Source organism: Gouania willdenowi, chromosome 1 (assembly GCF_900634775.1).
Source record: "Gouania willdenowi chromosome 1, fGouWil2.1, whole genome shotgun sequence".
NCBI classification, from domain to species: Eukaryota; Metazoa; Chordata; class Actinopteri; order Blenniiformes; family Gobiesocidae; genus Gouania; species Gouania willdenowi.
This window is the reverse complement of record NC_041044.1, coordinates 34,867,281-35,080,426: the sequence shown is the minus strand read 5'-3', so window position 1 is coordinate 35,080,426 and position 213,146 is coordinate 34,867,281. Positions and strand designations below refer to the sequence as shown.

Below are 213,146 nucleotides of genomic sequence, written 5' to 3'. Positions count from 1 at the left end.
AGAAAGTCCAAGAACAAGCTTGCCTTTACAATAGATCGAGGTTCCCAACTTTTTTTCGGATCTTGTTCGTATTTTGATATCACAAATGATAAAACGATCCAAGAGACTTTTTTTTTCTTCCTACAATTAGTTTTTGATCATGTATCACAAAATGTGCCACTTTAAATATTTGTATATCGCATTTTATTTTAACTACATTTATATTTCAGAAAGTTTAAGTATGGAATAGGCCTACAGTTGTTTGATATTCATTATAATTTATATGTGTGATGTGTTGATTTGAAGATAATAATATATTCTTAAGAAATAGAAAATGTAATTTTAATCAGTAATTTTTTTTAATTTCATTTCACTTTTTTTTACATTTACTAGACATTTCAGGCGACCCCACATGGGGTTAGGACCCTAATACTGAGAAACACTGATTTAAATCATACAAGGCTGAGCTTTTGTAGGACCAGACTTGGGCAAAAAAATTCAAATGATGCTAAATAAATAATAAAAAGCAATGTAACCAACCCCACTTTCACTTATGTAATAATAAGGAATTCTGTTTTGTGTGTGTGTGTCATTTACAAGTAGTCATTTACATAGATACCACCATCTAGTGGCGATATGTGCAAATGGTATGTGCAACATTTCTACTTTCAAGAGGTTTCAAAATAATCGGACGGACCGATGCTTGACAAATGAAAAAAAAATAATAATAATATTTTTTGTTAAAGAACTAATTAAAAATGTTAAGTAAAAATGTTAAGTACTTAAATATTTATGATTATGAGGATGAGCCAGATGAAGGGTAGGAGATGGACAAACCGAGAGAAGCTGGAATAAAAGAGGAAGAGGAGGAGGTGGAAGAGGAGGAGGAGGAGGAGAACTTAAAGAATTATGAGTATGAGCCCAATGAAGAGTGGGAGATGGACAAACTGAGAGAAGCTAGTATAAAAGAGAAAGAGAAGGTAGAGGAAGAGGAGGAAAAAGAGGAGGAGAAGGATGAGGAGAACTTACAGAATTATGATTCTGAGGATGAGCTTCGTGATGAAGAACATGTGGATTTGATTGAGAAACCTGTGAACGAGGAACCTGTGAGCTTTTTGGAGGACAACTTTGCAGCCAATGCAACAGACACTGGAGTAAATGTTGCTTGGAAAGAAGTTGTTGAAGAGTTGGTGAAAGAATATACGATAAACTGAAAGAGATTCTATAAAATGAGCAAGAAGAAAAAGTGGAACTTAGCATTCATGTGCAATTTCTGAAGCAGGATGTGGAGAAACTCAGGAAGTCGGCCAGTAAAGACAAGAGCAATGCTGCACAACTCAAAAGCCAAAATCGAGCTTAAAATGTTTGAGGACAAAAATGAAGCTCCAAAAAATGCTAGGATTTTCAAATCTGCTCATCCCTTACCACCATCTGCAGAGTCCGATTGTAGCCAAGAACAGTGCTGAGTCATCACTCCATTACAAAGTAGAGAGTTTGACCGCAGAGCTCGGTGTGAAGGAGCAAACTTGCCATGACCTGGAAGACATCTTGGTGATGCTAGAAGATAAGCTCTCCAAGAAGACTGAAGCTCTTGAAAAGCCAAGCCAATGAAAAGACATTAACGAGGAATGAGGATGAATGTTCTTTAACTAAGAAGAATCTCTCCGGCTTGAATTGGAAGCGAACTGAAGAAGTGAAGAAGCAGCTGACTGAAGATTGTAATGCTCAATCTCAACTCAAGGATGCCATTAAAGGGAAAAAACTTGGTTTTCCAATGCATCTAAAAAGATCACTGACCTTGAACTTCAACTAAATGAGAAGGCACATGGCCCTGACAAAAGTTTGGACTATCGAAAGACTGTCAAAGTTAAGCATTAAGCAACTGATGCTCGAGGTGCAGACTCTGAAGAGAGAAAACGCAGGTGTTAAGGCACTGGTGGGAAAACAATAGTTCATCAGAGTTCACGTCTTAGTCAGAGCATCATGAGGACAAGGTCACAAGGAAGCAAGAGATGAGACCATTGCACAGCTTCAGCAAACAGTTGACAGGCTAACAAGTGAGAATTTCCAAGCTCCGGCGCTACAGGAACTAAGACACAATGTAGAAATGGAGCGAGTGACCAGTCAGAAGCTCCAAAGTGATCTGCAAATTGTTTAAAGCAGGGAGAATTATGGCATTGAACTGGTCAAAAAAATAACAGAGGCTCTTCAGACATCTCAAAAATTTGAGGACGAAAAGAGTTTAAAACAACGCATAAGGGAAACCGAGAACGAGCGATCTTATACAAATCCCCAATAGTACTTGCCAAGTGAATGCCACTGTGCCCAAAAAACATGTTTTACCAATAGAAATATCAAGGTTATTCCAGAGAGATGGGTATGTCTGTACATAATGTGACAGCTTTAACATTTTATGTACTTTTGACCAAATCTCACGAGAATGAATCAAAACTTGTGTCTTGGATCAAACGGTGAACAAATATCTACCTCAATGTTTACCATTCTTGTCCACTCTCAATGTCCTCCCAATATTTGACAACTTAGCCATTTCAAATGCCAAGGTGTAAAGCTTTCACTCTTGGAAGTCCCATACCTCCTTTTTCTCTCGGGGCATATCATTTCTCTAATTTTATTCTCACCTTTTACCTCTCCAATGTTTAATCAAAAATTTCATACTTTATAAAGATATCAAGTGAGACTGTAATTGGCAACATCGTAAGCACATAGTTAAACTGAGGGGCTGTGATCTTTATAATGATATTAATCTTGTCCCACAATGTTAGTTTGAGTTTTTCCCACTTTTCGAAATTTAATTAAATTTTAGATAACAATGGGTTAAAATTTGGTAGGGGTAATTCATTCAAATCCTGACTGAGTCTAATCCCTACATATTTCATGCTTTAGGTGTCCATTTGAATTAAATTTTTTCCACCAAATGTGAATAGCAGAGAGCAGATATAGGCGTGGCCTCAAACTTGTTCCAATGTATTGTGTAACCTCAGACCTTTGAATAAGACTGTATAGTGTCCATCAGATGTGGTAAGAAAGTAAGTGGATTGGTGACCAGTGCCAAAATGTCATCAGCACAAAGAAGCAGTTTGTGTTCTTGTTTACCCATGAGCATCCCTTTTATGTCCTTTTGTGTTCAAATATTCAGTGCTAAAGTTTCTATACAAATAACAAATAACAGGGGACTGAGTGAACAGCCCTGATGGGAAAGGGCAAAATAATGCCATTGGTCACCACTGTGGCCTTTGGTTCTTGAATAAAAGAAAGCCCCACTTAACTTTATCAAACTCCTTTTCTGCGTCTAGGGAGAAAGCAGCTACTGGCTCAACAAGTGCAACAGTTTTTCTGATGTTATCAGAGAAAGAAGCGCTTTTTCATAAAACCGGTCTGATTGGCATATAATGGGAAGGACTTGTTGTAAGCGTAAGTCCAGCACCTTAGTTCATATTTTACAGTCCAGATTCAGAAAGCTTATTGTTTTTTTTTTGGAATCACGGATATTAATGTCTCATTAAACGTAGAATGAAATTAATCTAATTCTTGGATTTTAAATAGATTTCCTTTTGCTATTAGATTACCTCTTACATAAGCCTTACATGCTTCCCAGACACTTTGAATATACTCTGTGCTGATTTTTTTCCACTTTCAAGACATTTTCAGCACTTATAAACCCTTTCCGCCACTTTTTTCCACCTAATGTGGCATATGTTGAGCCATTATTGTCACTTTGAACCTCTTTTCACCATATTTCTTGCTTATTTTTGCCAATTTAACCACATTCACTATTTGTCATGCCCATTATTTGCCAGTTTAAACTAATTGTTCCTACTTATTGTTCCAATATTGACACTTTTAACCCTTATTGCCACTTTTCTGTCTGTTTATAAACTTTTAACCCATTTCTGTGCTTTCAAAATCCATTGCACCAACTTTTCCACCATTTTTGGTCACTTTTAGCCTATTTTATTTCTGAATAAAACATGGATTTACATTTTTATGATGAATATATACTATGGCATAAATAATAATAATCATTTTGCTGACTTTATGAATGGGTCCCCCAAAAGCTCTCCCCTGTTTTTCAATGTTCATGTCTGTGTTCAACCACCTTCAGCTGCAGTAAGGGTCCCCGGCCTGTGGCACCTTTATTTTGGGGGTCGCGGGCTGAAAATGTTGAGAACCACTGCATTAAAGCGCACAGAAGACATTAGGTTTAACCTGATAATATAAAGAAGGCGAGGCTTCGGCAGGGTGAGCAGCAATCCACAGACTAAAACAACACCATTCCAAAGAAACAGCATCGGTGTGTTCACTACACAGTAACTATTGTGTTGCAACAGGAAAAAGAGGCTAAAGTCCATCACATAATCCACGATTGATAATTACACAGTCGTAAATACTGGTAGAGGAAACCGAAATGAACCAATGATTCAGAGTGAATTCAGAGACGTTTGAGGATCAACCAAACGTAGCATTTTGATTAAAATCAACAAATCTCACGTTTTCTCACGAAACATCTTACAATAAATGGATAAAGTGGAATTCTTTAACTGTAAGTAGTATGTGCTCGCGCTAAACAATTCATGTGGGCGCTTTCATCAACTCAAAACTGTGGGGCGTTTTATCTGCACATGGAGCAACTTTTTTTTTAATGTCATGCTCTACAACAGAGATTTTTATCACGAGGGCCACAAAAATGTAATTGTCTGATCCAAGGGCCACATTATGAACATATGTCAGTATTTAAAATAACGATCAACTTGAGCATTAACAAAGGAGATAACAAAGGGTTTTGTGTATTTGTGTATATGTTTTTGTATATTTTTGTTGGTTTGTGTGTAATTGTTTGTTGTCATTGTGCATATGTTTTACATTTTGTTGTCATTTTATGAGTTTTTGGAGTCATTTTTTGTAATCCAATGTTGTTTTGTGAGTTTTTGAAGACATTTCGTGAACGAGGGCCACACAAAATTAGACCAAGGGCCACAATAAACACTAGCGGTCAAAAGTTTCTAGAACACCCTAATTTTTCCAGTTATTTATTGCAATTCAAGTCATGCAAGTCCAATGAATAGCTTGAAATGGTACAAAGTCCATGTACTGAACAGCCAGAGGTAAACTTAAAAAAAAGGTTTGGTTACCCAAAGCTGAAAAAATAATGCACATTCAGAATTATACACATAGGCCTTTTTTAGGGAACACAAAGTGGATTAACGATTTGAAGCTGTTCTTCAACAATGAAGGTTGAATCAGCCTTGAAAGCTGGTGCTAATAAGTCCTACAGGCGTTACAACTTTTCTTGGTTACTTACATCCTCTGTCTGCATAAAAGCAGTGTTGGAACACCCTGTCGTACCAGACCCTCATGAGCAACCCCATTCCAATTTGTTTTTTTTTCTTTTTTTCTTCAAATTGTTCTATTTCTGAGATATTTGGATATTTATGGGTAAATTAGAGTGAAAGCTGAAGTCCACTGCACCTGGTGTCCTTGTCTGGGTGTCCCCTCTGTGTGGTGAGCTTAAAACAGGAAGTTTTCGTCCTAGTTTCCCCTTAAATATCCAAATATCACACAAACAGAAGATCTAACTTTAAGACAGGAAATGCTGCTTGTCCGGTTTTAGATTTTTCTGTATTATTCTGCGATGGACTGGCGCCCTGTCCAGGGTGTTCCCCACGCCCAGCGCCCAATGAGAGCCAGAGATTGGCACCGGCAGACCCCTGCGACCCTGAAAAACAGGAACAAGTGGGTTTGAAAATGGATGGATGGATGGATGTATTTATGTTTAGGCTTAAAGTCAGTAAAACAAAATAACCACACTGTTTATCTGTTATTTGGATTTGGTTTTAAAATGGAATAACCAAAGAATGTACATATACACAGATTCCATACTGTACATTGAGAAGCTCTGTTTATATATTGATGCTAATCAGCCTAAAAACTGAATCCCTCGCCTCCTTACGCCCACTGCAGCTTCAAGGGATGACATCATGACAACATGGTTTGTAATATCGCTTGTAACAAAGTGCTCAACTGTCTTCAAGCTGTCATTTCATTTCTCATACACAACTAGTGCTGTGTGTATTTGTGTGTGACTGTGTGAGCATGCCCTCCTACACTGCAGTGTATGACATGAAACCAAACAAGCCAGCGTGTCATAAAACAAGACAGAGCTGGACATACTTGCATTGCGTTGGCTATGTTTCAAGATTCCACCTTTAAGATCTGACGAAAAAGGTTTGAGAAATCCTGCAATTTCAAATTCAAGCTGTGTTTCTTATAAGAATATTGACTGAATACGTGCTTCGTACACAGCTTATTCCAGGATCTTTTCATCGGGATCACAAAGAGGGTAAAGGCTGAACGCTTTCTACAGACAATGGCATCGACTGGTCTTCAGGTGATGGGTTTGGTGTTGGCTCTGCTGGGCTGGGTCTGTGGGGGGTTGGTGTGTGCAGCTCCTCTGTGGCGAGTTTCTGCCTTTGTTGGAGGGGAGCTGGTGATTGCCCAGGTGTTATGGGAGGGACTGTGGATGAACTGCTTGTCTCAGACCACTGGCCATATTCAGTGCAAGACCTATGACTCCACCCTGGCTCTGCCATCGTCCTTACAGGCAGCCCGGGGCCTCATCGTTCTCTCCCTGCTTCTCTGTCTCCCTGGCCCTCGTACTTGGAGTCACGGGAGCAAAGTGCACTCACTGCATGGGTGATGCTAAACAGGCCCTCAAGGCTCGTCTGGCCAGTCTGGGGGGAGTGCTTTTCATTGTGGCCGGCCTCGCTTACCTGGTGCCGATCTGCTGGACAGCGTATGCAATCATCAGCGACTTCTATGATCCGAATGTTGCAGCACCGTTGAAGAGAGAGTTGGGACCAGCTCTGTACCTGGGATGGGGGGCCAGCATTATGCTCCTGGTGGGGGGGACCCTGCTGCACGTGGGTTCGTCTCCAACAGGAGTGAGAGGGACTCCGGTTTTGGGAAGTGCAGCAAAGGACAGCCCGAAATCCGTGGCAGCCGGAGAGGCAAAGCAGCAGGAGAAATCCTTTGTTTGAGACGCAAAAATGAATAAAGTGCGTCTTTTATTGTGTTTTTATTTTATAATAGAAAGGATTCAGAGTTGCTTTTAAAATGCACATTTAATATCAGTTACAAACGCGGTGTTAATTTATTTAAAGCCTTTGTGTGAGAACGGGAGCTGGTGTAAGTCGTGGGAGTGTTGGATGCTCACTAATGCATGTGATTAACATTGTTCAGATGCCACACTGCCCCCTGCCTGGGCTAGTATGAGCATATGTGTGTGGGCTGTGTGTGTACAGAAGGCCAGTGTGCACGGTCCAGTGTGGGCAGTTGGAGCGATGCTTGTTTACTTACTGTACAACACAACACATCACGCACTTCACGCCTTGTTTTGTGAGGTACAGTTTATAACTGGAATTCAAAAAATGCACAGAATTCTGATAGTTTTCCTCTACAAATGAACTGGTGTTTAATTGACCAAGAATTGCCTTTTTGTGTTGGAAAATTTCATTTAATTTTGGGTCACGTTTTACTTGAAGTTTTATACATAATGCTGACATTACGCTGTCATTATCTGCCATTAGTACGAATAAGGTGTCATGAAGGCTGTCATTATCAATATTTATGTCATCTTTGTCTTTGTCTGTGCTTTAAATGTTTTGAGCGTTTTTAGTCATTTTGTGTTTTGGGATCATTTTGTGTGTTTTGAAATTGGATTTTGTGTGTTTTTGGTCATTTTTGTGTTCTTGTAATTTTGTGTATTTTCTGCCATTTTCTGCATTTATGTTGTTGATTTGTGTGTTTTTGGGGTTAACTTTTTGTATTTTTGTTGTTTTTTTCTGTATTTTCCTGTCAATTTGTGTAATTTTGTTGACAGTTTGTGTGTCTTGAGCAATTCTGTAATGTGTAATGTGGTCATTTTGTTTGTTTAAGTGGTCAATGTGTCTGTCTTTGTTGTCCATTTGTGTATTTTTGGTAGTTTTTGTGTTCTTTGTGCAATTTGCTGTCAATTTGTGTGTTTTGGGAGTGTTTTTGTGTATTATGTTGGGCTTTATATTCCTTCCAACGTCTTGAAATACAATTTTTGAGGATTTGTTTTAGGGCCGCACAAAATGACACAAAAACCAAAACATAGGCAACTGGCAGCCTAGGGCCAGTTGCCTATGTGTGGGTTAGAGTAACGAAGGGTTAGGGTAATGAACAACATTTAATGACAGCCTTCATGACACTTTATTAATGCTAATGACAGGTGTCATGTCATAATTATGACAGTGTAGTGTCAGCCTTTGTGTATAAAACTTTAAGTAAAGTGGTACCAATTTTTGATCTGAATCAAAATGTGTTGTCTGAACAAACAACAATTAAAATTAACAATTAACAATTAAATCAGATTTTAATACATTTAAATGGGATACATTATGGAATAGTTGTAAATAAGTGGCAATGGCCTTCTTATATTGTACAATTATGTATGCCTAATAAATATTTGTGCTTGGATTCAATAAAAAAGGCTATTCTTTAATGTTATAAACACACCACTGTTGGTGTTTAGGTTACAAATATGTGCTTGGCCGTGGATGCGTAGGCAATACATCACTACACAGAACATGTGAACGCTTCTCAGAAATACAAATTACCTATAAAATAACACAATGATAAACACAGAGACAAGAGGAAACGTGTTTTTACAGAGTAAATTATTGTCTTTCAAACTGAAATGTATTGTTTCTAACTGGTATTAGCAGGTTATGTCTTAACTATCCCACACAGGGATGATTTCTGATTGGCTCATTTCAAATCTGGTCCCGTCCCATGCACATGGACCCTAAAATTAGCCACTGATTTGACAAATATTGAGCATTTTTGTATAATTTAGTTTTAAGATAAATAAAAATGTTTTGCATTTTAATCAGTTGTTTAATTGTTTAAATCTTTACCGAAACAGTAATGTCATAAAATGTCACAGTAGAGTTTTGTTGGGTTATTCAGTTTATTTTTTGGTTCTCAAAAAAGGTTTGTTTAATATACCACAACATTCTAAGAATAAGAACAACACTGTTACAAATAAATCAACAGAAAGGAGCGACCCCAGACAAAATGTAAGCATCATTACATGTCCAGCAAGTTCATTTTGTCATTTTTTATTTATTTTTTAATAATACGTTATAGTTTCATTTAATCAGACAATTTTTTTCAGGAAATTTCATTTGAAATTGACTTTGATCTTACTTTGATCTGTTTTGACTGTCACCTGACCTGTCAGTCTTCCTCATTGGCATCTACTGATTGCTTTGATGTATCCTTACGAGTTATTTTCTAAGGAAAGTATCAAAGCATCTACTGATTGCTTTGATCTGTCCTCATGAGTTTCTTTCCTTAGAAAATAACTCGTAAGTCACTAAACCGGCAGAGGCAGAGGCATCCAGTGATTGCGGGTTACGCAATCACTGGATGCCTCTGAGGAAGACTTACAGGTGGCAGTCGAAACATGTGGGCATATCAAAGTCAATTTCAAAGTCTGAATGAATGAAACCTTAAGATATTATCATGACATGTAGACGTACATCAGCAGCGCACGGCACTAAAGACAGATAAAGACATAACAGCAGTAGTAACAATGGCAAGTGTCACAATGTACATCTATATTTATCTCTCTTGTCACTCGTGAATTATTGTAACAGCTGTTTTTTGCAGTAAAATCTATTCCTTGACATCACCATGACACTCTATTCTTTTTCTTCTGCACATGATTTGAAGTGTTGAGTTCCAGGAATTTGCCTCTGAGCAAGAAAGTCCTGGGTTCTACGGCTAATTTAGAGACTCCATTCAAACTGCATGCTTGCTGAAAAAAGCCAGAGTTCCAACAGAAATCCTACCTTAAACATGTACAAACTGTGAAGTGGAACCAGTGTGCTTTTTCTCAAAGAAACAAACATGACCAAACCAGATCACACCAACATTTAAACTTTTGGCCGAATGTAGAAGCGTGAAACGGTAAAGTAGTAACAATTTTAAAGCCTTGTGCACTCCTTTAAATTTACATACACTTGTTGTACACCTTGTCACACAAACGGTCTGTCTCGTAAAAGTGCAATAAAAATGTATTCCATATTTATTATAATTTTACTTCCACCGCATCAGACCTTTTTTATGTTTGTATGGACTTTTTTATCATGAGAACCTCAACATTTTTCAGCAGGACAAACACTAAACATGCAGTATTTCCAAAAATGAAAATATTACAGCCTTGACCGTCTCATTATTTGATAGCAAAATCGAATTTAATGCATTGTTATTTTTTGCACAAGGACAGTTTTAAAGAAAAAAAATATACTTGTACACTTTGTATATTTTGCAAGATAGGCCTTCACTGAAATTTCCCTAACGTTATGCAATGGTTTTTGGTTGGTAGGGGGTCATTTATACCTAAAACATATTTTTCCCTTTATCTATTAGATATTAATTGAAAAAGCATTATATGTCTGATTACAGTGTATGAAAAATATGTGGTTACAAATAGAGTCAATGGGGCAAATCTGGTCACGATTTTACAACTAGTCTTAAAATGACCCGAATATTGAGAGGCAAACAAATAAAAACTCCCAAAATGTAAATTTTGGCCACAAAGATGCTCCAAAGGTTACAAGTTAATAAAACACATATGGTGCAAAATAATGCATTTATTAGGCATAGATCTTCTAATAAGTACATTTCTCTGATTTTAGGCCACATTTGTAAAAACAATAGAGGATCCCTATAAGGTTTTATTATTTTTTTTTTTTTAAATTGTTGAAATGTTCTTATATGCTTATATTATGTTTACATTTGCTAAAAAACACTCAGGTGTTGTGCTCAGCACTTTTAAAATCAGGTCAAAGATTAATGATCTATTTAGTTTTATTGTATCTAAACATTAACTTTATATATAGTTGTAAAAAATGATTTTGTCAAATAAAAATGTTGGACACAAATGCCTCTTTTTCTTAATGTAACAGATTTTATTATGTATGTCTTACTCATTTTATTAAGTAATTTAGACTTTTCAAAACATGCAAAAAAAAAATATCCCTTATTAGTTAAAATCAATAGGATTGAGTGCATGAATTGTCCAAATCAATTTCTAAATATATACATATAATTTTGACTTTATTTAATTACTAAAAACTGACTGTTTAACTTAGTCAAACTATTTTTTTTTTTTTCTTTTTTGCTTTTCTTCAAGGCTATCCTAGAAAAATTTAAATAAAACCAGAGGTTCACTAAACTACTAAAAAGTTGTTGGAAAATGTTGTCTTCATTTTTTTTTTAGTTGGATCTAAGCAACAGTTTTTACAGTATATTGTAATGTGTGAAAACCTGTAAACCCACATTTTCAACCAAAAAGAGTGTTGAAGACTGGATCAGGGGTCACCAGCACGGTGCCCATGGGCATCTGGTAGCCCACATGGACCATGTGAGGGGCCCAGGTGCTCTAGTCACCAATGACCTCCATCTAAAATCTGATTTACTTTCCAGGATTCAAACTCACAAAAATAAATACATATGAGAGATGTAGACAGAGTTAAATACTGCTGCATGTAATAAAGTATTAGTATTAAATAAAATGTTTATTTTCACTGAAACATTGGGACAAATGTTTTGCACATCTGGTGTTTGGTCAGTGTTATGTTATATATGTTATGATATTATATGATTTATTTTTAAAAACGCAAAGTGGATTTTCGTAAAAAAATGAAAAAGAAAGACAAAATTATTACGTTTTACAATGTTACATGTTATACGATTAGTTAATGATGTTTTTTAGTAGCCATTATAATAGGAAGATGATTTCTTTTTTATGAAATGTAATGAAAATGAAACAATTGCACAACATAGGAGAAATAAAGTGTTGCATGTTAAAACTTAATCATACCTTTTTAAGTTAATAGCCTAACTTATATCTCACTCTCTAATTAAAGTGAAACTGTGTACATCATATGTTTACTCTGTAAAAGCATTTCAAAAGGAGAAAGTGGGGTAAAACCTGTAGGAACAGTGTATAAATCCTGCTCAGATAAGAAAGAAAGAACAATTCTTACTGTGGCCTTTTCAGCTCCACTAACAAACCATTTTACAAGAGGAAATCTTTGAAAACCTCAACTATCTAAGCTGTTTGAGTTTTGTTTCCAAGGTTACAGTCTAACATTATTCATCAATGATGCGTTTGGTTGTTTTAGAGTTCATTTAGTCAAATAATCATACAATGGTGTGGACCCCCAATTTCTTATTTTTTGACCTGTGTCACACTGACTGTAAACTATGGAAGCCAAGAAAAAAAGAAAAAAAATAAAAACACCCCAGCAAGTCATAATTATGAGTTATAAAAGTCATAATTATGACTTTCTATCTCATAATTATGACTTTTCTAACAAACTGAGCAATTGCTGTAGTCTACCGACACTGACCGTTACCATTCTTGATGACACTTTGAATAATAACTCATATTTTGGCTGTTTATTCAGTTACAATTCAACACATACATAGTGTAGAAAATAGTGGAAGTACATAAATAAGTCTTTATTACAAAATTATTCTGTCATATTTTTGTATGTTTCTCTGCAACTTTACATAAAAAATAATTTCTCATAATTGTGACTTTACAGCTCATAATTGTGACTTTCTTGCTGATTATTATGACTATATATCTCATAATTATGACTTTCTTGCTCATTATTTTGACTATATATCTCATAATTATGACTTTCTTGCTCATTATTATGACTATATATCTCATAATTATGACTTTCTTGCTCATTATTATGACTATATATCTCATAATTATGACTTTCTTGCTCATTATTATGACTATATATCTCATAATTATGACTTTAAATCTCATTTTTATGACTATATATCTCATAATTATGACTTTAAATCTCATAACTATTACTTTACTTCTCATAATTATGACTTTTTTTCTTGTAATTGTGACTTTACAACTGAGATATGAGATATATAGTCACAATTATGACTTTATTTCTTGTAATTGACTATTTATCTCATAATTATGAATTTCCCTCTCACAATTATGACTTTATTTCTCATAATTATGATGTTTTATCTTATAAGTATGACTTTCTTTCTCATAATTATGACTTTTTCCTCATAATTATGACTTTCTTTCTCATAATTATGACTTTCCTTAAATTACTTTCTATCTCATAATTATGACTTTCCATCTCATATTTATGACTTTTTTCCCCTCATAATTATGACTTACTTTCTCATAATTATGACTTCACTAATTCATAATTATGACTTGCCATAGTGATTATTTATTATTTTAGCGGTGGAACTAGGCTTCCGTAGTAAACAAAGGCCGGATGACTTAATGTCAAAAATAGATCACATTGTTGTCAAATTATTATAACAGGATGGAAATGCTCTTGAAGACTAAATTAATGTGAACAAAATGAGATTTTCATCTGAAAACTAAAACTGAGTCTAACTGAACATTTGTCGTCAAAATAAACACTGGTGTGAGGAGATCAATCATCTGAGGAAGGTTAAATCTTTGGAGATTTGACAGATTATGATTAAAACCAGTGCTAACAAGCAGCTAAGCTCATCAACTGTGTGACCTTATCTCTCTGTAATCCACCATGAATGCCTCCATGTGAACTCTGCACTAGGACAGATTTAAACTTGTTCTGAAAGCCAAGGGGGATGACAAAGGCATCCAACAACCCGCTGATCTATAGACCGTGTCAGACGTTGCATAACAGGAGAGCAGAGTTGCATTTTTGTCTCTTTATAAACATAATAATAACAATAATACATTTAATTTATAATGCACTTTTCATTTAGGGATATTTCAAAGTGCTACAGGTCAAAAATTATAAACTCAAATAAGATAATGAATAATAAAAGGGGAAAAAACTAAACAATCTAGAAACCAAAGTAGAAAAAGATTATTCTACCTTTAAAAAATATGTATATGAGCTGTGGTGTTCTCTGTGTTAGGGAGGATTTTCCACCTTTGAACTGACTGCACATGCAGCAGAGCTACTATTTCCTAAAAGTGAGAACTTACACATTCTTTAACCTTTTATCAGTGATTGTCAAACTGTTTTTTTTTTATTACGCAGGCCTTTGAAGAGTGAAAAAGTTTCTCCACCCCCCCATTGCAACACAATTTCAACAATATAGGTAAAATGTAACCTTTGTTAAAAAAAAAAAACAAAAAACAATTGTATTTTTCAAAACTCAGAAAAAAAACTCCACGTTTGTGAGGCAGATGAGCTGCTCATTTTATGAACGGACTAAATATAACATTTATATATCAGCCCATGAGTTAGAGTACAATCTGTGGCAAAGTCAAAGTTAGATTTTTTTAACTAACGTGAACCTTGCACTGTAAAAAGTATTAAATTTAACTTTTAAAAAATTGAGGTGACATTTTCCAATCATTTTTCTAAGTTTTGTGAACTTGTCATTTTTTTAAAGTTGGTAATAGTTAGTATGATGAAGTTGACTTAATGCAACAAAATTAGGTAGAATTTACAAAAAAGTGGTGGGGAAATTAAGTCTGACAAACATGAAAAAAGACAGCAAAAGATTTACATCAAAACATACATTTTTTTAATAAGTCAATGTATAAAATGAAACCACTAAAAATGATTTTAGTTACTCGATTTTAATATTAATATTATTATTTTCCTCTGTTAAAACAATGCATTTCTTGCCCCAGGGCAATAACACTTAAAAAAAGAAAAACGAAAAGTAAAATAATAATAATTAAAAATTAAAAATCAATGTCATATTTATGAGTCAATCATGACTTAGTATATCATAAATATGAATTAGTATCTCATAATATAGAATTAGCATCTCATAATATAGAATTAGCATCTCATAATTATGAATTAGATTTTTTTTAATTATTATTATTATATTATATTATAGGCTTCCATACTGATAATACTTTAAAAAATGTAAAATAATAATGAGTGAATTATGACTTAGTATTTCTTATTTTTGATTTATTTATTTCATTTTTTTGTCTGCACATGCTGTCGAAGGTCAAAACCTGCCAGAGGTGTATTCCAAAAGGAAGTTCAACAAACTCTGAGCCTATCCATTACCTCTGTGTCAACATACCACGCGATGGGAAAATCTGGGTATCCGATTCCCACAGCTGGAATGAAGTGGGTTAATCAACCCTGAGTATGTAAACCTTGGGTTACTTACATGCACTAGCGGCGAAAAAAAATAAGGCATCATAAATGGAGCAAAGATAACACGAACTACCATGGCAACCACCCGGAAGTGAGTGATTTATTCACCTCGATGGGTGAAATAAGCCGGCGTTTGTGGAATATGAGCCTGTTCACACAGAACGCCACTTCAGCAATTTGCCCCTGGTATTAATAAAGGAATTCTGATTCTGATTCAGCCATTATAGTAGCTTAAATCGCCCATGATTAGTCGCTTGAACATTGTCTTTTTGGTCGCTTCATCACTTCATCGCTCTAGTGACGACAGGGGAATAATATAAATAAAAAAGTTCCTGCAGAGTCGGGGCTGCTGCATAAAGAGGGGTGTGATGACTTCTTCTCCGGCCGTACGTTTACAGCACTTATCATAGACAGCTCCACTTGTAATTACAGTTTAAATGATCATCTTACTGGTTACCAAAGGATGAGTTCACTCAAAATATACTGTACTTAGAATTTAAAGGCGTATTTAAGAAGTATGGGCACTTTTCATTGGGCCCCAGTAAGTAGAGGAAGTGTACAGCCCTCTTAGTGCAGCCTCGGCTACAGACAGTGATGGCCGCTTGGCATTGCGTCATTTACATTGATTTTGAATGTAATGCATTCGCCAGAGTCGTCTGGAATAAAATAAACCGCTAACCCTATCCTTCCAAGCGCACTTCCTTAACCGTTGCGCCACCGTAACTTTGTATTACAATGGCTACTCTAGGGTCAATAAGTATACATCCAGTCGTATTTCAGTAATATATTGCTCTTTGATCTTTCCTTTAAATTGACATCTCCCCCTTTACATGATCCACAGGTTTGTATCCAGGGGATTTTACTATAGACGTCAGTCGACACCCTGAAAAACAGAACAGAGGGTCTGAAAATGGATGGATAGATGGACGTCAGGAGGTGTTTTAATGCAGATCAGCCTTTGTGATTGCTCTGCATACAGAGCCTGTCACTAATGCTCCGCATCCATAATGTTATTAAAAAAAAACCACAGCTCGCAAAATAATGTAAAGCAGCACACAAGATTTGTCTGTTATGTGTGATGTACTAATGTGTGTCCGTGAAGAGTGTGAAGGTAAATTAAAGTGTTCCTTGAGAAGCGATGTTCATGTGGGCGGAGCCAGGTTGAAAGATAGGGTTTCTTATGCTGCGTTCACACCAAACGCGTTTCGGACGTCAAAATTGTGCCTCACGCACGTAGATGGACACTTGTGCTCATTAAATACAGAAGCTTGTCACCAGCGTCGAAGATGCTCGGGATGCGCGTCTCTGCTTCTCTGTTGCAGGTGGTGTTCATACAATGAATGATATTGTAGCGATGAGTTACGTTCATTATTCACCCAGTGACTGTGAAGTGGTGGAGAACATTGTGTTGAGAAGGCGGTGTTTCCGGTCGGATGTATTTTGGTGTGACTCAGTGTGTGCTCTGTGATGTCAGAGGGTTAGAGAGAAGTGTGGTTGAATGGAGAATAAAGTTTGGACTTCCTTGCTGAACACGTGCCTCCGACTCCCGTTCATTGGCTCTACATTATCAAGAGTGGCTTGGATTGATTTGTGCCTCGGCACCGTTTCTGAATTCACCAGTGTTGCGCTTGAACGAAAGTCGCTTTCAGCGCTACTTCTGTCTCTCCCGTACCCAGTTTGACGACCTGCTGACCTGCATCGGCACTCGCATCTCCTACCAGGACGCCAACTACAGCCGCTCTATTCCAGCAGAAGAGTGCCTGTCCATCTGTCTCCGGTTAGTGTTTTTTTTTTTCTTCTTCTCATTATTCTGACTACGTCACGGATGGGGAAAGCTACTGATTGGTCGACACGCCGCGATATGCCCCAAAAGTTCAACAATCCCAACTCCATGTCAAAAGCATTCGCCGTGAGAAAAACGCTTCAAAAACGCGCCGCACAGGAGGCGCAGGATGAGCAGCGGTACCTTCGACGCTCCCTCGAAGCGCGTCCACCATGTGTTTGTGAATGTATACCTGCCACTTTTGATGCTTTCGAAGCATTTGGTGTGAATGCGCCAGGGAGCAGGTTCAGTTTACCGAGAATGTTACCATGGTTACACACTCATAATAGAACTTACCTCGCTTTCAGGAATGGAATATTCCAGAGTTTTCCCTAATTTGAGCCGTGAACATAACCTGCTTTATAGATTACCCCTCAGAATTATTATTATTTTACTTTTCCTAGTTTTTTGTTATTTTTTTGTGGCGGGGTAGAGCTTCCATACTGATAAAACTAAAAAAAAAAAAAAAAATCTTTCAACAACCCTAATAAAACTGAGCCGTTTATTTCCTGTGTGGCTGCTCCAATCCAAACCATAGACTGAAAAACACAAGGCCTGCGTCAGCCTTCTTAAAGAGACAGACCGAGTACTGACGCTCTGTGCAGACAGAAGGAGAAGCCTGTCTCTTTAAAACCACATGACAGTAGCCTGCGGTGGGAAAGTGGTGTGTGCGTGTGAATGTGCACGGTGTGTCCTGACTGAGCTTCGCAGGCTCTTCCAAACACAGCCCGACCTTTGTATCTCAGCTCTGGGGTCGATAGGCAGCTCCTCCGTGCACGATCACAATTGGCTGTTGCTTTTTTTTTTTTTTTTAACGCAGATTGTGGCTGAAACGCGCGCACACGCAAACACACGGTTATTGACACACACGTGCACACAGTGTGCTGAAGCTGTCTCTTGAACCTAAAGTCCTCTGTTATCGGCCCGTTGGCCGAGTCCTGTGAGCGCTGCTCTGCGGGGAGTAACGGTCCAGGTCCAGGAAAACACCCGCTCAGACCCGGGGAGGAGGAGGGGGGACGGAGGGGGGACGGAGCTTCGAGGCGGACCGAGAACAGGGAAGTGTTTGCTGCTCAGCTGCTGCTGTTACCGCCACAGATACAATGACGGAGAAGCGGATGTCGCGGTGGTATTTCGGGGGATTGGCATCATGTGGGGCCGCTTGCTGCACACATCCTCTGGATCTACTGAAGGTAAGACCAGGGCTGTAGGCCCCAAACACACACAGATCCAGCTGTTTACAGCTGGAGAGGACAGGGTAAAAAGGGTAACTGTAGTTACTAACAAGTCCAACAAGGATTCATTTCAATGGTCTTATTAAATAGTTAGTACCTTCTAGGTATAGGGCTGCACGATTATGTCCTAAATAATAATCACGATTATTTGGATCAATATTTTAATCAGAATTTTTAATCAAGATTATTCATCCTCTTAGGGAAAACATCTGTATTTTTATTTAAGAAAGTGTCTGGAGGTGCATTAAACATAGCCATAGTCCCCGGGATTATTGATACATTTCCGGAGCTTTTCTACATAAGCTCAATGTGCCGCACTCAGCGGTTTCGGTGGGTTCAAATTCCACATTTGACATTTTTTTTTTTTTTTAATTTTATTTTATGTTATGATATTTAACATGGCAAATTCCACCTTTTAAAATACATTTCCGACAAAAAAAACATGTTAGGGTTAGAGATAGAGTTAGGGTTAGGGAGAGAGTTAGGGTTAGGGCTAAAATAAAAGGGATATAGGAAATATGAGCTAAAATACAAATGACGGAACTTTAAGACACGTGGTGCACCTATCACGTGACCTAAACTGGCCAATATGGGGTGCTGCGTATCCATAGAGTGACAGTCTACAGATACGTTTAACGTAGTCGTAGCCACAGCCTTTATTTAACTACTTTTTAACAAACAATATGTGAACCCTTTTTTTTTTTTTCTATGAAGGGCCGATAATTAATCGCAGTGGGGGCGCGGGCCAAAACTAAACATTCATGTTACAGTGCATGAAATTAAATAGAAAGTGTCTATTTGTACGATGCCGTACGGACATCCTTCGGTGCTATTGGTACGGTTACCAAAGTACACAAACGTAACATCTTAGGGTTCAGGTTAGGTTTACGGTTATGTTGTAACCCAATATAGCAACAATTTTTAGGGTAAGTTTTAGTCTTAGTCACGCGACATAAACTGACCAATAACTGACCTATCACATGACCTAAACTGGCCAAATAGGCGCGCTGCGTACGGATAGAATGTCGGTATATTGATACGGCAATCGTACAGATAGCCACTGCCAATTAAATATGCCAATAACATCACTGTGCAAAATAAACACTTGAAGTGGTTTTGAAATTGAAGAACACTTTTCTTTGTTGTGTTTCATGGCATAAAATTATGAAACATCTAAATGTCTTCCAAGACATTTAGTGCAATACAAGTTCAACAAAATAGGACACAACATACCCACCTATACGATCAAAACACTACATTTTACCTGCCTTGAAAAAGCTCAAGAAAAATAATGTAATTAGACCTCATAATAATGATAAGAATAATAATGAAATTAAATAGCGTTTTTCAAAGAAAACTCAAAGACACTTTACAGGAAGCTTTAGATTTCTTTCTCATGAATCTCTGTACTGTATTACATATTTTTTATAATCTAAAAAATATAATCAAAAAACTTTCAAATATGGGAAATGGGCCAAAACTAATCGCTAGCGGGCCAACTTTGGCCCTTGGGCCCCAAATCGGAGGGCCATGGTTTAGAATGCAAAAGAAAAGCTTTAAACAAAAATAATGATAAATACTAAATGTACTCTATAAGGATAAATACACTGTTACATAAGGAAACATTAGGCTTACTGACTATTAGGGTTGAGAAAGTGCCTGATTAGTTATGCAGCAGAGCCGTATTTTAAATGGAAAAATCACAGATGATCAGGTTAATTTAATTGTGGAGGCCAAAATCGTACTCACGATTAAAATGTGATTAATTGTGCAGCTGTTCTTATGTAATATGTTAAGGTTTAATTTTTTCAGACCCCCCCTCCCGTGCCAATTTACTCTTCTTCTCCTCTAAGGGACAGCATGTGTGAGTGAGTTTTGTGAAAAGTTGAGGAAGCGACGACTCCTAAAACATGCTTTTTAAAAGAAAATGAAAACCCTGCAGCTGTTTATTCATGTGTAAACAGGCACGAGATCAAGGTAAATAACCACAGGTAATATGGACATATTAACCAGATAAGGCGTTATCGTAGTAAAAATATCCCAAGCTTGTATTGACTTTCAGCCTGAGGCCCACACTGAGAGCAGTAGTTTTTTTTTTTTTAATGTTGTGCCAGTTTATTCTTGTTGAGCTCACCTTAAAAAAACTAAAAAACATTTTTTTAGTTTTTTTTTTTTAAATGATCTGCAAACATTTTCAAACTGCAGCAACAGCAGCACATGACCTTGATAAGAGTAACGGGGCCTGTGGAGATCATGTGCCGTGTAAGTGAGTACAGGATGTCTACAGTCACATTGGAAACATGGTTAATGTCTGCTCTTTGAATCGTTGTCGAGCCTTTAGTTTGTCTCAAGCAGTAAAAACGTGACTCAGTGCGTGTGACGATATTTCGATTCGGTGATATATCCCGTTTTTTTTTTTGCACGATCAATTATTGATATGCTCGAGCTAAGTATCGAGTTTTTTATTTATTCATTTTTTTCAAAACCTTTTCTGCCTTTTCCCTAAAATGTGCAGGTAGGTCTTCACAGAAATTTTGTCACTATTTGTTGAAGAAACCAATATATTGTTTACTGGAATAATGCACTATAATGGTGTCACTGGTAAGAAAGACCTTGTTTTTTGTTTACAGAAAGCACTATTGGAGATACTTATTAGTTTACATTGGTATGTTGACACTTATTTACAGAAATGTTGCACATTAAATTCATTTCATATTCAAAATTATGAGACAAATTTACGCTTGCTCACAGACATTTTCATTACATTACATTAAAAAAGGTGAAGATCAACACCTAAAATGGTCAAACCTAACCTCAGAAAAATATGAGTGAAGCTTTCAGACGAGCCTTGTGAGACAAATTAAGAAAATACAGGGGTACTTAATAATAATAATATCGCCCTTTCCATTTCAGGAAGTAAATTCAGTTTTATCCGTCCGCTTTCTGCAAACCTGAAAAATCAGTTCCCCTAAATCCCCTCATTGGTAAAGTCCGACTATAGGATACTTTTGAAAGCACAGAGAAAGGAAGGAAAAAGATGATCTTTTTCCTCTCTGTTCAGAGCTCAAAAAGACACTTTGAGAAGTTCCGAAAGTCTTTGGTTGTGTGTCAAACACGGTTTCCTAACACGAGGTCCACCTTTCAGGTTCATCTACAGACACAGCAGGAGGTGAAGATGAGGATGATGGGAATGGCCGTTCACGTTGTGAAGAATGACGGACCGATGGCTCTTTATAACGGCCTTTCTGCATCCCTGTGTAGACAGGTAAGTGTGTGTGTGTGTGTGTGTGTGTGTTTTAAGATACATGTTGTTGCTTGTTCGTAGAGCAATGGTTCTCACACTTTTTTGGCTCAAGTACCACCGTTTGTCTGACTACAAACATTTGCTCAGAAAACTATTTAAAAACAACAATAGAGCATAATGACGGAATGAATGAGTGATGACACACATTTTAAAGAATCTCATTTTGTACGGAAGTGGAATGAAAGAATATTTAGTGCAGTGGTTCCCAACATTTTTGAATCGTGACCCCCATTTTGATTTCACATTATTTTGGACACTCAAAGTCGCTTTACAGAATTAAGGGATTATTCTTTCACTCCACACTTAGTGGTGGTAAATTAGGGCCCTATAAAATTTGTTTTATTTTTCCCAAATTCCGTTTTTTCTACTCTAATTTTTTTAATTCTGTTTTTTAAAATTTTTTTAAAATCATTTTTAAAGAAAATATTAGTTTTTAACTCCTGTGAGGAAACAAAATAAATACTAATAAATAAATAAAAAATCCATGATTAAACAAAAATGCATGTAAAAAAAAAAGATACAATTAAAAGGTAGATATAAATTGTAGTGACATGGATTATTCTGACTGCTCATTTTAATTATTTATATGTCATATAAAGATGTATGAGAACAGCATTAATGTCACCCAATTTCCTCTCAGGGATCAATGATTTACTGAATCTGATCAGATTTAATGATTAAGTTTTGATCAACTTAGTTTTCTTCTGTAGCTCTGATGAGATGTTGTTAGAATGTAACATTTTAATAACGTTGCTCCAATGGACTTTTGTTTGTAAACCAGAAGTTACCACTGAAACGGTTTGTACTTGAGGTAGCTTGCTGACTGTGAATGTGTACCTACGAGGCACGGACTAAAGGCTGGAATAAAAAGAACTAAAGGACAACACGGACTGAGTTATTCTTAGTTAGCCAGGCATAACAGATCGAACACTGAGCAGGGGAAGATGATTAAAACTGATCACGTTCTCACGGAGCACCGCTGCGCTACACGAGAAACGGTTGGAGCTTTACAGACACAGCAAAGTTAAATGGGCACTGCTCGTGGCTCTGTATTTAGGATGTTTTGCGTTGTGTTTGACGGTGTTTGTGGTGGTTTAAGATGAGTTTAATGCAGCCAGGACAGGAGGGAGGTCGGTGCATCTCATAAGCGGTCCCCGGAAACATTTCCCCATAAAATAATGTTCTTTTACCCCACGGTGCCAGCGTTTCATGCCGATTTTGTCGCCACTTAAACTATAACACCGGTATAGATATAGAATCAACTGAGCTTTTTCAAAAAGACAACAAACAAAACAATCTAATATATTTCCATTGTTATTTCAATTAATTTGATTTTAAAATCAGTTTTGTTTTTATTGTACCTGATGCTTGGTCGGTTGATCCGTGGTTTTAAAAATGTCTTATCATTTTTATGCTGACGATATCCAGTTGTACTGCTCCTTTAATGACTGAGTTTCACTTTTTTATTCTTGGATTGTATATCCTGTATCAAAAACTGGTTGTCATCAAATTATCTCCAGATAAACTCAAACAAACAGAAACTCTGATAAAACGGTCCTCTGATTAAAAACTCCCTTGGTGATCTGGCCTCATCTGTTCAAATCAGCCTCAGAAAACCTTGGGGTTGTGTTTGATCAGTCATTGTCTTTGGAGGGACACTGTCGTCATCGGACTAAAAACTGTTTTTACCACCTGAGAAATATCTCTAAAGTGAGGTATCTGATCTCCCTCAATCACCCCATAAATACTTTTGTACCCAAATACTAGGGATGTAACGATTAATCGTAAGGCACTTAAATATCGATTCATAGGTATCACGGTTGATATCGATTTTCTGAAAATTGAATCGCAGTACATTTTTTAAACAAATTAAAGCTATCTATTTATCCTTCTCTTGTGCAAATGCTGAGGTGGCGGGCGGAATCTGCTACTACTTTCTTTCTGGTCGCCTTCTACTCTTAAATATGTTCATAAATGACTGCTTACCCCTTTTGCATCGAAAGAATATCTGTAATATTACGTGAATATCTGTAAAAGTCACGTTTTTCTATTAGCTCTGTCTGCTAGCATATAGCATCTCTTCTTCACTGCACAGAATATCTGCATGGCAACCAACCACTGGGTTGAATAGGCTTCTTCTTCATTTGTATTATTCCTTTATTTATTTCATTCAAGATTTATTTTTAGTTAAATTGCATTGTTTTGAATTGTTTATCAAGGGATTCTTTTGACAAGGAAAATAAAAGGAAAGTAATAGTTTTTTCTAGTTTTTTCCCAAAAAAAAATAAAGGAATATTTTTCAATCATCATTTGTCTACAGTCCCATTTTGTAAAATAAATCGTGAGAGAATCGTATCGTGAACCATTATCGTGAATCGAATCGTATCGGGAGTTGAGTGAATCGTTACATCCCTACCAAATACATATGTATTCAGCAGAAAAAAGTGGATTTGGGGTTTAGTTACTCTTTAAGTAAAAGTACAATGACTGATTTAGAAATATATTCAGAAAAGTACAAGTACCATAAAAGCTACTCAGTTACAGTAACGTGAGTATTTGTAATCAGTTATTTTCACCTCTGGTTAAATGTGTGTGAGAAGAAGCCTAAATGTTGCCTCCTTTCTCCTTAGATGTCCTATTCCCTCACCAGGTTTGCCATCTATGAGACTGTGAGAGACATGATCGGCAGCACCAGTCAGGGCCCCATGCCTTTCTACCAGAAGGTTCTTTTGGGAGCGTTTGGAGGTGGGGATACGACCCGTTGGTTTGTACTTCCCTGTTTTTTTAACTGTGTTCTGCACTCATTCAGGAGCACGTTTCACTTCTGCCTACAGGTTTCACTGGGTGGCTTTGTTGGTACGCCGGCTGACATGGTGAACGTCAGGTAAACATACACCTAACTTGTCTATGTTTATTCGACACAAGTGAATGAACATTGTTTCTAAATGGAGCGAAATATGTTTTTCCCAAAATCAAGCAAAAATTGCACTGAATTAGACCTGGGCAATGTATTGAGATTCAAGATATATCAAGTTTTCTATTTTTTTTATAGCTTATTTTGTATTAAAATACTTGTTTTAGCAGTTGCTGCTTTCGTTACTTCTCTGAAATGTATCCATCTGTGCTTTTCTGAGTGCGTTCTAACCCAGAACTTCCCCTGAACAAGCCACACTACAGAACTCACTCACACGTGCTTGTCCCTTAGAGGACAAAAATCTAAAAGTGGCATATATTGTGCTGCTGTTTGTTCATAAATGTGTCTGTGTGGCATTTTTTCATGAGCAAATTTAACCATAATTGTCTTTCTGGTATGACTTTATTTAGTTAAAAATCTCGAGATTTATATCGTATATCGTCAGCTAAAATGAGCAAAATGACCGAAAAATACACAAACGGACCTCGAAAATATATTAAATACGTCAACAAAATGACCGAAAAATACGCAAAACAGCAAAAGACAACAAAATGACCCGAAGACATACAAAATGTCAATGAAATGACAGAAAAGTACGCAAAATTACAAAAAATACGTAAAAACATTATTGAACTCACTCACATGTGCTGTCCCTTATAGGAAAAAAAGCCCAAAATTGGTACATATTGTGCAGCTGTTTGTTAATAAATTTGTCTGTGTAGGATTTTGCATCGGCAAATTTAACGTAGAATTATCTTTTTGGTAAGACTTTATTGAATTAAAAATATCAAGAATTATATCGTATATCTCGTTTTTTTTTAGAAAAAATAACGAGATATGAGTTTTGGTCCATATCGCTTTGCCCTATCCTGAATTTATCCTCACATGGTTGTTTTGGTAAAACATGACATATTTCGAAGAAGGAAATGTCAACGCTCGTGCAATATAAGATGTAAAATGATGCAGTATTATGGAGTTCACCTTCTGAAATGGCAATAGCTACTGTAAATGGTATGAGCTACATGTATTGGGACAATATCATACATTTATACACAATACTTTAGCCGTATAATGGGAGGTCTTTCTTCGCTTGCATTTGGTGCTGTTGTGCGGTGTATAAATATAAAATTAATGACAATAATTAACTCCGTTAATTGTTTTCCTTTAAGGATGCAGAACGACATGAAGCTGCCACTCGAGCAGAGGAGGAAGTGAGTGTTTCATTCTATCTTTATCTGTGCAGAAAGTCTCTGTTTGTCAGTAATGCGATGCTCATGTAGTGTTTTGTCCTCCAGTTATAAACACGCTATTGATGGGCTGTTGAGAGTCTCCAGAGAAGGTAAACTAACAGTGGTGCGTTATTTATACTCAGCTCCACCCTGACATTCTATCTGATCTCTCTTCTGTTCTGTCATGCAGAGGGAGTGAGGAAACTATTCTCAGGTGCTTCCATGGCGTCCAGCAGAGGCGCCTTGGTCACTGTGGGACAGGTATGTCCCACTATGCTCGTTTTAATCTGCTTGTAAGTAGAATTAGGACCAAAGGTCTGGGCCTCCTTGCTAAGGATGCTGCCCCTGCGACCTGGCGATAGATAAGTGGAAGAAGATGGATGGATGGATGGTATAAACAACATGGGAAATGTAAAATTAACTTAAATTGCCTGTCACTAAGATTTTTCTTAGTGGCTTTTCTTAATGGTTTTTTTTTTTGTATTTTTCTTGTTCTATTGATTTCTTGCTATTTTATTTTAGCCATCTTGTATCATCAGTGGTCTGTTTTTGTTTTCAGTCTGTCATTTTGTGTATATTTGTGTGTTACCTTTGGGGACCGCCAGTTGCACTTCTGCATTGGACACTAGAACAAAATGACCCTAGCCCTTTGTAATTGATATGTTGTTTTTTTGCCCCAATTATGTTTACTGTGAAGTTGGTCTTAAATTTAATTTCAAATGGCAATAAAAAAAAGTCTTAAAAAGTCTTGAATTTAATTTGACTGAAGCTGTAGGAACCCTGATTACTTCAGGTAATTTAAAACATTGAAACATTTTTGTTGATGCAAAAAGACCATGTATTACATTATTTTATTGACTGTTTTGATAGCAGACATTTAGCTCAGATCATAGCTCTCTGCATTTGTTTAAAACCACATAGAAAAATTTAATAAATCAGACCTGGGCAACTGGCGGCCCAGGGGCCACATGCAGGACTCTGTGTAATATCTATGCCCAACAAAGTAAACAAACAAAAATATGTAAAGCAGCAAAAATCCACACAAAACAGAAAAAGACAACAAAAATGCAAAAAGGACAAGAGAAATGCAAAAAATGACAACAGTTATACAAAATAACTGAAAAATATATTAAACATCAACAAAATCCACAAAATGAACTGCAAGTATATACAGAACAACTGAAAAGAATTATAAAACATCAAGAAAAAACACATAAAATGACTCAAAAAACACATAAAATGGGATGAAAATATACAAAATGATTCCATAAACATATTAATGTATTAAAAATGATTCCAAATACACACAAAAATGGGACAGGTATGTCCCACTATGCTCGTTTTAATCTGTTTTGTAGGTATGAATTGGAACTTTTATGGTGTTTGTATTCCAGGTAATTAAAAACATTTTAACATTTTTGTTGACACAAAAAACACGTATCACAATGTTCAATATTTTCATTCTATTGATCGTTTGTTAGCAGGCATTTAGAAAAGGTCTCCGAGAGGCTCTTGACATCCGCTCATAGAATATCCATGTTAAATTACAGCCTGATTCAACGAGCATTAACGGAGGAGCGCTCATTTAAGAAATGGGGTGTGCCGGGGGGCATATGCCAGACTCTGTATAATTATTTATGCCAGACTAAGTAAACATACAAAATGACCTAAAAATACACACAAACAGCAAAAATAAACACAATGGACTCCAAAAACAAATAAATTACACAAAAAACCAACATAAATATGCAAAAAGCAACAAATTGCAAAAAAGGACAATAGAAATACACAAAATGACGACAATTAACACAAAATAACTGAAAACTGTACAAACATCAACAAAAATGCACAAAATGACTACAAGTTTATACAAAACAACTGAAAATAATTATAAATATCAAGAAAAATGCACAAAATGACTTCAGAAACACAGAAAAATGGGATCAAAATGACAACCTCAAAACAAAAAATGTACTAAAATGACCTCAAAATACACTTTGTTCTTGCTGTATTAATGCTCCGATTGATCATTATTCTAAATGCTGGCATGAATGTTAATAAAGTGTCCCTCAGATCAGACAGTCAAGTTTTTGTGGCCCCCGCTGTGGATAGAAGTAGCCTATCCATGGTATGAATATAAAATATGCTGCAAACATCTCTTGCTACTGATCTACAGCGAGTTGATATTATGTTGACATGCAGCTGAGACTGTACTTGCTGTTAAAGATTAACTGGAAGTGCAGAATCTGGAAAGTGACGGTGGCATTTTTTAACATCCTTCCTATAAAATCATAAAACTATAAACACTATATGCAACATTTCTAGATTCCATTAAATGAGGAAATGCATTTATAGATCATAATGAAGGCACACATATACAGAGAGAACATGTAAACTCTAAATAGAAGGATCCCAAGTCAAAGGTTGGGTCAGTTATAATTGATATTGTGTAATTGATAATTAATTACAATTATGGCATAATTATAATTGTAATTGTAATTTAAAAATCTGTTGCTCTCGTATCATAATTAAATTGTAATTGAGTTTAGATAATTGACTTTGTAATTGCCATGTAAATTGTGTAAAAAAAAAGAAAGTCAATTTTAGTTTTAACGCAAAACTTGGGAACCATGTGACAGTTCTATGTCCAGTTCTACACATATGTAGTTAACAATTATTAAAATATGTTTCATATCAAATAGAAATATAGGGCTATACTGACACAAAACAGGCTCAGATGCCACACTAAAAATATTAAAACCTATATTTTCATTGATTAGGAAGCCCAACAAGATAACCAATAGATAAGAAAGACATTAGATGATAATATATATATATATATATATATTATATATATATATATATATATATATTGTAGTTTACAGCTGATTTAGCACCCTTTATCATAAGAGATGCTAACAGAAAGCTAACACATGAGGTAGGTTAACTTTATGAGGTCATTTATTTCAGGCTCAATAATGGTGATTTTCTATTTTAAATGTACAAATAAGGACTTAAAATAATAATAAAAAAAAAAACTGCAGATTAAAGAGAATGAAACTCTTTAGAACTTTAATTTAGATTGTTTTTAATTTAATTCTCTTTACATGTAATTATACTAGTACGCTAACATTTGTACTGGTTGCTAGTTGTTATAAGCATTAGAGTACTGTATCTAGTATTAGTAGGGGTGTGCATTACCATGAATCTGACGATACGATGTCAACTATACGATATATATCCAGATACCAAACAATACGATATAAACTGCGAAATCAATAGTTACAAATTCAGCTTTACAAGTACTAAATGGTATGAAATACAATTTATTTAAGTTTAACTTTTGAATCTACAACAGATTTTGATTCTGTTAAGTTCTTTAATTCTTTAAAAAAAAAAAAAAAAAAAAAAAAGTGACCACATGCATCTCTAAAAGTGTCCAGTATGTTGTATGATAATAAAGGGTCACTTCAAGCTAAAATGCATTAAGTAGTGAGGTAGTTTAACAAGGTCTGATGTGGTTCACTGACACCTAGTGACTGGGCGTTTACGTGCTATGCATATGTTAGCTCAAATAAATTTTTTTTTTTTTTTTTTCATTAAAAAAACAGGATTTCTAAAAAATGAATTTGGACATTGTTTTTTATCTTGTTCCGTAGATTGTCCTTAAGTGACTTGAAAGACGCTTATAAATTTACTGTATTACTATTATTTTATAATTTTTGGATCGATACGATAATTGTATCACTATGTATTGCCAAATCGATTTTTTTCATACACCCTTAGTATTTAGTACGAGTTAAATACACAGATGGATTCATTCAGTAAGAATATTTAAAAATAATGTTTTGTCCCATGTTTGAATTATTTGATATTTTTTAATAGATTATTGGAAAGATTTGACCTGATTGGCTCTTTTTAAAAGCCCTTACATCAAAATCTTAAAGAAAAAAAGTAGCGTCTTGTTGTTGTAAATGTATTTTGACTACTCAATTTGTTTCCTCCGTCTCTTTCATGTGCCTGTTCTACGTGTAGTTGGCGTGTTACGACCAGGCTAAGCAGCTGGTGTTGGGGACAGGCATGCTGGGAGACAATATAATCACACACTTCATGTCCAGCTTCATTGCTGTGAGTATATGTGTTTGATATGAATTAAATTTGGTCAACATTCAGTTGAGTTGATCCAGTTGGAACTGCTTGTTCTTCTTCTGCAGGGAGGCTGTGCCACATTTTTGTGCCAACCTCTGGACGTGCTCAAGACCAGGTTGATGAATTCTAAAGGAGAATACACGGTGAGTGTGCATCAGCTCTCCTTAATCCTGGCATATGGTTCTGCGTCAGGACCAACTGCGTCAACGTGACGCAGAGGTCGGCCAACTGTAGTTCTGTAGTTCGCTATGCGATTGGCCGCCATGCCGCTAGAAGGGTTGTGGCTGTGTGTTGTTATAAATGAGCATTAATAAGCCCTTGTTTATCTTCCGGTCACAGAAAACAATGTTTTACAAGTATCTTAAAACGTAATTTATTTCTGGATTATTACTTACCTACTGTAAGTAAGTAAGTAAGTATTGTTGGACGCAGACATGAAAACAACGGTTTCAAAACATGCATTTTATTTCTCATATAACCATTTGTAACTTGCAACAGTTACGCTGGGGTCGAGGGGTCCCCGACCCCGCCGTAGAGCGGAGAATGAGCAGCGAGGTAACCTGGTCCATGGCTCCAGGACAGCGGTGTGAAACTCACTTTAAACATGACGCCATGTCTGGTCCTCTGGCAGCCTCCACAGCATGTTGGTCATTGTTTACTGTTAACTCATTGCGTTCTATTCACGTCCATAGACGTTATTTGGTTTAGTAATGTGGAGTGCCATTCACACCTAAAGATGTGAATTGTGTTTTTCGGCTATGGTTGCGAGGAGACAGTGTGACGAAGGTCTCCCATGAATATCTAACCCCCAATTTCCACTGGAGCTGATAGGTTTCCATTTTAGTCTATGTGTTAATTTCCACTGGGTCCGCTGCGGTGCGTGTCTGCTCCTTCCCAGTTGCGGTAGTCCGGTGCCCTCCGCCAGATATACGCAGGGCTTCTATTTCTGGCGGACACCGGAGCACGACGCATCAATCAGCACAGAGCAAATGAAGCTAAACAGGAAATTAAGCACGTACTGTGCAATAAAATATCGGGTTACTTTTCAAAATAAAACACTTCAGATTATATTCAAGTAAATACATCACCAAACGTCATAATGTGTAAAAAAACATTCACATCCACTATATTGATTCCTCTCATACTGTAACTACACTGTAAACTGCAGCAACTTTGATTTAGTTCATGTTTTACTGGTGCAGTTTTATCTCTTAAAAAATGTGTCTATGACAAATCTAGAGAGTCCAACCTTCTTGTTCTCCTTTGTTCGGAACACTGACCTGTTTATCTGTTTATTGTTGCGTTTAGAACACATTCTTTTAACCGCGTTCTCGCGCGATTATATAAATATTGCGAGAACTGCTCTGTCTCGTGACGTCACACTCGTTCAACCGGAGCGCACCACGGCGCACTCAAAACGCAACCTGTGTGAATTACCGGACGGCGCACAGCGGTGAAAAACCGGATCGGTGTCGTGGCGCAGCGGAGACGCATCCAGTGAAAACCCGGGGTCACTTGTACAATGATGTAGTGACCAACTGGTGACATGTAATTGGCAGCAGTGCCTTTGGATGAGAGATCACCTGCGATGTGCAGAGCTCAGAGGGAGAGGAAAGGAGTTTACGGGACAGAAAATGGCGCTACGAGAGTTGATGCTGAAGTTCCCAGAAGCCCGGTCTCAGTGTTGTTTTTGTAGTTTTATAGAAGAAAACCAATTTTGTCCCTAAAGCAAAAATAAAATAGCTTCAAAGTCACTAATAGATTTTTTCAGAAAAAGCCGTTTTTCCTCAGCCTTTTGTCAGAAACTGGAGATTTGTGTGAAACTTGCCTCTATTCAACTGCGGATTACAGAAGAACGAAACAAGCTAGAAACAAAATTCTTTTTTCTGATGAAAGTAGAGTCTATTCTTTCAGAATATGAAAATGGCTGGCAGTGAATGAGTTAATGAAACACACAAACACACAGTAGGCACAGAGACGAGGAAAAGTAGAGATAATAACAGTAAACACACACCTTTCGTGATTGACTCCGTTTGGCGGTGCTTCACGTGTTGCAGCCATGACAGGAAATAATAAAACTCTGACACTTTTAGTACGTCTCGGTTCTTTCTTTGACTCAATCTACTGTAGAAACAATGAACGCTCGGTCCCATAGTGTTTGATATCACCAATTTCTGCAGGCTTTGAGTTTTCCAACGCGGTGTCAAACATTCTAATTGGTCAAAGCATTGCTCAGTAACACCCATGAGTAACGGCACCAAAAAGTGGAGCGGAAAATGGCATTACACATGGCACCGCAGAAACCTGAATAAAAAAATGAATGTTTATTTCTAAGCCAAATTGCAACATCTAGTGGTCAAACTTAAGGCTAATAATGATTACAATAAATTTGACTGACATGTTAAAGTTACACACTTGTTTCCAAGCTTATATAAAACTTTGGCACAGTTGTGGCAAAGTGGGCTTTTGCGTGAACTTTTTTTGTACATGTTTCTTTGGCCTAATGTTTATTATTATCACCAAACTTGCTGCAGTTGATTTCATACATTTCAATTATTTCTGCTTTTATAGCCTTCCCTACTGAGAATTGGCTTTCTATTTGATGTAAATCTCTAGGGTCCTACTTCAATTTTTACAAAAATTAGCCGTGTAGGTCATATTATTAGCTTATGAATACATTATTTGTTATGGGTATGTGATTTTTGGAGAAAAGTGGCTGAAGCTTAAGAGGTTAATAATCCTTTCCTTTCCTGTCCGGCTGGTCCATCCTCTGCAGCTCTGACCGTTCTTTCTTTCTTTCTTTCTGTTTTCAGGGGGTCGCACATTGCTTACGAGAAACCGCCAAACTGGGGCCGCTGGCATTTTACAAGGTAACGGATCAGTCTCTCACCGGCAGAGATCATCTTAGAGCAGGGGTCACTAACATGATGCCTAACATAGCCCGCATGGACCATGTGAGGTTCCCTCGTCACCAATGAGCTCCATCTAAAATCTGATTTACTTGCCAGCCTTTAAACCCACACAGATAAAAACAGATGTAGTTAGTGCCCCTGGGTTAGAGTGTTTTCTGTCTCCAGCGTATAAATGTCAATCAAACTGTATATTTTTTATTTTTTTTCCAGGGTCTTGTCCCAGCAGGGATCCGTCTGATTCCTCACACGGTGCTTACCTTCATCTTCCTCGAGCAGCTGAGACAACACTTCGGCATTCGCATCGTGTCGTGACGCCGATCCGTAACCGAAGCTCCCTCTTCCTCTTCTGACGTCAGGAGGAGGTGTTTAATCACTGGCTGATTCATGCTCTCCTTCTCCTCTAGCTCTACCTCTTATGACAAAAAACGCCAGCATTTTAAAGATGAATCAAGACTTTTCCTTTAAGAAGAGAAATTGAGCTCGATGTGATAGAACTGGAGCAGCAGAAATGAGAGCTCTAGACCTTTTAGGTATGGAGAGTTATGCAAGGGCATTAGATTTAATAATGTTTTAGTGTTAGAATCAAATAAATCCAGATTATTTTTTCCTGAAATGAAAAAGTAAACATAAGCTTTAGCTACCGTAACTAAATCAGTTTGAAATGTTGTGATTTCTATTTTTCTTTTAAAGGCCAAACTCTAACCATGATAGTAGCGGCTCATAGTATCAAATCAGTCAGTGATATTGTTTGATTGAAATTGTACTTGTATGCAAACCCTGCATAGTCTCATCATTTGTGCCGTTCTTTAAACATTCTTCATGATTCCCAGGAAGTCTTTAAACACGCTGGTATTTAAGGGTAAACATGTTGCACTGATGGCATTGATTGATTATTGTGTTAACACACATTTACCAATAAGGTGACACATTTTGTCACATCTTGGTTGTTTGAGTCTAACATGAATTTATTAAGATTACTGTGATCGTGATAAAGAAAGAGGTTTTTATTTCCTTTCTTTGTCGAGTTGCCGGACTGAGAAACCTGTGATGAAATGCTGTATGTGGTAGATGTAGCATCTCCATCTGTGTCATTACTGCCCAGCCCAACCCTTTTCAATTTTTACCACTCGGGATGCAACGCTGACCTTTGATCGAGGCACATTATATAAAATCCAATAAATAATTACGGTGGCTGAAAAGTGCACATATTTACAAATACCACAATTTTCATAATTATCTAAAAAAAAAAAAAAATAGCAAAACACTTTTACAAATACCACAACAATTTACAATTTTGAAAATAAATTTACAATTGTGAAAACAAATTTACATAATTATAAAAAAAAAAATACAAATAGCAAAACACTTACAAATGTTGAAACAGATTTCCAATGGTGCATTGTAAGTTTAAGTGTTTTCATATTTGTTAAATTATTTTGGCTTTTTGTAAGGGTGTTGCAGTCATTTGTAAATTTGTTGCTGTCATTTGTTAATGTGTTGTGTGAAATGAAACGGAACGGGAGGGGGGGGGATTATTTTCAAAATAAAATACTCCGTGCTCTCCACTGGAGGCCCCGGAATGTCGGTGTTTCCTCTGCCAGAGTTAACCTCAGTAAATGGATGGATTTACGACCCGCCATGAAAACGGAGTATTTTATTTTGAAAATAATCCCCTCCCTCCCTTTCGGTTTTATTTTGCACAATACATTTAGAAATCATTGCAACACTTTTACAAAGGGTCAAAACAAATTAACAAATATGGAAACACTTTTACACTTACAATGTGCCATCGTAAATCTGTTTCTTTTACTATTTGGATTTTTTTTTTAGCTAATTATGTAAATTTGTTTTTAAAATTGTAAATTTTTTGTGGCTTTTGTAAAAGTGTTTTGTCTCAAAAATGTAAATTTGTTGTGGTATTTGTAAATGTGTTTTGCACTTCTCAGCCACCATAAACAACTGTACTAACTTTTAGCATAGAAACACGTGTTGTTGGCTCTAAATGTCCAGATGCTTTCAGGAGTTTAGAGAGTTTAAACTGCTTCTAGTTGTTAGTTGTATTGTCCTTTTATTAATGTCAGTGTCTTGAATACAGTGCCTGCTCTTGTCCTATTGCCTTATGGTGTCTGTCCTACAGGGGGCAGTAAAGATGCATTTAAACCTAAACTGTATCAGATCCTTATCTCAGGATTATAGGGCATCACTTGTAAAGTTGTCCATGCTAAAATAAACAGCATTTTTTTTTTTTTTTTTGCCATATTTAGCAACAAACCACGCTTAAAAAAAACTTGATTTTTTTTCATGTTACTTTTAACCAGATTTACAGCAATATTTCAGAAATGTACATTTGTTTTCTCGTAAAAATATAATGTTAATGTTAAATCTAAATGTCACGGGTGAAACTAAATATTTTGCAAATTTACTGGAAGTACCAAAATAAAAGCTCTCTTTCCGGTGAATTTGCATATTAGCTAATGATTTAGTTTCACTCGTGATATTCAGATTTAACATTTAACATTTAGAATTTAGATTTAATATTGACAATATGTATTTACGAGAGAAAAAATTGCTGTAAATCTGGTCAAAAGTGACATAAAAAAATGCACATATGGATTTTAAATGTGGTTTGTTGCTGTTTATTTTCGCATGTGCAACTTTTCAATCGGCGCCCCATACAGGATGCTTTGAACGAGCCCACATGTGTCTCAGCTAGAGCTGGGCGATATAGAGATTTAAGATGTATCAAGTTTTCTATTTTGGCGATATAGAAAATAACAATATTACAGATATCAATATATTTTTATTTTATAGCTTATTTTGTCTTAAAACACTTGTTTTGGGAGTTGATGCTTTCACTACTTCTCAGAACAGCACAGTTTGATGAATTACTGAGTGCGTCCTAACCCAGACCTTTCTCTAAACAAGCCACACTACAGAACTCACTCACACGTGCTGTCCCTAAGCTGGCACATATTGTGCATCTGTTTGTTTAATACAGTAAATGTGCCTGCGCGGCATTTTGCATCAGCAAATTTAACCCAGAGTTATTTTCTGGTCAGACTTAATTTGAAATAAAATTATGAAGATTTATATCGCCATTTTGAGGAAAATATCCAGATATGAGTTTTGGTCCATATCGCCCAGCCCCAGTCACAGCCATGTTACTATTAAAGCTGCCCCTAATTTCATCTCTATGCACTAAAACCTTGAACTGGAAGAGTCGTTATGGGTCAGTGGATTTAAATCTTAGGTCATTTACTGATTATTTTGAAATTAAAAGAGTAATTCAAAATATCTGTGTTGGTTTTTGTGTTATAGATCTACGCTACGATAAATATTCATCCAACTAGTATGAACAAATGTTCACTCCAACAGTCAGTTTGCAAACTAATAACTACAGATGTTCATTTTCACTGATGGAGAAAACGCACGTACACTAAGACAACATGCCAACTGAATTAATCGACCACAGATTCCACAAACCACTTTTTAAAAATTCATTTTCAGGTAATTTGGAAATTGTTGAACTCATAAACAATAAATGATGTGAAGGATTTTCAATGTTAGTGAGTGGTGAAATAATACGTTTTATTTGTAAACCAGCAGCTTCAGGTCAACCACGATCACTTTACAGTAGTAAAGTATAAAACCACAATAAAAGTTAAGCTAAAACACAGAGATAGGTCAGTGGTGGTCAGGTGGAAAAAGCAGTTAAACCCAAAAATCATGTTGCATAAAGACAAATTGTTTTATGTCCCGAGAAAGAGACAGATTTTTTTCTTACATTCCGCATGCAGTTATGGGCCAATCAAAATAGTAAAAAAAATATATATATATATATATATACAGGTAAAAGCCAGTAAATAGAATATTTAGAAAAACTTGATTTATTTCAGTAATTGCATTCAAAAGGTGTAACTTGTACATTATATTTATTCATTGCACACAGACTGATGCATTCAAATGTTTATTTCATTTAATTTTGATGATTTGAAGTGGCAACAAATGAAAATCCAAAATTCCGTGTGTCACAAAATTAGAATATTGTGTTAGGGTTAAATTTTGAAGATACCTGGTGCCACAAACTAATCAGCTGATTAACTCAAAACACCTGCAAAGGGCTTTAAATGGTCTCTCAGTCCAGTTCTGAAGCCTACACAAACATGGGGAAGACTTCCGATTTGACAGCTGTCCAAAAGGCGACCATCGACACATTGCACAAGGAGGGAAAGACACAAAAGGTTATTGCTGAAGAGGCTGGCTGTTCTCAGAGCTCTGTGTCCAAACACATTAATGGAGAGGCAAAGGGAAGGAACAAACTGTGGTCAGAAAAAGTGTACAAGCAATAGGGATCACCGCGCCCTGGTCAGGATTGTGAAAAAAACCCATTCAAGAATGTGGGGGAGATTCACAAGGAGTGGACAGCCACTCTGTTTCCTGAGATCCAGGGTCAACGCAGCCGTATACCAGCAAGTTTTAGAGCACTTCATGCTTCCTGCTGCTGACCTGCTCTATGGAGATGGAGATTTCAAGTTCCAACAGGACTTGGCGCCTGCACACAGCGCAAAATCTACCCGTGCCTGGTTTACGGACCATGGTATTTCTGTTCTAAATTGGCCAGCCAACTCCCCTGACCTTAGCCCCATAGAAAATCTGTGGGGTATTGTGAAAAGGAAGATGCAGAATGCCAGACCCAAAAACGCAGAGGAGTTGAAGGCCACTATCAGGGCAACCTGGGCTCTCATAACACCCGAGCAGTGCCAGAAACTCATGGACTCCATGCCACGCCGCATTAACGCAGTAATTGAGGCAAAAGGAGCTCCAACCAAGTATTGAGTATTGTACATGCTCATATTTTTCATTTTCATACTTTTCAGTTGGCCAACATTTCTAAAAATCCCTTTTTTGTATCAGCCTTAAGTAATATTCTAATTTTGTGACACACGGAATTTTGGATTTTCATTTGTTGCCACTTCAAATCATCAAATTAAATGAAATAAACATTTGAATGCATCAGTCTGTGTGCAATGAATAAATATAATGTACAAGTTACACCTTTTGAATGCAATTACTGAAATAAATCAAGTTTTTCTAAATATTCTAATTTTACTGGCTTTTACCTGTATATACACATGTATATTGTACTTTTATTTATTTTTTTCGGATTTTAAAAGACTGTCACCCAAGAACCAATGCATATATGTGACTAATCATTAGTGATTTGAACAGTCTATGTACAGAAAATAAAATTACAGGGAGCTGATTCATATGCAAAGTTATTTACTGAAGGATAAACACGTTCCAGCCCCAAACCCCAACAAACCTTTCCAATTTTGAGGGTCTGGCATGTCCACCAGATAGGATGTATAGCAGATGTTTTTTGTATATTCTGATATATATATATATATATATATATATATATATATATATATATATATATATATATATACCTAATTATTTTAATGAGGGCTTTGTCCGCATCAGACTAAGTTCTTCACATTTGCTCAGAATCAGGTGGCTAGCATCAGTACTATAGGATGTACTGCAGAATAGAAGCATGCGTGTGCACCATGACAAATAGCTGCACGTTTCATTATCACCACATTCCATTAGAGGAGTGGCTGTGACTGCTCACCTACACCATCACATGCATGCATAGTAGGATGGATCTGCTCCCTCGTCTATACTGGGATCTTACTGCCAGAGCAACTCTGTGTTGTGCTTTTGGGTGTGAAAACAGGACTTTTTTTTATATACAGAAATTTTTTTAATATTTTTTGAATTTAGTTTTACTATAAAAACACTTGCATTTGATTTATTTTCTTTTTGAACATATAAAACAAAACAAAAATTACATATTAAAATAAAAAAAGAATGCTACAAAACAAGTTATTTACAAAACATAGTCAAAAACACAAAGTAAGAAGATTTTAATAAAACATTTTTGTATACAGATATACATGTATATCTGTGTGTATATATATTATCATTATTTAGCGGTTTTTTTAAACACTTCTCTGTAGCCCACGGAACAACTTGAATTTTGATTGCAGTGAATATTGAGATTTTAGATATTCTAAAATGCTGAGTACTGTATTATGCATGGTCTACAGTAAACATTGAAAATGTAATGTAACCCCAGAATGTTACTAATACTGTAAATTCAAATAACCACTGAAATACTGGTATACTGCATTTCATTTTTACTGTATTAAGCTGTGGAATTGATCAACAGTATGGAAACTATAAAATCACAGAATTTTGCTGGCGTCTCTGCTGCCCAGTACTTTACTGTAAATAGAAAAAAATACAGAAATCTACTGTATTTCACCAAAACAGTAATAAGCTGTAAAGCCATTTCACAGTATGGATACTGTAAACTAACAGTAAAGTACAGGCGTCTCTGCTGCCAGCACTTTACTGTGCACCTATACATACATATACATAAAAAATATACATACAGTAATAATATATACTACACATACAAGTCATAATTAAAAAAAATACCCTATACACATATGAAACAATAATTCTTTATGTTATGAAGTGAATCAGATCGTGAAGTATGAAATTTTATATATACAGTATATTCTTAAAAACACAAGGTGGATTTTCATAAAATATGACATATTTGTTACATTTTACAAATGTTACATGTTATACGACTACTAAATTAGGAAGATTATAATTTTCTATGAAATGTAATGAAAATGAAACAATTGCATGAATTAGGATTTCCTACCTTTTTAAGTTTGCTAAACCATCTTTATAATCTTAACTTCTATTTAGAGTGAAACCATGAAAATCTAGCATTTAAGATGTGCTTTTCTAACTGGTAGCCCTTTGGACTATACAGTATTTATGAAGTAGCTCACAGTTTCAGAAAGGTTGGTGAACCCTGTCCTGGTTTTCAGTCTCTGAGCCACTGTCAGCCATTTATGAATAAAATAGAGAATGAACGTTGCAAAGCTTTGGTCTCTGAACTATTTTAGATCACAGACCAATACTTATTCCTTTCTTTCTTCATGATTTCATATGAGCAAAAAGGGCCAATAGACCACTGCCATCTGTGTTAAAAAATATGTTCATAAAATAAGAAAATGACCCTCCTTTGACACACACATAGATTTTTGCTCCAAGGAATACGTGACCAATCATTAGTTAGCCTCTTACAGGGCTTTGATGGAGAACACATTAGATTTAGCCTTATTGAGTGTGGATTAATGTACGTGTGTGTGGTGTGTGTGTGTGTGTGGTGTGTGTGTGTGTGTGTGTGTGTGTGTGTGTGTGTGTGTGTGCACCATGAAAGTCTGACCGACAGTTACTTAAAAAAAATGATGGCCACAAAGTGACACGTAATATTTGAATAGATTTTAATTAGCAAAGGTTTTGATTAGAAGGTATTGAATATATGAACTAAATTTAAATAAGAAAAATAAGTACATGCTAATTAAAAGTAACTGTTGCAGTGTGTTGTATTTATATGGATATAACAAGCCACAATGTGAGTTAAATTAACCTATTATTTAGGAAATACAAATTAATTTCTATGTAAACTTCATTTACATTTACTGGAAAAGTAACATTTTATCATTATTGTAAATGTTAAGGTGAAATTTATTGGCATTTACTTAATATTTGTCAAATAAATGTACCAATTTTTGAGGTGAAATTAATTGAAGCTTACTAAATTTCAATACTTCTATTCAACATATTTCTAGCATGTTGTTATTTATGTTAACACACTTCTATTGTAATCATCCTTCACTAATAAATCATGTTATAATGACATTAAACACTCTAATCTATTCAATAATATTTTGTGTCACTTTGTTGCCATAATTGTTTTAATTTATACTGACACAATGTCAAGTCCATTTGGTGCAAACATTTAACTTAAAGGTAGGGTAGGTAATTTTCTCCAGCTACACTTTTTAGGTTTTTAGTTGAAATTTTCTTTATGTCCAGAAGGAAATTGAGATCTTATGTGCTCTGAAAAAGGAACAAGAAAATCTCTCACCTATAGCAGCTGTAAGCCTGTAAAAACTTCGACCAATGAAAAGACGATTTGTTTTTTAAAGGCATAGCCCTCAGAGGATGCTACATTAAAATCATGCTAGCTTTTGAAAATTACCTCGTGTGTGTGTGTGTGTTGGCATGTTGTGACTCACACACACACACGCACACGCGCACACACGCACACACTAACATTACCAGTTATAATGTAAAGGAAAAACATCAACCATTGTTGTTTAAGACCTTGGAGTCGTTTTCTTTTCACTCACTCTCCAGTGTTCACATTAAAAGAGCTGCCAGCAGTAGAAGAGTGATTGTGTGTGTGTGTTGTGTGTGTGTGTGTGTGTGTGTGTGTGTGTGTGTGTGTGTGTGGGTGGTGATATAGTTAATTAACTTGAAGCACACGTGCATGTGCATAAGGTATATTTGCAGTTTGTACTTGAATGCTTTTTTTTTTCTTTCTTGCTGACCTTCTGTGAAATCAGCAGAGGTCAAAGTGGCTGTAACGTCATGAATTGTCAATAATAAAATCATTCACACAACTTATAGATGCTTCACTACTGTCAATTCAATTTGGTATTTAGCTCCACAATAACAATAACATTGTTACTTGAAGGACAAAAAATGTCAGCAGATATGGGCAGCTGGTAACCTTGCCTGCAAGATGGATTCTCCTGGTGTTCACGAAAACCAGAATCCATCTTGTGTGTTCCTGCCTTTGCCTTTCGAAACCGAACCGAACCGATTAGAACCAACCACGAGGCAGTGTGTGGTTTATGGCGGGATAATCGGGTGTGACGAAGGCAGAAACGCTAAAGCAAAACTGGCGCATGCGCAGTTGCAAGGAGGGGAAACTAGCTGTGCTACCGCTATTAGCAGTGACGTGCAGTCAGGGTAGGCAAGGTAGGCAGTGCCTAACCCAAGAGTGAATTGATAATTGATATTTGTTTAATTATAAATATAATTATAAATGATTTATTTTTCAATTTCTGATAATCTACAGTACCTATAAGTTTGAAAGTGTCGGCATTTTGTGCTTTTCATAGCTCAAATTTAAACTATTTCCTGGTACGGCAGAGACGCTGTACAGTTTCACTCCGCTGTAAGGCAGGAGGAGGCCACGCCCCCTCCCAAAAGCACATTGCTGCTCTGCCTCTGGCCCATAGTGTGTTTTTTACGTGTTTTGCGCATGCGCAGTCAGTTCCCCAAGATGACAACCATTACGTCCAAAGTCAGCTCTCTATGCTGTCTGTGACCGTAACTATGCTATGCTAAATGCTATACGTAAGTTCACAGTGCATTAGTGAATTGATCCAGCGTGGCTGCTACAGCTTGCTACGTTCTCTAGCTAGTGGGCAGGATAACACTACAGGCCGGATGACGGCACTAGAGATGATAAAGAAACTTTTCTTGAGGAAAAACGACAGCTTTTAAAAGATGGACCACACCTGAGCTACTAGACCTTCAGCAAAGGATAAGGTCAGAACATTGTTGGTACTTTCACAGTTGAATGGTCACAAAAGGAAGGATTTACTTTGTGGATGAGCTCACTGAGGCTGTTCGGAGTTGTTGTTGTCATTTCTCCGTGTTTCTGTGTTTCCAACACAACAACAACAGATGTGCTGCCGTGTCAGAGAATATAGTTGTGGAAGAGTATGGAAGGCTATATTAAATAATTGTTTTTGTTTCTTTTAATGTGTTTTACGATGTTGATTTTGGTTTGATTGACATTTGCCAGCAGAAAAATATGAAGTTGTCATTGGTGGTCTAGATTTGCCACGTGCCTACCCAACCCTCTAGTGCTCACAGGACGTCACCGGCTGTAGCATAGCTCCGAATCAAAATAGAAACATGTCGCTGCCGTCCGTGACCATGCTGGCTTTTCCCATTCCATCAAACTCTTTCTCAGCTTGGAGCTCTCCAGCTGAGCCAAGCCAGCTGACAGTGTTTAGTTTAAGTGCTCGCCTTCATAAGACCCACAAGATCGATCACAGATTAAATGATTAGAGAGTGAGGGCGCGTGCGCTGCAGCTTTTACGATGAATAAGCAGCAAATAGAAACCAATGCTGAGACCAACAGGACGTGACATCAACTGTTACTGAGAGTGAGAATAAAGGATGGACACGTAAAATAAGTTTCAAAAGTAGTAAAGGGTTAAAACATGGTGTTATTTAGTCAATGTATCACAGACAACAACTGAAGTATGTGATCACACACTGATCATGTGAGTTTGATCAATTTATTTAAACACCTGTCAGCGTTTAATTAAAGAGATGCTGTAACTCAAAGTTAAATAGTATGTCATTTATGAGACTTCTGAGTGTTTGAGGAATAGTTTGTTGAACCCAGGACTAAACATTAAATTTAAATGAACAGCTCAGCGGTGCTGTGTGCGCCGCTGGATGTCACGTCCAACACTGCAGATGCTCCAAGTGCAGTTGAGCACTGAGCAGCGCACATTGCGCACACATCTCAAAAAGCGAACTATCTTGGTCATTGGGGAGCCTTCACTCTGCCCTGTGACTGTCCCTGAACAGCCCCTCCCTCTCTACATTCAAAGCTTTCTCATATAAAGGGCCCATGTTAAGCTAAATCAACTTTTCTGTGCTGTAAACATCATAAAGTGCTATTAGGGCTTCATACACAGTGTTTTTTCATTGATTCCCTCAATCGTTAGTTAGAAGGTGATTTGCTCCTTTCTTACTTGCAGGGTGAGCCCAAACACCTCGCCCCAATTTGATGACACGTTCCCACTTTGATGACGAATTTGACGCGGCACTGAGCTGGAGAAGCCGCGCCTCCAGGAAGCTCTCTGCAGCGACACACGTGAAACAGACACACCACAAAAGGCGAGCATTTCATCGTCCTGCATGCAGTGCTGTGTATGTATTTTCTACAGTCTATGTATTGTACCGGTGAACGCACCGCCCCCATGCTCTGTCTCGTGTTTATAAAGGCAGCATGAGCTCGGCTACGGAGTGGGTGGAGGAGGGAGGGCCGTCCTCTCGCCCTACGTCACCATGCAAGGAGGAGGAAGTCAGTGTCCCATCTATAGACACGCCTACTCATGAATATGCATAAGTAGGCCGCAAATCAGCCTGTTGTGTAGAGTTGCTCAGAAAGTGATCTTTCAGACGCTAAACTCTGGAAAACAGGCGAGTTTAGGATAATAAACCTCAAATACTATGTTTTGTGGTTCTTAGAACAAATGGAGATGGGTGGAAAAATAGCATGATATGGGACCTAAAGATCTGATCAATAAATGGACATTTGTACCGTGTGGTGAACAAAGGCAATGGATATGCACGCTAATGATGGTTTAAACACATGGAGACCGTAATCATCTAATTCAAAATATGGTGCAACAATAAACACATGACAATGATTACATCGTCATTTTGATTAAAAATCATATTTAAACATTACCATGATATTCTGTTTTAATTTCCTTTTGTAGATGTTTGTTAGAGTTTTAAAAGCCCTAAAGGACTTCTTTCAAAATGATGATGTGGTTTCATGAGAGAGCACCGGCAGCTTAAGCCAAGCTTGCTGCTTAAACCTGGTCAGGAGCAGGTTTGACCCATGGACTGTGTTTACTATGGATAACTAAGGTGTTTTCTCTTTGATTAAACACCATTCCAGTTAGAACCTGGTTTAACGCACCGGATTCTCAGGTTAAACTGAGCTGGGTTTGATTAAAATATCCCTCTGGGGGCCACATGCGACCTCGGCCTTATATAAGTGGCCCCCTAAAGTAAAAATTCACAAAATGCCTAAATAAACACAAAAGGATAGAAAAACACGCAATATGTCAAAAACACATCACAAATGCACAAAATGCTAGAAACACATAGAAACATGGAAAAACACACTAAATGACAACAAAATACACAAAATGCCGATAAAAATGTAAAATGACAGAGAGAAAACACACAAACAACACATAAAATAATAAAATACACAAAATGATTAGAAAACACATACAAACATGGCAAAATACACAAAATGACTCCAAAATACGAATACAGACACAAAACAGCAGCAGAAATACACCACAATGACTACAAAAATAAACAAAACCTTTTGTTCTTTGCTATATTAATGCTCAGATTGATCTTTATTTGAACCTCTGACATTAATGTTGATATTGTGGCTGATTGTGGCATCATGTGCCGATCGCTCAGTGTTCCAGCCTGCTGATTGGGTAATGTCACACACCTGGGGCCCAGTGTGTTGAGGTTACTTAAGCTCCCAGAAGCCTTCACTCTCTCTCTCATCTGGCCTCAACACAGGTACACGCACACCTTGGTTTGACTTAGATATGTTAGGTTTTAGCTTTGTTTACACCTTAGAACTAGTGATGGTCAGCATTATAACACTTTACCAATAGGTTTGAGTAATGGTACATTTCTTGATACAGTACTAAATATGCTCATACAACCCCCTACTGGCCATATGTATAATTACAGACAGCTCTATCCCACCGATATGGCTCTTGAAAATGGCTATGAATGACAAAAAATGTATAAATAATTAACTATATTTTGCTACATAATTATCACGTGTAAATGAAACTCTGAAACTGCTTCCCAAAGCAGTCACATGGTACAAGCCGGGCAGCGAGGCCTTCTCGTCACCATATTGGCTCCTCCATCCCAAATAACGCAAGCCTCAAACATGCTCCGTAGCCTCGACACAGTTCAGATCATCACTTCTGCTTACAACACACGTTATCTTCACTCATGCACATTTACACTACTGAGTCTACTGATGTTCATGCTCCATGATGGTGTAAATATCTACCTGAATATTAAAATATTTGTAAGTTCCAAAGATTTATGCTATCGCCTTCATAATTTGTAGCTTTTAAACTTTTTGACTGATTACATTTTTTCTTTCCCATTCATTTCTATTGGACATTTCAACCCCGTCATCTCCAGCCATTCTTCAACTGATTTTGACATGTTCAGCTACTGCCTTCAACTCATTTAAACCTTCAACCTTATTGCACATTTCAGCTAATGCTAACGTTAGGTTAATGCTAGTATAATGCTGAGGCTAGGATAATGTTGAGGCTCGCTAGAATAATGCTTAAGCTAGCTAGAATAATGTTAATGCATTACTGCTCGGCTAATGCTAAGGTTAGGCTAATGCTAAGGTTAGGTTAAGGTTTGGCTAATGCTAAGCTAATATAATGCATTGTGTTTTTCTTCAGAAATGCCAATATTCTAGTTTAGTTTAATTTGGCCTAATTTGGTTTACTTTGATGGAATTTAAGTTGATTTGGTTTAATTTAGACCAACTTAGTTTCATTGATTTATTAACTTAAACGTTTGATTTTTTGATTAATTTCAACAATAAAGATTATTTGAATGTTTGCCATGGTCTTGTCTTCCTCTTGTTGTTGTGACCTATCAAGCTGGGTCATGACATGTCTAAAATCTCTTGAAATTGTTTTGTAAAGTCTTCTAAAAATGTATTTTATTCAGTTACACAATAGTATTTTAAGGAAAAATATCTGTAAACCATTTACTAATAATAAAAGTAAGTTTTTCCTCATACTTACTTTTGCTGACTATTTCAGTAATAGTCACTTAATCAAACCGTTTCAAAAAATTCCACGACAAAACTAATATAGTAACAGTATGTATGATTTGTGTGGATGTCGTATTGGTACCAGGCAACAACCAAGGCAGCAATATCAGTATCTGGAGTGAAAAAGTTAATCGCGACACCCCTATATCTAATATACACGTAAATATACAAATATATTTTAAAATTGTCACTTAATTACATAAAGTAACTAACCTCAGCCTGCAATACATACTATAATGCAGAAGACAATTTACACAGAACTGAGGGAAGCAGGTTCAACCATCTTATTTAACTCTATTTATATAATGCCATGTACAACAAATCGTGCTCAGGCACTCAACACAATATCAGTGATGGAGAGGATAAAAAATGTCTCTCTCCAGCAGAACCTGACTCTGTCAGACTGCTTATTAGGATTGTAAACCACCAGTTTCATGACGATATATTGATTCTTAGGGCAACGATACAATATTTACAACCAAGATTAAATCTGTAAAATAAAGGCAGAGTCTCAGAGGAAGAAACACACTCATATCCTTCTCCACGTTGCGTCTCTTATTTCCTTTAAAACACATTTACAATTGAACTTTTAAACACATTTACAATTTTCATTTTGTTTATAAATCCAGCTCAAATATATCCAAAACCTTAGGATTGAACTGGAGCAATATACATAAGGTACATCCAATTAATATAGAGATTTTCTCTAAAATAAACATTCAGCTCAAGCCGACAAACTCTTGCTATACAAATCATCACTACATTACCTACAGCTTCATTTATAAGTATTTATAAGTAGTTCATTGATGGTGTCTTTAACCAAGTACTGACCTGTAAATTACACCTCATTCTGGTGAACTTGCTTATTAGCTTAATATTTAGTTTCACCCGTGACATTTAGATTTAACATTTGAGACTTGCATTTAGATTAGATTCAACATTTTTAGATTGAGCATTAAGATTTAGATTTAACATGTATATTTAACATTGACATATTTTTGTGTGAAAGAAATATCACCAATGTATTAGTATTGTTGTACATCTGGTCAAAAGTAACAAAAAAATTCAAATACATTTTTTTAAATGTGGTTTGTTGCTAAATGTTGCAAAAAAGTTGCTATTTATTTTAGCATGTGCTACTTTACAATGGCGCCCCATACATCCTTTGCCAAGCCCACCCGTCCTTCCTCCCTTTACTTTCAGTCAGTGAAATCATTTAATAATCTAAAATGATATAAATATATATAAAACAATATTTTTCAACATGTCATGCCTTTGTGTAGCAGTTATCTATTATTTACAACAAAATTCCAGGTATGTCAAAAAATAACGTGGACTATCAAAGGAACAGAAAATGGCAGAGGATTAAATCAGAGAATGAAAAATATGCACCAGCTGGATGCATCTTATTAGCATATTTACATTTAATGAGTTTTTCTTCCTTATTTTTGATGCATCAGATTCAACAGGGTCCTTATACCAGCCAATATTAGAGGGAGCTGTATTAGGCTGCATGGCAGTAGATTGAAGACTTGGTTCAAAAACCTCATTTGTTTCCATAATTGGAGCAGAAAGAGGTCCCTGGACACCTAAGAAGCTTTGCTCTCATTTATTTATATCCACAGAAAAGCTGCTCAATGGATATGTTTGTTTTTAACACCTTTTTAGAAAGGTCTCACTTTAATGTATGTCAAAGCCCTTTATAGACAGCTGTCTTCAGTCACAGTCACGCACCAAATCTCATCAGTATCAAAAACAACTGGACCTGAAATGCATTTAACCCTATAAAGCCTGAATCATAAAATAACCGACAGAAAATTCCAATATTTTGCAACTGGAGCCTTTATTGGTCCCTATGAACAACCAAAAAATAATTAATTCGAACATCATTTTCCATTTATGAGTTTTAATTTGTATCATATTTGATACATGCGGTCTCAATGCTCAAATGTTTGTTTAACCACCAAAAACATTAAAAAAACCATGTCAACAAATTGATAATTCCATCATACATAAAACCATTTTAGTGCTATATTCATGCAACAATGAGATGTCAACCAATGGAACTGGCATAGTGAAGTCTATGACATATATTTTACTTATTTTTCCAAATTTTGGGGATCAATGAACTTCAGTAATTGAGAACTTAATTGTAATTGACTTTCAGGGAAAAATAATTGTAATTGGTTAAAAATGCCAGTCACTGTAATAATGAATGAGTTGTATTTGAACATGGATAATTGAAAATGTAATTGACCCTAACCCTGGCCTCTGCTAAGTTATTCTTTAAGTCAAGATGTGTAAACATTTTTTTCTGAATCTCTTTGTGTTTTGTTTGTTTTCCTGTCTTTCTCAAATTAGTTTAAAAATGACTGTGTGACTCTATTCAGCTAGTTTAAAGTATATTTACTGTACGCGCCACTGTCATTAGGGCTCGCTCTGAATGATCAGTGAGGCCACGCTGCAAATTAGGACTCATTGAACTTCAAATAATTCTGCATGAGAAAATATGCAGAATAGCTGCAGACTGTAAAATTATATAGGACAGGATGGAATGTTTAGTCAAATAACATGAGAACTCTCATTCTGATTACATGCTAAAGGAAGAATGTAAAGCATTTATGATGCATTAATGTAATTTACTGTCACTAATTGACCGACCAATTATTTTACTCTGTGGGAGGAAGTCAGAGACTCTGGAGAAAACCATTGCATGCTTTTTGAGAACATGTCAATTCCAGCAGAATAAGGCCTGATGTGGGTGTTAGTCATTTTTGAATCAAGAGGCAGAAATAACTTACAGACCATATTTTTTTTAATGAATGTTATCAAACTTCACATCATTCAGATGTTTTTCTTTTAAACTGCAGCTTCCTCTGATGCAGAGGAATGCCTGCATGTGTCAAAAAAAGGATAAATGGAGTCCTTAGAATAGTTTCCCACATGAGCGTCATTGCTTTATCATATCAGCATGTTAGCTTTTGAGGCGGCTTTCACTTTCTTCTTATTTTTTTATTTTTTTATATGCAAATTCACTATCTGGATTTAGATTTAACATTTAGATTTAGATTTAAAATGTACATTTAGATTGAACTTTTGGATCTAACATTTACATTAACATTTAATTTAAAAGATAAATCTAAATGTCACGGGTGAAACTAAATATTTAGCAAATACGCAAATTTCCCCGTTTAGATTAAACAGGACATTTAACATTGACATTATTTTACGAGAAAAAAAATGCATCATTTTACATATATTGCTTTAAATCTGGCCAAAAACATAAAAGATTTTTCACATACGTTTTGTATATGTGGTTTTGTTGCTAAATGTTGCATAAAGTTACCGTTTTTATTATTTTTTTTTTTTTTACAAAGCACAACTTTACAACCGGTGCCCCATATTTATCACACTGCATTTTAGTGGCTGTGTTGTATCTAATAACTTACCACAGACTTTAGTAATCCTTCCAGGCAAATTAATTGCCGTTTGTTTGTAATTATTTGGATTTTTCATTCTGATTTTATACTGTAAAGAATGATGATTAACAACAATTTCTTTAACTTTCAGCCTTGAAAACCAGCAGCAGGAAATGCCATCAAGCGTGTTGAAATGAGGCACGAGCCAACAGGAAGTGCTTACAATTATCCTTCACAATAAGACAAACCAAGCACAAAGGTGACAAAAGAAAAGCAGACATAATGGCATGCTTTATGTAATTTAGAAAAAAACTGTAATGTCCACAAGCTTTGTAGTGACATATATATATATATATATATATATAGTAAATAATTTGATCAATTATACTAGACATTTCAGGCGACCCTATTTAAATTCTGGGATGACCCCAAGGTTGAAAAACACTGTTCTATGGTCTGATCTTTATTCAAGAAGTATTGATAACTGATGAGTCACCTGGAACAGAGTATACAAAGTAAACAATAAATACACATGGCTTATCTATCTAATGATAGATGGATAGATAAATAGATAATCCACAAATAAAATGCACACAATGGGTCTTTTTCTTTTCCACGGTGAAAATATGTTTCAGTCTTATTTTGAAAAAGCTCAACCGGTACGAAGCGCATGCTGACAGACCTTGGTGTGAAGCTGAATCTCAAAGCGCACAGAGCAGATGGTTCAGTTTGTGTGAATCTGGCACAAGTTCAGTCATGGAGCTTCAGGAGCCACTGGACTGATTTAAAGTCACTATTAATACTGGGAGAGGAAAGACCACGGCTCGGAGTCCTTCCTCCCTTTTTGCATTCTTTTTTTCTTTTCTTTTTTTAAATTAAATGAAACTTTCTTTCTTCCTTTCTCTGTCTGTGTCTATGGACGCGGTCATGTGGCAGGGCGCACTGACCCTCCCTGTGATGGAGCGGCGAGCTGTGTGGGTGTGCCAGGGAACACGACACAGGTATGTGCGTTTAGTTATTGGACTCCTTTCAGTGTTTATCTGTGGTTTTTTAATTATTCTGTCTACGGAATCTTGTGGCTCGTTGGCAGAGGTGAAAGGTAATGGATTACAATTACTCACGTCACTGTAATTGAATTACTCTTACGGGTACTTGAGTATATTTGTTAAATCAGTCATTTTACTTGTACTTAAGTATGTTTTAAAGTAGTAGTCATTTTTCCACCCAGCCATTGCTGAGTAAATGATTATTTTTGGTTTAAATGATCAACGGACATAATAAAAAAAAAAAAAAAAAATGAAATGACCGGACAACAATCTTTTAAGTCCGTGGCTATTGATACGGAAACGTTTGAATAGATTGCCAGTCTATTCATACGCAGCGCCCCTCATTGGCCAGTTTAGGTGACGTGATAGGTGCACCACGTGACTTAAAGCTCCGTCAGTTTTATATTAGCTAATATTTATTTTTAGCTCCGCGTTAACCCTTTTTATTTTAGCCTTAACCCTAACCCTAACCCAGGAAATACCTGGTGGAAGTTAAAGGTGGAAGTTGCTGTGTTAAACATGTTAAAATGAAAAAAAAAAAAAAATATATATATGGCAAAAGTGGGATTCGAACCCACAGCAGCGGAAGGAAGAATTCATGAGTCAGGCGCCGTAAAGGTCCAGAAAATGTACACAACGTCCCGGCCGGGGCAATTTATACGTTTCCGTATCGACAGACGTTTCCATCTTATAATCCTGCTGTTCTTGGCTTTCTTCAGTTCAGGTTGGGCTCGTTTATTTTATTTATATTTAAAAGTAATTGTACATTTTGATAAACCTTTTATTTTATATAGATGTCTTTGTGGAAAATAAATTAAGTTCCAATTGTGCAATATTTCATCTCTTCCTTTTTAAGTTTATACATGAGATGTTTACTGTGTGCAAGGAAACCGTGGCGAGATTTATTACCAAAAATAAACGTGTGGGGTGAAGTACTCAATTGAGCTATTTTTTATTTTCTTACTTGTTCTTGAGTAACTTATGTATGACTTATTTGTACTTGAGTACAATTTCAATCAAGTAACAGAATTGCTTCTTGAGTAGGATATAAAAGTACTCTTTAGTCTTTACACCTCTGGTTGTTGGTAGATCCCTTGTTTGGGTGTGTTACAAGTCCTGAATAGACATTCTTATGGGCTCCTTTATTGATGTGTGTTTAAAAGTGTAATATATTCTATTAACTTTGCCAGCTTTATATTAATAGTAATAATAATCACAATACGTCCCTACGGCCTTTCTGGCCTCCGGACCCTAATAATACATTATATGTAATGATATTTTTAAATATCATCAAAACAGTCGAGACTGAGTTCAAACCTGTTTACTACTGTAGTTAATTATGCCTGCCTGTATTAAGTACTGGGAACTGATTTATATAAATAACGTGTTGGTTTTGTTTCTTTTACACACCTTTAACCACTTTCCAACCAATTTAAACAATTTCATTTGTATTAAATTTTATTATCTTAACTGATCCTTGTGTACTTTAATAAGAGCTTGGGTATGTGTGGAGTTCCTTATTTATTCTTGCGTATTATTATTATTTTTAAATACATTGCCAATGTGACAATGTTCCGATATTGACTTTTTCCAACAAAAAGTTAATCAACTATCTATCTGTCCCAAAAAAGTAGAAGACTAAAACTTGTGGCGAGAAATCACTGCGGCAACGCTGCCGTCACGCGCAGACAACTAGGTGGTCCCCCCCCCCCGGAAAAATGTTGCAAAATGATGCTACATGGTGGCTTTTGGTGCATTATATTAGAGAAATTGTGGCTTTTCTTTTTTTTTTTTTAAATAGCACTTTTCTACTTTTCTTAGCATGATGTATAATTGAGCGTCATTATCAGTTTACCTTTTTCTAGTTGAAAATGTACCAACTTATCCAGTAGTATGGGCGCTTGGTCTCTTAGTAGTCCTCTGTAGAATGCTGTCTGGCACTGTAACATATCTGCATGAGTAATGTCATTTCTGTGTGCTTCGCTTGTAATTGGTTTTGGCAATATAATTAGTTGTATCAATGCACATTTAATATTCATATTAATATATCTAACACAACATTAAATTATAAATGGTGGAATACATTGAGACCTATTTAATGTGTTTAGAATCAAATGGCTGGTTGAATCTGCTTTACAAGGTCTTTAAAAAAAACATTCATTTTCATTGAGAAGAATTAAAAACTCTGTCAAAACCTACTTTTTTTCAAATTTAGTCAGTGAATTATTCTTATCAGTAAAAAAAAAAAAATATATATATATATATATATATATATATATATATATATATATATATATATATATATATATATATATATATATATATATATTCTTACCTGTGATTCTTTACTTTGTTACAAAGCCCAGTATTGATGGCTGGCTTGTAGTGACATTTGGGTGGCATATTCACTGATCATTCATCTTCTCCCTGCCAATACCAGACTTTTGCGTGCTTCGGGAGAGTGATTTGACCCTCTGATGGGAGATGCGTGTAACGCTGCTGCTTGGTGGAGCGTGAGATGAATTCTCACGAGACTTTGCGCGAGATTTAGAAAATGGCCACTGAAACAGCATTGCAAAAGTTGCTCAAAGTGTGGAAAACTTCAATTATTTCGGTGCTTAAGTGATACGGAATCATTTATAAACATGTGAAAAGAGTAGAAGGTGGCCAGAAAAAGAGTAGTAGGTGATTCTGCCCGCCGCCTACGCTTCTGGACATCACTTGTCTGTCTGTACACAATAATGTGAAGATTAAAATTTTTCTTTGAAAAAAAAAAAAAATCTCAGTTTTGATTTTTTTTTTTTTTTTTTTTTTTTTCAGTGCACTTAAAAGTGACTGCAGACATCAGATATACAGTATTGTCAAAAGTGCAGCTTTATTGCTGTGATTGTCCTCAAGAGTTAAAATACATAAAACAATCCCAAAATAAAAAGTAAGTTAAAGCTAGAAAGTGTCGTTCAACAATTTCTAGCTTTAACTCAGGTTTAAGCAAAAGTGCAACAGCAACTTCACAGTAGCTTCAATATTCTGGTTAAGAAATCAGATAACTACATATTTTATAACAAATAACATAACAATTAAAAAAAAAATAACTCTTCTCTTAGCATCTCAGCATAGTGCGAATAAAAAGATTAAACATGTCTGTGCCACACATAGTCTACTCAAAGGGTAACCAAATGGAAACAAAGCGGGGGCTGGCTCACATCGAGCTATGGTAACACAAAGTCTGAAAAAACTGTATATATATATATATATATATATATATATATATTTTTTTTGAAACTCGAATTTGCAAAATAAAAATCGTTTTTATCTCCAAATTTGATAAATCGATATTTGTCCAGCCCTGTGAGTAATTTTGGGAACGACTGAGCAAAACTGTAAAATGGCGTTTGCTACATTTTTGTAACTCAGCTCTGATGTTATGAATGTACACTTGTAAACAATTTGATAAAATAGGCTGTTTAAAAAAAAAGCATCAGCTGCAGCTCAGTAATCTGAGAAGTAAACATTTGCCGTTTTGGCCATCTGCCACTCTTAACTGCTCTCTTCAGGGCATTCCTGTTTATTTTAAAGCTTCTGGACGTCACTATTAGGGATGTAGTCAGAGAAGCTGACCTCAGTCCCAGATTATTATTGATAGCTTTTAATCTTATCATTGGACAGTTTTATTTTGAAACATTTGAAGTCAAACTTTGCCCCATTGATTCAACTTCTCATTTGGGTTGTAATCTGATTATAAGGTTGCTGGTTCAAGCCCATATGTCAATGTATCCTCAGTGACTCCCATAAAGCAGTGAATTTGATCCACTATGGTACAATAGTCAAAGTGAAAGTCAGCTTTATGGAAATTTCATGAATCTCAAACCTGTGACAGAAAACATTCAGTAGAAAACAACAATTTAGAAAAGACAAACAATGTAAGGCACCTGACATAACGGTGTAAAACTATATAGTGCAAATATGAGATGCAGAAAGTAACTTATGAGATTTGGTATAACTTACTACCTTGTGTTTTTGGTGCTGCAATTTTTATTATTTTTTTTAATTGAATTCATTGGTGTTTTGTTTTTTTTCAATAAAATAATTGTAATTTTTTTTTTGAGTTTATACAGATGCCTTTGTTGAAATTAAATTAAGATCCAATCATGCCACATTTCATCTCTTCTATTTTAAGTTTATAAGGTCATGATTAACTCATTTGGTCCCAGCCATTTTCAAAATTTCTACCCCCTCAGTGCTGGCTGTTTTAGAGCATTTTGCCAATTTTTTAAAGACCCACAGAATATTTTGTACTATGACAATCTGATTTCTGAGAGATTAAAGTCTCTAATTTCATCAGAAAAATAACTTTGTTTCTAGCTTGTTTTGTTCTTCTGTAATCCTCAGTTGAATAGAGGCAAGTTTCACACAAATCGCCAGTTTCTGACAAAAAGCTGAGAAAAATGGCTTTTTCTGAAAAACCTTTTAGTGACTTTGAAGCTGTTTTTTTTTTTTTTGCTTTAGGGACACCTCAACATTGGTTTTTCTATAAAACTACAAAAACAACACTGAGATCGGGCGTTTGATGGCAACATTATTATTTTGATATCGAGGTCAGAGTTGAATGGTTTGCTTACTGTATTTTGGCCGTCCTCCAAGTCTCTCCCCCCGTCATTCTCCACATAGGCAACTTCCTCCTCCTTCCGGACATGCAGAGTGTCAGTGCTTGGCCTGTTTTTTTTTTAGTTTTATCTCACTATCGCGAGACTCTCAATAGTCCACTTAGGTTCCACGCATGCTCTGGTTGAGTGTGCGCTGCTGTGAACTACTGGGAACTTCAGCATGAACTCTCGTAGCACCAATTTCAGTCTCGTAAACTCCTTTCATCTAACTCTGGGTTCTGCCTATCGCGGGTGATCTCTCATCCAAAGTGCGCTGCTGCCACCTACATGTCACCAGTTGGTCACTACATCATGGTACAAGTTAGATATTCACCTGAGAGCTTCGTCACACTGTCTCTTAGCAACCTCAGCCGAAAAACACAATTCAGGTCTATACACGTGACTGGCACTCATTGAGTTAATGGAGTTGGAGAGTTAGTCATGCTTGGTATAGATCCTCCACTAATAAATACTCAGACAATGTAGAGACAAGGAATAATATTTTATTCAAAAGACTGATTCCAAGACGCACTTTTCCAATTTAAATGAAAACACACACGCGTGCAGGAAGCACACAGTAAAGCTTTAATCGGGCTGAAAAAAGAAGACCCAGCCCGAGAGCACATGTCCTGAACCCGTCTGACCAGAATTACACCGATGTCGCCGGACCCCAAGGGCACCACCACAGGACAGGGAACCCCCAAGGGCGAGCCCCCGGGCCAAACCCCCGTGGGGGCGCCCCCCCACCCCAGCCCATGAACAGGCCACAACCCAGCCTCAGACGGTGCAAGAACAGCAGCCCAGGCCCCGCCCCCCATCGATGTCTCTTTAAGCCCAAACACGTTTCAACCCGACGTTATTCACATCCATGCGGGCGCATGTAGAATGATCCATTGAGAGCTATAAAAATAATGAGCAATGAGCTTCATGTGTCGCTACACGCTATGTCCGATTGAAGCTAACTGGCTGCAGGGGTACTCAGGTAAAGACGGGAGCGTCCGAGCAAATTGCTTGTATTAGATAGAGGGTGTGGCTGATGTATGTGTTCCTCGGTTATGCAGATTAAAAAGGGAGTACGGTACCGATTAAAAAAGGAAAAAAACAACAGAAAATCCCCCCAATGTTGCTGAAAACTGAACGTAGGGGGCGTCATTGCTCCGTAGGGGAGCAAAATAAAAATGCCAGGGGTCCCTACGCTCAACAGCGGTGGTGAGAACTAGGGGTAGGAACCTCTGGGTACCTCGCCATACAGAGCTCGCGATAAAGATTATCTAACAGTATGACGATACTGCGATTATCGATGTATTGTTCAGGAAAAAAGATTAAGTGGAAAAAAATACAATTTTTTTTTTTTTTTTACATCTTTGAAAGATAATAAATTGAAAGTGTCCTATGAACAGTGATACTATTTTAGTGCAACATTTCTGTAAATAAGTGTCAACATACCAATATAAATGAATAACTATCTCCAATAGTGCTTTCTCTAAACAAAAAATGGGGTCTTTCTTACCAGTGACACCAGTATAGTGCAGTATTCCAGTAAGCAATACATTGGTTCCTTCAATAAACAGTGACAAAATTTCTGTGAAGACGTACCTGCACATTTTGGAGAAAAATCAGAAAAGTTTTTGAAAAAAAAAATTGATAATCAATTGTGCGAAAAATATCGCGATATATTGCCGTATCGAGATATCGTCACACTTCTAGTGGGAACTCTGAGATGTTTATTGGGCTGTAACTAAAGGTAGATTATTGGATGGGATGTTTTACAGATGCATTGAGTGTGCTGACAGTCACAGACGGTTGAGAAGCAGGGTGTGTGAACACAACAGATGATGTAAAACTGAGGATAGAAAAAAGGTTTATTTTAGTAAAGCACACTAACAGGTCACCTCTGTAACCAGATACTCTGTTTTAATGTTTGATCTTGAGAAAACACCCACTTTCTCCCCCCCTCCACCCCAGAGTGCTATTGTGCTCCTTTGTCTCTTTTGTACCCTCTCAAACATGTAATAACATAAGTTGTCCTGCCTGCGGCTTCAATGGTTTACCTCAGACAACAGGACCCTATTTGGAATGGTATGATGGACCGAGATTAGATTTGCTTGGTCAGAACATTAACAAAGCACTGATATTGACTCACAAACATTATCCTTTGAACATGAAAGCAGGTTAATTAGGCCTATGTGTTTTTTTGTACCACAATGCGAGCACCGATGTCCGAAGCTGAAAGGTTCATCGGCCAAACTTTTCCAATCGATATGTGGACAAAGACTGAGGGTCATTCTGAACAAAGATAGAGGGCATGTTCCTGGCTGCATGTTATTGTATTTAACTATACATCTTTTATACTTTCTTCAGACATACTTGGGTTCCAGGTCACTTGATAGTCACCCAGTGGGACTAAACAGAGAAGTAAAGCACTCATTGGCCGCTAAGGGTGTCCCGATCTCAGAGGTGAAAGTAACTCACGTTGCTGTAATTGAGTTGCTTTTATGGGTATTTGTACTTTTTGAGTCATTTTACTTGTACTTAAGTACATTTTAAAAGAAGTAAAGTCATTTGTTACATTTCTTCACCCAACCGTTACTGAGTAAATTATTATTTTTTTGTTTGAAATTGATCAACAGACATTGTGAAAAGACAAAAAATGAAATGTCCAGACAACAATCAAATGCGTCACATCATAGCCGACCAATCAGATTAAACGTAATGCAGTTCATTTAGCTGTAGTTACAGCCTGATCTTTTTTTTTTTTAATTTTGAATTTAATGAATTGGTGTTATTTTATTTAAAAAATAATTATGCATTTTGACAAACCTTTTATTCTATACAGATGCTTTTCCAAGTTCCAATTGTGCAAGATCTCATCTCACCCTTTTTAAGTTTATACATGAGATGTTTACTGTATGCAAGGGAACCATGGCAAGATAATTTATTACCAAAAATAAACTTGGAAGGTGAGTAACTAGTAACTTTTACAGTACTATTTAACTGAGCTACTTTTTACTTGTACTTAATTACTTTATGTATGACTTACTTGTACTTGAGTACAATTTCAATCAAGTAACCGTACTTCTACTTGAGTAGAATATATCAGTGCACTTCACACCTCTGCCAGATCTGATATTGATATATTGAAATTGCATTATATTGGCCTGTGTCTTAAAACTTATATCATTTCCTTCATACTTCTGCACTACTTATTAACTTTTTTTTATGTGTGTGAAATGTATGGCACACACTGTATTCTTCTGGACACTTGAATTTCCCCTTCTGGGGATGAATAAAGTATTTATCTACTCACTATACATATTGTAAATACTTGTTGTGTTGTTGATGTTGTTCTGTCCTTATAATCTATATATTCTACATTGTCGTGTTTTTGTGTTTGTAGAACAGTAACTTCAATTTCTATAGCGGGAATCGACGATAAAGTTGACTTGACTTTCATAATATATATTGCTTTAATTGAATTTATTGAGGTTATTTTTCTTCTAATTAATTTGTTATTTATAACAAGTTTTATACTATAGTTTTATACTTATTTCATTCAATGGTAAAATGTTTTTATGTTAATGGTTAAAATTGATGCAAGCCATTGGTGAATAATAAATGGGTTAGTGTTTCTCATATACGTATTGTTGCTGACTACTTGCATATTCTAAAGATCCAAATTCAGTACCATAATAGTGTGATTTTTGCTGATCTTGCTGCATCAGCCAATACTAAAGGCTGCAATATCGGTGTTGTATCGGAAGTGAAACAGTTATTCAAAATGAAACATGCAGGTTTTTGTTTTTTTGTTTCATATTGATATGAAAGATAAACACAAAAATGTGAGTTATACATACAATATTCCAATTTATTTATAAAGCACGTTTAAACACAACCAAGGTTTGACCAACGTGCTTTACATTAAAAACAAAATATATACAAGAAAAACAACATTGAACATTAAAAGACAAAATCTGTTAAAAATCACATTGACTCACACAGCAGCAAACAAATGTGTTTTTAAAAGAGATTTAAAAATAGGAACAGAAGAGGCCTCTCTTATATTTAAAGGTAGCTCGTTCTATAGCCTTGGAGCTGCCACAGAGAAGGCCTGATCCCCTCTGGACTTCCTTTTTGTCCTCGGCACGGCCAAGAGTATCTTGTCGGCTGAGCGTAGAGCCCGAGACGAAGTGTATGGCTGAAGAAGTTCAGAAAAGTAGGATGGACTGAGGCCATTTAGATATTTCTAAGTCAATAAAATATTTTTAAAATCAACCCTTTGGCGTACAGGGAGCCAGTGAAGGGAGGAGAGATGAGGTGTTACTGTATATGTTTCTTTTACCAGTTAAAAAATGGGCAGCAGTGTTTTGTACCAGCTGGAGGCGAGCGAGGGTGGCCTGGCTGAGCCCAACATAGAGAGAGTTACAATGGTCCAGTCGTGCAGCTGATTCGCGGTGGATGTAGAATAGAGCAGAGGACAATTTTAAAGGAATACACCGTTGAAACATTCCTTTTTCTGAACAATAACATGGATTATCTTTATCTGTGATAAATGGATTATGTAAATAGATCCGATGAGTCTCTTGTGTGCACTGGGCCCCTGTTTGTGTTTCACTTTCACTTTAGAGCTGTGCGTTCATCTGATGTTCATATTAATAGTTGTATGTTCATAAAATCGGTGCTTATCTCTGAAACAAATGGACATATGTCATTTCTTTGAGAAAAAAAATTGAGCTTTTCACTGTTGGGTTGGACTCGGACGAGAAAATGTGGCCCGATCCACATTCTAACTGTGACACGGTTATTTATTTACTCTCCGTTCATGTGACCGTTTACTGCAAGACCTGTGCACATGCCTCTGCGTACATCTGTGTAACCAAACAGTAGTTTAGTCCACTGTGCTTGTCTCCAAGCCGCCTTTTTCTCATTCTTTTTTATTGCCGGGTTATTGGGACGGCTCTCCAAGCCGTGGTGAACGCGCACCACTGTCATTTGATGTCACCATCATCGTCATGTGAACTGTGCGGGAAAATTAGTCTCTGAAAAGTAGAAAAAAATGTATCCACAATCTTTACAAGGCAATAGGTAGAAATATGTGTGAACTCATTCTCTTTGGTTTAGAGCGCTTAATCACTCATTAGCATTAAAAAAAAACTTTAAATGAATGTTTATTTTTTCTCAAATCTAAAAGTAAGTTCAGAGTCCACAATGACTCCGAGGTTGATCACAGACTCCTTTACATATTTGTCCATAGAGTCCAGACTAAACAAGACTGAGTTGTTGGGACCAAACAGAACAGCCTCGGTTTTGGATTCTTTAAAACTCAAATTAAAAGACCTTCATGCCTTAACCTCATTTAAACAGTTCAAAAGGAGCAGGATAGAGCAGGAATCATTGAGTATCAGGGGCATGTAAATCTGACAATCATCAGCGGGATAATGGACGAGATGCTATATTTCCTCATTATATGGAAAATAATTCTCACCAGGAATTTTTCACAGCATAAGGGGTGTGGCGTGCAAGTGAGCGCCGTTGGTTTTGGAACATTTTGAAATGTACAACTCTTTGAGGGTCAAAATTAGTGAAGTAAAGCTAAAGTTGTTACCGCCTTACTTTTACGGGTTTGCCATCTAAGGGACCTCACGATTCAATTTTGATTCGGGGTGTGACTATTCAATTAATCAACAATTATTATGATATTAACGATTGTCACAATTTTTTATGGATCTTTTTTTCTTTTCCTCATTTTGTGGTTATGTCATACTTTTAAACAAGGTATACATGTAGGTATTCATTCATTAAAGTAACCAAACAAATGTATCACTATTATCTTTATTAATATATCAAATCACCAAATCCAACAGTAATCATATTACAAAAGAAATGTATATATAAATAACTACAATATAGCTTGTTCAGCTAATTCAATCTGATCTGACCATGGCCCCGGTAAGCGGCGAGTTGGGCGCTGGGCGGTGCCTTCGTCGCCGGGCCCTTCCAGCCTACTGTACTATATGTTTGAGCCTCCGCGCACAGCGGAGTTCAGACTGTCCGCCCTCCTCGGGGCATAAATACATGGACGGTTATTACGGTTACGTAAGCAGAGGATGCATTGCACAGAGGCAGCAGCGGGGGCAGTTTAAGGGCTGCTGGGGTCCTCAGGTAAAGACGGAAGCGTCTGAGCCAATTGCTTGTATTAAATTGGTGTGGCTGATGTATGAGTTTCTGGGTAATTCAGATTAAAAAAGGAGTTAAAATTACGTCGGGGGCCCCTATATGCTCAACAGCGCTGGCGAGAACCCTGTGCAGTGTTAAACAGAATAATTATGCATTGAATTACAATATTGTCTTATTGCACAGTAATCTGTGCAGATTGTCGTTTTTGAGATCTTTTCAATGGGTGCTTTTTAAACTCTTCAGTAGAAAAGCTCACATTTTCTGTTTTTGTGTTCCAATCCATCACATATGCAAAACTGTATATAAGGTCTGTTGATGTTCATGCTTAAAGTGCAAAGACCTCTGGTCCTGATTGGCACTGGCAGAAAAATCAAAGAGCTTTAGGCTAAAGTCAGGCTTGCATATTTAATGTATGTTTTCTTTTGTGGACTCCTGCATTTGATCTGGTCATTAATTATACATGCCGGTGGGTGGAGGTGCAGTGAAAGAATGGCCTTTTCCAGTGGGAACACACGTGAATGCAGAAATGTGCTTCTAGGAGTTTGCTCATATTCATTAATTCCCTCATGGACTTCCTTATCGTGATAAAACATTATTTTTTTTGTCTGAGAAATACTGAGCATAGATGAAGCAAAACATGAATGATAACATCAGGTAATTGAAGTAAGACATTCATTCATTCCTAAAACTCTGAGACATTTAATATGCTTTGAACTAGGGCTGGGCGATATAGATCAAGATTGAAGATGTATCGAGTTTTATATTTTGACAATATAGAAAATTACAATATATCGATATATATATATATACATTTCATATACATATATACAAGTATTTTCTTTTAAAATACTTGCTTTTAGGAGTCGCTGCTTTCGTTACTTTTCAGAACATGATAAAGACAGTTGGATGGATTTTTGAGTGCGTCCTAAACCCTAACTCGCTCACATGTAGAAAAAGCCAAAAGTGGCACATATTATGCCGCTGTTTGTTGATAAATGCGCCTGTGTGGCATTTTGTATCAGCAAATTTAACCCTGAATTGTCCTTCTGATAAGACTTTATTTGAATTGAAATTATTAAGATTTATATCGTATATATATCGCCATTTTGAGAAAAAAATATTGAGATTGGGTTTTGGGCCATATCACCCAGCTTGACTTTGGATACAGTTGTCTTATGTGATTAATACAAGAACCAAGATTTGATTTCTGAAACAATTTAGTAGTTATCAATTTATATCTAAAACATTCTTTGGCCTATGCTATCATAATTATCAGGCTTTTTAACCCAAATATTTCATTATTATTATTATGATGAACAACAGCCAGTGACTCAAGCAATGTAAATATTCTTCATTAATGTTTAAGACATTGCACTTACTGTATACGATCGCAAGGCCCCAGTACTAAGTGTAATAGAATCCTCTATTTCCAGTCATCATCATCTCTTTTGTCTTTTCTTCTTGTTGTCACTGAAGATAATGCGTCAGCACATTTGTGTGAAAGTTTAAAGGTGTGTCGTGCTTATGTGTGTATATTTTACATGCTTTCCTGTTGAAAGACGGTATGCTCCATAAACACATGTTGTTTATTGAATCAACACTGATCCAGACCTGTGACGTATACATGTACAAGCAGACACACACGCTCTCTCGCTCTCTCTCTCTCTCTCTCTCTCTCTCGCTCTCTCACACACAAGGATGAACTTTAAAATGATCAAAAAAAAAACAATTCTTACTTTCTCCTTTTTAATCCAGTAATATTTGATACATTTTATTTTGTGTATATCTTTAAAATATTTTTTTTTTTGCATGGTTTTGTTGGAAGTTACTGATTCAGTATGAAGATGCACAGAAATGTATCATAAATGCGGGTAAAAAAACGGGTAAAATCTGTCTACGGTGATTAAGTATATATTTTTATTACATTTATTGTCATTGCACAATGGGGTGCGGAAGGTAAAAACTTTACTTTTTCGGAACATTTAGCAAATTTTTCATTCATTTGAGACAGAAATTCCAGTAAAACAGCATGTTCTATATTTTTGTTAAAAATCTGTAAACATGAAAAATAATTCTCAATGTAAAGGTTAAATGTAAATGTATATCTAAATAGTTAATGTAAATGTTAAATCTAAATGTTAAATTGTTTGCCAAGTGTAAAGCTAAATGTTTAGAAATTATTCAAAGTGGGCAGGTCAGCGGTGCAGATGCAAAAGACCTAGGAGGGTGGGGTGTGTGGAGTGTGGGCGGGGCCTTGTCATCGACAGGCACTGACCAGCCCACTTTGTATAATTTCAGCTTTACACTTGACCCATTTAACATTTAGATTTACATTTAACTTTTAAATTTACATTTACATTTAAATTTACATTTAACATTTAGATTGATTTTTTCATATTTACAAATTTTTAACTATGACCGAACACGCAAAAAATTTGGTAAATGTGAGGAAAGTATGTTGCCTATGAAACAGTAACAGTTTTTCCATTTGGCACCCCATATTGTACGATTTAAACAATGTAGTTATTGGTCTGCATGTTGATAGAGCCAGGTAATGACAATCATGACCATGAGTCCAAGAAAACCCTACTATGCTAACATGCTAACCTCAACAGAGAGGTTCACATTTTGACCTTTGGGAATTAAACCTAGGGCCGTTTTGCTATGAGGTGGAAGTGCAGTAACAACTGTCCATTCTGTGACTAACAGTAGAATTAAACACCACAGTAATTACTGACACATTTACTGTAAATTCTGACTGTGTCTGCATCCAGCTCCAACCTCAACCTGTTCATGCTTTTATGCTAATGACATCTGAAAGGCTGAGTCAAATGTGTTCTCTGTTGTTCTGCAGTGTGACTTTATTTTCCTTTCTCTTTATTACACTGGCCACATTTACATGGGATTTTTAATTCCGAAAAAGTTAATTCCTCTTTAAACTGACCTTGTAAACACTTATTTCTTAATGCAAATTAAATTCCGAATTAAACCTAAATCCGAGTTAGGTGGCTGGTTTATTCTCATTTTAATTCTGAATTAAATAATTCCTCTTTCTTGTAAATGCATTATTCCACTTTAAGTGTTCTCCTTACACTTTGTCTGCATTAAGAATGTCTGCATCGCTCACTACACTCCAACAATGCTCATATTACCCCCAGTGCTTTTCAAACCACATCTTCTCACTCGCTTTCCTGAAGCGTAAAATTGAATGCCGGCTTCTGCTCTTGCCCATCCCGCTCAATGCAACATCAGTGTTTGGCTCATTGTCATATGGCTCATATGTAGAGACTTCTCGGGAAAACTATGTACTGTATGATTACATTTTTAAAACTGAAATCCTACAGCAGAGATGGGCAGCTTTGATCATAATGGGGCCCACAAAAATCTGATTGTTTGATTGGAGAATTCATGCCAACATTAAGAATCAAACAACTTTTTGGTGCGATTTTTGTGTCTTTTTACAGACATTTTGTGTGTTTTTCTATAATTTTGTGTGTTTTAGATCTATATTTTGTGTATTCTTCTCTATGTTTGATTGTTTTGTCATATTGTGTATTTTTGTTCTTGTTTGTGTCCCCTTGGTATTATTTTGTATATTTTTCAGTCATTTTGTGTGGTTTGAGTCATTTAGGGCATATACATTGGGAGCCGTGCAAAATTAGACTGAGGGTCACATGTGGCCCCTGAGCTGCCAGTTGCCTATGTCTGTCCTACAGCAACCTGTTGGGCTGGTGTTTGGAAACAAAGACTTATAGGGATACTCACTTATACTTTCATAAACCATGAAGTGCATCCTAGATCAAAGAGCCTGTACTACAAAGTTGGACTTCTCTTTTAACAATAACTTCCAGGATTTATTCTGTGTGTCCTGTACTACGACGCTGGCTAATTTCTTGCGGGGCTAAATCAATCAATCACCACTGGTAACTTATGCTGAACACCTAACTGACCGGGGGTAGGTTTTGTTCTGGCTAGGATTTGAGTGAGTACAAAAGTCCCGCCTCCTGACCAATCGGTTCTCTTGGAAAATGTCCTGCCCGTTGAAGATCCTGGTTGGTGCTGATCTGACAGTTGTGTTTAGAAAAGAAAGAACATTAATGGATAAACACAATCCTTTCATTTTCGGTTTATCATCCCATGGATTGATATTGTATAATTTCACACCTTTACGCATTAATAGTAGGGATGTAACGATTAATTGTAAGGCAGTTAAAAATCAATTCATAGGTATAACGGTTCACATCGATGCTCTGAAAATTGAATCACAGTACTTTTTTTAAACAGCAGAGGGCGCTATATATCCTTCTCATCCAGAAGTGTAGGCGGCGGGCGGAATCTGCTACTACTTTCTTTCTGGCCGCATTCTACTCTTAAATATGTTAATAAATGATTCCTTACCCCTTTAGCACCAAAATAATATATGTAATATTACGTGAATCTGTAAAAGTCACGTTTTTCTATTAGCTCTGTCTGCTAGCATAGCATCTCTTCTTCACTGCAAGGATATCTGCATGCCAACTGACCACTGGGTTACCAGCGCCCTCTGCTGGTCCAAACAAATATCTGACGTAAATACAGTGCAGACTGTTTTTTTTTTTAAGTCCAATTGTTAAGGCACAAAATACATTTTCAGTTGTACTTTTAAAAAGAAAAGGAACAATCATGTAGTTTTGCATTGTTTACTATAGAACCAGAATTTAAATGAATAGGCTTCTTCTTCATTTGTATTATGCCTTTATTTATTTCATTCAAGATTTATTTTTAGTTAAATTGCATTGTTTTGAATAGTTTATCAAGGGATTATTTTGACAATGAAAAATAAATAGAAAATAGTACAGTATTTTCTAGTTTTTTTCCCCCCAAAAAATAAAGGAATATTTCTCAGTCATCACTTGTCTACAGTCCCATTTTGTAAAATAAATCGTGAGAGAATCGTATCGTGAACCCAGTATCGTAAATCGAATCGTATCGGGAGTTGAGTGAATCATTACATCCCTAATTAATATTGTCGGCAGCTTTCTGCCTGTGTTCTGTTCTTGCTTTTTCTGCAACAACAGTGTTGTTTTTGGTCTGAATTATAGATTTTAATTCTTCATATTTTTAAAGAATTATTCCTCAATTGTGACATGAGTTGCTCTACACAGTTTCTCTGTGATTGGTCTGATGCTGCCATCTCCACCCCTGTCTCAGGAGTGCGCACGTAGTGTGGCTGAAATCACCTCGCTTAAGTGAACCTTTATATTCCACTTGGTAGTACAGCTGCTCTCTGATGGAAAATGTTTGATTAGATGAAGCTCGCTAACGGAGTGTGCGGCAGTTATTGCTCAACAACAAAAACAAGAGAAAACCTCTTTAAAACCTGAAGTAGTTTCTCATGATTTGGATGTGTATGTTCCCTATTATGTGTGCATGTTAAATTGTCTTTTCCTTCACTTTTATTTAGGTTATCCTCATTTACAAGACGTTAATGTCAGCACATTGATAAATTTGATTTCAAAATATATTCCACTTTTAAAAAAAAAAAATAAATAACAATAATCTTTTCTCAATAAAATGTGATCATATCTGAAACAAATTCCCTTATGTTCAAATATTTGTGCTGATTTTTAAATGAGCTGTATTGGTGTGGAAAACGATGATCCTGCAGATCAAACTCAAGGTTTTAAAATTTGGCATGAATAAAATAATGATTGAATATAAATGCCCTATCATGTCAAAAATAATTGTATCAATGTCCCCAGCTTTGGAGGTAGATTTGTCTTTACTATTGAAAACAAAAAAAATCAATTAAAAAAACAAACCTTTTTAATCAAAGAAAAATGCAATTCAAATGCAATTATTTGGGTTTCAAGTATTTTTTTTTTTTTGCATTTGAACACATTTTTTTTGATTAAAAAGGTTTATTTTAATGGAAGTGATTTAATTTTTTTGATTGAATGAATAGACACAAATCTACCTCCATACCTTGAATTGGATCTGTAAATATGCTTTTTAGGTCAATGTAGGTCAATGTAGGTCTCTAAGTCAAATATGGATGAGTTTGATAAACTCTAATAATGCCGTGTGTGTTGTCATTGTTATCTCCTTATTTACAAAGTTGGGAGGCAGTTAAAGACAGAAGATGCCAAGTATGTTATAACAGTGGCAGGTAAACACCATGGTGCTGATTGAGTGGCTGTCATATTTTGATGTAATCTGATGCAAAACAATGTACACATTCACAGCTCTGACTGTGTGAGAAACAGCCCGAGCGGCATTTTCCCACAACTTGATATCACGGTGTGTGTTTTTACTGAGTACAGTAAATGGGGCATAAATATGCTGAAAGCTGGAGGAATGATGCTGGCATTCCACGTCTTCAGAGCAGATGCATTATCTCTAATGCACTAATAGATAATGAGGAAAGACAGATGAAGAAGAACGATAGTGATTTGATGTTTATCTCTCACCTTGGCTTGTCAGGTCAATCTGAATGAAGATAACTATGAATTGTGACAAAAACTACAAAACATCTCAGTTGATTTAATGATAACTTTAATGTAATGATTCTAGGCATGGACATCGGACTGGTGGGTAAAGGGTACTGAGTACCCAGGGCTTAAGGCGGGGGGGGGGGGCTCAGAAGTCTGTTTTATATATACTAGTGCAGTTCCCGTGGGAAGTACTAAATGTCTTGCTATAGAAAAGTGGGAGGTTAAGTCGCTTTTTCATGGATGGTTTACATGGGAGCTTTAATTCCTCTTTCATTCCGAGTGAAAGTTAAATCATCTTTAAACTGACCTTGTAAACACTTCATTCCTACTGCAAATGTAATTCTGAATGAAACACACACACATACACATACAGTACACAGTTCACCCAAAGCGAGTAAAAAGTGAAGCCGGCTGGGTGGCCGTTAAGCGCCGTTCCTCAAGCCCCCCCGTCTCAGCTCTGCTACCCCGACACAGAACTTCTGCATGTGCCCGCAAGACGCAAACGCACGCACACACACACACGACTGTGTAGCCCCCCTGTCTCAACTCTGCTACCCCGACACAGAACCTTTGCAAAAATGAGCTGGCCAGAATGTCCCCATGATCCTTATCATTCTATTTTAACTTTCTATTAACCTTTGTACGCGTTTGCTATGTATTATCCCCCCCCCCCAAAAAAAAGATATTACCAGCCGCCCCTAAATTGTAGCAAAGGTATGTCACAAACACAATATTCAATAAACCACCAAATTATATTAGAACAGATTTATAAAATACAATCAATGGATATGGAGTCATTAGGTTATTGCAGTGTTTTTCAAACTTGGGGTCACCTGTAATGTCTAGTAGAGACATTTTTGCCCATAGATTTTCACCTTTGTGCACAAATGTGAGTGAAATAAAGCAGTGTTACATAACGCAAACAACTCTTTGGGGTAAATGAGAAGGATAAAACAATGCAATGGGAGCATCTACAGAAAGTTTCATTACAACGTTGAGGTCATTGATCCGATTAGTGAATTAAAACATTACAGCCGATCACATTAATTACATTAACTGAACATTTAGTATTTAAACTGGTAGCCCTTTAGACTGTTCTGTACCTATGAAGTAGCTCACAGTTTCAGAAAGGTTGGTGACCTCTGCTTTAGAGGCTTGGGAAATATTTAAAGTGGGGCAAAAAAACCTTTGGCAGCTGCCGATTGTGCCAGTTTTCCCGCTTAAAAAGATGAGAGGTCTGTAATTTTCATGCATGTGAGAGACGGAATGTAGAAAAAAAAATCCAGGAAATCACATTGTGTAGTTTCTAAAGAATTTATTTGTAAATTATTGCATGAAAAAGGTATTTGGCACCTACAAACAAGCAAAAATTCTGGCTCTCACAAACCTGTTACTACTTCTTCAAAAAGCTCTTCTGTTCTCCACTCATTACCTGTATTAATGGTACCTGTTTGAACTCATTATCTGTATAAAAGACACCTGTTCACACCGTCAAACATCAGACTCCAGCCTCTACCATGGCCAAGACCAGAGAGCTGTCTTAGGACACCAGGAACAAAATTGTACAAGACTGGGATGAGCCAATCTACTAGCATCAGCATTAATAGCTACAGTAGGTCGAAATGTATGGCCACCAACAGTTTTTTTTTTTTTTTAAACTGATGAAATTTTTGATCCGGGCCGATCCGGTTGAAACTCAGTAGGATAATTGAGGAGCCAACCCAACATAATTTGATCAAACTTCATAAAAATCTGTCAATTACGAACCAAGTTATGATTTTTTGACTTTGTTCAAACTGATCCAGAATCAGTATAATAATCCGGATCTCCTCCAAAATGTAATGGAATCTTCAATGGCGTAAGGTCCATCTTTGGTTAAAATATTGTCAAAATCCTCTAAGTACTTTTGACGTAATCATGCTAAAAGACAAACACACAAATAAACTGAGGTAAATGGAGCTGGTATTAAATACACAGTGATGTGCAGTCAGAGTAGGCAATTGTTTTTGTTTCTTTAATGGTGTTTTACAAAATTGATTTTGTTAGATGGCTAAATGCTTGTTCATGTGGATCGTGTTGGGTTTTTTCTTATTATCCATCCATCCATCCATCCATCTTCTTCCACTAGGTGCCCGAGCCACCTAATCTGGCTCTTCTCGATGCGGAGGAGCAGCGACTCTACTTTGAGCCCCTCCCATATGACTGAGCTTCTCACCCCATCTCTAAGGGAGAGCCCAGCCACCCTACGGAGGAAAATCACTTCGGCCGCGTGTACCCGCGATCTTGTTCTTTCGGTCATGACCCAAAGCTCATGACCATAGGTGAGGGTTGGAACGTAGACCGACCTGTAAATCGAGAGCTTCGCTTTTTGGCTCAGCTCCCTTTTTACAATGACGGGCCGGTGCAGACTCCGCATCACTGCAGACGCCGCACCAATCCGCCTGTCGATTTCTCGCTCCATCCTTCCCTCACTCGTGAACAAGACCCCGAGGTACTTGAACTCCTCCACCTGGGACAGAACCTCATCTCCAACCCGGAGAAGGCACTCCACCTTTTTCCGGTCGAGAACCATGGACTCGGATTTGGAGGTGCTGATTCTCATTCCGGCCGCTTCACACTCGGCTGCGAACCGATCCAGTGAGAGTTGAAGGTCACGGTATGTTGGAGCCAACAGGACCATATCATCTGCAAAAAGCAGTGATGCAATACTGAGGCCCCCGAACCGGACCCCCTCGACGCCCTGACTGCGCCTAGAAATTCTGTCCATAAAAGTTATGAACAGAATCGGTGACAAAGGGCAGCCCTGGCAGAGTCCAACCCTCACCGGAAATGATTTCGACTTACTGCCGGCAATGCGGACCAGACTCTGACTCCGGTCATACAGGGAACAAACAGCTCCTATCAGGAGGTTCGATACCCCATACTCCCGGAGGACTGCCCCACAGGAATCCCCAAGGGACACGGTCAAATGCCTTTTCCAGGTCCACAAAACACATGTGGACTGGTTGGGCAAATTCCCATGACCCCTCAAGGACCCTGCTGAGGGTGTAGAGCTGGTCCACAGTTCCACGGCCAGGACGAAAACCACATTGCTTCTCCTGAATCCGAGGTTCAACTATCCGGCGGACCCTCCTCTCCAGTACCCCTGAATAGACCTTACCGGGGAGGCTGAGGAGTGTGATCCCTCTATAATTGGAACACACCCTCCGGTCCCCCTTCTTAAAAAGGGGGACCACCACCCCGGTCTGCCAATCCAGAGGCACTGCCCCCGATGTCCACGCGATGTTGCAGAGTCGTGTCAGCCATGACAGCCCCACAACATCCACGGCCTTGAGGAACTCCGGGCGGATCTCATCCACCCCCGGAGCCCTGCCACCGAGGAGCTTTTTAACCACCTCGGCAACCTCAGCCCTAGAGATAGGAGAGCCCACTCTCGGGTCCCCGGGCCCTGCTTCCTGATTGGAAGGCGTGTCGGTGGGATTGAGGAGGTCTTCGAAGTATTCCCCCCACCGATCCACAACGTCCCTAGTCAAGGTCAGTAGCGCACCATCCGCACCATACATGGTGTTGACGGTGCACTGCTTCCCCCTCCTGAGACGCCGGATGGTGGTCCAGAATCTCTTCGAAGCCGTCCGGAAGTCGTTCTCCATGGCCTCACCAAACTCCTCCCATGTCCGGGCTTTTGCCTCGGCGACCGCCGTGGCTGCACTCTGCTTGGCCCATCGGTACCCGTCTGCTGCCTCCGGAGTCCCACAGGCCAAAAAGGCCTGGTAGGACTCCTTCTTCAGCTTGACGGCATCCATCACCCCCGGTGTCCACCAACGGGTTTGGGTATTGCCACCACGACAGGCACCGACTACCTTGCTGCCACAGCACCGATCAGCCGCCTCAGCAACAGAGGCACGGAACATGGCCCACTCGGACTCAATGTCCCCCGCCTCCTCCGAGACATAGTTGAAGTTTTCCCGGAGGTGGGAGTTGAAGCTCCTTCTGACTGGAGACTCTGCCAGGCGTTCCCAGCAGACCCTCACTATACGTTTGGGTCTGCCAGGTCTAACCGGCATCCTCCCCCGCCATCGGAGCCAACTCATCACCAGGTGGTGATCAGTTGACAGCTCCGCCCCTCTATTTACCCGAGTGTCCAAGACATGCGGCCGCAAGTCCGATGACACGACTACGAAGTCGATCATCGAACTGCGGCCTAGGGTGTCCTGGTGCCAAGTGCACGTATGGACACCCTTATGCTTGAACATGGTGTTTGTTATGGACAATCTGTGATGAGCAGAAGTCCCCCAGTAGAACGAGGGAAACCCCAGAAGGAGCACTTTCCAGTACTTCCTCTAAGGAATCCAAGAAGGGTGGATACTCCGAGCTGCTGTTTGGCCCATAGGCACAAACAGTCAGGATCCATCCCCCCACCCGAAGGCGGAGGGAGGCTACCCTCTCGTCTACCGGGGTAAACTCCAACGTACAGGCACTAAGTCGGGGGGCAAGAAGTATAGCCACCCCGGCCCGGCGCCTCTCACCATTGGTGACACCAGAGTAGAAGAGAGTCCAACCCCTGTCGAGAAGGCTCGTTCCAGAGCCCTTGTTATGTGTCGAGGTGAGACCAACTATATCTAGTCCGAACTTCTCCACCTCGCACACAAGCTCAGGCTTCTTCCCCGCCAGAGAGGTGACATTCCATGTCCCTAACGCTAGCTTCTGTAGCCGGGGATCAGATCGCCAAGGCCCCCGCCCTGGACGACTGCCCGATCCACATTGCACTGGCCTCATATGATCCCTCCTGCGGGTGGTGGGCCTACGGGAGTGCGGCCCCACGTCATCCTTTCGGGCTCTGCCCGGGCGGGGCCCGTGGGCAAAGCCCCGGCCACCAGGCGCTCGCACTCGAGCCCCAACCCCGGTCCTGGCTCCAAGGTGGGGCCCCGGTAGCGCCAATCCGGGCGACGTGAACTGCCTTTGTTTTTTCATATACATATATGGCTGTTGAACCGCTCTTAGTCGGACCCGTCACCTGGGACTTGTTTGCCTTGGGAGACCCTACCAGGGACATTAAGCCCCCGACAACATAGCTCCCAGGATCATTCGGGTACTCAAACCCCTCCACCACGTTAAGGTGGCGGTTCATGGAGGAGTTTTTTTTCTTATTATGAATTTTATATTTTGATAAGCACATTGAGATGACTTTGTTGTAATTTCTGCTATAGAAATAAAGTTTCATTGAATTAACACTTGCCAGCAGAAACATATGAAATTGTCATTGGTGTTGACATTGGTGGTCTCGATTTGCAACACCCTGCTTACCCTACCCTAGTGCTCAAGGCACGCCACTGTAAGTACAGCTTGACTTGATTCGATGATTCTTTGAGGCATGAATCCAAATAGTTCTAGATATGTTGATATTGACGTTAATATGTCAGAATCCCACAGTTGAATTAGATCAAATACAGTTAAACTAAGGGGCCAAAATATTGTCAAAAAACCCTATCCCACTCAACAGTTAGCCATAACAAATGATACGTGACTGTACCATCTGTGTGTGGCAAAGAAATGAGTTTGAATTGTGAGCTACTTTATAGGTACTGTATAGTTCGAAGGGCTACCAGCTAGAAAAAGACTTCCTAAATACTAGAGTTTCACGGTTTCACTTTAATTAGAGGGCAACATAATAAGAAAGGCTAGCCGTAACTTAAAGGTAGATGTTGATGTTTCAACGTGAAACACTTTATTTCCCCCAACTAATGCAATTGTTGAATTTTCATAAAATTTTATAGAAAATTAGTTTTTAAAGATGTATCTTATATGAATCATTAAATAGCAACACTTAAGAACATTTGTCACAATGTTTTAGTGAAAGAGTTGGTTTAAATTAATACTAAAACTTTATCAGCTGTATTTAATTACCAGTACATACTGTATCTCATCTGTATTTATCTTTGTTAGTTTGAATCCTGGAAAATAAATTAGATTTTCGATGGAACTCATTGGTGACTAGATCTCCATGCGGGCTACCTGGTGCCTGCAGGCACCGTGTTGGTGACCCCTGGTTCATACCCTTTGCTGATTTTTTCTCTATGATCTTTTTTACATTTCAAAAACACTGATGTGATTTATGTGTCTTAGATCTCTGTGATGGACTTTGCACCAAGTAATTTGATTATTCCTCTGTGCTGCAAAACATATTCTGGATCTATTCCCTGTAATTAAGTTATAAATATTTTAAAATGTGCAATAACCCCCATTTGAGAGAATCAGCATGGCATGAATATTTTAACTTAGGTATTTCTGTCCCTGTGTGGTTTATTTTTTATTATTTTGACAAGATTCTTGCTTCTAAAAGAAGTTTGATGTGTTTAAACCATTATTGTCATGTTCTACCTCAGAATGCAGAAGGTATTGTTTAAGATTCTGTGTACATGAGTGTGAGTCCATGGTGAGAAGCAATCGCACCCTCAGGTTATCGAAATAATTCCATTCATGTGACTTATTGAATGCTGATAGGCAGAGCCAGGGCGAGCACTTTCACTGTGCTGACATCGCTGAAAAATTCTGTATATATATATATATATATATATATATATATATATAGTCAGAGGCCATTGTTCCATGAATAAACAGATATCCCTGTCAGGTTTTTTTTTTGCAGAGTGCCATTTTATTCCATTGGGATGCGATTGATTTTCGGGTTTATTTATGCTTCCGATCAATACTGAGCTTTAGAAGGAGCTCCTCATTTGCTATAGATATGTGTGTAATGAAGACGTGGATTTCCAGGCTTCGATACAGAAAAAAGTTATCTGGGAAACATGAGTTCTGCATTGATTCTGAAAGTGTTGAACAAATACAATGACAGACTGTTGGAAAGTCATCCTGTTTGTACAGGAATGTACAGAACATTCACAGACAGGTTGTATTATGGCGGCTAACGCTTGTACATCACAGTCCTGCAATGCTATTAGTTGAAATCAATTGTCCACTCCGAGTTATCTCAACAGGATCAGCACTTATTTCCTACTCCTGGTTATCGCCACATTTGCAACCAAAGTAGAGGAGGATGTATCCAACAGGACATCCATCAAAGGAAGATGGTTCTTTCCACGCTGTGTGAAATCTAATGATTTTTCTGTATCGCCGTCACATGTTTTTACTGGTTTTCTCCGGGCACTCTTGTCCCTCAGTCTAAACTAAAGGATGTAGGTTTGTTGACTAAAAACTGCTTGTAGGTGTGTGTGGGAGTCATGTGTTGACCTAGAGATCACCGTCCTGTGGCTATTGCACCTCTACTGTAGCTCTTTTTTGGAATCGTTGAATATGTTGCTAAATCCTTTATTTTTAATAAATATTTTATCATACAACTGGTTCCAACTAGGGCTGTAACTAACGACTGCAGTCGTGACTCAAAGAGCTTTTCCTGATCGGCTGATATTTCATACCATATATTTGTGCACGTGGGTCACTCTATTAGTGTTCTTGTATGCAATTCATTTACTGTATTTCCTCATTTATCATTATTTTATAAAGTTAGTGTTTTTACTGCTGCTGAATCTTGTTTATTTTATATCTAAGTTACATAAAGTTATGATTGATAAATATCTCTCTAAATTCCTATAATTACACCAAATCAGACTTGACGATTTAATCATTAATTACCAACGCCATTGCAACGTTACGCCATTATCGTTACTGAACGTTAAATGCGGTGTGTTACATGTATTGATTGAATAAACTGTGATCCGAAAGCATCCCTGGCTTCTTACTCCGCTGTAGTGAGGTTAAAAACAAGGTGAGAGATTATGATTGGCTAAGGCGGCGTCATGTTCCATGGTAGCCAATCAGAGCTAGTGTTTTTACTCATGTGCCAACACACATACACGCACACGCGCACACACACTACAGATTTGATGAAGCAGCAGAGATGGTGAGCGTGGAGCAGTCTGATGAAAAGTTGGCATTTTTGCTTGTTCATATTACATATTAAATGTGTCTTCAATCAGTTTGGAATATGAATAAAATGTAACACTAAAGTGATGCGCATGCACAGAAGAGGCACTTACAGTGTTTACAGAAGTAAAAATGGAGGCGTCCTGTGTGTCGCACTGAGAAAGTTTATTTCCAACAGAAGTCAGCGCTTCATAACTTTAAAGATTAACTAAACCCCAAAACCGCTTTTTTTTCTGCTGAATACAAAAAGTAGTGCTGTTGATTGGTCCTGGTCCAATTCTCAACATTTTAGTCGTATTTTGTCGTTAAAATGTCAGTGACTGCCCTCTATGGGTTGAAACAATTGATTGCAGTATAGTTTTAGTTTCAGTTTATTAGCCATTTGCAGTATGAAAACCACATTGGAAAGAAGTGCACTGTCATTTAAAAAGACATTTCATGAACAACCAACGATCAATCAGTTCCACTAAAAATACCATAATGCAAACTACTGTACAAAAAAAGTCACATAAAACCTCATAAAATACTATAGGGTCGATTATGTACAATAAAAAGTCCATACAAAATTAAAGTGGCTTGTTTAGAGCCATCTTTAGGACCACATATGAAAGTGACCAGGGTTGGATTTGAAAAACATTGGAATTTGGGTCTCATTTGCCTGCAGTGTGAACATATAGTGTGTGCGCTCTGCATTTTTGTTGGCAGAGCCAAATAATTAAATAAACAAACAAATCATAATCTTTTATTACTGTTAACTAATATAATGCACTTGTAGAACTGTTGAATAAAAGCAATATCACACTCGAGGTCGTGCTGTTCTGCTGAAATATCAGAACTCCTGTGATTATCTACGGCACAAGGCCAAAAAAATAATACCAGTGCTGATATTTCAGCACAACAGCACTCCCTCTCGTGTGGTATTGCTTAATCATTATTTTTTTAATAGACAATTGAATTGAGTAATTGATCTAATGTGCTCAACAAACTTGTTTTATTTAAGACACGTCTTTTTCTTCTCCCTCATGACAGAAATGCTCAGAACTACGGCTGAGTTGTCGGATTTAATTAGTACACTTAAAATTGCATAAAAGATTCATTAATGCAGGGCAGCTATCTCTGCAGGTTCAATAAGAGTTTCCCCCCATTCCTCTGTAAAATGACAATGTATTTTTCTTAAAGGAATAAGTAAGACTCTTCACCTATCAAAACACGCAAAATATCGAGAGGAGATATAAATATAGCTAACAATTTCAATGTGATATACTGAAAATGCGCAATTATGTACTGTGTTTGACAGGCAGGCGTTACTGCCAGCTTCACGTGCAGATGGAACAACGAAAGGTGACGAAAAGAGGATATTTCCTGCTTGAGTCAATATTACTCAACAAATAAACATAAAACAATTCAAACATTTCTTAATAGCTGAGTTGATTAATTTGAGGGGACATTAGGCTAAATCTTTAATAAGTGCTTCCAAGTTCAACACAATAAAACCTGATTCAAACAAGTGTTACATTAACACCTTTAAAATAATAAAAAACATAGTAGTGCTAGCACACTATAAAATCAAAACATGTAAAACAATGTCAATCTATAAAACAGGATAATATCACAATAAATTGTCTGACTGTTTAATTAAAATCAGTGTCGAAAAAAAAAGTCTTTAACCTTAATTTAAAAATGCTGAGTTTGGGCAAACCTGCAGCTTTCTGCACTTTGTTTCACAGGTGAGGAGCATAAAACGCTGCTTCTCCGTGTTTTGGTTCTGAGACCATTTAGCTGGTTTGTCCCAGATGACCTTAGTCCTCTGGGTGGTTGATATTGGAGCGGAAGGTCTGAGATCTACTTTGGTCCTGTACCATGTAGGGGTGCACTGACTGCAATTTTCTGGCCGATAGCCGTTTTTTTTTTTGTTTTTTTTTGTCGATTCCGATTTTTTTAATTTATTTTTTTAACAGCATACACCTTGAATATTCCAATCTTATTTTATTGTAAAACATTGAACAATATCCACGAAACAATACAAACTTGTTTAACTGCACATGAGGTAGTTAACTCAAAGATTTATTAGAAGTTTATAACATTGCTGTCCACATACTAAATTATATTACTTTTTTTAGTCTTTCATTTTTCACATTTTAAAAACAAACTAAACTTGTCCATCAGGTTACACTGCCGACCTGTTTAGAGCTCTTTGCCAAAAATAAAGTGCACAGCAGTATTTTGGTTTAACAAATAAGGAAATTACAGGGTTTGGTGTAGATGATAAAATAATAATCGACAGGACAAACTAAAAAAAACATTTTAAACCACCGATAAAGTGTCCTGAGTTTTAGGTTTCCTTTTGTGCAAAAATAAGAACAAATCCCAAATGCAGTAGCTTTGTGGATATTTAAATGTAAAAATATCAATCTGCAAGATAAAAACTCCTAAAAGTGGAAAAGATCGGTTTCATATGCAAGGATCACTCGTTCGAGCAAGAAGGGTTGTCTGGTGCGACATCTCACTCATATTACTCAGAGAATATGTACAAAACCTAAAGTTCTTTCATAATATTTTGTGAGATGTCTCACTGTGGGATATGGCAGCTTCCGTAGTGCAGACGAGTCCATTATACATCAGGACAGCAAATAGTCTAGCATGTAAACCCGTCACAAACGTGAGGGGCGAGGACCAACTCGCCGCTGCACAAATGTCCTGAACAGATACTCCCTTGAGCAAGGCCCAGGATGTGGCGGGACATTGAGTCGAGTGTGCATGCAGGCCCTCAGGCAGCCGCAGACCCCAACCCTCATAGGCCAAAACAATGACCCCGATTGTTCTTGGTAATGGGGAGCCATTGCCAAAGCAACGGCCCCCATCGCCCCATAAGCAACACCTGGGACAGGTGCTGCTTAGCAACAGGCTTCCCCCTGTGGGAATTAGCCCAGGAGACAAACAGCTGATTGCTCCTCCTGTGGCCCCCTACATGTCCAAGTCCATGCGCAATGTACGGACTAAACACGACAAATCAGACTGCTGCTCATCCTGCAAGGCAGAAAGGTTAACAGGTCAAAGGGAGATGAGTCCACCACCGTCGGCACAAAGGCCGAGTTGGGCACCAAGATAATCCTCACATCACCTGGGAAGAGCTGAGCGCATGACGGGTGAACCGAGAGCGCACAGATGTCACTAACTCGCTTAGCTGAAGCCAGCGCTAGTAACAACACAGCTTACAGGGTAGCAACCCTAAGGCTAGCTTCCCCCAGTGACTCAAGGGGAGGATGCTTGAAATCTCTAGGTTATGTATATAACCCCGGTTCCATGAGTAATATGAGTGAGATGTCTCACTCATATTATGAAATAGAACCCCCAACCAATAATAATCATTATTAATCAAAATAATTAAGTTGTAATGAGAACCACCGCCAAATCCCATGGTGGAACCAGCTGTCTGGCCATGGGGGGTGGCCCGTGTGCTCATCCTGTGACGCAGGAAGGCCAACAGGTCAAAGGGAGATGAAGAGTTCACCATCGTCGGCACAAAGGCCGGGTTGGGCCCGTGTGCTCACTTCATAAAAAACGGATGATCAGTGGGAGCTGACTCATTGTTTTATCCCTAAAATCCACATGACAGGCCAAATACACTTGTACAGTGAAACAGGCCACACGCTTGTCAATCAGGTCCTGCAGGGATAATAAGATCACTCCCCCTGGGCCCTGAAAATGGGATGTGACACCCCTGGGGAAACCAACCCTCGAAACACTGTAGGTTATTTACATAACCCCGGTTTCATGAGTAATATGAGAGAGATATCTCATTCATAATTAATGACAAAGAACCCCCCCACTTGCAATCATACAGAGAGCAAGTGGAAGAGGCTCGGGTGCCCTGTAAGCTGGAGATCACACACTGTGAGGGTCCCACCGCTGACAGACAGAGCCATTCAGGGGCCAAGCCCAGCAGATCCCTGCGCAGCGGGAGCTGCTAAGGAGGAGTGCACAGCAGCTGGTAAATCTCTGCCAGCCAGTGCAAGGCAGGCCAGTGAGGGGCCACCAGGATCAGTGCATGACCTTGCTCCCTCACCCTGGACAGAGTGGGAGAAATAAAGCCAACGGGGGAAATGCGTAAAGCAGTGTGCGCGGCCAGAAGTGCGCCAGTGCGTCCACGCCGAGGGGATCATCCGTGCCGTGCAAGGAGAAAAACAACGCACAGTGTGTTTTTCTCCGTGGCGAACAGATCCACCTCGAGCCGTCCATAGCGGGCCCACAACTGTTGCATCACCGGTGTAACCTCCATTCCCCATACACCGACACGCCCCTAGACAGCAGGTCTGCGCCTATGTTCAGGACCCCAGGAACTTGCGTCGCTCTCAGAGAGGAGATGATCACAACTCCACAGGATCAGCCTGCGTGCCAGCAGCAGCAGCCGACGGGAGCGTAAACCACCATGGCAGTTGATATACGCCACCACCGTGGTACTGTCAATCCTCACCAGGACATGATGTCCCCTGACAGATGGGAGGAAGTGGATCAGCGAGTGGCACTGCTGACAACTCCAAATAATTTGTGAGAGCAGCGGAGGTCTGCTTCCCAGCAGCCATCAATCCCAGTAACCGGAGACATAATCTGAATTGAACAGATTTGCCCGGTCGAAACAGCGCGAGGTATGCCCTGAACGTCTCCACCCGCTGCGCCGACAGGTGCGCAGTGAGAGGCACCGAGTGCAGAGACAGTCCCAGGAAGACAGTTTCCTGTGTAGGGGACATGATCTTTTCCTCGTTTATCACAAACTCGAGGTCAGATAAGTGACGTAACAGAATGCACGTATGCGCTGTGGCCTCCAATTCAGATTGTGCCAAAAGCAGCCAATCGTCCAAATAGGTGGTCAAGGGGATGCGCAGCCTCCGCACAATGCACAAACACCCTCGGGCTCAGTGAGAGGCCGAAGGGGAGCACACGATATTCATAACGTATCTCCCGGAAAGTAAATATCAGGTACTTCCTGTGAGGATATATCGGAATGTGGAAATACGCATCCATCAGGTCGACAGACATGAACCAATCCCCCTGACGCACCAGGCATAAAAGGGAGGCGTGCGTAAGCAATCTGAACTTATATTTCCTGAGAAACCAGTTCAAAGCCCGTAGATCCAGGATAGGGCGGATGCCGGCACCCCCTCATTTGGGGACCAGAAAATACCTGGAGTAAAATCCGCTCTGGGACAGTGCAGGTGGAATGATTGAGATAGCTCCTCTGCTCAGCAGAGAGCCGATCTCTTCTTGCAGTACACGGGCCGGGTCCCCCTGGGCCTGAGTGTGTAATACACTGGCAAAACGGGGAAAAATAGCCGCAAACTGCAGCCTGTAACCTCCTGATATCGTCCGCAGCACCCATGGTGGAGCTGCGACCGCTGCCCATTTCTCCCTCTTAACGGAGAGGGTGGATAAGCGTTCCGGCTCATTCAGGATGGGAGGCACCGGCCGTGGTAGGGTGGCACCCTTTCCTGGAGGCAGGCTGTCAGTGGAACAAGCATGCAGTACTGCTCATTCCCAGGGACAGCGTGGTAATGGGAACTCCACAGTCTCCGGAGAAGGCTGAGGCCTCCTGCCGAGTGGAAACAGCAGGTGCTTTTAGTAGAGGATACTTCTTTCACAATGCACACATCTTTATTTGGACGTGTGTGGATGCGTGCTTGTGGACATGAAAAGGGGGGCGTGAGCCGAACTTCCCGTGAAACATGTCCTCTCCCAACTGTCCGAGGACTGTGCCTCGATGGTGGGGAGGATGGGCTGTGAGGAGTCCATGGATGCACGTGTGAAAGCGCAACAGGTGGAGCTGTTGAGTGAGGAACATCCAGCTGCATCACAGAGGGAGGGGAAGGTGGACATAATTCATCTGCTTAAAGGTTGGTAATGTTCAGCAGCCACAATGAGAAAATGCTAACATTTAATGACGTTATTTAGCACCAAGCAATACAATAAGGTAGGTGGTACCAAGTAGTAGAAAACCCATGTGACGCAATCTATCGCAGATACCATAACTTTTATTGTAATTGCATAAAGCTCATTGTTTTGAATGGCATCATTGTCAGTGGTTTATGGGCATAGACCAGTAAGAATGTAAGGATTCAATTATCTTCTTATAACCTCTGTGAAATACAAGCTGGAGCACACTTGGAAGCCAGGGGTGTATATGTGAAAGGAGGAGCCATATCATCAATTCAAATCATGAGACCAGGGATGGTTTACACCAAACTATAGTAATAAAAAATGATTGTATGTACAGAAAAGCTGCAAAAACAATCCAGTTTGCACAGTACATCTGAAGAAACCATGCCTTATTCTTGTCTTTCAAGTTGCAGAAGCGCAACTTTTCGCCATTCTGAAACTGTTATGCTGAAAGTTAGTTTTTCTGTTTCAAATACTGTAGGCAAAATAGTCTATTGTAATAATCTAAGTCACCCCTTATTTACAAATCGGGAAATAAATCTGCATGTTTATTTTTCCGTCCATCCACTCTTTTCATTATATACATGTCTTCTAAGGCTTTCATTAAATAATTAGCAAACGCATGACCGGAATTAATTTAAAGCAGATTAAAAGAGTAACTAAGCCCCAAACCCGCTTTTTGCTGAATACATATGTATTTGGGTATTAAGTAATGCTGATGATTGATCCTATTCCAACTTTTAACATTTTAGTAAATGTATTTTAAATTTGCGTATTGAGTTTTAAAATGTCAGTCACTGCAGTCTAAGGGTTGAAAGCTGGCTATTACAATTGAATTTTGCTATTGCCTTGGATGGATTATTGTAACCATCAAGCTTCACCATGTCTCACTGTTGGAGCCGCCCCTCCTATAAAAGCTGAGAGGCGGGAGAAGGGTTTCCTTCAATCACAGCCCTCAGTGAGCATTGATTGACAGCCTCAATGAGGAACTCCAAGGCTCAGTGTGTTCCTGCGATGATGTTTTTGACTCTGAGCTTCTATAAAGACCAGATTCTGGTCTAATCAGAGGGTTCATCAAGCTATACAGTGGGGCAAAAAAGTATTTAGTCTGCCACCAATTGTGCAAGTTCTCCCTCTTAAAAAAGATGAGAGAGGCCTTTCATCACAGGTATACCTCAACTATGAGAGACAAAATGAGAAAAAATTCCAGAAAATCACATTGTAGGATATTTTAATGAATTTATTTGCTAATTATGGTGGAAAATAAGTATTTGGTCAATAACAAAAGTTAATCTCAATACTTTGTAATGTATCCTTTGTTGGCAATGACAGAGGTCAAACGTTTTCTGTAAGTTTTCACACACTGTTGTTGGTATTTTGGCCCATTTCTCCATGCATATCTCCTCTAGAGCAGTGATGTTTTGGGTCCTGTCGCTGGGCAACATGGACTTTCAACTTTCTCCAAAGATTTTCTATGGGGTTGAGATCTGGAGACTGGTTTGGCCACTCCAGGACCTTGAAATGCTTGTTACAAAGCCACTCCTTCGTTGCTCGGGCGGTGTGAAAGACCCACCCACGTTTCAGCTTCAATGGCCTTGCTGATGGAAGGAGGTTTTTTGACAGCTCTTAGATCAAGTGGAGTTTGGAGTGTGACTGTTTGAAGTTGTAGACAGGTGTCTTTTATACTGATAACAAGTTCAGACCTGTAACTTCTTCTTTAAGAATCTTCTTAAAGAAGTAGTTACAGGTCTGTGAGAGCCAGAAATCTTGCTTGTTTGTAGGTGACCAAATACTTATTTTACCGAGGGATTTACTAATTAATTCATTAACAATCCTAAAATGTGATTTTTCTGGATTTTTCTCTCATTTTGTCTCTCATAGTTGATGTATACCTATGATGAAAATTACTGGCCTCTCTCATCTTCTTTTTTTTTTTCTTCTCTTGTCTGCACATGCTGTCAAAGGTCAACACTACAAGAAGTGCAATCATTGAGACAGCAATGCATGGTTTGTTATTGCAATAAAATAAATTGATTTATTTTATTGCTTAATTGTGACCATCACCAGCCCTCCCTAAGGAAGGGTAAGAAACATTTTATGATAGGGAGGATATAAAAAGGGAGAGCAGTATTACACCTCAGTGGAGGGGGAGGGGAAAGGGAGCAGGGAGGAGAGACTCAAGGTAGGAAATAGAAAGAGTGGGGAAGAATAGATTTTACAGTGAGAGTGAGATGTGAAGTTGTAGAAAATATTGTGCTTATTATGTTGTGTAATCAAGCCAGTATGGTGATAAGTGTGAAGCTTAGCTATAATGGTGGTGGCTGTGGACAGGGGGAACGCGTGAGTGGTTATACTTAAAGCAGGTATTTGGGATTACGTGTCTAAAGTTAAGCACAGTATGAGTTTTATCCCACATCCCTAGGCGTGCCAGTGCATCGTAGACCAGTATATTTGCAAAAACCGTTACCGCAAACCCAGGAACTGCCTGCGGCCCGCAGATGCAGCCAGGCCAGCAGAAAGAGTGGGGGCCAAGGAGCCCCAAGCCCCCCCACTGTATATGTATTAACAGACACATAGTCTGTGTATCCCCGTCTGTCTCTGCGTGTGCGCAAACATGCATGTACTTCTTGCTGCTGTATGTCTTTGTGTGTGTGTGTCTGAGGCTCATGTTGGAAATAGAGCGAACCTGTTATATCGCTGATCTGACGTGTTTGGGATCACAATCCATTGCAGCGGTTAGAGAAAACAAATGATTATCCCCTTAAATGCACTATTCCTGTTGTTGGAAGAGCAATGGAGGAGGAGAAAGTGACTTATCAGATTAACACTCTGGTGAGAGTTTGAATGACTGCTGCTGATGCTGAGATGCACAGACGCTGGAGCCAATAGACATGTTTTACTGTAATGTGCAGTTTTTTGGCTGAAAACAATAACAGTGTATGGATAGCAAAACAAAAAATGCTTTGGTGATCACTGATCACCCTGTAAAAGAGCGAGACGTGAAGTGAGTGAGCGTCTATAGACACGCCCACTTGTGAATATGATAAGTAGGCCCCAAAACGGCTCGATTTCAGTACTGCTCGGAAAGTGACTTTTCAGACGGCTAAAACTTTGGAAAACAGGCAAGTTTGGGAAAATAAACCTCAAATACTATGTTTTTGGGCTTCTTGGAACAAATGGAGATGGGTGGAAAATTGCATATTATGTCCCCTTTAACTTACTGTTAGCATCTCTTCTGATAATGGGTCCCAAATAAGCTGTAAAATACACTAAAAAATATTATCTATTATCTGATATTTTTGTGTGCGCTTCTGAGCCTTTTTTTTTGTCAGTATAATGATTTTTTTTTTAAATGGTAAAATGTAGGAAAGCTTGATATGAAACATATTTTAATAATTAACTACATATGTGTAGAACTGTACATAACTGTAACATCATGGTTCCCAGTTTTGCATTAAATTATAATTGACAATTTTTATAGAATTTTCATTCCATTTAATTTCATTAACAGTCAGAATTATGCCATAATTGTAATAAATTATCAATTACACGATTACAATTGTAATTGACCCCAACCCTGGCACACACACACACGTACGCATGCACACACACACTCTCTCTGTTAAGTATTAACATTTTTTATGAAACAATGGGTTTTCCAGAGCTGCTGGATTGGAGGCAGTTGGCATTGAAGAAAGGGATTATGGGAGAATGGTGGGGTTGATCATACCAACTGTGACTCTCAGGTTACATGGACTGGGAGTCGACATGGATGAGGATTCACAGGTCATATGTGCACTTACAAAGCCATTAGCTGCCAAACACTGGAGCAGGGGCACAGATTGAAAGCTCCTGAATGACCTGAGGCTTAAGCCTGCTTCCTTTGGTTTCGGCTAATGCACCTGTCAAAACTTCACATTTCACATGCCTTCAGCTTACATCCATACTCATTTAGTTCAAGCTGTGGATAGTCCACTATTTATGAAAGAAGCAGTTGTTCATTTTATGATCACACTTTGTCAGCTCAGAAGTAGATTCACTCCACTCACAATGGAAACTGCCAAGGTGCCAGAGCTTAAAACATATTTCTGTGAAAAAAAAGCTCTGCACAATTGGATCAATGCAAGTAAAAATATTTAATTTCCAAGCTTTCGGTCAAGTGACCTTCATTAGGGTAATAAACAGCATGGTCACTAGGTTTGTGCCAAAATATCGATATGATATATCGCAATATTTCATCTTGTGATACGTTATTGTACCACAACACTGGACTATTTGACTAGTGTGAAGAAGATCCACTGTGCAGTATGCACTTTGTTTTACTTGGATGTCATTCATGTGAAATTGATTGACAATGTTTTGTAATTCCTGTGAAATGGATTCAATGCAGTAGATACTGTAAATTACGAATTTATTTAGTGACAGATATATAGTGTATAGTTGATCAAATTTCCCGCGATATATCAACAATCGCAGAATCGCTGTATCGTGATAACATTATCGTGTGCAAAAATATTGTAATGTATCATATCGCGAGGTACCTGGCGATACCCAACCCTAATGGTCACCATGAACAGGCGTATATAATACAGGCAATCAGTCACAGCTTTGCAACACCACTCCTGATCACATGGGAGATGTAGTTCAGAAGCAGGAGGAGGAGTTTGTAGTCCTTACTGCACAGCAATAAATAAAGTAAAGAAGTGCAGCAAAATGGATATTCATCAGAATATATACATCAACTAAACTGGAGAGGAGACTAATTATATACACAAATATACAATATGCTAGTGCAACAAATACATAACATTAAAGGATGAGGACACTGCATACACATCAGGCAGACTGTCATAAAATGCAGTGCCTAAAACCTTTTAAGAAATTAGAATAAAGCACTCACGTCAAAATCTACATTTAAGCCCTTTGGGTGTAGACAGTCTAGTGTGTGAATATAAAACAGTTCTTTTCGACACAGTATTTTGTCAGTTTCTCCTCCTCTTGGCAAATGTAAATGTTTAATTCCCTGGAAGCGCAGGCAACAAATAGGGTGGGAAAGAGCATTAAAATGGTTGGTTACTGGATAGTTAGGATCAGCATGTGTCTAATGGAGCTTTTATGTTCGCTGATTCTGTTTCAGACTGTGTAGTTATATCTACATACACCATGTTGCAGGGGCATTTGAGTATGTAGATCACATTTTTGGTGTTACATGTAGGGATGTAACGATTAATCGTAAGGCAGTTAAAAATTGATTCATAGGTATCACGGTTCACATCGATGCTGTGAAAATATAATCGCAGTACTTTTTTTAAACAGCAGAGTGCGCTATCCAGAAGTGTTGGCGGTGGGCGGAATCTGCTACTATTTTCTTTCTGGCCGCCTTCTACTTTTAAACATTTTCATAATTGATTCCTTACCCCTTTTGCACCGAACGAATATCTGTAATATTACGTGAATATCTGTGAAAGTCACGTTTTTCTATTAGCTCTGTCTCTGTCAAAATACATTTTCAGTTGCACTTTAAAAAAAAAAAAAAACTATTATGCAGTTTTTCATTGTTTACTATAGAACCAGAATTTAAATGAATAGGCTTCTTCATTTGTATTATTCCTTTATGTATTTCATTCAAGATTTATTTTTAGTTCAATTGCATTGTTTTGAATAGTTTATCAAGGGATTCTTTTGACAATGAAAAATAAAAGGAAAACAGTACCTGTCTTTATAACGGCAGGGGTTCTAAAACTGTCTTACTCAAACAAGAATTCCCCCTCTACCTTGTCTCCGAAGCTGGCTGCCTATTCTCTATTATTGTTATCTAATAAAGAAAAGGACTAAGTGTACTTCCTCCTATTGGAAGTCTATCATATTTTTGGTTTATGAGTAGTCTCGCTATAGTTTTGTGGGATTGATATTAGGACCCATCCAATATAGGTCGAAGCTGGAAACAACTCTTTTTTTACAACAGCATGAGTTAGCCCACCCCGGACACCCCTGTTAAGAGAATACCAAGGGCAGGCTCACTTACCAGAGGCCTAGAAGTGTGTCCTCCACTCAGGCGCCGTCTCAGATGTGGGTGTTTGCAGGCGGGTAATTTAATCAAGTTGGTTTTTTAATAGTTAATGAATTTTTATTATAGGTTTACAAAAACTAAAAGTCAATCAAAAAAGTTTCAAAGTATCAAAGTCTTAAACTATCAGCCGATAGAGAAAGAAGGGGGTTTCATGAACAACTAGAATGTCCGTGTAAGAGAAGCCCCTGAACACAATCAGTGGTATATACAGCCTGAAGCATGGCGTGATAATATGTCATAATACATGATCTGACAACCTAAGCGAATAGAAAAATAGGACAAAAGTTCACACAGATGTCATGGCCCAGCTGGCGTAACAGGTGTTCACAAAGGGTGGTTCCACCACTAGTTGTTGTTGTTCGTGGTTAACACTTGATACATAACAAGGCGTTGTCTTCCTGTTAAGTAAAGTGTTACTTCTTACACCTAAAGTGTGACTGCTCACACCTCAAGGTGATAGTTTTAGCACCTTCTGTGGAAAACAGGTGTTGTTTTGGGTATCACTTAACAACATTTACTTTGCAGCTGTGTCTTTACAGAAAGCAGTAAACAGGTGTGACATGTCAGAACAGGCGAATAGCTGTAATGGTTAAATAAGCATTTCTTTTGCAGAATAATGAATGAATGATTAATACACACCATACAACAGTACCTTTATTTTTTGGGGGAAAAAAATCAAAAAAAGAACTGAATATTTTTCAGTTATCATTTGTCTACAGTCCCATTTTGTAAAATTGTAGTAATTTGTTGTAAAATAAATTGTGAGAGAATCGTATTGTGAACCCAGTATCGTGAATCATATCGGGAGTTGAGTGAATCGTTACATGTGATAAAACCTTTCACTGGGTAACTTTTTCCAGATCTAAGATGTTTAAAGTTAAACGATTTATGAGTGTTGTTGCGTTGGGCACAGTTGCTACAGTACATGGATATTTGTCGTTCTTCAAAGGTGCCAAGAGGGTCTGATGCCAGTATTTCATGGTGGTATTTTTTAATCTTATAGGCTTTTAGAAAGTGGGTGATGATACATGACACTGAGAACTTTTTTCATCTCTTTTTATAAAAAAAAAAAAAAAGTTCAGAGTGTGGTGTACAGAGTGCAGTATTGTAGGCCTCATTAAAACTTTCAGTGAAGTAACCTCTGGTCAAAAAGCCTTGTTTCATGTCAGAGGCAAGTTCCACCAAGTCTTCAGTGGAGTGGCAGATACGTCTAAGTCTATAAAATTGGATCTTGGGTAGATGATCACGCTTTGTGAAAATGACATCAAAATTACAAGCATTTAATTTTGCAAATGAGGGTGAAGACTAACAAGAAACCCAGTTAAGACTATAGATGTCAGTAACTTAGTTAGTTAGTAACACTCTACTCTATCACCATTTATTTCAGTAACGAGTAATCTAACGCGTTACCATTTCCAAACCAGTAATCTGATGAAAGTAACTTATCCAAATGAAGTCAAAGGCAAGAAAGACTGTTTTTATTTCATTTTTTATAAATACATGTATTTTTTTAGTTTGTAAGGAAATACATTGTTGACTTTACTGTTAAAATTGCACTTCTATTAAAGTGTGCAAAACCGTCTTAGTTTTTATTTTGATGTGGTGGGAGGTATTGTCGGCAGCTGCTGAATATAACTAAGAAAGTAAATTGTAATTTAATGCAGTTACTTGTATACATTGTTTGGAATAACGGCGTTTAAAATAACGGCCTCTTTTTTTCAGTAATGGGGTAATCTAACTAATTACTTTTTACGCCGTGACAATGCCGGTAACGTTACTGAACGTTAAATGCGGTGCGTTACATGCATTGAATAAACTGTTATCTGTAAGCACCCCTGGCTTCATACGCAGCTGTAGTGAGGAGGTGGGTTAAAAACAAGGTGAGCAATTATGATTGGCTAAGGCGGCGTCATGTTTCATGGTAGCCAATCACAGCCAGTGTTTTTACACATGTAGCAGCACACGTGCCACACACACAACCACTACAGATTTGATGAAGCAGCAGAGATGGCGAGCGTTGAGCAGTCCAATGAAAAGTTGTCATTTTTAAGGTGGCGATACAAACACTACTTTAAATTAAGTATGGTCAAAGACAAGAACGTGTATGTGAAGTGTTCATTATATTCAGGAGTGAAGACTTTGTCAACATCCGTTGTAAGCAACTCAAATTTAATGAAGCACCTCACAATGACACGCATCTAAAAAAATCTTCTTTGACATATAGCAACTTTTTTTTTTTTTTAACAGTGACGCAAATAGTTACTTTCCTTGGTAATGAGTTACTTTTATTATAGAGTAATTCAATTACTAACTCAGTTACTTTTTGGATCAAGTAGTGAGGAACTATAACTAAATACTTTTTTAAAGTAACGTTCCCAACACTGCTTGTATAATTAAGTAATAAGCAGTCAGATTAATTTTTTCAATCTAACTGTGGTACTGGCTAAGACAACTCCAAACTTCTACACAACAAGCACAATTGTAACCTACATGAAGATAATCCATGAAAAAGAAACATACATTTTATTTATTTATTTTATTTATTCAGTTTATTTCCGACATGGTTACATTCACTTTTTTTTTTTTTTTTTACATTTTTTTTTTTTTTTTTTGTACATGCCGAAAAAGGAGACGAGAGAAGCAGTTTGCTTATCTGGGTTACTCTCATTAATTCACAACAGTCAGTTTAGATGCACAGAATAGGAGTGATGTGAAGCACCGGTGCGTCCGTCGACTCAGGAGGTGAAGGGCGGGGGTGGGCTCTCCAGTGATTGGCTGTCAAGCACACGTGGCTACGGTGTGCAGTGATTAACGGTATCATTGCAGTCCAAACAGTGCAGCGCCCGTAGGAAGTATGTATTGCTATTTGCTATAGAAAAATGGGAGGGCAAATAGCTTTTTCATGGATGGCCAAATGAGGTTGTGTTTGAAGGTAGGACGTCATCACTGTAGAGGTAGGACTAATGACATCATCACTGTAGAGGTAGGACTAATGACATCATCACTGTAGAGGTAGGACTAATGACATCATCACTGTAGAGGTAGGACTAATGACATCATCACTGTAGAGGTAGGACTATTGACATCATCACTGTAGAGGTAGGACTAATGACATCATCACTGTAGAGGTAGGACTAATGACATCATCACTGTAGAGGTAGGACTAATGACATCATCACTGTAGAGGTAGGACTATTGACATCATCACTGTAGAGGTAGGACTAATGACATCATCACTGTAGAGGTAGGACTAATGACATCATCACTGTAGAGGTAGGACTAATGACATCATCACTGTAGAGGTAGGACTATTGACATCATCACTGTAGAGGTAGGACTAATGACATCATCACTGTAGAGGTAGGACTAATGACATCACTGTAGAGGTAGCTTTACATTAAATTAGTCACCATGCGTCGTTTAAATCTTATTTTGCTCTGAGAAACTTTTTAGGCTCTACATATTTGTTACTTGCATGTACTTGAACTGATGAGTGGCACGTTATTAGATAATGGTTTATATAATTTGTTTGTTGGCTCTGCACATGATAAGCGGCCGGTGCAGGTGTCGCTGCTACAACGCTTTGCTTCAGATGTAATCCAGATGATTAATGTATCAGCAGATGGGTTGAGTTGTGCCTTTTTTATTGTTTGTAAATAACCCAAACAATCTGACAAACCTAAACTATTCTAACAATATTCCAATATCTGGTCTCGCCCTGAGATTCTGATAAAATAAAAAGCTTTCACGTGTTTGGGGAGATTCATTTAGAGCTGCCATTTTTCAAACACATCTTACTTAAGAAAACAACAGCTTCATTTGGTGGAATTAGTTTTACATAAACATTCATCAACAAGATAACAAGACGGATGCTGTCATTATAAAGCTATTTAACGAGTGCAGTGGAAAAAAGGCGTCTTTTAACCCGAATGGAGTTGTAAACATTTTTTTTTTTTTTTTTTTATTAGTTTTTTTTAATTAGTAACTTGAATTTCGCTAAAGCCATAAATGTGTTTTTGATGTACTTTTACCCATTTGAGCTTCTCTACAACCTGATTTATTTGATTAAGTATAATGCAATTTAAAGGAGGCCTCCAGCCAAACACACAGACACGCGCGCGCACACAGTTTTCTGTTTTCATGTACTGTCGTCACAATGCTGGTGCCATCATAGTTAATCCATGTCTTTCAACACACAGGCATGATTATGCGGTTGTGGGAATCACACACAGGTTGGTAGCAAGTACATTTCTTTTATTGATGCACTATTGGAATCATATGGAAGTTTGTCTTGAGGGCATTATTGTAACATCGTCCCTTGTATTAGAGGCATTTACTGGTTTGACGGTGTATGTTGGCAGAGTAGCAGAAGCATGACAGTCTATCTAGAGGGTTAGTTTAGATATGACACACACACTAACACACGACTTATGATAAATTTTAATTCCACAGAGACCAGGCTCCATGAAGCCACTGTCAATATAGTGTGACTCACTTGTCCTTTTGTGTAATCAGTTTACTGCTCATGTGGTGACAATCAGCAGTGGTGGACTGGGAATTCTGAATACAGTGGAATAATTGTTATATTTATGTTAAATTGAGGTTTTGTTTATTCAAACAAGGTTTTTCAGGATTTTTTTTTTTTTATTTCCTGACATGTATGTTAACATACTGTTGATGGAAGTCAAGTGAAACTTCAAAGGAAACATCAAAGGCGATCAGCAGAACTCATCTGACGACGACTGGCGGTTGACGGTTGTAACATGTCAGGAGATAAACATTTCCTGAATAAACAAAACCTCAACTTATACTGTTCAAATAGAAGACTAAATGAATCTCACTGGAACTATTACATTGTGTTATATTGTTTCCGGGAAACTGTTTTATTGTTTATTAGTTTTTCACTAATAAAAACCATTGCATCAGAAAAATATTTATTTTTGAGAAACATAATAGTGATTATGAACACATTTCCCATGTTCTACATTTTCTACAATTCATATATTATAATGTTGTGAAAAACAATGATTATAAGACACAGAGGCTAGCTACAATGGCTTCATGTAAAGAATATTCAATATTATGTCCCAATAAAGTGTTATCTTTATACTTTAAATTAAAACAGAGGTCAGATTTTTTTCCCCACATGTAGTTATGGAACAATCAAAATGGTTTTAAAAAAAAAAAAGAATTTTTTCAGATTTCAAGCGACTGTCACCCAAGAACCAATGCATACTGTATATTTCAGTGTTTTTCAACCACTGTGCCGCGGCACACAGATCGTCAGGTGTGCCGTGGGAAATTATCCAATTTCACCTAATTGGTCTAAAAAAAAAATTTGAAAACATATTAATTATTATCTGCAAATAATATACCATTGTCGAGTGTCCGTGCTGCAGTAGTGAATAAAGGTGCGTGCACACCGAACGCGACGGAAGCGATGCCGTTGCCTTAAATCGTCCCTGATCGGTAGTTTGCACATAGTGGTGCTTTTTTGTCAGTCCATCATTTCATCGCTCCAGCGACGCGATCACTAGGGAAGTGTGTGTGTGTGTGTGTGTGTGTGTGTGTGTGTGTGTGTGTGTGTGTGTGTGTGTGTGTGTGTGTGTGTGTGTGTGTGTGTGTGTGTGTGTGTGTGTGTGTTGTGTGTGTGTGTGTGTGTGTGTGTGTGTGTGTGTGTGTGTGTGTGTGTGTGTGTGTGTGTGTGTGCGCGTGCGTGTGTGCGCGTGCGTGTGCGCGCGTGCGTGCGTGCGGCCCCGGTAACAGGGTAGAGACAGAGAGAGAGAGAGAGTGTTGATGACGTCTTTTTTTTTCCTTCTTGCTCCGCTTCTACGGTTAAATGATCAACTTAACGGAGATATTAAAGGATGACTTCACTCAGAATGTGTTTGATCAGTAGTTACTGTGGTTTTAAAGAAATTTACCGCTTTAATTTTGAACCTGATACTTTGAGGAAGTAGAACAGCCTCCGCTGCAGCCGTCAGCACTGAAGCGGGAGCGGGAGGGAGGGGCTGCTGCCTCCGCTCTACAGACAGTGGAGGACGGGAGATATCGCTTCACGTCGCTTAAAAAGTTAAAATTTTTCAACTTTGATCATGCAAGTCGCGTCGCTGAGGGGGGGATAAATTGACGTTGCGTCATTTACATTGATTTTTAATGTAATCGCATCGCTTCAGTCCCTTTAAGACCACATTGTTGTTTCATTTGTTATGTTCAAGCTGTATTTTTGAAGTGGACATGATAAGTGCACTTTTTATTTGAAAGAAGAAATACAAATGATGATAAAGTCCTTTATTCTTTGTGTTTATTTGATTCCTATTCAAGACACTTTGATGAGAATGGCTATATTGTTAATATAGGCTACAGAGTATCATTTTTTAACATGTTTGGCTGGTGGTGTGCCTCGTGATTTTTTCAATGAAAAAAATGTGCCTTGGCTCAAAAAAGGTTGAAAAACACTGGTATATTTGACTAATAATTCATGATTTTAACATTCTATGTACATAGCTCAAAGCTGATTAAATTAAAAGAGAGCTGAGGGAAATGCAATGTTGTTTACCAAAGACCCAAACATGCGGAGCGACCACGGCTCAGTAGTTGAGTGGGTCGTCCAATAACTGAGGGGTTGGGGAATCAAATCCCGCTCTATCCAAGTCGTTGTCGTTGTGTCCTTGGGCAAGGCACTTTACCCACTTTGCCTGGTATAAATGTGGTGTGTATGTGAGTGTTGGTGGTGGTCAGAGAGACCAATGGCACACTATGGCAGCCTCACTTCTGTCAGTCTGCCCCAGGGTAGCTGTGGCTACAATATTATAGCTTACCACCCCTATATGTGGAGTGAAAGAATAATGCACATCAATGTAAAGCACTTTGTGTCTATGAAAAAGCACTATATAAAATCCCGAAGAGCCCATAACCTCGAAACCCAGACACACATTTTTTCACATTTGAGGGTCTGGCATGTCCACCAGATAGGATGTATAGTGGATCTTTTTGTATATTCTGAGAGAGTATGTGGAGCTTTATTACTATACCAAATTACAGTTTCCTATGTGATGTAGTTCCTGAGATTTTGGAAGCTGAAAATGGAAGAAAAATAAGGATGCATGAAAATCAATATTTTTTTGTTGGGGTTTGTTTCCATAGAAGAGAATGTGGGGGAGAGACGAGGCTGAAGCAGGATATATGGTGATCAGGATCATGTGTAGTATAAAGTGAATCAGTTTTATGGCTGAGCAGAGGGCTGAGGATTTAATGCCTGGCTCCTGTTGTTCTCCATGGGACACTGAGAATGGTATGTTCAGTGAATCTCCTTCTTTCTCACACATACTGTATTTTAAATGCTCATGCAAGGAGCACTTGAACTTCTCACAGATGTGAAATAGTGATAATTTAATCACAATTTGTGTTAAAATGTGAGCATTTTAGAAACTTGATGAAGCTTGATTTTTGTGGCCAGAAAAATATGCTGTGTGAAAGAAAACTTTATCATATTCCAATCTGGGATGTGAGATTAATCTTTTTTTTTTTGCACTTTGTTCTGATGCATTTTCTACCACAGTTAACTTTGACATTGAAATATTTTTCAAGGATGCCATTGGAATAATAAGAAGCCAACAATAGCATTTTTTTCCTTACTTTCTTACTGCTTCAAAGAAAGAGAAAAAGCAGAGAAATGCTGCTTTCAGCTCAAGGATAACACTGCCAGGTAAAAAAAAAAAAAAAAAAAAAATAGGCCTCAGGCTCTTATTTATGAAGTGTAAAATCTGCTGAGGGAGCAAATCTTGTCACCTCTATCACAACCACATATAATCATAACATAAAACGGACATACTCCTACACACAAGCACACTGACGGGAGTCTTTCCAGTCTAATATTCATTGTCACTGAGAAGATCAATGAAATGAGAGTGAACATGTGATTAAGGGTGGACTGGCCATCTGGCATACCGGGTGTCATCCCGCTGGGCCATCGACCCGAAGTGGTCCGGTCCGGTTTTTTTGACTAGCAAGTGAAGGCAGGTATGGTAACAAGTGGCCAAAAATAGTCCAGAAATGACAAAAATGTGGCAAGAAATGTGAAAAAAATAGGCCAAAAGCAGTCTAGAGTGGCCAAGAAAATAGGCAAATAAAGAGAGAACCAGGTGGTATGTAATGGCAAAGGGTAGCTTAAAAGGGCAAAATGTCGCAAACAATAGTGAAAAAGGGTCAAAATGTGGAACAAAAAGAGGCAAAATGTAGGCAAAACTTAGCTTATTTGGAAGAAAATTGGTAAAAATAAATGAAAGAAAGGACAGAAATTGCATGTGACAAAAAGAACCTGCAAAAATGGATGAAATTTTTTTTAAAAAAGGGACATTTATTGTCAAAAGAAGCTAAAGTCACCATGGTAACTTAGGCTAAGGTTATGAAGAGGATAAGATCTGAACGAGTGCTAAAGTCCCGCCTCCTGACCAATGAGTTCTCTCTGAAAATGATCTCTCCATTGTTAAAAGATCCTGGTTGGTGCATATTTTACAGCTGCATTTAAAGAAAGATTAATAATGGATAAATGCTATCTTTTCATTTACCGACGATATCCTTTAGGAAAGATGTAGATTTATATCTGATGGACTGATCTACAGTCAGCTGATGAAGCCTGTGTTGGACTCTCCTCGTACAGATTCAGTCATTAATTCTTTCATCCATTCATTCATACACTAAGGTAACGCTGACGGCTTCGACAAGAACATACTACAGTAAGACAATGTGCTTTCAGCAACCTTTTTACGCATTAAGTGTCGGCAGCTCCCTGCCTGCATTCATTCCTTCCTGCTTTTTCTGCAACAACTGTTGTTTTTGGTTTGAATTATAGATTTGAATTATTCTCATTTTTAAAGAATTATTCCTCAATTGTGACATAAGTTGCTCTACAGTTTGTGATTGGTCTGACGCTGTAATCTTGATCCCTGTCACAGTGGTGTGCACAAAGTCTGGCTGAAATCACCTCGCTCAAGTGAACATACTTGTATCCTGCTTCGTTAGGTGAAGCCCGCTAACGGAGATAAATCCAGGATATCCTTATCCAGCTTCGTAGTACAGGCCCATAGTGCAATAATTCTAAGAGTTTTCGTTTCCTCACCAAGTTGTGGTTTCCACTTTTGTTCATTCAGTTGGGGCTTTTGTTAACAGTAAAAACACTATTCCCCAGTAAGGTCACAAAATCCATAAAATAGAAATCCAAAACCAACAAAGTACAGAATAAAGCACACTGAACCAAATTGACTCACTAACATACAGACAGGTACAATAAAAACACATCAGTAATGAAAAACATGAACATTAGTGAAACAAAAAAAGCACCTTCAAGATATTACCTCACCACCTCCAACTTTCAAAACAAACACCAAAGTGATCAAGCCACTAGAACAGTTAGACATGACTGTGTGTAAAGACAAAGCAGACTCCCACAATCTAATAACATTGAAAATAAATCCCCGAAACCTAGTACCAACCACTGACTGTGAAAAGCGCTTAAATTTCATCCCTCGGCTCCAGTCATGTCCACGTGGGGCAAAAGAAAATGTCAAAGGAAGAAAATCTTACTTTAATCTGTCTTAAATTCTTGTTTGGCTGGTTCATTCATTATCTGATGATATAATAGAGCATTATTTTGCTTTAGCAGCTATTTCAGCACTGAGTACAGGTTCCTCGCTAAAGCAGAGGTAGAATGTTGTTGTTTTTCACCCAGGAGCCCAACATTTGAGTAACAGCTGAAAGGGCCTCCATAAAACGACATGGGGAAAATTTTTTTTTGAAGAATAGATTAAATTCAACTTTCAATTAAACTTTTATATAGCACAAGTTACAACAAAGTCACCTCAGTACGCTTAACAAAATATAAGGTCCATAGTAAGAAAAAAAGAATCCAACAAGTTCCACATGAACAAGCATTTAGCGACAGTGGGAAGAAAAAGTACCTCTTTTTTTTTCCATAGGTAGAAATCTCCAGCAGAACCAGGTTCAGAGGTGCCAGCGATCTGCTTCGACTGGTTGGGTTAGTGGACAGGAGGGCAAACCTCAAGCATCAAGACACCTGAAACAGTGAAGGAGAAGTGCAAGGAGAGTGCACTGACTGCAGAAAAACATGATACACTATTAGCAAGTCCGCCTGCATGGTTTTTGGCGTCGTTTTTAGTGATTAGGTTAACGTCAAACGTCCTGGGGCGTCTGCCATGGTCTGAAATGCTACCACTACAGACGAGACTTTGTCTTGTACTCGGTACACGTAATGATCTAAGCGATCATTACAGACGAGACCCTGTCCACTTTAAGTTAATGCTATTATATGGTATATGCTTTAGCAAATAAATAGGTTTTGAGTTTGAGTTGGCAATCAAAACATGTCAGAAATTTACTTTAATGTCTGTCAGTTGTCGGAATAAATGAAACCAATGACATATTTCAAAAGAACGTCTATTTTTTTGTAATTGAGGTATTTAAGGACCTGAAAGAATTGTTGCAGCTCTAAAGCCAGAGCAGTTTTGTTTTCTTTTTTTTTTTGTAGTTTATTGTTATTGCAAAAATAATTGAACATTGTACATTGACCTGAGCAGCGAAATATTACCAAATCCCTTGCATACATGTTTTACACCACATGATATACAGTACCTACATAAACATAAGAAGAAGATACGAACTCATTGGCATTTTTAAAAGGCCATCTATCCATCTTCTTCCGCTTTTATCCGGGGCCGGGTCGCGGAGGCAGCAGTCTCGGCAGAGATGCCCAGACCTCCCGATCCACGCACACCTCCTTTAGCTGTTCTGGGGGGCCCCCGAGGCGACACCAGGCCAGCTCAGAGACATAGTCCCTCCAGCGCGTCCTGGGCCTTCCACGAGGCCTCTTCCCACTAGGACATGCCTGAAACACCTCCCGAGGGAGGCGACCAGGAGGCATCGGAAACAGACACCTCAGCTGGCTCCTTTCGACATGAAGGAGCAGCGACTTTACTCTGAGCTCCTCCCGAGTGACTGAGCTTCTCACCCTATCTCGAAGGGTGCGCCCAGCCACCCTGCGAAGGAAACTCATTTCGGCCGCCTGTATCCGCGATCTTGTCCTTTCGGTCATTACCCAAATCTCATGACCATAGGTGAGGGTAGGAACGTAGATCGATCGGTAAATTGAGAGCTTTGCCCCCCCGGCTCAGCTCCCTCTTCACCACAACAGTCCGATACAGCAACCGCATCACAGCTGACGCCGCACCGATCCGTCTATCGATCTCACGCTCCATCCTACCCTCACTCGTGAACAAGACCCCGAGATACTTGAACTCCTCCACTTGAGGTAAGGACTCTCCACCGACCCAGAGAGTGGAAGCCACCTTTTTCCGGTGGAGAACCATGGTCTCAGATTTGGAGGTGCTGATCCTCATCCCGGCCGCTTCACACTCTGCTGCAAACCGCCCCAGTGCACGCTGAAGGTCCTGATTTGAGGAAGCCAACAGAACATCATCTGCAAACAGCAGAGATGAAATCCTGAGGTTCCCAAATCGGACCCCCTCCGGTCTCTGGCTGCACCTAGAAATTCTGTCCATAAAAGTAATGAACAGAACCGGTGATAAAGGGCAGCCCTGGCGGAGACCAACATGCACTGGGAACAGGTCTGACTTACTGCCGGCAATGCGAACCAAGCTCCTGCTGCGGTCATACAAGGAACAGACAGCCCTTGGCAAAGGGCCCCGGACCCCATACTCCCGCAGTACCCCCCACAGGGCATCACAAGGGACACGGTCTAACGCCTTCTCCAGATCCACAAAGCCCATGTGGACTGGTTGGGCGAACTCCCACGAACCCTCGAGCACCCGATGAAGGGTATAGAGCTGGTCCAGTGTGCCGCGACTGGGATGAAAACCGCATTGTTCCTCCTGAATCTGAGGTTCGACTATCGGCCGGATCCTCCTCTCCAGCACCCTGGAGTAGACCTTGCCGGGGAGGCTGAGGAGTGTGATCCCTCTGTAGTTGGAGCACACCCTCCGATCCCCCTTCTTAAAGAGAGGGACCACCACCCCGGTCTGCCAATCCAGAGGCACTGTCCCCAACTGCCACGCGATGTTGCAGAGACGTGTGAGCTGGATCCACTGACAGAGGGATCCACCAGACGTTCCCAACAGACCCTCACCACACGTTTGGGCCAGCCAGGTCTGACCGGCTTCCTCCCTTGCCAGCGGATCCAGCTCACCACCAGGTGGTGATCAGTTGACAGCTCAGCCCCTCTCTTCACCCGAGTGTCCGAGACACATGGCCGGAGATCAGGTGATACATCTACAAAGTCGATCATCGACCTCCGGCCTAGAGTGTCCTGGTGCCACGTGCACTTATGGACACCCTTGTGCTCGAACATGGTGTTTGTTATGGACAAACTGTAACTAGCACAGAAGTCCAATAACAAAACACCACTCGGGTTCAGATCGAGGAGGTTGTTCTTCCCAATCACCCCTGTCCAGGTCTCACTGTCGCGGCCCACGTTGAAGTCCCTCAGTAGAACAATGGAGTCCCCAGTTGGGACACCGTCGAGTACCCTTCCCAGGGACTCCAAGAAAGCCGGGTACTCTACGCCGATGTTGGGCCAGTAGGCCGAAACAACGGTGAGAGACCTGTCCCCAACCCAAAGGCGTAGGGACGCGACCCTCTCGTTAACTGGGGTAAACTCCAACACGTGGTGGCTGAGCTGGGGGGCAATAAGCAAGCCCACCCCAGCCCGCCGCCTCTTCCCGCGGGCAACGCCAGAGAAGTGGAGTGTCCAGCCTCTCTCCAAGAGTTGGGATCCAGAGCCCAAGCTGCGCGTGGAGGTGAGCCCGACTATATCTAGCCGGTACCTCTCAACCTCCTGCACAAGCTCACGCTCCTTCCCCCCCCAGCGAGGTGACGTTCCATGTCCCAACAGCCAGAAGCTGTGGACGCGGACCGGGCCCCGAGGCAACCCCCCTTGACCACCACCCAGTCCTCTCTGCACCCGACCCCTACGGATCCCTCTGCGGGTGGTGGGTCCACAGGAGGGCGGGCCCCCGTCGTCCTTTTGGGTTAAGCCCGGCCGGGCCCCGTGGGCAAGGGCCCGACCACCAGGCACTCGCATTCGAGCCCCAGCTCCAGGCCTGGCTCCAGGGTGGGGCCCCGGCTGCGCCATACCGGGCGACGTCACGGTCCTTTTTTTAAAAGGCATCAGACATATTTTTGGCTTTTAGGTCAATTCGGTTTTGACAGGGGTGTTTAATTTCTGTTCCCGAGTTTCCCTGTATGCAATATTTCCGAATCATTACGTAAAGCGACCCTCAACAAAATAGTTAGAGTAGAAAATCTTTGTTCATCCTGCATTTGGGAAATTTACTGTCATGACAGCTCAAAGTGCAATGAAAAAGACAACAGAAGGCATCATACAGAACCCCCCCCCCCCCACAAAAAAACACCCAAAAAATAGTTCAATGAAGATAAAATAAACAATACAATAATATATATATATATCTCCATCCATTTTCATACCTGCTTATTCCTGTTTAACAGGGTCGCGGGGGTCTGCCGGTGCCAATCTCCGGCTCTCATAGGGCGCTGGGCGGGGGTACACCCTGGACAGGGCGCCAGTCCATCACAGGGCAACACAGACACAGACAACCATTCACTCTCTCATTCACTCCTATGGGCAATTTAGAGACTCCAATCAACCTTACAGTTATGTTTTTGGATGGTGGGAGGAAGCCGGAGTACCCGGAGGAAACCCACGCAGCACGGGGAGAACATGCAAACTCCACACAGAAAGGATCCAAGTCCACCCCAGGGCTTGAACCCAGGACCTTCTTGCTGTGAGGCGGACGTGCTAACCACTAATCCACCGTATATAAATAAAAGGGGGGTCAAGGAGACATATTCAATTTAATTCAGTTCTATTTAATTGTTAAATAGATAGACGAGAAGTCATCAGATGACGACAGCAAAAAAGGCAAACAGTGGAGATGAGAAAGTATCTTTGTGAATGCTGTAACCATAGTGAACAGACTGAAAATAATAATTCTATATTAGTTAACCCCAATTACAGCCATGCACCCCTGTCTGTGTTACCGCCTACATACCCTGTATGCTCATGCAGGAAAGGCTTATTGATTCAAACAACATAATTGGGAGGTGCTCGCCATGGGTAATGTGGTTATTTAACAGTGCTGTGACTCACATGCAAATGCATTGGTGATAATGGGGGCAGAATGTTTCTGAGAATGTCTTTGTGATTGGTCATTTGGTTATTTGAGGTCAAAGTACTTCAGGTTTACTCTGCTTGAAGATGCTCACGGTTGATTTCTTCTTTGTGTCGTTGTGTTTATTTTTTTTTATTCTTTATTCTATTTTTGTTTCGTGACTGGCGTATGTGCAGTTTTGTTGAAAGATCGATGCTCTAATAACAGGTGAAAAGACTTTTACTTTTAACCAGTAGAATTAAAGAACAGAAACTGACAAGAGAAGCACAAAATGTGCCAGGATGACCATCGACCAGGGTTGGGGTCAATTATAATTGTAATCGCATAATTGATAATTAATTGTAATTGTAATTTAGAAAATATGTTGCTGTCATAATCGTAATTAAAATGCAATAAAGTTCAGATAATTTACTTTGTAATTGTAATTGCCTTAAAAAGTATAATATAATTGTCAATTATACAGTAATTTAATGCAAAACTGGGGAACCATGTTACAGTTCTATGTACAGTTTTACACATATGTAGTGAACAATTATTAAAATGTTTCATATCAAGCTTTCCCATATTTGACCATTTAATAAAATAAGATAAATCAAGGCTATACTGGCGCAATAAAGGCTCAGACACATCAAAATTTTTAAAACCAATCATTTAATTGAAGCCTAAAAAGTAGGGATGTAACGATTCCCTCAACTCCCGATACGATTCGATTCACGATACTGGGTTCACGATACGATTCTCTCACGATTTATTTTACAAAATGGGACTGTATATAAATGACTGAAAAATATTCCTTTATTTTTTTGGGTAAATACTATACTATTTTTCATTGTCAAAAGAATCCCTTGATAAACTATTCAAAACAATGCAATTTAACTAAAAATAAATCTTGAATGAAATAAATAAAGGAATAATACAAATGAAGAAGAAGCTTATTATTTAAATTCTGGTTTTATAGTAAACAATACAAAACTGCATAATAGTTATTTTTCTTTTTAAAAGTGCAACTGAAAATGTATTTTGTGCCTTAACAATTGGACTAAAAAAACAAACAAAACAAAAAAAACAGTCATTTTACTGTATTTAGGTCAGATATTTGTTTGAACCAGCAGAGGGCGCTGGTAACCCAGTGGTCGGTTGGCATGCAGTTATTCCACCAGTGAAGAAGAGAAGCTATGCTAGCAGACAGAGCTAATAGAAAAACGTGACTTTTACAGATATTCACGTAATATTACAGATATTCTTTCGGCGCTAAAGGGGTAATGAATCATTTATGAATATGTTTAAGAGTAGAAGGCGGCCAGAAAGAAAGTATTAGCAGATTTGGCTCGCCGCCAACACTTCTGGGTAGCGCCCTCTGCTGGTTAAAAAAAGTACTGCGATTCAATTTTCACAGCATCGATGTGAATCGTTATACCTATGAATCGATTTTTAACTGCCTTACGATTAATCGTTACATCCCTACTAAAAAGGTAACCAAGAGATGAGAAACATGATGAATAATATGTTTTAGTGTATTTTACAGCTTATTTAGTACCTGTTATAAAAAGATATAACTCAATAGGTTACCTTTTATTTATTACAAACGCCGGAGAATAGCGAATTATTTTTCCACCTTAAATGTGTCTAACTTTGTGTTCACGATGCACTTTTGGAACCTCTACACACTATCAAGAAAACCCCATCAGTTGCATTGTGGATTTAATTTTCATAAAAAAGCGTTAGTGAACAAGCAAATGTGTAGCAAGTCAGCAAACATTGTCACATCTGAGTGTAAGCTGTTTTATTTTCATGTTTTATGGTTATTTTGTAATGAATTAATGGTGCTGCTGTCTGTCAGTGAGCTCTATGTCACAGTTCCAGAACAAGCTGAATTTGTTATGAATGCTCCGAGAACACCATTTTCATCCAAACTAGACTGCATTTTCTCCTAATATGTTTTTGGAAAATTAATATGATGTTTGAATGTAGATAAGGCTTTAAATATAGAAAATGTATGGTTGGAAGAAGAACAAATTCAAGTAAAAATTAAACAAATTGAAGGTGAAGTCTGAAGTGTTGATTTTGCACAGAAAACCTAGTGTGTGTGTGTTTATTTGTCTGAGAGAAGGATACAATAAATCCTTTCATTCCTTTTGTGTACTCAAACATCCTTGGGGAAATGTAACTGTAATAGTGAGTGTTGAAACAAGCCCACGCACAAGTACATATTGTGAATGAAACCATCACTCATGGAGTTTGATTTAGATTTTGATTTAAACACTGGCCAGCACATGTATTAAAAGTACATGCACGCACACAAGTGTACTGAAATATCCTCCTCAAGTAGTTACTGTTAATTGATTGAAATTGTACTCAAGTACAAGTAAGTCATACGTAAAATACTCAAGTACAGGTAAAAAGTAGCTCAATTAAATAGTACTCTAAGTAAAAGTTACTAGTTACTTTCACCCCCACGTTTATTTTTGGTAATAAATCTCACCACGGTTCCCTTGCATACAGTAAACATCTCATGTATGAACTTAAAAAGGAAGAGACCAAATCTTGCACAATTGGAACTTAATTTATTTTCCACAAAGTAATCTGTATAAAATAAAAGGTTTGTCAAAATGTACAGTTCTTTTTTTTGAATAAAATAACACCAATGAATTTAATTCAAAATAAAAGAAATTCTCAGGTTCTGAGTATAAATAAATTTATGAACTCTAAAACTGAGAAAATGTTCACTGCTGTTTTGGCGTCGTGCATTACGTTTAATCTAATTAATCGGCTACTGTCTGGTCATTTGATTTTTTTTTTTTGTGGTTTCACAATGTCCGCTGATCATTTTAAAACAAAAAATAATTTTCGCTGTAAAGGTTGGGTGTATAATTGTAACAAATTACCTGACGTCTTTAAAACACACTTAAGTACTTTCCATTGTTGCACCTATATTGTATTTAAGGTTCTTAAAGGTTCAGTCAGACTTAGCACATTAGTGTGTATTCATATGATCTGATTATTAGTGTAATTGTAAAGAGTAAATTCATTTTGTTTGGAAATTATTTGGAATTATTCATATAGTTGTGGGTTATTGCTTTGTTCCTGCTTTGAGGCTTCCTGAGCAGGAAAAACATTGATTATATATATATATATATTTTAAAATGAAACAACAAACAGGAGACCAGAAAATCTGCACGGTAGCACATGTGGCCTGAGTCTGCAGCCGCACTGATAAGGAATTCATATGTATTATCAATGCCATAACCTGAAAGCTTTCAGCAGTTTTCTCTCATGACACGATTTGGTTCATTCTATGTGATTGTCTAGCAAGTAGCAATATCTACACACCGCGCAAGTAAATACCTTGTAAACATGTTTGCCGGTTTGCGTGGCTGATAAGAATTGCATGTGTAGACAAGAGAAGGAGAATTAATACTGTAACACTAAGGGTTAAAAGGTCTGTTGTCGGAGGAAAACTCAAATGCAACACACACACACACACACACACACACACACACACACACACACACACACACACACACACACACACACACACACACACACACACACACACGCTGAAGATGTGGTTCATCAGTGAAGAGATTGGAATAGAATGGAATTTGAAACGTTTTAGCCAAAAAATGTTTTTATGGTCAAGGTGTTTTTTGCAGAAACGTTTCAGATTTCGTTTTGTTCTCCAACTGCGTGGCTCAAGATGGGCGTCCAATCGCGAGTCTCTACTGATAAAGAAATACTGGATACAGACAAACGCACATTAATAGCAGGTTCATTTGTGATTTTGAATGTGAATTTTTAGGTTCAAGTTATACCAGGGGTTATAAAAAAACCACACTGGGATTTAAAACAGTGTGTGTGTGTGTGTGTTGTGTGTGTGTTGTTGTGTGTGTTGTGTGTGTGTGTGTGGTGTGTGTGTGTGTGTGTGTGTGTGTGTGTGTGTGTGTGTGTTGTGTGTGTGTGTGTGTGTGTGTGTGTGTGTGTGTGTGTGTGTGGTGTGTGTGTGTGTGTGTGGTGTGTGTGTGTGTGGTGTGTGTGTGTGTGTGTGTGTGTGTGTGTGTTGTGTGTGTGTTGGAATGTGAGATAGGGCCTCATGTGTTGGGCCTTCTCTGAGTTCTGGTCCCCAGTGACCCCATTCCTCCCAGCATCAGTGGGATGTCCCAGGTGTGTCTCCTTTGGGCCTTGCTCTTGCTCTGCAGCTGCACAAAGGTAGGTCTGAACTAACTCTTAAACACACACACACTGACATTTTCGGTAACACTTTACTTGAAGTTTTATACATAATTCTGACATTATGCTGTCCTTATTATGACATGACACCTGTCATTAGCATGAATATGGTGTCATGAAGGCTGTCATTAAGTGTCGTTCGTTACCCTTTTTTCTACCTACTTTTTTCAGATTTTGTCCATTTTTGCAAGTTAATTTTGACACTTTCATCCATTTTTTGTCATTTATTTTTTTGCCCACTTTTCAACCAAATTATCTCACTTTTCCAAATAAATATCAGTTGTTTGCCTCTTTTTTCCACATTTTAGCCCTTTTTCACTATTGTTTGCCACTTTTTGCCTGTTTTTACTATTTATTTTTTTGCCACATTTTGCTCATTAAAGCTATCCTTTGCCATCAATACCACCTGGTTCCTCTTTATTTTGCCGTTTTTTTGGCCACTTCTGACTGCTTTTGGCCCATTTTATTCACTCTACACTCTTTTCTTGCTACATTTTTGCCACTTTTGGACCATTTTTCGCCATGTTACCAGGTAGGTTGACGTTCCACCGGGACAATGCCCGGTATGTCAGATGGCCAGTCTACCTCTAACCCTTAACCCTAACCCCACGAGATCCCTCCACCTAACTCAAAAAATGCCAACATAGCTTCAAAGGTGTCATAATTTAGCAAACAACACTTAATGACAGCCTTCATGACACCTTATTCATAATTATGACAGATAATGTCAGCCTTATGTTTAAAACTTCAAGTAAACTGTTACCACATTTTCTCACACTTTACAGATTATGAATTTAGCCATCTTGTACTTGTCAAAAATGCAGATTGGAGATTCATGGATAATGTTTCTTGACATACCATTGGATTAAATTCAGATGCTTATTAAAAGTAGTAAATGTTTTTGGTTGTATTAGAAATGGAGAATTGTCAAAGTGAGTAATTACTACAGTCAAGTGAGCACATAACCAGGACCAGGAGCATTCAGCGGTCAGCATTGTTTGATGTTCAACTAAGACATCATCAAGACCGCAAAGAACAAACAAGCAAACACTTCTCAGATAGTTGGCGGATGAATCCATTAGCGACAACTTTTTCCAGCAGAAATGATAGCTGTCTAACATAGAATATAGTATAATCAAAACAAGTTTAGGTTTCAGGTTTAAAAGAGATTAGTCTCCTGGAATAAAAATTAGAGTTATTTCAACAAGAGAGGAGCATTTACAACCTGATCTCAAAGCAATTGTCAAAATGTAAAATATAATGTCCTATTTACAAGAACAAAGCAGCTCCCCCCTAAATTTTTTTTTGACTTTTTTAGTTCTGTGAGGCTGACCGTATCATTAAAAATCCTAGTTTTTATATTAAAGTTGTAAATTCATGATAATTAATGTAAATTCTGCGATCGCCGCCAAATACACTTTTACAGTGGAACAGGCTACACTCAAGCCAACGGGGGAAACCCGTAAAGCAGTGTGTGCGGCCATTGCTTTACACCGAGGAGTGCATCCGTGACATGCAGGGAGAAAAACGTGCACTGCATGTTTTTCTCCGCGGCAAACAGATCCACCTCCACCCATCCATAGCGGGCCCACAACAGTTGCACCACCAGTGGATGTATCCTCCATGCTCTGGCGCGCGACAGCAGGTCAGCACCTATGTTCAGGACACCGAGAACGTGCATCGCTCTCAAAGAGAGGAGATCATCACAACTGACAACCGATACAACAGCCGACGGGAGGGTAAACCACCTTGACGGTTGATATACACCACCACCGTGGTACTGTCAGTCTTCACCAGGACATGATGTCCCCTGAGAGATGGGTGGAAGTGGATCAGCAAGAGGAACACTTCTGACAATTCCAAATAATTTATGTGACAGCATCGGAGGTCTGCCCGTCAGCCCGTCAGGCTGTTGTCCATGGAGATCACTTTCCTGGACGTAACTGTTTCCATGGAGACACTGTGCGTCAGGAAATCTGAGGTAGAGCTGCGCTGCAATACGGCGTAACCAGAACCCTCCATGAGCCATGACACAAAGGGCTATGCCCATGAGAGGTCACCCACAGCTGGAATTCCTTCATTTGGAGGCGGCTGAGGTGGATGGCCGAAGCCATCAATCCGAGTTTCCCCGTTCGAAACAGCGCGAGGCATGTCTTGAACATCTCCACCCACTGCGCCGATAGGTGCGCGGTGAGTGGCACCGAGCGCAGAGACAGTCCCAGGGACAACATGCTCTTTTCCTTGTTTATCACGAACCCTAGGTTGGATAGGTGACGTAACAGAATGCTTGTGCGCTGTGGCCTCTGATTCAGATTGTGCCAAAAGCAGCCAATTGTCCAAATATGTGGCCAAGCAGATGCTCCCGCCTCCCCAGCCTCCGTGCAACGCACGAACACCCTCGGAGGCAGAAGGGGAGCACATGGTATTAAATAACATATCACCCGGAAAGCAAATCTCAGGTACTTTCTGTGAGGGGGATATATCAGAATGTTGAAATACGCATCACTTCAGGTCAACAGACATGAACCAATCTCCCTGACTCACCAGGCGTAAAAGGGTAGCGTGCTTAAGCATCCTGGACTATGTGTCCTGAGAAATCTGTTCAAAGCTGTAGATCCAAGATAGGGCAAATGCCGGCCCCCCTCATTTGGGGACCAGAAAAATACCTGTAGTAAAAAACCGCTCTGCGACAGTGTGGGTGGAATAATTGAGACGGCTCCTTTGCTCAGCAGAGAGCCGATCTCCTCCTGCAATACACGGGCCGGGTTTCCCTGGGGCTGAGTCTGTATTTGCACCGGCAAAACGGGGAGGGACAGCCGCAAACTGCAGCCTGTAAACCCCTCGATATTGTCCGCAGTACCCATGGTGGAGCTGTGATCGCTGCCCATTTCTCCCTCTTGACGGAGAGGGTGGATAAGCGCTCCCGCTCGTTCACCCTGGCAGGCACCAGCCATGGTACGATGGTGCCCTCTCCCGTAGGCAGGCTGCCAGTGACCGGAGAAACCATTTGTGGTGCCCTCTTGAGGCGACGGATCGCACACTACTAGAGAGCCTAACTGGAAGGCAGTGGAGCCCTCTGTCGGCAGCAGCCTGCCCAACAGCAGAGGAGCAGACCCTGTAATGGCGAGACATACCCCCAGGAACAAGCGTACAGTACAGCTCGTTTCCGGGGAAAGCGTGGTAACGGAAGTTCCGGAGAAGCCCGGAGAAGGCCGAGGCCTCACGCCGAGTGGAGATGGCAGGTACTGTTACCACGCTGCTTATAGTAAAGGATTTTTCTTTCAAAAGTGACAACGTTGGAAGAGAGCCGACAGCCGAAGGTGGATGGACCGTTCTTTTCCAGCCAATCAGGGCTTTGGCGGATTGAAAAAAGTTCTTCTGAGAGCTGCAGAGAGCGAGTATTCCATAGTGAGACATCTCACGAAATATTATGAAATAGAACCAAGTCACATGACCAAAAAATAACTTTTTTTTTGAAAGAACAACAAATAAATTAATATATTTTGTACAGTTACTGTGATTGATGGCACCTAAAATATTTATGTATTGTGTACATTATATTAAGAATCGTATTTTTTTTAAATGAATTTGGGAAAACTGTAGTGAAAGATTTTGGGGCATTGCTCCCCATGCTAACCCCCCCCCCCTTCTCAAACTCTGCATATGCTTTTGAGGATCATTTGGTATGAAGTTCTGCATTAAGTTTCAGCACGGCTCCTTCACCTGTAGGTCTCCTCCGCTAATTCTCTGGACCTTGTGAAGGAGAAGTGGAGCAGCTACAGAAGCCAGTGCCTGGGTTACCTCAATTCTACACCCCCTGCCACAGGTGAGCCTCTCTCCTGCCAGCGTGAAGGTACACACACGTAACCTGACCTGCAAAACACTCACCTGCACAGATTTCAATGATTTGACATCAACTGTAGGGCTGGTGTGCAACCGGACCTTTGACTTCTATGTGTGCTGGCCTGATGGTCTCCCGGGAACTACTGTCAATGTCTCCTGCCCGTGGTTTTTACCATGGCATCATAAAGGTATGTTCAGCATTTACTAAGTGCGATATGTATACATCCAGCTGGGTGACGTGATGTGGCACAACATTGAAAGCTTTTGTGACCTTTATTTTCCAACTGTTTAGAGACATTATGATATATTCTGTATGATACACGTCTGGTATTCCAAAGTTTAAAAATAAAGGATGAAACCCACTCAGTAACATATGCAACCTTTAGACTTAAAAATTTTATTTGAATTGATCACTCCATGAAAAGATATCTTAAAACCCCTATGGATGATTATTTTTTATTTATTTTTTAATCAAAGACATTGTAGGAATCAAAGATCATTAAATTAAAGATAATTTGATCTAACAAGAGGTGAAAGGTTGAAATTGCCACTCAAAAGTTTGTTTTGATCTCCACTGTAAACACTGTTTTGACATTTTCAGAAAAGTTTTGCGCATTGCATTGTGGGATGTGGAGTCTAGTAGACAAATGCATAGATTTTAATCATTTTACTGTGATTTCTTGTGTTTCTTCACCAGACAAGGAGGACAGTGTTTCTCTTGACATCGATTTATATTACCATGATATCACAGACATTCAATTTCGGATGGATCTTTCCATGTAAGCCCCAAAATAAAACATCTGCCATTGTTTTGCGCAAACTTCAATTCAATTCCAAAGTCCTTTTTTACTCAGTCAAAAAACTGTTGTATGGAGTGCTGCATGGGTTTCATTGTGTTCTAAAGTTGCTTGAAAAAAATGTTGTCTCCCTGGTGCTCTTCAGTTTGGGGATCCAACTTTTGAGTTTCAAAAAGATCTGAGGCACTCAGAGGGACTGTTGTTAAAAAGCCTTTATTCCATGAGGGCTGTTTAATCATAAAAACCATTGTTTTTTTATGATTAAATAGCCCTCAAAACCATTGGTTTTTATGATTAAACAGCCCTCATGGAATAAAGGCTTTTTAACAACAGTCCCTCTGAGTGTCTCAGATCTTTTTGAAACTGAGTTCCATTCAACTTTATTTGTATAGTGCAAATTACAACAAAGTCATCTCAATGTGCTTATCAAAATATAAAATTAATTATAAGAAAGAAAAATCTTCAAGTCCAAATGTGTTGGGAAGTCTCTTTAGCAGAGATTTTTGGAAATTACGGTCAGAATGGTGTAAAAACATTTCCATGTATCCGTTTACAGAACTGAAAGTGTTTACTGCAATGATCCAAAAAAAATTTCAAAACTTTGCATACATTTTTCAAGCAAATGATTTTCGATTTATCCTTCTATGAGGCCTAAATTATGGGCCAGATCCTCAAAAGGATTTGCAACACTAAAACCGGGGCAAATGAGAGAAAAAATGACATGTGCGATCACGGAGAACACGCAAACCAGAATATGGACGCAAACTGCATCGCAACCACCAGTAGCGGCGGTCTGATTGGAATGTATGTAAACGCTGGAATACTCATTACTCCTGCGTAATTTTGCCACCCTCGTATGGAAATAAGCCTCAAAGCAAATAGCACTTCATCCAAAAACACCAGTGCTATATGCCACTTGCAGTTAAAGCAGTGCAGTTACCGTCGGTGAGACTGTGTATTACCAGCACTTTGAAATTATAGCTTACCACCACCAGTATGACTGATGTACTGTAGGTGACTGGTGTGAATAAATAGTTTCCGTACATCCATCTGAGCGCAAATTGCGCTCACTGGCAAATATTGTGGGCGTGTTAGCGCCGGTATTTGATTAGAGCTAATTTTTCTAGCGCCAAGTGCCGCCACAGACATTGTGCTTTTCCTGGCACTATTAGCTATTGTGCTTCATTCTCTGCTTTGTGGATGTGCCGCTAAGTCCTTATCTAATAAAGAAAAAAATGATCATCCCCACCAGCTTTATTTATTGCTGTATGAAGGTATCTTTAACCTCATTTACAAGTGTTTTGCTTTAAAATCTTGTAAGTCTAGTTGTCTTTATAAAGTTTACTTCTCATTTAAAGAAGGATCAGGTTCATGTGATGAACTCTCAACCCGCTGCACATCCATAAAGTAGCTCAAGATCTTGGATGATGAATATTCACTTTGCATTTTTTCCTTAAGATCAGGATCACATTTTCTGACAACAGATTCTACACTGACTGACACAGATAGTTGCAGAGGTGTGGAACTCTTGAGAAACTCAAGGACACAGCATTCAGCTGAAGTTCTGCTACTGCACTTTTCAGTGAGTCATAGCTCAAGGTTGACCTTGGTAACCAGTGGGATGAAAGGAGCCTCTGCTTCCTGCGTGAATAGGCGTTGAATGGTTTTTGTGATTTCAGAAAGCTATTAAAAAGTTATGAGGCGTGTGTTTTATCAATAGATAGCATCCCTTGCTGAATTTTAATAATATGGTTGAATCCTTTGGCTTAAATACACTGTAAAGAATTTACTGGAGATTTTACAGTAAACACTTGGCAAAAAAGTTGCCAATAAAGTATTGTAAATATCACATTGAATTACTGTAAAAAGAATTACAGTATATAACAGTATAACTTTTACATGTTTTTGTTGTATATGAATTACAATTTATTGTATTTTTTTTTACAGAAAAGTGGTATTTTGTTGTATTCTTCTTTTTATCTTGTAATACAATTTACAGTATTTACTTGGCAACAAAAATTGCCAGTAAATAGCTGTAACTTCACATTTTTTACAGGTAATTCTATTTTCTATCAGCAGCTTTTAAAAGATATGCATATTGTGAAGCATTCTGAATGGTTATGCATGAGATTCCCTTCACCTGTTAAATAAAACCAGAGTAAGAGCTGTAAAAAACATATTATTTAATAAAAACATACAGTTTTACTTTAAACCTTTAGAACCTGAGAGTCTTTGCCTGAGGTTTTTTTCTGAACAACTCCTGAAATCCGAGCCAGAACACAGACAGTTTAGCCTGGTGGGCTGTGAGCATGGAGACCGAGAGGTCAGACTGGAGACGGTCTTCTTTGGTCAGCAGGCTCGGTCTTCAGGGGACACCACAGACAGCCACGGGAGCAGGTGTGATTCCACCGGGGAGAGAGGCTGCTGTGCTTCCTCATCCTCCTCAGGCCACGGAGGCGGCAGGCAGTGCAGTCCGGGCCGGAGTGATGAAGGCGTCAACCTCCTCTTCCTCTCCCGATACATGGAGGTCAGGGGAGGCGTCGTCATCATCCCCCCTATTTCCCCCCATGAGGGGGAAAATAGGGGTCCTGCTCAGACAGGCTAGCTTGGTGTTGTAGTTTCTGTGGAGGCTTTTGACTGTGAACATTGCTGAATGGTGGATGAAATCTGTTCCCTCTTCAAATCGCCATGTGTGCATGAGGGAGGTCCCACATAAACAATATAACTGTAATACACCACTCTACAGGGAGAAGAGAGATTTCCTGTAGTTTTACAATATATCTTTTGTAGAAAATTGATGCTAATTACTGTAATTATTTTTTTTTACCCATGATGCACTGCAGTACACAGTTAAACTTTGAATAAAACACAAAAAAAAAAGAATTACTGTATATTCTTAACGGTAGAAACTACAGCAATCAGTTACATGTTAGCATATTGCCTTTTCTCGGGTTGATTTTGAGATTTGTTACTCAATTGGATATTTTCATGACTGTTGATAAAGATTAATTCAGCCTGACAGAACAATTTAAGGAATTTTAAGGCATTGTGTGTTTATATACTGTAGTAAAATGATTTAAAGAAGAAGTCCCATGTATGTTTTTTCCTAAATTTAAAGGGTTGATCCCCATGCCCTGACGATTTCCCATGCTTCAAAAATGTATGTTATCACTACTATTATGTATTTGTTTGTATTTTTCTTAGTAGTTCAGCAGGGTTTGGTCTACAGAGTTTGTGACGAAGAGGGTAAATGGGCCAAAAAGAACACAAGCGAGTGTGAGGACGACCCTGGCGAGGTTTGTGTGAGTTACATTGCGGTGTGTGTATCTGTACATGAAATGTACAGCATGTGTACATGCCATGCGTCCCTCAGTGATGGATACCAGATTTGAAGCTGCATGAGGTGGCAGATGGTCGACCAACACTGTGATGTGCACGCTAACTTGACATTATTCAAAATAACTCTGTGTGTAAATGTTTTCCATCTGTTAGAATGATTTTCAGAAACGTATTCATAGACGGCCAATATATAGTATATATATATATATATATATATAGATATATATTTATATTGAAATATGTTCTATAGTGCAGATGTGTCTTTGAGTGCTACACAATATGGAAATGACTCTTTGTTTGTGTTGGCCTTGCAGCAACACTATGGGCAAATCCTCAGTCAGTTACGGATCATGTATACGGTGGGCTACTCTCTGTCACTGGGAGCTCTGCTACTGGCCCTGGGAATACTCGTTACATTCAGGTAATTACCATTAACATGAAAGTGGAAAACAAGGAAGAAATCACACAGAAAAGAAAGCAAACCAGAGAGCACTTTGATTTACAGAACATGCTAAATTAAAGTTTCTGTGACTTGAAATATTAGTGCTTAAGAAAAAAATGTATTGTCCAGATGTGGTTCTTATGAATGTAAAGTGCAAATATTTGGATGTTTTGACATGTCTGTTTGTTTATACAAGAAAGGTGCTGATTTTCTATTAATTGCTGAGATGAGGTGGAGAGACAATCACACATGCACAAAGCAGAAGTGAAGGGACATGTCTCCGTGATGACTCGGATTTCAGCGCAGATGTTATGCACTTTGGATTTGAAAGGGAAGAATAGTTTTCTGAAGATGATCTACAATCATCAGACAAAGGCTCTGTGCATTTGGGGGCCGATATCTATGTCCTCATTCCACTAGACATTAAAGCTGATATCCGGAGTTTCTGAGAAATTTATGTATGATTCTATTGAAAGGCGAAAAAATACCTAACTAGTCTTTTACTATAGTCTACTGCCAGTGGTCATTCATATCAGAATCAGAATCAGAAATGTTTTTAATGGCCATGTACAGTTTTAAGGACAGTACAAGGAATTTGTCTTGGTAGTTGGTGCACAAAACAAATAAAAAAAACAAAGAACAACCCAGCAACAATAATAATAATAATAATGATAAATATAAAGGATGAGGGATAAATAAAGGATAGGTCCTGATGGACCAAAACCTCCTTCCAGAAGTGAGAGATTGAAACAGTTTATGACCGGGGTGGGAGGGGTCGGCCACAATCTTTCCTGCACGCCTCAAAATCCTGGAGGCGTACAGGTCCTGGAGGGAGGGCAGATTGCAGCCGATGACCTTCTCTGCAGAGTGGATGATACGCTGCAGTCTGGCCTTGTCCTTGGCCGTAGCTGCAGCGTACCAGATGGTGATGGAGGAGCAGAGGATGGACTGGATGATGGAGCTGTAGAAGTTCACCATCATCTTTGTTGGCAGACTGAACTTCTTCAGCTGCCACAGGAAGTACATCCTCTGCTGAGCTTTTTTGATAAGGGAGCTGATGTTCAGCTCCCACTTGAGGTCCTGAGTGATGATGGTCCCCAGGAAGCAGAAGTACTCCACAGAGCTCACTGTAGAGTCTCCCAGGGTGAGGGGGGCTGGGTTCTTCCTGAAGTCTGCTAACATCTCCACTGTCTTTAAAGCGTTGAGCTCCAGCTTGTTCTGGCTGCACCAGGACACCAGCCGGTCTGTCTCCCACCTGTAGTGAGACTCGTCTCCATCAGAGATGAGACCGATGATGGTCGTGTCGTCTGCAAACTTCAGGAGTTTGACCGACTGGTGAGAGGAGGTGCAGCTGTTGGTGTACAGGGAGAAGAGCAGAGGAGAAAGAACACAGCCCTGAGGAGATCCAGTGCTGATGGTCCGGGGAGCAGAGATGGTTTTTCCCAGCTTCACGTGCTGCTTCCTGTCAGACAGGAAGTCTGTGATCCACTTGCAGTTGGAGTCTGGCACGTTCAGCTGGGAAAGCTTGTCCTGAAGGAGAGCTGGGATTATAGTGTTGAAAGCAGAGCTGAAGTCCACAAATAGGATCCTGGCGTAGGAGCCTGGGGAGTCCAGGTGCTGGAGGATGAAGTGGAGAGCCAGGTTTATGGCATCGTCTACAGACCTGTTGGATCTATAGGCAAACTGCAGGGGGTCCAGGTGGGGGTCGGTGATGTCCTTGATGTGGGAGAGCATGAGGCGTTCAAAGGACTTGTTGACCACAGATGTCAGAGCGACGGGTCTGTAGTCATTCAGTCCTGTGATCCTCAGCTTTTTAGGGACAGGAACGATGGTGGAGGCCTTAAAACAGGCTGGTACGGTGCATGTCTCCAGTGAGGTGTTAAAAATGTCTGTGAACACTGGAGACAGCTGATCAGCACAGTGCTTTAAGGTGGAAGGAGAGACAGAGTCCGGTCCACAAGCCTTACGGGGGTTTTGTCTCCTGAAAAGTCTATTTTCATCTCTCTCTTTGATGGAGAAAGGTGTCTCTGTGGGAGGGGGGGGGGGGGGGGGGGGGGGAGATAGGGGAGCGAGCCTCTGTAAGCAGCTGTGGTGAGACTGTAGCTTTGATGTGGGGGGTGAAGGTGTTGGAGTGAGGCTTGTCAGAGGTGTGAGGGGGGTTGGAGTCAGGTCTGTCCCATTGTCTGTCAAATCTACAATAGAAGTTATTCAGACTGTTGGCCAGGCAGAGGTTGTTAGCAGCAGCAGGGGCTCTGGGCTTGTAGTTTGTAATTTGCCTGAGCCCTCTCCAGACAGAAGCCGAGTCATTCGCAGAGAACTGATGTTGTAGCTTCTCTGAGTACAAACGTTTGGCTTTTCTCACCTCCTTTCCAAACGTGTACTTCGACTCTCTGTACCTGGCTCTGTCTACACCCCTGAAAATGACTTCTTTGTCTGCCCTCAGCCCTCTGAGCTTCGCTGTGTACCAGGGTTTGTCATTGTTATAACTCACCCTGGTCTTTGATGGAATGCAGCTGTCCTCACAAAAGCTGATGTAGGACGTCACAGCGTCTGTAAACTCATCCAGAGAACTGTTCGCAGACCTGAAAACATCCCAGTCAGTACAGTCCAAACACTCCTGGAGTTTCTCCACTGCTTCACTGGTCCACTGTTTAGATTCCTTCACCACAGGTTTACAGAGCTTCAGCCTCTGTCTGTATGAAGGAATCAGGTGGACCATCACATGGTCCGATAGGCCCAGTGCAGCATGGGAAACGGCGTGATAAGCACTGCTTAGTGTGGTATAACAGTGATCCAGTGTCTTCTCCTCTCTGGTCGGACATTTAATTAATTGTCTATATTTGGGGAGCTGGTGTGAGAGGTCCCCTTTATTAAAGTCACCAAGCACAATGATAAAAGAGTCCGGGTAGGTCCGCTCCATGCACAGGATCTGGTCGGCGAGTGTGCGCTGTGCCTCACGCACATCAGCTGACGGTGGGATGTACACACCAACCAGGATGAATGAAGTGAACTCACAGGGAGAATAGAAGGGTTTGCTGTTGATAATAAAAGATTCCAGGTGAGGAGAGCAGTGCTGGAGGATCACTGTCACGTCGTTACACCAGTTGCTGTTCACATAAAAGCAGATTCCTCCACCTTTCTTCTTCCCGGTGAGTTCCGCGTCTCGGTCCGCTCTGTGAAGTTGGAAGCCGGCCAACTGCAGCGCAGAGTCCGGTACCGCTCCACACAGCCACGTTTCCGTGAAGCACAGAACAGAAGATGAGGAGAAGTCTCTGTTTCTACCCAACAGCTGCTGGAGTTCGTCCACTTTGTTACACAGTGAGCGCACGTTAGAGAGGAATATCCCCGGTAACGGTGTGCGTCGGCCGCGCTGGCGGAGGCGCACAAGCGCACCAGCTCTTTTTCCTCTTCTCCGGCGCTTCACTGCGTGAGCAAAGGTGAGCGCACCTTTGAGTAAAATGTCCAGTAAATCCACAGAGGAAGCGATGAAAGTGGGAAATAAATCTTTGGGGATTGTTGCCCTGACGTTCAAGAGCTCTTCTCTTGAATAAGAGCAGCCAGTTGGGGATTTTACGACAAAAACAAGACAAAAAAGTGCGCACCAACACACCACAGCAGCCATCCGCGGCGCCATCTTGCCATTCATACTGTACATTAATGTATATAAGTCCCGCCTTTGTCCTGTAGACCCCTATACAGTTGTGAAAAAGCGCTGTGCAGAAAAGTAGAGGCATGGCTTCTGGTAGATTGGCAGAGGCAGGGGGAGGAAGTGTAGCAGTTTAGGGCGGGACATCGAGACGTTTCTCAGAAACTCCTGATATCAGCTTTAGATGTCGCGCCGGGTTCGAAACTTTCTGTGTTTACCCCAAAATAAACATTCGTTATGTTTTTGCAAAAACTGTCATTTTGTGAAAATACCAGAAATGTTAGGAAGTCAGAATAGCAAAGTTTTGGGAGGCATACACACGAGATTACAGCCGGAATGAAGTAAAAACACTTCTAGGCATCCTTCTACATCTTAAGATGCAATGTGCAAAACTTCAGATAAGGTAAACGGAGTGTTGAGAAGGGTTGAGTGCTCATAGTGACAGTGAGATGAAGCCTCATGATGCATCATAACACTTTAGCTAGTAGGTCCAAGTAATGGTTCATTTCTTGATGCTTCATGCACACAAAACTACTGTACCTACTGGCAAGATGTGTAATTACAGGCAGCTGTATCCCACAGTGTCTGATTCATTAAATTAAAATGTTGTGGCTCTTGGGAATGACTATGAATTACTAAAAATGTATGAATAATATAAATAGGGATATCTATTGGCAAAAGGTAGCTCAAGTCTGACTAAAGTGTCAGATCTTTTTGAAAAGAACAAAAAATGCCAGGGATGAAGTCCACCCCTGGTTACACCCACAAGCAATGCATTTTTTTCCCATTTTTTATCCGGAATTCTGAAGGAGTGTCAAACTTTCCATGCCTTGTATGCATATAAAAAAAAACAAAAAAACAAGCGTTCTCACTTATTAAGCTATGTCTGTTGGCATCTAAACTCCTTGGTTTATGATAACGGCACACAAAAAATATCTTTTTACAGGTAAATTGGTTGTTATACATGACATACTTCAGTATAAGTTGTGTTGGTGATGGCACAAACACTTTTGATCTTTAATAGATCCATGAGTAGCATCTTGTTCCTCCTCTTTCCATTTAAATGTATCAGTGTTTGAAGTAGCTCACTCACAAACCTCTACTCTGTGTTGCCAGGTAGAGTTTATTGTCATTTCTGAATCAAATGTGATAATTTCTGCCTTAGGAAACTGCACTGTATGAGGAACAACATCCACATGAACTTGTTTGCCTCTTTCATCCTGAGAGCTGTGTCCATTCTGGTTAAAGACTCCCTGCTGACGGTCACACTGGACTCAAGGAGCAACAGTAATGGCCGCACACAGACCTGGGTCAACCATACCGGTAAGTACAAATTAATTGACGCTGAAATATTGTTAAAACAGCAAAACAGCGGAGTGATGTCATATCACAGGGAAAGCCATAAAGAAGCCGGAAACAAAAATGGCATCAAGCAGGCTTGGGTAATTACAACCTAAATTATGATTACGGTGACCAGCTTCTTTTCCAATTCCAATGAAAACTAGAACTGCGTGCAGTTCTGAAAGGAGGCCAAGCCAATACACTCCCAGCTAATGCATTAACCTTAGTTCTAGCCCCCCTGCTGGCGGACATATGTAATTTTTTGCGTCCAGGTAAGTGGAGGGGTCTGGGCCTACCTCCAAACTGCATAACCCTCCCATGCATGGTTTAGCCTGAAGCACCATTTTTACCAATGGAAAAATAATCAGAACGATTAGGTCTGCAGGCTTGGCCCCCTAATTACAATGATCATTATTCCACTGAAACTCAATTACAATTACATTCTCAAATCCTAAAGTTAAAATTCAATTAATCACAGTTAATAAATAACGTCATAAAATCTAAACTTCTACTCGAATTAGCTTTTTGTTAGCATCTCTTACGATAACTGGGCGGTTTGGACCCGTCTTATATCTTCTATATTATCTTTCATCCAATTTGTTTTTCATCTCTCGGTTACCTTGTTAAACTTGGTAGTAATGTCTTTGGTGTTGGACGTCTGAACCTTTTTTTTTGTCAGTAGACCCCTCACTTTCAATTTATTTAGGAAAAAAAGAAAAAGGAAAAAAAAGATAAATGATCCTCAAGAGAACTGAAATGTAACAGGAAAACTTGATATGAAACATATTTTAATACTTGTTGCCTACACATGTGTAAGCCATAGAACTGTAACAAGGCTCCCCAGTTTGGCGTTTGAATTAAATTGCAGTTTTTTATAGAATTTCCAAACCAATTATAATTACAAGTCAATTATCTGAACCTCAGTTAGCAGCAACAAATCTTTTCAATTTCAAACCAAAATCACAGTAAGAAGTAAGGAAAAACACTTCTTAAATATCAGAACTGTAACTTCAAACATTTTACGGCATTGATTTCCAATCCCACAATGCAATGCATGAAACTTTACCAAAGTTTAAGTCAAGTGACCATTTGCCAACAAACCCATTGTTTTTGAGGGAATCAAAAACAATTGTGCAAGCTGCAATTTCAACCTCCAACATTTGTGAGTAAATTGTGAGTTTTGAAAAGGGGATGCTGGATTCTTTTACAAACTCAGTTTTATAACTGCCTCTTTTGGCTCAATACATACTGGCCCTGCCTGTAATTCTCACATGCTTCATTTAGTTTTAGCTCTTTGACTGACACACACTGCTTTTCAGCCGAGTGGAACCAAATTGAGCTCTATTTTATAGCATTATGGCTCTAAGGAAACCCTAGCTCAGTTTAAGTGTCCCCACCTGTGTGTTGTGTAACAGGCTGTGACTTGGTGTCGAGGGGCCATGGTGATGATGCAGTACAGCGTCATGGCTAATAACTATTGGCTGCTGGTGGAAGGCATCTACCTGCACAGTCTGCTGGTCATCACCGTGTTCAGGTGAAAAAAACTACTTCTACATCTACTTGGCCATTGGCTGGGGTATGAACTGCCAACCCTGTTTTTTTTTTTTTTTTGGTTTTTTCAACCCTGTTTTTTGACGTGGTCATTTTACAGATCTTTAAGGTACTGCTGAATGAATGCTGTAATGCAGCGTTTCTCAAATGAGAGGAACAAATACTTACCATACCAGAAACACACAAAACGACAACACACACACACACACACACACACACACACACACACACACACACACACACGCACACACACACACACACTAAATGAAAGAAAAATAAACACGATCACAACAAAATACACAAAAATAAATGAGAAACATAAAATACGACACAAGAAAGAACCAAACGACACCAAAAACACACACAGAATCATTTAAATAATACCAACAACGCAAAATAAGAGGAAAAATATACTGAATAAAAAAAGAACAGACAGACAACAACAAAATGACACAAAAAATCCCACGAAGAATGACAATAGAAATGATCTTGATTAGAACATGAACTGAAAATATAAGGGTCAGTCTTGGTCCCACATCAGGAGGGAAATGACCGGAAATGATAAAAACTATAGTAATAAATCTATTTAGGAGAAACTAATTACTGTTTCATTCCACTTATTTACAAAATGAGATTCTTTAAAATGTGTCACTCATTAATTCCATCATTATGTTCTATATGTAGTATTTGGACGAAGGGGGTACTTGGATTTAAAAGTAAGAACGGGGGTACTAGAGCCAAAAAGGTTTGAGAACCACTGTTGTAATCAACAAGTGAATTAGCTATTTTAAGTAATCCTCAAAGAGACGATAGATCCTCTTTTAGTTTGAAGAGTTTAGTTTTGAAGATCTCAAGATCTTTGAGTTGTTGTATTCTTAGAAATATCAATTATCTTGTGACTTTTGTCTAAAATTGTTTAAAGAAAAGTGACTTAAGGCCCAAGCTGTATTATCATAAGGACCATTGAAATGTTTGTAGTCTGATCATATTAGTGTTTATATTAAGTATTTTCATCCGAAAATCAGGTTTTATTAACGAGAGTGACGGAATAAGAAACAGGATATAAGGCATCCATGAGGATATTGATCTCAAGGTTTATTAAAGGTAAATAAAAGGATGTTTATGATCAAACGCTATGATATCTGACTTCTCTTCTTCTCAGGTGCTCCACTCATATTTGTGTTGCCTTGGATCACAGTGAAATATCTTTATGAGAATGAAGAGTAAGTAAGAAAACCCTAAATCACATCATATACAGTCAATTCCTGTTTATCAATGAATTGCTTAGGAATCATTTGTGTACACTACGAAAAGTAAAAAAGCAAGATTTCCATAATAACTAAAACAGAATGCTAAATAATAGAAAATGATTGATTTGTTATTAGTTGAAGCACAGATTAGAGAAGCACAGAGACACCGACTGAGCTTCTGACAGTATTTTTCAGTGTTTTTTGAGCCAAGGTAGATCTTGTCATTGAAAAAAAATCCCAACCAACACCACCAACCGAAAATGTTAAAGGGGGGTATCATGTTTTTTCAGGCACATAGTACCATTTTATGGCATACTCAAATAACTGTGCTACCCAAAATTTGTTTGGAAAATGCAGAAAATATCAATAACAATTAAATAAATTTCCCTGTTTTGCATCACTGTTCATGATGCCTCCATTTCGCCTCTGTCTCTTTAAGAAACTCCTTCCCTCTATGACACGCCCATGAACACTCCCCCTTCAAACACGGAGTATTGTATTATTATCATTCATCACTTTGATTACCATTCTAATGCATTGTACACTCTACCATTCAACACAATGCTTGAACTCCCTCAGTTCATCGATCCAGTGAGTGACGCGATGATCAGGGAAACAGTGTGTGCAGCCGAGGGGAGGGAGAGAGAGAGAGCGCTTCTCCTCCGACCACAACACTTAAACAGCGCCGCTTTTACGGTTTAACTGATCAACTTACGGCGTTAACAAAGGATGAGTTCACCCAGAATGTAGGCTTATTCAATAAGTTAACCGCTTTATTTTTGCCCCGGTAGAAAAGTTTCAATCACAGCCCTTCACTGCAGCCGTCTCTCTGTAGCTCTGTAGTGGGAGAGAGAGGCTGCTGCCTCAGCTTTACAGTGACGAGGAGGGGAGCGAGCTTTTAAAAAATAATAATAATTTTATTATTATTAATGTGTACATAAATTAGTAAAGACAACATAAGCCAGGGTTTTTTTTTAGAAAAGTATTTAAAATAAGTCAATTAAACGTTAAATCTGCAGAAGCGGGTGCTGTGGGCTGTACTGAGGAAAAGAACATAGGAGGGGGAGGGGCCTCGTCCCCTCTAGCAAAGCAGCAGGAAAATGGCTTCAGGCAGGAGATCAAAAATACGTGAATCAATCTGAGAAACACTGGAGATATGTTTTTCAGGAGGGAATGACACACTAACACGTTGTAAAGCTTGAAAAAGGGATTTTTACATGATACTCCCCCTTTATAAATGTAAACTTTGTAGCTTATATTAATAAAATAGTCATTCAAGTCACACAGAAAAAGTTTTTAGCTTTCATATTTTACTTTTTTTAAATTCAAATGAACAATCTTTATCTTATATTTATATAATATCAATAATAATAATAATAATAATAATAATAATTCATGTATTTATATAATTCAATTTTGTTCTGGATTGTTAAACATTAAGAGGGTCAGATTTCATCTAAATGCTGTTATAGAGGGATGTGATGTTAAAAAATGAATCAAATTGAGTTGATTAACATGAACAATGAGAATTGAGTGGCAGTTGTGAAGTTCTTTTTCAAGCTGTGAAGCTGATTTTCTGCTTGTGTGCTTTTGGATGGGGCTCATGTCAGCAAAATGGCATATTTGCAGAAAATATAATTTTTTCGACCAATTAGGTGAAATTGAATAATTAGCTACACAAAAACATGTAAGAGATGATAGTGATCTACTCTCCACTTTGCGGGCTGGATTGGAATTTTGTTCCTCCAAGGATTGCTGTGCTCCTCTGGGATTGCTTTGCTTCTGGAAAACACAATTTTAAATATTTGTACTGGGCATCAACAACTAACTTGTGCCAACGTGGGTTACTTTTTTTTTTAATGTATAATAAAAGAAATATAATTAAAAAAAAAACCAATGTAATAAAAAAACTTAACACATTTGTTAAATGTCTTTTTATAGATCAATTCCATTAATGTATGGGTTGATAATGACGGTCAGTGATTTTGACCTTTTTTTCATAATCATCACTTGATACTTTTATTGGCTAACAAAGTGTCAATTTTAATGACTTTTTTGAGGTTCAATTCATTCCATTTGTTGAAAATAACTGTGTCCCTCTTTTGTAATGTAAGTGACGCTGCTTTATGCCCTTTATTATTAGCTGTTTACTGCTTCCCAATGAATGCACAGCTGGTTGATATAAAGCTTTTCTGTAGTTTAGTTTACCAGCCAACACATACCCAGGATATCTTCATCCAGCTTGTATTTAATTATTTATATTATTTTAATTTATTCTTATTTTTTTTGTAATTTCAATTTTATTTTTCTTTAATAACAATATAATCATAATATATTACTTTTAATAATACTGTATTAATAGTACAAACGTTTTCTATGATATTATTTCTTATATTTACAATTTTTATTGTCTTGAAGGCAACATAATTTGATGTTTAATTTGAGTTAAATAAGAAGATATTGCCTGAATATTAATTGTTAAATTTAAGAAGATGAAATAAAATGACTTGCGTTGAATATTCAGTTGTCATGTTCTACTTTTGGAGAATTATGAACACGTATGAGTGAGGGGGGGGTACTCATGGTATGACAAAAAGGCTCAAGGGGTACACAAGACAAGAAAGGTTGGGAACCACTGCCTTATCTCATGTATAAACTTAGAAAGAAAGAGACCAAATTACGTTTAATCTGATTGGTCAAATATGATGCAATGCATTTAATTGTCGTCTGGTCATTTCATTTTTTGTAGTTTCACAATGTCTGCTGAATATTATTAAACTAAAAATAACAATTTACTCTAACAGTTGGGTATAGAAATGTAACAAGTTACTTTACTATTTGTAAAATGTACTTAAGTAGAAGTAAAATTACAGATTTAGAAATATACTCAAAAAAGTTCAAGTACCCATAAAAGAAACGTAATTACAGTAACGTGAGTACTTGTAATCCATTACTTTCACCTCTGCTCATAGATCTGCTTGGAAAAATAAATGCTTAATGAAAAAGAAAACAAAAAAAAATTAAAGTAACAATAAATTCACACGTGTGTCTGGTTTCTTAGGTGCTGGGAGAGGAACATCAACATGGGATACTGGTGGATCATCCGCTCCCCAATATTGTTTGCATACCTGGTAAGAGTCTGTCTCTGTCCCAAATGTGTGTTTTTTTAAATTATAATTTCAAAGTAAGCATTTTAAAATTGAAGTAAAAAAAAAAGATTTTTGACCAAAAATCACTTCCACATGGGCGGTCGTCAGGAGCATTTCCAATACTTGCAGAATTTGAAATGCAGCTTATTTTAGAAAGAGATCTTGGCTTCTGTTTTTTTTTTAATGTATATTCACTGGTGCCATTATGGCTTTGCTTCATTATAAATACTGTAACAGTAATTTCCCCCTAGGATAAATAAAGTACTTATGATTCTGATTGTAAATATGTCTCTCTATTATCAACGGAAGTTCCAATTTAATTCAAGCTATGACGTGATGCTATAAATGTGAGAATCTGTCGGCTTTTATTGGCTCAGGTAAGCACTCAAGTCATAATTGGTGTCAGACGGTAATCATCTTAGATGTGAGTGCTGCTACTTCATCCTATGATCTCTTCAAAGAAGAAACCTTTGCTGAAACCTGTCCATCACAGACTGGCTTTCATCGACTGCTTTCATTACATGAGACCAGTTCAAGGAGAACCAAGAAAAGGACTCTGGAGGAACATCTTTAATGCATTGCAAGTGCGTCATGAGAGCAATAATAATGCTCATAATAATACTATAATTAATGCTGCAATGAAAGTCTTCTGCTGGTACATGGTAAAGAAATTCCACCTTAGTGTTGGCCCCTCAGGTGATTGGATGACTGCAATAGAATGTCTTACTGTCATCAGTATGCAAAGACGCTTTTGGAACCTTTTAGATCTCATAGAAAAACCCATGTGGGGGACACACACACACACACACACACACACGGCTGTTGCAGGAGTACGTAAGTTGAACTGATATTACTTTCTTTGCCTTTTGTTGCCATTAGCTTGGGTTTAACATCACTTACAGCAGCAGCTGCTGCTGGGCCAGGTCATTTTTAGGCAAAACAAACGGCAGCTGTTAGCGTGTAAAGGCAGATTTCAAATGGCTGTCAAAAGTTATTTATTTATTTAATATCGAAACGTCTTGAAATACCACCCCATGTAAGCGTCAAATCTTTTTAGCGATATTTGAGTGCTTTTTTCAAAAAGTTTCCATTACCAGTTTTTATTGCACTATTTAGATTTTGTGCATTTCCAAGGGTAATGGAAACCCAGCTAATGAATTGGTTCCTCTCTTTCTTCTCTTTTTTCAGATCAACTTCTTCATTTTTATTAGAATTATAAAGATCTTGATGTCCAAATTGAGAGCACACCAGATGAGATATACTGACTACAAGTTCAGGTGTGTGAAGTGTTTTAAATCATCCTTGTCCCTGTCCCCCCCCCCCCCCCCCCCAGGGGATCATTTTACTGTTTCTGTTGTGCTATCACATGCTCACGGTGCGGCTTTAGGACTCCAACTGATTCCTATTGTTATTTTATACAATAGGGTGGTCATTTTTACAACTTTCTCCCTGTCTTCCATTTCCTCCTTTGAACCAGACTGGCCAAATCCACTCTGACTCTAATCCCTCTGCTGGGAATTCACGCCATCCTCTTTACCTTCGTCATTGACGAGTCCGTCCCTAAAGGCTCCATGCTGCGCCTCATCCGCCTCTTCTGTGACCTTCTCTTCAACTCCTTTCAGGTAGGAGTTCAACTCAATTCATGGTTGGAATATTGTGGACTGTCATGTAAAATGTTTGTGGTCCACAAGGTCCAACCTTAAAGGAGGATAGGGCAGGATCAAGAATCAGACTCCAGAGGTGTAAAGACTACTAATATAACCTACTCAAGTAGAGGTACTGTTACTTGATTGAACTTGTACTCAAGTACAAGTTAGTCATACATAAAATAGTCAAGTACTTAAGTTACCAGTTACTTTAACTTTTTGTTTATTTTTGGTCATAAATCTTGCCATGGTTCCCTCACATACAGTAAACATCTCATGTATAAACTTAAAAATGAAATCAAAATCTTGCACATTCTTGCACATATTGGAATTTTCCACAAAGGCTTTTGTATGAAATAAAAGGTTTGTCAAAATGTACATTTCTTTTTTAAAATAAAATAACACTAATGAATTCAATTCAAAAGAAAACAATTCTCAGGCTTTAAGTGTAGCTGAATTTATTGAATCCCAAACTGAGATAATAACCAACATTCAATGCTGTTCTAGTGCGGTGCATTATATGCTTATTCTGATTTTGATGTGATGCATTTTATTGTGAAACTACAGCAAATGAAATGACCAGACAACAATGTCCGTTGATCATTTTAAAATGAAAATTAGTCATTTACACAGTAACGGTTGGGTGTACAAATGTAACAAATTACTACTTTTAAAACGTACTTAATTATAAGTAAAATTACAGATTTAGAAATATACTCAAAGTACAAGTACCCGTAAAAGCAAATCAATTATAGTAACGCAAGTACCTGTAATCCGTTACTTTCACCTCTGTCATCAGCCAAGCCGACACGGGGGGTGCGCATGAACTGTTCACTGCAGCTGATACTATGACTAGGGGATGGATCCCCGACCAAAAAGGGACCCGACAGCACCGGACAGGATGGGTTCGGACATATATGTAGAACTGGTGGTCGGGTTTGGTTACAGAGTGTTCATTTTTTCTGCAGCTGCACCAGATCGTTCGGTTACGTTGTAACCTTGGTTCTCTGAGTGGAGAGACTATCTCTCCACCCAGTTACATATTCCATATGTACGGGGACTGATCCCACTGGGACAGTTGACGTGGATATTTCTTTAAGACACACCACTACGTGGCCCATGCACGGGCTTAAAAGCCCCAGGTGTGCATGCAATCACTGATTCACATTGATTGGAACGGTTTCCGAGCGGCCTCGTGGTGGAGAGATAGTCTCTCCACTCAGAGAACCAAGGTTACAACGTAACCGAACGTTCTCTATCGTATCGAAACTATCTCTCCACCCAGTTACATATTCCAGGTGTACGGGGACCCTGTAAGACACACCGTGAGGAGACTAAGGAGACAGAGCAACGCACCCCTCTTGTACCCCCCCGGGGTCCCCGACCCTGGTAATTGAATGAGACGTCACCGCCACCAGAGTGTTCCAACAGTGCACGTGAACAGTGACACCCAAAACCATGCTATGTACATAATACACATACATATACGTGGGCCCTTGACACCGCCAGACGCATGTGCCTACCCCCTGCCAGACGCAAGGATCGGGCGTATGTGTACGGAGGGTTAGCCGGACGGCCTGCCTTCCCGCTAGGCCCACGGATAAGAAAAAAACCAGGCCACCTCTAGCTCACCATTGCAGGGGTGTAAAGGAGAGACCCTGCTCACTTTGGACTAGTACCCAGCACAAGTTCCCCAAAGGAGGTGCCGGTAGCCATATTAAGGCTGTAAAACCTTGCAAAGGTGGACGGACTCGCCCACGTAGCGGCCGCACACACTTCGGAGAGGGTGGCTCCCCGCCACAGGGCCCAGGAAGCGGCAACGCCTCTCGTGGAGTGGCCCGTACCCCTCCCGGAGCCGGAGCACCGGAGTCTGTGTAAGCCCGTTGGATTGTTTCCACGATCCAGTGAGACAGCCTGGATTTAGACACCGGCTGACCCAGGCGCTGGGGCTGAAAACGAACAAAAAGCTGGTCGGTGTTCCTGACAGCACCAGTCCGCTCAATGTATACCTTAAGCGCCCTGATCGGGCATAGCCTCGACCCTTCCTGCGCCCCCTCATCCCTGTCCCGGGAGGGGCGGAGGGACATCAACTCTACTGGCTGGTTTAGGTGAAAGTCCGAGAGCACCTTCGGCAAGAATGCAGAGTTTGGGCGTAAGAGCACACCCGCACCGCCGGGCAGGAATCTACAGCAGCTCTCGTGCATCGACAGAGCCTGTAGTTCCCCGACCCGCCGCGCTGATGCCACCGCTATGAGAAACGCAGTCTTCAGTGACAGCCACTTCATGTCCACCGTTTCCAGGGGCTCGAAGGGTCCCAGTCGCAAGGCAGCCAGCACCAGCTTCAGGTCCCACGTCGGGACAGCCAACCTTCTACAGGGGGTGAGCCTAGCAGCGCCTTTCAGGAACCGTGAGACGAGGACGCAGTCAACCTCGGCCAACATGTTATCGCCAATACGAGCGGCCTTGATTGCAGCCACCATCCCCCTAAGGGTGGAAGGTGATCTCCCTGCCTCGAGCAGCTCCTGTAGATACCGGAGTATCTCGGGGGGCCGAGTAGGTCAGCGCATCAGCCCGATTCAGCCTACACCATGATAAGAGGTCCCAGCGGTAGGAATAGGCTGCTCTAGTCGCCGGAGCTCGAGCGCCCTGGATGGTCCGGACCACCGACCGAGCTAACCCCATGCCCAACAGGCTGGCCCTCTCAGGGGCCAGGCCCAGAGCCTGAGACCCTGGGGAAAGGGATGGAACAGAGTCCCCTGCCCCTGACTCAGGAGGTCCCGGCGAGCTGGAAGTTCCCATGGGCTCCCGTCCAGGAGAGGAGCCAATCCCGAGAACCACATCATGTGTGGCCAGTTTGGAGCCACCAAAATTAGCATCACCTCCTCCACCTGGGCCCTCAGCAGCAGGGTGGGAAGGAGACTGAAAGGGTGGAAAGCATACAGCAGCCCCAGGGGCCATTGGTGTGCCATGGCATCCACGTCCAGCGGGGGGTCGTCCCTCCCCACGGAAAAGAACAACGGGCAGTGCGTGTTGTTCCGGGATGCAAACAGGTCGGCGACAGCCCTGCCGAACCGACCCCAAATCTCCTCGGCTACTTCCGGCTACACCAGTCCAGCTTCCGCTGGCACCTTCGCCTTCGTGGACCGCGCCCCATCCGTCAGGGATGCATCCGCAGAGATCACCTGGCGGTGGAGCACGGGACCCAGCAAACTCCCTTTGGAGATGTTGGCCGGTGTTTCCCACCATGTTAGGGCCGAACGCAGTCTCCTGGTGACCCCCACTTTGGCACACAGGTGCCTCTGTGGACAGAGCCCCCAGAAAGAGAGGCACCTCTGTACTGGGCGCATGTGCAGGAGTGCCAGCGGCACCACCTGCACCGATGCCGCCATAAGGCTCAGGAGGCGAAGACAAAGCCTCCAGGTAACCCTGGCTCCCAGCGAAAACCGGGAGAGGCAGATCCGGAGGGATTCCTGCTTTTCCCAAGTCAGTGTCACTAACTCAGTCCTGGCATCCAACCACATGCCCAGGAACTGGGTGGCCTGTGCTGGCTGTAGACTGCACTTCTTTTTGTTGATCCGCAGTCCCAGACTTGTGATGTGTGCCAGTAAGACTGTGAGATGGCGGTGACACCGCTCCTCCGTCTGTGCACATACTGTATTAGCCAGTCGTCCAGGTAGTTCATCACCCGGAGACCCCGGCAACGCCCCAAAACCACATCCATACATCTGGTGAAGGTGTGGGGGGCCAGAGAGATTCCGAAGGGGAGGAAAATAAGCTCGAAGGTTCTGCCTTCGAAGGCGAACCTGAGGAACCGCCTGTGCCCTTCCCAGATCGGTATTTGAAAATAGGCATCCTCCAGGTCGACGGTTGCAAACCAGTCGCCTACCAGGACAGCCTGCTTCACTCCAGGTATGGTCAGGATCTTGCGTTTCAGAGGCCGGAGGAACTTGTTCAGCCCTCTGAGGTCTAATATTGGCCGGAGGGTACCATCCCGTTTTGGGATGAGGAAATAACGGGAATCAAACCCCGCCTGACGGTTCTCCCTCCCCACCTCCCGGATGGCCTTCTTCTCGAGGAGAGAGGAGACCTCTGAACGCATAGCCCCTCTGTGCTGTAGGTCTGTGATCACAGAAAATACAGCCAACCAAGTCACAGGAGGGGTGCACAAGAACTGGAACCGGTAGCCCCGGGTCATTGTAGAAACGACCCAGGAGTCTGCCCTCAGATTCTCCCACGCTGCACGGACCCCCTGAGGACAGTGTCCGGTATGGGAGAGCATAGCGTCGGGACTGAGGCAGAGGCTGGGGTGGCTCCGTTTCAGGGAGCCTGCTACTTCTCGGGCGCAGCGGCGGGCTTCCTGCGCCTGCTGGAGCATGGCCGCTGCCCCCGGCCCGAACATTGCCGACGGCTCTACGGGCAGTTTGAGGAGGCAGGCCCTATCGTCCGGCTGCAGCATGGACTGCGACAACCACAGGTGGCGTCTGACCGTCCAGAGACCCGACATGGCTTTTCCCGCCGCCTCGGCCTGCTCCCTCATCAGTTTAGAGAGAAGTGAGGAGACCTGCTGCATCTCCAACAGCAGGTCGTCACTGCACCCCTCCTTCAACCGCTGAGTCAGATGGCATTGATACAGGGACAATACGGCCCCCGTATTACCAAGCTGAGTCTGGACCGCCATAGCACCATGCATTTTGGTGAGTAGTGCATCCATTGTCCTGCAGTTTTTACTGGGGCAGCTACTTCTCCCGAGCACCGATTGCGACGGTGACACCAAAGCCGCTAAAGCCTGGTCCACCGGAGGTAAAGGCCCACAGCCAATCCTCTCACGGTTGTGAACCGCCCCTAGGCATCTACAGAGCCCAGACCAGCGACCTGACGGCGACTGGAATTGCTTCTGGAGCACCTCCTCAAAGTCCGAGAGGAGAGGGACGAGGAAGCGCGTGGAACGACTCCCCTCCGCGTCATCGAACCGGGAGGGGGAGGCCCCTGGTCAGATGGCAGCTCTATGCCAAATGCCGCTGCCGCCCTGCTCACAATCTCCTGGAGGAGAGGGGGTGGCTCCGCCCGTTCCTCCACGACCGTTTCCTCCCCCAATGGGAAGGCATGACTGTCTGAGGGCTCCAGGCTCAACACATCGACCTCACCATCCGACTCTGAGTCAGATGGCTGGCCCCTCTCAGCCCCCACCGATAACATAGCTGGGGGCCTAGGAGTGGGAGGCTTGTCAAACCAGCCCTGTGATCGCACGTGCCTGACGGACAGAAGCCTACCACTAGAGGGCAAAGGGGGACACAAGCCGGCTGAACTCTGTGCTGCTGGAGCCACAGTCCTAGGGCGCTTGGCCGACTGCAGTCCATGCACAGGTGTGGGTGGCTGTGCCCTAAACACATGACATCGGGCCTCCCTCAGTCTCACCGATAAGCAAAAACAGCTCATACAGGAGGATGGGTCATCCCTTGTCATAAATGCATGATCACTGCCCAGGCACATCACACAGTACTCATGGCCGTCCTCTGCAGGCATTCTTGTATCGCAGCCCCTGCAGGGAGGTCCCTCTCGGCTTGTCATACTGACGTAGCAGGCAAACCAGGAAGTGCTCTCACACGCTGTGTTTTGTTTGTAGCCGAAGCAGCTAACAGTTGCTACAGCCGTCAGAGGACACAGTAGCGAGCCCACACACACACACACTGGAGGACACGCAAATGCGGAAGCCGGACAGCCAGCAATAAACCTCGAGTCGCTCCAGCGCCAAGCGGAGAGGGGAAGCCGCACCACGCCCGCCGACCAGGTCGGCTTCGGGGGTGGACTGTACCTGGGCGCGTTAGCAGAGCGGATCGTGCAATACGCCCTACGGTACCCCTTCGCCAATTTCACTACCTGAGAATAAAGGACAGACAAGCGATCCCGAGAGGGGCCCGGAGACCGACTCCTACTCCCACACACGGTAAGCGCTAATCTCCCTCACACGTCTCTCTCAATTCTCCTACTGCCAGAGTGGAAATCAATGAATCAGTGATTGCATAAACACCTGGGGCTTTTAAGCCCGTGCATGGGCCACGTAGTGGTGTCTTAAAGAAATATCCACGTCAACTGTCCCAGTGGGATCAGACCCCGTACATATGGAATATGTAACTGGGTGGAGAGATAGTCTCGATACGATAGAGAACAGCACTGCAGGCAGGAGCATAGAGCAGAGGAAAACAACTATGAAGGCATCCAGCGTTGAAACAATCAAAGATAGGGATTATCCTTGTCTTTCATACATGGATTATGTAAATAGATCCACCAGGTCTCTTGTACACACTGTGCCCGTTTAACATTTTGTTCCTTTCACTTCAAAAATTCTTGATTTTGTTACCAATTTTTGCGGCAAGGATCTTTGTGGAATTGTTTGTCAGAAATTTCAAGACTTTTTTCCAATGACTGCCTTCATGCGATATTAACAAAGGTAAAAATATTGTGCAGTTGGTGAATTTGAGAGATGTACATACAACTGGATTATTTGGTAATTTACACTATATATATAATTAAAATTTTTCCTGCAGGCCAAGGGAAATTTGGCCCCAGAACAGTAGTACAAAATGCATCACACAGTCTGTTCCAGGCAATAGGGAGAAATGTGTGTGGGTTAATTCTCTGTGGTTTTGAATGCTTCATCACCCATTAGCATTAAAAGAAGCACTTTTTTTTTTTTTTCACAAATCCTACCCTATGCTCCTTTAACCTTTGGGGACCAAAAGTGGAGTAATTGGAGAAATTGTACTTGTTGAATGAATAATAATAATAATAATGCATCAATTTTATATAGTGCTTATCATAGACACTCAAAGTCGCTTTACAGAATATGTTGATTTCTGGCAGAAATATTAGACAGCCATCTGTTACATTTCCCCTCAGCATAAAAAGCTACAGCTCTGAATGATTATAGCTGCTGAGCATTTCCACTGAAAAGGCAACAAAGGAGGAGGAAAGCTAAGAGTTCTAGCCCAACGTCCCGGCTGTGTAGCAGCTTCTTACCTCTACATATGATATCCTTTCCTTATCCTATAGTTGGCACATGAATAAAGGACTGATTTCTAAAGTAAGATTAAACAAACATGAACATCTTGGCAATCAGAGGCAGCAAGTTCCAATGAAGATGTACATTTTAAATCATTTGTTATGCAATTGTGGAATATAATTGGAATTGTCAATAACAGCAAGAAGAATAAAAAACAACTTTAAGTACTTTGAAAAAATGAAAAAAGGGTCTTGCATGCATTGATGGGTTACATTATTTTCTTAGAACTAACTGCTAATAGACTGTGTGTAATTACATGATTTGTTAAAAATATTAAGACATACATTATAGGATGTCCTGTACATCAAGTGAAGTTAGACCAGCTTTTGCCTGATTCATAGATTAGTGACTCATACAATTAGACAGTGAACACTGAATGGCCCAACATGTGTGTTTTAACTAATTCCACTTGTTATTTTCTTCCATTACAAAGGCATTGCTGATATCTGGGATTTTCCTTTTTTCAGGGCCTACTGGTTGCCATCCTCTACTGTTTTGTCAATAAAGAGGTAAGACAGATTTGCTTCCTCGTTTCTTTTTTAAAAAGGGCAACATTTTTCATCTTCCATTTCTTTTGCCCATATGCGAACTGTGTCCAAAACCATGTTTATATGTGGTCCTAAATGCGATATGTATCTGATATTTTACAATACGACTGCTGTCTGAACGGCCAAGTGAGGTCTTAGAATTTGAAAATATTTGCAGAAACAAGATGTCTCTATCATTAATTCTGCCTGTGTGGTCACATTTTCCGTCAGGACCTGTTTTGCGCTTGCAGGTCACTTCTAAACTGATAACAGTCACATATAATTAAGCAATATCACCGAGAGGGAGTGCTGTTGTGATGAAATATCAGCACTGGTGTGATTCAGCCATAGTTAATCACACCAGTGGGCGACCGTGGCTCAGGTGGTAGTGGGTCGTCTTCTGATCGAGAGGTTGGGGGTTCGATCCCAGTACCTGACTATGTGTCGAAGTGTCCTTGGGCAAGACACTGAACCCTAAGTTGCTCCCAGTGGTTGACTAGCGCCTTGCATGGCAGTCCTGTCCCACTGGTATGTGAATGTGAGAGTGATTGGGTGAATGAGCTGATATGTAAAAGCGCTTTGAGACTGCTTCAGTGTGGTGATAAAGCGCTATATAAAATCAAGTCCATTTACCATTTTACCATTTACCAGTTCTGGTATTTCAGCACGACCTCGAGTGTGATATTGCTTTTATACAACAGTTCTACAAGCACATTTTATTAGTTAACAGTAATAAGTGACAAGAGATTAAGATTTGTTTGTTTATTAAATCATTTGGCTCCGCCAACAAAAGTAGTTCCAGAAGTAGAGAGCACACACGCTACGTTAACACCTTCAGGCAAATGCGAACCAAATCCAATCTTTTTGCCCACATGCGACCTGTATCCGATCTATTAGACAGTGTGAACAGCACAATTCCGATTTTTTTTTTTTTTTTTTTTTTTTCCAATCCGACCCAGGTCACTTTCCATATTGTGGTTGTAAATCCAGTACATATCTGATTTTTGGCAATACGACGACAGTCCTTCTATACGACTTCTATGTCATCACCACTCCGCATCCAAAACAGTCCGCTCTAAGGATGTAGCAGCCATCAAAGAAACACGGTTAGAGTGATACACCTGGCTTTCTAATTTTTCACTCTCTTAAAGTTATGAATCTTTAACCTCTGAAATTTCTCAGTGCGACGCACAGACCAAACACTGACAGCTCCATGTTTGCTTCCGTAAACACCGTACGGGCCTCTTCTGTGCATATGGGTCACTTCATTGTCGCCTTCCATCCATACACCAAACTGATAGAAGACAAATTTAATATATAATATGCAGTGACGTGGCGTGAGCACTAGGGTAAGGTAAGCAGGGCGTTGCAAATCAAAACCACCAATGTCAACACCAATGACAATTTCATATGTTTCTGCTGGGAAGTGTTAATTCAATTAATTTCAACTTTATTTGTATAGCGCGATTTACAACAAAGAAATAAGAAAGAAAAAACCAAACAAGATCCAATTTACTAATGCACTGTGAACTTACGGATAGCATTTAGCGTCCAAAGTCCAAAGGCAGCGTAGACAGTAGCCTTTTTACTTAAATGGTTTTCATCTTGGTGAACTGACTGCGCATGGCCCAAACACATAAAAAACGAGCTATGGGAATAGAGGCAGAGCAGCAATATGCTTTTGGGAGAGGGTGTGGCCTGCTAGGTACTGTAGGCTATCGGAAATGGGAAAATAAATAATTTATAATTATATTATAATTAAAACAAATGATCAAAATATCAATTCACCCTTGGGTAGGCACTGCCTTCCTTGCCTACCCTGACTGCACACCACTGGTAATATGAACGATCACAAAAAACTCCAAATTGTGCATTAAGACCTGCAGTGTAAACGTAGTGATGGTGTACTGCTGTGTGTAGCCCAATATGTAACAGTAATTAACGGTTTTTAGATCAGCTGTACAGCTTAGTGATATGATCCGTAAGAAGTCTTGGTGCTGTTGTTGCTCTATATCAGCACTTTTGGAATGTCTGTTGTCCAATCAAATTACTTGTCGGAACTAACTGTTGTATAATGTGTAATATGAACGATAATAACAAAAAGAAAAAAGAAATGTGCAGTAAGACCTGCTGTCTGAACTTTGCCTTTTTGATGCATGTATAGACTTGAATTATAGAATTATAGAAGCTTTGTCTTTGTTCAGCTCCTACTTTTTTCCTGTGTCTACAATGACAAGCTTCCATCATTTGGTGGCTTATCTTTTAAGTGCAGTTTTGGGTCAAAGCTGTCTATCTAATCCTGTATTCTGTCTCTGATTGCTATCTGATATCTCGCTACATGCTCAGGTTCAATCTGAAATGCTGAAAAAATGGAAGAGATGGAAACTGGGTAAAGACATTGATGAGGAGTACCGCCACACATACAGTCAGACACCGCACGTCAAGAGTGGCAGCATTGCCACTGCAAATTTGCATGACCTTCAGGACAACAATGGCAGTGAGCCGAGCAGGGATTCACCTCATGTCAACAAAGCTAACAGAGGGCCATCTGGCTCCTTTGCACTGGATGAGAACCGTCGACTTGTTGTCTGCTACAATAACGGGATGGAAAAAAGAAAGCCAAACAGGAGCAGACATACGTTACGCTTCTGTTTCCGAGCACAGCCACATGTTGCCAACCAAGTCAGTGCCGTGACTGAGGATTTGAGACTGGAAGAGCAAGTGCGGTACTGTGCAAGTCCTGTAGATGGTGAAGAAACAAATGTCTGACTTTGAATTTCATTTTAACAATAACTGCAACCAATAAAAATCTTTAAGGGCCGGTACTACAAAGCCTGATAATTATAGCTTGGATTTATCTCCGTTAGCGAGCTTCATCCAACCAAACATTCTCTGGCCGACAGAAGCCATAGTTAATCACACCAGTTCTGATATTTCAGCACGACCTCGAGTGTGATATTGCTTTTATACAACAGATCTACAAACACATTTTATTAGTTAACAGTAATAAGTGACAAGAGATTAAGATTTGTTTGTTTATTAAATCATTGGGCTCCGCCTACCTTGCCTACCATGACTGCACGTCACTGGTATTTTGAATGATCACAAAAAAAAATCTGTCCTACGAATCTAGATCACAACTTGCTAAGTTAAGCAAGGTGTTTTCAGCCTGGCTACGTGTCCGCTCTTGTGACAGGGGGAGATTGCGCCGTCAGACCTATTACAATCACGGACACACTGTAGAGCAATTTACGTCACAATTGATAAATAATCATTTGAAAATATGAGGAATTAAAATCCAAAATTCAGACCAAAAACAACACTGTTGCTGCAGAAAAAGCAGGAAGGAAGAAATGCAGGTAGAAAATTCCTGATTGTAATGCTTTAATTAGTGAGATTAAATGATATTAATTCATGGGAGAGTAAACCAACGCTTATCAGTTTCACTCACTTTTACTTTTAGTTTGTGTGTGGCTCTGATGCTGCGCTCATACAGCACAGCCTGTATCATAAGGTGGACAATATTTATATTTTATACAGCCTGTAATATCTTACAGTGCTGAGGCTATCAGCGTCACCACAGAATACATGAATGAATGTATCGGTCTGAAAGCATCCGACGCACGCAGGCTTTATCAGCCGTCTAATGTAGGTCAGTCCATCAGTTATAAATTTATGTTTCCTATAGATTGTCATTTGTAAATGAAAGGATTGCATCGATGCCTAAATATTCTCTGTCAGCGTCACATCAGATCCACACAGCGACGTGTTCACAGAAGGATCCTCCTTTTATTGGGCAGGTCGTTTTAGAAGAGACCTGATTGGTCAGGTTTCATAGTTCACCTAACCTAACCAGGTTAGGTGTTCAGCCTCAGTTACCATGGAGATTTAGCCAAGAGGTAATCCAGCGTCGTAGTACAGGCCCTAAATGTTTGTATTGGTTTTGTGTGTTGACACTGAAGGTTTTAAGATGAAAAGGAATAATCTATACTCAGACATTGAAATGACTCTCGACTGGCACAGCTGCAGATGAATATTTATTGGTTTCTGGACCTTTGGGGAAAAACACATTTATGGAGTTACCAGGAAAGATGGAATGAAATAAAATGGAGAGAGCATCTACATGCATCCTAAAGCCCAAGTCTTCTGGTCTTTCCTGCTGTTTGTGGATGAGCGCATGTTCTGCCCTAATAGTTAGGTTTGCTTGTATTTGCTACATCCTGAATGTGGGTTGTTGTATTACAGGAGAAAATAGGCCAAAATGGCCCAAAAAAAAAAGATAAACCACCTTAAAGAAGCACTATTAAGTTTCTGTCACCTGAAGCTTATTGTTGGAAATTAGTGAGTTTTCTAAAAAATGTACTTTAAAAAAAGGTTGTGGCATTACAGTAAGACGTGCGTGTCCCAAAATTATAAATAGGAATTTCCTACAGCAATTTAAATATCTGTGCTGGGATCTACAGGTTTCCTCGGAGGAAAATACTGTAAACATGTGGAGAGGTCCACATCCCTCCATTCATGATGCATTTAAGGCATTTATCCAATCTGCTGAAGAAGGCAACAGGAGTTGCTGTATAAAGAAAGAAACAAATTGTAAAGTACACAATGTTCTCATGCAGACACATGTTTGATGGTATGCCTCCTACGTACTGTATATCAGTATCAGTGATGGTATCATTATCTTATGACTTTAGGAGAATTCATCATCCTGTGGTACAGTATATTAAACCCATTGTAGCTTTATGATTTTATGAATGTTTAATAATTTATTGAATAACTAGATTAGAATGGAATCAGGAATTTTCTAAGAATCTTAGTTTTTGTGGGCTTAAGGATAATGTCCCTTGTGTTCCCTCAGGAACTGAAAAAAGTGGCCACTGAGTTGAATATGTTCACCAGAAATATATTTTTTCTCCAATAATTCGGATACATCCAATACATTATTTATCTTCTCTGAATGTTATCGTCCAGTGATAATAATGTAGCCTAATATACTGTGTATATATGTCATTACATAAATCATATCAAAATCATCTTTTGCCATGAGATATGGAACTATTGATTTTTTTAATTTTTTTTCTGCCAGATTTACTACAAAACAACACTTCCACATGTTAATATTTTATTCATATCGACACATAAGATTCCCAATGCCTGGATGTGGGAAGCCGTTGAGTTAAACTTTACAACAAGTGTTGTAATGTTTTTTTTTGGTTTTTAATTGTGCCACACAGAACCATTTCATATCATGAGCTTACAGTATTATAGTCATAAGGATAAAACTGGACTTGTAAATATGAACAAAAGTTCCTAATCAAGACCAAGACTCCTAGTGGAGGGGTGGTGTATTGTTCTGTATTTGTGTTTGCACTTTAGTTGATGCAAATATGTAAAGATTATGTATAGTTTGAAAGAAATGTCTTTATTTCAGAATGATTGTAACTTTTAAATTGTGTTATTATACTTGAAAAGGGAGCTTAAAAAACAACACTGTGGTGAAGTAGAATAATTTTTGTATAAAAGCCAAATTGTGTTTAATAATGTATCTGTGAATCTAATTAAAATTCATTCAGTCACAAAACGGAATAAGTGTGTTTGTGTACCATAAAGCGATACGCAACCCATCACATAAGTGCACTTTAGATTAGGTCTAAAGCTGAATCAAACATTGTTACAAATTCCTATACAAAAAACTTGGAGCTATTTTTTTTGTCAACATGCGATATTCCTTTTTAATATGTGGGCATCACCATTATGGAGATTTCTGCCAGTTAGCGTTAACTTGTCATGTTCTTGACACGTCATATGTACTATGAGTCTTTCCAGTCCCGTAGAAAATATACACTATACTGAGAGAGCGCAATCCTCCGACATAGGATATATAGTCTCTTTGCCAGATATTAATCATTATGTTGATCAGTGATCCTGATCAAAGTACCATGATCATTCACACTTTAAAGGTTTGGCAGAAATTTCTATCTTCATTAATGCCAATACAGTAGGTTATTTTATTGGTTTTTAAGTCCCTGAATGGACTGCCCCCCCAGTACCCTGGCTGACCTCCTTTCCTTGCATCGGCCTTCCAGAGCTCTAAGGTCAGCCAACCAGATGGTGCTAGTGGTGCGGACTGCCGACAGCCTGTCTTCTTTTAAAACTAAGCTCAGAGTTTCCTAAATCTTTTAATGTTTTACTAGCTGTGTCTTATTGTTGTTTAACGTCTTTTGTTTTGATGGTGTTATATATTTATTCTCTTCACTCTAAAGCACTTTGGTATGCTGCTGGCTGTTTAAATGTGCTATATAAATAAAGCTGACATTGACAATCCTGACCCGGTTCTGATGAAACTCGGTGGGATAATTGAGGAAATAAACCGACTTGACTGAAACAAAATTTCATAAAAATAATGGAGTCTTCCATGGCAAAAGATCCATCTTTGGTTAAAATTTTGTCAAAATCCATTAGAGTAAATTAGAGTAAACCCCAAACCTGAATACATGTGTATTTGGGTATTAAGTAATGCTGATGATTGATCCTAGTCCAACTTTTAACATTTTTTAAAGTATTTTAATTTGCATATTTAGTTGTAAAATGTCAGAGTCACTGCCCTCTAAGGGTCGAACGCTGGCTATTACAATTACATTTTGCTATGGGCTGAGACGGATTCTGATAACCATCGTGCATCACCAACTTTATAAAAGCTGAGAGGAGGGAGCAGGGTTTCCTTCAATCACAGACCTCAGTGAGCATTGATTGACAGTTTCAATAAGGAACTCCACTGCTCCGTTCATTTTTATGGTTGTTTTGACTGTGTTTCTATAAAGAGCAGATTCTATGCCATGTGTGTGTATGTACAGACAGTGTGTATCCTCGTCTGTCTCTGTGTGTGCGCCAACTTGCGTATGCTTCTCACTGATGTGTGTGTGAGGCCGCGGTTCTGAGGCTCATGGTGGGAGTAGATCAGGTACTGTATGTGAGTAATATAGCGTCTGTGTGTGCTGTGTAATTATGCTTGAGAGCTGTGTATTGTGTGTAGTAGTTACGACAACGCTGACTGGCTGCCTGACTGGGCGTGTCTTACTGCTTCTGCATATTCAAGGCATTTTTCTTTTATTTGCCCCCTAGTGGCAGATCAGCAGAAAGCAGGGGTTTAGTTACTTTTGAAGTACTTTTCACTTAATCCTGCTAATGGACAAACACCAAGCAGGAAGCTAACTAACTAACACATAGTGACAGACAAACACTCTCCAGGGCTATACACTAACTCTTCCAGTGGTGGCACTGGTGCGACTAACTTTCTCAATTGGTCGCACCAGCACAGAATTTGGTCACACCGTATTTTCCTTTTATTTATTTTTTTGAGCAGAGGTGGGGAGAGTGTACAGCATAGCCATGCATGCTGATGAATAGTTGACTTAACTGGCGTACCATAGTTTTGTAGTTTTGCCGGTTAAATTAATCTGTTCGCACACAATTAAAATGTCTATTTTCTTCCAGAATAGTGTTTTTGTTGGTTTAGTTATTTTACCAGGGATTTAAAACTTAATGTAAGTTGATGGTTTGTAGATGTTGCAGGAGGTGAAGTTGGAAGGTGGCCAAGTCATTGTACAACGTGATTTATTTTAGGTTAACAAATTGTTATATCTTGAGTTTATTTGTCATTAATCATTAATAGCATCTGTAAAAATAATAACACTTTATTTCATTAGTTTTTTTTTAAAGTTATAAGGAGCCATTGCAAAAGCCCCTTAATGGTGATTCTGATGAGCTTGTACGCTCTATTGCTGCACTTGGTGTGTTTTTCCTTTTTACTGCTGCCCTCAATGTTAGCGCACACTCAGTGAAGGGCTCGTTATGCCTGGCTCCGTTAGCGGAGCGCGTTCACTCCAAAGGAGCTGTTTATACACGGTCCATTCACTGTCTCCTCACCCGCAGCGTGGAGCGAGAGAGAGAGAGAGAGAGAAGTGCACTTTGTGGGACGTGATGGAGCGCTCAGCCGCTATATACACAAACGTTGGACGGGGAGCACCGCTCCCCTCCATCCCCTTTCTTTTAATTGCACCTCATACATTCACTAAACACACACATTCACACAGGGAATAGGTACAACATCAGGAGATGGGTCTTGACACTGCTCCTGACAGAGGCCCTAGTGGCCTCTCCCCAATGGCGAGGCACCATAACAGGGTGGTGCGTAGGTGCACACATTTGGGCCTGTTGGGTGGAGGACCGGCCCCTCTGTTGATGGTTGGGCTGCTGTGTATAGTACAAATACATCAGGATGGTCGGGTTCCACCGGCTGCCCGTTCAGCGCTGCTCTGACCGTCTGCTGGGCATGGGCCTTGGCTCCTTCGCTAAGGTCTCGGTTGGAAGGCTTTCTGGGCCCTTCCCTCAGGGGGTTTGGTGCGGGGTGTGGGTGTTGAATGTTGTCCCCGTAGGGAAATTTTTCCTCTGCAATTGACCCATCCTTCAATGCCACTAGGGCCTCTGTCAGGAGCAGTGTCAGGACCCATCTCCTGATGTTGACGCTAGGCTTGGTCAGAACTACCAGAGCTGGAGGATTTTACCTATGGTGCATGTTATTGTGTGGTGGGGGAAAGCCACCCAGACACCAGGGGAAACATGCAAACTCCTCACAGAAAGGGCTGGGTTGGACCTGGATTCAAAACTGCAATCTTCTCTTTGTGAAGCCAGGCTTTACACAGAAAATACATTATTATTTAGACTTCCATTGACATTGTTCCCCAGTTTTGTGTTAAATTATAGTCAATTACAATTACAAAGTCAACAATCTAAACACAATTACGATCACAACGACGACAGATTTTACAATTACAATTGTGGACTCCAGGGGTGAGAGATCCGTCAAGCTGAAGAAGAGTCCTATTGGGCTTTTTTGGCCTGTGGGACTCGGGAGGCAGCAGATAGGTACCGACGGGCCAAGCGTAATGCAGCCAAAATGTGGTTGAGGCCATGGATAACGACTTCTGGATGACTTCGAAGAGGTTCTGGACCACCATCCAGCATCTCAGGAGGGGGAAGCAGTGCACCGTCAACACTGTGTGTGGTGCGGACCGCTGACCTCGACTCGAGACGTTGAGGATCGGTGGAAAGAATACGGCGAAGACCTCCTCAATCCCACCGACACGCCCTCCAATAAGGAAGCAGAGCTTGGGGACCGGGGAGTGAACTCTCCTATCTCTGGGGCTGAGGTTGCCAAGGTGGTTAAATAGCTCCTCGGTGGCAGGGTGGATGAGATCTATCCGGAGTTCCTCTGCCGGGGCTCGGAGGGTACGTTCCAGCTATAGAGGGATCACACTCCTCAGCCTCCTCGGTAAGGTCTATTCAGGGGTACTGGAGAGGAGGGTCCGCCGGATAGTCGAACCTCGGATCCAGGAGAAGCAATGTGGTTTTCGTCCTGGTTGCAGAACTGTGGACCAGCTCTACACCCTGAGCAGGATCCTTGAGGGTGCATGGGAGGTTGCCCAACTAGTCCACATGTTTTGTGGACCTGGAGAAGGCATCCGACCATGTCCCTTGTGGATTCCTGTGGGGGGTCCTCTGGGAGTACGGGGTATTGGACCCCCTGATAGGGGCTGTCCATTCACTGTACGACCAGAGTCAGCTTGGGTCGCATTGCCAGCAGTAAGTCAAATTCATTTCCAGTGAGGGTTGGACTCTGGCAAGGCTGCCCTTTTTCACCAAATTTCTAAGCACAGTCAGGGCGTTGAGGGGGTCCAGTTTGGGAGCCTCAGGATTGCATCACTGCTTTTTGCAGATGATGTTGGTCCTGTTGGCTCCATCATGCCTTGACCTTAAACTTTCACTGGATTGTTTCGCAGCCGAGTGTGAAGCAGCCGGGATGAGATTCAGCACCCCCAGATCCGAGTCCATGGTTCTCGACCGGAAAAAGGTGGAGTGCCTTCTCCGGGTTGGAGATGAGGTCCTGCCTCAAGTTGAGGAGTTCAAGTACCTCAGAGTCATGTTCATGAATGAAGAAAAGATGGAGCTAGAGATTGACCGACGGATTGGTGCGGCGTCTGAAACGATCCGTTGTGGTAAAGAATGAGCTGAGCCGAAAGGCGAAACTCGAGATTTACAGGTCGATCTATGTTTCTACCCTCACCTATGGTCATGAGCTTTGGGTTATGACCGAAAGAACAAGATTTCGGGTAGAAGCGGCTGAAATGAGTTTTCTCCGCAGGGTGGCTGAGCTTTCCCTTATAGATAGGATGAAAAGCTCAGTCATCGAAAAGAGGCTCAGAGTAGAGCTGCTGTGAAGACTTGGACAAGAAACTGCAGGATTTACATCACACCAATGGGAGAAGAGGACGGAAAACCAATCCTCATCAAAACGATGGAAGACTTGGGAAAATACGAAGGATCCACCTAAACAACAACATTACTGGAGGTAATCATGGATATGGACCCAGATCTATATAAACACTGGAAACAAAACTCACTGTGATTATTTTACGGAGACTGAAATAAATGTGGAAACCAAGAGTAAAAAAGGTCTGTCATTTATTCATTTCAATTGCTAGGTGGTGGGGTGATTAAGGATTACATTAAATTTAAATTCAAAGTGTTTATTGTCATATGTGCAGTTGGAAACACTTTTTCCTGTACAATGAAATTACTACCTTGCTTATGAACTAAGATATAATACAATGAAATTACTACCTTGCTTATTAACTAAGATATAATACAATGAAATTACTACCTTGCTTATGAACTAAGATATAATAATGTATTCATACAAGTTAAATCTAACAGTGTAAAATACAACACTGCCAATAGAATTAACAACAGCTGGATTAACCTTAATGTAGAGACAAAACAAGCTGCAAATTTGTGTGTCCAAAAGAGACATTCCCGAGTGGTGACATTATGGATGAAAAGGGGGAAAAAAAACAAACTTCCAAACAACTTCGAAACTGGAGAAATGCTAACAACGTCTGGCAGGGAACAAGGCCAACACGAACAACGATAGAGAGGAAGAGGAATAAAAAAAAAGACAACACTGACTACAGATGAGAATACACAAGAAAGGACTGTTCAGAACAACTCAAGAATGTTTGACCAGAGAGACTTGTAAACCCATGTAAATTTGCGATGGTAAAACAGGGGACGGGACCCAGATAAGCAAACTGCTTCTCTCGTCTCCTTTTTCGGCATGTACAAAAAATGTAAAAAAAAAAAAAGTGAATGTAACCATGTCGGAAATTAACTGAATAAATAAATAAAAATAAATAAATAATTACAATTGTGTTTTCAATTATTCGTGTTCGTTTACAACTCAATCACGATTACGTTGGCCAGCATTTTTCCCAATTACAATTAAAATTGCAATTATTTTCCCCCTGACAGTCAATTACAATTATGTTCTCAATTACTAAAGTTCAATTAAGTAGTCACAATTACTGGGCCTTTAATAAATAACCCCATAAAATGTAACTTTCTTCTAATGGGTCAGTTTTAATCCATGTCTTAAATCAGCTGTAAAATATACTGAACATTATCTATCATCCAATTTGTTTTTCATCTCTTAGTTACCTTGTTAGGCTTCAGTTTACCCCTAGATCAAATTATTTTAAAAATGGTAAAATGGTGAGCCTTTGTGAGCCTACTGTATGTGTCAGCCATAGAACTGTGACATAGTTCCCCAGTTTTGCATTTAATAAAATTATAAATTACATCTTTTATTGAATTTCCATGCCAATTACAAAGTCAATTATCTTAACTCAATTACAATTAGTAAGTAAGTAATTTATTTATAAAGCGCTTTTTGCAGATAAAATCACAAAGTGCTGTACAGAGTTGTGGTAAAAGTACAAGTGCAACACAATAGAATAATAAAACAAGAGTGCATAAATATAAGAACAGCAACATTAAAGGATAAATTTTTTTTTAAATCCAGTTAACTAAAAGCTTTACTGTAAAGTGTAGTCTTCAGCAGTTTTTTAAAAGTGTCCACACAGTTGAGCTCCCTGAGAGACTGGTGCAGATTATTCCAGAGTCTGGGAGCTACAGCCTGGAACGCCAGGTCTCCTCTGGTTTTAAATTTAGTTTTTGGGGTCTTTAGGAGACCCTGACCTGAAGACCGAAGGCATCGCCCTGATGAGTAGGGGCACAACAAGTCCGAGATATATTTAGGGGCCTGACCATGTAATGCTCGGAACGTGAGAACTAATATTTTATATTCTATGCGAAACTTAACTGGAAGCCAGTGCAGAGTAGCAAGAATGGGGGTGATGTGGGATGTTCTAGAAGCACCAGTTAAAAGTCTGGCAGCAGCGTTCTGAACGATCTGGAGTCTGTTTAGGGTCGACTTATTAAAACAAGTAAAAACAGAATTACAGTAGTCAATATGAGATGATATAAATGCGTGTATGACCAGTTCCAGATCTGATTTTGATAAAAGAAGCCTCACTTTAGAGATATTTCTCAGGTGGTAAAAACAGTTTTTAGTCAATTGACGACAATGACCCTCCAAAGACATGGACTGATCAAAAACAACCCCAAGGTTTCTGAGGCTGGTTTTAACAGATGAGCCCAGATCACCAAGAGTTTTTAATCAGAGGGATGTTTTTATCAGGAGCAATGATCAGAGTTTCTGTTTTGTTTGAATTTATCTGGAGATAATTTGATGACTGCCAGTTTTTGACACAGGATATACAGTCTAAGATCTCGGATAAAAAGTGAAACTGAGTCATTAAAGGAGCAGTACAACTGGATATCGTCAGCATAAAAATGATAAGACACATTTTTAAAACCACGGATCAACCGACCAAGAGGCATCAGATACAATAAAAACAAAACAGGCCCCAGAACAGAGCCCTGGGCTACTCCACATGACAGGTTGGACATATTGGACATAACATTGTTAATAGCAACATTAAAGGTTCTTCCATTAATGTAAGAGGTAAACCATTGGAGAACAGTACCAGAAAAACCCCATCTCAGATTTGAGTCGATCAACCAGTATACTATGATCTACAGTATCAAAGGCAGCTGTCAGATCAAGTAAAACTAAAACTGTTAACGACCAGAGTCAGCGGCCATCATCACGTCACTAGAAACTTTCAGAAGAGCAGCTTCAGTGGAGTGGATTGATCTAAAACCAGACTGATATTTATCATAAATATCATGCTGTTCCATGTATGAGGTTAGCTGCTTAGCAACCATTTTCTCCATGATTTTAGACATGAAGGGAAGCTTAGATATGGGCCGGTAGTTTATAGGCTCCCCCGGATCAAGATTGGGTTTTTTAAGAATGGGGTTTATTATCGCATGTTTAAAAAAGCTGGGGACCGAGCCAGATAAAAGTGAGAGGTTTATCAATTTTACCACCCAAGGACCAACAACATCAAAAACGTTTAAAAGCAGAGAAGTTGGAACAGTGTCTACAGAGCTCGATGAGGGTTTCATCTTTCCTACTAAAACCTGAACATCCTGTAGGCTGACAGGAGTGAAGGAGGACCATGAGCTCACAGGGGCTGATGCACTGCACAAGCTAACCAAGGGAGGAGTGATGCTAGCCCTGATATCTTGTACTTTATTTACAAAGAAATTTAAAAAATTGTTACAGTCCTCCTGTGTGTGTACAGGCACATGGGACGGTGAGGGTGCAACAAGATTTTCAATAGTATTGAACAAAACCTTGGGGTTTCTCTTATTTTGCAGAACAAGATTAGTAAAATAAGCAGAGCGGGCATGCTGCATTAATTCATTTAGCTCCATTATATTTTCTTTTGAATAGAGTCTGTGCACCTCTAGTTTAGTGGTTTTCCACAACCGTTCCACTTTTCGGCAGCTTCTCCTAAAGCTAAGAATAGCTTCATTCATCCACGGACAAGGTTTGTTATTAGAGCCTGGAGTATTTTTAGCTGGTGCTACTGTGTCCAAAACAGACAGACAATGGCTATTGAAGTTTGTCATAAAAGTGTCAACATCATCACAACTAGCAAATGTAGTTGGATAGAAAGAGGCAGAAAATCCACTGATTACTGCTTTATTAAGAATGCGTCTCTGCTTTTTCACATTAGAAGTAGTCTGTACCAGTGTGATTGACAGATTAAATATGATACAGCAATGGTCGCTTATTTGTAAGTCTTCAATACCTAGATGGTCAATCAATAAACCAAAAGAAAAGACCAAATCTAAAGTATGACCTTTAGTGTGTGTTACAACAACAACATTTTTTTTCAATTATGATTACAATTATAAATATATCATAATTATAATTAATTACACAAATATAATTATAATTGATTGATTTCAATTTTTAATGAAACATAATGTATATTCTTTAAGGGGATGTTGATTCACGTAATGATTTACTTACACTTTACAAAATAAAAGCATGTCAGCTCATTTTTTGCTTTGCATCTTGTCTAAAATCCTCTGTTTTACAGGCTGCCAAAGAAAGCCTTTGTTTGCTAGCACAGCTTTTATCTTCATTTAAAATGCAAATGACAACGTGCAGCCCAGTTCTCAGCTGGAAGCGTGACGATATGTGAGATCGTGCATGTTTTCGTTGCTTATCAAACACTTCTTGTTGAATAGAAGAAGTGTTCTGGAGAAATAACTGTGTTCTTGTAGTGGGTTGAGTCATGGATGTAGAACAGCTGCTCTGCACGTTTGTTTGGAGCACTGGAATGGTGGATTGGTTGGTCTGCATGAACTTTTCCCATCGCTTCTGTTCTCCTGTGTTTTGGGATCCCCGAAGAGCCATCACATGGAGTTCAGCAGCATTTACACTGCAGGCTGAGAGAATACTTGAGGAGGAAGATGATTGATAACTCATCAGGCCCTGATTTATCCAACAGCAACCAATGACACAGATGGATGAAACTCTCTTGGCTCAGATTCATACTCACTAACATCTTGGCAGTTGTGTCCCTGCTGCATGTTGAATGATGTTTGACCTTGACCCCATAGTTTTAAAAAAAGACATAAAAATAAGTATTTAGCAAAGCCCTTTACTGCTTGAATGGGACAAAGATAATTTAGTTTGTAGCAAACTGCTTAGCAAACACTATTTGCTCAAGAGTCTACAGTTATTAAGTTATGCCATTGTTATTTAATTTACTGCTTCGGTGTTACTTGTGACAATCTATCGAAAATTGGATATGGTGTTAAATGTAATCGGTTGGAAGCCATATTTAATCTATTTTTGTCTGTGAGGCACTGAAAATGTGGATGGATTGAGAGTGAGATGCAGAGGGCCTAAAGCAGGGGTCACCAACCAGGATTCAAACTCACAAAGATGAATACATGAGAGATGTAGTTAGTGTAATACTGCTGATAGTTTTTGTATAACGTTAAGTATCTTTAAAGGTGCAGTATGCTATTTTTCACCCATCTATATTTGTTCTAAGAACCCCAATAACATAATATGAGGTTTATTTTCCTACACTCTCCTGTTTTCTCGAGTTTTAACCCTCTGAAAAGTCACTTTCTGCGCAGTTATAAAAACGGGCTGTTTTGGGGCCTACTTGTGCATATTCATGAGTAGGCGTGTCTGTTGACACTGACTCCACACAACAGTTTGCTATCCACACACTTGTTATTGTTTTCAGCCAAATAACTGCACATTACAGTAAAACACATGGCTATTTAAAGGTCCCATATTATTCTGTTTTTCACCCATCTCCATTTGTTCTAAGAACTCCAACATAGTATTTGAGGTTTATTTCCCCAAACTCGCCTGTTTTCTGGAGTTTTAGCCCTCTGAAAAAACTTACTCAGCAATTCTAAAAATAGGCTTATTTGCAGTCAACTAATGCATATTCATGAGTAGGCGTGTCTGTAGACGCTATCTACACAGTCTTGTTGTTGTTTTCAGCCAAAACACAGTAAAACACATGGCTGTTTAAGCAACTATTGTGATTGTGAGTCATAAAAACACTGTTTCATGAAGTGTGTGCATCGCGCACCAGCATTTTGTAGGGGACGGATCTAGATAAGCATAATGCTTTTTTCCGTCGCCCTTTCCGGCATGAAGAAAAAAAAAAAAAAAAAAAAAAAAAAAAACCAATGATGTGATTTTGCTCTGAATGTCAAATGAATTTCTGTGAATGCAACCATGTCGGAAATGAACTGAATAAATAAATAAAATAAATGTCTGCAGAACCAGAGCAGCAGCAGAAGCAGAGGAGTTCAAACGCTTACTGGAGCTGCTAAGTCGCTTTCTTCTCATCTCGTCAAGTGATTACAGGAATAGTCTATTCAAGGTGATAGTCCACTGGACACACCAAACTTCACCTCGGGAATGAACGCCCCCCTTTCGGATGTCACTGCGGTAACGCCATCAGTGGTATTAAACTAGAAAACCCATTTACATCACGTATTACGGTAAAGTCGTCAGAAGCCAAAAATGCATCAAAAATCAAATTGTTTTCAGTAAACTCCACCACATTATTGTTCTACAGCCTTCTAGGTACCTCTATGCAAATTTTCAACTGGATTCACTGTAGAATTTTCTCATAATTACACAAAACACACCCAATACATACAGTACTGTACAGGGTTATTCTACCAACTACTCACAAATGCTGCAGGCGTTGGTCCTCGATCAGCTCTCTCATTCCGGTGACCGCCCGACTCCGAGCTCTGCACAGGTCCAGAGCTCCACGGCCTCAGCACGCTAGCTGTTGCTCCAGGCTGCCCTGTCCACGACGCCTCTGGGCTCCTCGGCACAACGGCCATCCTCCCAATTGCTCATGACTGTGAAAGGCTCTGCCAAAAGCTCCATACCACCGGTATCTGAGCCTCCAGACACCAGCAAGCCAGCTACTCTCTCGGATCAATACGCTGTCCTCGTCATCTCTGATGCTCCAGTACGCGTAGGCATCCATCATTGCTAGCACCAGCTAGCCGCCACGTGATAGCCCAGGCTGGTGCATCTGATGTTCCCCCAGGACCCCTTTCTTCCTCCTCCCGGCCCCGTCTCCGTCCACACGGAAGAGACTGTCTCCAACTGGCCCCTCGGGTCCGCAGTTCAAGACACCAAGATCGGCCATTCCGTGATCCGCCGCAGCCTCAGCGAGGCCCACCCGGCTAGCCCGGAGAGCCCCCAGCCTCGGCCGCTGCTGTGCCAACACAGTCTGCTCAGTATACACAGACAAGGAGGAAGACAAGGACAATCTGTCCGCTTTCTCCCCCCTCAGTGATGCAGCTGGATGTTCCTTGTTTACCAGCTCCACCTGTTACATTTTCAAGCATGCATTCATGGGCTCCTCACGCCCCACCCTCCCCACCACCAAGGCACGGTCTTTGGACAATCGGGAGAGATGACATGTTTCACAGGAAGTTCGGCTGTTGCCCTCTTCTTCTTGCCCATAAGCACACATCCATGCACATGTTCAAATAAAAGTGATGTATACATCGCACAAGCACCCTGGTTAAAGGCCTGGGGCGCAACATGTGAAAGCAAAATCTTCCACTATAAGCAGCGTGGTGACGATGCCTGCTGTCTCCACTCGGCGGGAGGTCTCGGTCCCCTCTGGGTTGGATACTGTGGAGCTCCCGTTGCCACGCTGTCCCCGGGAACGAGCGGTACTGCACGGCCGTCCCTGAGGTTATAGCTCTGGTCCACCGAAAGAGGGCGTCGCCGTGGTTCTCTGCTGTTTTGGCAGGCTGCCGCCAACAGAGGGCTCCACTGCCTTACAGTTGCGTCGTCTGGCGGTGTGTGGCCCGTCGCTTCAAAAAGGTGCCATAGCACAACTGGTTTCTCCGGCCACTGGCAGCCCGCCCCCAGGAGAGGGCGCCACCGCACCACATTTGGTGCCTCCCAGGGTAAACAAGCCAGAGCGCTTAACCACCCTCTCCCTAAAGAGAGAGAGACGGGCAGCGATCGCAGCCCCACCATGGGGCCAACTACTTTCTTTCTGGCCGCCTTCTACTCTTAAGCATGTTCGTATATGATTTCTTACCCCTTTAGCACCAAAAGAACATCTGTAATATTACGTGAATATCTGTCAAAGTTTTCGATTAGCTCTGTCTGCTAGCACATAGCATTTCTTCTTTACTGCGCAGAATAGCTGCATCCCAACTGAACTGTTACCAGCGCCCTCTGCTGGTTGAAACAAATTTCTGGCGGCTGCAACTGAAGGAAAACAATAATCTTTTCAAAAAATTTCCCCAATAATATTATCAATTGTAACATTCACAACATTACTGATTTCAACTAAATTAAATTAACATTATTTTTAAAGAAATATTCAACAAAGAAAAGAGTCGCTGGTAAGAATAATTGACAGACCAAATTTGAAAAAAGTAAATTTTGAAGGGTTTTTTAATTATTCTCTATTAAATTGAATGTTTTTTTTTTGTTTTGTTTTTTGTTTTAACATTCATGATCAATGTCATCATGAATTATAAGTCCTGCGTCCAGGGTACTGGGTTACGAAAATCACAAACATGAGGGTATATGTAAGATATATTATTACAATGTTAATGTGCTTGTTAGATCTATTATGAACTATATTTTGACTACAAGCAAACCACACAAAAAATTGTTAGTCGTGCAGATTTATACTAAAAGACCAAGCGGCCATACTTCTGGTATAATATAAGTTGGAAAGACATCATGCTAAGAAAAGTCACAATTACACTGATATAATGCACCATAATATGGGATATGCCCTCCGACCCCCCTAGGTTTTAGTTTGAGCCTTCTACTTTTTTTTAAGCTTCCTGCTTTTTTTTCTCTGGACATCTCTGAAATATAATAGAGCCAATAAAAAGTACTGATCATCAAAACATAGTACTTTTTATTAGGTATGTAATATTGTGTAAAATCACCTACAGTTATTTATTGTGTTTGTAATTTTACCAATAGTGTATTAGGGTTAAGATATATTGGAGTGTCATTAAGAGCGGAAAAAAATGGTAAGCAAGTCTGCTTTGGCAGCAAATTTCACATCTTAACAAGCACATCTATAGCTGATCACTGCAAATGTATAATCAAGACAGTTTTCTCAGTAGAGTAAATTCACAGGGACACATTTGGATTAATGAAGATACTTGTTAGTATAACAGGTACCTCCTCCTAAACCGAGCAATACTTTATTTAAAATTGATTTTCAAAATACCTTCAGTTCTCTGTTTTGCACTATTATCATTATAAAGCTTCTATCTAGTTTGAATTTTTATAAAATTCTAATGGTTGATACAGATTTCCCACAATAATAAGTCAGGTTAGAGACGTATCATTGAGCGACCTTATCTGTACTATATTGATGGTTTTCGAGGATGACAAATCAATCCTGGTTGATATGTGCTTTCATTAAGCAAAAATGTAAATTACAAACATAGAGGTGACTCATCAATCCTAGCTGCTATCAACACACAATAATTCCCTTTCTGTGAAACTACACGACCAGTCAAAAGTTTTAGAACACCACACTGAAAATGATTCACTTTATTGTGTCACTGCACTCTGAAATGAAAGCATAGAACAAATGAGCAATTTAAGTTGAAAAAGAAATGATGGAATCCATGAACAATACTGTTCACCTGATGCTCATGAGGGTCTGATACCACAGTGTGTTCCAACACTGCTTTTATGCAGACAGAGGATGTAAGGAACCAGGAAAAGTGTAACACCTGTAGGAATTATTAGGGCCACCAGCTTTCAAGGCTACTTATCAATGCTCTACTGCACTATTTTCCTTTTATTATTATTATATTTTATTATTATCTTTCTTTTCTATTATCTTTTTTCGTTCTTTTTATCTTATTTTTTTTTTTTAACTTTTATTTTGTATTTGTTTATTTTTTTTATACTATTATTATTATTATTATTATTATTATTATTATTATTATTATTATTATTATTATTATTATTATCATCTTGTTATTTGCACATTCTAGTCTAACTACTGTTTATATTTATACTTATGTTTATACTTATTATCATCTTTTCTAGTTGATTGTTTATTATTGAATGTTTCACTATTGGAGAGAGCACAGTTGACCGAGTCAAATTCCTCGTGTGTACAACATACACTTGGCCAATAAAGATGATTCTGATTCTGATTCTGATTCTGATTCAACCTTCATTGCTGCAGAACAGCTTCAAATCGTTAATTGTATAAATCTGAAATGTACATTATTTTTCAGTTTTGGGTAACCAAACCTTTTTTTAACCTCTGGCTGTTCAGTACTTACCTTTGTACCATTTCAAGCTATTCATTGGACTTGCATGATTTGAATTGCAATAAATAACTGGAAAAATAAGGGTGTTCTAAAACTTTTGACCAGTAGTGTAAGTTACCGGTGTTAAATTTGTTTATTTTCCAGTTGTGGTAACTTCTGTCTTTTGTTTTTGTGTTTTTTTTGTTTTTGTTTCGGGGCAACATAAAACCCAGTTTGAACTCAAGTGGGTCAAACCATTTAAGTCTTAGTAATTTAAATCAAACTCCTGAAGTGATCTTGCTGAACACACGTTGACCGTTTATATAGATCAGAGGAAGTTTTGGTGTTGATTTGTTTATTTTTGGTTCTCTTGCATCCAGTAAACATCTCGTGTATAAATTTAAAAAGGAAGAGATTAAATCTTGCACAGTTGTAACTTGATTTATTTTTCAAAAAGGCATCTGTATAAAATAAAACGTTTGTCAATATGCACAATTATTTTTTAAAGGTCCAGTGTTATGCTTTTTTTTTTTAAAACCATCTCATTTTGTTCTAAGAACCCCAACAACTTAGTATTTGAGGTTTATTTTCCCATATGCGCCTGTTTTCTGGAGTTTTAGCCTCTGAAAAGACACTTTTAGAGCGCTTCTAAAAACAGGCCGGTTTTTTGGGCCTTCATGCATATGCATGAGTATGCTTCAGCATGTGAGTTTATCACAATAGCAGCAGTAAATCACTAACAGTCTTTCTTCTCCTCTTCACCTCTTCTGACCACAAAATAGTCCATTTAAGAAGATAGTTCATTATTTTGTCCTACCACTGCATTGGATTGGGTCACAAACATGTCAGATCATCCCAGAAAAGCGATAGAAGGTGCTATAACAGCTACTAAAAATGGAACTGATTGTTCCAGCGAAAATAACAAAGAACTCGTGTAAATACGTTGTGAAATGTGACAGTTTACCTTCCTAAAGAGCAGCAGGATGGGACACATTTACACATTCTGTTAGATTAATAACTGAGATTATAGCGTCTCCCACAGCGGAAGAAATGACGTAAGTCACCATGAAAAATCAGCCAATCACAAGCGTCACAAATATACACTGCTTTCAAAAAGTTTTAAAGGATGTAAAGTCTGTAATAAATGTGTCTAATAAGTCATTGGTGAATACCAGAGAACCACATGAGTGAGCATGAGAAATTAAAAGAAAATATATAATAAAATTAAAATGTTAATGTCTAAATTAAAGACAAGCAACGTGAAATTAACAGTAAATATGTGTTGACTTGTATATGAACTGTAAGTATATTAAATAAACACATGTGCTTCATATACACATTTATGTTTTTATTTAGGCTGTTTTATAATTTAGGAATTAGAGCTCAAGATGTATCAAGTTTTCTATTTTGGTGATATAGAAAACTATAATATTTTGTGTATATATATAGCTTATTATGTACCAAAATACTAGTTTTAGCAGTTGCTGCTTATACTTCTCACAATGTAAAGCTCAGTTAGACATATTGTGCAGCTGCTTGTTAATAAATGAGCTTTTGTAGCATTTTGCATCAGCAAATTTAACCCAGAATTGTCTTTCTGGTCCGACTTTATTTGATTAAATTATTTAGATTTGCAACGTATATCACCATTTTGAGAAAATATATTAAGATATGAGTTTTGGTCCATATCACCCAGCCCTAGTAGGAATGTTCACAGCATTTCAATGTTAATAAAGGTCGACCTACCAGATTCTAATCACATAATTGTATTTCGTAAGTGGTTGACAAGTGAGTATTTTAGATTTTTTGTACACCTATCTTAAAATATAAGGGATACTGGAGCTTGGTTGGGCGCGTGGGACGGCTCTTCGTGGGCGCCAGAAAATTTCCCTTATTTTCAAATTCAAAACTTGACAAGTATGTTCTAAGTATATCTATATTTATGAACTCTAAAACGGAGAAAATAACTGGCATTAGATGCTGTTTTGGCATGGTGCATTAGGTTTAATATGGTTGGTTGGTTATGATGTGATGCATTTGATTGTAGTTTCACAATTAAAAAAAAAATTATATATATATATATATATATGATTTACTCAGCAACAGTTTGGTCTAGAAATGTAACAAATTACTTTAAAACATATATACTTAAGTACAAGTAAAATTACTGATTTAGAAATATACTCAAAAAAGTACAAGTACACATAAAAGCAACTCAATTACAGTAACATGAGTACTTGTAATCCATTACTTTCAACTCTGCTCAAGACACAGTCAAAATACTAAAGAGAACATATACATTCCAAATATCACTTGATTTGATTAAACAGCTCTGTGAACCAGTAAATCAAAGTTGTTGATCAATATCTTGATCAAATATTTTACCCATTCCTTAAGAGCTGCAATCCTATACATGTTTTACTCAATACTTCTCAGTCTCCCTGTTCCAAAAAATTAGATTACACGCAAGGTAGCAAGTTAAGAGCTTCACTAGGATAACCTGTGGCTCCCTGGGAAAGTAACTTGAAGCCACTGTAGTGTAAACATGATTGTCTTTTTTAAAAAACGTTTTAATCGAGAACCTTTAATTGTATTGTATTTTATGAAGAGCATCTTTTCTTATACAAAAATCCCTAAACTGCCTTTTTACATCAGTTTACATAAGCGGAAAAAAGTTATGACCGATTGAACAATGGAATAACGTTTGATTTAAGGTAAACGATTGAGAACGATACGCAAGATTAAAGAAGGCCGAGGATTTTTGTACATTTTATGTAAATAGCTGCCTAGAGACACATTTCATCATGCACTTACTTCCATGTTGTTGCTAATTATTATGTTTGGTATCCTGCTACATTCTACATTCATGGAGATGGATTGATATAATTAATGAATGCAATTTGTGGCGAGCGTGCATTAAATGTCCCAATTGTCTGTGGGCTATGACGCCTTTGGCATCCAAGTGTTTATTTGACTCATGACTGATTTCTTTTTTTCTCTCCTTTGAATGAAATTCTCAATAACTACAAATGATGGCTTAAATGAAACGTTAATTCTTTACAGCCTAAAAGTGTAAATCCCTGCTATTTGATCAAGATAATTCTTTACATTTTGACGAGTCAGGCTGGTGAGCGCAAACTAATTCCCACGGTTCAGTATGCATCACAGTTTTTGGGCCACAGTAACGGTACGGTTACGGCAATCGCAATATCGAGGGAAAAAAATTGCAATTAGATTATTTTCCAAAATCGTTCAGCCCTAATATATACGCGCACACACAACACATACATTCATACATGCATATACACACACACACATACATAAATACGTGCATGCTGGTGATATGCGGGTCAGCGGGCTACCCGCGGGGTGGGGCTGTGTGGATGAAGAAATGATTAATTAATCTTCAACCAATCCTTCCTTTCACTGTAGAAAATATTAAACATTTTTTTGACATTTGCTGAAGCTCTGGTAGCTCAGATGTTGGTCTCCCATCTTTTAAAAGCTGTCATTTTTCCTCAAAAAAAGTTTCTCTATCATCTCTAGCGCTGTCATCCTGCCTGTAGTGTTATCCCGCCCACTAGCTAGAGCAGGGGTCACCAACGCGGTGCCCGTGGGCACCAGGTCGCCCGTAAGGACCAGATGAGTCGCCCGCTGGCCTGTTCTAAAAATAGCTCAAATAGCAGCACTTACCAGTGAGGGTATCACTGAATCTCCCGGGGCCACCATTCTCCCGATTTTCTCCTGATTTCTGCCCGACATTGTCCGGGCGGACCATCCTTCACTGAGCGTCGTTTCCAGCCGGACAATAATAACGATTACACCGCATAAGAAGAGGAAGAAGACTCTTCTTCCTCTTCTTATGCGGTGTAATTATATTATTGTAATAATAATATTGTTGTAATAATAATAACGATTACACCGCATAAGAAGAGGTGTAATCGTTATTATTGTCCGGCCGGAAACGACGCTCAGTGAAGGATGGTCCGCCCGGACAATGTCAGTGGGAAAAAATCAAATCCAACCATGTGTAGGGAAGTGTTTTTGTTATGGTTATAGCCGTTGTTGTATAGGCTATGTTTAATTTTCCTTTTGTTGATTATTTTTATTTCAAGCATACATTGCATAGATTGATGGATAATTTATGCAATGTATGCCTTTTTTGTTTAATTTTATGTTATTTATTTTATTTATTCTACTACTATCACCATTTACCATTTGCATGGGTACTGTGGAATTTTTTCTTTACTTTATATGTGTTTTTCAAATAAAAGAACACTGTGAAATTGAATTATTTCATTTTCTCTTTAAAAAGCAAACTTACCCCCCCCCCCCCCCCCCCCCCCCGCTCTTTTGAAAATTTATTTAAGTGTGTATCAAACTGGTAGCCCTTCGCATTAATCAGTACCCAAGAAGTAGCTCTTGGTTTCAAAAAGGTTGGTGGTTGGTTAGAGAATGTAGCGGCAGCGGTCACATGGAATCAATTCACTAATTTTGTGAACATACGTATAGCATTTAGCATAATAATAATAATAATACATTTTATTTAAAAGCGCCTTTCAAAACACCCAAGGACACTGTACAGGGCAGTCATTAAAATAAACACAATAAAAACAGATAAAAACAAGTGCAGCAGAATAAAACAGAGCACAGTATTGGTGTGGTGAATGTGTGTCTAGATGGAGTACGATTGTCTGAAGAGGTGAGTTTTGATTTGAAGAGTGGGAGGGAGTCTATGGTACGGAGGTCAGGGGGGAGAGAGTTCCAGAGCTGGGGGGCACAGTCGCTGAATGCTCTGTGCCCCGTGGTGATGAGTTTGGCCGGAAGTACAGAGGGCTGGAGAGTGGAGGAAGAGCGGAGTGTGCGGGCAGGGGTGGCGATGTGGAGGAGGTCAGATATGTATGGAGGGGCCAGGTTATGAAGTGCTTTGAAGGTGATGAGGAGTATTTTGAAGTTGATCCTTTGTTTTATGGGAAGCCAGTGAAGTTGTTGTAGGACGGGGGTGATGTGGTGAGTGGAGGGGGTCCGTGTGATGATTCGTGCTGCAGAGTTCTGGAGGAGCTGCAGTTTCTGGAGGGATTTGTTGGGGAGGCTGAAGAGAAGTGAATTGCAATAATCAATGCATAGCATGGTTACGTCCAAAGGCAGCTCTCTACGCTGCCTTTGGACGTAAATGGTTCTCATCTTGGGAAACTGACTGCACATGCGCAAACACGTGAAAACATGCTGTAGGCTATTGGAAATGAAAAGATAAATAATTTACAATTATATTTTAATTAATACAAATAATCAAAATATCAATTCACCCTTAGGTAGGCACTGCCTGCCTTGCCTACCCTGATGGCACGTCACTGGACACTGCTATAGTCAAGCATTCACTTTAGTAAAACATATTTGAATAACGATTAAATTTATGAACTGTGAAAATGGAAGACTGACCCATTGCACAGAGGGGGTTGAAGATTTAGGTTGGACAAGCAGATGGATCGATAGTATTAGTGAGACTGATGGAGGCGAATGTGGCGACAATGTGAAAGATGAATATGACTGTAATGTGACCTACAGAAAGATACAAAAATGACAACAGAAATACATAAAACTACACCGAAAAAGATACAAAAATACACAAAATGACTCCAGAATCACACTACAATGGCGACAAAAAAGCAGTAATTATACTAAAAATGCACAAAAACACAACAGAAAGATACAAAAATACCTATAATGACTCCAAAAATCATACATGGCAGAAAAATACAGCAAACAAAAACAATATAAAAATGAGTAAAAAAAACAAAAAACAAACGCATTTATCATGCGCATGCACCCATAGACATAAACCAGGGAATTCACACATGCTATTTTACCTTGCACCCACAGATGAACCCATTTATAACACTACAGAGTATGTACACCTCATTGTACAGCCAACCTTCAAACACATACTCATTTAGCCATAATTGACAACTCTACTTAAGCTCCTCCCACGAAATGAATGCATACTTCTGCCGGGTACTGTACTAGTATTGACTGTGTATAATATACACAGTAAATACTATACACATATATATTAGAGAGAGAGAGAGAACGTATGTATGCATTGTAAACCTTTAATGCAACATGATGCAATTATTAGAATTATAGAAACTATTAACTATTATTATTAATATCATTATTAATCAAAGGTGATATATAAATGAAAGTGGATATATATTGTCACCCAGTGGTTGCCTGAATTAACTACACTTTTTTAGTGTGTGTGCGTAAACCATGTGTCACATTAGACCAAGGGTCTGCAACCTTTACTTTACAAGGAGCCATTTTGTCTCATCTCACCTGGTTTAAAGTAAAAAAAAAAAAAAAAAAAACCTTCTCAATGAAGACAATACAGTGTATTAAATTATATACAGTTAAAATTATATAGAGTAATGTTTGATTTGATTTACAGTGTATTGATCTTGTAAATGGCAACTTAAAAGCAGTTTAAAATAAAATAAATTGACATCAAGAAATAAAACAGTATCTTGCGATCTTACACATCTCAGTTTACATGAACACAATGTTATATAAAGAAGATTTCTTTTTTTAGTTAATGTATTTGAAAGGCTACAAAAAGTAACATGAATTTGATAACACATGATCATGTGATCAACACATGCTAATTGCTCATTTCTTGCCACACATAAAGCGTGCATATTTAACTGGCACATTGGTGGTTAAAATTAATCAGTTCCCAATAGTGTTTTTGTTGGTTTAGTTATTTTACGGATTTAAAACTTAAGGTTAGTCACAGGTGCAGGAAAGTTGGTGATCTGTAGATGTTGCAGGAGGTGAAGTAGGAAGGTGCTGAGTCATGCAAAATGTGATTTATTGTAGGTTAACAAATTGTTATATCTTGATTTTATTTGTCATTAATCATTAAAAGCCTCTGTTAAAAAAAAAAAAAAAAAACAATTTCAGTTTTCTTTTTTTTTTTCTTTTTTTTTTTTTTTTTTTTTTTTTAAAGCTATAAGGAGCCATTGCAAAAGAGTCAAAGAGCCACACGAGGCTCCAGAGCCGCAGGTTGCAGACTCCTGCATTAGACAGATAAAAAGAAAAGAAAAAGAAAAAACAATAACTCACAAAAAATGTGTAAATGTCATGATACAGGTCAACAGCTCAGAGGTTCATGTGTGAATGTATTGTATTATTTTGGTCGTGTCTAAAATCCTGAGTATTTAAAGCATTAACTACGTAGAAACGTACGTACATAAGCCACCCCAGGACGTGAAAGACCGCACATTTCCACGCTCACTCCAGTTTCTGTACATCAGGATTTTGCCGTGGATTTTGGGCGTACGTACCTTTTGTACAGGAGGCTTCTGGTGAATAAACTAGCTGGGATAGTTTAGCAGCTACACCTGGGCTTTTTAACATCACCACAAATTTAAGGTTGGACCAGCTGCTTAGTGCTGGTCCAACCTTTATGACCCAACACCTTTGCCTGCAATTGTAATTCACTGTCAGCGTCAATATAAACTAGTTAATTAGTGTTAATTTTTCCTTAAGCAAGAAAGCAAGTTTACACTTTTAGCCTTAAGGTAGACTGGGGTTAGTTAAGCCACCCCGTGTTGCTAGGAAATGGTAAAAACCAAATATGGAAAGTGGTCAGACATTTTTTTCCACAAAAAAAAAAATAATTCTTGAAAGTAGTCATAAGTTTCAGGACAATTGTGTTTAGACCAAAATAGACCATTTAAAATGTATTTTTTTACATCAATTGTGGTATTTATGGGCAACAGCATGAGTTAATAATCCTTGCATAAAAGTGCACCATTTTAGTTGCAGGAACTAATAAAGTCTAATAATAATAATTATTATTATTATTGTTATTATTATTATTATGTTTGAAGCAGCAGATAATTGTAAATAATCATTTGCATGGATGTGAAAAGTAACTTATTTGCGTATTTTTGAGAATTTACATTATGATCTTAAAAAATGTACCAAAACGAGAATGAGAAAAGCTGTAAAGCGTATATGATCAAACATTGTGTGTCAATGAAATTTTTTCCATTACATCCATAACTTAAATTCAAATGTTGTTTTCAAACATGAAAACTGATGCTTGGCAGAAGTGAAAATTACAACATTTAATGTAAGAAAACAGACAAACCGAGCATCATTTGGCACTTCTATTACTGAATAACAGCATGGTTTTTTTTTAATAGAATAGTGTTAAATCATGACAAAAAAAAAAGAAAATAGCGTCATTTACTCCACTTTTACTTTTGTTACTCATGCGAGTCAGCAGGGTCCTATGAGGAGCCAAAGGAAGTTGATTTCCAGTTCAAAATAGCCATATGGAGACTTAGTGTTAAATCAATGTTTTCCAATATAACAATAATATTAACCACTCAAAGAAAACTTGGACCACAGTATTTTATTTCCACAACATTGAAGTTTATTTAATAGTGGACTTCAATGACTTTGACTAGAGATCACATGAAAAGTCCTCAGTTACTCTGATCAATTTCCTCAGACCCAGACAAGTCGGTCGATATTTTCGGCCTTGACACTCTTCATTTGTCGGCCAGTACTCGATCCAGGTTCTTTCACCAAGAACGTACTGATATCTAAAGGAAACAAATTCAATATGTCAAAGGAGCAACTGTGATTAATAACAAAAATAGTATGTAATATACTATACTGTACATAGCAGGTGCTTAGATAAGATTTTAACCCTTTACCAGGAAAATAGCTTGCAAGTGTTTTCAGACATACTCTTTAGACATTATGATAAAATAATAGATGGACATCCAGGCTATTTTTTGGAATAGCCAGGTTATATAGACTCCTTAGTACCACGTAGTAGATGGAGCGCAGTACCTTCAAATCACTACACTGTTTTTCACTGAGTCAAAGAATAATCTTTCTTCTATTTTACAAATCCTTGAATGCCTTTAAACCAAAACACATTGAAACATGTTATTTTCCTGCGAGGCATCCAGAACCCTCAGGTCATCAGTGACGGGTTTACTGTGTTCCCACATCCAGGACTTCACACATTGAAGCAGCGTTCAATTATTGTGCTCCACGCCTGTGAACCTGAGGTCTGCTCAAACAGTAAACTCCTTTAAATCAGGCTTGAAATCAGCATTTTCCTCATTGATCATCATTGTTTTTACATTATTTTATGCTTTGAAAAGCCTACTTATGATGGAACTTAATGTAATGATTATATTGCTGCTTTTTAAACTTTGTTACTGATGAATTTTACAAATTGCAATCATGTTTTTTATTTTTTGCTTTGCTTGATTTTACCAATCTTAATGACTCACTTTTATTCATGTAAATCACATTGGGGTTTCCTGTTTATGAAATGCTTTATACAAATAGATGAGCTTAAAATAAAGAATAGGGTTGTTGAAAAAGCAGCTTCCGGCAGCTGAGCTGACAGCAGCAAAAGAGCAGAGCGGAGCTCACAGAGGAATTTATTTACTAAACATGAACTTTTTCTTCTGAGAAATGATACGATACCTCAACATCAAACTCTATCATTTACCATCTGACTCTGGCTCTGAGGTAATCATCTACCGCTTTTTTATTTGCTGGCTCAACTGGAAAGCTAAGTAGCAAGCTAGCTAGCTACAAGTAGCAAGCTAACTAGCAGAAGAATGGCTCTTTCCACAACAGAATACAGCAGTCTTCTCCAAAAGATTACTGAACTGGAGACTACAGTGCGAGGAATACAAGTAAACATTGAGGTTAATGGACACTGTGGATATGATAATGATACGACTGTGCCGCTGTTTCAAAACAGCGGAGTGGATAAAGCTAACTCGCTACCAGCCCGTGCTAACAAAGCTATCAGGCCTAGGGAGGATCCTGTTCCCGTTGATAAGCCAACAGGTGCGAGTCCTCCCTGGAATACTCTGGGAGCTAAGCCTAAGAAAAAGTCATATCCGCTTCAAAGGCTAACGGGCCGAGCAAAGCGCCCTGATATCAATAATGAGACGGACTGGCCTGCACTGGCTTCGCAGACTGCAGCCTCAACATCAACTCCCTTGTCTGCCCAGGCACAAAAGTGGACATCTGCTAAAGGCAGGAGTATCACCAAGTCACAAACCCAGTTTCATGTAGAACTGGGTAATCGATTCGCCCCACTGCTGAATGACCTAGGATCTGGCTCTAATGAGGTCAACACACAACCTTCTGGAACTGCGAAGACTGAAAGTGCTTCAGGAAAACAAAAGCGACAGGGTAGGCCAAAGCAACAACCTCACACACTGATAGTGGGAGACGTTTCTGTTAAAGATGCTCAGAAGATGTTTAGCAGCAACGTGAAAGTGATCTGCTTACCTAATGACACAGTATCAGACCTGGCTGACAAAATCTTGCATATCGTTGCAGATTACCCACATTTGAAAAATGTTGTGATTCATTTTGGGTTAAATGATTTAGCCAAGGAGGAGTCTGAGGTGTTAAAGCAGGATTTCACCGATCTTCTAAAAACTGTGAGCTGTTTACAGCCTAAAGTGTTCATCAGTGGCCCGATACCTCCAGTCCACAAAGGAGATCTGAAATTCTCAAGGATTTACTCTTTGAATAAATTTCTGTCTTCAGCTTGTGCTGCCCTTTCACTAAATTTTATAGAAAATTTTCCTATTTTTTGGGAACGTCGTCATCTTTTTAGAGCAGATGGACTGTGTCTAAACAAGGCTGGAGTAAAACTCTTCACATCCAACTTGTTTTACTTCACCAGTCACACTGCTATCAGTTCTGATAAAGACAGAGGACAACATGTACCATCGGAGAACAAAACAACAAGGAAAGAACATGGAGTCAATGAGCTTCCAGCAAGAAATAAAAATCGCCAAAATGAAGAGGTCAACCCAACCCCCGCATCTCAGGACCCACCTGCTTCACCCCAAAATTCACCTACTTCCACCTCATCCAGCTTCTCTCCTACCCCTGCCTTCTTGGATTTAACTGCCCAGATGAACGAGCTGGTTCTGGCTGGCACAAGACTGACACCCCACCCTTTACCCCACCATGGTCAATCTGCACCACCCATCCCTCCTCGACGATACCAGGCTCAGGATCACTCTTCTCCTCAGGCCAGCTGTGTTCATCTTAGAGCGACACAGGTCTGATGTGTGCTGGGTCCAGACTGCAATAGCTCTATTTTTAGGAACAACCAGAAAAAGTCAGGGCCCTATGGAGTTAATGCAGCTTCTTTAATTCCTGTGGTGACAGGTAACACAGGTAAAATTGTGAAATTAAAGAAAAGCAAAAAGCTTTATAGAGATAAAAATGTGACTCCTATAACATGTCATCCAAAAAGTCCACCAGTGTCCCCAGTAAAGTCTTTAAAATTAGCTCTTCTTAATGTTAGATCTCTTGTTAACAAGTCACTAATAATTAATGATTTTATTTTGACACATCACTTGGACTTTTTATTTCTTAATGAAACATGGTTGAATGATGGTATCAGTAATACTATTCTCAATGAAAGTTCACCACAAGACTTTATTTATTTAAATAAGTGTCGTACTTGCAGGAAAGGTGGTGGAGTTGCTGCCATTTTTAAATCAATATCTCAGTGCAAAGAAATAACATTTGGTGATTTTATCTCCTTTGAATATATGTCATTCTTACTGAAGGGTGATTCAAGAGTTCTGTTTTTAGTCATTTATAGACCCCCAAAATATTCTGGAGAATTCATGGATGAGTTTGCTGAACTGCTGTCAGTTGTATGCACTGAATACAACTTTTTAATAATAACAGGTGACTTAAATATTCATGTAGACAATAACATGAACAATACTGCCAAAGAACTGTATGCTTTAATGGATACTTTTGGTCTTACACAACATGTGACTGGTCCGACACACACTCAAGGTCACACTTTGGATCTGGTTATCTCTAAAGGTGTTGATATCTCTGCTGTTGATGTAAGAGACTTAGCTCTATCTGATCATTTCTGTGTCTTTTTTGACCTAGAGACTGTAACATCTGTTCCCCCTAGTTATGTGTGTTTAAAGAAAAGGTACATAAATGAGAACACATGTGCACAGTTTATGGAAGCCATAGCAATGACACCAACATTGAGTGCTGAGACAGTTGATGATCTTCTGGATGAGTATAATAGAAAAGTCTGTAATGTCATAGATGTGGTGGCTCCAATCAAAACTAAGAGAAAACCAAACACACAGAAAACACCTTGGAGGAGGACTGAGATAATGCAGAATTTGAAATCTGACTGTAGAAGAGCTGAGCGTAAATGGAGATCAACAAAACTCCAAATTCATCTAGAACTGTACAAAATAAGTCTGCGAAAATTCAATGATGGCTTGTTCAAAGCAAGGCAGCAATACTTTTCTGAAATTATTGCCAAAAATGTCAACAACTCTCGCACGTTGTTTTCTGTAATTGAAAAGCTCACAACCCCCCCAGATCAGATAGCCCCTGAATTACTGTCAGCTGGAAAATGCAATGAATTTGCTGTATATTTCAATGAAAAAATACAATCAATAAGGTCAAACATCAGAACAAACCAGCAAAATCACAAAAAGCTTGAACAGCTTCAACCACTGAGGGATGAGTCAACTACAATGTTAGAGTTTATTACAGTGAACCCAAAAACAATAGAGGAGACTGTTCAGCAGCTGAATCCATCAACGTGTTGCCTTGACACAATACCCTCAAACTTCTTTAAAACTGCTGTAAAGTCAATTGTCACTGATTTGTGTCAGATAATTAACTGCTCATTCCAATCAGGCACCGTACCAAAATCCCTTAAAGTAGCTGCTGTGAAACCGCTGTTAAAAAAGAGAACACTGGATGCCTCTATACTGGCTAACTATAGACCAATCAGCAACCTTCCATTCATGGCCAAGATCATGGAGAAGATGGTCTTCAACCAACTGAGTCAATTCTTAACATTCAACAAAATATTTGATAAATTTCAGTCAGGTTTTCGTTCTCATCACAGCACTGAAACTGCTCTTATCAAAGTGATCAATGACATGAGGTTGAACACTGATTCAGGAAAAGTATCTGTTCTCATTCTGTTGGATCTAAGTGCTGCATTTGACACTGTAGATCATACAATTTTGTTGCACAGATTGCAAACATGGGTTGGACTAAATGGAAAAGTAATGCAATGGTTTAAGTCATACTTGGAGGAGCGAAGCTATTTTGTAAGCATTGGAAACTTTGAATCTGACAGATTACCAATGTCCTGTGGGGTTCCTCAGGGATCTGTTCTTGGACCCCTTCTGTTTAACCTTTACATGCTTCCTTTAGGACAAATTTTACAGAACTGTAAGATTGATTATCAGAGCTATGCAGATGACACACAACTATATCTATCACTGAACCCAGATGACCATGGTCCCATTGAGGTGTTGTGTGACTGTTTAGAAAAAATAAACTGCTGGATGAGTGAAAACTTCCTTCAACTAAACCATGACAAGATGGAGGTGATTGTCTTTGGTAACAAGGAAAAGAGGACTGCTGTCAGCAATTATCTTGAGTCTCGATCTTTAAAAGCTAAAGACCAAGTCAAAAACCTTGGTGTTCTGATTGACTCAGATCTTACATTCAGCAGTCAGATCAAATCTATCACAAAAACATCTTCTACCACCTAAAGAACATCTCCAGAGTGAAAGGTTTAATGACTCAGAAAGATCAGGAAAAACTGGTCCATGCTTTTATCTCCAGCAGACTGGACTATTGTAATGGTCTTCTGACAGGAATCCCCCAAAAGAGCATCAAACAGCTACAGCTGGTTCAGAACGCTGCAGCTCGGGTCTTAACCAGAACAAAGAGGTCAGAGCACATTACTCCAGTTTTAAAGTCTTTACACTGGCTCCCAGTCAGCCTCAGAATAGACTTTAAAGTTCTGCTATTGGTGTATAAATCTGTGAATGGGTTTGGTCCAGAATACATCAGTGACATGTTAGTCAGGTATGAACCCAGCAGGTCTCTGAGATCTATGGACACAGATCAGATAGTGGAGCCCAGAGTTCACAGTAAACATGGTGATGCTGCTTTTAGTTGTTATGCTGCAAAGAAGTGGAACAAACTGCCAGCGGAGCTGAAGTCAGCATCCAATGTGAACATTTTTAAATCAAAGTTAAAGGCACTTTTTTTCACTACTGCATATGATTGAGAGAGAGATTTTTTGTCATGTTGTTGATGTAATGATGATTTTACTGATGATTTTAATTGGTTTTACTGATGATTTTAAATGTTCTTATTGATTTTAAACAATTGAATGTTTTATCATGTAAAGCACATTGAGTTGCCTTGAGTATGAAATGCGCTATATAAATAAATTTGCCTTGCCTTGCCTTGTGTGGGTTGGTGGACTGGGAGATACACTAATAGACCAACATATTTCTCCACATCCTGGCATACTTTTATGTGAATTTGATCATCTTAATACATGCTTAGCATTTTTAAATACTTTATTGTGTTTGTTTAATCAGCTAAATACAAACTCACACTTGAGTCTCTTCATTTCTGTTGACATCTTTGTTCGAGCCCATGATCAGGTAGGTTTGGTTTTTTCGCAGATTAATTGCATTTCTGCAGCGTATGTAACTGATGAATGGACGCTGTTGATCGACAGGATTGGGATCAATATTTCCTGTAAACCAAAAAAAAAAAAAAAACATATACCACCAATAGTAGTTCTACAGTTCCACCAGCTGAAATCAAAGGTTGGTGCTATTTCAAATCATCAGGTTTTAAATATAGAAATTAAAAAACCACACCCACCTCCTTTGATGATGTGCATTATTCGCATTATGTTGATGTCTGTCATTTCCTTCTGATGAGTCTCTTCCAGTATTACTTTGTATGCTAAGAAACAAGATGTAGATTTCAGCTTTGTTCATTCAAGTTCCCAAAATTTACAAATCCATTTATTTATTTATTTTTTTCTTACCAAACTCTGTTACTGAAGTCTCACACATTCTATCATAGCGCTCTCTGTTGTCAATGTTTCTTTTCTTTTGCATACTGCAGTCCTCTGAGAGAAACAAACAAATATATTGTTTTGGCCTTTTTTATTTCAAAAAGGAAAAATACATAATAAATATATACTGTATAGTACCCCAAAGTAAATTGGACTGTATGTTCTCCACATGTGTTACCAACATCTGTTTTGGCCCTGGTTTCACACCTTTGACAATAGCAGACATTTTTTTGGCACAAGGGCAATTCTATTTCCCCATATTATATATATTTACACATTTTTTTCCCTTGTTTGCTGCTGACAGGCTGGTTTTGTTGCTATTTTCTGTTACGGAACTATGAGATGCTCAATGTAATCCTCTTCTTCAAAGTCTCTTCTTCTGATCATCACATTCTAAAACCTCTTCCTCACCATCATTATTAAAAGCTTCTCTCTCTCTCTCTCTCTCTCTCTCTCTCTCTCTCTCTCTCTTTCTCTCCATAAATTAAGTGCAACTCCCTTTAAGGAGAGAATATTTTGGCCATCTTGATTCACTGTGATAGCTTCATCTCCATCAAGAAGTGTATAATGTATATCTCTTTTGATATAAAAAAGTGATTATTCCAATACTGCAGTTTATTCCCACTTTGTCCCACACAATGTTATGGGCTTATACCAGGTCTTAGCTTTGTGATTGATCTTTTCCCACCACTCCTAAACACTTGTTTACAGTCATTTCAGGAAGATAAATGTTTTTGCCTTATCCAGCTGACATTGATTTGTTTACCTTCAGCACATTTCTTTACTTTGCCTAAGTCGAGCAGCAGCAAATTTCCAGAATCTCTCATGGGATGGTAGAATTTCACACACTTTATTCCTGCAACAGAATTTGTATGAATTACAATAGATGCATAACATTCAGTGTAGTGACTCTATAGTTGAAAGTGAAGCATTCTTCATTTTATTGCATTAGACTCAGTTTAGTTAAGGTTTGAGATTAGGCCTGGCTCTGGTAACCGTGCTAAAGGTTTAGATATTGATTGTGTGCCACTGTAAAGGATTGACTTTTTAATTAATGTCTGTGTTGTACGACTACACACTATAGCAAACCAATTACATAATATAACAATCAACTGAGACTCATTACGTTATATTACCATCATAGTTTGTTATTTGTTAGTCTAATCCAGTTTAAGGATTTTCTCAGTTTTATCAGTAATAAAATATGGGGGAATCAAAAGTCAAAATTCATAGAAAAGTATAGTACACTCAAATGAAGATCATTAGAATAGAAGTTAATCGCAGATGCACAACATAATTTTGATTCTTTAAGTTTAAGTTTTGTGCTTATGTGTTACCATCGTTGGTATCACAGTAACTGTATTATGTGAAGTCTTTGGTAATAGTGTCACAGTTGTAAATGGGGTTAGGCAGTATAAGTCTCTACTTCAGCCTAAACCCTTTCGGTCAGGAATCATTTAGCTCTTAAAATACTTAAAAATGTTTTGTTTTGTAATGTACAAGATCTCTGAAAACGTGACATGTGTTTGAAATGTTTATAATGACCAAAATAAACTAATAATAAAATATTTCTCCTGCTTGAGGCTCCATTAGTGTGAGGAGGATGTGCAAATCGATGCTTAGGAGGTGAATCAAAGGCTGGCGAATCAATAATCTATCTTTAAAAAAATATATAAATGACCCATTCTTGAGAAAAGGCCAAAGGGCTGGGTGTGTGCACACATGAATAATGTTGGGTTGTAATGGGTTGGGGTTTAGAAATAATTGACTTCGTTCAGGTTCAAACTGGTTCAGGTTGAATTCTCTCAGTTCAAGTCTTGGTGGGTCTAACTTTTAAGACCAGATTACAGTTCTAGGTCCAATTAGTGTCTGTTAATGAAGAAGAAGACCATCTAAGCTGCATTTTAACTGATACAGGAATCGTAGTCTGAAAATATCATTGTCGCCCAGTGTGGCATGTAGTCATCTCATTAGATGGTAGAAATGTGCAGTCAGCTAATAGCATTGGTCAGTAGATGTTTTTGAGACTTACCGTTGTAGTACTCATAGACAGACACAGCAGCTGGCTGTAGGAGGGCCGCTTTTATAGTCTTATGGATTCTAAAACTGATCTCATCTGCCAGAGTGTGAGAAACCTGGGGGAAGAACATGCATAGCAATGCTGTAAGTGACACAAACTAACAGAGGTAGAGGAAAAAAGCTGTGTATAACAGACTACGTTACCTTGTCTAGGTAGATGATAAGGGAACCTCTTTCTGACAAGAGTTTGTCCATCTCGTAATGTGCAATGGTACGATCAGGCCCTGAAGACAACTATACACACAAACACACAACTTATGTTGTGTTACATATACACACACACAGGTCCATAAGTTCATACCGATTCCAGGTCTTTGGTTTCAACAGTGTAGCCTGTTAAGAGGCCAATGTCCAGGATTGTCATTGTTGAATCATGCGTCTTGTCAAGATACCTGCACAAAAAATTTATAAGGGGAAAAATACAACCCTTAAACTTTAAAATAAAAAGTTCTGATTGCATTAATAGAAACAGTGGGGGAGGAACTTACAAAACCTCTATTCTCAGCTTGTATACACTCTCATCATTTTCAATTTCTGTGAGAAGAAAAAAAGTTTTTGGTGAGTATTAGATAGTGATGGTCAAATACTAACAGACAATGTTAGTATTGTTATTAATTAATTAATACATCAGAAAAAGATCCAAAATACCTGGAATGAGCTCGATTGACATGTTAAACTTATGACAGTCACTCTTCCCTTGACTGGGCTTAGCATAATAAAATGAAACCATCTGTAAAACAAAGAGCAATTTGTTAATCCTAAAAGGCATATCCTACACCCATTTCAAATACAAACCACTCAAAATTCTGCTGATCTGAGCGATAAAGGCCACATTAGATGTGCCACGACAAAATGTGAGAACCTAACAAAACTTTCTGCGCAAACAGCTCTGAAACCATGACTCAAACTCTGAAAGTGAACCCTAGATGAGCAGCAGAGTTGTACATTCTGTATGTTCAAAATGAGTCAGCAGATGTTTGGGTTCATGGTCTGTGATGTAACGTGTTGACAATCAGCCCATGTGCGGCAGAGTCCTTGTTTGGATTTCTTTGAATATGACTACTGTATCATGTGCGATGGACTGGCACCCAGTCCAGGATGTACCCTAGCCTAATGCTCGATGACTTGTATCGTGCCAAAATATTGATACAATACGTATGCCAGCGGCAGACGACATGGAGGAGATCAAGTGATCATTAAACTTCATGTCTAGTGAGCTGGCAAAGGTGACGTCGCAACAGGAGCAGCTGCTCAAACTTGTGAATGAAGTAACAACACTGAAAATCATGACGAGAGAAAAGGACACACGGATCTCTACCCTGGAGCAGAGGATTGATGAACTGGAACAGTATACGCGGAGGGACGATTTGGTGATTACTGTGATCAAGACTCGACACCGTACCTACGCCAGGGCGGCAGCTAAAGCAGAGACGACGGAGGATGCTCCGAGGGAAGAGCTGCAGTCACTGGAGCAACAGGTGGTGGATTTCCTTAATGGGAACAACATAAACATTTGCAAAGAGGCAATATCTGCTTGCCACACATTGACCAGTAAGTATGAGAACTCTGTACCTGCTATAGTAATTTGATTCATTAGCAGGAGGCATTGGAACGATGTACTAATGCAAGCTAAAAAACTGAAAGGAACGAACATGTATATAAACGAACACCTCGTGAAGAAGAATGGAGGCATCGCAAGGGAGGCGAGAATGCTAAGGGAACAGAAGAAAATTTCTGGGATATGGACATGGAATGGAAACGTGTGGATCAGGGAAGAAGATGGTTCAGCGAAGGTCATCAAGACTATGAAGGAACTTGAGAAGTATAAGACTGGACATTCATAGCAGGAGTGATGGAGTGTAAATGGATAAATCAGGTTGGCTGCACTTGGACATACACTGAACTATGGACACACATGTAGACACTAACAATGATAAAATGTATGATCTAGAAAATTATATTGAACATGACTTGCTAAACCCTGAGGAAAATGTATGCAATTATTATACTGTACAACAATATAATGTTGAAATCAGCAAGGTGCTTGATGAAGCATTATCTATCATACACTTTAATAGTCAAAGTTTAAAGTGTAATTTGGTAAAAATAAAAGAACTACTTTGTCAGTTAGATAAAACCTTTAAAGTGATTGCTATAACTGAAAGCTGGTTGAAGGACTCTGATATCAATGACGTACAGATTGGAGGATACAACATGTTTTATGTCAACAGCGTAAGTAAAATTGATTCTCATCTAAAATGTAAAATTATTGAACAAAAAACAATTGCTGTGGAAAATTTGATGGAAGTGCTTACTGTAGAAATAACAAATGATGTGGTAAAAATATGTTGATCTGTTGTGTGTATAGAGCACCAGGGCCTTGTGTTGAATTATTTACTGACAAAATCCTTGAGATGTTTGAAAAAATTAATAACAAATCATTCATTTTGTGTGGTGACTTCAATATAGATCTGGGAAACCCTTCAGCATCAAGTGAATTTAAGAATGACATGAAAAGTACAGACCTATACCCAATGATAACTAAACCAACAAGGGTGACCACTCATAGTGCAACTATCATTGACAATATATTTACAAATGTACGTGGTAAATTAATCAGTGGTATCTTTATGACAGACGTGAGTGATCATCTCCCTATATTTATAAGTTATGAAAACCTGTTATGACATTGTACAAGATGAAATTACAACATTCTTTCGAGATAAATCGAGTAAGGCTTTAGAGGCCTTCAGAGAAGATCTGAAGAAACAGAACTGGGATAGGGTGTACACAGATAATGTTAATACCGCCTATGAGGCTTTCATGACAACATTAATTAATCTATATGATAAAAATTGTAAAATATCCAAAACGAGCGCTCATACCAAGAAAAATGCTGTTAACAATCCATGGATGACAAATGGACTGAAAAATGCCTGCAAGAAAAAAAACTATTTGTATAGACTGTTTCTAAGATCAAGAACTAAAGATGATGAAGTTTGGTATAAAACATATAAAAACTAATTAATTGGAATCATAAGAAGGCAAAAAAAAGGATTACTATACTAAATTGTTAGACAAAAATAAAAATAGTACAGAAGACACATGGAGTGTAATAAATAGTCATGCAAAAAGGCAAGGTAAAAACAAAATTTCCTAATTATCTAACAAAGAATAATGTTGACATTTACAATAAAACTGAAATTGTAAATTAATTCAATAATTATTTTGTAAATATTGGCCCTACTTTGTCACAACAAATTCCAGATGGAAACATCAATGATGGAACAGTACCAGATAATAATAACAGTATTTTTCTTGAAAGTGTACAAGCGAGTGACATATTGACAATTGTCCAGAAGTGTGCCAACAAAAAAATCAAATGATTATACTGATATGAATATGGTATTGATAAAGCAAATTATAGATGTAATTATTGAGCCTTTTACCTATATCAGTTATTTGTCATTTACTTCAGGGATATTTCCAGAGCACATGAAAATAGCCAAAGTTATTCCACTTTTTAAAAAAGGAAATAAATCTGAACTTTCTAATTATAAACCAATATCATTACTTCCACAGTTCTCTAAAATTCTGGAGAAGTTATTTGCGATTAGACTGAATACATTTCTAAATTAATTTAAGATTTTAAGTAATGGCCAATATGGGTTTCGTCCTAATCACTCAACTGCTACAACAATTATAGAACTAAATGAAGAAATCGCCAATGCTATAGACAAAAGGCACTATTTAGGAAGCATCTTTGTAGATCTTCAAAAAGAGTTTGATACACTGGACCACAAGATATTGTTGCATAAATTACATAAATATGGTATAAGACGTATAAAACAGAAGTCAGTTTGTCAAAATTAACAACGTAAAGTCTAAAAATTGTAACATAACTTGCGGGGTACCACAAGGATCGGTCCTAGGACCTATACTTTTTCTTCTATATGTAAATGCATTGTGTCTGTGTCTCAGTTACTTAGGTGTATTCTATTTGCGGATGACACCACTTTATTATATTCAGGAAAACATTTAAAAGATGTCCTACAAATTGTAGAGAATGAATTCCAGAAAATTATGAGGTGGTTCAATGCCAATAAATTGTCCCTTAATATTAGCAAAACTAAATTTATGATTTTTTGTAGTAAAAGGAAATATGCCAAAGCATCATTATTTATTAACGGATTAGAAATTGAAAGGGCACATGAGTTTAAGTTTCTAGGTATTATGATTGACGAACACTTGACATTAAATCACATATTGATAATGTCAAAGTAAAGGTCTCCCAAATAATAGCTGTACTGCATAAAGTCAAACATTCTCTAAATAAGAATGCATTGTTTCTGTTGTATAACTCATTGATTGTTCCACATCTGACCTATTGCATTGAAGTGTGGGGAAGTGCCTGCAAAACATACATCAATCATATTTTATTTAAACAGAAAAGAGCGATTAGAGTCGCCAGTGGAAGTGGATACAGAGACCACACTAATCCCTTATTCATACAACAAAAAACACTGAAATTTAATGAACTAGTAGAGTATAATCTTGTAAAAACCATGAACAAAGCTCATCTGGAAAGTTTACCAAACAATTTGCAAAACAGATTCACCAAGAGAAAAAGTAAATATGAACTAAAAGGTACTGAGGTTTTTACAAACCCCAGGTTTCAATCGGCTGTAAAGGAAAGATGTATCTCAATCAAAGGAATCGCCCTGTGGAACAGTCTTGATTGTAAAATTAAAACTTCTTAGTCCATTTACGTGTTTAAAAAGTATGTTAAATTATCAATATTACAAAAATATAACACTGCAGAGTAGCAGATCAACTTTATTTTGTATTTTGTGTTTTGATGTCTTGTAATTGATAAGACGGCTGCATGAGACGGAACTGGAACTGTAAATAATTTTGTGTTGATAGGGGGCAGACATTATAAGTTTTTACTTCTTTCTGCTCCTTTTCATTCGTGTAAATGCTGTTGTTGCATTTTTTTTAAATGAATGAAAAAAAAAATAAAATGAAAAAAAAAATGAAAATATATATCGAGCAGAAAAGAAGCAAGCACACACGCATGTGCACGCACGCACACACACACACACACACACACACACACACACACACACACACACACACACACACACACACACTTTGATACTGGTGTTTCTGATCAAGCAGTGTGTTTCTCTTTTACTAATGAAACACTTCTGCTTGTATTAGTAACAACTAATAGAAATCAAACGCACAAAAAAAATGAAAATATAGGAACTGTTTTCCTACTTTGACGTTTGCTTCTCCTGTCCCACTGGCCGTCACTGTAATAATATCGAATATGCTGTTAATCTGTTGGGATTTAAATACACATGCATTAACCAGTAGAAGAAAAACTGAAAAAAAAGTTGCTGGCATGAGTGTCAGTATGTGTTCTCACTTTAGAAGTCATTCTGGTGAAGTGGTTTTTCCTGTTAAAGTTGTATTTAATGGGAAGGGGATTTCCTTTTGAAAGAATCTCCACATTCAGATTGTACTCTGGTTCTTTGGCATTAGCCCAGTACTCTGCCACAGCCTGATACACCATGATTGTAGCCTGAAGAGAAAAAAGCAAGAAAGTGAGGGAAAATCTACAGGAGGTACAGTATAAAATTAAAATAAAATAATTGGATGTTTTCGTTACCTGGGTTGATGCAAAGCCTCCTAACGCAGCCTGCTGTTTACTGAGCCATCTTACAATTGGTCGAGCTTCTTCAAAAGCCTTTATCAAACCAAAAAAAGAGGTTTTAGGTGTCTAACTCCCACAGCAAAACTCAAGATGAAGAAATTAAGCTCTGTGTTAATCAAAAAGTTCATAATGAATAATTATCTAGTGTCAGCTGTTTGTACACTGTTATAAATGTTAAAAGTGTTTTCTCAAAGGGTCCTTGTCCCTTTTTGTATTTAAAACTGCTGGTGCGAAGACAGATGACGAGTAGGCTAAGCTCACCTTGGCCCTGACCAGAGCAAGGAGACCATAAGCTGTAGCCTCCAGTGTGACAAGGTGTCCACCAGGTACAGGCCAGTGGGTTAACTCTGAAAGGCACACAAAGGCTGTTTACGAAAAATTTTATATTTTAGCAATAATCACCCACAGGCCTTGAGTTTGACACTTGAGTTGAGGGTTGCGGGTCCTGCATGAGCAGAGGATGCCCGCCAATTGCATGGTTTACAGAAACAAACAAGTCAAGAATCATCAAACACAGGTCAAGGTAGCAAATGGTAAACGGAGTGGATTAATATAGTTATTTGTTTACCACATAAGTTGTGCCAAAATACATTACAATATCCACACACACACACACACACCCACACTAATGGGACAAAGCTGCTATGCATGGTGACAGTCTACCATTGGAAGCAACATGGAGTTCAGTGTTTTGCCCAAGGACATTTATATGTATAGGCATTAACACTGTGCACTTGTTGGGCCCAAATCATCAGAGTGAAAGTGCATTGGTGATACCTGGTGAAAGATATTTGAGGAGGACCTCCCGGTTTAGTTTGTTTTTATTGGCCAGGGCGTATGAAGTCAGTGCAACAGCATAAGGGTTGGCGAGGTTTGGCAGGCGATTCTCCAGGTACTTCACTGATTTGTAAATCTTGCCGTCGAGACTCTGGAAAAACCAAAAAACAAACAGAATTTAAACACATGCAACCCAGTCTCACTCAAAAGCGTCCAATGACTTAGCTTGTCCACTCCCCTCTGATTGTTGGACAGAGTTCCATCATTCTACTGTACATAATTATGAACTTATTGATTTGTATTACTAATAAAAAATCATTAAACGTATGAAAACATGTTTTTGTCAAACTAAAGGCGTAGTATGATCAGCAGAACCTCCTTGATGGTTGGACAGAGTTTCAGCAGTATACAGTACATCATTATGATGTTAATGATTTTTATTGCTCATAAAAATCCATTAAAATATTTAAAACATATTTTTTGTCAAACAAATTGTTGAGTTATTTTGGTGACATTGTAGTGAATATCACTGACGTTATTAGATATTCTATTAGTTTTTGTTTTTGTTGTTGCAAGTTGCAGACACTCCCTGGGCTCTGGCTGCACAATGACACAAATGTTATTTCTGCTGCTTTTGATAAATGGATATTGTAGCATGTTGTCCACCTAACATCGATGGTAAAGAGGCCTAATTTGTGTGTCGAGGATGTTTTGATAAAGAGTTATTGATGCTTGAAGTCCAAATCTGAGAATATCGTGCCAACTTTTTCGAATTGTGTCAGACAGCTGTGCGCACCTCAGTTTTGTCCTGATTGTGGTTGGGGTTTTAATAATAATAATAATAATAATAATAATAATAATAATAATAATAATAATGCATTAGATTTTATATAGCGCTTTATCATAGACACTCAAAGCACTTTACAGAATTAAGGCATTATTCTTTCACTCCACACTTTGTGGTGGTAAGCTACTATTGTAGCCACAGTTGCCCTGGGGCAGACTGACCCGGGGTTTCCACTGGATACGTCTCCGCTGCGCCACGGCACAGATCCGGTATTTCACCGCTGTCCGCCGTCCGGTAATTCACACCGGTTGCGTTTTGAGTGCACCACGGTGCTCTCCGGTTGAACGACTGTGACGTCACGAGACAGAGCTGTTCTCACAATTTTTATATAATCGCGCGAGAACGCAGTTAAATGTATGTGTTATAAATGCAATAAATAAACAGATGAACAGGTCAGTCTTCCTAACGAAGGAGAACAAGAAGGTTGGACTCTGGATTTGTCATAGCCACATTTTTTAAGAGATAAAACTGCACCAGTAAAACATGAATTAAATCAAAGTTGCTGCAGTTTATAGTGCAGTTACAGTATGAGAGGAATCAATATAGTGGATATGAATTTGTTTTTACACATTATGACGTTTTGGTGATGTATTTAAATGAAAATCTGAAGTGTTTTATTTTGAAAAGTAACCCGATATTTTATTGCGGAGTACGTGCTTAATTTCCTGTTCAGCGTCATTTGCTCTGTGCACCAGTATCCGCCAGAAATAGAAACCCTGCATATTTCTGGCGGAGGTAACCGGACTACGGCATCTGGGAAAGAGCTGACACGCACCTCAGCGGACCCGGTGGAAATTAACACATAGACTAAAGTGGAAACCTATCAGCTCCGGTGCTGCGGCGGTGACGTAACGTGACGAGATAATGTGCGCACCTCCACGGCAGCTCTAACCCTGCCGTACGCACAAAATCATGAGAAACGGGAAACTTCGACGCCAACAGGAGAAGATGAAATTAACGACAGCTCTGTCTCGAACACATTGAACATTTCACAATTATTTGAAGGATGCATTTGCAAAAACGGAGGAGGAAAAAATTATACTGACGCCCAGAGGGAGTGAGTGACAGGCGCGCGCCTACAAATACAGTTTTATATTAATAACAATAATTGTAATCAAAATCACATGATCATTGCACAAAACTTCCGATCAAATGGCTGCAACACCTGTAGCTGTTATAAAAAGGAACACACTCTAATGCGTAAAGATGCTCAATGGCTTATTTGGCACTGTTGGAGGACGTAGTGCATGAGATACACCAGAGGGAGAGGATCTGCAAAGACCAGCGAGATCTGTAAGCAGGACCCCTGTGAGGACAAGGTGCTGTGGGAGAGAGGAAGAGGCTGCAGTAGGAGGAAGACGAGCTGCTGGGGAGTTTAATCCCATGTTTTTGGCGCATATATAGTGCATCTGTGTCTGTCCCCCACCTCCGTCACACAGAGGGGATCCCCACATTCTTCCTATGCAGAGTGATCCACATTTCCTTCTCCACTTTTATGTGTGATTGTTTATTTTTCACCTGTCACAGTCTGATGAGGCAATTGCCATTTTCCCAATTCTTAATATTATTTACATAATATACAAATATTTAAAGTGCCAAAAAACACAGTGACTAGGAAATAAAAAAAATGGTGATATAAAATTCAAAAGTTAACGAAATAAAATCAAGTAAATTATTGCTGCAGTCCAGCCGATGACATTTGACCCTCCTGCTTCCCATAGCAGCTGAGTGCTTTGTTTACAAGATGGTTGACACCGCGGGTTCTGCGTAGACTGCCGGATGTAGTGATGCACCAAGAAAACAAGCCGGCTGGAACAGTGAACGAACAAACCCTGCATATAAAGCGGTGGATTGAGCGGTGCTGTTCCAATCTACTCCCCCTTCCCCTTTTTAGTTTTGTAAAAGAAGTAAACAACCTAAATTAATCTGACATTCCATAATTTTGCACCCACAACAAAAAATACATTGAGACTTCACATTTGTCAGCACATTTTGGATATTCAAAATTCTGAATAAATCCTAGATTGTATTTACACTCTCTTATGTTAAATATGTTTTGAATAGTTTTAGGAACAACATAGTTTTTTACATTTTACTTTATTTCTAATATTTTAATATACACAATGCCCTGCAATTTCAGGAACAACACATTTTTTTACTTTATACATTATCTCTAATATTTTAATATGAATAATACCTTGCAAACTTAGCAGCAATTAGTCCTTTTCAAAACAATTAATTACAGTATAATGTTTGTTTTTTTGTTGTTGTCGTCATTGAAACATAAATTTTAAATTATAACATTGATTTAACTGATTTAACTTTCATGTCTTTGATGGAAACTTTGCACAGGGAATACCTTCAAGTGTAAGTATTTGTGCATGCAGGTGAGCTACTCACAGGAATTAAGCTTGAGCATATTGTGTACGATTCCTGCAGGGCGATGAGGGAGAAGGCTGTCATGGAGGCATCTGCTTCCAACCCATGTACACCTCCCTACAAATGTACACACAAATACACACATCATCTCGACATCACTATTACTTTGACAGGCGTTATATTCAACAGCGACTTAATAAAAGTTACAAGCAAAGTACTGTAACGTCCCGCAGAACATTGAAAAGGAAGACCCCTGTAAACCACCTCTCCGAGCTTTTCCAACACTTCACACGGCCCCAACCATTGGCTGTTCAACTTAGGGCACCAACTCTTCTTTCGCTTTGGGCTGTAAACCCAGACCAAGTCACAAGCCCCAAAGTCTCTCCCTCTGGTCTTCATGTCATATATCCATTTTTGTCTCATCCCCATTTTCTCCAGCTGGTCATGGGCAAACGCGTGGGCTGACTCCATCCTGTCTTAGAGCCACCTGGCATATTCCTGTCCGGGGGAACCATCGGAGGTTTTCCAAATGCCTCTTTTGTAGGGGTCCGCAGTTCCTGTCACAACATAAGCAGGGTGGGCTTCCATGCTATAGACTCTTGCAAAGCAGACCTGTAGGCCAGCAAGACAAGGGGGAGGTATATGTCCCAGTCCCACTGGTGTTCTGCAGTAAGGATGGCAAATTGTTTTGCCAGTGTTCAGTTAAACCGCTCAATGAGTCCGTCACTCTGGGGGTGTAAAGGAGAAATCTGGGTTTTTTTTAATTCCACGGTGCTCACACATGGCAGAGAAAACTACTGATTCAAAATTCCTCCCCTGGTCGCTATGGATAGTTTCCGCACCCCCAAATCTGGAGAACATGCCCTCAACCAGCATGTCCACCACAGTCTCTGCTTCCTGGTCTGGTATAGCATATGCTTCTGGCCATTTTGTGAAGTAGTCCATGGCGACCAGGACATAGCAGTTCCCCTTGTCTGTGCATGGGAACAGACCCATAATGGCCACATTTATGTGGAAGCTTTAATTCCCCTTTAAAGCAGAATAAAAGTGAATTCCTCTTTAAACTGACCATGTAACCACTTAATTCCTATGCTAATTTAATTCTGTATTAAACTTCAATCCGAATTAGGTGGCTTGTTTTTTTCAATTTTAATTCCAAATTAGATAATTCCTCTTTCTTGTAAACACGTAACTTGCTTAAATCTGCTTTAAGTTATTTTGGGTTGTTTTGCGCATGCGCGATTTACCGCAATGACAACATAATCCAAGATGGCCGTTTGGACTAGAGCCGAGACTATGTATTTCTAAGAGACTCGTAATACATGGATATAATGAAAAAAGTGGATGGACGGAGGCATAAACATGCAGACTTTCAAAAGGACACACACGGACTTATTAAACACCCACAGATCAGAATAACTCATTCTGAATAACAAAAACATCATGTAACCGTGGCCAATGTCCGCTGCTACTCTCTCCATCAGGGCCCCTATTGCCAGTTGCTGGAGCGTGGCACGGGATTGCCTGATGAACAGAGTTGTTAGCTACATCCAGGCTAGCCGCGGTTAACAGTTTGGCAGTCTGGTGCTCTTTCTCTTACTTCTGATACCAATTTAACATCCCACAGAACTTTGAAAAGGAAGACAATTTTCTTGCTTGTAAGTCTCTTTATTTCCACATAGAACTTCGGTTACTATAGACCGTAACCACGCCAGCACAACAAAACGGGTCAAAGCTAATCGTTTTGCTCCCTTATTCATTAACCTCCAAACTATTCTCACACATACACAGGGCATTTCCTCACCTCTCCAACCCTGACCCGCCCGCTACTCCATTCACAGCCACCCATTCCAGCTCTGTCCAATGGTGCAAAGCCAGGCAAAGCAAATGTATTTGTAGAGCGCCTTTCATACACAAGGCAACTCAATGAGCTTTACATGATCAAAAAGTGCAACAGAAAATATTCAACAGCCTAAAAATCAACAAGAACATGCATTCAAACAACACACAATAATGGGAACCATTAGAACATCCACATCAAACAATAAAACTACAGCTATAACACAACTGCAGGGTTTTTACAGTAGTTACCATCATCTCTTTCATGAAAACGTCCCCGAACTCTTTAAACATGCCATTAGGAAGCTGTGAGTAGTAAATCAGAAACGTCACACTGTCACAGATAATTTTTTCCGGTATTGTCACCAGATTATGGGCCATGGAAAGAACCTTCACAACATAAGCAGTCAACCTTAGAGAGGGAGAAATGCAATATTTAATACCATTTAGGATTTTAAGCTAATATAAAATCAGAATAGTATTTTTGGGAGACCTACCAGGAGCTTTTTGCTGTACTAATCCATGGACTATATGAACCATCATTATGGCGAAAGGTCATTTGGGTAGTGAACCCTAAATAAAACCACAAACAGACAAAACATCATAAAATAGCAGCCAGCATTTATAACATTCTACTTTTTACCATTTTTTACCAGTGTTGGTCAAGTTACTTGGAAATATTAATTAGTTAGGGATTGGTGATTACTCCACCAAGAAAACAGTCTAGTTTCTTTACTGATTACTTATTTTCAAAGAAACTAGGTTCTTTAATTACTTACTTCATATAATTAAGTTACTTTTAAAAAATGTGATTCACCAAATATTAATCAGTCGACCTTTCAGCCTAATTCTATTATTGTGGCATGGTCCACTATAAAAATTAGCATGCAATATTTTAATTAAATGCAACAGTTACTAACTTGAAAAAAATTGTTGAACATTACTGCACATTCTGCCAAATTTTATTAAAATAAAACAACTCCTCCTTCTATTAACTTATATTTTTGACTTTCTTTGTGGCAGCTTGATGCTGTTGTTTGGTCGGTATTTTGACAGTTCAGCAGCACTAACTCCTGTCAGTCTTAAATCTATTTTCACCTGTTTAGCAGGAAATAGGCCGTCAGATTTTCGCTCGGTAGAAGTGGATGTTGTAGCAGGAGCGGGATATGGGGCTTACTCATTGACTTTTACATTCTGTGCCTGCTTGCTGGGTGCTTGTTCAGATTTGAGGTGGAATTCTGTGATGTAGATTCAAGTTTTCTTCCCACGCAGAGTGCACAGCGGACGCTAATGTTTGTGTTGTCTTTTATGGAGTCAAATTCTAAGTAATATCGTGTTGTCAGTGTGTATGTGTGGGTGCGTGGCCCTTTTATGGAAAGAGATTTGTCTCAAAATAAGTCACGAATAGATCAACAGTTTTCATGTGTATTTTTCCGATTTTCACGTGTTTTTGTCGAATCCAAAAATATGTCTAAAATTTTCACATGTATTCTTTAGATTTTCACATGTGTTTTTCAGATCCACAAATATATCCACAATTTACACGTGTTATAGAGGGTTTTCACGGCCCATCATCAACCCAGAAGTCACCATTTTGGAGATAAGCAGCTGGTTTACAAACAGCACAAATAGGCCGCTGGAGTAGCGGAGCCTCGTACCAGCGGTGTCCGCCAGCGGAGGAGACGTAAGCGGTGTGATCAGAAGCAGGAGCGAGGATGCCGAACGTGGTTAGCAACCAAGCTAAAAGCTAATCCTCAGAGAACGCCGCTTCCTTCCATCCTGTGTTCTAATGTCTGCTCCCTGGAGAACAAACTGGACTACCTGAAGCTGGATTTAAATGCAAGACGTGAGATGAGGACGGCAGTGTTTGCATAAACATCAGTAACAACTGGTGCAACAACGGTGAGTTTATCTCATGTCACTGCTCTTCTGATGTAGAACCACTGACTATAAAATGCAGACATTGTTCTTCTCTGATGTGTTATAACTTTTGGTCGTCTATAAAACTCCACGTTTTTCATGGTCTGACCGATTAGTACAGCCAAACACACGGCAATAGTTCACCATTTCCTCTCAAAATTCGGGATTTGCTTGTTTGTGTGCTGTTTATGAACCGGCTGCTTTATCTCCAAAATGGCGACTTTCGGGTTGATGATGCAGTTGATGACGCGCCGTGAAAACGCTCTATATCATTTCTGTGTTTGTATTTACCAGGAATGATCAGCAGGAGGCACGTGAAACCTGCAGGGATTTTGGTGACACTGCAGTAAATGCCAGTGACATTATTCGATAATCTTTAGTATCTGTTTTTGTATTGGTAAATTTAATTTATTTTCAGCAGACTTCAACACTGCCCCCTATTGGAGGAGTGGAGCTTTCCACACGTGGATCTGCAGCTCAGGTGTGTGAATGTTACGCCGGCTGATCCACAAACGCACTTTGCTCAATCCACAAGCACAATTGAAGATTTACACATAATAATTAATGATAAATACACACACAAATAATAAAACATGTGTGTAAAGGGTGGATATATTTGTGGATCTGAGAAACACGTGAAAATCTGAAAAATACATGTGAAAACTGTGGATTTATTTGTGAATATTTTTGGGACAAACATCTCCCCATACCCTTTAAAGGGGACATATCATGGTTTTAAATCCTTCCTTTTTACATATAAATCATACAGTTGTGGTCTATATAAAGTGGAACTGCAATGCTTGGGTCTGAATTCCTCATTATTATTGCTCCACAGGCCCCTTTTCTACCCCTTTTCTGATGTGCTTCTGAGAGCAACTCGTTTTGGTGCTGTCTCTTTAAATGCAAATGAGACACTCCATACCCCGCCCCCTCCTCAGGTGACACTCGGTTCAACTCCACCCTGCTCGGCCATTTTTGTAGTTTGATAGAAGAGATACGGCTATGTAGCGGCGCATAAACTTTTTATTTAGAGGTTATTTACAAAATGTCAACAACAGAAGACTTGTCCATCCAGCTTTACATGTTGGAGCCAGAGTCTGACCCGGCGGAGCGAGATGAAAATGAAGATGATGAACCTGCAGAACCCTAACAAGTGAGCTAACACAAGCACCGAGCTAACGCTAGCGCCAAGCTAACGTCACGAAATGCATTTTAATACAGTCTTCTCAAAGACAAAAACGGCAAAATGAAATGACTAATGAAAACTTTAGACTTGAATTAAATCACGTAGGCCATATCATCAAGGATCTAAAACGAGCACACAGCGCTAACATATAAAGTCTGAAGACGTGCAACTGCTAATGCTAACAAAACAATGACAGGGACGTCTTATCATCACACTTTTTAGCGTTATTTACAGCTTACCGAAGTGCTCTGTTCGTTGTCTCCAAAGATAGAAGGAATTGAACCCTCAATCAGACAAAGTCTTTCGGTAAATCCTTCTTTATACTGGCGGAGGTTGCAGAAGCAGTCATCCTTGAAGTGCTTTGCGCACACAAAAATGACTTTACCCACAGATGTGGGTACATTTTTGTGAAAAATAAAACTCAACCAGACACTTTGAAAAGGTTCTGATGCTGGGAGACGGTGTAATGAAGCGTGTGGGTTACTACATCCAACAACCGAACATTTTGACTTATCCTCTCGTAACTTTTGCATCCTTGAGCTTGGACTACAAAATAAAAGTGAGAAATAAAAATGGCAGATTGCTCGAAGTGTTGGACCTGGAGTTGATGTACTAATTTGGCAGTTCCGCTGCAAATACTGTGATGTAATAGTTCAAAAAACGTAATAGAGAATAGAAAAATCGAAACAGATTGAAAAATTTGAGCAAAACAGAATATAAAGATATCTACGGAGCACCTGAAGAGACTAATTTGATTTTTTTCTGTACTTCTAAGCACTCTAAATATACAACAAAATGCATTTAATGGCTAAAAAAGTCGATTTAGCATGATATGTCCCCTTTAACTAGTGATGAATGCGCAGGTAGCTCTACCAATGTGTGGAGTGAGGGAGCTCGTGTGACCAGAGCAGATTGATTTGAGAAGCTTTATGCAGTAAATTATTGCTGGAAAAGTTACTAATTTCAACAATTTTAAATTTAAAAAGACTGCAATCATTGGAAAAAAGCATGGGAAAATTGCGATTCTCCAAATATTGTGGAATATACATTGAATTTGTGTATTTAGATATCTGAGATATCTGGGCTGATTTATTTGGGAATCTGGACAAAAATTTATGTTTATTTTTTTTTGTCTTTTTAACTTCATCCTGCAGGCTGAATTTGATGGTATAAAGGGCCAGATTTTCACTGTAGAGCTACATTGTATATGACAGTACATTTAGTTTTTATGTGTGCAGGAGTAGGGGGTACCCAGCTTTAGGTTAAATGTCTGAAGGGGTACAGGAGTGTGAAACGTTTGGGAAACACTGTCCTACTCAATGACTGCTATGAAGCAGGAAGTAAACTCCGGAGTAAAGTTAGACTCCCACGTGTTTTCCGACCACTTTCTGAAGACGGGACAGGAAAAGTTAACAGTCGGTACTTCCAAGCTGCTTGGATATGCTCACTCTCGCGCTCTATTTTTGTATGTGTTGTTTACCAATAATGTCATTACGTCATTGGCTTGAGACTACGGTGGCCGATTGGGTTACAATGCGCTATAAAACATGAGAGACCCAACAAACAGTAGCGAGATGGTTTCATTTAGTAACGCAGCCTTCTTGGGAGAAAATAACTGTAATCTAATTATTGTTTCTTCAATTATAATCCCTTACTTTACTTGTTAATTGGGGAAAGTAATCAGATTACAGTAAATTCACTCCTTAATGGTGGTTGTTTATTATTCAGCTGTTCTTTGGGTTTCATGACATTTATGGTGATCTGTGTATTGTGTGTCCTTGTATTTCTGCTAGATACTGTGAGCTGTGTTAAGGCTCAAACATACTCGGGTGGACACCCGCAAAGAGTCCGCCAGCAGTCCGATAGGCCAGTTAAATGCAAAGCTCAGATTCTATGTCCGCATGGAGGTCCTCGTGTAGTTGGTGTCAGACAAAACACTGCTCGGTATTGTATCGACCCGTATTAAATGTAACACCGACCTGCATTTCACCGCCTGGGGAAACATAGGAACTACAAGAGTAGCGATACCTTTAAAACACGTCCCAGCAGTACAAGGACTACAGAGAAGCGCTAAGAATCATGGAATATGTAGAATTTTAATAGAAACTACGATGTGGCGGTGCGCCCAAGTATGTAAGCTCTGAGGAGAGCGGACAGTCCGCGTAGAGCCCAGTATTCGTGGGGTCAGCCCGAGTATGTTTGAGCCTTTAGCCTACCAGTTGTTATATGTTGTAGGGCTTCATCGCGTCTCTCAAGGCCCACAGCTTCCCACTGGTTGGTGGTATCCAAATACCTCGTTGCTATGACAGGCAGGGTCATGCGGGCCATGTTCTGCTCTCCGTTACCATATGGCATTCTGATCAGGGTTCCCATTGATGTTCCATTGATGGCGTTTTCCACCAATTCTGATACATCTTCTCTCCCTGCACGTAGACATCAAGAACCAAAGACACAGTGTTTTAGTAGTAGTAGTAGTAGTTTATTTGGTCATTTCATTCCATTAAACAAAACATTTCCATTATTTTGTGTACAGCACGACCAAAAGGATTTAGGCTGAAGTTAATAATATTGTTAATGAGCTGATCCATTGATAATATAATGAATATCTCTCACCTGTCACTGAAATCAGTACATTATGAGGTGAAAAGGGAACCAAGTCTGTTTTTGGTATTTGACTGTTGAAAACAACAGTTTGTATGCCATCTGATGCAAAGAAGAGAAACCCAGATTAAGTTGGAGGACATGTTATTTGTCAAATAAAAATTACATCAACATTTGGTATTTTTTAGCTTTTAAACTCACCTTGTCCTTTATTCACAGGATCCAGAGATATGATTTTTGCATCACTAATCAATACACCTTCAGACTAGAAAACACAAGATAGCTAACTTACTTTCAGGTGCCTGGGACTGTTTTTCTCAAGCTATTTAAACAATAGCTTGTTAACTTTTGTAAAAAAAAAAAAAAAAACAGGACAATTTGGAACAACTATTCCAAACTCCTTTCAACACAATGTTATATTTCTATGTGTCAGAAAAGATGAATTTTACCTACCACCACCCGCAGTACTTTTTTGACACCGTCACTAATCGGGTGTTCACTGGTAGCTGCCTTGACCACAATGTCTAATTCTCCTGTCTCCATTGGAATGATGACAAAAGGCACAGATACTGAGGTCCGTGCCCCGATTTCGATTTCTTCATCGTGTTTTCCACGTTTGGAGGCTAAACTGCACACTTTTGGATTCTCTACCAGTTCTACTTTCACCTGAAGTTAAAAAAAAAAAATGTTGATCAAGTTCAGATGTAAAAATCTAAAATAAAAAATAAAATAGTGATTGCAAAATAAAACTCTCAGCTAACTTAAACAATTTAAAAAGTCAGATACACTCAGTAAGTTGAAAAAAAAATAAACACTGTTTTTAGGAAAAAAAATAAAACTGTCCTACCAAGACTGGATCTTGAGCATAGTTGTGAATGATCGCCCTAATTTCGAGTTGCTCGTAACGGACAGCAGAATACGGCAGCTTGAGGTCAATGAAGAATTCCTTGCGAGCGATCACCTCTAATGACTGGCTGACACAAATTCCTTTATGGTGAGGAAAGTGTAAAACATACAATGAACATTCAAACAACAAGGCCAACTTTGGCTCTCAGGAAGATATTTTGTGGCCCCCACCTTGATATGAAAGTTTAATGTTAGTGTGGCCCGCAAATTTTATGTGAATGGCACTTTGTGAAGGTCCTTTTAAAGCTGCAGTATGTAGAATCGTGAGACAAGCCCCCCCCCCCCCCTCCCCACCTGTTTAGAAACTTATTGTCCCTTACCAGTATCCTCATGAACGCGCACAACTGTGGAGCTCTTGGCGGCTTTTTTGTCAATAGAGACTAGTGACAAATATAGGGACTTTTATTTTGTGTTATTGGAGAGTTTTTCAGGTGTTTTAGAGACTCTGACATGAATGCATGCATCACCTTGTAGTTACTGTACTGAGCGGAGGCTGTGAGCTCCTCCCCCACTACAAAGTTCACACAGGTGGCTGCAGTGATCCCAGCTGCCAGTCACACCCACTTCACTACGCATCCACACTGCAAAATGAATTGCGTCTGTCCACTCCACCTTGGATATGCTTCTCTTAGGTTTCATGTTCTCACTCTCCCTCTGACACCAGTACATGTGGCAGACCTTGTGCAGTCACGGAGGTCTGCGCAGAATGAAAGCGGACATCCATGAGTCCGTTTCACCTGAGTATGTTTGGGACTTTAGACTGTTGCTTCTCAACGTCGGCTGACCTTTTTCTGCTTGCTTTACTGTATAACCGCAGCAATGGAGACTTTTCCTGCTGGAATGTCTGCCATTGTACTTTACTACAGAGGAAATAAACGCACATCGACTTTAGTTGTGCAGAACAACTCATGGAGCATTCTGTTTGTAAAAAGATCTCTGATTGGCTGAAAGGTTGCATCACGCTCTTGGATTTCTAAAGGTCTTATACAGGGCCAAGAGAAGTTGTAAAACTGCACTGTCCTTTCAGAAGACTTTGGATTACAACATGCTCAAAGGTGATTGTGGACTTTTGACCAAATGGGAAAAAAAAAAAAAAAAAAAACAATATCACAGTGGGGTGTATGGCTCCTGGGGGCGGGCCATTGGCCAGGCTTGAAGCAAGAAAGGATGTGAAGGTCCACTACTGAGTGTGGCAGAGTAAGATGCAACCAGCGATGGGCCGTCAGGGCCAGCAAGGCCTTCTCTGCTGGCCTAAACATCATCGGAATATATTATTTATTATATATTTTTCCACAAATATGTATTAAATTATTCCTCATAGTTATACTCTTTGTTTCATAGCTTTCCTCTTGAATGCACTGCTTACAGCCTCAGGTTGAGATTTGGAAGGCTGGCCTTTATGTTAGAGCTTTTATCCAATCATATTCAGCCTTCATGTGTTGCCAGGGTCTAAAATCTGCCCTCAGGCCTTCAGAATCAAGAGTGGGGCCACCTGTAGCTTAAAGTGAATGGAAATGAAACTCTGGTGTTAACCAATCAGCTTTTGGATTGGCTATTGTACGCCTGACCTGCTGTTGCACCAGTGTAGCACTGGAACAGCTAGCAGGAGCAGGTCTTTTGATTGGATACCGTCAGCCTGTGAAATTGGCTTCACGTTTTTCTGTATTGTGACGTCATAGGGTGGACTCGACTTCGGCTGTCTGTTTCTGACAACCGATAACTCATACCTGTCAAGTATCCCGTTTTGGCCGGGAAACTCCCATATTTTACCCCTCTTTCCCGCCATCTTCCCGTACTAATATTTTCCCGTAAATATCCCGTATTTTAATGTAACAACAATTAAAAGATGATTTACTAAACTCAACGCCGTCACTCGCCTCGCGAGAACTGCCACCTGAAATGGCCTGAGTGACAGTTCTCGCTATATTAGCGCCAACAGCGGCAACAAACCCGGAAACAACTCAGAAGAGAGATGAATGAATGAAGACGTTCTGGTGAAAAAAACAAAGAACTTGGAAAATGGAACAGAGAGTTTGTCTTCCTAAAGAGCAGCAGAATGGGACACAGTTACACGTTCTGTTAGATTAATAACTGAGATTTTAACGTCTACCACGGGGGAAGGAATGACGTAAGTCACCATGAAAAATCAGCCAATCACAAGCTCCACAAATATACACTGCTTAAGTATTAAAGGATGTAAAGTCTGTAATAAATGTGTCTAATAAGTCATTAGTGAATACCAGAGAACCACATGAGTGAGCATGAAAAATTAAAATAAAATATGTAATGAAAATAAAATGTTAATGTCTAACTTAAAGACAAGCAATGTGAAATTAACAGTAAATATGCAACGTGTTGACTTGTATATGAACTGTAAGTATTTTAAATAAATACGTGTTCAAAATATCCATTTATGTTTTAATTTAGGCTGCTTTATAATTTAGGAATTAGAGCTGGGCGATATATCAAAATTTAAGATGTATTGAGTTTTCTATTTTATATAATAGCTTTTTTTGAATCAAAATACAAGTTTTAAGAGTCACTGCTTTTACTTCTCAGAACAGAGTCCTAACTCAGAGCTTCCCCATAAAAAGCCATATTACAGATTACATATCACTCACACATGCTGTCCCTTGCAGGAGAAAAAACCAAAAGTGGCACATATTGTGCAGCTGTTTGTTAGTAAATGAGCCTGTGTAGCATTTTAGATCAGTAAATTTAACCCAGAATTGTCTTTCTTCTCAGACTTCATTCGAAATAAAATGATCTAGATTTATATCGTATATCACCATTTTAAGAAAATATATTGAGATGAGTTTTGGTCCAGATTGCCCTAGTAGGAATGTTCACAGCATTTTAATGTCAATAAAGGTCGACCTGCCAGATTCTAATCACATAATTGTATTTATAAGTGGTTGACAAGTGGCTATTTTAGATTTCTTGTACATCCATCTTAAAACATAAGGGATATTGGAGCTTGGTTGGGTGGGTGGGACAGCTCGTAGTGGGCGTATTTTCAAATCCAAAACTTGACAGGTATGCGATAACTTCACATTCAGAGCTGGGATTGGACCATGCCTGGTATCAGTGGATAGGTCTGGTCCTCCCGAGCCCGAAAATGCCTCTCATGCCGGTAGAGTCTGAATTGAGCCTGCCAGAGGCAGAACGAACGAACTGTTTTGGAAACAGTATAAAACCTACTAAAAATGGACTTTCAATATATAAACATAAGTCTCAGACCTGGCTGTGTCAGCTCGCCGTCCCCACGCCGCCGAGGAAGAACGGGGCCCCAGGCACTCAAGAGCCTGCATGCCCCCTCCTCGTCCTGTTAATGGTGTTGCTCCCATGCCTCCCCAGACACAACCCACTACCGGCGGCACAAGGATGGAGAACAAACATGATCTCGGCTTGATGGGCTGTTTTTAACGCGTCACACAAGGAAGCAGCTTGTCTGCGTTGATATCTATGTGGATGACTGCAGTGACATGACGAACACAATTGATCAATCACACTTATTTCCATGTAATGAAATAGTGTCAGGGTCGGTGCGGACCAGACGACTCCAGCGGGCCACAACTATACCGCCCCTAGTCCAATTCCCCACCTGCCACTGTCCCGGAGCGTACATCCTTACCATTGGTGCTTGACAGACTAATGCCTGTAAACACCCAGGTTGTGATTGAATCTGGCAAATAGAATTCTCTTCTGAATGATGTGGTTTGACTGCAACACAATAGAGTATTATTCAGTGCATGCATGGTTAATTGAAGATTTATAACAAAAGTTTAACAATAATTAAGTGGGGTTTATTTTAACTCACCAATGTGGATTTTCTGAAGGGCAAGCAGGAAGTGAGTAGTCACGCCATAGCCAACTTTCATCAAAGTTGCTGCGAACGTTGATATGCCTGCTGTCCATGTATATTCCTGTTGTCTCAGCTAAAGAATAGAACATGGTTTAAATAATTTGTTAACAATAAGTGTGATCATGACTAGTTTTGATTTTTTTTGTTCCTGCTTCTTACTGCGAGCCAGTTTGAAGTGGTGTTCCTTTTCCGCATCCAACATGACACGCATCTGCTCACAGCAATCCAGAAACGCATCAACACAGGCTTTACCATCCACAATGTACTGGCTGCGTCTATTGCAGTTGTATGAAAGAGGAGTTTCTCTCATTCCGTCCCGGCAGCAGTCAGTTTGTAGTGTATTATTTTTATATTTACTGACTGGAAATTAAGTTTAAAAAAAAAAAAACTGATGTGAAAAAAGGACGATGATGAGAGAAATACAGTGTCAAAGATTCCGAACAAAATGGTTTGAGGATTTTACCTAAACTGGTTGTGAATTCCATAATGGTAACAGCTCGTTTACTTCTAGGTTTCTCAGAGTCTGGACATTTCAGCTCTGAAGAAAATTTAAAAAAAACAAACACAAGAAAAATAATGAGTAAAATGCTTGGACCTGGAAACAAATTTTCAAATTTGAAATGATGGTGTTTTTTTTTTTTTGTTTTGTTTTGTAATTGATGAATCTTTCTCTGGGCCTGCATTGCTTTACAAAATCAAAATCAGTTTTATTGCCAAGTAGAGTTTTTAGACAATACAAGGAATTGTACTTGGTGGATGGTGTGAAAAAAAATAAATAAAATAAAATAAAAAAAATAATAATAATAATAATAATAATAATTATTATTATTATAATTATTATTATTATTTTTTTTTGTATATTATCTCAAGTGCACATCAATATTTCCCTGACTGTCTAAACTAAAGGATCCTATGCTAAGAATCTAGATAATTATATCCTGGATTTATCTCTATTAACTTAAAGGGCTTCAACAAACCAAACATTCTCTGTCAGAGAGGAGCTGTCTTACGACACAATACGCTAATTTAAGCCACGTGTTTTCAACCTGGGTATGCAGGACTCGAGACTGTGACCAAATTGGTCGCATATGCGACTATTTTTTTCAGTGTGTGCGAGTGAAAATTTTACCTGGTCGCATCCATACAAGTTTGTAGGATGACCTTATTTTGGACGGAGCGGCTGAGCGGTTCGTCACATCCCACAGAGTGCACTTCTCTCTCTCTCTCTCTCTCTCTCTCTCTCTCTTGCTCCGCGCTGATCATGTGTTATCAAATTCAAGTTACTTTTTGTAACTTTTCAAATACATTATCTAAAAAAAATCTTCTTTATATAACATTGTGTTCATGTAAACTGAGATGCAAAAGAATTTGAAGATGCATGATACTGTTTTATTTCTTGATGTCAATTTATTCTATTTTATTTAAAACTGTTTTTAAGTTGCCATTTACATGATCAATATACTGTAAATCAAATCAAATTAAATCAAACATTATTCTATATAACTTTAACTGTATATAATTTAATACACTGTATTGTCTTCATTGAGAAGGTATTTTTTCGGCTCCAGGAGGACTTTAATCCAGGTGAGATGAGGTTAAATGGTTCCTTGTAGAGTAAAGGTTGCAGACCCCTGTCCCAGAGGAAGAGGGTTAGGAGACCCCACTATAAGAGCTGGACGCTCTGAATTGAATTCCATGGGGTGAAGCAATGCAGATGCTAAATTGGTTTTGCTACTGTTAAGTTAATTCAAGTACAGCCTTTCTTTCAAAATTAAAAAAAACAGAATACATGTAACCTGTTATTATGCTTTGCTGTTATTTTTTTTAAATTGTTGTTTTAAAATTGTATAAAAGAAATGGCCTGTTATTTCAGCCACTGCTTGTTGCAGAAAAAACATATTGTTGACAAGAAAACATTAAAACATTTAGTGAATATATCTCGAGTCATTGTCAATCTTTACTTCATACAAAACTACGGTACACCAGTTAGGTCAACTATTCATCAGCATGCATGGCTATGCTGTACACTCTCCCCACCCCCGCTCAAAAAAAAAAAAAGGAAAAAAGGGTGTGACCAAATTCTGTGCTGGTGCGACGAACTGAGAAAGTTAGTCTCACCAGTGCCACCACAGGAAAAGTCAGTGTAGAGCCCTGATAACCAATTACTACTATGGAGAAAACTGGCAGAGTGAGCATCTTCATCAGTTTATGATCTAAACAAATATAATGAATTTATATCCATGATGACAGTGAAGAGCAACAGTGCTAGTGCAGCGCACCAGGAGGCGGAGCTTTTGTACTTGCTCAGATCTCCATCATATTAATCCATTGGATGGGATGAATTAATATAATAAACAATGTGACGCTTTTATGCATTCACAGAGTCAGCTGATGAAGCCAAATTCTCTATCCGTATGTGCGGACGAGTGAAGTCATATATTAATTAATTAATTGATGACATTTATCACCGATCCGTGCATACAATGGAGACACAGGTTTCATCAACTGGCTATAGATCAGTCCATCAGATATGAATCTATATCTTTCCTAAAGGGTGTCATCGGTAAATGAAAGGATTGCATCAATGTTGAAATATTCTCCCTCTCCTGTCAGCTGTCAGATCCACACAGTGACGTGTTTAAACATCACCTTTTATTGGACAGGTCACTTCTAAGAGAACTGATTGGTCAGGAGGCGGGACTTTCACTCGCTCAGATCCCAGCCAGAGCAAAACCTGCTCGCGAGCAGGCTAGCCGTTTCCATGGTTTCTAGCATAAGTTTCCATGGGGATTTAACTCCGTAAGACGTTAGCGAGCATTGTAGTCCAGCACCCACTGATTAAATCCTGGAAGTTAGCGCGATATGAGGTATTCTAGATTTGTAACATTCCCACAAGGTGTCAGCAGCCCTTGGGTCTAGTCTCACATACAGAGGAATGTAAATGGTTCAGACAATAAATGACTTTGTCATACATGAATGTTTCAATCTGCCACAATAATGTAATTTAAATGAAAATACCTCAAATTGAGGGGATTCTCAGCAATTTTTAGGTGAGATTAAAAAAGAGATGAATTAATCAGAGAGCATAATTAATTAATCGCACAATATATTTATTCTGTTGACAGCACTTAGTTATTTATTTGTTTAATTTTTAAATATGGCAGAGTTGGTCCTCCATATGCCTCCACTTTAGTTTTATTTCATGGTCTGCAACCTGCCCTCAAGTGGCTCTTTGTCTCTTTTGCAATGGCTCCATATAGCTTTAAAAAAATAAAATAATGAATCATTTATTACAGAGGGTATTGATGATTAATGACATTAACTTAAAATAAAGTTACAATAAAACAATTTGTTAACCTAAAAATAATTCCCATTGTGCAACAACTCTGCCACTTCCCTACATCACCTCCTGCAACATCTACAGACCATCAACTTTCCTTGCTCCTGTGGCTAAACTTAAGTTTTAAATTCCTGGTAAGATAACTATACAACCAAAAAGACTATTCTGGAAGAAAATGGAAATTTTACTTGTGCAGGAAAAGATGTATTTAATTGCCAACATGCCACCTTATTATGCATGCTTGATATGTTGTGTAGGGAACCAAACCACATCAAGCCTAAAGACCCTCTTCCTAGCAGGAATTAACCAAGGAGCCTGTTTCTTTATCACAAACTGTTTACACAATAACTGCCCCCGCAACTTTGAGGTGCATAGCTAACCCCACTATGCGGCCTTTGAACCCAATACCGTAGCCGAAAAGACTGACCCAACTCTTTGAAATATTCAGTACGAACTCTTTTTACGACTCCACATGGGGGAAGAACATCCGTCTTCTCCCTCCTTTACAAACAGTTACCTTTGGGATGCTGTAAGATCACAGAACTGTCCCACTGACCCCTGACCCCCTGTGGTGAGATGTCACAGAAGGACGCTTTCTAGGCCCCTTCTCTGAGATGTGTCCCAGTGAACAAGGGACAACAAAGAAATTGTATTATGTTTGAAAAGTTACAAACTATACCATTATTGTAGTGATTTCTGCAGAAATTGAAATTGCAAATATTGTCTGTCCTATTCCACTCTTTTCAGATAATTTTATACCCACAGAATGCTATTTTAAATGTTTCATCATTTAAAAAGTGCCTAAAATACCAGAAAACATCGCAAAAGTTAGTCTAAGGTATCTGCTACAACCATATAGTAAAGAAGAGGCATTACATTATTTTTGACATTTATGTTTACTAGTAATTACAAGTAAAATTCATTAAACGGTTCTGAAAGTAATAATAGGCTATTTTCCAGTCGTGTTTGGTATCAAACTCTTTCATAATACATGATATTTCAAGATATGATGTCGAAAAGATTATTTGAATATGCTGAACTCATTATTATGGTTTATGTGTAAATCTAGGAATCATCCCTCCTTTTTGTCTTTGTCTCACATAAACACACACCCTAGACACACCCAAAGGCAGCCAGCTGAGATGCTGGCAACTGTAAACCAATCAACGAAGTTTCCTTCTTGGGAGGCAAGTCCCAAAGATAAGCTTTTAAAAGGAAGAAAGCCGCTCCAAACTTCAGTTTTGGGACGCTGGAGTTTCATGCTCAACGCGTTTCCCTTCCCCACCTTTTCATTTATTTTTTTTTATTTTTAGTTGAAACAGTTAGATTTTTGGAATCAACAGCTGCTTGGTTCGGACGAATCCAGCATCCAGTGACGTGCGAAACAGCCGAAAGAAGCCCAGCCCGCGACCCATTGGGGTAAGCCACGAGCCATTCTCTAACCCAGCTGCGAAGGCCAGAACCGCCTGGATCGGCTGGAGGGCTATACTCTGTTGAAACGCAACAGAACTCAACGGTGGCACGTTCCGCTGCATTTCTACAATACAGAACCTCCAGGTCCAACCCTGACATCATCTTTAAGGTACCTGAACGAACTTGCCTCAGCAAACTTGATCCACAATAGATCACATACATACTTCCATAACTGCACACTTACATACACTCACAACATGTTTCACACACAGTTCATCTCATTCATGTCTGTTCGTCTCCCCGGTCTGTCTTCCCTCTTTGTTTTATGAGCTCTCTTTGATTTTAATAATCTTATTATTTGAATATGTATCCTGCATTTTTATTCAGTATTTACTAGACTAGCATTCTCCTAGAATAGTGATTTCACTTCATTACATATAATCCTCACTTTTATTAGCCTAGAAATGTATTTTATCATTATTTAGTTATTGATGTTTGACCGTGTTAATTGTGAATTAAAGGTTAAACGTAATCTTTGATTCCTTTGATTCATTAAGGCTGTGATTATGGTGTAGATTTGCTGTTAGAATTCACTTTTCCCTGGTTTCACATTGATGAGTTTAGTCTAAAAACTTAGACATATTTCTCCTGTTAAAAGGAGTGGCACCCCGCAAAATTTGAAGTAATATTAATAATCATAATTAATACTCTTAGTTATATAACCCATTAATAATAACTCATCCTCCTACAGTTGCAAGAAAATATCATATGTTGACCGACATGATCATGTGTTATCAAATTCAAGTTTTTTTTTGAAGCCCATCAAATTCTTTAACTCATAAAATTATTCAATTTTACTTTATTCAATATTATTTATAGAATTTTATACATATTGTCTTTATTCAGAAGGTATTTTTCAGCTCCGGAAGAACTTTAATCCATGTGAGATTAAGCAAAATGGCTTCTTTGAGAGTAAAGGTTGCTGATCCCTGTACTAGACAGTAGGGTATGTAATTTACCTCGTCTGTAATGTGTCCCAGTTACAGAGCTGGTCTCAAACACCAATCCAGCATCATAAAAGACCCCCATGCTGTCCTTCCCTCCACCTGGTGTGCAGCCTGTGTCGTACTTTTCTACTTCATCCCAAACCTAAAAATCAGTCAAAATGAGACTTTTAGATTTTTTGGGGGAATAAAACTGACTTTAAAAAGACAACAAACATAATGGAAAATAACATTACATACTAGATTTTTTGCCGGGGAAAAGGGTGAATCTAAAACCAAGACATCAGGCAGATTAAAGCATTTCTGAAACATCACTTAAATTGATTGACCTCGTCTACAATGGTTCATTATATAAGTGGGCCAATGCCATTTTCAAATGTTCCTAAAGTGAACTTTGTTAGATGTTTAAAAATATTTGATGACATTCACTCTACGCCTTTGGAAACTGTCCTATTGATACTTGGAATTGGTTGCTGCAAAGATTTTTGGTTAAGAAAAGAAGAAAGGTTGCAATTACTTTTTTCTGTGTGAGGCGAAATTTATTGTTTAGGACGTAGACGCCTTTGTCAACTGCCACTAGTCCCACTTTGGCTCCTGGATCTCCTGTGACTTTCATTACAAAGGGCCTGCCAGGCAGGAAGGATGGAGGAGGATCCACTACTTCGAGTGTCAGCTAAACATAAACAAAAGAACTGTTATCATATCATCAATCTGTACAGTAACATGAACTGCAAACTCTTACTAATTACTGGCTCTTAAACACCTTAGCAATCCCATGTCAACTCTCCTACTTTTCTTACCGAGCCCATACAGGAGTCTTTGACATCCACCCACACAGAGTCTGACACTACTTCAGTGTCATCTAGATGATAGTAGGCAACGATGCGGAATGATGGCAACATTTCTTTGGTTACGCGGATGTTAACGGGTATAAGGACTTGGCCTTGTATCTTCTCCCTTCCAGATTTCACCAGCTGACCTTTGCTTAGGATCTAGGGACAAAAATTAACACTTCAGCATCGGAATCGACAAGCACCTGTTCCATCATTACAGAAGATCCTAGGCTACCCTCTCCACACTAACGTCTCACCAGGTATGTAATGTCCAGATCAAGCTGTTTGTTGAGGGACAAGGAGACTTTCAGGGTATTCCTCACTTCCAGCTTGGACGTTTCCACACCTGCAAAGGTAATAACATACCAAACGCTTAATGTGTTAATATTCTTTTCAATAAAAGCAATTCTGTTCATTAATTGTGTAAGTTATAGCAGATCATTCCATACCAATGTGAATGTAGCTGGAAGATTTGGTGGTGTAGGAGGAAGCTGTAAGTTGGGCTGAAGCTTGTTTCTCCTGTGACAAACCTGGTACCATTGTCTTGGCCTATAAATAGGAGTTCAAAAAGAAGTGAACAACAAATCATTTTTCCAATGTGGGAGTTGAACCCCTACCGCCCCAACTTGGATGTGTTTCTATTCCAGCTCAGACAGACTCATGGTAAATAACGACTATGACGAAGACCAATATGTAAATGCTTGACATGAGGAAGCATGTTTTCAAATTGCAAGATAGAGAAAACAGCAACCTCAGATTGGCCACCTCACAAACAGATGTTTTGTCTTGCAAGTTCAGTTTTAACATCAAAAGAATGGTTCATTCTGACCCCCAATTTCCACCGGATTCGTAACTGCTCCGCATCTGCTGCAGAACCACAACAGATTTGTTAAGTATCCATTAAAGTCAATGTGCCAATCAAATTTCTCCGCATGCGTATCTGCTCCAGCATAGCTGCGTAACTGCCCCAGCATGCTGTAGCCCTCTGCAGCAGATACACAGCTCTTCTATTTTTCCTGAACGGTGGAGCTGTGCTGCATAAATTCAACAAAGATAAGCCCGTGCGGAACAGAAAGTAGTGCACAGACACATGATACAATATCCAGTTTATTTTCCACATAAAATACTCCGTGTTCAAGGAGGATCGTAATTCCATCCATTTACCAACCTTTTTGCTCCTTCAGGGGGTTTGCTGGTGCATAAATCCAGCTTTCTTCAGGTACTAGATGGGATTGGATCGTATTTCACATATAACTATTGACCTTATTGTTGCACAGATTGCAAACATGGGTTGGACTAAATGGAAAAGTAATGCAATGGTTTAAGTCATACTTGGAGGAGCGAAGCTATTTTGTAAGCATTGGAAACTTTGAATCTGACAGATTACCAATGTCCTGTGGGGTTCCTCAGGGATCTGTTCTTGGACCCCTTCTGTTAAACCTTTACATGCTTCCTTTAGGACAAATTTTACAGAACTGTAAGGTTGATTATCAGAGCTATGCAGATGACACACAATTATATCTATCACTGAACCCAGATGACCATGGTCCCATTGAGGTGTTGTGTGACTGTTTAGAAAAAGTAAACTGCTGGATGAGTGAAAACTTCCTTCAACTAAACCATGACAAGACAGAGGTGATTGTCTTTGGTAACAAGGAAAAGAGGACTGCTGTCAGCAATTATCTTGAGTCTCGATCTTTAAAAGCTAAAGACCAAGTCAAAAACCTTGGTGTTCTGATTGACTCAGATCTTACATTCAGCAGTCAGATCAAATCTATCACAAAAACAGCCTTCTACCACCTAAAGAACATCTCCAGAGTGAAAGGTTTAATGGCTCAGAAAGATCAGGAGAAACTGGTCCATGCTTTTATCTCCAGCAGACTGGACCATTGTAATGGTCTTCTGACAGGAATCCCCCAAAAGAGCATCAAACAGCTACAGCTGGTTCAGAACGCTGCAGCTCGGGTCTTAACCAGAACAAAGAGGTCAGAGCACATTACTCCAGTTTTAAAGTCTTTACACTGGCTCCCAGTCAGCCTCAGAATAGACTTTAAAGTTCTGCTGCTGGTGTATAAATCTGTGAATGGGTTTGGTCCAGAATACATCAGTGACATGTTAGTCAGGTATGAACCCAGCAGGTCTCTGAGATCTATGGACACAGATCAGATAGTGGAGCCCAGAGTTCACAGTAAACATGGTGATGCTGCTTTTAGTTGTTATGCTGCAAAGAAGTGGAATAAACTGCCAGCGGAGCTGAAGTCAGCATCCAATGTGAACATTTTTAAATCAAAGTTAAAGGCACTTTTTTTCTCTACTGCATATGATTGAGAGAGAGATTTTTAGTCATGTTGTTGATGTAATGATGATTTTACTGATGATTTTAATTGATTTTACTGATGATTTTAAATGTTCTTATTGATTTAAATGTTCTTATTGATTTTAAACAATTGAATGTTTTATCATGTAAAGCACATTGAGTTGCCTTGAGTATGAAATGCGCTATATAAATAAATTTGCCTTGCCTTGCCTTGCCTTATCCATGGTTGAATCACAATAATCTCAACAAAAGCAGAAGATCTCGGGGCAGGACTGAGTCCATTTCCTTCTGCTCCTCTTGAATGACGAAAGGAACTGTTTGTTTGTTGTTTGTTTATGGTTCTCTTTGTATTGACTACAACTCGCTATATTGCATGATTACACATGAATAAGCCTTTTCACACTCTCGGAAATCTTGCTCTCGTTCAGTTCTTGCGCATGAGGTCAAAGGTCAAGCGGTATAAACTCGCCATGGGTAACGGTGTAGACAACAAGTCTGACTGAGATTTAGATTATTTTTCTCGTTGGAGCGTTGATTCCTTGAAAGATTTTTTGCGGAAACGTGGTATTGGTCTCCAATGCAGAAAGGCTGAGTTAGCTGCTAAAGCTAATACTGCTTTTCAAACGGTGACCAATCAGTTGATTAGAGCGATTTCACTTATTGGCCTGTTTAGTGTTCATCTTGTGTACTTTCTTCAAATTTGTAAACTGAATTAAAATAATGTCTGAATAAAAATAATCATGGACCTGGTTAGTGAATGATGTACCTTGTAAATGTACCTTTTCAAAGCAAAAACTCAAACTGTCCATTTCACACTCGGACATCTTGCTTGTCCCATCAATAGTAATAATACATTTTATTTATGTGCTTTTTCAAAAACTCCAAGACACTTTACAGTGGTTAATACAACTACACAAGTCAAAAAAGAAACTGTCACCGTCACTTTAATACTACTCCCATTATTCTTCATCATCATTTGCATCAATCGCATCTTTGCCCCGAATTGGCAACTTAAATGTCGTTGTAGGGAGTTGAAGAGCCGATAAGTAAGTTATTTTACTTATAAGCTAGTCAGGCTGGGACGATTTATTGACCTAATCAATTACGTGAATACGTAGCGTTAAAGATAAGGTCTCCTAGGGAGCGGTGAGTATCAGTCATCATTTATCAGAGAAAAGTGCTTCTGTCTGCACTGCTGCTCATCTGATACAGGTTCAGCCTGTCTAAAGGAGCAAACTGTTGGCTTAGACTGGAAACTATGTTTAAAAATGAACCAGAAAATGTGACGTGACTACTTTTATCTCTCTATTTATGGGACATTTATAATTATAATGAGACTCGCTAATGAGTTCAGGTCAAACCACTGTGTTACAAATTTAATAAGATTTATGCAAACATCTAAAATAATTTATTTTTTATGTCCCAAAATGGAAAAACATAGATCACATTTAGTTCAAAACTGTTCGTGTTTAGTTAAAAAGTGTAATGTAATTACCTATGAAATGTTACTGAAGAGATCTTTTGAAAAGGCAACAATTCCAAAGTAATGCCCTGCAGAGCAAATTATGTTGTTGTTGTTTGTTTGAAGGAAAATGCTGAATAAAATGATTTTGGATCTCAAACAAGTTTTTGGTATTAATTTGAGTGAAAAATGATTCAATCAAGTGATTAAAAATATTGTTTGAATGAACCAAAAATAATTGTTTGATTAATTGTTTGAAAATAAATTGTTAGGTGAGTAAAGAAGATCACGAAGGAGGAATAATAGAAGAGGCAGGAGAACAAGAGAAGAGGGAAAGAAGTGTTATGGCAGATTTTTATATTCATCATCATATCGTCAAATGTATGTTCATGTGTACAATTTGTCATGTTTTAATACATGATGACTCCATTACTCTTTACACTTTTGAACAGCTGAATCATGTTAGATTAAACAGTACAGATCGTATTGTACTCAGTGCAACACAGTCTCTGCTGAGGGCCAAAACTAAAACTCACATGCAGATATACACGAACGCACACACTATCAAGGACAGATAAGAGTGGCGCCCAATCTTCCTCATAATATATACATCTTCATCATCCTCAAATGTTTCCACTGTTGCATCTGACTCCCCCCTTCTCCTTACCTCAGGGTGGAACTTCTTATGTTATCTGTATAAAAGCTTAAGCTGTGAAACGGTTAGACAGAGCGGCTCTCTGCCTTCGACCGTCCGGCCGGACGGTCACTAATTTTTGTTCCACTTTTGTACTTTTTTTACTTAGTTTTATAATAAACCTTTTTTATAAAATCATCAATGCTTCGCCTGGACTCCATCACTCAACCAGAGCAATAAATCATGTCTCCAAATGAGGTCAACCGCAAATTTTGCCGTAACAGAAGAATCTGTTTACAGGTGATGAAACACACATAACGTTAGATCATAAAATGAGATGATCAATAGAGTGCTGATTAGGAATGGTAATATATCTTTATTAGGGCATAACATTGAGTTAATCTCCACTGTTCTTATTTTATGTCTGCAGTTCCATGTTCCAGTTTGCTGCTAGTGTACCAATTAAGAATGTACTACTGTCATGCACTGTAAGTCTGGCAAAGCATTTGGTATTAATGGTTTATTACACTATACTAAAATACCAACAGTGTGCTCATGTACTTTTGTTTTTTCTTTCTTTGTCATGACGCTCCCAATCTTTCCCTCATCTCCTCCTCAGTCGATCAGTGCCAGTAAGATCTTAAATCATAGATAATCTTCCAATCAAAGGAGCTCTCAGTTCATTTAGAATGAAAACATTTTGCTTAAAATATTTGCTACAAGTTGTTTGTTTAATATATTCTGTTACAATAAAATCTCTTTTAATTTCCACGACTACTACTTTTGTTATATACTGTATATGAAACTGTCTGATATTGGCCAAGATGCATTATATGAACCGGTAATAAGTGCCCTATTTTGATTTGAGCACCTGCCACTTTGGAGGTCTCTGCACGGGCCTGCGGTACTTGGTCAAAATTCAAGAAAGTTGCAGTGATTGAGGCAAAAAACCTGCACAATTGGAGAGACTGAATTATAATTCTGACATGAAATGTTGATGAAGGAATCTAAAGCATCACACAAGTGAATGTTAAAAATCTTGAAAATGTGGACTTTTAAAATACCATGTTTGCATTGACATTAAGAATAGGCATTTAAAACAAAGACTTACGGTGATGACCAAACGGTCGTTCCTTCCTCCTGTTTTGACAGTCAGCCTTGCTATACCATTGTCATCACTTATTCCCTCCACCTCACCAGGATTAACCACCACACGAATTCCCGCAGCAGGAGTCTCATCTGGGTTAGTAACTTTAACCTGCCCTCAGAGGAAACAGATAGTTATTATATTCATAGGAGGCCCAAAGCTGCAATAAGAATGATGACTGGGACTCTTGTGAATCACCCACTGTGGAGGGAGCAAATAATTCTATGGCTTAAATGGTCACAAATCCATGAATGGATTTGTTATGTGTAGAATTACCTTGACATCAAATGGCATAGCTGGTTTGAAATACTTAGGAGTCCTTGTGAATTGGATGGAGTATGGAGACTTTACAATCTTGATATCTGTTAATTCTGCCTCCATCATTTCACTGCCTATGGCCAAAAAAAGACATGACAGACACACACAGACAAGCTGAGTAACTCAGTTTTCTCTTGTAATTAGCTTTTTGCCATTATCCTATATGCTGATGTTTTCCAACACTCAATTTCCATTTTTCGCTATTGCCCAATACCAATATAAACATAAACCTCCTCCCCCTCCGCCTAATTTTAGGTCACATTATATAAATCTATGTAAATTACAGGTTAAGACTACTTTAATGTGATGCCCTACTAGATGTATTCCCTAAGTAAACACTATCATTATGGTCCTCATTTATCGTACGTTCAGATCTGAGCGTAAACACGATACGTGCTGTTTTGAGAAAACAAAACAGCACGTAAATTAGCTTGAATTATTACTAATTAATTACAAAAACATTACAATTACATATATTAATTTATCAATTAAAATAATATGTAATGTTGTGATTTGAGCTTTGTGTTCATGAATTTACTTTGTTTATGATGTTAAACTACTAACTAGTTGTGGAAAAAAATACTTTTTGGGTTTCCTGCCCTGACCTTTCAATACGTTTGAAACAACAAATGAAAATCAAAAATGGTTCCATTACTGAAGTTGAATAAGTATTCTTATTTTGCACAGATGATGATTATTTGTGGAAAACATCCAGTGGGGCATCCCAAATTATGATCATTGCCCAATCTTGTCAGATCTCAGAAGCTAAGCTAAGCTTGACCTGGTTAGTATTTGGATGGAGACCACTGACAATTACAGGTGCCACAGTGGGGTGGGAGTTGCTCTAGTGGTATCTGTCATTGTGTCCTTTAAGCAAGACACTTCACCCACATTGCCGAGTATAAATGTGGTGTGGTTGGAGGGGCTGATGGCGTACTATTGGAGTCTCACTTCCGTCAGTTGCTACAATAGTAGCTTACCACCACTGTGCATCATATGAAAAAAATTATGCAATATAAAGCGCTTTGAGTGTCTGTGAAAAGCGCAATATATAAAATCCAATGCATTATTATTTCCATATTTGTTTATATTTCCATATAAAAAATGTAACCTAAAATTTGGTTAGAGGGAGAGGGTTTATGTATATATTAGTTATTATTGCAAATCGTAAAATTGAAGATAATATGAATCATCTCTACTTTTTAATGTACCAGTTCAGATCCAAGAAAAAAAAGATTAGTCTTCTGTACAATTTGAACATATAAAAGTTCACATCCTCTCAATGCTTACCGCTCTTTGTCAACACACTGACAGACACAAATATGAAGTCCCCTACAAGCAAATCTGTGTTGTTGAAGATCTGTGTGATGTGGTCCCGTTCCAGGGTGACCTCTCCCACTCCTCTAGAGATCTAAAATAATTCAAGCAAATCATGCATTAGACAGAGATGCAGAAATTTCAGTGGTTTTATCTTAAGGTTTTCTTAGCTTTGTTCATAACTCTCTTTAAGGATGCATTCACACCTGTAGCCTGTTTGCTTTGTTACAATTCAGAAAATAACTCGATAGAATATTTGGATAATTCATTTTGGTCGTTTGTGTTCACACAGCAACAGTCTGTAGCAGTACAAAGTTGTAAACATAAGCCTTTCACAGAGCAGCTGTTCTCTCATTGGTCAGAAAAAACACTGGGTAAAATAGCAATTCAACCTTCTCCAGATGATGGAACATCAATGAAGCAGTTATACATGTTCGGAATGGATATTCTAGAACTGGAACTTTGTTATGGCTGACTTGATAGATGTAAAAATCATGCCGGGTGCATCATACGGGACGGTTCTGTTCAACATATCAAATTTTGCATGGTGTCTTTCAATATCGATGTGATTAAAGTGTGCAATAAAATCTAAAGGCTTGAAGCGGACGTCTTTCATTGTGTTATATATAAGAGAGTTGATTCAAAAACTACAGTAGAACAAGCTCTGAATCATGGACAGAAGAAGGTTGAGCCAGCTTAGATAAAACACATTTGTTTTAATGTCGGGTTGTAAGATGCTTAGTTTCAGACTGAGCGACTTTCTGGGCATCAAGTATTCACACATCTGCCCACATTTCAATGAAGCATCTGACCTCCTTCACTGTGCTGTGTCCCTTTATTGGTGGATGAACCACAGTGATGAGTCATTTGTGTCGATTTCTGGGTTGGTTATGATCTCATTGCAAATGAACTGCTACTGGTGTTAAATAGAAGCCAGCAGAGACCACCTCTTCTAGGTCAACTCAGACCACTTGTTTTATACCGCTACAGAGAGCAATTGCTGTGTTCACATACGTATGTCCAAACAAATTGATCTTTGAAGAAAAGGCTCTCTGAGTCAGAACAAACAGGCAGGTGTGAATATGTCCAAAGTTTAATTGGAAAAACTCACAGTCACTCTCTGCAGAGATCTTGGAAAGGTCTTTCTTTGTTTGTTAGTGATGGCTCCAAATACCACAAAAGCTGTCCCATCCACTGCTTCACCAAATAAATACCTAAAGACCACAAGACAAAATTATCTTTAAAGTGTAACTACATCCTGAAGTGTAGGCCATCGTATAGGCTGGACTTTCAAAAAAGCCTTGATTATGGGTGGGGCTTCTAGAGCAGTTAGGACACGCCCAGTCACTCTCCAGCTGGGTGAACAGTTGTGGTTCATGAGGAAAGCTGCCTCCAAAACATCATCAGCCTCCATCTCAGCAAAAAGCTAATTTCACTTGTAATAACCAGGACTCAATCCATTGAGGGAAGTCATTCCTCCATTTTATAACAAAATACCTCAAATTAAAAAGAATTAGACTCCAATGTCAAGAGTTGGACACAAATCAATAAACAAAAAAAATATTTTCTTTTACACTTCCAGCTTAGTGTCACAATAAAAATGATTTGGTGATTAAAACCAGGATGACTCATGGGTTACGATGCTAACAATTACAATAAAAAAGTGTGAACAGCCTTCAATCATTGCACAAGTCAGTCCCACTTTAACATGAAAGCTTACAATTTTTTGCCCAAGCAAAGGCCTGCAGCCCCTTTGGAAAATAGTTTGCCCACCACTTTTGGGTCTTGATCCATGAGTTGAGAACAAAAGCACCGAAACTTTGAAGATCTTTACGTACCTCGCCCTGATGTTGACTGTAAATTTGGTACTATCCACTTGGAAGAACGGAACTATAGGTTCCAGTTTTACCTCCAAACTGGGAAGTACTGGATTGGCAAAAACATTAAAACTGTTAAAATGCATGCAGTCTATGTAAAGGGTCAGTTATTATAATAAATGTAAGTTAATATACTTACCATATTCTTTGACCTCAAAATTAGAATAAAAGCTCTGCTGTGGGTTTGTTTGAAACCTTGCCACCAACTTCCACACCCCACGACTGCACAGAAAGACAGACAACACAAAACTCTCATTGAGAAGAAATTTAAAATGTAGTTTTACCACTGCAACATCAAAGATGGTTTTTATGCATGCCTTGGGTTTAATAAGTGATATTAAAAGTTATAGCTATATTTCTAACATGTATTTCTCCTCCCACCTCTGTCCTTCTTCCTCACAATGTTTCCCTTCACTGCATCCATTAACATCCTCACTGGCCTTCATTGTCTTCTCTTGCCTTAGCATCTTTTTCCCTACATAATAATCAAATCGCCTCACAATACCAAACCATCTTAGTCTCATCACTCATGCAGTTCCACTAAACTGTCTGAGAACAGTTGTCCCTTTGATGCAGTCTTTACTAATTGATCTCATTCATTCTGCTAACTCAGTAACTTAAAACCTCAACATTTGTAACTCCAGTTATAAATGTTGAAGTCCAGTTCAGCCTAGTGTCTTTTTCTTCGTGCCCTCTCTAAACCATACACTGCTGCTCTCCATACTTTCCTGTAGACCTTCTCAGTTCAATGTAGCCTGGTATTGAAAATATTAAAGTGAAATACTTACGTTACAAGGTCAGGGATTGTATAACTTCCAGCATGAATGCCTGATCTCAAATCTTTTGTGCCTTGTGGTAAAACGATGCCATCAGGAGTCTGAAAGTAAAAATATTTAGTTTACTGCCACATTTGATGGGTTGTGGTTTTGTGCTTTATAGTATTTATTAATTGTTTGAGTGGAGTGTGCTGCAACGATCGATTTGCATAACCAAAGGATTATTATTATTATTATTATTATTATTATTATTATTATTATTATTATTATTATTGTTCTTATTATTATTATTATTATTATTTTTATTATTATTATTATTATTATTATTATTATTATTATTATTATTATTATTATTATCAATAATAAGTGAAGAAGAAAAGGAAAAAACTAATTTAGAAAATGATATTAATAATAAAGGAATCATGCGCGTGTTGGAGGAGTAAGCACAATTCTCCTCTGATGTGTGTTTGGTAAAACAGACGTAGCAAGTTCTCATCCAGGGATTTACTGCGGACTTGCTGAGAAGCGGACTTTGAATTGGAGCAGGACTTGGACCGCGCATGATGACGTTTCACGAGTCCACGAGCACACAAATCTGCACAAGTACACAGATTGAGAAACGGCCTATGACTGCACTCACAAATAAACAAAATGTTATACTGTATATAAGAAAAGCGCCTCTGATTGGTCAACTGTCTGTATGCGAGGCAAATCAGAGGCTTGCATTTACTTCACTTCCAGTTTAGAGACTGCAACACACACACATGGCTGGATTTGCTCTACCACCTCCTTCTTTTCATGCACAACTGTGGCATAAACACGTGCTCTTTCTCGCTTGCTTTCTCAGTGTTCTGGGAGATTATACATCATTTATGTCCTGGAACACCTGGGAGACTTAGGATGTCTGAGTCAGTCAGTCAGTCAGATCCTTAGCTTTTTGTTTGTACTATTCTTTATCTTTGTTGTGTTCTTTGGTTGGTATTTGGTTTTTCTAATAAATGGTCATATGTTTGAATTTCGGTCATCCAACTCTTCACCTCATGATATTTACTACTGTGAGGTTTCTTATTTAGAATGTATATCTGAGACTAAATTTAAATCCTCACCAGTTTTTTACTTCAAAGGTTTTGGAAGCATGCTTTTGTCAATTTCAGTTAGACTTTGAAATCTCTAATGCAAAAAATAATACAATCCCAAAAAGAATAGCTTTTTGTTATCAAACTGGACTCATCTGAAAAGAAAGTCACAATACCTCAACATCAATATCTATACTGGTCCCAACTCCACCATCCACTGTCCTCTCCAGAGACATCATTTGGGGCGTGAGTGCAAACACCCTGAAACGAACTGACACCAAAGAGAAAACACTGGTCAATGCCTCGTGATGGATGTCAGCATGTCAATCACAAGTTAAAATAAAACAATAAATGAAAGTCTGTAAATATGTTCAGAAACTTTTTTTTGTTTTGCCTATGGAAACAGTTACTGTTAACATTAAAATGAATAAAATCCTTTCTGATTTGTATAGTGTAGATCACTTGAATGATTACAGCTAGAGTCAAATAATAGGCTACAAAATAGAACAAGAAACTTCCGGTGTTGTGGTGAGCAACTTGGCAGCCTAGAGTCTGAGCCTCTGGGTACCAGACTTTATTTCCCCTTAATTCAACTGACAATAGACTCTGCAATAAAGTAAAAACAACTGAATTATCAGTGGGCACAAAGTTAAGAAAGAAAGACACAGATGATGAAATAACAAACAAGAAACTGATAAAAGAAGCTGCAGTAAGTCAGGATTGAGCTTAGGAACAATTCTGTCGTAGTTAATGGTGGAGTCAAACTTGGAAGCGCCAATTTCAAACTTTGTGAGTAAATTTTCCTGTTTTTTGGAAGAAATACCTCAGATTTATTGATCTATGAGCCCGACTCTGTCTTTATCAATGTTGTAAAAAATGTTGATCATCGCCCGCAGCAGTTTTAATATTAGTCCTACGTATTGAGTAAATCTTTAAAAATTCTCTTGTTTGCGTCCCACATTTTTCTCAAGAAACTCTGATGATCCAGTGAGCCAATGAAATAATACTTAAATTCATCAACTACCATATATCAATGATGCAAAGCCTAAAATAGGATTAATAAACTCTTGCTTTAAGCCTTTGATAACTGTGATAACAGTAGCGATCAGACCCACCTGTGCTGTCTGGGGTGTACAGGGGCTTGTCTGTTTGTATGAAGATGTACCCAGATTGGAAAGTGACCAGGACGACTTTCTGCAACAATCGGTCGTCAAACTGGGCCCTTAGGTAAACATACTGCTTCACTTTGGGGTCTGGATTAAAGGAGTTGGGTGG

General features: G+C 39.0%; 3 protein-coding genes and 1 pseudogene across 3 annotated transcripts in view; 3 read left to right on the top strand and 1 right to left on the bottom strand.

The window, feature by feature from the left end:
- The first annotated feature begins 6,116 nt into the window (after positions 1-6,116).
- Positions 6,117-7,622, top strand: LOC114462963 (claudin-4-like; annotated as a pseudogene).
- Positions 7,623-17,735: 10,113 nt separating this feature from the next.
- Positions 17,736-34,054, top strand: slc25a10b (solute carrier family 25 member 10b). Its single transcript, XM_028459606.1, has 11 exons — positions 17,736-18,227; positions 21,415-21,534; positions 24,204-24,324; positions 24,415-24,457; positions 25,657-25,698; positions 25,783-25,826; positions 25,907-25,977; positions 29,752-29,844; positions 29,931-30,008; positions 32,679-32,735; positions 32,988-34,054. Exons 1-11 carry the CDS (start codon positions 18,138-18,140, stop codon positions 33,087-33,089), a joined length of 861 nt encoding a protein of 286 aa, XP_028315407.1. The 5' UTR covers positions 17,736-18,137; the 3' UTR covers positions 33,090-34,054.
- Positions 34,055-50,551: 16,497 nt separating this feature from the next.
- LOC114469042 (glucagon receptor) lies at positions 50,552-140,621 on the top strand. Its single transcript, XM_074783817.1, is given in 16 exon segments — positions 50,552-50,809; positions 106,393-106,514; positions 110,265-110,361; positions 110,459-110,566; positions 114,383-114,471; positions 114,829-114,935; positions 119,768-119,929; positions 120,779-120,786; positions 121,378-121,475; positions 121,477-121,519; positions 122,657-122,717; positions 125,806-125,875; positions 127,082-127,170; positions 127,371-127,515; positions 135,067-135,108; positions 137,473-140,621. Coding segments are annotated over 15 exon segments (1,596 nt in total). The 5' UTR covers positions 50,552-50,809; positions 106,393-106,460; the 3' UTR covers positions 137,896-140,621.
- A 23,120-nt stretch (positions 140,622-163,741) lies between these two features.
- LOC114459004 (complement C3-like) overlaps positions 163,742-213,146 on the bottom strand; it is a 54,198-nt gene continuing 4,793 nt past the window's right edge. The window contains exons 3-43 of the mRNA XM_028441415.1: positions 212,987-213,146; positions 212,048-212,142; positions 210,808-210,896; positions 210,159-210,241; positions 209,981-210,068; positions 209,254-209,356; positions 208,116-208,236; positions 206,784-206,899; positions 206,472-206,618; positions 201,397-201,496; positions 201,205-201,293; positions 200,915-201,106; positions 200,632-200,787; positions 200,130-200,259; positions 194,821-194,895; positions 194,517-194,717; positions 194,313-194,430; positions 194,127-194,215; positions 190,434-190,573; positions 190,040-190,252; positions 189,788-189,851; positions 189,599-189,688; positions 189,202-189,408; positions 184,377-184,452; positions 184,132-184,291; positions 182,062-182,157; positions 178,815-178,965; positions 178,299-178,384; positions 177,993-178,070; positions 177,750-177,905; positions 177,599-177,661; positions 172,964-173,045; positions 172,804-172,849; positions 172,617-172,707; positions 172,460-172,549; positions 172,269-172,371; positions 171,003-171,092; positions 170,207-170,290; positions 170,038-170,121; positions 169,762-169,906; positions 163,742-163,883 (exon numbers count right to left, since the gene is read on the bottom strand). The exon at positions 212,987-213,146 is cut by the window's right edge and continues 3 nt beyond it. Of these exons, the coding sequence (XP_028297216.1) occupies positions 163,742-163,883; positions 169,762-169,906; positions 170,038-170,121; positions 170,207-170,290; positions 171,003-171,092; positions 172,269-172,371; positions 172,460-172,549; positions 172,617-172,707; positions 172,804-172,849; positions 172,964-173,045; positions 177,599-177,661; positions 177,750-177,905; positions 177,993-178,070; positions 178,299-178,384; positions 178,815-178,965; positions 182,062-182,157; positions 184,132-184,291; positions 184,377-184,452; positions 189,202-189,408; positions 189,599-189,688; positions 189,788-189,851; positions 190,040-190,252; positions 190,434-190,573; positions 194,127-194,215; positions 194,313-194,430; positions 194,517-194,717; positions 194,821-194,895; positions 200,130-200,259; positions 200,632-200,787; positions 200,915-201,106; positions 201,205-201,293; positions 201,397-201,496; positions 206,472-206,618; positions 206,784-206,899; positions 208,116-208,236; positions 209,254-209,356; positions 209,981-210,068; positions 210,159-210,241; positions 210,808-210,896; positions 212,048-212,142; positions 212,987-213,146 (4,689 nt within the window). The remainder of the gene's footprint in view (positions 163,884-169,761; positions 169,907-170,037; positions 170,122-170,206; positions 170,291-171,002; positions 171,093-172,268; positions 172,372-172,459; positions 172,550-172,616; positions 172,708-172,803; positions 172,850-172,963; positions 173,046-177,598; positions 177,662-177,749; positions 177,906-177,992; positions 178,071-178,298; positions 178,385-178,814; positions 178,966-182,061; positions 182,158-184,131; positions 184,292-184,376; positions 184,453-189,201; positions 189,409-189,598; positions 189,689-189,787; positions 189,852-190,039; positions 190,253-190,433; positions 190,574-194,126; positions 194,216-194,312; positions 194,431-194,516; positions 194,718-194,820; positions 194,896-200,129; positions 200,260-200,631; positions 200,788-200,914; positions 201,107-201,204; positions 201,294-201,396; positions 201,497-206,471; positions 206,619-206,783; positions 206,900-208,115; positions 208,237-209,253; positions 209,357-209,980; positions 210,069-210,158; positions 210,242-210,807; positions 210,897-212,047; positions 212,143-212,986) is intronic.

Bases quoted from the DNA above. Each gene is read 5' to 3' on its own strand.
- slc25a10b (XM_028459606.1), top strand. From the start codon at position 18,138: ATGACGGAGAAGCGGATGTCGCGGTGGTATTTCGGGGGATTGGCATCA. The intron at 21,535-24,203 runs GTAAGTGTGTGT...CTTTCTCCTTAG, and splicing joins CTGCATCCCTGTGTAGACAG to ATGTCCTATTCCCTCACCAG. The intron at 29,845-29,930 runs GTGAGTATATGT...CTTCTTCTGCAG, and splicing joins TCATGTCCAGCTTCATTGCT to GGAGGCTGTGCCACATTTTT.